Source organism: Talpa occidentalis, unplaced genomic scaffold (assembly GCF_014898055.3).
Source record: "Talpa occidentalis isolate TD23 unplaced genomic scaffold, MPIMG_talOcc4v2.1 talOcc4.6, whole genome shotgun sequence".
Lineage (NCBI taxonomy): Eukaryota > Metazoa > Chordata > Mammalia > Eulipotyphla > Talpidae > Talpa > Talpa occidentalis.
In genome coordinates, this window is record NW_023604972.1 from 31,901,537 (window position 1) to 32,189,894 (window position 288,358).

Sequence of the window (288,358 nt, forward strand, 5' to 3'; positions counted from 1 at the left end):
AGTTTGACTGACTACTTGCATACTTCCAGTCCTTCAATTTGAAGTTTGCTCTTGCATACAGCAACTCACTAAATATAGTACAGTATCAGACTCTATCCTTAGACACACATAAACACTATCTAAGTGAACCCAATTGTGGGAACTCCAACAGGTTGCTTAACCTCTCCAGCCCTTAATTTACTCATCTCTAAAATGGCCGCCATCCTTGTAATTAAGTTACTTCATAGGTTTGTTGTAATGATAGGTGAGATTGTACGTGTAAAATGCTTATACAGAGTAAGTACTCTGTATAAAACATTTTTAGGAAGAAACATTTTTATGAAGATTAAATTAACTTGGTGGACCCACTCACAGCCCAAGTGTATCAGATACCCAAGTCCATTTTCTCAAAACACCAAGATGTTTCTACAATCTCTGTGTTCACACTTCAATTCACTCCTGAATGGAAGGGAATAGACTTCCCTGTAGCTTTTGTAGGTGGAGGCAGGCAGCAGATTAAAGGCTCTGGTGTATTGAAGGCTCTGTGTTAGGGACGCTTACTCATGAACAGCTGAACTGAGATACAGATCTGACTCTGAGGCATCAGAGGTCAAGGGTGTCCTGTACAACTCTAACCAGTTTGTGGGTTGGGAAATCAATTTCAGAGTCATGATTGGCATCTTTTAAATTTTTTTTATTATAGTATAATCTAAAAGGGGAAAAGTGGACACAGAATAAGTATAAAGTTCCATACATTGTAATAGGATGAATATATCCATGTCACCAGACTGACCTAAAGAAACAAAACTTCGCTAAGCATCTCAGAAAATCTCCCAGTACTGCCTCCTGTCAGAGCCTGATTTCTAAGCACAAGTCTCATTTCTAGCGCTCAAAATCAGTTTTGCCTTTTTGGAAGGCAAAAGTAAAAAAAGGACCAAAAAAGGAGTAGGCAACATTCCTGGGAAATGGAGAGAGTATGTCTTAATCCTGTAGGGGGGCATGTGTAATATACCACGTATCCACTGCAGCACATAAAACAAAAAATATTTCAGGAAAAACAATCTGCTCTTGCTATGTATGATGTACTCTAATATTTTCTATCCTGGGGCCTCCCTGGTGGTGCGAGGGGTTAAGACAGCACTGTGAAGCTATCCCCAGCCACTGCAATACAAATTCTATCCCCCACCAGGGAGGTGACCCATATGTCGCAGCAGACCTCTCCTGTCTCACCTACTGTTCCCTTCAGCAGTGTATTTCAGTCAGTCTGCCTGTGCTGTTCCCCACTCTGTCTCTGGTGAGTATTCTCATCCCCACCCTGCACCTCTGGCCTTTTCCCCAGTTCTTGTATGCATAAATAAATAAATCTTAAAAAAAAATTTAAAAAATAATATTTTCTATACTATTTCAAAAAACATGCTGGTCCTCTGAACAGGCACATCACAAAGAAGTTACATAAGTACAAGCATGTACCATGTGTTCTTTTTCTTAAAGACTTTTTTTCTTAAAGATTCATTTATTTATGCATACAAGAACTTGGGTACAGGCCAGAGGTGTGGGGGGGGGGGTGAGAGGATTCACCAGAGACAGAGTGGGGAAAAGAACAGGCAGATTGACTGAAATACACTGCTGAGGGGAGCAGCAGGCGAGCCAGGAGAGGTCTTCTGCACCATGTGGGTAACTCCCTGGCCAGGGATTGAACTTGTACTGCAGTGGCTGCAGATAGCTTCATAGGTTGCATCTTAACCCCTTGCACCACCAGGGAGGCCCCCATGTGTTCTTTAGTTGACTTCTTTTGCTCAACCTTCTATTTGTGAATAATCATGTTTTGTGTAGCAATGGTTCTCATGTACCTAGTCTATTCCTTTATGGGAATATTGTACAACTAATCCATTCTACTATTTTTTTTAATAACTTTTTTTTAAAGATTTATTTTTATTATTTATACAAGAACTGGGGTACAGGCCAGAGGCACAGGAAGATGAGAGGATTCACCAGAGACAGACTGAGGAACAGAACAGGCAGACTGACCGAAATACACTGCTGAGGGGAGCAGCGGGTGAGACAGGAGAAATTTGCTGCACCATGTGGGTATCTCCTTGGCCGGCCAGGAATCAAATCGACACTGCAGAGGCTGCAGACAGTTTCACAGTGCTGCACTCAACCTGCTGTGCCACCGGGGAGGCCCTAATCCATTCTACTATTAATGGACATTGGGTTGTTTTCAGGTTTTGGCCATTACATCACATTTGGTATAAAAGAAAAGCCATTTTATCATGTTCACAGATTTTAGGATTTTAGTTGTAAAATTTTATTTACAAAAATAGGTGGCAGGCTGGCTTAATTGGCCACTGTACCTTTCCAGCTCCTGGTCTAGGTCATAAGACACTGCTGTTTTTGACTTATTTTCTTGGGATAACTTGCTCTGGGGGAAGTCAACTGTCATGTCAAAAGGACATTTGAGTCTTATGGAAAGGTGCTCATGGTGAGGAACCATGATCTCAGCAACAGACAATACTAAGGGGTAAGTGACACAAGTGGGCCTCTTCTAAGTGGATCTGTTAGTTCTAAGAAGCCTTCAGTTGAGAATGTAGCCCCAACTGACATTGATTACAACCTCACAAGGAGCCCTAAGCCAGAAGCACCTAGCTAAGGTACTCCCAAATTCTTTTTTTCCTTATAGAACAAATATACAGCTTTATTTACTTTTTATAGCCTCACACAGATTCTGTGTCCGATAACCTTAGCAGGAAGTTTGCTCTGGAATTTGCAAGAATAATGACACTGTTTCCATGGCATGTATTACCTTTCCCCGCATTATTCTGGTTTTGTTCAGCTTGCCACTAAGAACAGTGTTGTTCTTTGCTTTGTACACAGAAGCACATATCTTACTTAAGTAGAATTCAGTTTCATCTCAAGCATAAACACTTTCAATTTTAAGGATTGCATACTCCCTCTGGTTCTGGAGACTTTGCTTATAGGTAGCAAAAAAATAAAAAATAAAAAGAACTTGGATCAGAACCTTGCAGACATATTTGTCATTTGAGAAGTCCTATTACCTGCAGGTGTCCATAGACTCAAAAGAGTTGTTTTGACCTAGACACCTAATACCAAAGATTTGTCTTCAAGTAGAAACAGCAGGTTCTAGCCTAGGTCCTTTGGTAAATTATTTACACTAATGCAAGTATATAAATACAATCTCATTATAAAAATATTCCAAAAATCTGTACAGAGAGAAAAATAAGCAACTGTCAATTTCCTACCCTCCTCAGCTGCACATCCACTTGGAGAAGGTACTGGCATTTTTATGTATAAACTTTTAGCTCCTTTTCTGTAGCATAAATGCCTAATGGTTTTTCCTTTTATACATCCTATGTATCTCGAGCATTTCTCTAACATTTATCCCATTCTCTTTTGTCTCCCTGGTTTGGTGTTTTCTTCAGGGACTGCTTCATGGGTGTGAGAGTGTAGTCACATGGGGTCACACAATTAGAAGGGCCCGGTGTTTGATGTATGCTGTTATAGTTGTCTTAAAATTCTTAGAATATTTTAGCAAGGGGTTCTCATTTTATAGAACCTAGTTTTCTGATTTACCTTCTTCAAGATTATAAAGGCAGGGACCCAGGGCAGAATCCTATCACGGATATCTTTGAATTACCCCACAGTACTGTGAGAACGCTCACTGTAAATGGTTGTTAAAACATGAAGGGAGGGCCTCCCTGGTGGCCCAAGGGTTAAGACGCAACCTATGAAGCAATCCACAGCCACTGCAGCACGAGTTCAATTCCTGACCAGCCAGGGAGCAACCCACATGGTGCAGCAGACCTTTCCTGCCTCGCCTGCTGCTCCCCTCAGCAGTGTACTTTGGTCAATCTGCCTGTTCTGTTCCCCACTCTGTCTCTGGTGAATCCTCTCAACCCCCCACTCCCCACACACCTCTGGCCTGTACCCCAGCTCTTGTATACATAAAAAACAAATCTTTACCAAAATGAAAATGCATACATTGTGCAAAGATGAAAAAAGATGTAAGAATTATGTAAAATAAAATATTTAAACAATAAATAAATAAATCTTTAAGAAAAAAATATGAAGGGAAATGTTCTTATCTGTGAAGGACCTTTTCTTTGTTTTGTGAAGCCATACACAGATATCTTTAATGATGGTCAACAAACAGAATAATCCAGACTTTTTATTACTATGTTTGAGTCCCATTTTCCCTCGGATTTTTGCATGTTACTCTGAGCTTCATTTGTTTCAGGCAAGAAACAAAGAAAGAATACTGTTCTCTGTTTCTCATTTAGAGAGATCTATAAACACATTCTCAAGAAGCAACAACTTCAGCTCCTTGCAGCCTAGAAGTTCGATGTTTCAACAATATCTGTATTCAAAGAAGGATTGTGAGCCAGGCACAAAGAAGTTCGTGTTTTCAGTGAAGCCGTCAGTAGGAGCCAGTGGCTATATAAGGGAGCATATCACTATATTTAAAATGTTTTTGTCTGTCGGTACTTTCTTCAGTGATTCTTCTAGTCACTTCAGGTGTTCAACGTTACTTGAGTTTCTGTCATGGAAAAACTGGGCATGACTTTTTGAAAAAGATATGTTAGATTTCAGATTATTCTGGTTGGACGTGGCCTATGAGGCTGTCCACAGCCACTGTAGCACGAGTTCAATCCCTGACCAGGGAGCTACCCACGTAGCTCTCGTGGCTTGCCCGCTGCTCCCCTCAGCAATGTATTTCAGTCAGTCTGACTGTTCTGTTTCCCACTCTGTCTCTGGTGAATCCTCTCACCCCCACCCCTGCACCTCTGGCCTACACCACAGCTCTTTTTTTTTTTTTTTTTTTAAAAATATTTATTTACATACAAGAACTGGGGTATAGGCCAGAGGATTCACCAGATACAGAGTGGGTAACAGAACAGGCAGATCGACTGAAATACACTGCTGAGGGGAGCAGCGGGTGAGATAGGAGAGGTCTGCTCCACCATGTGGGTAGCTCCCTGGCTGGGGATAGAACTCGTGCTGCAGTGGCTGCAGATTGCTTCATAGGTTGCATCTTAACCCCTTGCACCACCAGGGAGGCCCTTTTCTTTTTTTTTTAAAGAGTTATTTATTTATGCATACAAGAGCTGAGGTATAGGCCCAGAGGTGTGGGAGGTGAGGGGATTCACCAGAGACAGAGTGGGGAACAGAACAGGCAGATAGACCGAAGTATACTGCTGAGGGAAGCAGCGGGCAAGTCAGGAGAGTTCTGCTGTGCCACGAGTGTTGCTCCCTGGCAGGCCAGAGATTGAACTTGTGCTGCAGAGGCTGCGGATAGCTTCATAGGTTGCATCTAACCCCTTGCCCCACCAGGGAGGCCCAACACCCCAGCTCTTGTATGCATAAATAAATAAAATAAATCTTAAATATATATATATATATTTAGAGAGATCTATAAACACATTCTCTATATATATATAATAAAAATAAATGATAAATGCATCATCTCTGGGTTTATTGAGGTGTTCCCTTGTCCATCTCGATGGTCAAATTTTCCTATTAGTGAAGTAATTTAGCTTTTCTAAATTAGTAGTAGGTGCTCTATAGGCATTTGTTGCAAGCTGGCAGGAAGGAATATGTGAACTTAGTGGGGAATGGAAAACAGATGTGCCTACATCGGAAATGTAATCAAACAGCTTTTGAGGTACTAGGAAGGAGTGTATTCCTATGAACCAGGAAATACCCAACCCCAGGAAGCAGATGCTGGTATACTTTTGGTCAAAACATCTTTTTCATAGTAAGTTTTGGGGTCTCATTTTTTTTTACTTTGGTGACTATCAAAAATTTTAATCTAAGGAATTTGTTTCCAAAATGACATTCTGAGTGACTGCCTTGTTCACAGCAAGCTGTGTTTTGCGATAATTGCCTTTGATGTCTGTTCTGTGGCTTTTCTTCCTTGCCTAACCCCTGTCACTGTCAATCACCCTGGGAGGTTGCCCACAACAAAGAAGACTATTGCCTCACTAACGGGAGTATCAGCAGCCGTGCCAGGGGCTGCAGGCACCGCTGAAAGCTAAACCAAGAGCTAAGGGAACTTCCAAGATTTACTCACGTTGAAATACATGGTTTTCTTTTTTACTGGGTATGTACACAGCCACAGGGTTTTGGGTGACTATTCCATCTCAGATCTCTGCTGGATCCCCAAGCTACCTCTGCTGTGGAAAGTGATTCTTCAAGTGCAAGGCTCAGCTGGGGAATTTAGGGGACAGGCAGGCAAGAGCAGGGAGCCAGGTGATGACACCGCATACGAGGCTGGCTCTAAAAACATTTCCAGGCAGCTCTCCTTCCAAGACAGCCCACCTGTGAACATTCAGGTGTTTCTTTTCACAAACCTGTTCCTTTGGGGGCAGCTCTTTCTGCCCACTTGTGCCCTTGCAGGCATCTTTTCCTCTTCCTCTTCCTCTTCTTCTTCTTCCTTTTTTTTTTTTTTTTTTTTTTTAAATAATAAACCTGCCCTTTGAATTAAAAAAGAAGAACATTCCTCCTTCAACACCCAGTAATTTTTCTTGGAGGATTCATATACTCTAGGCAGTACCACAGAAGAGTTAACATTTATTAAGTAATGATTATGAGCCTTTCTCTATCTTATTCTTCTTAAAACCACATTTAAGCGGTATCCTCAGTCCCACTTTTCAGAGAAGAAATATAATGTTTTGCTGGGGTCTAAACTCAAATATCTTGACTCTGCAATTGTGTTCTTTCTACTGCAGGGAACTCTGAGAGATTGGGGAAACAGAATTCAAGATTACTGGCTTGTTTGGGGCACTATGCTCAGTAAATGGCACCAGGACAGAGCTTTACAAGGACAGACGTGAACTTACCCAACATATTAGCTGAACTAATTTGGAATACCATGCTCACCTTTAAGGCATTTTGACTCAGAGCAAATAACTGACATTTTAAGACTTGAAAGTACTATTAATCTAAGAAAACAGCCAGTTATTTTACCAGCAAAGTGGGTTAATTTGGGAAGAGCAAAGAAATTAAAATTCAGGAAATGCAAGGAACATCAGAACCACAGGCAAATCCAGAAAAACAAGGAGGGAAGCTTGCTCTTTTAGGTGAAAAGGAGAGTTGGGAAGAACTATTCTAAATGAAAGTCTAATGGAGGACAGCAAGAGTGCCTGGTGATGGCAACTTCTCATTGGCTGTGTATAGGGCTTCTTATTGGTGGAGTTGTTGCTGGGTAGGATAAATCTTGGGGTAGTAACCTTCTTTTGGTTTGGAAATGAAAGGGTAAGCTCTTCCTGTTGGAGCATGCAGTGAAGTCCAGGGCATGCAAAGGATGATGAATGATAATGTGTGAGAGCTCCCTCTACAGGCCTCTGCGGTCCAATTTTAGTTAATTTTTTTTTTTTTTTTAATTTTCACGATAGCTCTTTATAAGCCTTTTAGCAGTTTCATTAGTGCCCTTAACCCAACTCATCATCCCATGACCATTAGTTGAGGATGAGCGGCTTTCAGATACTTGCATTCCAGATTTCCATCGGCCATTATTGGCCTTCTTCCTGTAAAGTAAATTAAAGATGGCAGCCACACTGGGAAGAGTTTTACTTTGGGCTCCCACTGTGGTTCATAATTGATCCTATTTCAAATATGCTGGAGTCATCTGCGTTACCCTCATGAAATTATCAATGCCTTCCTGAGCCTAGTTCTAACATTATTTACAATTAATAAATCAATTAAGAAATCACAAGTCCTTGTGTTATTTACAATTAACAAATTAACAAATTTACAATTAACGAACCCAGCAAAATGTTATTTTTCTTCTCTGAAAAGTGGGACTGAGGATATCTCTTAAATGTGGAATTAAGAAGAATAAGATAGAGGAAGGCTCATAATCGTTACTAATGGATGACACTAAAATGCTTTTGCAACCCTGATAAGTAGAGTTGCAAATAGAAGTGGTTGCAAAAAATCCCATGAAGCCAAGACGTTCACGAAAAAGGAAAATGTAGCCTCTCATAAAAAATATTATCAAATTCTTGATTGTGTGGAAATTTGTTAACAGGCAGAGTCTAAAAACTGTCACCCTTGGGCATCCCTGGTGCCACAGGTGTTAAAGTCTCAGTGCTATCAACCTATTGCCAGCCCCTGCAGTATGAGTTCAATCCCCAGCAAGGGAATTAACCCACATGGAACAGCAGACCTCTCCTGTCACGCCAGCTGCTCCCCTCAGCAGTATGTTTCAGTCAGTCTGCCTGTTCTGCTCCACACTCTGTCTCTGGTGAATCCTCTCATCCATGTACTTTTGGCCTACACCCCAGTTCTTGTATGCATAAATAAATAAAAATAAATAAAAATAAAAATAACATCCAACAGTACGTCTGCTCAGAGTGTCTGAAAATGAATAAAGTTCATCAAAAGTAAGGAAAGTCTGTGAAACTGTCAAAGATATGACAATCAAATGTATTGTGACATCCTGGATAAAATTCTGCAACAAATAAAGGGCATTAGCTAAAAACTAGAGAAACCTGAAAGGACTTATTAGCTATGGACTTTAGTTCATAATAGTATATTAAAAGTAATGAATTCATATTAGTTCACTGACTGACAAATCTGCCACCTTTTTTTTTTTTTTAAAGATTTATTTATTTATACAAGAACTGGGGTATAGGCCAGAGGCGCAGGAGAGGATTCACCAGAGATGGAGCAGGGAGCAGAACAGGCAGATGACTGAAAACACCGCTGAGGGGAGCAGCGGGTGAGATAGGAGAGGTCTGCCACACCATGTGGGTATCTCCCTGGCCGGCCAGGAATTGAACCCGTGCTACAGAGGCTGTGGACAGCTTCACAGCGCTGCTCTCAACCCGCTGCGCCACCGGGGAGGCCAGTGCCACTTTAATACAAGACAATAATTAGGAAAACTGTGTATTGGGGGGAAAGCTAATGGGGACTCTACTCTGCTTAATTTTTTTGGTAAATCTAAGGCTATTCTAAAAATAAAGTCTAAGAAAATTTAAATGTTTTCACAATAAATATAACCAGAAAGTTATTCTTTTATTTGTGCTTATTTGGAAAAAGCAGACATGAAGCATTATATTACCAAAACATTTGAAATATGTTGTCAAATTCTTAGATTCTAAGCTTCAACAAATGCTGCTTGTACTACTGTTATAGGGCAGCCCCGATACAAAACGGGGTGCCTGACTGTGGGTCCTCACCCACGTGCTTAAAAGGACTTATCAATGCTCTACTGCAGGCACACATGAAAGGTTAATAAAAGGTTTATTTACAAGGGAAGGGGAAATGAGGAAATGTACAGCTCAGGGAGAAAAGTGGGAGACAAAGTTTTAAATGGTCCTACCCGATCCGCCATCTGGAATCCCAAATGGCACTCTGAGAGCTGGCCACGAGCCAGGATCCATGAAGCCAGGAGGCGAGCAACAGCGAGCCAGCGCCCAAGGCCCACGTGTTTGGTTTTTATACCCAACCTGGCTGCTTAACTCCACCCTCAGGTCCCAGCCACCTTCCCTTTGGTGGTGACGGGATTTGTCTTTCCCAATGTCCTGATGGCTTTAGTCTGGAGTGGGGGTGGAGTCCACAAAGCCTGTATGGGATTAGCTCAGGACATCCTTTCCCCCTAACTTAACCACTGAATGAATGTCTACCCATATTAAACAAGCAAGATATCTGATTTTTTAAGAAATCAGAAACTGAGTCATTTCACTTTTTTCTGTTGTTTCCACCACTGGCTAGAATACTGACATCTCACGTCAGTATATTTAATGTATCCATGTAGGTACTCAGTATCAAATGATATGATCATATTTTGAAGATATTTGATTAGGAAGTGCATTCCCAATCTTATTTTTTTTTAAAGGTTTATTTATTTATGCATACAAGAACTGGGATACAGGCCAGAGGTGCAGGGGAGGGGAGTGTGTGTGAAAGGAATCTCCAGACAGAGTGGGGAACAGAACAGGCAGAATGACTGAAATACACTGCTGAGGGGAGCAGGGGGCGAGTCAGGAGAGGTCTGCTGTGCCATGTGTGTAGCTCCCTGGCTGGGGATCGAACTCATGCTTCAGTGGTTGCGGATACTTCATAGGTTGTACTTCAACACCTTGCACCACCAGGGAGGCCCAATGTGATCATATTTTGAACCCTATACAATGGTGGCAAAAATGTGATAAACACTAAAAGGCAAAAAACTGGGTGCTTGTTGTTGGAGTGTGTAAATGTCACAAGAAAGACTTTCCTGAAGACATCACATAAAAACTGGGACAAGTGTGAAATGAAAAGAGGGGGTCAAGGACCTTGCAGGCAGAGGTCACAAAAAATCCTAAGACTATGAGAAAGTTCAAAGCAAGGTCAGTGTTGCCACAGCAGAGCCAGAGGCAAAAATGATAAGAGGAGGCTACCCTGGCCCCAGATAGTCCTTGGATGCCAAGTTATGAATTTTAAAATTTATGGTAAAGCCAAAGGAGAACCATTCACTCAATAACAATGTTATCAGCACTATTAGAAGCTCTGCTAACCACTGGCTCTATAGCAAAGAATAAAACAATAAAACCTCTGAGCTCATGAAGTCCCCAAGGGCTGGGATGGAGGGAGCAGGAGAGATGAGGATGGGGAAAAGACACAGAGCTTCAAAGGGCCTTTGGTTTTACTTTGAGAAGGAAGATTTTGAGGCAAGGGCTGACTTGAACTTTGTGCATTATTGCTAGTATCTCGTTTAAGCTGCTGTCCTTCATTCCCCCGTATCAACTAAAGTGACTTTCTAAAATGTAATTAGACCTGATCATTTTTTTGCTTTAACTCCCAGTTGTTTCACTTGCCTAATGTTGAAAATTCAAAATCCTGTAACTCTAAAAGAAACTAGACACTAAGGAAAATAAAGAGCAAAATATGTCAACCTGTCAAGAAATGGTTTTGATTTTTTTCTGACAGATTTTTTTCTTTTAATAGCGACTTAAAGAGGAAAGAAAAAAGTTCACTGTCCTGATTAAAGCAGCCTGGGGGAATCCTAGATCAAGCTGAAGTTGTTATAGGACAGGGAGAGGGGCAGCCCAAACCCCGCAAACCTGCCTGTTCTAAATGGGTTCTGCCATCCGCCGCATCAACACAAAACATAGGAGACTTTAATGGGAAGGAACTTTAATAAAACTAGGAAACAATACAGGTAAGGCAAAGAGTCTAGTTTCTAAATGAAGCACCCAAAGTTACCCATCCCCTCATGGGTAAAAGTCCATCCAAATGGGATTGGCCCAGAGCAAGGCCCCAAAGCCTGCCACGAGTCTAAAGCACCTTCCAGTGGGGACCCACAGCAAAGGGTCACAAACAACCAGACAAGCCCGGAAGGAAAAGAGCAAAATCAACATCAAGATAAGAGCTGCCACTGTCACCTCCCCACGGGTCTCACCCACATCTGTGTCACCCAGTCCACGACCAAAAGACAAGCGCAGTTTCTTCACGTGTCTCTAGGCTCCATGCGCCTCCTCCAGGTCTCCTGGCTCCATCCTGCTTCCTTCCTCAGTCTCTTCTGCAGCTTCTCCTCTTCCTGCTCAGCTCCACCCTCCCTTGGGTGGGGCAGGGAACCTCCCCCTTTCCTGGGGACCACCCTGTTACAAAGTGACCTGCATATGCAACCAAATTTCTTTCCTTTAAATTGATAAAGGAAAAGACTTTATCAGATAAAGAATTGAGTTCCGAATTTTATCTCCCTTTAAAGATCTCCTTCCTCAAAACGGGAAAAAAGGTTTTCATTGTATTCCTAAAACTGAATATCACTAACATACCAAATAAACTGGTGACACATCCTCTATTCTATTCCTATCTTCTCTATTCTCTCAGTAACCAACTTTATGTAGATTTTCTCCAAGATGTTATAATTGATCTTTTTTATATAATCAGATTTAGCAGATTTTATGTCTGAGCAAATTTTGCAGTAATCTTTCTAAAAGATACAACCTAGGGCCTCCCCGGTGGCGCAGCGGTTGAGCGCTGGGTTGCGAAGCTGCCCGCGGCCTCTGCGGCGCCGGTTCGATCCCCGGCTGCTTCCCGGCCACCGGTGGAGGATCCCACATGGCGCGCAGACCTCTCCTGCCGCCCGCTGCTCCCCTCAGCAGTGTACTTCGGTCCTTCTGCCTGCTCTGCTCCCCGCTCTGGCTCTGGTGAATTCTCTCACCCTCCCGCGCTTCTGACTGTACCCAGTGCATGTATAAACAAAACAAACAAACAAACAAAATAAATAAATAAAAAAAACATGCCTCTATAAAAAAAAAAAAAAAAAAAACTTTAAAAGATACAACCTAGTGAAAATAATTGTACTTTATTTGTACAATAGAATGCAGACTTAAGTTTAGTATGCAAGTACTTACCTGGTTTGGGAATGCTTTAAAATTTTTAGTAAATGGACTTTTGGTAAATTGTTTAAAAGAACTAGGTAGATCTGCATATAAAAAGAGATTCTTGATATATTTTTTAAAGATTTATTTATTTATGCATACAAGAGCTGGGGTACAGGCCAGAGATGGGGTGGGGTGGCGGTGAGCAGATTCACCAGAGACAGAGTGGGGAACAGAACAGGCAGATTGAAACACACTGCTGAGGGGAGCAGCAGGCAAGACAGGAGAGGTCTGTTACAGGACAGGGAGAGGGACACCTCAGACCCTGCAAACCTACCAGCTCGAAATAGGTTCTGCTATCCGCCGCATCAACACAAAACACATGAGACTTTAATGGGAAGGAACTTTAATACAATTAGGAAACAATACAGGAAAGGCAAAGAATCTAGTTTCTAAATCAAGCATCCAAAGTTACCCGTCCCCTCGTAGGTAAAAGTCCATCCAAAGGGGATTGGCCCAGAGCAAGGCCCCAAAGCCTGCCACAAGTCTAAAGCATCTTTCAGTGGGGACCCACAGAAAAGGATCAGACACAATCAGACAAGTCTGGAAGGAAAAGAGCAAAATCAAAATCAAGACAAAAACCACCATTGTCACCTCCCCACAGGCCTCTCACCCACATCTGTGTCAACCAGTCCACAACCAAAAGGCAAGTGTAGTTTCTTCACATGTCACTCAGCTCCATGTGCCTCCTCCAGGTCTCCTTCTGGCTCTCCATCCCGCTTCCCTCTTTCTTCAGTCTCCTCTGCAGCTTCTTCTCTCTCTGCTCAGCTCCACCCTCCTTTTGGGTGGGGCAGGAAACCTGGAACCTCCTCATTTCCTGGGGACCACCCTGTTACAATCTGCTGCTGCACCAGGTGGGTTGCTCCCTGGCCGGGGATTGAACTTGTGCTGCTGAGGCTGCAGATTGCTTCATAGTGCGGTGCTTCATCTTTTGCACCACCAGAGAGGCCCAATTCTTGATATATTATTATTTTTTTAAAGATGTATTTATTTATTCATACAAGAACTGGGGTATAGGTCAGAGGTGTGGGGCATGAGAGGATTCATCAGAGACAGAGTGGGGAAGCAGAACAGGTGGATCTACTGAAATACACTGCTGAGAAAAGCAGTGGGCCAGACAGGAAAGGTCTTCTGTGCCATGTGGGTCCCCTCCCTGGCTGGGGATGGAACTGATGCTTCAGTGGCTGCAGATAGCTTCATAGATTGTGTCTTAACCCCTTGCGCCACCAGGGAGGTCCTCTTGATCTATTATTAAGGAAAAAAGTAACTATACTATAAAAGTATAGTTAAATTTTTGTATATGTATTTGTATATGGTTAGAAAAAAGCCTCTAGTATATAACTATTGATTACTTGTGTATGAATAGTATCTAAGGTCCTCCCTGGTGGCACAGTGGTTAAAGTCTCAGTGCTATCAAGCTATTGCCAGCCACTGCTGCATGAGTTTGATCCCTGGCCAGGTTGCTAACCAACATGGCACAGCAGACCTCTCCTGTCTCACTTGCTGCTCCCCTCAGCAGTGTATTTCAGTAGATCTGCCTGTTCTGGTCCCCACTCTGCCTCTAGTAAATCCTCTTATTGCCCTGCCCCACACCCCAGTTCTTGTATGCATAAATAAATAAAAATAAATTTAGGGCCTACCTGGTGGCGCAGCGGGTTGATCGCAGTGCTGTGAAGCTGTCCTCTGCAGTGCGGGTTTGATTCCCACTGGCCAGGGAAATATCTACATGGTGCAGCAGACCTCCCCTGTCTGGCCTGCTCCTCCCCTCGGCAGTGTTTTCGGTCCCTCTGCCTGTTCTGCTCCCCGCTCTGTCTCTGGTGAATCCTTTCACCCTCCCATGCTTCTGGGAGTTCTTGTATAAATAAATAAATAATTAATTAAAAAAAAAAAACAAAAAAACAGTATGGGGCCTCCCCGGTGGCGCAGCGGTTGAGCGCTGGGTTGCGAAGCTGCCCGCAGCCTCTGCAGCGCCGGTTCGATCCCCGGTTGCTCCCCGGCCACTGGAGGAGGGTCCCACATGGCGCGCAGACCTCTCCTGCCGCCCGCTGCTCCCCTCAGCAGTGTACTTCGGTCCTTCTGCCTGCTCTGCTCCCCACTCTGGCTCTGGTGAATTCTCTCACCCTCCCGCGCTTCTGACTGTACCCAGTGCATGTATAAATAAATAAATAAATCTAAAAAAAAAAAAAAAAAAAACAGTATGTAAGATTTTAGTTTTGAGATCACACATTTATGAATCATTGATATTTTTTGCATCTGGTTAGTTGTGAATCATAAACACTTAGTCTAATATCTATAAAGTATATAATAATTTAATATTTAACTTCATATTTATAGGAAGGAATAAAATATAAGTAAATCATAAGACTATCATAAAATAACAGTAGCCAGTGATTGAACTAAAATTTTTCTTTGGGTGTGAATGACCCGTATTATTTGGGCTTCAAGTTCAAGGTGACTTCATGCTTGTTAGCAAATTCTCAGTCATCATTCTAAAATAATTAAATAAAGTGATACTGTTTTGGAATATTAAGGAAAATTCCATGTTCTTGATTATAATTCCCACTTCCCTCTTTAAAAAAAAAAAGTTGGGGGCTTCCCTGGTGTCTCAGGAGTTAAAATCTCAGTGCTATCCAGTTATTCTCAGCCATAGCAGCACAAGTTTGATCCATGGCCAGGGAGCTAACCCATATGGCTCAGCAGACCTCTCCTGTCTTGCCGGCTGCTCCCATCAGCAGTGTATTTCAGTAGGTCTGCCTGTTCTGCTCACCACTTGGTCTCTGGTGAATCCTCTTACTCCCTGCTCCTCTGGCCTACACCCCAGTTCTTGTATACATTAAAAAAAATTTTAAAAATGTGGGGGGATGACTTAGTTAGGTCATTCCCATTTACTGAACTGGCCTCCCTTAGGAATGGGCTGTAGTTGCTCTGCTCACAAGCCACTCTTAAGTGGGGAAGGATGGATGCTTCTTACCACAGGCCAAGTCAGTCTGGCGGAATCACCCCGGGAAGGTCAGCACTTAAACATTCCTAAAGATCACTGAGAGAGCTCCCCTCCCCTAATACACTCCTTCAAAGATGGATGACTCTGTATCTGAACTTTGTTTTGTTTGGTTTTTTTTTTTTTTAAACAAACTGCAGCGCAGTTTAATTTTTCTTTTCTTTTTTTTTTTTTTTAAAGATTTATTTATTTATTTATACAAGCACTGGTACAGTCAGAAGCGTGGGAGGGTGAGAGAATTCACCAGAGCCAGAGCGGGGTGCAGAACAGACAGACTGACTGAAGGACACTGCTGAGGGGAGCAGCAGGCGGCAGGAGAGGTCTGCGTGCCATGTGGGACCCTTGCCAACGGCCGGGGATTGAACCGGTGCTCCAGAGGCTGCGGGCAGATTCGCAGCCCAGCACTCATCCGCCACGCTACTGGGGAGGCCATATCTGAACTTTGTTGATTGGACTTTTTCCATAGTCCGTCATAGTCTCCAACAGTAAGCCTATCCTGGCCCAGACAGGGTTAGGCTCCCCTTTAACGGAGCTCATGGCTGATTTGTTAACCCCCTTTCTAGCACTTCTAGAAATGCATCATTTTTTCCTCTTCACTTCTCTCTCTGTCTTCCCCCACTAAACTCTGTGTGTCTTTTCTTTTTACCTCTAAGGCCTAGCTGAAAAGTTGTCATTTGTTCCACAAATATTTTTTTAAAGATTTATTTATGCATACAAGAACTGGGGTACAGATCAGAGGTGTGGGGGGTGAGAGGATCCACCAGAGACAGAGTGGGGAACAGAACAGGCAGACTGAAATACACTGCTGAGGGGGCTTCCCCGGTGGCGAGGCGGTTGAGCGCTGGGTTGCGAAGCTGCCTGCGGCCCCTGCAGCGCCGGCTCGATCCCCATCCCCGGCTGCTCCCCGGCCACCGGAGGAGGGTCCCACATGGCAGACCTCTCCTGCCGCCCGCTGCTCCCCTCATCAGTGTACTTCGGTCCTTCTGCCTGCTCTGCTCCCCGCTCTGGCTCTGGTGAATTCTCTCACCCTCCCGTGCTTCTGACTGTACCCAGTGCTTGTATAAACAAACAAACAAACAAATAAATAAATAAAGCATGCCTCTATTAAAAAAAAAATTAAAAAAAAAAATACACTGCTGAGGGGAGTAACGGGTGAGACAGGAGAGGTCTGCTGTGACATGTGGGTCACCTCCCTGGCCAGGGATAGAACACATGCTGCAGTGGCTGCCGATAGCTTCACAGTGCTGCGTCTTAACCCCTTGCACCACCAGGGAGGCCCCTGTTCCACAAATATTTAGTTGCCAGCTCATTCTGTGTCAGGCACAGCTGTGTCCAACTCAGTGCTGGAATACTGTGGTCGCCAAAACAGTAGAAATGGACATTGTAGAATTTACAATCTAATGAGGGGAATTAGTTGTTAAATAAGTACACAAATAATTAATTAATTTAAATGGTGTTAAGGGCCACTACATGCAAGAATCATGTGCTAACAGAGCATATACAATCTCCCTAGGAGACCTTAGGGCAGGTGAATGTATCTGGGGGATGTGACCTTTAAGCTGATTCCTGAAGAACCAGAACAAGTTTCCCAAGCAGAGTGTGTATGTTGAGATGTTGGTAGATGGGGCGCTGAGACTCAGAAGAATGTTCCAGTAGGAACAACACATAGAGGGAGGCTGAGACTGGAAATGGTAGATGGGAAGGAGTTGGTAAAGGAGAGGGGCAGTCAGGCTTTTGCCAGGACAGACAGTTACTTATAAGGCCTTGTGAAGTGGCTTGAACATTGCTTACCCTGGGTATCTTAGCAGAGGAATGATGTGATCAGATGATCTGATTTACATTTTTCAAAGCTGCCTTTTTTCAGGCCCCTAGATGAGAATGGAATGCGGAGGAGCAGGAATGGGAGAAAGGGAGATTAGTTAAAGCAAGAGGTAATGGTGGGTTAATGAGTATAAGGTGAGTGAATGACTGAAGTTTAGAATTAAAGTATATAGAAGACCTGAAAAGTCTCCAGAAATTCCATCCAGGTTTTACATCTCAGTTAATGAGAAAACCTAGTTCCAGAGTGGTACCCTGAATTATTCAGTGCCCCCCAGTTTATTCCTAACAGAGCTAAGGCTGCAAGCCAGTTGTATATTTTGTCTCTATTTTTTTTCATGGACCTCCTCATGGAACTAAAAAAACAAAAGCAGTGCTTTACTAAGTGATGGATATAGGAAGTTTATTGTGCACTTTGATAGGTTTGAACATGTTGACAATAAGCACTATTTTTCAAGATTTATTTTTATTTATTTATGCACACAAGAGCAGGGGTATAGGCTAGAGGTGGGGGTGAATGGCGAGATTATCCCACCAGCTTTCAACCTGAAATCTACAGGTTTCAAGTGGTGGTCGACACATGAAGAAATTAGTTTTAGCTGTCAGTTTTTATCTGAAGTGGCTGGTGTGGTGGACCTTCTTTAGAGGATGTTATCTAGTAATTCTTCAAATAGCACCCTCCATTTTATCTTTTCAATCTTTCTGTACCATGTAGATTCTCTGGTATCCAGAAAGTATTCAATTAGCCATCTCTCTAATTCCTCCTATTTACAAGTTCTTTTTCATCCCAATCTCACATTTTTGAAGAAAGTCAAAAGGGCAAGTATGGAACATTGTAAGTACCAGTAGTTGTTGAATAATGAGGCAATTAAAAGCAAATTTTAGCCCTATAATTTATTATTTTTAAAGATTTATTTTTATTTATTTATTCATACAAGAACATGGGTGTAGGCCAGGGGGGTGGTAGTGAGAGGATTCACCAGAGACAGAGTGGGGAACTGAACAGGTAGACTGACTGAAATACACTGCTGAGGGGAGAAGCGGGGGAGACAGGAGAGGTCTGCTGTGCCATGTGGGTCATCTCCCTGGCCAGCCAGGGATCAAACTCGTGCTGTAGTGGCTGGCAGTAGCTCGATAGTGCTGTTTTCAATCCCTGTGCCACCAGACAGGCCTCTTATGATAAAGTTTAATTTGTAAGTTAGGCACTGTAAGAAATTCACAGTGGCAATAATCAATAAAACAGAATAATAATGTATTATAATAAAGCTATGTGAATGTGGTGTCTCTCAAAATAACTTATTGTAGGTAATATTTTCCAAACCATACCTGACCTTGTACAACTGAGAATAAGGTGGGGACACTGTAATATACTTTCCACAGCATGGCAGATAGTCCCAATTATCACTTTCCTCCTCTTCCATTCATGACCTAATAAGACTGGAGACATTTAGGAAAGAAAGGTGAAGAACTGACGTTTATTAAGCAAAACGTGTCAAGCAGACTCTGCTAGGTGTTCTCCAGTTGTGATCACCTTTAGCATTGTCACGAGGGAATTAGGATTCTGATTCTCCAGACTAAGAGATTATGGCTGAAGGAGAAGGGACTTGCCAGAAGTCTGATGCCAATTGACACAGCCCAGATTCTGTTAGGGGGAAAGGATCTTTTATTAACCTTTTGCGTGTGCCTGCAGTAGAGTATTGATAAGTCCTTTTAAGCGCGGGTGAGGACCCACAGTCAGGCAACCCATTTTTGTATCAGGGCTGCCCTGTAACAATTCCACCCAGGTCTGACTGACTCAGTGGGTACTTTCCCTCTTGTTACTACTTTACTTCCCAGGATAACATTGTTTTCCCTGCAATTACAGTAATTCCACTCCTAGATATCTACCTGAAACATTAAAAAATATATTAATTAGAAAAGAAACTTTCACTTCTATATAAATTGCAGCACTATTTGCATAGCCAAACTACAGAAACAACTAAAGTGCCCCAAAAAAGAGGAGTGAATGAAAAAGATCCATTGGTACACACACACACACACACACACTCACACACACACACACACACACACACACACCCCTGGAATACTACTCAGCTATCAAAAAAGATAAACTCATGATGCCATTTGTGGCAACATGGATGGAGCTAGAAGGGATAATGCTAAGTGAAATAAGTCAGGAGAAAAATATTTTATCTGATGGTGTCACATATATGTGGAATATAGAAAAACTGAACAAAAGGTCAGATAAAGACAAGCTTAAAAAGAACTCTTGAGGGCTTCCTTCGTGGCACAAGGGGTTGACCACAGCACTGTGAAGCTATCCGCAGCCTCTGCAGCATGAGTTTGATCCCCAGCCAGGGAGCAATCTGCATGGCACAGCAGACCTCTCCTGACTTGCCCCCTGTTCCCCTCAGCAGTATATTTCAGTCAATTTGCCTGTTCTGCTCCCAGCTCTGTCTCTGGTGAATCCTCTCACACTCTTGCCCCCCCCAACCTCTGACTTACACCCCAGTTCTTGTATGCATAAATGAATTTTAAAAAGCTTTTAAAAAACCATGTAATTGTTCTATCCTGGCACCTGCCTTGAAATTTCAAACAGAATTAAAGACACCCTAGGTTTCTAAGTTATTGAGAAGTTTAGATGTCATTCATTCAACCTCTTCCTGTAACAGGGTGGTCTCCAGAGAAAAGGGAAGTTCCAGGTTCCCTGTCCCACTCAGGGAAGGGTGGAGCTGAGCAGGGTGGAGGAGAAGCTGGAGAGGAGACTGGGGGAAGAAAGGAAGCAGGGTGGAGAGCCAGAAGGAGACCTGGAGGAGGCACATGGAGCAAAGAGACATGTGAAGAAGCTGTGCTTTCTTCTTGGCCTTGTGCTTGTACCATGGACTTGGGGGACATGGAAGAAGACATCTGAAAGAGACGCAGGTGAGAAACCCTTGGGGAGGTTAACAATGGCAGCATTGGGCCTCCCTGGTGGCGCAAGGGGTTAAGCACTGCACTATGAAGCTATCCGCAGCCTCCGCAGGACGAATTCAATCCCCGGCCTATCAGGGAGCAACCCACATGGGCAGCAGACCTCTCCTATCTTGCCCACTGCTCCCCTCAGCAGTGTATTTCAGTCAATCCACCTGTTCTGTTCCCCACTCTGTCTCTGGTGAATCCTCTCACCCCCCGCATCTCTGGCCTATACTCCAGCTATTGTATGCATAAATAAATAAATCTTTAAAAACTAACAAACAAACAATGGCAGCATTGATCTTGATTTTATTCTTTTTCTTCCAGACATGTCTGGCCTTTATGCCCCTTTCCTAAGGGTCCCCACCAGAAGGTGCTTTAGATTTGTGGCAGGATTTGCAGACTCAGCAGCCCTGCTTTGAGCCAGCCCTATTTGGCTGGGCATTTACCCATAGAGGGGAGGGTAACATTGGGTATTTGATTTGGAAACTATATTCTTTTTTTTTTTTTTTAAAGATTTATTTATTTATGCATACAAGAGCTGGTGTACAGGCCAGAGATGCGGGCGGGGTGGGGAAGTAAGAGGATTCACCAGAGACAGAGTGGGGAGCAGAACAGGCAGATTGACCAAAGTATAGTGCTGAGGGAAACAGCGGGCGAGTCAGGAGAGGTCTACAGCGCCATGTGGGTAGTTCCCTGGCCGGCTGGGGATCGAACTCATGCTGCAGAGGCTGGGATTGGCTCCATAGTGCGGTGCTTAACCCCTTGCGCCACAGGGAGGCCCTGGAAACTATATTCTTGTGTCTTTTTACCTTCTCATCTCTTTATTGCACACTAATTGTATTAAAGTTCCTTTCCATTAACAGTCTTATGCATTAGGATATGTTTTGTCTTGATGTGGCAAATGGCAGAACCTATTCAAATCAGGCAAGTTTGTAAGTCCCAGGGTTCCCCTACATAGTAACATTCCTCTGACAAGCAAAACTCAAGAGTAGTGATTTCTCAGAGCAACTCAGGGTAGGAGCAACAGGTCTCTAGACCTGACCGGGATACTTGTACTTTCTTTTTCTTTTTTTTTTTTTTAAAGATTTATTTATTTATGCATACAAGAACTGGGGTACAGGCCAGAGGTGTGGCAGGGGGCCACCAAGGAGGCCCAATACTTGTACTTTCTTTTCTATCACAACCTTTTTTACCCATGACCCAGAAGAAGCGTATAAGGGCCTCCCTGGTGGCGCAAGGGGTTAAGACGCAGCACTATGAAGCAATCCGCAGCCACTGCAGCATGAGTGAGTTGGATCCCCAGCCAGGGTGGTGACCCACATGGCACAACAGGCCTCTCCTGCCTTGCCCGCTGCTCCCCTAAGCAATGTATTTCAGTAGAACCACCTGTTCTGCTCCCCACTCTGTCTCTGGTGAATTCTCTCACTCCCCTCTTTCCCACACCTCTGGCCTGTACCCCAGTTCTTGTATGCATAAATAAATAAATCTTTTTTTAAAAAAAGATTATAAATAAAGCTCCTCCCCCTGCCCCACCATTCATTGTTAACTAAATGAGAACTAGACACTGTGCAGATTTATGGAGCAAAAATTTCAGAGCCAGGGCCTCCCTGGTGGCTTAGGGGTTAAGTCTCAATGCTATCACACTATGATTGTTGCAGCCTGAGTTCAATCCCTGGCCAGGGGATTGAACTCACATATGGTGCAGCAGACCTCCCCTACCTTGCCCGCTGCTCCCCTTAGCAGTATATTTCAATAAATCCACCTGTTCTGCTCCTCACTCTGATGAATCCTCTCACTGCTCCCCACCCCTACACCTCTGGCCTGCAAGCTGGTTCTTCTATGCATAAATAATAAATCTTAAAAAAAATTCATAGTGAGAGTTCAGTCTCTGTAAGGTCAGCTATGTGGGAAGATGTGGAGGGAGGAGTGGTGACAGGTACTACTGGAAAAGGTGAGTATGGGAGAATGGCCTCATATGTTTATTCTTGACCCATGTCTTTCTCTAGCTGGTGACAGTAAGAGTGGAACTGAAATCTTTCAATATCAGGATGAAGATGTTGTGGCTCAATTTTCAGTCAACCTTGGGTCACTGATGTTCAGTGTAACAGGAATGTGAGTTCAGTCAAAATGAAACTCTTCTCTAAAGAAAGAAATAAACATGGTTCAGAATAAGAAGCAAAAAAAAGAGAAAGAATAAAAAGCACATGGAACCTCAAAAATGGTATTTTACCAAACTTCTGAAATAAAATTCTAGAGAAAAATATTAAAAACATATGATAATTAAAATTAAAAAGTTGATGAATTAAGTATGTAGGAAAGAATCCATATTCTTAAATCAAGAAAGCCAGAACTCATTAACATTTATAAGCAAAAAGATCTTAAAGTTTGGATGCAGTGAAGTAAAATACAGTCTCTTGAAAACAATTAAGAATTCAAATTCATAGCACCAGCTTTCCCCCAGGAAATTTTCTATTGATTTGTAACTTGGCCTTGAATTTGACCTGTGGCCTTCCCGTCATGATAATTTGGGTCAGTCTCAATATGCTATCCCTTGAACAAGGGCCTCTGCTAATTTTAAATGAATGCAGCTGCCCATTTGCCATCTATTTGCATTACAATATGTGGGAATAAATTCACAATTAATGAAACATTTCCAGTAAGCAGACAGACTGAGGAAGTGAAGGGCATTTATCTAGTAAGTTTAAAAAGAGGTGTTTCATTTTTGCCTTTCTTGGATATAAAAAAGGGAAAGAAAACAATTTATGTCTTTGTCCATTATGATAGTGGCCAGAATTATTCCCTGGACTATAGCATCTAAAAAGCCATGTAACCTCAAATTAGATTTTAGTTTGAAAAAAAGAAAAGGGTAAAAAGAATAAATGTAAAAACCCTGTAACAGGTCAACAAGTTTTCTTCTTTTTTTCCTCTCTTCTTCCCTTCCTTTCCTTCTCTCTCCCTTTCTTTCCTCTTCTCTCCTCTCCCTTCCCACCTTTCCCCTTCTTCCACTCTCTCCCCAACCTTTCTTTGGTTGATTGAAAATGAATAATTTCGGGCCTCCCTGGTGGCCCAAGGGGTTGAGTGCAACCTATGAAGCCATCCACAGCCACTGCAGCACCAGTTCGATCTTCGGCGAGGGAGCAACCCACATGGCACAGCAGACCTTTCGTGACTCTCTCACTGCTCCCCTTGTTAGGGGGAAAGGATGTCATGAGCTAATTCCATGCAGGCTTTGTGGACTCCACCCCCACTCCAGACCAAAGCCATCAAGACATTGGGAAAGACAAATCCCATCACCACCAAAGGGAAAGTGGCTGGGAGCTGAGGGTGGAGTTAAGCAGCCAGGTGTGGTATAAAAACCAAATACATGTGGGGGGGTTGCAATTGTATGGGGAATATAAAAATAAAATTTATTATTTAAAAAAAAAAAACAAAACCAAACACATGGGCCTTGGGGGGCTCGCTCCCTCGCTCGCCTTCTGGTTTCATGGCTCCTAGCTTGCGGCCAGCTCTCAGAGTACCATTTGGGATTCCAGATCGGGGGATCGGGTAGGACGCGTTTAAAACTTTGTCTCCCACTTTTCTCCCTGAGTTGTACATTTCCTCATTTGCCCTTCCCTTGTAAATAAACCTTTTATTAACCTTTCACGTGGGCTTGCAGTAGAGTATTGACAAGTCCTTTTAAGTGCGTGGGTGAGGACCCACAGTCAGGCACCCCGTTTTGTATTGGGGCTGCCCTATAACAGTTTGGCGCCCAACATGGTTTCCAAGTTACACCTGCGGTTGACCAGCCCAAAGTAACATTCCTTGCATTGGTCACCATAATGGCTGCCCTATAACACCCTCAGCAGTGTATTTCAGTCAATCTGCCTGTTCTGTTCCCCACTCTGTCTCTGGTGAATCCTCTTACCTCCCTGTACCTCTGGCCTGTACCCCAGTTCCTGTATGCATAAATAAACAAATCTTTAAAAAAAAAAAAGAAAATGAATAATTTTCAGATTTGATGCATGGGGAAAGGCTGCATTTGACATTAAGTCATCAAAATGTTTTGTGGTTAAAAACATTTGCACCTTTATTCCATCTTTTGCATTTGATGCTACATTAATTAGTAATACATTGTCTACATAAAGCAAAACACTGATCCTACTGAGGGTCCGCCTGGAAAATGGGAGTTGGAAGCACAAATGAAGGAAGTAACTGGAAAGCGAAGAAACTGGAGAAACCTGAGTAGGCATGGAGGAGGTCTCAAAAGATGGACTTTTGAGGGCCTCCCCTGGTGGTGCAGGTGGTTGAGCGCAGCGCTGTGAAGTTGTCTGCAGTCTTTGCAGCCCCGGTTTGATCCCGGACCACCAGTGAGGGTCTCAAATGGCGCATCAGACCTCTCCTGTCATGCCCGCTGCTCCCCTCAGCAGTGTATTTTGTCAGTCTGCCTGTTCTGTTCCCTGCTCTGTCTCTGGTGAATCCTCTCACCCTCCCACGCATCTGGACTGTGCCTCTGGTCTTGTATAAATAAATTTTTTTTTTTTTAAAAAGATGGACTTTTGAGCAGTGTTTTCTTTTTGTTGCTGTGGCTGTTTTTGCAGCTTTATTTGGCAATCAGTGGCTAGTTCTTATACATACTGACTGCAGATTTTGGAAAGTGCTGTCATGTATGTAGGTAACCAGCCTATAGAGCTGTTTGGTGAATCTTATTCCTCATTACATTTTCTGGATAATCACACACAGACACAGTATGGGATGTTCATTATTCCTTCAGTCAAATCAGCTTGTTGACCTGGTGTCTATGCACATTTGGAGTGCCCCTTTCCTTCAAGGCCCATTTCCTTATTAAAGTGTTCAAGCCACAAGTTTCTTGAGGCCCACCCTCCATATGGATGTGTTTGTGAATGCTGATGGTGTTGTGTGTCTCTCTCTACCTCACTGGTGACAGAATGGCCCTTCTAGCAGCCCTTCTCTGAAGGAGGGCTTTTGCTCACTCCCAAATCACCTTCCTGTTTTCACTGTGTAGAATTTTCCTTCTACCTTTTTTCTGTTGAAATTCTTTCATTTCTCCAAGGCCAGATTGGGAAATTGTCTATTGTGAGAAGTTTCCAGATCCTCTTCATTAGGTGCCATCTAACTACTCTGAAACTCCATAGCACTTATGGCAGCTTCTATTATAATTCTTGGATAGTCTGACTTCTCTCCGTCTCCTTAAACAGGGCCTTGAACACCACAGTAAGGGATTTAAGGAAACCATCACATTTCTGAGGACAGGAGTGATTTAAGACCAAAGGTAGACTATACAACGATTTCAGGAGCAAACAAAAGGGAAGGGATTTATGAAATTACTTTTTCCTCTCCTTTTTAATATATTACTATGTGCCAGGTATTAGGCAGGGTTCCTTCCCTGTTATAGGGCAGCCCTGATATAAAACGGGTTTTCTGGCTGTGGGTCCTCACCCATGCGCTTAAAAGGGACTTATTACTACTTCACTACAGGCACACACAAAGGTTAATAAAAGGTTTATTTACAAGGGAAAGGGAATTAAGGAAATGTACAACTCAGGGAGAAAATAGGGAAATAAAGTCTTTAATGTGTCCTACCCCATCCGCCAACCTGGAAACCCCAAAACACTCTCAGAGCTGGCTAGACAGCTGCGAGCTGGCGGAGAGCCAAAATGGGGGAACACCTCTAAAGCCCACGTGTCTGGCTTTATATCAACCTGGCTGCTTAACCCCACCCTCAGGTCCCAGCCACCTTCCCTTTGGTGGTGATGGGATTTGGAGTTCCCAGTGTCTTTTGGCTTTGGCCTGGGGTGGGGGTGGAGTCCACAAAGCCAGTATGGAATTAGCTTTAGGGCATCCTTTTCCCCTTAACACCCCCACTCTAAACAGCAGCCAGGTTACTCTCCCTGTACACGTGGTCACCAGGAGGCCGCCATGTCCTCACCATCCTCTTCACTCTCAGTAATCCTAGAGTAATGGCTCCACTGAAATCGTGCTTTGAAGGCTCAGCGACAACTTGCTACCTGCCACGTCTCAGGACTTGCCCCCTCAGTTCTCATTTTTACTGCCTCGAGCACACGCTCTTCCAGAAACATTTTCTTGCAACTCCCAAACTACAATTTCCTTATCTTCTAAAATCTGGCTAGTATTTTTGCCTCACAACTTCAAAATGAAGCGTCATCAATTTAAAGCTGGCTACGGAGGGAGACTTGACGAGCCTCTGAATAGTATAGTCGAGCGCTTTGGACTTGAAAGGCGGGGGACAAAAGTTCCAGAGAGAACGTCAAAGCCTGCACATTTTTCTTTGAACAGCTCTATTCTCATGCGTGCACGCCAGGGCTGGCGGGGGGTGGGGCGGGGGAGGTAACTTTTCTGTTGTTGGTTTAGAAAAGAAATCCAGAGCGTGGGTCTCGCCTTTTATCCGACCTAAGGGCAAGCGTGAGGAGCCCGGCGGGCGCGGCGCGGCGCGGCCCCCCCCCCCGCCCTCCCCGGGCGCGCACCCAGCTCCCTCAGCCCGCGGCCGGCGGCCCCCTACGCCCAGGGGCGGGGCGCGCCGCGCCGGGCGGCCACGCGCGCGCGCGGCGGAGGGGGCGTGTCCCGCGGGCGCGCGCAGGCGGCGGAGGGGCGTGTCCCGCGGGCGGCGGCGGCGGCGCGGGCCGGGTGCGCGGCGCAGCCTCCTGTGCTGGAATGTGCGGCTCCCGCGAGCTCGCGGCGCAGCAGCAGAGCCAGCGCCGCCGAGGCCCCGGGCCCCAGACCCCGGCGTCGGCGGCGGCCGGGACGGCAGGGCGAGGGCCGGCGGCCTGAGCGCTCCCCGTAGCTCCGCTCTCGGACCTCCGCGGGCCTCGACGGCCCCGGCGCCCAACTTTCCCCCCTCCCCTCCCCGCCCTCGAAACTCCAGCAACAAAGAAAAGTCGCCGGAGAAGGAGCGGCGGCGCCGGGCCGCCCGCCCCTGCTCGCCGGGGGAGGCCGGTAAGCGCGGCGCGGGCCCGGGGGCTCGGCCGGGGGGGGCCCGGGCGCCGGGCGCCGGGCGGCGGCGGCGGCCGCGGGAGGGGGAGGGCGCGGAAGGACGCGGAGCGAGGCGCTGTCCAGGGCTGATTTGCCGATACTGTGGCGCAGGCGGCGGCGGCCGCGCGGGGCGGGGGCGGGCGCCGCGCGGGATCGGGTTACATCGCCGCGGCCCGGGGCTGGGCCGGGGGCGTCGGGGTGGGGGGCGGCGCGGCGCCGGGACCCCTTCCTCGGCCGGGGCCGGGCCGCCGCCTCCGCGCGGGCTCGGCGGCCCCCGGAGCCGCGTCCCGGGGCGCGGGAGCCGCGGCGCCCGGGGCCCTAGTCCTGAAACTTCCTCTTCGTCCTCCCCCCGCGCCCGGATCCCGCCGCAGCCCCTCGCCGGCCGCGGCCCGCCGGCCCCCTCCCTCCCTCCCGGGCCTCTCCCCTGCGCCGGAAGGCGCCGTTGAGCGCGGCCCGGCGGGTTGAGTCAGCCCCGGGGCCCGGCGCTTCCCCCAATGGGGCTGGACAGCGATTTCTGCGCCCGGGCCGCCCCGCCGCCGCGGCCCCGCACGCCCGGCCACCCCGCGGCGGGAGCCGGCCGGGCCGGGGCGCGCGCCCCGCGGGGCGCCGTGGGGGAGTGAGCGCGCAAACTTCCGGGGCGCGGGGGGGCGGCCGGCGCGCGTGGGGGGCCCCCGCCGGCGCTCGGGGCGCGACGCCTCGGGAGGGCGCCCGCGGAGCCGCAGAGGGCGAGCCCCGGGGCGCCCGGAGCCGCCGGAACGCGGGCGCCGCGGTAACTTTTCTCCCTCTCGCGGGCCGGGGTGGGGGGGCCCTGGAGCGGGGAAGCCTGGGTCCCGACCCGTCGGCACCCCGAGGTGCCCTTCTGTCTTTCAGAGTTGGGGAGCTCAGGGAGAAAGCTCGGGACGGGGGTGTCGGGGCAGCTCCCGCGAGGCGGCGTGTAAATGTGTGCAGCGAGCGGGCCGAGCCGAGAGGAAGCGAGAGCGCCCGAGTTTGCAAAGAGCTGCTTTGTGTTTGGTATTTTGAGAAAATGGCCGAATGCCTGTTTGAGTCAGGAATGCCGCCGCCGAGGCCGGCGCTGGTGGCAGCAGCACGTAGGAATTCGTGCAACACGTTGGACTTTCGGGCTGTGCTGGGACGCCCTTCCTGACCAACTTTAAAATTCCTTTAGAGGTGGCAGGTAGGGTTTGGGGAGGTCTTCGGAAAGGCCACGTTTGGGTCAGTTACCGAGGAGTCTGGGTGCTTCAGCCCTGGGACAGCTTTTGCCCTCTGTTTTCTGTGATGGCATTTGATTCCAACTTTCGTTGGAACTCTACTGGCTTGTGTTAGTAGGCACTTGAGTGAAACGGATTACTTTTTTGTGTTTGGGGTTTATCTTTCTGTTTTTCGCACTTGCGTCAGTTATTTTGCTTTTTCTGACTTACACGAGGACCCCTAATGGGAGAACAGCACCTTTTAGATTGGGAAGTAACGTGGTGAAGACGATTTTAAAAGCCCAGCGTGTTTTCAGGAAGGTAATCTTGTAATGGCTTCCACTAGGCAAGTAGGCCAAGTCAAGCACAATGCAAGAAAGTTGCTGATCGTCTAGTTGAGTCGTGAAATTGTTTTGTTAGGGGGCTTGAAAGAGTATTTTCATTTGTGAAATTTTGCATACAGTGAACAACCTTTTGCACAGAAAAAAGGGGCCTGTAATTTTTCTTTTTCTTTTTCTTTTTTTTTTTTTTTTGGCTCAACAGATCGAGTCATTGAAAGAAATCAAACCAAATGGTTACCTTTTTCAGTTTTTTCCTTCTGGAGTTAGATGAGTTCACATGAAATTGAATTCAGTCGAACAGTTATTAGACTTATACTTTCCAAACGTGGGTGTGTTAAATAAAGGCACAGTATGGCCTCTGGATTTCTCCTTTTTCTGATGCAGACAAGGAAACCTTGGGGGGGGGGAGGGTGGAGGGCAGCAGTTTATGATTTATGTATTGAATTAAAAAATAACTTGAATTAACATTAAAGGTTAGGCTTATTTTTTTCTGCTAGAAAAATTAAGTGTTTTGGGGAAAGCATGCCAGTTGTAGACCTAGTTAATACTAGGATAAAAAGTTGTGTCATACAGTTGATAGAATTTTTTGTAGGGGTAATGAAATTTTTTTTGTGTCTAGTAAAGAGAAGTCACAATTATAAGACTATTTTAAAGGCTTATTTTTAGTAATTAATGAAGCTCATTGATTTTAACGTTTATATTGGAAATTTTTTTTAATCAAGAATTACAGTGATATTTAGATTTTACCAGTAAAACCTGTGTTTAAACTGATGGTTTTATTGTATTTTTGTGTGTGTTTGTTTTGTTTTTAATTCAGAATACAGTTATGGCCACCCAAGTAATGGGGCAGTCTTCTGGAGGAGGAGGGCTATTCACCAGCGGTGGCAACATTGGCATGGCCTTGTCTAACGACATGTATGACTTGCATGACCTCTCCAAAGCTGAACTGGCTGCACCTCAGCTTATCATGTTGGCAAATGTGGCCTTAACTGGGGAAGTAAATGGCAGCTGTTGTGATTACCTGGTTGGTGAAGAAAGACAGATGGCCGAATTGATGCCTGTTGGAGATAACAACTTTTCAGATAGTGATGGAGAAGGTCTTGAAGAGTCTCCTGAAATAAAAGGTGAACCCAGTGGACTGGAAAATGTGCAACTGGAAAGTTTGGAACTCAGTGTTGTAGAACCACAGCCTGTGTTTGAGGTATCAGCAGCTGCTCCAGAAATTTACAGTTCAAATAAAGAACTTCCTCCTGAAACACCTGGAACAGAGGACAAATGCAAGAACTTGAAGACCAAACCCTTTCGTTGTAAGCCATGCCAGTATGAAGCAGAATCTGAAGAACAGTTTGTGCACCACATTAGAGTTCATAGTGCCAAGAAATTTTTTGTGGAAGAAAGTGCAGAAAAGCAAGCAAAAGCCAGGGAATCTGGTTCTTCCACTACAGAAGAGGGAGATTTCTCCAAGGGCCCCATTCGCTGTGACCGCTGTGGGTACAACACTAATCGATATGATCACTATACTGCTCACTTGAAACACCACACTAGAGCTGGAGATAATGAGAGAGTCTACAAGTGTATCATTTGCACTTATACCACAGTAAGTGAATATCACTGGAGGAAACATTTGAGAAACCATTTTCCAAGAAAAGTATATACATGCGGAAAATGCAACTATTTTTCAGACAGAAAGAATAATTATGTACAGCATGTTCGAACTCATACAGGTAAGAGGAAATTGTAATGTATGAATTCAATTCACTTCTCTCTCTCTCTCTCTCTCTCTCTCTTTTTAATTTAAGATTTATGTATTTATTTATGCATGCCAGAACTGGGATATAGGCCAGAGATGTGGTGGGGGGGGGTGGTCAGTGAAAGGATTCACCAGAGGCAGAGTGGGGAACAGAATAGGCGGATTGACTGAAATATCCTGCTGAGGAGAGCAGTGGGGAGACAGGAGAGGTCTGCGGTGCCATGTAGGCCACCTCCCTGGCCGGGGAGTTACAGCACTAGCTCCGTAGTGCTGTAACTTAACCCCTTGTGCCAACAGGAAGGCCCTCAACTCACTTTTGATAGTAGACTGGGTAAGGAAAGGGACTCTGGTTCAAATTTTGATTCAATTACTTGCTGTCTTTGGGGACTTGATAAAGTTCTATTTAATCTCTTTCTAAGTTTCTTCATAGGGATAATAACATATAGAATTGGAAGATTAAGTGAAGGAATAATAAAGCACTGATTGTTATTTGGAGAAACAGCCAGAGACATTTTATTGATGCTTTTACCCAAAATACATAGTGTAAGAACTTGGGATAGAGGACTATTGAGTTAAGTTAGATTATGGTACTATTATATAAAGAAAAGTATAGGTGCACTATAAAAAAAAAATGGAAGTCTTAAAGTTTCAGCTTATCTCAGCTGTAAAGAGAATCTCCAGCTGTAAACCAACATATAACCCAACACCTATACTTAAGAGTTGTCAATATTTTGTCACATTTGGTGATTCAGTTTTTAAAAATAACAGCTTTACTGAAATGTACTCCACTACTACCACACGGTCCATTTAAAGCTGTAATTCAGGGGGTTTAGTATAATCAGAGTTGTGCAGCCATCACCACAGTCAGTTTTATGACATCTTCATCCAAAGGGAAAACTCCTTATCTTAGTGATTCGTTTTTATTTTTCCCCAACATTCCTTAATTCACTTTTATTTTTTAAAAGATTTATTTTTATTTATTTATGCATACAAGATCTAGAGTGTAGGCCAGAGGTGTGGGGGGTGAGGGTTCACCAGAGACAGTGGGGAGCAGAACAGGTGGATCCACTGAAATAAACTGTTGAGGGGAACAGAGAGGTCTGCTGTGCCATGTGGGTTAGGTCACTGGCCGCGGTTTGGCTGGCAGATAGCTTGATAGTGCTGAGACTTTAACCCCTGGGCCACCAGGGAGCCCCCTTAATTCACATTTTTTTTAAATATAATTTATTTATTTATTTATTTATTTATTTATTTATTCATTCATTCATTCATTCATTCATTCATTCATACAAGCACTGGGTACAGTCAGAAGTGCGGGAGGGTGAGAGAATTCACCAGAGCCAGAGCAGGGAGCAGAGCAGGCAGAAGGACCGAAGTACACTGCTGAGGGGAGCAGCGGGTGGCAGGAGAGTTCTGCCCACCATGTGGGACCCTCCTCCAGTGGCCGGGGAGCAGCCGGGGTTCGAACTGGTGCTGCAGAGGCTGCGGGCAGCTTCGCAACCCAGCGCTCAACCGCTGCGCCACTGGGGAGGCCCTCACTTTTTTTTTTAGATTTATTTATGCATACAAGAGCTAGAGTATAGGCCAGAGGTGGGGGTGGTGGTGGGGTGAGAGGATTCACCAAAGGCAGAGTGGGGAGCAGAACAGGTGGATCTACTGAAATGTACTGCTGAGTGGAGCAGCAGACAAGACAGGAGAGGTCTGCTGCCCCATGTGGGTAGCACCCTGGCCGGCAGTTGAACTTGTGCTACAGTGGCTATGGATAGCTTCATAGTGCTGAGACTTAATTGTGCCAGCAGAGAGGCCCCCCCCTTAATTCACTTTTAAATTGATTTTCAAAACTTTGTAATTAAAGGGTCTTATTTTTGCAAGCAATGTTTGTAATTGGTAGTTAATTGTAACATTTTTCTTGGTCAGAGTTGATACCTTTGTGGAGTGATCATTGGTCTTAACAAAATGGGATAATCAAGGACTGTATTCCTAATCACAACTGAAAAGGTGCTGTGGAATGCTATTTGCATCAGCTTCCTTTTTTTTCCTCCCAGGATGAAATTCTACACGTAAAATTGGGGCAGAGTGGGGAGAGGAATTGATAGCACTATGCTTTTAAGTGCTGGACTTAAAACAGTGAAATTCTATTGCAAGAAAAGACTTGCAGCAAGATTTCTAAGCTCCGGCACATGGCACCTTATTTAAAGCTTTAAAATCTAGTTAAGTAAAATAATTTGTTTTTGTCCTTTTGGAATTATAATCTGAATTGAAGCCATTTTCTTTCCAAAGAGGTTCAAACATTAAAAAATACAGTGTAGGAGCAAAAGTTACACCCCACCCCACCCCCAAGTTAATCACTAAACTAACTTCAGTGTAATATCCCCTGTAACCTCCCCTTAGTATCTAAAACCTCCCCCAGCTAGTCATATGTACTTGGTCTGTGAGTGCTTCATGTGTGGTCATCAGTCCCCTACCTCCACCTTTATTTAACAGTTTTTAAGAACGTTGGGGCCTAATTTTAGAATTAGCAATAAACACTAAGGAGGTTTCAAGGTAGTAACTATGACATGATCAAGTACATAACTTTCGTGTGTACTACCTTGATGAATTTTTACAAGTATATATACTCCCAACCACCCTGAAAGTCAATGTTAGAGAATATCACCAGCTCCCCAGTGCCTTTGTCTTGAATTTTGATATTTTGAAATAGTTTTGAATTTTTATTTTTTTCAGTTGATTTTGATAACTTCAGAACTTGTAAATCTTTGAACAGTTAGAAAAATTTCTCAGAAAGGTAAAACTTTTTTGATGATCTAAATCTGTCTATTTAAGGATATTTTTAGAATAAAAGGAAAACAGAGAGCTGGAAAAATTTCAGTCTTGGTGTGAACTTCCAATTTTTTTATGCAAAGGTTTTTTTAGATACGAACTATTTTTGCAATTTCTTAATTTTTTTGTTATAGAGTTTTCATCTAATACAGTCTGGGTGACTAATTTTTAGTGGATATATTTCATAAACTTTAACCATCCATTACTTTTTTCCCCACATTAAGGTTGGTATTTCCACAGTGAATCTTATTTTATGGTAAAACTTTTTTTGGTTTTAATGCTTTTTGGAAACATTTTTCTCCCATAGTATTATCTTACTTGTAACTTTTTTAATTTATAATTTAAAAAATTTGGAAACAATTTGATATATAGTGGATAATATTTTGATTATGTAAATTCTGAGACTATCTGGTGTTAAATGCATGGTTTAGAAAGTTATGGAAAAATATATTCATCTAATGAAAAGTGGAGATAAGAAACTTATTTCTCATTTAGGTACCCTAGTTTTCAGATTTACTGAATAGGTTTCTTTTGTTCTTCTATTGAGTGCCATTGTTAGGTGCTTTCTTCTGTTCTGTGCTAATCTTTCAGAATAGCCCATTGAGGAAAACCATGTAAGTATGTAGCCCATTTTTACTGAGAGGAAAACAAAAGGCTTTGAAAGCCTGTGCCCCCAGAGTCATACCGAAGTAAGAGTTAAAGTTCAGAATTTCTTTTTATAGCTAATTGTCTTGGTGTAAGGGTTGAAGATTATTTTCATTTGAGTCTTCATTTATAGGTTTTTAATTTCTTGGCTTGGATAGTTAAACCAGTTCACACATACTACTTTAAAGGATGACAATTAGCCTACATGTGGACCTGAAAAATCACTGATTTCTAGTGTTTATGCCTGATTTGTAGATTTATACAACTAGAATAATTTATTCTGTTGTAAAGAATTTATAAGAAAATTATTCTTAACTCAACCTTCATGATAATCTATAATGGTATCTCATTTTCTTCTGTTAACTTTTTTTGTTTATCAGTTTTATTATATGTACACCTTATACTCCACTGTGGATTGCCTATTGTGGCTATTTCACATAAATGGAATCATATAATATGTAATTCTTTGCTACTATGTTTTTCCACGTAGCATAATGTTTTTAAGGTGCACCTGTGTTGTATGTACAGTACTTGTTTTCCTTTTATTGCCAGATAATATGCTGTTGTATGGATACACATTTTGTTTATCCATTCATAAGTTAATGGGTATTTGGATTGTTTCTATTTCTTGGTTATGATGAATAATGCTGTTGTGAATATCTTATATACAGGTTTTTGAGTGGACATTTTTTTTTTTTTTTCCTCTTGAGTATTATATACCTAGGAGTGGAATTGGTAGGCTAAATAGTAACTTTAATCATTTGAGGAACTCCTAATTTGTTGTTACTTTACAATCCCACCAGTGGAAGTGGTCCAGTTTCTCTACATCTTAACTAATAAATGACATCTGTATTTGATTAGTCATTTTAGTGGGTATGTAGTCTTCCTCACATTGTGGTTTTGATTTGTATTTGCATTGCCACAATGTATGGCTAATGATATTGTGCATCTTTTCATGTGCTTATTGGCCATTTGGTTTGTTTTTACATTTTAGACAAGGTGAAAGAAAAAGGCACCTGTGAAGTAAGAGGAGGGCAGAAGCATTTGGGTATTTTTGTAGAAATACAGTTACGGTTTTTAAAGTTACTTTAAAATTCTTCCAGTTCAAAATACTGTTTTGCTATTTATAGGTAATCTCATGGCTAACAGCTAATTACAGCTGAACAGTTGTTAGAAACATTTCCCACTCACAACCACGTTATTTTTTTCCTCCACTCCATTTATTCCTTGTCCCATTTAATGTCACACCCTATTGTGTCTTATTTTAGAGATAGGATAATAATTGATATTTATTAAGGGCTTCACTAGTGCCAGACTCTGCATTTAATCTTAATTTATAAAATCTTAACAATTTTAGGAAGTGAAGATACCATTACGAGGAAACTGAGTTTTTAGTAACTTTCCCAGGTCATAATTACTGTCCAGTATCTAAATATTAGATGAAAGCAAATTGTCAGGCTTTTTTGTTTTTTTATTTACGCATAGAAGAACTGGGGTGCAGGGGCTGAGAGGATCCAATAGAGACAGAGTTTAAGGCCGGGGCGGTGGCGGTGGTTTGCACAAATTGTCAAGCTTTTTTTTTTTTTTTTTTTTTTTAAGATTTATTTATGTATACAAGAGCTGGGGTACAGGCCAGAGATGGGGGTGGTGGTGTGAGAGGATCTACCAGAGACAGAGTGGGGAGCAGAACAGGCAGACTGACTGAAATATGTTGCTGAGGGGAGCAGTGGGAGAGTCAGGAGAGATCTGCTGTGCCATGTGGGTTGGGCCGGGGCATGGAACTTGTGTTGCAGTGGCTGGCAGTAGCTTGCTTGATAGCTCTGTCTTTAACCCCTTCACCACCAGGGATCAATCTGGTTTTTGATTGGCAACCCATGTCCAAAAAGAATACGTGTGTAATTCCTTCCTTTGAGTCATAAATAGTAAATCATTGACATCTCATCTTTAGTTGTTTTCAATTCTTACAGCTTCATAGTATAACTTGTTTTAGCCCTGACCTGACTATTTTATGAAAATGATATCTATCACTGGAAAACAGCTTAATGCAACCACACCCCCACTCAAAGTGTTCTTGCTTTAAGCAAGTAATTTCAAATGGCAGATTGATCATTTACAAGCATTAAGAAAAAAAATCCCCTAAATCGTAACTTCAGAAAATTTGGGTAAATTTTTTTAAGGATAATTCTAATTAGAATAGAATGCTTTTTGATACCTTATAAAGATAATTACTCAGTTCTTAATATTTAATATAGTATGTGGTATTACTGTGAAAATTAAAAGGGCTGTGAGTATCCAGAATGCCAGTGACATTTTTGGTCGGCAAAATGTGAATTCTGAATTAAATAATTTATATGGCTAACCTAACTCTTGTCAGGAATAAGAATTGTTCAGAAATGCTTAGTACTGAATGTTGTATAACTGTTAGTGAGAATTGTATTTACCCTATTTTATCATATCTAAAAACTAATGTTTTTTGCAGGAGAACGCCCATATAAATGTGAACTTTGTCCTTACTCAAGTTCTCAGAAGACTCATCTAACTAGACATATGCGTACTCATTCAGGTTGGTAAGAAATGGAAACTTTTCTATCATTGTTAGTAAACTTCCTTTATAAGGAAATCCTTCTATACCTAAAATTCAGTCATTATTTATGATTATACTTTAATGTAAATTAGTCTTGAAAATCACTGTTCTCTTAAGTGTGGTGTTATGTTTAAATGGAAATTCTTTATTTTTTTAGATTTATTTTTATTTATGCATATAAGAGCTAGGGTAGGTCAGAGATGCGGGTGGTGAGATGATTCACCAGAGACAAAGTAGGCAGCAGAACAGGCAGACTGACTGAAAGACACTGCTGAGGAGAGCAGCGGGCAAGACAGGAGAGGTCTGCTGCGCCATGTGGGAAGCTCCCTGGCTGGCTGGGGATCGATCTTGTGCTGCAGAGGCTGTGGATTGCTTCATAGTGTGGTGCTTAACCCCTTGCGCCACCAGGGAGGCCCCTAAATGGAAATTCTTAAGAATTTCATAGCTGGGGACTCTTAAAACAATGTAAATATGTGTGTGCTTTTTCTGGTGTGAGGTAGGAGGTATCTTTAATTTGCATTGAATCTTCAAATCTTCAGTAAGTTCATTGAAATTATACTCAGATGAAGGCTGAGTCCTTTTTGAACAGCTCTTACCTTAATAGTGTTTCTTCCTCCCCTGCTCATGCCCCCAGCACAGTGTAAAACCAAATTGCATAGTACATGATTACCAGGTTCCATGTATTCCTTTTTAGCTTCTCAGTACTGAAATGTGGGTTCTCTTGAGTATTGCTAGTGCTTCTGTGGACTAATTTCTAAAAGCTCAACTTTATAGAATGACATCTATATATATATAAATAAATAATCCAACATACCAGTTTATTAACCTACATTAGAAAACATGCAGGAGTATTATAACAAGTGGGACATTCATCCATTCCAGACTTAATCATAACAACCAACCAGAATTGGTCTCCATTATCAAGGTTATGAAGGTGGCCAAGTTAAAAAGTGTATACTAGCATAGGTGGTCTTGAGTTGACAGTTACTTCATTTTGACCATGATTGACCCTGAGTAAATTGCCATGTCTGATTTGGAATAGACTGTACCTCTATGGGCGAACAATGCTTAATATCTTGTTTTACAAAAATCTGTGTAGACCTGTTTCCCTTAACAATTACCTTAAATTTGTGTTGCTTGATTGGGTAGCACTAGTGAAATTAATCTTACCTGTTTCTTCTACTTTGTAACTAATAAAAAATTTAAAATTTTGCTTGCATTTTGTTTTTGTGGGACTTTGCTATCTTAAGTCTTAAGTCAGTGATTGAGTAAGAATTAATTACAGTATAGGTTCTGATTTGAGCTGAAAGGGTAACAAAGTATATCCTTGCTGGCCTCTCTTTGACTTTACTTGCCTATAAATGTTAATATATTTTGAGTGATTTTTTTCTAAATCTCCTGTTATTGAATTGGGTCACTATTCAGAAACCTGATTTTAACTACTTTCAGGCACTTCCCTAGTTTCATTATCTGAGGGTAACTTGGATGTTTTCCCAGGTTTTGTTAAAGATGGGGTCTTACCCTGTTGATAGCATTTAAGAGTTTTACATGAATTAATTCATTTTCGTGTTTATCCTATAATGTATATGTTCTGCAGTTGTCCCCATTTGACAAGTGGGGACTCTAACTCATTGGAGAAGTATGGTTATCTTTCCTGTAGAATGTCCCCCTTCTGGATTTATCTGACTTAAATATGCTTTTTTAAATGCTGTCCTATAATTTTTCTTCTGTTCCTATCCCACTGAATTATCTGCTTTAATACTATTTGTCATTGTATTGCATTTGAAGTCATATCTGGCTGATGTATTACTAGTGTTGCTAAGTTATTGGCTTAGAATGACTCACTTTAATCTTTTCATGAATTGATAATACTTCCATCATTGTATATATTTGTAGTATTCTATACCATTTAAATTTTTGCCTGAATGATTTTGAATTTGCTCTTTTTAATTTTTTAAATTTTATTTGCTATATGGTGATTTTCAGTAACTGCTATTCAAGTTCATGTCTGTTAATGAATAGTAGATACTATTATATGCATGGAGGCTACTAAAAAGTTGGAATTTATCTCTAAATTGAGTATTCCTAAAAGACTTAACTCCTGTTTACACATTATTAAAGCATGAATTTAGAGAGGATAAATGCTTTCTCTAACGTTGTCATTCCTCCAAAGTAGAAGAACTGTAATTTGGCCACAGATTTGCCCACACCCATTTTCCCTAAGCAACAGTGTTAAAAAGAACATGGTCAGAAAATGGCTCAAGAAGCTACAACATAAAGAAATTGGAAGCACAATGTATTGAGAGAAACAGTCACTGTCTTTATGCCAGTAGTTTGTGAGTGTCAAATAGGAAACAAACATGGTTAGTCTTTTTCTTTAAAATTTATTTTATTTCTGGATCCAAGAACTGGGATATAGGCCAGAGAGGTGTGTGTATGTGTGGGGGAGGCGAGAGGATTCACCAGAGACAGAGAGGGGAGAATCGGCAGGTCTACTGAAATACACTGCTGAAGGAAGGGAGCAGCAGTCAAGACGAGAGGTCTGCTGTGCCATGTGGGTTAGCTCCCTGACCGGGTCTCCAACTCACTCATGCTGCAGTGACTGCAGTTAGCTTCATTGTGCTGAGACCTCACCCCTTGCGCCACCAGGAAGGCCCAGTTAAGTTAGTCTTTTTTGTGTATGAATGTGTGGTATAACACTTGCAATAAAGTGAAGTTAGGTCAAATTGGATAGTTTTTCTGACTGTATTACATGGACTGAATGAATGACTTGGGTACCTTCTCTGTGGTCTGAAGTTTGATCTTTACAGGTCAGCTTGAGCATTTTGTTTCTCGTTCATGTGAATATATTTTAGGGAAGAAGTGTGTACAGTCTTAATTATAAAAGAGATTAGGTTCTGTTCAGTTGGTATACTTTAAATGACAGAAATTGGCTTATCAGAACTTTGTTTTTATTTCTGAGTAGTTATCAGTTTGTATGCCCCTGTTACTCTTGGATTAAAATTTTATTCCATCCTTTCTGGATTTTATGCAACAAAATCACACTGGTTATTTACTTGGAACACTTTTGTCCATATAGTAGGTCTTTTCAGGTAAAATTAAGGGATTGGAATGCTCTTTTTGGTGAAAAAGAAAATTGGATGTTTTATAGACGCATTTACCTACCGATATTTTTCATTTTGTTGGTGTTTTCCCCTAATGGTGTTAGACTTGGTATTGTTACTTGGGTAGTGCTGGACACTGTCCTTTTACTATTCCTAGAGGGGATGTTACTATTTAAACTTGGATGAAATATTTACTACTGGATAAAATGCATCCAGTTTGTAGTTGCCCTTATGGTATCTTTGAATATGTGATGCTGGCTAGTTATCCATCTTTCTAGTATTAGGAGTTGATTTTTAATGTTTTTGTGTTTTGAGTCTAGTGAATGTTTGTTTATTAAAAGAGTAACTTGCCAAGTTGTACCTCCATTTGTTACTCTAAGATGGAAAAGTATTTTGTTCAGCAACAAATTTATTTTCCTTTGAAGTATTTAATGATAAGTAAATGAGTGCTATTTTAATAGCTGGGCTTATGTAAAAGATACTTGGTGTTGGGTGGGGGTGAGAAAAAAAAGATATTTGAGTTTGAGTCTTTTTTTTTTTTTTTTAAGATTTATTTATTTATGCATACAAGAACTGGAGTACAGGCCAGATATGCGGAGGGTAAGAGGATTCACCAGAAACAGTGGGGAGCAGAACACGCAGATTGAAATACATTGCTGAGGGGAGCAGCGGGCAAGTCGGGAGAGCTGTGCCATGTAGGCCAGGGATGGAACTCTTGCCACAGTGGCTGGTGTTGGGGGCTGGGGGGGGTGAAAGGATTCGCCAGAGACAGAGTGGTGAACAGAACAGGCAGACTGACTGAAATACACTGCTGAGGGGAGAAGCGGTGGAGATAGGAGAGGTTTGCTGTGCCATGTGGGTAGCTCCCTGGCCAGGGATGGAACTGGTGCTGCAGTGGCTACAGATAGTTTCATACTGCTGCTACTTAACCCTTTGCACCACCAGGGAGGCTCCCCCAGTTTGAGTCTGCAAACAGAATTTCTTTGAGGCTTGATTTACATAATTGAAAATGCACATACTAAGTATAGCTTTAGGTATGTTTTTTCTACCTCTCCGACTTCCACCTAAATGAAGATGTGGAACATTTTTCACCACACTTATGAGAGTCCCCTCCTTACCCTTTCCTTAGTTTACATAGTCTCCTCATGATAATTTGACTTCTACCAAAAAGAACATTTTAAGTCTTTTTTTTTTTTTTAAAGATTTTTAAAAAATTTATTTATGTATACAAGAACTGGGGTGTAGGCCAGGGGTGTGGTGTGTGTGCATGTGTGTATGAGAGAGAGGATTCAGCAGAGACAGAATGGGGAGCAGAACAGGCGGATCTACTGAAATACACTGTGAAGGGGATCAGCAGGTGAGACAGGAGAGGTCTGCTGTGCCGTATGGGTTAGCTCCCTGTCTGGGGATCAAACTTATGATGCAGTGGCTGCTGATAGCTTCATAGTGCTGAGACTTAACCCCTTGCACCATCAGGGAGGCCCCACCCCTTAAATAAATTCTTGTATCTTCCCAGTCTGTCCATTTCATAAGTGAGACTTGTGTAAACACCATCACTCATTAGGGGTTAGAAGATGATAATATATATTTTTTTAACATCAATTTTATTTATGCATACAGGAACTGGGGTACAGGACAGAGGTATGGGGCGGGGTGAGAGGATTCACCAGAGACAGAGTGGGGAACAGAACAGGCGGATTGTCTGAAATACACTGCTGAGGGGGCAGCAGGTGAGACAGGAGAGGTCTGCTGCTCCATGTGGGTAGCTCCCTGGCTGGGGATGGAACTGGTGCTGCAGTGGATGCGGACAGCTTCAAAGTGCTGCGTCCCAACTCCTTGTGCCACCAGGGAGGCCCCGATAATATTTTGTTTATAATTCTTTTATTACAAAGAGATAAATTCCACTTGTCAACTATTTGTTTACTTAGAGGTTGGGTTAGAGGTTGGGTTTATAAGGAAAGGCAGGATAAGCACGTGACTGACTTTTGTTTACTTATACTAAAAATTACCAGATACATTCCAAAATTGAATTATTAGTAATGCGTATGGACTGCTTGGCTATCTGTTCCATGCTAACTTCTAGATTATTTATAGTCCATAACACTAAAAGAATATTATAGATAAGGAAAGTGAGCATTAGCACTTTTTTAGTACCTTGATTGAGATCTCACAGTGCTAGAGTTCATACTTGACTCACCAGATATTCTTACTCTAGAATAATTTTTTAATCATTATGCCGCTTAACTTTCCCCATTCTGTGCCTATACATACTAATTGGAGGCGACAAGATAGGGCCAAGTATATGAGTAATGTGGATCTATTAATGAATCAACATAGAAAAAAGTTGTCCTGTTAGCTGCATATTTCATCTGACTTAGCTGGATGAGTTTTGGGGTTTTTTGTGTGTGATTTCGTTATTTTATCAGACATTTTCCAGTCACATAACATGTACCATCTACATGGTTTTGCATAATGTCTGAGGAGTTTTGCTTTATGAAAAAATTAAGTAAGACTTGTAGGAATTTGAGAATGTTTGACATTAATTTTCATAAATGTCAATTTCCGTTTTTCTACTATGCATTCCATTGGACCAGTGGGGTATGGATACCATTTGGTAATATTTACTAAAATGTGCTCTAGATGGGTATGTATTCAGGTAGAATGTGTTGTTATTATGCTTTTCATTTGGGGGTGGTTGGTTTTATACGTGTTTATGACTTTGTTTGCTTATCTTAATTTTAAATACCATATCTATTTGTATGTTCTTTCTCATTTACCTACTGTCTTTTAGAAGAAGGTTGGGGTGGCGGGGCAATCAAGAAATAGTTTCTGATTTGGCAATACTTAAAATAGCAACTCTGGCATTAGAAAAGTTGGCTGAGTAAAATTTAACCCAGCTCTTGTCATGTTGGACGAAGGGTTAAATGTAAAGAATATTTTATTCACTGTGACTAGGGCATTATTTTAAAACTTTTGCTCCAAAAGCTCTGACAGCATAGATTAGTGTTTAAGATATTTCTTTGAAGTATCTTAAGACTTGTCTTAAAAATACATGAAAGATTTATATTCCATTATACATTTTTTTTTTTAAAACTAAACTAAAAATTTAATTCTGTGTGAGTGTGCTTGTCCCAAAATTAACATCTGGGACAACAAACTACCAATAATTATTGTATGCTTCTTGATGGATCTCTGTTCTTTAACAGGACTTGAGAACCCTAGCTTGATGAACTTTTTAGGACATAATAATTAACTGAGATAGTTATACTTCCATTTGATTTGAGAATTATGTCAAGGGATAGAGAAAAGACAGACAAATAAATATGGTAAAAGTAAGGTGCATGATAGTTTTTGAATAAATAGCTTTTTTTTTGACATCCAATTCCTTATGTGTATTTTAATAAAAGCTTGAAATAATTTCTTGGCCTATCTCTTCTCTAACATCTCTTGTTTACCTTCAGGTGAGAAGCCATTTAAATGTGATCAGTGCAGTTATGTGGCCTCTAATCAACATGAAGTAACCCGACATGCAAGACAGGTTCACAATGGGCCTAAACCTCTTAACTGCCCACACTGTGACTACAAAACAGCAGATCGAAGTAACTTCAAAAAACACGTCGAGTTACATGTTAATCCACGGCAGTTCAATTGCCCTGTATGCAACTATGCGGCTTCTAAGAAGTGTAATCTGCAGTATCACTTCAAATCTAAGCATCCTACCTGTCCTAATAAAACAATGGATGTCTCAAAAGTGAAACTAAAGAAAACCAAAAAGCGAGAGGCTGACTTGCCTGATAACAATGTTACCAATGTAAAAACAGAGACAGAGCAGACAAAAATAAAGGGGGATGTGGCTGGTAAGAAAAGTGAGAAGTCTGTAAAAGTGGAGAAAAAGGATGTTTCAAAAGAGAAAAAGCCTTCTAGTAATGCCTCAACTCATGTGACTACCAGAACTCGCAAATCAGCAATAGAAGCTAAAGATGTGGATGCGCATATAGGAAGTGGTTCAGAAAAAACGTGCAAAACCAAGAAAAGCAAAAGGAAGATGGAAACTGAAGCCCATTCCTCACAGTATCCTGTTAATGATGAAGAACCTGTGACAAAAAAGAAAAAGAAGGCAGAAAGCAAATCTCCAAATAGTCAGGAAGTCCCAAAAGGTGATAGTAAAGTAGAGGAGAGTAAAAAGCAAAGTACTTGTGTGAAAAAAAATACAAAGAAGAAAACTCAGAAAAATAAATCAAATAAAAAAAACAGCAAGCCTACTCAGAAGGAGACCGTCCCACAGGAGCCTGCTGAGAGGGAACCTCCTGCTGAGAGGGAGCCTCCTCCTGTGGGGCCTGTTCAGACAGAGCTGCCTCCTCCCATTGAGCCTCCTCCAGTGGAGCCTGCTCAGACAGAGCCTCCTGCTGCTGGGGGGCCTGCTCAGATGGATGTTGTTCAGGAGGGCCCTGTTCAGATGGAACCTCTTCCTCCCACGGAACCGCCTGTTCAGATAGAGGCAACTCCTAAAAAGTCTCCGCCTGTTCAGATGGAGGCAACTCCTAAAAAGTCTCCGCCTGTTCAGATGGAGGCAACTCCTAAAAAGTCTCCTCGAAAAGATAAGAAAGAAAAATGTAATGAGCAGAGTGAAATGGCACGGAAGGAGCAAGTTCTCATTGAAGTTGGCCTAGTGCCTGTTAAAGATAGCCAGCTTCTCAAGGAGAGCGCAGGTGCACAGAGCCCCTCACCACCCTCTCCACTGCTGCCAAAGGAAAACTTAAAAGAGGAGTCAAAAGACCAAAAATTAGTCACAGAAGGCAAAGGAAATAAAGAATCCCCTCTTGAAAAAGAAGCAGAAGAGGCAGATCAAAGTCTTGCTGGTCTTGCTGCTATTACAGAGGAATCTACCAATACTTCATCCTCTGAACAAAACTTGAATATGCCGGAGGAAGAAACTTTAGATGGTAAGCATCAGGCTGACACTGTGCTTTCCGAAATGGAAATGGAAGTGGACACTGATGAGAACAAAAAAGAGAAGCTACTTGATCAAGACATAGCATGTGAAGAACCAGTTTCACCACTGCTGCTTCCTCTCCCAATGGAACAGCACGAAGCAGTGTCCAAAACCGCCGTGGCATCCCCTCCTGCTACTACAGCAGTAAATGAGTCTCAGGAAATAGATGAAGATGAAGGCATCCATAGTCATGATGGAAGTGACCTCAGTGACAACATGTCAGAGGGTAGTGATGATTCTGGATTGAATGGGGCTCGGCCAGTTCCACAGGAAAATAGTAGGAAAAATGGAAAGGAAGCCTTGACAGTCAAAGAGGCTGAGGGAGATTTTGTTTGTATTTTCTGCGATCGGTCTTTTAGGAAGGAAAAAGATTACAGCAAACACCTCAATCGCCATTTGGTCAATGTATACTTCTTAGAAAAAGCAGCTAAAGGACAGGAGTAATTAAACTTTGGACAAGGCTTCAGTTCTTAGTTTGTAAGATCTACTACATTTTATATTCATTTATACTAGTCAATATCCTTTCATTTTTAAAATCGCTTTAATTAGTGTCCAGTGTTGATTTTTTTAAATGGCACTCTTTTCTTAGGACTCTGTTTACTTGTTAATGTATACATTTTAGCAAATCCAAGGGAGTTAGTCTACTAAACCAGCAGACACCTAAATCTGTTAGTTCATTTAATTAAAAGAAGGCCAAGATGGTGTTAGAGCATTCTGTTGCTCTGTCCAGCTGTAACTGTTTTTTCTCATGTCAGTCTTCCTGTTTTACTTTCACTTATTCTTAGTTTCTTGTTTAGCGCTATAAAAATTGGCATAAATAGCAAATTACTTGAAAGATTTGCCTGCTTTATATAAAGTTAGCACTTTAAAATTTTTTTAGAGATGAAAAGAGACATTTAAATTGAGGAAAACTTCTCCCAACAATGGACATTGTATTAGTCCAGGTATTTACTTTGAGTTTTGATCAATATTTCTTATTTGTGTGTGTTAAATTGTCGTAAAAACAATGATTTTGGTGTGGTTTGGGTTTTTTTTTTTTTTTTTTTGGTGCTTTAATGGCTTAAAATGTTGCACATTTTTTTTTTTAACCTATGCAGTTAAATTTTTTCTAGATATAGCATTTGTGTTGAACAGTAACACTTTATACATATATATGCATGTTTATTTTGGCCTCTTTGGAGGGGTGCTTTTTAGTATTGTTTGCAAAAGGGCAGTTTTCTTTTCCTTTGCTGCATTTGTCTTTTTTGCAGAATAGTGTGTGCAAGTTTGTGAGCAAATGAAACATAGGTTCAGTCCTTTGATTTTTTCACATCATATCTATGCCAGAATCTGTATTCATATAAATTATTTATTTTAAATGGATGTAGTAAATTCACAGCTCTTAGTTTGAACATTGCAATAAATGAACCACTAGGTTATATATAGAGCGGATTTTTATCTCAATGCCAACCATCAGTAAATTTTTTTGACCTATTTTGGTACCTAAAATATACTTCCTAAATGTTCAGTCATATCTTTGAGGAAAATGTTTTTACATAGATGGTTGGTATCTTTCTGGCTACTCAGCTGAATCGTGAACTGCAAACCTGGAATTAGGAGAGATAATTACTCCAAGTTATACATAATATTAGGAGACTCCAAAGCCATAGCTATTATACTGAAAACTTAGGATCAGAAAGGTAGTATGACTGCTGGTAGACCAGCTGCTACTTCCTATGAATACAATGAAAAGCCTGTTGAAACTTAAGTACGGTCCAGATTTTTAGAAAAATCACACTTTCTCAGGGATCTCCACAAACTAGTGGGTGTCCTGGCTGTCTCTGTGACAGCCTCTTTCTACAGGTGAGGCCTCAAATGAATTGCAGCTATCCTGGTGTTCCTGTGGGAGCACTTCATATGAAAAAGGGGGTTGTACTCCCAAGCTTTTTCTGGTAGGTTCTTTGGTTAGTTGCCAAAGAATTTGAAAGAATCCAACATAGGATTTTTCTTGCTGGTAAGTAATTCATTGTGGTAGAACAAAGTATGACCCCAGTAGGGAATCTTGACTAATTCTGATCTCCCATGTTCTATTCTGAAATAGCCAGCTGATAATTTCATTTTTTTCCCCTATTGATTTCTTTGAGGCAATTTTCATATTTTGGTAGTACACCAAGAAAGATTGGGAAAGGTATTGAAGTGTGGGTGGAAAATCTGAGGTTGAAGTTTGAGTTACAGGACATTTGAATTGACTGGGAGGCCAAAGATTTAAAGAAGCAGAATATTCTCTTAAGACATGAGGAGTTAAGTGTGTGTTAATGGTGTGTGTTTTGTGTGCATGAATGGAAATTAGTAAATGATGTAGAATTCTCAGCTCCGACAATCATTGTCAACAGAAGATCAAGCTGCAAATATTTATGTATTAAAAGTTAAATTATAAAGCTAGTTAAATCTTTCTAACAACTAGTTTTAATGTTCATGGTACATTTTACGTAAGTTACCCTTTTACGTTATATATGAAAAGATTCATGTTAAGTACAGATTAGAAATTGGCAATCAGTTTAGAGGTTTTGTGGATTCTTTCATTCTACAAAAGACAAATTAACTTCTGGGGAATTGGACTGATTTATTATCTAGTTTTAAGACTAGAATTCAAAAATAAGAAATTTTAAACCCCATATTGCTAAATTGATCTGTGAAAACATTGTTACTGGAAATTAAGTGGAATTTGAGGCCTTTCTTCCAGAAAACAAGGACTTGATTGTCAGGCCTATATTAGGTTCTGAACCTTAATGCCATGTGTTTGTACTTATTAAAAATTGTTTCAATGAAAAACATTTATAATGTGAACTTCTGTTTTAGTTGGGAGTTCTTCCATTTGAAAAATGTGATATTTGCATGGAACTGTTTGAATCCTTTTGTTTTCTCAGTTTTCCCTCCACTGGATAGAATTAAAGCTAGAATTTTTTCCCCTTTTGATAAAAGAATTAAAAGTGGACATGTTATTTGTAAAGTGATATTTAGTAACTAGAAATAAACTTGAAATGCTAGAATACATTATAAGCCTAATCTTAGGTAGTCTTATGAAAATGTATCTCTTATCTTTTGAACCTATATTCACATTGGTTTTTCAAGATATTTTAAGTTATATTTCTTCCTCTTTTCAGAGCTGCTGCTTTGGGCTACTCTTTTTGAAGTATAATTTACAATGGGCTACATTTTTTGATAAGGCTTCTTCTAATTATGGCTGGATGTTTTGCTCTAGTCTTCCAGGAAGGACCATTTTATTATTATTTTTTCTAGCGTCATTTCTAAACTCATGTGGTCTCTGACTTTGGGGGCTGTTATGCATATGAGTGCTAATACAAATTTAAACCCAAGTAGACCTCATCACATGAATGTTGACAGTGGAAGGAATAACTTGACTGTAGTATATCAGTTCTGGACTGAAAACCTGGGGAAGAAAGTTTTCTTTTTTGCATAAGGGAGGAAAAGTGTCTTTCCCTTGTTGACCTCAGCAGATAAACTGAGCTGATAGTGTTAATTCAGATTCAAGAAGTTATCTGAATCTTGGTTTGTGTAGATTTGCAATCTACATGCAATAGTAACTAAATCACATAGCTTTTACAGTTTCATAAGTGTACATAGGCGCTCTCTACCCTTTTAAACATCCATTAGTTATTGAAATTTGTAAGCTGGCGTTGAAACATTACAGCAATGTTTTGTTGCACCAATTTTATATACTTTTACAGTGCAATACGTGTTACTTTTCAGAGACAAACCAAAGGTTAATTTCTCAAGGTTATTGCTGCCTGCTTTAGCAGCATTTGATGGAGGATCTTTTATATTCACTTGTAGTAGATGAAAAATAAACCAGATTGCAAATACTTGTTTTTAAAAAAGCTTAAACCATGTACCAAGTTTTTGGTCCAAATTGTGTAGGATAAGTTAAACTTAAATTGCATTCTATTAACCAATATGAGTGTATTTCTGTAAGCATAGTTATGTTGAAATAAAGTTTTAAAAAGCATTTTATGCCTTTGTTTATTTTTGATATATCAAGTTTTAAGAAAGCCAAATTTGTTTTGCTAGGATTGTGAACATACTTTTTCAAAATTACTTCTCCCAAATATAACTCACAGTAGTCAGGACAGCTCATGGTGATTTCTGTTGTTCTGAGGTAACAATTCAGTGGATATTGGGGTGGGGTGGGGTGGAGGTGGGGGAGAGACAGTGTGGACAGCTCATAGAGCATGTCACATAGTAGTGCCTTCCTAACCACTTAGGTCCCTTTAAGTGTTTAATACACTTGTCTTAGTAGGCCTCTTAAGTTTTGTCTCATACTTGGGAAAGATGCATTGAATAGACAGTAAGTTGAGTTATTGAGTTCCTTTGAGTACCAGGACACTCTTAAGATTTTACTGTATTGGGCCTCCCTGGTGGCACAAGGGGTTAGGCACCGCACTATGAAGCAATCTACAACCTCTGCAGCACGAGTTTGATCCCCCGGCTGGCCAAGGAGCTACCCACATGGCACAGCAGACCTCTCCTGACCCTCCCACTGCTCCCCTCAGCAGTGTATTTCAGTCTGCCTATTCTGTTCCCCATCCTCGTCTCTGGTGGATTCTCTCACCCCCCCACATCTCTGGCCTGTACCCCAGCTCTTGTATGCATAAAAAAGTAAATCTTTTTAAAAAAAAGATTTTACTGTATTTTTTTTAAAGATTTAAAGATTTATTTTTTATTTATACAAGAATTGGGTTATAGGCCAGAAGCGTGGGAGGGTGAGAGGATTCACCGAGACAGAGTGGGGAGCAAAACAGGCAGATGGACCGAATACACTGCTGAGGGTAGCAGCGGGTGAGGCAGGCAAGGTCTGCCACGCCATGTGTGGATCTTCCTGGCGGTTCGGGAATCGAACCCACCCTGCAGAGGTTGCGGACAGCTTCATAGTGCCGTGCTCAACCCGCTGTGCCACTGGGAGGCCCTTTGCTGTATTTAATAGAACTGAGAAGTCAAAAAGTTAATTATCTAGACCAAGAATAGTGTGTGTTTCACTTTGATTTCAACTAGTGTAAGTTTTAAATTTTGATACTGTGCAAATCTCTTGGTTCATATACAGTTGTGGGGATGCTGTAAATAAAGGAGCATCACCTCAGTTATCCTGTGTCCATGAACTCCAGAGGATAGGACCTTGGGCTGTGCTCATGTACAGAGGAACCTAGAAAATTGCTGAGACCTGTAGATCCCCAGATCCCAAATCCTGCCAGTACACTCTCAAATGGCCTCTTCAAACTTACAAAGATGAAGTTAATACATAAAAGATTTTTTTTTTTTTTTTAATGCATGCAAGAACTGCGGTGTAGGGCAGAGGTGTAGGGGGTGAGAGGATTCACCAGAGACTGAGTGGGGAACAGAACAGGCGGATTGGCTGAAATATGCTGCTGAGGGGAGCAGCAGGTGAGACAGGAAAGGTCTATGCCATGTGGGTTATCTCCCTGGCTGGGGATCAAACTCATGCTTCAGTGGCTGTTCATGTCTTGGTAGGGCTGAGATTTAACCCCTTGCGCCACCAGGGAAGCCCTCTAACATTTTAAAGGAAAGTTGTCCCTATCTCTTTAATTTCCTTTCCTATTGAGTATTTAGTTATAAAGTCAAAGACAGGAAAAAATCTTTAGGTTAGATGTTATCAAATGCGGAGAAAAACTGGAGATAGTAGAAAACTTTTAATTGGGTAATCAGGATCCCCTTTTATTGAAAAAGGTTTAACCAGGAACAGGAAACAGGATGAGTGGTACAGAAATAAAAAGTCAAGGTCACTTCAGGTTCTAATTTGTCTTTGAAACTTTGATTTATGAGTAAATAAGAACCACCACTTCTATGTCTTCTATGTCACTAGTAAGGCCAGGATTAAAAGTCATCTTTACTATAGTTCAATGGTGTAACTCTGGATGTCTGAATTTCAAATTTCCTATGCATCTGATTTACAATTTTTTTAAAGATTGGTTTATTTATGCATCGAAGAAGTGGGGTATAGGCAAGAGGTGTGGGGGGTGAGAGGATTCACCAGAAATGGAAGCAAAACGGGAAGAGTGTAGGGGAAGAGTGGGCGAGACAGGAGAGATCTGCTGTACCATATGTGAGTCAGCTTCCTGGCCTGGGATGGAACTCAGGACACAGCAGTGATAGTGCTGAGACTTAACCTCTAGGCCACCAGGAAGGCCTCTAATTTTATTAATCTGAATTGTGGGTCAGAATCTACACTTACGCTGTTATCTATCCGTGGTATTTGGCAAAAGCTCACTAGCAACATGAAAAAGTTGCCAACCAACCAGTCAAGCAAAGTTGATTTAATGCTATCTAGATGATAAAAAAACATGAAAATCACATTGGGACACTTGTTTAGGTTTGGTTAGCGTTACTGAAGTAAGACATCACAAAGCACACACACATGCCTGAACAACCATACTCTGAGAAACATTTGGGGGGGTATACCTGTATGTGTTGGGTTGCAAAGGAAGCTATAAAGATAATTGCGTGACAGTAAATTGTGTAATTACCTTTTGAAGGTGTTTGCTGAGAAAACATGTTTCCCATCTAAGAGTGAAAGTCTCACCTTTAGATTTGTGATGGATTCTTGTGTATCAAGGAGGTTTTGTATGGTGGTTAAAAAGATGGGTGGGTGCTGGTAGGATTGCTCTGTAGTTTTTCGACAACTCTCCATGTATTAAAATCCATAGAGCTATATATACATTGAATGGGAAAAAAAAATTCAAAATTATATTTAGCTGTATGATTAACCAAGAGCTTGTTGGAATTACAGTTCCATTTATTAGCTGTATGGCCTTGGGCAAGTCACTTGTGCCTCAGTTTACTCATCTGTAAGTGCAGGTAATAATAGTACTTCCTACAGGTGATTGTGCAGCTACAGTTAATAAATGTAAAACACTTCAAACAGTGCCTGCTCCTGGTATGTACTAGATAAGATCTAGCAATTAATATTAGAATTTAAAGGAATGAAAAGCTATACAGGCAATCATAATTATACCAGCCATGAATAGTCTGAAATACAACTACCATGAGGTACTGCCTTTATGCAGAAAAAGGAAGAAACCCTTAAGTGTAAATGCTACTAAGCATGTTTAAGTCTGCTCTGGTACTATTTTCCAATGAAGGAAAAAAAAATCAACCAATCAAACAAACAAAAATCATCTCATTCTAATTCATTCATTCACACACTGAATGCCTGCTGTTTTTTCTGGGGACTTGCTGAAAAGTTAGAATCACGGCAGTCTTTCACTTCCTAAATCACCTGGTGATGTATTTTCTAACAGATGTGTTTTTTTCGTGGTCTGTTTTCTAGCTACTGGCTAGTGGTTCTGACAGTGTCTGATTTAAGATTCTGTTGCATCTACTGAGAATATTAAGATCCAATTAGTTCTTACAGAAAATCAGAATTATTTGGGATGTAAAAGGAAGCTTCTGAGAAACAGGAGCCTGTGGCTTCAAGTTGTGACTGTTTTAAGACTGATGTAGACATACTTAGGAATATTCAGTTCATGAAACTCCCATAGTAGATGAGGGAATAATGGTGTTCTTTGACATGAAGGGAAGAAGTGAGGCATCATCCCTATATAATGTTAAATTACTAATTTTGAACCATTACCTTCTCATTTCAGGGCATTCATGGGGCAGGCAAGATAGACATTAGAGTGTGCAGAGGTGCTATTTGATTCACATGAGTCTGAAGTCTTGTTTTTTATGTGGAAGCTTTACTCTTTGACAGTTGAGAGAAAACAATCCCTCTGGGAGGAGGAAAGCAGCCAAGAGAAAATGAACAGTCTGAGAAAGAATGGAAATGATTCTATTGCTCCATGAGATAGAGCCAAGTGGGAGGGAAGCCAGGGTAAATGATCAGAAACGCTCGCCTCAGCTTGAGCATTGGGTGCCTACTTAGTGAAGCAACTCTGCCTTGGCTGGCACAACTGCAGCTCCAAGTTAATCATCTGCAGGAAACTAGCCTTGATCTCCATTTTGTAAGAAGCGTATGACTTCTGAATGATCAAGAAACATAAGCACATAGGACTGCATCTGTACACCAGTTCTCCTTGGTTGCCGTGGGCAGTGAATGTCACAAGTAACAAACATTTAGAGGAACTACATAGTAAAGCTGGCCATTTAAAAGTGAAGATGCTGCTGTTTTAAAGAGGAAAAATGATTGGCTTTTCAAAGTCTTGTAAAACTTTGAATCTTATGTCACATAGAAGTCAAAAACTCCTTTGGGTGTCATGAATGCAAAAGAGGTGACTGACTTAGCACCACAAAGCTGCAGAACCAAATAAAGTACCTAGTACAGACTTGCTTAATGATCTAGCTGCTCCAAACAACTTCTTTGTTCTGTGGAAGTGAGGGGGCTGTCCTGACACTTTGCCATTAATTTCTCCTATTTACGTGGCCCAAAGGTCCCACTAAATTCTGAGTGCAGCCATAGGGAACCGATTCTGGATTCAAGGGAAGTCTTCACCTCAGCTTAATGGATTGAGAAGTAAATTGACTGAAAGTCAGAAATCAACATGGTAGCATAACTTTCTTAAAGCAAAATCCACTGGGGAGCAGTTGATTAGGCCAGCAGTGATCCTGAGCTGTTTTAGGGTGGCAGGATGTGGAGTAAATTAATAACAGAACCTAGCAAGAGTCCTTGGCTGTTTAGGCACAGAACAACTTTTTTGGTCCAAGGTTGTAGCCACTTTTTCCTGCTTTCCTATTTTAGTTTTTTATAAAAGATTTATTTCTTTATACGAGAGCTGGGATGTATAAAGGTGTGGGGGGTGAGAGAATTCACCAGAGACAAAGTGGGGAACAGAACAGGCAGAATGACTGAAATAAACTGCTGAGGGGAACAGCGGGTGAGTCAGGAGAGGTCTGCTGCGCCATGTGGGTAGCTCCCTGGCTGGCCATCGAACTGGTGCTGCAGTGGCTGTGGATAGCTTCGTAGGTTGTGTCTTAACCCCTTGCACCACTAGGGAGGCCCCTGAGGTGTACTTTTTGCCTATCACAGTGACTGATGGGGCAAGGCAAACTGTCACTGGCAATCCTGGCTGGAAAGGAAGAGCGCCTGCCAACTGAAATGGGTTTTTACACTTTAAAAAAAAAAAAAAAAAAAGAACTACCTTCAATACCAATAGCATTCACTTGGAAACACAGTGAAAGTGACAGCTACAAAGTTTTCATAAGTTGCACCTTAAATACTACCCTCTTCTTAGAGGACTTAGTGAGAAGAGGGCCAGAGGATATACATTGATAGAGAATATGGGTCTACTAAGAAATTTGCTAAACCCTAGTCTACAGTAAGTTCATGGATTTTACTGCAATCCAGGCAGGTTTCTCTCTCCTACAGCATTTGGGACTAGTACACAGCTACAGTGCAACCTACCCCCCCCCCCCAGAAGAAAGGAAAGGGAAAGACCTGATGGAGGTTGTTATCAATGTAGAAGGCAAATTGTCTGCCAGCCTTTGTTTTCCCCTTACTAAAAATTTGAGGTGGTTCCCATTTCCCTCCACATCCCCCAGCTTCCTTGTGAGTGGGCTGGCCATGGGACTGTTGGTCTAGAGTGGGAGTAGAATGTGTGCAATAGTCAGCCTCTCTGCCCTTCTAAATAGGGAAGCTGCTCCTCTTCCCTCTCTGCTCTTCCCACTTGCCAGGAAAGGATGACAACTAGAACCACAGCCCCAGAGCTAGAGAAGTAACCTGTAGAGACGTCTACCAGTTAGATCCTCGGGTAACTACACAAAGCAGAGCCAGCTACTCACTTCCATCTTATTTAAGACACTATATTTTGGAGAGATTGATTTTTGGCCATTCTAAAAATGCAACTGTAAGTTGCCCTCTCAGTTAGACTCCAAATAAATGATATCTGGTCTCAGTAGAAAAAATAGTGGGAGAAACCTGAATGCAGCACAACTCCTTTTTAGGTATATTTGAGTCCCAGATACACATATGCAGCCTACAAAGAAATAAATTGTGTTTAACAAGCACAATACATTACAAACAGGCAGTAAAGAGTGTGGAGGCAGGGAGCTTTATTGTAACTTTATCTAATACAATATGTACACGGCCATGTTCCATGTAGTCAATATTCAACATGGACAAGGTTGGCTTCATTAATTTCTCTATTTTTTCTTAGTCTGCAGATTGTACAAAAGGGAAGGCGGTTTCTTGGTTTTATAGGCCACACTACCCTTGATGCGCTTTCCTTTGATGTTAACAATATGTGGTAAGAGAGGGGGCCGGACTGTCAACACTGTTCCTTGAGGTGTGTAGCCTCGGAGGTGCAGTCTGTCCTGCAACTGAGGTGTCACTGCAACCCAACCTATGTAAGGCATGTGACAGAACACAAAATCATGTTAGCAACCATTTTAGTAAAAATACCAACTGAAGCTCAAAATGGTATAACAAAGTAGAATACTGCTCTCTTTCCCTCTTTTTTTTTTTTTTTAACAAAGCATAAAATGCATTTGTGATAAGGTACACATTTAAGGTTGTATTTTATGAATCAATTAGTACGTATTTCTTAAAATACGTTAACTCACCCAGCTTCTGTGAGTTAACATACTTGTCCATAAGATACACAATCAGTAGGCTGCTTTATTCACTTTTAAAACAGTGACTGGTATAGAATTACCTGCAGAGGAAAACTTGATGTCTGCCACAGCTTCAGAATCCCCAAGTCCTCCTTCTACTATAATGTCTTCAGCAATAAGAGGGGGAAATCCTGCCATCCGCTCTTTTCCACCCATTGGAACCTTCCATTGAGATAAAAGATGTTTGGAAATTTAAACTAAATTCCTTGTAAATATTAACAGTACCCAAAATCACTGATAAGATAGTTCTGTGTGGGATCAAAATAAGCCCCTTTTAAACATTTAATTGTTGGAAAAAAAACCCCAAATTACTTCTAGGTCAAACAAAAGGCACAGGGAGCTCTGAGCTGAGACATGTGGGGTGTGCACCTGGAGTGACAGCCTGATAGCAGAATCTTGTTTTATTAGTTTACACTGTTTTATAGCCTCCCATAAAACTTTACATGGAGTAACGTTGGGCAATTAAGACAACCTACTTCCAAATACCTTAGTTCTTATAGGCCTAGCTGGCCGCAAAGCTTAATCTCTGCCTCATTACAAGTCCAGGGGACATGCATAATGGGTAAGATTCAGTTTTATGTTTATAGATGCTTCCACAAGTTAAAAGTAACTGAATAATAACTTCTAACCTCAAGGACACCAGACGGTGGAAATAACATACAAACAAATTTCAAGGTAAGAAACATGGTGAGAGGCATCTACAAAGTAGATGGCTGGGGAGGAAGAAGCAATGAATATGTATTGATCAAGGAAAACATTAATGATAAAGAAATGTCTGACCAGCATTTTGAGAAATAGGTCAAAGTTACTAGGTAGAAAGGTTCTGGGGTAGCATGTGCAGACACACAAATTGGAAAAAAGGATGATCCAAGGAACTGTAGTTTAATTGTCCAGAGTATATCTTGTAGGTGTGTTCTGTGTGTTTTAGTGATGAAGCTATCTGTTTAGACTGACTTCTCTGTTATATGAGGTTACTAAGGAATTATAAGCAGGCGAGAGAACAGAGGTAAGAACAAAAGAGATTACTGTGACCTGCTATGTATTTTGGAAAGATTTACTTCAACCTTAGCAATAGTGACGTTTTGGGCTTAGTAATTCTTTGAGGGGAGCGAAGAGGCTATTCTGTACATAGTAGGATTTTTAGCAGCATCCCTGCCCTCTACTCAGCATCCATCAAGTTGTGAAAACTAAAAAGGTCTCCAGGCATTACCAAATATCTCCTGGGACCAGTGTTTCTCTGCTCTAGAGAATCTGAAGTGGGATGGGAGGAGGGCAATAAAAACTGGAAGATGGGAAAAAAATTCAAGGATCTTGAAAACAGCCTAATGAAAGCAGATTACAGCCTGAACTGTAAGGTTGGACTCAGATAATTAGGAGGCAGGACTATGGCTTCAGAGGTAAGAGAATATGCAAGAATGAGTCCCAGAGCAGCCTAAAAAACCATCTGTGTCACCCAGGGAGAGTCCAGGGCTTGCTGCTTTGGAAAGTATCAGTGATGTTCATTCTGAAAACTACACAGCTATATGGGGCTAGAGTGATAGAGTTCATTTTTATGAGAGCCCTGTTATATAAAAGTTTTCATTCATGCAAGTATTAAGCTGTATTTCAACTTGTATATTAATATTTTACCTAAAAAGTGAGCAAATGTGGGCCTCCCTGGTGGCGCAGCGGTTGAGCGCTGGGTTGCGAAGCTGCCCGCAGCCTCTGCAGCGCCGGTTCGATTCCCAGCTGCTCCCGGCCACCAGAGGAGGGTCCCACATGGCGTGCAGACCTCTCCTGCCGCCCACTGCTCCCCTCAGCAGTGTACTTCGGTCCTTCTGCCTGCTCTGCTCCCTGCTCTGGCTCTGGTGAATTCTCTCACCCTCCCGCGCTTCTGACTGTACCCAGTGCATGTATAAACAAAACAAACGAACAAACAAACAAACAAATAAATAAATAAAACATGCCTCTATTTAAAAAAAAAAAAAAAAGTGAGCAAACGTAACAGAAAAATTTAGTGTAGAAAAATCAACAGATCCTATATTCTATATTGCTGGCTGCTTCTCTGCACTCATCCAGCTTGTAAATCCTATAAGTCTTTGGACTATTAACTTGAAGGCTATTGTAACAGTAATACTGGTCTTTCTTAGGGAAAGCCAGAAAGAAGTATTTACCTCTCAAGTCAAGTTTACTTGTTTTTAATCCTTTTTGAAGAAGGGTTTTATATTTTATATTTTGATTTATTTTCAGCTGTATAAGCATCAATGAAAACTAAATCCCCTCTGTAGAGTGCCTGGCATTTTTGCAACAGATGTGTTTCATCACCACCATCAATTGTACTGAGGATAGTAACCAGCAACTCAATCCTCTACACAATATAGAGATAAAGGAAATTTGCCTAAAGCCATATAATTTTGTTCAGTGGAGGTAGAGTGGAGCAGGCATCTGAACCCGGGCAGTCTAGCTCCAAGGATCTTTTTTTTTTTTTTTAAAGATTTTATTTTATAAAAAAATAAAAATCTTTTTTTTAAAGATTTTTTTCCCTTAATATATGAATATAAGAACTGGGGTGTTGGTGGGTGAGCGGAATCACCAGAGACAGAGTGGGGAGCAGAACAGACAGATTGAATAAATACACTGCTGAAGGGAGCAGCAAGTGAGATAGGAGAGGAATTTGTGCCATGTGGGTCAGCTCCCTGGTGGGGGATTTAACTCATGTCACAGTGGCTGGTGAGAGCTTGATGGTGCTGAGACTTTTACCCCTGCACCACCAGGGAGGCCCTCCAATGATCTTAGCTATTACCTAACACATGCCAGCCAACCATGTGTCTTGCAAAAGAGCTGAAAACAGCTCCCACTCACTGCCTTAGAACAATTTCAGTGGCACAGTAAGGGGCAACAGGAACTACAGAGTATGGGACATAAGAAGCAGAAGTAAGCTTGATGAAAAGGAATAGGCAGGACACTGTTTTGTTTAGTTTTTCTAAAAATGAGAGAAATTTTAAGAGAGTTACAGGTTGATGGAAAGAACTAGAAAGAAGGTCAGGAGAGGAGAGGTGAACTATAGATGTCTGGGATTGAGGATCTGAGAAGAGATTCTACCCAAACAGGGCCTCTCAACTGCAGCACCACTGACATTTTTGAGCAGATTTTGGATCAATCTTAGTTGGGAGGGGCTATCTTGGACACAGCAGATGTTAAGCTTGATGCCTTGGTTTCCATTCCAGGGTTCCAGGGCCATTTCCCAGTTGTGAGAAAATCTGTAGCTACTCTTCATTCATCTTTGTCCAAATCAACTTTCTGTAATGATGTGGCTAGCTAGACATTTAAAATGTGGTCAGTAAAGAATTTTAAACTTTATTTGTGACTTTATTTATTTATTTATTTTTAAAGATGTATTTATTTATTTATATAAGCACTGGGTACAGTCAGACGCGCAGGAGGGTAAGAGAATTCACCAGAGCCAGTGCGAGGAGCAGAACAGGCAGAGTGATGAAGTACACTGCTGAGGGAAGCAGGGGGTGCGGCAGGAGAGATCTGTGCGCCATGTGGGACCCTCACCGGTGGCCGGGGATCGAACAGGCGTTGCAGAGGTTGAGGGCAGCTTCACAGCCCAGTGCTCAACCACTGCGCCACGGGGGAGGCCCTTGTGACTTTATTTAGACTTAAATAGCTACATGTAGCTATACTACTGGGCAATGTAGTCTAGAGCTAGCAGTCCTGAAGCTACTCCAGGGTGAGTACAAACCAATTTTTCTTTTCTTACCAAGCCCACTTGATAAGAACCCAAGGAATCTCAAGGGAGAAGATGGTGAGGGGACCTAGCAAAGACAATTCTGTCCAACAAAGGCTGTCCTGGTAGGGCTGTGGGAGCAGCATGGTGTATGTCACCTAACCATGCAATCATTACTCGGGTGTCTCCTCACCTTGAGCAGTGTATGACCCGCATGCTTCTGATAAACAGTCTCTGCCTTGTCCAAGGAAGTAATGTGCACTGGAAGTAAATTGGAAGCCACAACTGTAAACCAAGCTGACTGATTTCCCTAAAGAAAGGGAGAAGTTATTTTACACAATTAAAAACCTGCAAAACTAGCTACAAGATACAATCCCTGCAGCACCCCTAAATTATGCTCCCTCTATAAAGCTATGGGATGGCAGTATAATTCAAGTATATTAATGACTAAAAAGGAGATACAGTATCATAGAAGCAGCATATTTCAATTTATGTAAAACTATAATTTCTTCTATAGGCTTGTTGATACCATTTTAAAAAAAAACTTCATTATCAAAGAAAAGAAATTACTGTGTAACAAGTATGTATAAAGCTGGGTTAAAAATATTCTGTGGGCTTTAACGAGATATATATGGGTTTTAAGTGTATAAGACCCAATTTCCAACAAATTAAACACAAAATCCAACAAATGTGCTAACAGCAGTGACCTATCAGTTACATTCAATTTTACTGGACACATTTCATTTTCCTTTTTCTCCTCCCTTTAGTTACCGGAGGAATAGTTCTATAGATACTCTGAATGATAGAGAAGACGCTCTATAAATAAGTACCAATCATAAGTGTACCTATATGGCAGTGTATTATAGGATATAAGTAAGTGTGGAATTTATTCAATGTTCATTAACCTTGTCCCTAACGGTCTAACTTATGATTTCTACAAAACCACAAGATAGAGAGTATCTTTTCTAAAATGCCAAGCTGTATGGGGCATTAAACATTCTACTGAAGATGTATTTTTAAAACCTGCTACCTTTTGGGGTTCATTTCTTTTCTTCCTTAAAGTAAATTCAGTACTAAATCTCTCTCTCTTTTTTTTAATAGTACACTTTCCTTACCTGCAGAAAATCTATGCGGCCGATAGCACCCAAAAATAGAACCATTCCTGGTTTAAGAATAAAAGTTCTTGGAATAATGGAATGTGTTGGTAAAACAATATTTACTTCTTTTTCTGTTAGAAGATTTAAAATCTGTGAAGCAAAAATTTTTTCAGATTATTTTTATTGAAGATATGATAAATTGTGATTTAGCTGTAAAATAGGTGATGAAAGTAGACTTCAGGGCCTCCCTGGTGGCGCAGGGGTTAAGATGCAACCTATGAGGCATTATGCAGCACAAGTTTGATTCCCAGCTGGCCAGGGAGAAACCCACAGGACAGAACAGACCTCTCCTATCTCGCCTGCTGCTTCCCTCAGCAGTGTACTTCAGTCCGTGTGCCTGTTCTGTTCCCCACTGTGTCTCTGGTGAGTCCTCTCAACCCCCGCACCTCTGGCCTGTACCCCAGCTCTTGTATGCATAAATAAATAAATCTTTTTTTTTTAAGATTTATTTATTTATTTATGTATTTGTTTGTTTGTTTGTTTTGTTTATACATGCACTGGGTACAGTCAGAAGTGTGGGAGGGTGAGAGAATTCACCAGAGCCAGAGCAGGGAGCAGAGCAGGCAGAAGGACCGAAGTACACTGCTGAGGGGAGCAGCGGGTGGCAGGAGAGTTCTGCCCACCATGTGGGACCCTCCTCCAGTGGCCGGGGAGCAGCCGCGGATCGAACTGGTGCTGCAGAGGCTGCGGGCAGCTTCGCAACCCAGCGCTCAACTGCTGTGCCACCGGGGAGGCCCATAAATAAATAAATCTTAAAAAAAAAAAAGGTTAAAAGAGCTATGACTTGGGACACCAAGTGGAATATAATCCTGAGAATGAAACTGTAAGTGATCCTGATGAGGCACTGGAAGGAAAAGTACCTAAGAAACCAGTGTTATTTCATAGGGAGAATCACGTAAGAGAAACACATAAGAAACTAGCATTAAGCAGATTCGGGACTTTGATTTAGGCTGTGACCTGGATACATTGCTGAGTCAATCAATGATTTGAGTGATGACCAAAGTGTTTAACAGTAGAGAAAGTTGTGAGTATATGGGATATAGGTTGAATTTAACGAGATGAATGCAAAGTTTTCAATGCTATCCTGCAACTGGATTGAAAAGATGTGTAAGGGGAAGACAGGTAGAGCCAACCCTATTCTAAATTAGGGCACTTACAGAAGAAATTCAGTTCCAGTGCCTTATATTAAAAACAAAAACAAACAAACGAACAAAAATCAGAAAACCAAGAGGCCTGGATTAATGACTAGCCTATCTCTCAGGGACAAGATAATTTGAATAACATCAGCACAGTAGGTTCAGTGTTTGTTGGATGAGCTAATGGAACAGAAGGGTGGAGTTGGGAAGAGTAAGGACATTGTACTTTAAAATATTTCAAGGTCTGGCAAGGGAAAAAGGTTTTAAATTTGTTTTGTACTGCTTTGAGGAACAATGGATACAAGTTACGGAGAGACCATTCAGCTCAATACAAAGAGGCCAAAGACCAAAAAGGTGACCTTGGGAGGTGAAGTGACACTGCTTCAGCTGATGGTCACTCCTTACTCCAGTTCAAACTGGACGCCCTTTTGATGGATACATTAGAGGGAATTCAAGCATGGAACAGGTGACTGGACTGCTTGAGATTTATGATTTCTTCCAACCTGAATATCTAGGATACTGTAAATGTCTTACCTAACCAACGTGAAAGTCACAATAAACAAGTGGGTTGTGAGTAGTGAAGTCTACCAACTAGATCATAGACCTCGGCAGTTCATGTCTTGAATTGCTTTATGAATGAATCAGAACTGAGTCTAAAATGAAAATATGTCAATCTACCTGTTCTGCTCTCCACAGTGTCTCTGGTGAATCCTCTCACCCGCCTGCACCTCTGGCCTGTGCCTCAGTTCTTGTATGCATAAATAAATAAATCTTAAAAAAAAAAATGAAAATATACCTCCTTTCCTGGGTTATCCCAATTAAGACAGTACTTTTGCAAATTAAAGTCAATGTTTCTAAAAGAAATCAAGAAATAAAATACATACACAATTTTCTTTCATAATTCCAGGAGTGTCATAAAACCAGTGGGCATCTTTCACATCCTCTAGGGTCAATTCTACTTGTTTGGTGGGTTTATCTGCAATCATAACAGGTTCATTTTCCATGTCAAAGGCAAGTGAGTCAGCATCAAACTCAAATGTAGCTTCATCCTTCTGTCCTTTTGAATATAAGAATGTTCTGCCAACTCTTCCTAAAACAAGTTATATTTACAGTATTAGTTACTGCTTTTTAAAAAAATTAACATTTATAGACACACACACATATCACATCATGTTCATTTTTGTACAATATTTGATTTCTCCTCTCAGGTGTACTGCCTGTAACATTCCCACCACCAATTCACCTGTAAGCCATCACCATAGCCTCTTGTGCTCTTCCCTCCCCTATTTTGATCCCTCTCCCTCCTCCTTCCCTGTAGACGGTCTCTGATTTATAGTTGCCTGCTATTTTTTTTTTTATTATTTATTCTTGATCCCTTATTTGGTTCCCCTATATTCCTCCTATAAGTGAAACCATCCGATATTTTTCTTTTTCCTTCTGACTTATTTCACTGAGCATAATCCCTTCCAGCTTATTAGTCACTCACTGCTTTAGAGCTTTGACTCCAGATAGATTCTTTTTTTTTTTTTTTAAAGATTTATTTATGCATACAAGAACTGGAGTATAGGCCAGAGGTGCGGGAGTCAGGGGTGATAAGACAGAATGGGGGGCAGAACAGGCAGATCCACTGAAATACAACCTGAAAGGAGCAGCAGGTGGGACAAGAAAGGTCTGCTGCTCCATGTAGGCCAGCCCCCTGGCTGGGGATTGAACCTTCATAGTGCTGTGCCACCAGGGAGGCCCCAGTATGTGATGCAGCAACAAAGTGTATGTCTCACTCTGTCCCACCAGATAAGCCCCCTCATTTCCTTGCTTTACTTACCCTGTAGGCATGGCAAAGAAGATAACAGCAGAATTGTTGACCAGAAGGTGATAGCAAAAGCATGCTCTGGTAACAAAACCTCCAGATGCTTGTGTTGCAAGGAAGGACATTGCTAACCCTTGCCCACTCCCCACTTCTACTCCCTGTTACTCTGGATCAATACCCCTGCACACTGTCAAAGAGCAGGATGGTGGTCTTTCAGACACTACTCTGCTGCCCTCAATTTGTTGACAAATTAAGCTACTTTATGAAAGACAACAGTGATACCTTTGGCTCCTCCCCCCAAAAGCAATGGGAGTCAGCTGTGTATACTGGGGGAGTGGGCAGAGTGGGATAGGGGGTGCAGGATGGAGAAGGGTTGGAATCCTTTTTAGTAAAGGAAGGTTGAAAAGAGATACCAAGGAAAGGGGGACAATCTAATTTAAAGCTGTTGAGTGGAGTCAACAACCTGTGTTAGTCTGTATTGCATTAAGACTATGTTAGTGAAAAAGCTTGCTGATGAAGGCCTGGGGTAGGGGGTAGGGGGTGCGGGAGGTGGGAGAGTGATTGCATATATCCTTTCCTGGTTTTCTCCAAGCATTTACTATCTCAATTTTCTTAGCACACTGAAATCTAGGTTTCTAAACAGCTGCCTCACCTCAAGGGCCTTTATGTTCCAAAACAGGAAGGCAGCCTCTCCCTACAAAAACTGGCAAGGTCCAGACAGAGTGTTTCATGTTGCTCAAAAAAGGAATTTAGCATATACTCAACACAAGACACATTTTCCTAACATGCTTACCTACTACATAACCATGCTTTTTCAAGAGATTGAGTTGATTTTGTTCTTGCTCACAAAGATCTTCTTCAGTTTTAGCTGCATCTTTTTTAAGCCTTTTTTGCCTTTGAAACATTCTGTAAGGAGTTGGATTGCAAATGGGAAACTTCAGAAGGTTTAAAGTAGTACCTGAAATACCAAAGAATATATCTAAAAAAAATATTTTTAATAAACATTGTAGAAAAAAAAGGGGAATAAGAGGAAAACAAACATTTTGAGGAGCTACACTGTCGGTTACTGTGGTTTATTTTACTTAACATTCATGATAGCCTCTATAAAACCATTCCTACTTTACATATGAGGAAATAGGCTCAGAGATTGGCTCACAGGCTGAATCAGGATTTGAACCCCAAATCTGAAGGCCTGATTTCTTTCCATTTTCACCATACTACTATGCAGCATAAAAGTACTTCTGTGTATGAGTCAACCCAAATCCAAGACAGAGATGATCAGTATGAAAGTTAAGAAAATGGTTTCAAAGGGGAAAAAAATGTGACATCTTTACTAACTGTTAAATCATTAACAGGGTTAGAAAAGACCCATCAGTTTATTAAAGTTACAAAGTTGACATTTTTCAACGAAGCTACACATCATATCGCATTAGTGAGTTATTCAGATGTTAACTGTGAATATGGTACGCTGATCTCATGAATAAACCCAAGATATGAAGACTAAGATTCAGGTGTGGATGGAAGCTCTGAAAGTAAAAGGACTTTCCCAGAAATACACAAATAAGTAAGCTACAAGGGAAAGCCCCAGGAGAGCAGCAACTTTGCTTTGCTTCCCAGTTTCCTTCCAGTGCTAGAAAAGTGACGGGATCGTATTCCATGAATTTCTATTAGAAAATTACCACCACACATCATGAAATTCTAAGCCTCAAGCTGACACATAAGAAACATGTCACCAAAGTAGAGAGCTGTTAAAAGGAAGGCTCTAAACAGTCTCTGGTGGACATTAAAGGGACCTATCAGGTGCCTGGGTCAAAGGCAGACGTCCAGTTTCTTAGAAACACCTAGAGAGTGAGTCTTCCAGGGCTCACCTGGCCAAGGGGAGATGGTGGCTCGGTCGATAGCCTCAGCACCCTTGGCGATGCAGTAATCGGACTCCAACAGCGTGTTGAAGAGAGTGGACTTGCCCGCGTTGGCGGCGCCCACCAGGTAGACGTCGCCGCGGTAGCGCCAGGAGCGCTGAAGCGCGGAGATCAGCTCTTCGACTCCATAGCCGGTCTTGGCGCTGATCAGTCGAACGTCCCTGAGCACCGTGCCGCACCTGGCCGACGGATCTGCAGTCTGCTCCTCGTCCCCTGGGCCCTTATCGCCGTGAGGTGACCGTCTTCGGCCGGGGGGCAGCAGGAGCCCGGCGCGGGCACAGTCGTCCCACAGCCGCTCCCGGAGCCGCTGCCGGTAGCCGGCGGCGTCCTGGGGCAGCAGGTCTACCTTGTTGCCCAGCACTATCAACTGCTTGGGTCCCAGCAGGGCGGGCAGATCGGGCAGCAGGGCGTCGGGCAGGTCCAGGAGGTCCACCATGTACAGCACCAAGGAGGGCCCGGGGCGCCGAAGCGCGGCGCTCACCACCTCCAGGTACCGCTCGCGGCTCACCTGCAGGCGCAGGGCGCGCCGGTGGTGCACCAGAAGCCAGCAGCGCTGGCAGACGGTCCGCGAGAGCCCGCCGCCGGCCTGCGCCGCCGCACGGAGGAACTTCTCGCCGGGTAGGTAGCCGGGCACGCCGGGGTCCTGGCTGTGCAGCTCCGCGCCGCAGCCCGAGCAGTTCAGGCCGCTGGGCGCGACCGACGGGTCGGGGAGCACCGCCGCGGGGTGCTCCAGGTGCCTGACCCGCAGCTTCTGCTGCCGCAGCTTCTGCTGCCACCGCTCCTCGCGCCGCTGCTGCTTCAGCCGCTCCTCCTCCTCCTGCAGCCGCTGCAGCTCTCGGAACTGCTCGTGGAGGTCCGGCTCGGGGTCCGGCTCGGGGATGTACTCGGGGAACAGAAAGCGCTCCTCCGCGTCAGGCCTTCCTTCGTAATCCCTCGGCGCCGTCGGGCCACGGGGAAACCCAGGGCCCAGGCCCGACGGGAACCGGGAGGCGGCGGCCACGCATCCCTCGAGGATCGGATCTCGGAGCCCAAGGCGCGCGGCGGCGGGAGCGCATCCTCGCAGCCAGCGGCCCAGCAGCCGGCGGCTCAGGCGTGCAGGCAGCATGGGGGGTCGCGGCCCCGGGGAGGGGGCGGGGCCACCACACGCATGCGCGTTGAGGTGCGAGGCGCGCGTGGAACCCGAGCGCAAAACCCGGGATTACCTGTTCCGGTTCCTCCTCCCGCGTCCAGTCCCGTGAGTTCTCGCGAGAGAGGCGCGGCTGCCCAGTGGTTGTGGTACAGGCTCCGGGGACCAGGACTCAGTCAGACTCTGCGTGGAGAGGCAACGGGCTTGTTTGCCTTTCAAGCGCGCCACGCTGGCACGGCTCGCTCTCAACAAATGAATGTTTTTTTGGTCTTGAGATGTGCAGAGAAACAGCGTGGAATGCCGGGGATTTACGCCCCAAGTTAAAATCTTTTATTAATAAGTCCTTCTTGTGTGGAGAAAGAAAAACTTACATGACTGAACGCGACGCTTTGTAAGAGCCTCGTTCCCATCAGCCTAGCATGACCCCACAATTTGCGCGTGCGCAATTCTCTCCCCTAACTTCAGCCTATTTTTTGCGCAGGCGCAGATCCTAGGTTGTCTTTGGGGGCGGCCCTGGCGGTGAGACGCAGAGCATTCTGGGAAAGTCAGAGACGGAAGTTACTTCGATTCTTGCTCCCGCGGCGGTGGACGCGGCTCGCCTCTCTCTGATTTCAAGCTAGAAGCTCGGAAACCGTTCGCCAATATGTATGACGCGGACGAGGGTAGGTGATCGCCTAGAACACTCCGCGGCCACCCGCTTGAGGGGAGCACGTGGGGACGTGGAGGAATGGAAGAGTGGCCTCCCTCCCGGCCCGCCACACAAGCGCCCCCAGAGTTGTGCCCCACGCCCGGGATTGCGGGGAGTGGAGGGTGCGGGCGTCCCGGGTCAGCGTTCTGTTGTCTGCTCCCGGGAGGGTCTGATGCTGCCTTCCCCATTTTGAAATAGCATCACAACCATAATACAAATTCTGTTGTTTTGACTTTGAATCTCATTTTTAGATTTCCCTTCAGGTCAGAGTTAGTACATTTATTGAAGAGTTGAACAGTTTTGAGCGCCAGCCTTATGCTAGGCTCTGCAAATGATAGGGTGCAAAGAATACTGGGGGGTGGTGGGGGGTACTCATCTAGTTTGACATTTTTTCGTGCTGCTTTTGTTATAGGGCAGCCCCGATAGTGAACGGGATGCCTGGCTGTGGGTCCTCACCCGCGCCCTTATAAGGGACTTATGAATACTCTACTACAGACACACACAAAAGGTTAATAAAAGGTTTATTTACAAGGGAAAAGGAAATAAGGAAAATGTACAACTCAGGGAGAAAATAGGGAAATAAAGTCTTTAATGCGTCCTACCCGATCCGCCGACCTGGAAACACAAAGACACTCTCAGAGCTGGCTGGAGGTTGCTAGCTGGCGGAGAGCCAGAATGGGGGACCTCTCCAAAGCCCATGTGTCTGGCTTTATACCAACCTGGCTGCTTAACCCCACCCTCAGGTCCCAGCCACCTTCCCTTTGATGGTGATGGGATTTGGAGTTCCCAGTGTCTTTTGGCTTTGGCCTGGAGTGGGGGTGGAGTCCACAAAGCCTGTATGGAATTAGCTTTAGGACATCCTTTTCCCCCTAACAATTTAAGTCTAAGTAAACTTCTTAAAAGATGGCATGGATTATTTTTGGCTTCTTTCAGATACAAATCGTGTTACAATGACTAATCTTATACAAAATAGTTTGTCTGACTCGAGTATGTCTGGGATGATAAATTCCTAGATAGAGAATTGTCAGGTCAAATGATGCACAAGTTTAACATTTTTCTCGGTGCTGCCAAATGACCATCGTGGTGATCGTGCTCATTTACATTCATATATTACCAATATATAATAGTCCTATGCGGAAAAAAATGGAAAGTTACCCTTTTTTTTCAAGTTTACTCTGGCACTGAGTTTACATTCCATCCCCGTTTGTGTCATTTGATGTCTTATTAGATATAATCTCATCAGTTTTCTTACCTTCTTTTTCTATTGAGTTCTTCAATATGTGAAATATTATTGGATTTCATCTACAGAAAATAAGTTAAACTATTGTTTCCTTTTTTTCTTCCAATATTTTATCTTTCTCCTTTCATTCACAGTCAGACTTCCAAAAAGAATAGGTTGGGGCCTCTCTGTTAGCCTAGGGATTCAGTCTCAGTGCTATCTCTCTGGTGAATCCTCCACCTCCCCCATCCCTCATCTCTGGTTTTCACCCCAATTCTACGCAAAAATAAAAAAAAATAAAGTATTATCTCTGTGAATGAGCAAACATTAAAAGAAAAAGAAAAGGTTGTCCTTATTTTTGTTTACCATCATGCAAATTCTCAACCAATGCGTCTGGTTCTGCTTATGCCACTACACTAAAATGGCACTTCATAAGAATATTGGTGATTTCTCAACTGATAAATCAGATGAACATTTTTAAACATTTTCCAAACCCTGTGTAACATTGTTAGTAATACTCACTGCTATTTTTAGCCTTACTACTCTCACATAATTCATCTCTGACAATGTTTCTCATTCTCTCTTACTGTTCCCATTTTCTCTGGTGATTTCATCTGTTCATCATGGCTTCAGTTACCATCTATATGTGGATAACCTCCAAATAAATATTTGTAGTCCATGTGTCTTGCTTAACTGTCTACAGAGAACTTCACCTGCATGTCTCTAAGCTCCTCAAATTTGTCACTGCCCATACTGAACTCATTATTTTCCTTTGCCCATCTTCTTTCCGAAACTGCCTCCTCCGGCTCAGTCGGTGGTATTACCCTCTTGTTGAAGGCAGAAGTCTGGACCTTATTCTTGATCCCTGTTTTTCATCCTTATGTCTGAGGATTCAGTCATTTCCTAAGTATGTCACATCAGTCACTTCTATCTTCTCTGTCACAATTCTAGTTCAGGTCACCACCATCTCTTGACTAGATTACTAACCGAGATTCCTGATTGTTTTGTGTGCTTCCAGTTTTCTTGGCAGTTTCAGTATACTCTGTACAGTGTGGCCATAGTGATTTTTTTCAGTAATGAAACTCTGATCTAGCCATACCTCTGCTTAAATCTTAAAATGGTTCCTCAGAGCTCTTTTGGTAAAGACCAAACTCAAGCACTATGATTGCTGACTAAAGTACCTACAAGTGCCCTCTCCACATGGTTTGGGCTGCACTGTGTAACAACCTGAGTTGTAGGACTTACGGCACCTAAGGTCTCTGGAAGCAAGTGTTTTAGCAAACATGGTGGTAGTTGTGTTGCCTTTCCTGACCTACTTCAAGGTCATGTAGTATTATACAGAACCTTTTTTATTTTTTTTGACCACTAGATCTTGATGGTAGGACTATCAAGATTATATTACAGGGTCTCCCTGGTGGTGCAACGGTTGAGCACTGGGTTGCGAAGCTGCCCGCAGCCTCTGCGGCACCGGTTCGATCCCTGGCTGCTCCCCGGCCACCAGAGGAGGGTCCCACATGGCTCCCAGACCTCTCCTGCCGCCCGCTGCTCCCCTCAGCAGTGTACTTTGGTCCTTCTGCCTGCTCTGCTCCCCTCTCTGGCTCTGGTGAATTCTCTCACCCTCCCACACTTCTGACTGTACCCAGTGCTTATATAAATAAATAAATTAATTAATTAAAAAAAAAGATTATATTACAAATGAGTATGTGAAGTAGATGTGATGGTCATCTATATGTGATGGTTGTGGCCATTTTGGGAAATACAGCCTGTCATGTCTGTACGTACATGAAATGTTGTAATAGACCGTTCTACTTCAGGGTAGCCAGATTTTGGAACCCTTTTTCTGGCAGTATTCCCTTACTTTAATCTCTCACAAGTTGATTGGTCAGAGCTTAGTGATGAGCTTGCTTCTAGTTCTGGTTAATTAAATATTAATGAGAATTACATAGACTTTCTGGAGTATATGGAAACCTTACAAATTCATACAACATACCCTGAACCTTTGTAATAAGGCTTTTTTATGTCTTTAGAAAACTTATGTGACATAGACCTGTGTATACGTAGACATATTCCTATGTGTGTGATTTCATTGATCTAGTACACTGACATTTTAGAAAGGTGTAGTGAAAGGATTGCAGTTATTCAGCAGACCTTAACATCAAATCTGTACTTCAGTTCATAGGAGCAAGATGTTAACTAGTAACATGGAAAATAAGTGCAATATTTCTTTTTGCAGATATGCAATATGATGAGGATGATGATGAAATCACCCCAGATTTATGGCAAGAAGCATGCTGGATTGTAATCAGGTAACTTTTTAGACCAAACTGAGTAAGCCTTAAGAGGCACTATAACATGTAAGGAAATTTCTGATGATTCTGTTATTGAAAATAAGATGGACCATATGAATATGCAGTTTATTGCTTTATGTATTATTAACCTAGCTTTTAAGGTTTAGACTTATAGAAAAGTAGTAAGTCTAGACAAGGATTTGTGCATACTCTTCGCCAAGATTTCCTAATGTTAACTTCATACTACATTTTATCTTTTCTGTGTGTCTAGACATTTTTTTGGAGGGTAAGTTGCAGACATAAGAATATGCTTTAACATAGTCAAAATGTAAGTGATCAAAATCAGGAAATTAATGTTAATACCATAATTTTATTTAATTTGTAGACCTTACTCCAGTTGTTCCACTAATGTTTACAGCAAAATAAAAATACTTTTTCTGATTTTGGATCCATCCTGGGACCATATATGCATTTGATTTTCGTGAATTAATTCTTTTGTCTCCTGTAATCTAGAACAGTTCTCCATCTTTTTTTTTTTTTTAAGAGGCATGTTTTATTTATTTATTTGTTTGTTTGTTTGTTTTGTTTATACATGCACTGGGTACAGTCAGAAGCGCGGGAGGGTGAGAGAATTCACCAGAGCCAGAGCGGGGAGCAGAGCAGGCAGAAGGACCGAAGTACACTGCTGAGGGGAGCAGCGGGCGGCAGGAGAGGTCTGCGCGCCATGTGGGACCCTCCTCCGGTGGCCAGGGAGCAGCCGGGGATTGAACCGGCGCTGCGGAGGCCGTGGGCAGCTTTGCAACCCAGCGCTCAACCGCTGCGCCACCGGGGAGGCCCTATCTTCCTTTTTTTGATTTGGACGTTTTAGAAGAATGCAGACCAATTTTTAGAATGTTGCTCAGTTTGGTTTATCTGATTCAGATGTTCTCTTAGTTCATTATAACAGGAGGCACATGATGACTTTGTTTCATAACTAACTTGATTCTTGAGTTTTCGTTGAAGTTACATTAGATTTTATTTCAACTAAATTCCTACCCAGTTTCTAAGTATAATTAAAATGTCCTTAAGGTCAGTAAGAAGTTTTACATGTAGGTAAGAAAAGCATAAGAAATAAAGTAACATCCTGCTATGTTAGGATGTAAAATGTTGCAACTGTTTTTTTATGATGGAACTCACAGTGGCTTTATAGTAACCAATAATATGTCTTTTGAGTCTACTATATGCAGAATATATATCCTTTTAGTTGACTGCCTTGGAAAGAACGCATACATTCACATTCCACCAGTTCTATTTGTAGTATAACTGAACCATTCTTGAACATTGTTTTGTTAAAGAGTCATTGTGTTTTGGGGATATAAATATATATTTTTTCTATTAAAGGTATGCTATAAAAACTGTTGAGACATTTGTGTCAAATTTGATGTTTGAGTATTATATCCCTAGAAGCATTTTACTAGGAAATAATAACTGGGTATGTATTTTGTTGAATATGCCTATTTTCCACAATTTCTAGGGACAAAGAGTATTTTGATCTTACATGTAAAAGAGTTGCTTTCAACACATGCTTTAGAAAACTCAAAGATAAAATACTCTATTGTAAACAGTCGGGATATTTAACGTAACTATAAGTTATTTGATTTTCACACTTAATTGACTGGAGGTGCTTTAACTATTGTGAGATGAGGTTTTGCTTTCTCACTTTTTTTTTTGTTTTTTATTTTTTAAAGATTTACCTTATGCATACAAGAACTGGGGTATAGGCCAGAGGTGTGGGGATGAGAGGATTCATCAGAGACAGAGTGGGGAACAGAACAGGCAGACTGACTGAAGTACACTGCGGAGTGGAGTAGCTGGCAAGTCAGGAGAGGTCTGCTGTGCCATGTAGGTAGCTCCCTGGCTGGGGATTGAACTTGTGCTGCAGAGGCTGTGAATAGCTTCTTAGGTTGTGTCTTAACCCCTTGTGCCACCAGGGAGGCCCTGTTTTCTCACTTTTTAACATCAAGTGATTTTTTCTTAAGCATTGTGAATATAATACTACTGTCACCAGTTCACACCACCTCAGATGTGCAATCTGATACTTTTTCAAGATGTGTTTTATAGAGGTTAGATGAAAATGACCTAGGGCCTCCTCTGGTGGCGCAGTGGTTGAGTGATGGGCTGCAAAGCTGCCTGCAGCCTCTGCAGCGCTGGTTTGATCCCCGGCTGCCAGTGAGGGTCCCACATGGCGTGCAGACCTCTCCTGCTGCACCCGCTGCTCCCCTCAGCAGTATATTTCATCGGTCTGTCTGTTCTTCTCCCCACTCCGGCTCTGGTGAATTCTCTCACCCTCCCACGCTTCTGACTGTACCCAGTGCTTGTATAAATAAATAAATAAATAAATAAATAAATAAATCTTTAAAAATAAATAAAGTTGAATAAAAAAAAATGACCTGTAAAGGACATTTGTAAATCAGGACTTCCTTGTAGTTCCTGTGTTGTGCTTTAATTATTTTATCCATAAGTGTACGTCTTGTTTCTCCAAACTTCTTAAGTTCTACAAAGAAAGTGTTCTTAGTGTCATCTCTATTTTGGATACTTCATAGTATCTTTTGTGGTGATGGGTGTATAGTGGTTGGTATTTAACAAATATTTGTTGAATTTAATTATAATGAAAACAGGGAAATATGCTAGAAAACATCACCGAGTTGTAGCTGATAATGGACTCAAATATTTTCCCAGTTCGTATTTTGATGAGAAAGGCTTGGTCAGACAACAGCTGGATTCCTTTGATGAATTTATTCAGATGTCGGTTCAAAGAATTGTGGAAGATGCTCCACCTATAGACCTGCAAGCTGAAGCTCAGCATGCTAGCGGGGAAGTTGAAGAACCGGTAAGACGATTATTATAATAAAATTGAAGTTAGAGTATTGATTTGATAAATCATTTCTCAGGCCTCCCTCTTGGCCTAGGCATTAAGTCTTAGCGCTGTCACCACTAGGGCCTGAGTTCCATCCCTGGTCAGGGAGCTAACCCACATATGACACAGTAGACCTCTCCTGTCTTGCCCACTGCTTCCCTTAGCAGTGCATTTTAGTAAATCTGCCTGTTTTTCTCCCTGCTCTGTCTCTGGTGAATCCTCCCATCCCCTGTATCTCTGGCTTACATCCCCGTTATTCTATGCAAAGAAGAGAAAAAGAAAAATTATTTCCCTTACCGGACTTAAAAAAAAAAGTAGGTGTTTTTAGCAGTGTACTTATAGTAGCTTCAATCAGCTCTTGATTTAGTCTTACTAATGGAGAAATGCATTTTTGCAAGGAAACCAAAACCCTTTTGTAGGATTTGATAGTAGGTATTTAGTAGTTGGGAAGAGAGAACTCAAATATTATGAATTACTGAAAAAAAGCAAGCCAGAAATACTCATCTTGTTTCAGAAAAGCCCACGTTTTTCATTCATTTTCATGGACTTTTCCTCTCGATTATTTGTTGTATGAAATACATTATAACTGACATAATAAAGGAGAAACACCCAAACGTAATAACTATTAACATTTTTCTAATTATCTGTACTCTTTGTTACCTGTATATATGTTTTTGACATTGTTGAAGTCATAGCAAGAGTATATTTTTATATTGTGGTTTTACACAAGTGATTGTAAAGAAGTATGTAGTTGTAAATAATGACTGTCCCTTGTTTTTGAGAGGTGGCATGTTGGGCCTTGAAAGACAGGGAAAACTGGAAGACAAACTGAGGCAGGGAGGGCCCCAGGAAATACAGAGGAAGAAGTCATTTAGCCAGTTTACTTTCTCTTTTCTATGGCTAAACTCTTAGAAATGGCTTTATTGTTCTTATTCTAGTTGGAGATACTGTACAGAGTTGCTGTTAACAAAAATTATTGGCTTTTCTAGCACTGTGCTGGAAAAATGAACATAGAGTGCCTTTTTTTTTTTTATACTCTAGCATTTTCTCTTCATGGACTTTGCAAACAAGAGATACTAATATAACAGCATATTCAAAATGCCAGTACTTTTAAATACTACAGAAGGAAGACATCCTAAAATTGGGGTGTTAGACCTTAGAGGGAAAGATGGGAGTCACTTTACTGATTTAGCTATTTAGGTACTTCAGCAAGGAAGTCCTTGGTGTAGTTGGTTAGGTGGGGACCCCAACAATCAGTATATGATTTGGCTTGATTTGTTTTTGATAGATAAGGCTTTAGATGTCATGGATATTCTACAAAGAATATCCATATAGCATTATTTTAGGAAGGTTACTTTGGAAATCATGTTTTCGTGGAATAGAAAGATAAAAGCAGATAATAATCTGGTTTTAAGACAATAATGTGCTATACTAGGTGATGGTGGAAATGAGTTGAGGGGTGACTTCCTGCCTCATTATCATCACCAATTTTCTTTACTCTTCACCTACTCCAGCTTGGCAAACTTTGGTGTCAGTAATTTACCTTTAGTGTTTTGTCTTCTGAGATTTATTTGGCTAGAGGGAAATCCACCCATATTCCTTCTGTATCTGAAAACTTTTTGTTGTTGTTGTTGTGGACTGAGCTGTATTTGTCCAGAATTGGAAATTCTTGGTAATAATAATATTAATTAATTGAAAAGTTAGGTTTTATTTTCTGATATTCCATTGGTTAGATTTTGCACAGTTTTAATTGTCTGAAATTATCTTTTTGTTTGTTTGTTTCCTGGTAACTCTATACTTCTGACCCTAACCCCATGAAACTCTATATACAGTTAATACAAATCCATTTTAACTGTGATAAAAACTCTAAGCTATTTGTAAAATAGTAAATCTTTTCTACTTCCTTAAAGTGATTAAGTATAAAGCTTGACATCTGTAAAATATGGATGTGGACTTTGAAGAGGACTTACATTAATTTAGATTAATTTCATCAGTTTTGAGAGCCTTTACTCAAAATGTTGATGATTATTGAAATAGAATCAGTAAAACATATGTGGAAAAAAATTACTTGTGTTTTTTCTTTTCATTTTAGCCAAGATATTTGCTGAAATTTGAACAAATTTACCTCTCTAAGCCAACCCACTGGGAAAGAGATGGTGCTCCTTCACCAATGATGCCAAATGAGGCCAGATTAAGAAATCTCACGTAAGAGTTTTTTCCAGTAACTGCTAGTGAAATACAGTTCAGAAAATGTAATGATCACCAGTTGAGGATTTTAGCAGATACCTTACTGTTGCTTATTTGTGATCTACTTTTATTTTCAAAGGTATTCTGCTCCACTTTATGTTGATATAACAAAAACAGTCATTAAAGAAGGCGAAGAACAACTTCAGACTCAGCATCAGAAAACTTTCATAGGAAAAATTCCAATTATGTTGCGTTCAACTTATTGCCTGTTGAATGGCTTAACAGATCGTGATCTTTGTGAGTTAAATGAATGCCCTTTGGATCCTGGTGGCTATTTCATTATTAATGGATCTGAAAAGGTATAGTAGCATTATTCAAAAAATTACAAAATAATAATTAAGTTTTAGATTGTAAAAATTGAAATTAAAAATTAAACTTACACAGAATAACCTAACAGTAGCAGTTGAATTATTTAGGGTATAATAGCTGAACTTACATGAATGAAAACTTTATGTAGCTGTTTATAATAGATGCTAGAAATTTGGTCAGTTGTTTGAGCTTAAATATTTTCATGAAGTTGGGCAAAATGGAGTTTGTGAAGTTCAAGAATTCATATTTTTGCTACTCTGTATGATCAAGGACCTTGTGGGTTTTATAACTGAAACTTTTTTTATTGTCTACATAGGTTCTTATTGCTCAAGAGAAAATGGCAACAAACACAGTCTATGTGTTTGCCAAAAAGGATTCTAAATATGCCTACACCGGAGAGTGTAGATCATGTCTGGAGAATTCTTCCCGACCCACCAGTACTATTTGGGTTAGCATGTTGGCAAGAGGAGGACAGGTGTGTACTGGAATTTGATGTTGTTTGGGTTTATTCTATTTTGTCTAGCTTTGTTATTTACCAGAATGCATTTTTAATTGGTAAAGCTTTTCTGGAGCGTATTATGATAGGTATTGTATTATTTTCTTATTGATGTGTAAAAAATTACTCCAATAGTGACAGTTTATCAGCTTACAGATTCTGAGTTTACGATACAGTTGTGGTTTAGCTGGATCCTGTGGCTGATTGTCTCATCATGCTGTACTCTAGGTGTTTGGGCTGCAGTTATGTTAAGATTCCTTCATGTGGTTGTCAAAGGCATTCCGTTTCCCCAAGGGCTGTTGAACTGAGGGTCACAGTTCTTTATTAGCTGTTGACTGGAAGTTTCTCTCTCTCTTAGTTTAAAGACTTCAAATGGTTTTTATTTATAAATAGGGGTAGAATGGGGCCCAAGTATAAGTATTTGGAAAAGATTTCAAGATGACTGGGATGTACATTCTTTGTTGAGACACATTGACTTGGATTATGGAACACAAAGATATGCACAGAGAAATTATTGTGTCAGCAATGGGCAAAGCAAATTAATTAGATGCAAAGGAAAATTATCTAGATTGAGTGATGGATTTGATGGGAATATGATTACTAATTAAGGTTCTGTGGTTTCTATTTTGAGTTTTTGAATGGTACAATAAAGATCTAAGAATTGATTTTTTAGAAGAAATAGTTTATTTTCAGACAGGAAGATGGGGGGTGTGCATGTTATAAGCATTTTTAATGCTCTGCTTATTTAGGAAAAAGATCTATGATGAAACAAACATAGATTGGAATAATTTAATATCTAAGTAGAAACAATCAAGTGGCAATTGGTATGAGGAATGAGAGTATAAGAAAAAGGTCAGAATGAAGATTTGGCTATCGTTTAGAAGTGGTTAGTAAACACCGTGAAAATACGATAATTTTTCTGAGGAAAGATTCCTATAGTAGGAGTAGAAAGACAACAATTTGTTGTTAGAGGGACCATGATAATGTGTTACGAGACCAAAAGAAGATGGAGTGAGTATAATATTGAAGGAAAGAAATATGATTAAAACAGAGAACCCGAGTGTTTGCATGCCAGTGTAGGCTAGTAACTTTTGCTTTTGTGTATGTGTAAAATAAGAGAGTGATTTGGAAAACATGGAAGAGTATTGATTTTGAAACATTCTTCACACAAGGAGATATCTGACTGACCATCTCTGAGTTAGTTTTAATCTCTTGTTTCTTTCCTTCTGGAGGTTTTTTTTTTTGTTTTGTTTTTTGGGGAAGGGGAGATGGAGTGGCATCAGAGTTGATCTTCTCTGGCAACCAAAGGTCAAGTCCAAATGCAGTGTTGGGAAATTCTGAGAGGATCTTGGCAGCAGATAGCAGAGAATCATCATTCTCTCAGGTTAAAATGACCAGCCTGTCATTTAAAGATCTTTTTTCCAGTGATTTTGAAAAGCGGCCATAGTGTTCCTTAGAGTATGCAGCTATGGTTCCATTGACATATATACAATGAATACAGCATACAGTGGTTCTCAGGATGGTTTTATATGAATGTGATCTCTGGTGCTCATTCTAACAATGTTTTATTTTTCTAGGGTGCAAAAAAGAGTGCTATTGGTCAGCGCATTGTGGCCACGTTACCGTATATCAAGCAAGAAGTTCCCATCATTATTGTGTTCAGAGCATTAGGTTTTGTGTCTGACAGAGATATTTTAGAGCATATTATTTATGATTTTGAAGATCCAGAAATGATGGAAATGGTAATGTGAAAGCAAAATATATTCATAGTGTTTTACAAGAGGTTTAAAGTTACTGTTACTAATCTTAAAACTTAGTAGAAAACTGGGCTTCCCTGGTGGCGCAGCGGTTGAGCGCTGGGTTGCGAAGCTGCCCGCAGCCTCTGCCGGTTCGATCCCCGGCTGCTCCCCGGCCACCAGAGGAGGGTCCCACATGGCGCGCAGACCTCTCCTGCCGCCCGCTGCTCCCCTCAGCAGTGTACTTCGGTCCTTCTGCCTCTGCTCCCTGCTCTGGCTCTGGTGAATTCTCTCACCCTCCCGTGCTTCTGACTGTACCCAGTGCATGTATAAACAAACAAACAAACAAATAAATAAAACATGCCTCTATTTAAAAAAAAAAAAAAAAAAACTTAGTAGAAAACTGCTTATGAGCAAATGAGCTGTTAAAAATCCCATGTGCCACTTACTGGATAAAGGCTTCAGCCCTGCCTTAGCCTCTTCCTAATAATTCTGTGTAAAATAGATAAGAAACCTAAGCCTTCCAGATGCAATGACAACAGGAAGAAACAGTCATAAGGAAAATCATAAAAGCATACCAGCCTGGTACAGTTTAGTAAAAAGGGAAAATGAGAAGTTGGTATTTCCTTTCTTTTAGACTTTTTATTTGAAATAATTTCAAGCTTACAGAAAAGTTGCAAAGAATTTTTGCATATCCTTCGCCCAGATTCACTGGTTTGTTCTTTTGACACATTTGCTTTAGTATTCTATTTATCTGTATACATGCATTTTTTTTTCTGTAGCATCTGAAAGTAAATTTCAGGCATCATGCCCTTTTACTCTTGTATACTTGAATGCATATTTCCTTAGAAAGAGGTCATTCACATATATACTCGTGGTATAGTCATGAAAATCAGGATATTTAAAAAGGTACAATACTATTAACTATCGTACTCCGGTTTTTGCCAGTTGTCCTGATAATGTCTTCAGTACCATTTTCCCCCCCTCTGGTTCAGAATCCAGTCAGGATCATGCATTGCATTTTGTTTTTATGTAACTTAAGCTTTGTTGTAATAAATTTTTCCTCGGTCTTTCATGAAGTTGTGAATTTGGTTAGGATAGGCTACTTTGTAGAATTTCCAATTTGTTTTTTTCTTATATTTCCTCATGATTAGATTCAGTTTTTGCATTTATTTGGCCGGAAAAATACAGATCTGATGTGTGCTTCCTGGAACAGTGTATCGTGAGTCACATGATACACAAGCTCTTATGAAGTGCTTAGGCCAGTTTTTTTAAGTCTGCATCAAGCATTCACTATGCAAAAGTGCCTGAATTTTTTTCTTCTTGTAGTACATTATTATATCTAGCAAAAATACCATTAGCTATTCCTTTTTCCTAGCCCGAATTAAACAAGATAATTTCATAGTAACAACTTCCTGTAAAGAGAGCACTTTTATTTACTGTGTTATCTGTGTCTTTACCTTGACTACTTTACAGGGTCTTTTTCTGACCTTTGGTGCCATGATTGGAATTTGGCTTGTGGGTCAGTGATTAATAAACATCAGAAATCAAAGACAGGAAAGGCATTTCAGTCTATGTTAAAGACTAATCCCACTATGGTGGGATTAAAGTGTCTTTTGAGGGTCCAAAGCTACCTCTCGTTCTCCATATTCAGAGCTGGAAAATTAAAACTGGAGTGAAACTTAGAGATTATTTTATTAACTCCTTTTTAGATGAGGAAACTAATCACATGGCTCATTACAGGCCATAGCTTGTTATTGGCAGGTATGGAATGCAAGTCTGTATAATAGTGTGCTTTGCAAAATACTGAGTAGTTTTATTTGTAGGTTAAAAGCCTCTTAAACAGACTGAAAATAATCTGGTACGTTAATTCATTTGTAGCTCAGTAAACTTTAATTTGGTATTAAATGTCTCTAAATTGATTATAAATATTTGTAAGGAACTTTATTTCGCCATTGTTCATTAAAATTTAAAAACCAAAAAGAAATACCCTTCTTTTTATAATGCAATTATTTTTATTTTTGTAGAAAGTATAATTGCCTGTGCTGATGAATGGGTTTTGTCAGGACTCTCTAAGATGTCTTTTCTAAGATTTTGTAATAACTTGGTTTTTCTAAAAATATTTTGTATGTTTGACTAGATTCATAAGGATTTTGCAAAATAAGTGATAGTTGATTCATTTTGAGGTGAAATTGTGAATCTGAAAATAACTTATAAATTATCTAATAGGTTAAACCTTCTCTGGATGAAGCTTTTGTCATTCAAGAACAGAATGTTGCACTTAATTTTATTGGCTCAAGAGGGGCAAAGCCTGGTGTTACCAAAGAGAAGAGAATTAAATATGCAAAAGAAGTCTTACAAAAAGAAATGCTCCCTCATGTTGGTGTCAGTGATTTTTGTGAGACCAAAAAAGCTTATTTCTTGGGGTATGTAAAATTTCATGTTTTAAGTTCTTTGCCAAGACATAGTTAAGATAAAGTTTCTCTTAAAGTTAAAAATGTCAAAAAATGATGTTTAAATATATAAGTGTAAAAAAAGCCTAACATCACATGCTTGCTTTCTTTTTCTTTAAGGTACATGGTTCATAGGTTGCTTCTAGCAGCTTTGGGTAGAAGAGAATTAGATGACAGAGATCACTATGGGAACAAAAGATTGGATCTTGCTGGGCCACTACTTGCATTCTTATTTAGAGGGTAAGGAACTATAGAATGTATTTTTTTGTTAAAGTAGGGAGATTTCATTTTAGATTGGTCATTCCACATGGAGCAGTAGCTGTATTGGCTGCATATGAAGTTAGCTATGTACTCTACCACTTGCCCAGATTTAGTTCTTCGTGTCTGAGAATTTCAAGTTTGTGGGACATTCTATTACTTGATTGCCTAGTCGTTATTCCTCTGGTAACTTTATAAGGTATTTTAGAAAACTGAATTATTGCCTTGATTTTCTAAGTGCTGATGTTGAAGTTTTTATTAATCTTGCTTTCGCATTTTCAAAGGCTGCATGAAATATATCAAATATTAGCAGTAGTTATTTTACAGTATTTGGGTTGTAAATGATTTTTATTTTATTCTTGGTATGTTTTTATGATTTCCATATTTTCTATAATGAACATATAGAAAATTATAAATTAGTAAAATGTTATTTTTAAAAATAAAATGTGTAATGCAAGAAGATAATATTAACAGTGTTTTGTATATGTTTTGCTTTTAGTGTATTGTAGTTTAGTGTTTTTCATATATTAAGAGAGTAATGACAGCCCTTTCCTTCTACCCCAACCGCTTTTTGTCCCCTCTTGGCAGTATTGTCCCTTTGAGAAAGCATGTTACAGACTTTTATATGTTTAAAATAATATTGTTTATTTGGCAGTATGTTTAAGAATTTGCTTAAAGAAGTACGGATCTATGCGCAGAAGTTTATTGATCGAGGAAAGGATTTTAACTTGGAGTTGGCAATTAAAACAAGAATTATATCTGATGGTCTAAAATACTCTTTAGCTACTGGAAACTGGGGTGATCAAAAGAAAGCTCATCAAGCCAGAGCTGGAGTATCTCAGGTAAGGGTGTCGGCTGTACTACAAACCTACTACTAGGTTTGATAGGAAAATGTTACGGGACCAGCATATTGTTTCATTCTCCGAACGAAAATTTATTTTGCTTTTTACCCCCTTGGTCACATGTAAAATCCCTGGGAATTTTGAATTATGCAATGCAATTTTTCTTAAATTAGCTATTAGCATCACTAAGGGGACCTAAAAATTTGGCTTGCATTTAGAAGCCTAAGAGAGTTAATAAATTAGAGTAGCTACTTGGGGGGTGAGATTGCCCGTGTTTGTGAAATTTAAGTCATTAAAGCTCCATATTAGATGCTGACTCAAGAGACTGGTTAGGCATCCCTTTTGTTTGTTGCAAATAGTAGAGATCTTCCTTGATCTAATTCTTCTTACCTCTTGATGAGCATGATGTAAGTTGAAAATATGTTTAATAAAACTAAATTACCAAACATCATAGCTTAGCACAGCCTACCATAAATGTGCACAGAACATTTGCACTGGCAACACAGTCACTGCAGAGAGTTGGTTGTTTAGCCTTTTGATAACCTGAAGGACTCAGAGCTGTGACTCACAGCTGCTGCCCAAGGAGGAGAGTATCATACCACTTATCATTAAACTAGGAAAAGATAGAAACTTAAAATTCAAAGTATAGTTTTCTACTAAATGGGTATTGTTGTTGCACCATTGTAAAGTTGAAAAATTAAGTAGAAACATCCTAAGTTGAGGCCATCTGTTCTTTTAACACTCATTTCTCTATGTTGGCCTATTGTAAGTACAGTGACAACAATAGCTATTCTCAGCTGGAATAATTGGGGAAAACTTGTAAAAAAATATTAAACTGGCCCATACCATTATCACCTGATAGATTTGGCATTCTGAAACCAATCTCAAACTCCCGATTCCTAGAAACCCAAATACTCTAAGAAATTCTGGGAGAAACTAATTTCCAGTCTGTGGTAATAGCATGGTCAAAGGTAGATTGGTGAGAGGTTGTTTGACAATATAGCTGAACTACAGAAACATCAGGAGACTGGTAGGGGAAGGTTGCTTGGCATTTCCGTGAGAAGGGCTTTAATACCAAGCTCCTCTGCAGTCAGTTGGAACCTTTTCAGTATTTTTTTAAATGGATAAGTGATATGAACACATCTGTTTTAATAATTATGGTAACCGAGGATGGTGGGTTGGAAGGGACAGGACAGACACTTGTGAGGTAATATAGTATAGGTAAGAAATACGAGACTGGTGTGTGGCTATGATACTGAGAATGGAGAAGTTGACTTTTGAGAAAATTTGAAAATAGAATTGACAGGTTATGTTTTATTGATGTGTGAAAGTGAGAGAGAAAAATAGAGTCTTCTAGACTGGGAGATAAAGAAAAGGGTGATGGCATTAACCATGACAGGAGATTTAGGAAAAGGAAGGAGGTTTGGATTGTTGTAGGACTGGAGGAACACTGTGACTTGTTATTAGATACGAGCTTGTGTTGCTTGCTTTATATCCCTCTGAATAATACCTTTACTTACAAGTATTACCTTGCTTGCTGTCCTGTAAATATCCGATCTCCATGTTGGATTCAGAGGTTCTAGCCTGGGAAAACTACTAGGATGGATTAGTGATGTCTGCCATGCTTAAAGAAATTTGAGTTGGTAACATTTAACACTTACTGAATGCCTAATGTATGCCAAGTACTGTTCTAGGCACTAGGATCCACAGTGAACAAAAACAAAAAAATCCCTATCCCTGTGGAGTTGATGTTCTGGTGGTTGGAGACAGAATTTAAATAAAATACTTATTCAGTGTATTAGGACTTTTGTTACCTATTTGCCATCCCTGCTATCAAAGACTCTGAAGTTATGGGGGTGAACAAGATTATCCAAGGGAAGGGATAGAGAAAGGAGGGGTAGGCACAGTTTGACACAGCTTATATATTTAATGTAAAAATATGACTGCCTCATGCTAATATTTGCCAAAAATGTGAGTATGAGTAGCAGAACTGCCCAAACTTTAAAAATTTGCTGTTGTTTTCTAGGTATTAAACCGCCTGACTTTTGCATCTACTCTTTCTCACCTGCGTCGTTTAAATTCTCCTATTGGTAGAGATGGCAAACTAGCGAAGCCAAGACAGTTGCATAATACGTTGTGGGGAATGGTGTGTCCTGCTGAGACTCCAGAGGTAATTTCACAGTAGAGTTATGTTCACAACGAGTCTGCCAAAAATTATATAGGGCATAATTACTTTTGGAAGTTAAGTTTTTATTATGCAGTATTTTTTAGAATTAAGATACCGTTTATAACTTTGCTCTTAGGAAGGAAATCTTGAAATCAAGTTGAAGAAAAAATGTTTATGGAAAAGGATTTTGATAGGCATGTGTTAAATCGATGTAATACTTTTTTTTTTTTTTCCCCTATTCTAGGGCCATGCTGTAGGCCTTGTGAAGAATTTAGCTCTGATGGCTTATATTTCAGTTGGATCTCAACCTTCTCCAATTTTGGAATTTTTAGAAGAATGGAGTATGGAAAATTTAGAAGAAATTTCTCCTGCAGCTATTGCTGAGTGTGTATAGATGTAATAAAAAAATCCAAAATTATTGTTATCTCTGGTTCGGTGTTAGTATAGAAATACTAACTACAAAATGCTTTTGGTTTTGCATTTCAGTGCAACCAAGATTTTTGTTAATGGGTGCTGGGTTGGAATACATAAAGATCCTGAACAACTTATGAACACTCTAAGGAAATTGCGGCGTCAGATGGACATCATTGTGTCTGAAGTGAGTGTCTTTAAAATGATATTTGGGATTTCTTTTCTTCTTTTCTTTCTTAAAAAGGATTTGTTTATGCATACAAGATCTGGGCTACAGGCCAGAAGTGTGGGGTGGGGGGCGGGTGAGAGGATTCACTGGAGACAGAATGGGAAGCAAAACAGGCGTATTGACAGAAATACACGGCTGAGGGGAGCAGCAGGCAAGACAGGAGAGGTCTGCTGCACCATGTGGCTTAGCTCCCTGGCAGGAGATCGAAGTCATGCTGCAGTGGCTGCTGACACTTGATAATGCTGAGACTTAACCCCTTGCGCCACCAGAGAGGCGGATCTTTGGGATTTCTAAATGAGGAATAAAACTAATCAAACTTATATTTGCATTGTTATTTTCCATTAACTGGTTCCCCTGAATTGTAAAGTGCTTGTGTCAAAAGTCTAGGTGATGTTTTGATTTTGAGCTAATTATAAGGTATTGCTTGCTCTAATGCTTAGATATATGCTTCTAAAAAATTGACATGTAATTTAAATACAATTTAAGAACTCTATATTTCAAAAGGAATTATTTGAGGATCGTTTTATAAAACTGACAATGCTTTTAAAAAGGGAATAATCATCGTGATTTATCCTTTGTCTGAATCCAGAGATTCATTCCTAAAATGTGATACCTCTAATAAATTCTACTGTATTTGAGAGAATATTGAAATGCCTTGAAATCAGGGTGGATTATTTTTAATTATTAAATTATTATTTTAATTATTAAAGTTGTTAGGAACTTTGGGCTTTTTGCTTTTAGTATGTTTTTATTGAATGATATGGTGTAGGCCTTTGATTCCCCCAGATCCATACCTTGTGTTTGTGACATTCTCTTTGAAATCTGGTAGTACATCTGAGTTCAGAATGGCCACATTTCATGTGCTCCATAGTGACATGTGGCTAGTGACTGCTGAATTGAACAGCTAGACTATAAGCCATTTATTTGTCTGACAGGAGAATGTGAAATATCTAGCTTATTACTGGAAAAGTATGGTCAAAACAAAGTAGTAAAGGGCTGTTATTGAGAAGTTACAGAGTGAAATATGTGTAATTATCAAAGAAACAAAATAAGATACTGTTATATACTAGTGTTTGTTGTAAATCCCCAAATTTTTTCTTTACATAAACTTGCATGACATTATCAGATTATTTTGAGCCCCTTTAATTACCAAACTTGGGTTTTTTTCCTTTATAAAAATTAAATTATACCTTAGTTTTTAGTATATTAAACAATGATAAACTTAGATTTGTTCATTTTACTCAATAACTTTTTGCTGCAGAAACTTATTAAGAAATTTTGTATTTTGGGGCCTCCCTTGGTGGTGCAGGCAGTTGAGCGCAGCGCTATGAAGCTCTCCGCAGCCTCTGCAGCGCGGGTTTGATCCCGGCCGGCTGGGGAGAATCCCACATGGCGTGACAGACCTCTTCTTGTCTGCCTGTTCTGCTCCCCGCTCTGTCTCTGGTGAATCCTCTCACCCTCCTACGTGTCTGGCCTGTACCCCGGTTCTTGTATGCATGAATAAATTAAAAAAAAAAGAAATACTGTAATTTTAGCTAAGCCTTGGGGATATAGAGAAAGTAAAAGTTCATTAGATTGTTTTGTCTTTTTATATTTAGGTTTCCATGATCAGAGATATTCGAGAACGGGAGATTCGGATCTATACAGATGCAGGCCGTATTTGTAGACCACTTCTGATTGTGGAAAAACAAAAGCTGCTTTTGAAGAAGAGACATATTGACCAATTGAAAGAGAGAGAATATAACAACTACAGGTAAGAATATGTAGTGAGAAAAGTGTGTGCATTAAAAAAATTCGGATGTATTTGATGTGCTATAAAATTTCTTATTTTAAGTTTCACAGTTCATTGGTTTTTAGTATACTCATGAGATTGTGTATCATCACCACTATTTAATGCCAGAACATTTATCATCACCCCCAAAATAAATTTGTTTTTCTTTTCTTTTTTTTAAGGATTTATTTATTTTATGCATACAAGAACTGGGGTCCAGGCCAGAGGTGTCGGGGGTGAGGATTCACCAGAGACAGAGTAGGGAACAAAACAGGCAGGTTGACAGAAATACACTGCTGAGGGGAGCAGCGGGTAAGTCAGGAGAGGTCTGCTTCGCCATGTGGGTCACCTCCCTGGTCGGGATTGAACTCGTGCTGCAGTGGTTTTGGGTAGCTTCATAGTGCTGTGTCTTAACCCCTGTGCCACCAGGGAGGCCCTTTTCTTAACTTTCGTTATTAAGCTGGAGACTTGTAAGTTTTCATTTAAGACATGATAATAAAATCTAATAATGAGAAATAACCTATACAGTACAAATAATGCATTATATATAACATAATTTGAGCAATGTAATAATAAATTAGAAATTTAATAAAAAGAACTTGCTTTACAAATGGTTTTTAGTGACATATTTTACTGTAAAAAAATTCAAATACTATGAATTATAAAAATACATTAAAAGCCTTTAATTCATATTCTCTTAAAGCATAATACTGCTAATTGTTGGGTTTATATTTTTCTAGACTTTATTTTATGTATTTATATACTCTTTGCTCCCACAAGTACACTTTCTTTAAAGCAAGTAAAACAGGGCCTCCCCGGTAGCACAGCGGTTGAGCGCTGGGCTGCGAAGCTGCCTGCAGCCTCTGCAGCACCGGTTTGATCCCCGGCCGCCAGGCGAGGGTCCCACATGGCGCACAGACCTCTCCTGCCACCTGCTGCTCCCCTCAGCAGTGTACTTCAGTCCTTCTGCCTGTTCTGCTCCCCGCTCTGGCTCTGGTGAATTCTCTCACCCTCCCGTGCTTCTGACTGTACCCAGTGCTTGTATAAATAAATAAATAAATCTTAAAAAAAAAAAAATAAAGCAAGTAAAACAACCTAAAGATAGTTATGGAGCCCTACCTTATATGTATTGTCCTTATATGTATTGTCCAATAATTTGCTTTTTTTTTCATTGTTAACAGTAATATACCTTTTTCTATCAGTACATATCGGAATATTTTTTATTTTTGGCATTATCATTTTAATTATTTTAAATTTTTTTATATTTTGGGTTACATTCTTGTTCTTCCTTATGCGCACGTTCCATTCTGCCTCCACTAAAAACACTGTGCCAATACCCCATCTGCCTCCCTTCCCTCCCCTCCTCTTTCAGGAATATTCTTTATTAAGTAGGCGGTCTTGTTAGTTAAAATATTTCAGGAAATAAGGAATTAAGTAAATTGTTCTTTTTCAGTTGGCAGGATCTGGTGGCCAGTGGAGTAGTAGAATATATTGATACTCTGGAAGAAGAAACAGTGATGCTTGCAATGACTCCAGATGATTTACAAGAGAAAGAAGTAGCTTACTGTTCCACATACACACACTGTGAGATTCATCCATCAATGATTCTTGGTGTCTGTGCATCTATTATTCCCTTTCCTGATCATAACCAGGTTGGTAGCAGCTTTTAACTTCTGGTTTGTGAGGAAGAGTGGGAAATGGAATAAAAAAGATTAGTCTGTCATGTCTTCCTAAGGAAAAGCCTTGTAATGAAAAAGTTATATATTCCTACAGAATCAGCATTTAATAGGCTTATTCTTGTGTTTTATTGTTACAAACTATAACTGATTATTCCAGATGATTATGACTTACCTTTCAGGAAAAAACAGGAACTTTACTAATTTTACCCCATAAATATTTCTGATTTATGTAGTGCCCTAAAGAGTCTATTGCTTTAGAAGTAATTAAATTATCATCGATTCTGCTTTTTGTTTCTCCCATTAGTCCCCTAGAAACACCTACCAGTCTGCTATGGGTAAGCAGGCTATGGGAGTTTATATCACCAATTTCCATGTTCGTATGGATACATTGGCCCATGTTCTCTATTATCCTCAAAAACCACTTGTGACAACACGTTCTATGGAATATCTACGATTTAGAGAGCTGCCAGCAGGTATGTTCAGTTTTGTTTTACAGTTTTTAAGATCTTGCCATGCTTAAGCACTTTTCTGGGTACTTGGAAGGGTTTTAAAATGCTTATGACACAATCTCTATTCTCACAGAATTTATAAGATGATAGAAAATCTGAGTAGAATTAAAAGAAGAGGTAGCTATGTAGAAGGTGTTATGATGGAGGCACAGAATCCTGTGGAGGCACAGACTGAAAGAAATGATTGATTCTTGTTGGAAGTCTAGAGATACTTTCTTGAAGGAGGTAGCATTTTAGATGGAGTAAAGTTGATGAAATGGTTTTTGAGTTTGAGAAATGGTTTGTGCAGTGACCTACATGCATGCAGATATGAGATCTGGAAACAGCAGTCCTGTAAGTGTGGTATGGCTAGAGTTTAAATACATGGGAGTGAAGTGTGTGGTGTCATGGTTTGGAGAAAGCAGGTTGAATTTTATTTAAAAATGAAGACCCATCTAACCTTTTGAGCAAGGCAGTAATATAATTAGAAATGTATTTTAAGAATATCATTCTGGTGGTTGTATAAGGGTCCTAATATTAGAGTCATACCGTATTTAGCAGGGAGATAATTTAGAGATTTTTGCAGTGGTCTAAGAGAGGAATGGCAAGGTCCTGAAGAAATGACAAAGTGTGAGGCACCATTTTGAGTAATTTTGATAGAGCTTGATGATTACTTGGATTCTGGAATGATGAGGAGAGGGAAGAAATGTGATGGAAATGTTGTGTGTGGCTTGTGTAATTGAGGAGAGAGGGCTACTGTTAATAATATTGGGCATACATTGGAGAAGGGAAGAGATTTTTAGATACACGTTGATAAGATCAATTTTGGATGTGTTGATTTTCAGTTGCCGCATGTAAGAAATTATTTCCTAATGTGAGTTGCAAATGTAAGTTGAGGGGAGGTTAAGTTTAGCAGTGTGAAATATTTGCTCTGTTAATAATTATAAATTACTATGAAATTGCTGAGGGAAAATTCAGAAGGAAAATAAAGCTAGAGACAAAATTTTAGGCACTAGGAAAAGAAATAAGAGAGGAGATTTGGACAATTAGGAGTTTATAGGAAGATATTTTCAAGGAGACTATACAGTTTTTGTAGACAAGTCTGAAGGGTCTCAAGATGTTGAATCTTAAAGGAGACAGTATAGTTCTTTGGCACAATTATTTTCTTACTAAATTAGCAAAATCTTAGTTTTGACTGTGGGTAATATTTATTATTTGTAAAGTTTGCCTTCTAAGTAGGGGTTTTAAAATATTAACCATAATATGGGATCTAACATTTTGATAGCAAATTCTTACAGGCTAGAGTTATTTATTTTCAGAGTCCTCCACAAGGGGATACTCTTGTTTAGAAAACCTGAAGCTCTTAGGTTGTCTACAATGTGCTCATATCTTTGGGATATACTTACATTGCCGTGTTTTCTGTAACATTTAGATAATACAGCTTTATAGGGAGAGAAGAAAAAAAACATAAGGATTTGGATTTGAAATGAAGTGTTGCTTCCTTTCAGACTGATAAGAAGTGGTGAGGGCAAGGCTGGAAGGGGCTGCTTATTACCTTTCAGTTCTAGTACTGCTTCATCCTTAAAAAAAACAACCTTGGGCCTCCCTGGTGGCGCAGCAGTTGAGTGCTGGGCTACGAAGCTGCCCGCAGCCTCTGCAGCGCTGGTTCGATCCCCGGCTGCTGGCGAGGGTCCCACACAGCATGCAGACCTCTCCTGCCCAGCAGTGTACTTCTTCGTCAGTCTGCCTATCTGCTCCCCGCTCTGGCTCTGGTGAATTCTCTCACCCTCCCTCGCTTCTGACTGTACCCGGTACTTGTGTAAATAAATAAATAAACAAACAAACATCTTTAAAAAAAAAAACAAACCTTCATTTTGAGATAATTTCACTTAGAGAAAAGTTGTAAGACTAGTTTAAGGATTCCTACATCCCCTCATCCAGATTTCCTAATTTACATTTACCACATTTGTCTCACTATTCTCTCTTTTCTTCTCTTTTCTGGAACCATTTGAGCATAAATTGCAAACATGAAGTCACATCACTCTGTAATTCTTTAGTGTATATTTTCTAAAAATAAGTACATTCTTCATAAGACAACTATCAGAATGAGGTTAACACAATACACATCAGGTTAGTGGTGCCCATTACAAATGGTTCCAGTTGTCCTAACAATGTTCTGAAAGGGCCTAGGATCTAGTCTAGGATTGTGAATTGCTTTTAGTTGCTTATCTCTTATCTCTTAATTTGGCATCATTCCTCAGTCTTCTCATTTCTCATTATGACCATTTTTGAAGAGTCCAGGCAAATTACTTTGTAAATGGTTCCTCATTTTGGTTTGACTGTTTTTCTCAGGTTTTGAATTTTTGGCAGGATTAGTATAGAAGAGACGTGGTATTTTCAGTGTATCATCAGGAGGCCCAGACTGTCTATTTATCCCATTATTAGTGATTGTAATTTTATTTATTTATTTATTTTTTTTTATATAGAGAGGCATGTTTTCTTTCTTTCTTTCTTTCTTTCTTTCTTTGTTTGTTTTGTTTATACATGCACTGGGTACAGTCAGAAGCGCGGGAGGGTGAGAGAACTCACCAGAGCCAGAGCGGGGAGCAGAGCAGGCAGAAGGACCGAAGCACACTGCTGAGGGGAGCAGCGGGCGGCAGGAGAGGTCTGCGCGCCATGTGGGACCCTCCTCCGGTGGCCGGGGAGCAGCCGGGGATCGAACTGGCGCTGCAGAGGCTGCGGGCAGCTTCGCAACCCAGTGCTCAACCGCTGCGCCACCGGGGAGGCCCTGATTGTAATTTTAATTATGTGAAGATGGTGTCTGTCAGGTTTTGCCACATTTTGTGCTGTGAAAATTGTGAAACTTGGTTTGGGAAAACACTTTATAACCATTTATTATTAAAACAGTTACTTTGGGAATGGGTTCTAGTCTGTAGGATTTGCTTACTGTAGTTTGCCTCACAGATTACTATCCTGGGAGGAGTTGACTTTTAACAGTTTCCATGGTGATCTGTGGCATATGTGGTTAAATAAAATTGAATTAAAAGAAAGGGGCAATTTTTCTTTGTTTTTTCCAGTTGGTGCTTTAATACTTATTCTTTAATGCACTCTTTGTAGGTATCAACTCAATTGTGGCCATTGCATCATACACTGGATATAACCAAGAAGACTCTGTTATCATGAACCGTTCAGCTGTAGACAGAGGCTTTTTCAGGTCAGCTATTTACAAAATTTGTCTAAACACATATAGTGGAAATGTGAATACATTAATCAGAAATAAGTTATTTAATAGTAGTTTTGACTTGTATGTGTCCAAAACTTTTGGTGATTTTGAAAGTTAGGCTGAAAGAAATTTTGATCTGGCAGAAATTTTTCTGTAATGATATGTAATCTTTTGCCTCCAGTTGTGTAGCTTTGTGGCTGTCTGGCAGGCTCATGTGCTGTATGGATGCTTGCATAGGGTTTAGTGTGTGAAGCCAGTTCCCTACGCCAGAGAGCAGGAGGCCTGGTCGAGGTGACAAACAACTAATTGAAGACACTGCTGCTTTTGTTTCAGGATTTTCATATACTAATACTTTGAAGCCTTTTTTATTTTTTTGTAAGCACATACATGTTTACATTTAGATAATGTAGAGACAGCTAAGGAAGATATGAAAATTAGCTTATAATCTGTTAAAATGTGCTTTTATTCTTTTTTTCTGTTATGCTTCAGTTTGATTGTTTCATGCATAAACATGGATCCCAAAACCCCTGGCATATGAATATTGGTTAAAAATCTGGAAATTTAGAAGATAGGAGGGGCTTTTTTCCCCCCCTGTGTTGTTTCAGAGATAGCACTAGGACCAGAGGTGGACATTATATCTTCATACCACTAACTTCTCACTAGAGATACTCAAGCAGATACTGGGTCTCTGAGAAAATAGTTGTTTTGAGCAGGAGGTTGGAAAGTGACCTCCGGTCCTTCCTGCATCGTACATTAAGGTTTTGGGTCAAAAGCTGCGTGTGTGGCCTGTGTGGTAGTATTAGAAATTAACATTGACCCTTAATATAGTTAACTCTTGTCCCAGATATCAGTTAAGTAAAAATTATTGGTATGTTCTAACTGCTAGTACTAAAGGAATATAAAAGTTACCTTTAGAATCATGTTTTTTTAGATCTGTTTTCTATCGGTCATACAAAGAACAGGAGTCTAAGAAGGGATTTGATCAAGAAGAAGTTTTTGAGAAGCCTACACGTGCAACATGCCAGGGTAAGTGATACAGTCATTTAAATGATAGGATTTATTTCTTTGTTTACTTTTAAAGATTTATTTATTTATGCATGCAAGAATTGGGTACAGCCTAGAGGTACGGGGGGTGAGAGGATTCACCAGAGACAGACTGGGGAACAGAACAGGCAGATTGACTGAAATACACTGCTCAGGGGAGCAGCGGGCAAGTCAGGAGAGGTCTGCTGCGCCATGTGGGTAGCTCCCTGACTGGGGATCGAGCTCGTGCTGCAGCAGCTGTGGATAGCTTCATCAGTTGCATCTTAACCCCTTATTCCACCAGTGAGGCCAAATGATAGGATTTAAACCTTGGTTTTCCTAATTAATTTTCTGGGTTTTATTCCTCTCCCTCCTCCTCCCCCTGTTTTTAGCCACATGGCAGTATGTTTTTATGTCATTCTTTGAGCCCATAGTTAAGAAAATATGTATTGCTAAAAATCTTTGTACTGAAGAGTGGGCCTTCTGTAGTCCTTACATCCTGGTGTAACACCTGCACTGAGGATGGTATTTAGAAAACCAGAGAGGGACACACCTCAGCCTTGTCTAACTTGCACTATCTCGGGTCCTAGTTTTTATGCCTTTTAATAGGAACTTTCTTCTGTCTTCACATTGTAGTGTTATCATAATATTCATCCAGCCACAGTATTTGTATGCATTTAACAAATAAACAAGAGGATTCTGAGCATATTTTTGTTTCTTCTAGAAAATGGACATTCATTTTTTAGTTGCTTTTCTTTTCACAGATACTTAAAACCTGTATTTACAGTGGAATGCATGGGATGTTCCAAGGGAATAGGTTATCTCTACTATGGTCTTGATTTCTGATAATAAATGTATTTTGCTTGTTTAGGTATTTTTCTATCATTTCATTTCCCATGGATGGCTGTATGTAGTAGTGAATTGATGTCAGTGGAGTTAAGATTATATAAGAAGAAATTAAAAAGCTCTATGGGGGGATGTGTACAGAGGTACAGAGGCCGTGTATATTCTCTCTCATGTAACACAGTGATCAGAAGATGGCAACACACTAATCCAAAGTCCCCTAGCAAATGGAGACTTGATTTTCCAGTGATAAGTCCATTATACTTTTTTACAGACTTTAGAATTATTTGTAAAGTTTGGAATAAAGACATTACTACTACACATGGTTCATGGGATTAGAGATACCTGTGAACTCCTCTCTGATTTGGAACTGATTCATGTATTTGGTTTTTAATCTTTGTTGTGGATTATGTGACATTTGAAATACTTTTGTGTGTGCTAGGATTTTTTCTGAAAATCACATGTCTGTCCTTGCAGGTATGAGGCATGCCATTTATGACAAGTTGGATGATGATGGTTTGATAGCTCCTGGAGTTCGTGTATCAGGAGATGATGTTATTATAGGCAAAACGGTCACTTTGCCTGAAAATGAAGATGAATTGGAAAGCACTAATAGACGCTATACCAAGAGAGATTGTAGTACTTTTCTCAGAACTAGTGAGACGGGCATTGTGGATCAGGTCATGGTAACTCTTAACCAGGAAGGATATAAATTTTGTAAAATAAGGGTGAGTATTGCTTTGTCTTGTCAATATTTATAGAAAGTAAACCAGTTTGACTTAACTAACTGATTTTTCTATGAATTCAGGTACGCTCCGTTAGAATTCCACAGATTGGAGACAAATTTGCCAGTCGGCATGGTCAGAAGGGTACTTGTGGTATTCAGTATAGACAAGAGGTAGGTGTCTGTTACCTGCTTTACCTCTAATCCAAGTTTTGTTGAACATTTTATTAAATCAAAATTTGCTTAAGAGCCCAAAGGTGGCAGTGTTTGGTTTTGTAATGTTAAGTACGTTTAATAGAACTTAGGGCTTCAAAAAATTCACGTGGGTGGTGGTGGGGTAAGTTCTAATTCCATATCTAAAAGATTTAAACTTCTCTTTAAAAAATGTTTTTTAGGATATGCCTTTCACCTGTGAAGGTATCACCCCTGACATCATCATAAATCCCCATGCCATCCCCTCTCGTATGACTATTGGTCACTTGATTGAATGTCTTCAAGGGAAGGTAAGAGATGCTTCTTCCAAACTGGTGTGTTTTTCAAATGATGGTAGGTGATTTCTCTCAGCTTTGAGCCAGGGCACTTTAGAAAAGCTAGTACAATACTTACTTTCTTGCTCTTAAATTGGTTGTGATTATGCCCACCTCCCCCTTTTTTTGCGAAAGTATGCAAAATTATGGCTAAATTAGAATTTTTGTAAAATTTACTACATCCAACCTCTACATACATATGGGGTAATCCTTTTGACTGATTCTTTTTTTTTTTTTTTTAAGATTTATTTATTTATTTATATAAGCACTGGGTACAGTCAGAAGCGCGGGAGGGTGAGAGAATTCACCAGAGCCAGAGCGGGGAGCAGAGCAGGCAGAAGGACCGAAGTACACTGCTGAGGGGAGCAGCGGGCGGCAGGAGAGGTCTGCGCACCATGTGGGACCCTCCTCCGGTGGCCGGGGAGCAGCCGGGGATGGAGCCGGCGCTGCAGAGGCTGCGGGCAGCTTCGCAACCCAGCGCTCAACCACTGCGCCACTGGGGAAGCCCTGACTGATTCTTTTCTATAGATGAATATTTAATTCGTTGGTAGCTAGGTCCCTGTGTACAACTTTATAGTTATATTATTTATTAGCATGCACACATCTTTTAGTGGAGATTTTCTATATATTTTTTTTAAATGGAGGATTTTTTTTTTTTTAAAGATTTATTTATTTTTATACTAGAGCTGGGTACAGTCCAGAGGTGTGGGAGGGTGAGAGGATTCACCAGAGACAGCAGGGAGCTGAACAGGCAGATGGACCGAAATACACTGCTGAGGGGAGCAGCAGGCGCGAAAGGAGAGGTCTGCCACGACATGTGGGAATCTCCCTGGCCAGCCGGGAATTGAACCTGTGCTGCAGAGGCTGCGGACAGCTTCCCAGTGCTGCGCTCAACCCACTGCACCACCAGGAAGGCCCTGGAGATTTTCTGTTTTTACGAATTATGTCACGGTAGAAAGTGCAGATTTAGATTTTAGGACATAAAAGTGTTTTTTTCCTTGCGCCCTTGGGAGTATTTGGAAGTCTCATTCTTTTTGTATTTGGTCCCATGGATAGCTTCCTATTTGAAGACTTAAATTGAGGGGGTTTTAGGGGGATAAGTTATATTTTGTGTAATGTGTTTATAAAACAAATCTTGTAATATTACAGTTTTCCATAACAGATTTTTAAGTTCAAAATCTTTGTAGAAAGGATTTTTATTTTATTGAATATATTTTTATGGTTATAGAGTTTTGAGAGGTGAAAAGTAGCTTTTTAAAGCCTATTTTCTTTTTAAGGTATCAGCTAATAAGGGTGAAATTGGTGATGCCACTCCATTTAATGATGCTGTTAATGTGCAGAAGATTTCTAATCTTTTGTCTGATTATGGCTACCATCTCAGAGGAAATGAGGTATACTTGCTCTTTCATCAGTAATATATATATTATGTGTGTTCTTATTATGTGTTTCTTTCAAATGATGATTTCTCTGAGCTTTGAAGCTAGGACATTTTAAAAAGCTAGTACAATACTTACTTTTCTACTTTTAAATAGATTATGATTATGGTGTGTAATTTTATTCTTAAAAAATCAAACCTTGCAATAAGTATAAGACATACATCAAATGTGTGCACAGATCAGAAATATATAGCTTGATCAGTTTTCACAAACTGAACATACTCGCTTGACTGGCACTGAGATCCCCCAAAGAAAATGACCTTTCCTTTTATGCCCAGATGCCCCCTCTCAGTGTCCCCTTTCAGTCACTACCTTCCCATCCCCACCCAAGGTAACTGCTTCTTGCCTTCTAACAGTATAGATTAGTTTTGTGTATTTAGATTGTTATATAAATAGAACCATACTGTATATGCACGTATTTTTTTTAAACTTGTGGAATATTTTAAAACTGTGCTTCAAAATCTGTCTGTTTCAGGTCCTGTACAATGGTTTCACTGGTCGCAAAATCACATCACAAATTTTTATTGGTCCTACTTATTACCAGCGTTTGAAGCATATGGTGGATGATAAGATTCATTCTCGTGCTAGGGGACCTATTCAGATCCTTAATAGACAGCCCATGGAGGGCAGATCTCGGTAAGAGAGCTTCATCATTTCATTGTTATGATTAATGAGCCTTTTTAAATAAACAATGTCAAACATAAAAAGAAATAATGATATAATGAACCTCCATGTGCCTGTCACCCCACTTTAGTAATTATCATTAACAGATAGCTAATCCTGTCACTTCCATCCCCAGCAACCTCTGATCATTTAGTGATAACACAAATTCCTCTGTAAATATTTCAGCATGTATTTATAAAAAAGTGATTCTCAAATTTTCTGATTTCAGGACTCCAAAGAGCTTTTGTTTATGATGGTTGTTATCCATGTTAGAAATTAGAACTGAGTAATAATTAAAATATTTGTTAATTTATTGAAAGGTAACATGAATAACTCCATTACTCATTAATGTAACATTTTTAATGATAACTAAGCATATTTTCCAAATAAGTTTAGTCATATTGATTTACCTTTGCTAATCTCTTAAATGAGCTGTCATATTAGACTGAATTCTTCTTTTAGTAATTCCTAACCCGGCCTCTTTAATTGGGTCCTAGAAACTGTGATTTTAAGCAAAACAACATTACTTGAGGACCTACTGCTTCATCTGCTTCTGTGCTGATTCCATCACAGTCTTTTTTTTTTTTTTTTTTTATTTAAGTATGTGAGGAAAATACAATCTCACAAAGATTTATTTTTAGAATAGGAAGAATATTTTAATAGCTTTTTCAGGTGTTTATGGATTCTTTTTAGTTAATACAGCAAAATGATATTATAAATTCTTAGAAGATTAGTTTTAATGTAGAACTTGAAGCCATATCAGTGAATCTTTAATACTTATGTTAAAAATCTGTTGGCTATCTTATACTTTATATCTTTTACACATGAATAATTTTGTAGCATCACATTTGGTCCTTTGGGAAATACTGATTCACTGAGTTATGTAGATTTTCAAGTGCTAACACATTTCATTATACCAAAAAAATAAAAAATCACATTTGTGAATATTATCATCCATGTTGTGAGAAAAATCTTTTTGGGATGCTGTCAAGCTCATAGTAGTTGATAAAGGTTTTCTAAAATTCTCAATTTTGCTTGAAAGCTCAGATTTTCAATTTTTCAACAGATAAAATTACTTTCTTTGAAGTGAAAGGCTCACTTTGTTCATTTTCAGAAAAAATACCTGCTAAAATCTAAGTCTGAATGAATGTAGTTGGTGTTAATTTTTGTGAATTTACATAATTGGCATCTGCTGTAGTTTCAAGTAAACATACTCCATGATAATAGCTCAGGAATGGTGCAAGTGCTATTCTTCAAGACAGTCATCCTCAGTGTGTAAACATCAGAAATGCTGTATGAGAACTTGTCATAGGATAGTAAAGAGACATGTACTGGGGTTGTTAATAAAACTAACCATTAAGGATATTGTGAAGTAAAACTGACTGCACTACCCCGCTACTCAGAGAATGGAACTACTATTAAGTTTGCTTTCACTGCCTTGGTTTTGTGCTCAAGGTACTGAAGTTTTACTGTTACTTTGTACGATCAGTACAAATGTCAACACAGTGACAGACACAAATGTGTTTAGTATTATCATAAAAGTAGTTGTCATTCCCATGAGGCCCACAGACCACACTCTGAGAACCTGTGCTTTCAAAGATTAGAATGTTAAAAAGCACACATTCCCCCTACACACACACAGTATCTCTTTAATTAAATAATCCAGTGCTCAGACTTCCTTGATGATTGCCTAATTTTTAAAAAAGGATTTGTTGGTTTTAGTCTGGGTATATTTAAGGTCCATGTTTTGCACTTGATTAATATGTTTCTTAAGTTTTTTTCTCTTTTATCTCCAACTTTTATCCCTCGCAGTTTATTTTTGAAGAAACTGGTTTGTTTGCCCTGGAGGGTTTCTCAGTCTGGTTTGTTGCTTGCATTCCTGTGCTGTGCATTCCTATTTTTCTTGTAAATTGCGGATTAGATCTAGAGGCTTAATGAGATTTGGGATGTGAGTTCTTGTGCAGTGGTATTTAATAAGCAGTTTTATTTATTTCCAGTATCTTGTCTCTTTTTATGATTTCAGCAGCTGCTAATGATCATTAGCTAAAGTCCTATCAGTTTTTTATTTATTAGCTGAAATACTGTAGAAAGAAACTTTCTTCATTTGGTTACCTAGTCACATAGTTCTTATATCAAAGGGCAGATAGATACTTCTTTCCCTTCATTTACTAATTTTCAAGATGAAGAGTTGGTGGTTTAGCAGCCTCCAAAGTTGGCAAATGATTTGTTTTGTAATATTATAAATGTAATTTATTTAATTTGATATGCTTTGTATATTAAGTAGTTGTTGATGAAGTCAACACCACCCACTTGTCTGACCATCTGAACAATGTATTCATTCCACTTATGTGATGGGAAAGGCTGTATTCACACACCTGTTCTTTCCAGGACTTTTGCCAACATGCTTTTGTCATTTCAGGTTCGTTCATTTAGGAACTGCTTTGTGGAGATTGACTTATTTGTTTTTGAGTGTGGAGTTGAATTCTCATAAGCTAAATGATAGTATGATGAGACTCTACTTGTTAATGAGGGAAACTGTATCCCGTGCTTGAGAATCTAATGTATTTACTCCATTTGGGGACCTTCAGACATATACCAAATAGTGGGTAAACGTGTCTGTTACCTACCATGTTGAGAGAATGCTGGGGCATAAAAATAAGAGTCTAGGTCTCCTTACTATTACCATTCTATACCTTTGCCATTAATCATGCTGGTTTTAATAGAAAATAAATACAAAATAGTCTGTTGTTTTTTCCTTAACAGTGATGGTGGCCTGCGTTTTGGAGAAATGGAACGAGATTGTCAGATAGCCCATGGAGCAGCTCAGTTTTTAAGGGAAAGGTTGTTTGAGGCATCAGATCCATATCAGGTTCACGTTTGCAATCTTTGTGGAATAATGGCCATTGCTAACACCAGGACCCATACATATGAATGCAGGGGCTGTCGTAATAAAACACAGGTATGTACAGACCTTATTGGCAATGGAGGCTTGTCTAGGACATAACCATGTTGGTCTGATCATCCCCACAGACTTAGTATAGTGGGACACATTGCTATTTTCCAATTTTTGATAGGATGCCTCTGAAAAGAATCCTAGTTTCATTTTTAAAATTTTTTTAAAAGATTTATTTTTTAATAGTTTTTTTTTTAAACAGATTTATTTATGTATTTATACAAGCACTGGGTACAGTCAGAAGCGTGGGAGGGTGCAAGAATTCGCCAGAGCAGAACAGACTGACTGACAAAATACACTGCTGAGGGGAGCAGCGGGCGGCAGGAGAGGTCTGCGCGCCATGTGGGACCCTCACCCGGTGGCCGGAGATCAAACTGGCGCTGCAGAGGCTGCAGGCAGCTTCACAATCCAGCGCTCAACCGCTGCGCCACCGGGGAGGCCCTAAAGATTTATTTATTTATGCATATAAGAACTGGGGTAGAGGCCAGAGGTGTGGGGGGTGAGAGGATTCACCACAGACAGAATGGGGAACAGAACAGGCAGATCTACTGAAATACACTGCTGAGGGGAGCAGCAGGTGAGTCAGGAGAGGTCTGCTGCGCCTTGTAAGGTAGCTCCCTGGCCAGGGATCGAACTTATGCTGCAGTGGCTGCTTCATAGGTTGCATCTTAACCCCTTGGAGGCCCCAAGTATCCTAGTTGTAAATGAGAAAAAAGATAACTTGATTTTTGTAAAAACTGGGTTAAGTTTTACTGTGGTCATTGCCCCAATATGTTTGTAATACCTTGTACAAAGGAACTTTAAAGGAGTTTTTCTTAAACCTTTTAATTGAGGAGGGTAAAGATAAACTATGGCAAAAAAGGTTAAACTCTGAAGCCTGTTAGGAGAAAGAAATACTGTAACCGTGAGTGTGGTTAACTTACTCATTTATTCAGCATCTACACTACAATTCTTTATTTTTTTCTGGGATAGAGAAGTGGGGGTCACTTCAGTAAAGCTTTGCTAATTGTTTTTTTTTTTTTTTTCCTTTCTAGATTTCTCTGGTTCGAATGCCTTATGCGTGCAAACTGTTGTTTCAGGAACTGATGTCTATGAGCATTGCCCCTCGAATGATGAGCGTTTAGTTCTTTTAAAAGATACTTGTAAATGTCTTGTGTTTTGTTTCTGTGATACAGCCTTTAAGAAATAAATGACAAATATGTACTGCATTGCAAGAAAAAGCATTTTATTTGTTTTGTTTAATGATATGCATGCCTCCTTCTGTAAATAGATAATAAATTTTTGTAGATAGATTTGATGTGTTATCTTTATTTTGTATTTCTGTGTAAAACCAGTTACTATAACTAAAGCGTTAGAGGACTGGGTGAGAAGAAAAGAGTTATTAGGTAAGAAAAGGGGTCGTAGTTATCCATGGCTACGCTGTGCAGACTGATACCCTCTGTAGGTTTATAGCTTGGCAACTTCACCTGTTGAAAAAAAAGAAAAAGGTAAAAACTAGTTACATATATGAATGTATGCTGACCTTCTAACATTTGTGTTTCCGAGTAAATGAAGATACTATAATATAGGAACAGAGAACTGTTTAAATGAGAGTGTGGACTGCTCTTTGGAATGAGAGTTACACCTGATTTTAGATGTGGAAAGAGCTGTTTGCAATTTTTGTTTCAATATAAGAGATGGACCTGATAAAACTGGAAAAGCACATTTCACAGAGAGGCTAAGGAAACTTGTCTGTCCTCCAGGCTCTCCTTCAATAATTAGTGGCAGACCTGAGATTCAAACACAGGACTTAACTCTCTGCTTCTGCTCTGTTTGTTTCACTGCCTGGCTTACACATCTTGGCTCAAGAGAATCTGACCAAATGCATCTTTACTTGATATTTCTTCCTTTCATACCATAGCTGAGTGATCCACACAGTGAAATGGTTTCACAAATGCTGACAATGAATTTTGTTCTTATTTTAATCTTAAGTGAAAGCCAATTCAGACATCACTCTACTAGAACTATATAAATGTAAAGTAGCTTTGCTCTGACACCCCCGGGATAGGTGGTTAGGAGGAAGATTTTTGACAGTGAAGTGCATGGAGGTGGAACAGGTTGGGTACGTGCCAATATACTCTCTAGCTTTTTCTTATAAAAACTCAAAGTGAAGGACCAACCAGATTAGCCTACAGTATTTCCTTTAAATGGAGATTTAATACAAAAGTCACAATACCAAGGAAAAATGCCATATAGATAGAAAGTTATGGGGACTAGAAACCATTTCAGTCAATTTGAGTTTTGACTACGTAAGAGAAAGTGAAAGTCATAATAGCATTCCATCAACTATCTGGATGTTCTTTTAGAGCTATGTGCTCTACATTTTGATGGGCATGCTCAATGCCTGCGTGGATTCCTAACATTACAGAATTTCATTAAGAGCTTTGTCTGATAATTTCATACTTGGTTCTGTTCTTTATTAAACAAAAGCACTAGTTTAAATGGATGTAAGATTTTTTTTTTTTTTTCTTTTTTTGCCGGGGATCGAACCAGCGCTGCAGAGGCTGTGGGCAGCCTCGCTGCCCAGTGCTCAACCGCTGCGCCACCAGGGGAAGCCCTGGATGTAAGATTTTTTTTACCTACCTTTTTTCACTGGTATTTCATGCAAGGCATCAACCACTGTAATTTTTGCTGATGCTGAAGCCTGGCCTTGGGAATTGGATGCGTGACACTCGTATTCTCCAGCATCTTCCTTACTGAGAGGAGACACCTGCGCGAGAAAAAAGATCTTGAGATCCTCAACAACCAACTGGCTTTATTTAATTAGATCATTATTTCAGAAGTTTCCTAAGATGGCCAGGGGGTTCACAGTAAAGATATTGCTAGAAGTAGCCCAAGTCCTATTTATCTGCTGGGAGACATTCAGTTACCATGTTTATCTGCTGGGAGAATTATCTTCAGAACTGCCATGGAATTTTTTTGTTTTTTAGATTTAATACAAATTTAATTTTTTTTAAAGTATACTGTAGGGTAAATGAAGATTGCCCAGGCTTTTGAGCAGTTGGCCTCTGTGGTTATCACCTGCGGCCTTGAACGTAGAAGGGGTTTGGGAGCATGGGATTGGGGTACGCATGCCTGATGGTGGACACCTGGATCATGGTATGGGCATGGGAAAGTGGGCACACCTGGGCCGAGAGACTGAGCATATAAGGGTGGTGTGGCAGAGGATGGAGTGCCGTGGAAAGAGCGGAGCCCCAGCTACAAGAGGAAGAGACTGAGAGAACGCCAGAGAATGCCCAGAGTAAAGATTCGACCGGGGCTGGGAGGCCTGCCAGCCTCCTGGCCCCTTGGCCCCATAGCCTGTCCTGCGTGGGCTTGCTACTACAGTTAGCATTGGTTGACAGGCTGATTCGATACAGACAGGTATGGAGCCCTCAGAAGACCATGGGAGGGACTGAGGGGTGGCCAGCCACTAGTGTATAGTGCTTGGTGGCCCGCCTCCCTTTTGTGGGCACCTCCCGAGCCCCTGGTGCAGGTGGAGAGGCCTCTGCACACAGCGGGTAGGCATTGGATGGACATGGTGCCTGCTTGGAGGCAGGGCAGGGGTTGAGTGTTCCCTCTGCAAATGAAGTCCAGGATAACACTGGAGGCGCCACGGTGGCACAGGTGGTGACCAGAGTCCAGGAGCTGCGGGAAGAGCCGAAGACACTGCAGGAGCACAGGAGGTGGACAAGGTCCGGGACATGCAGGACAAGACCTCATTTGGAGGAGGCGATAGTCTGCAAGGACAAGGACCCTAAAGCGGAGTGTGTTGGAGAATGGCTACAAGAGAGGAGGAGACCATGAGGGAACACAGGAGAGAGCCCAAAGAAAGAGTAAAGATTGCTCCAGGGCTGGGAGGTGAGCCCAGAGCGGCCCCTTCCTGTCCCCCTGCCTGCCTTGCACCTGGCTGCCTCCCTGCAATTGGTATGGAAAGATCATTAAAAGCCTGAAAAAGACATCAGTGTAAAAAAATAATAATACAAAACACAACAAAACAGACAATTATAAACCAGAGACATCCTGCAGGGGAGGAGGAGGGAGAGGGATGAGAGGGAGGGAGGGAGTTGCACAGGGGACTGAGGTGATGGTGCACAGGTGCATTTTGGGGAAGGAAACTCTATGGGGACTACACCTGAGGGGGTGGGGGAAGCAAATATTTTTAAAAAATGAACAATTATGTAAAAAAATAAATTAAAAAAAAAGCCTGAAAAAGCCACTGAGGGCTCCAGGACTCTCCTAGCCTACTTTGCCTTATCGCCTGCCTGCACTAGCTATACTAACAGCCTATTTGCAGTATGGAAATATAAGAACACAACGGGAAAGAATGTTCAACATTAGCGGTAATCAAAGACAGTAAGACAACAAGAAACTAAAAGAAAATTATGCCAGTCAAAGCATTGTCATGGGCAACTTCTAAGCACATTTGTGTAGGTTAAAAGCTGGACAGGACGCACAGGAATTTGAGGGACACCTTGGGAGGGCATATGATCTAGGTACTGGTCATGAATATTAACAGTCAAGCAAAATATCAATTAAAATAATTCATGAAATGACTGAGAAATTTTCTTTGAACTCAGGGGAAAAGAAATGTTCTTAATTATTAAAATAAAAAAGAAATGTTCTTATTTATTCTTTGTGTATTTCCAAAACATCCAAATGAACTTTACCTTCTCTCGCTCTCTCTTTTTTTTTTCAGTTCCCTCTGAGGGAGCAGCGGGCCCCAGGGCGGGGTGTTATCAAAGAGATGTGGGAGATCAAGTACTCTCAGCCAGGTAGGGCGCTGGGCCCCTCCACCAGTCAGTGTGTCTAATCTTAATGAAACCCTTGTCAGTTCTTGCTACTTACCAGGACCCAGCCAGTTACTTCGTGCTTTTCTGGGCCCCCCCGAGTCTGAATGGCCAGGTTGTCCCGGTCACCAGGCAAGAGTTCTGTCCTCTGAACTCCATAGTGACCTCTTTTTACCTGCAAAAACACAAGGAGCAAGTCTTGAGTTCTCTGCACCAAATCATCATGGTGGAAGTGGCTACATCGATAGAGTTACATAGGACTGACATCAGACTTCATCACTGGATGAAACCTAGCAATTTCCATGTTGTTCTTTTCAGAATACTTCATACCAAAGTACAGATTCTTATTTTTTCCTGTCAGTTTCCCTCTAAGCATACATATTTTCAGTTATTGTATTTTCCTGTATGCTTAGGGAATACACATCATACTTTCTGCACTGGCTATAATCATTCCCTCACACCCTTGTAAATGCTGCTCCAGGCACTAGGTTTTTTTCTTGCTGGTCATGCCAGGTTTGACTCTGACGAATGGCGTCATCCAGTGCTAGGTTTGATGTTTGTGACTTTACCTAGGAGCCCAATCAAGCGTTCTTCCTGAAACAGCCTCATTAATGGAAAATAGGTTGAGACCAAATCCAATACCATCACTTTGTTGTGGAGGCTAGGGTTTCATCAGATGATTTGCTAAAGAACTGTGTTCCAAAATGATGGCAAAGACAAACTTGGGGCCTCCTTGGTGGGGCAAGAGGTTAAGTCTTAGCACTATGAAGCTATCAGCAGCCACTGCAGCACGAGTTTGATACCCTGGCCAGGGAGGTGACCCACATGGTGCAGCAGACCTCTTCTGTCTTGCCCACTGCTCCCCTCACCAGTGTATTTCAGTCGATCTGCCTGTTCTGCTCCCCACTTTGTCTCTAGCGAGACAGAGTGTATGCCACACCTCTGGCATGCACCCCAGTTCTTATATGCATGAGTAAATAAATCTTTAAAAAAAAAAAGGCAAACTTGGCACCTATATGTGTGCATGCCAGTATGAAAGTCAAAGGACTGGTTAAGAAGAGATTTAGTTTCCTTGTTTGGAGGTCAGTTGTGAATTACTGTTCTTAATTTTTCTCCGATTTCAAAAGAAACTATTGACATTATTATTGATTTTAGAAAACAGACAAATTAATAGAGTAAAATTTACTTGCACCCACTCTATACATATACATTCAAAATAAATTTCTATAAATGGAATGGCTGCATAGAGTGCAGGTATTTTAAACCTTGTGATAATTAGGAGTTAAAAAAAAAAGTTCTCACAAAGTAATGTTACTTCTTGCTTCCAGGCCTCCTTTAAGAGCTAAGTTGATGTTTATTGATACCCTTTCTTTGTAATTATAAAAAAAAAGGATTTACAATCTCAAATTCCTTCTCATTTTCTATTATAATGAAGCAAATGTCAAGTTAAAAAGATCAGATCATAGTACATACATGTTTTTTGACCCTCTACATCTGTGTTGCTTCTCCCACATGAGATCCCTCTTCTACTACTTCTTTAGAATTAAGCTCTTGTCTTAACTTCAAGCCCCCCTTTATTTTCTCTGCTTCATGCTCCCAGGGCTGGGACTTTCCAAACCACATGGGATCTAGGCCACTCCTGGTCTATGATAAATAGCTAGCATTACTGACTTGGAATGCTGGTTTTTGCTAGTTTGCTCCCCCCCCCCCCCACCGCCTCTAGGATTTCTCACATTGCCACTATTACTGAGAGAAAACCAAGTATCTGAGCATTTTCTTCATATGACTGCTACAAAGACAAAACATACACTCAATAAGCATCTTCTTCCTTCAGTTTCCCAAGCAACTGGGGAAACTTTATGCTAGTGCAAAATTTGAAATTCTCTTAAAGGTGAGTTTTAATAATGGTCTAAATAGTAATTTGATTCAACGTTAAAGTAATGTATCTCTGGCTTTTCTTATTGGCTTTTAGAATGCTTTAAGGGTATTTTCTGAAACTTAGCAACTGAGCAGCTGATACTCAGGTCCTGGGGCTCTCAGTAAAGGGCTTTCTGTGCCAATTAATCTGACCCCCCCCCCCCAATACAGAGGAACTTTTCTTGTCAAGTATTTGATTGGAAAGTGAATATTTACAGTTAACCAAACTCATGCTTTAACATATTATAAAATGTTAAATATGATATACTATGTAGAGAACCAATAGAAGTGCCAAGAATTTTCACATGGCAAATTTTTGTATGGCAAGCACCTTCTTATGTAGGGGAGTTAGTAAACATGTGTATTTAGTTTAAAAAAAATGCAAGATGAAAAAAGTGGCTGCTAAAACAATTCTACAGGCGCAAAATGAATTGAAAGTGCCTCAAAGTCAACCTTAGAAATCTGCAGGGCAGGAAAAACTGGCAGGTAGTCACTGCTCATCCTAAAGCGTCAACGACAGGGAGAAGCAGAGGGAGATGCAGGAAGCCATTTCTGTTTTCTCTGGTTGCATTTTAGTTGCAACAAAACCTTCCTGAATTCTTCTACTGCAAGTGAGCAATTACAAAGAAAAGTGCCGATGACTAGAGCAACAGGATAGAGTAATCTGATTTCTACAGGATAATACATTGCAGGGTTCATGGAACTTCAGGGAAGAGCTTCAAAGGACATTTGTGCAGCAAAACTATTATTTGTTGTGCCTTTTTGGTGAAAGTTATACTTAAAAAAAAAGAAAGAAAAAGGGCTTGTTGACCAGACTTGGGGCTTAAATAAAAATGAAAATTTTGTTTCTGATTACACTGGAAGAAGGGGTTGGGGTGAAGGAAAATATATTCTGTGTGGTCTCTTAAAACACTCAGTTATACTTTAGGCTTCAACATAGTTCCTGTCTATAACATCCCCAATTATTTTTTGTCCAGGCAGTTTTATTTATTGCCACTTCAGTTCCCAGTTTCTCAGACTGTCAGACAAAGCTCAGATCTTATTGTTTCTCCCAATGATAATTTCCTCCAGATTTTGTGTTCTAAACCAGGGAACCCCCCCCAAGCCCTCCCCACCCCCACACAAGAAAGTAATCTGACAGTGTCAATTAAGACTAAAATCTTTGACTTAGTCATGTAATGTTTTGGGGAATTTATACAATGGGGGCAGGTAGGGAGAGCAAACACTTATATAGGATATGTATGCTCAAGATATTTTTTTATAAGTAAATTTTGTACTAAGTATATATATATATTTTTAAAGATTTTATTTATTTATTTATACAAGCACTGGGTACAGTCAGAAGCATGGGAGGGTGAGAGAATTCACCAGAGCCAGAGTGGGGAACAGAACAGGCAGACCGAGGAAATACACTGCTGAGGGGAGCAGCGGGCGCAGCAGGAAAGGTCTGCGGGCCATGTGGGACCCTCGCTGGTGGCCGGGGATGGAACAGGCGCTGCAGAGGCTGCAGGCAGCTTTGCAGCCCAGCGCTCAATTGCTGCGCCACCAGGGGAGGCCCTGCTCAAGATATTTAAAGTGACAAAAAATTGGAAAGAACTGAAACAATACTGGAATGGTTTAAAAATGATGGTCCATTCACACTTGGGAAGTTACATAGTTATAGAGAAGCAGACCTAGAGGGATGTCCATTAAACACTTACTGAGAATATGAGTTTCAGAGTAATATGTACACTCTATTCCTATTCCACCCTGCATGCTGGGGAGAGTGTGAGTAAACATTTGGGCATGAATCAGGGACGAAAGACACAATCCAGAGCAGTTCACCAGGTTATCTCAGAGATCAGGAGGAAAGGGAAGATTATGCATCTTTTTTTATAGACCTTCTGTTAGTTTTTCCTTGTTACCATTATAAAAATTTAAAAATTTTCAAAATTAAAATTAGAGGTCCTCCCCAGTGGCGCAGCAGTTGACCACTGGGTTGCGAAGCTGCCCGCAGCCTCTGCAGCACCGGTTCGATCCCCGGCTACTCCCCGGCCACCGGAGGAGGGTCCCACATGGCGCGCAGACCTCTCCTGCCGCCTGCTGCTCCCCCCAGCAGTGTACTTCGGTCCTTCTGCCTGCTCTGTTCCCCACTCTGGCTCTGGTGAATTCTCTCACCCTCCCGCGCTTCTGACTGTACCCAGTGCTTGTATAAATAAATAAAAATAAATCTTAAAAAAAAATTAGAAAAAGGATATTCTTAGAGGGCATAGAGTTTAAATCTGAAAAAATGTTCAGGCAGGAACAGAATTAAAGGGCATTCTCCTCAGTCTTGGAAACATCCAAGGGCTTGGGAGGAATCCCAGGTGGTTTACCTGTCGTCTTTGACTTGCCAGGTAAAGGTAAACATGACTATTCCAGTTCATTTCCCCACTCCAACATATTGCTTTTGGGGTCTTTGCTGAAAAGGTCTGGGACATGTTTACATCAGCTCGATAGCTACCAGTAAGGAAAGCAGTGACCACTTTTCAGGCTGCCATTCAAAAGAAGAACTATTGTTACCTGACTTGGCTCGGAGAGACTTGTCCTGTTCTGCAGCTGCTAAGACTCTACCCAAGAAGGACATGTTACCTTCTGTGCAACTCATTTTACCGAGAGGATTCTAGTACCCATTTACATGCCCAAAAAGCAATTCTGTGTTTAAACTGAATTTAAAGTCATGTGATCTTGTTCCAGGAACGGTATATACTGAACGAACTCCAGCCACTGATGTTTTATAGACTCCACTCCCACCTCCATGCCAGAGCTCCCAGGTGTCCAGGACTACAAATGCCATCATGCCATGGCTCTGACTTGACTTCCTGAAAAGGGGATTGCTGGGAATAAGGGTGGGGTTAAGCAGCCATGCTTGGTATAAAAGTGAACATGTGGGCCTGGAGGGCCTTTAGCATGCAGCTGGGCTCCCAGTTCAGGCAGCATTACAGGTAGGACATATGCATCAATTAATTTCTCTATATTTCCTTTTCACTCTCCTAAATCCCCCTCTTTTCATTTCCCTTATAGATAAAACTTTTATTAACCTTTCTACAGGTGCCTGCCCTTGGGTCTTGTTCTGAGTGCGCGGTGAGGACTCCACCAGGCCAGCCCATTTCAGTCTGAAACAATCTGAAATGTAAGTCTGTATGCAGTCTTACCAGTCTGGTTCTAAGGAGAGTGGGGAGAAAACAAATGTCCCCGTTTAATTATTTAGGTCAAAGACTTTCTTTTTTTTTTTTTTTTAGGTCAAAGACTTTCAAAGTCCCACAGTAAAAAATCTTAAAAAAAAAAAAAAAAAAAAAAAGAAATACATTCTGAATTGCAACCTGGAATATATGAAAGTTTTACAAAGGGATACCCCTACTAAGTGTGGTGCCTTGAGATATTTTTTGTTCTATTTTTTTTTTTTTAAAGAAAATGCCCGTTGTGATCTCCTGTATTATATTCAGGACTCACAGATGGTCACGGGTCCCCAGTTTGAAACACACTGCCTTAGGTCATGCATATGGCAAATTACTTCCTGAAAGCAGAGGAAAATCAGCAGAACCTGGCAGCTTGGGTTTTGCTTGTTTCTGGAAGGTCTGTAGAAAATTATTTTTCTGTTTCTCCCACTCTCCTCTCTCCTTTCCCATGTCTTCAACCTCTAGCTGACAAACCCTTAGGGAAACTCATGGATCTGGCTCATATGATCCTAAAAGTTTAGCAGAAAATGTCCCGAGGCAGAGTTATTCCCCTGCGGCATGCACTTTAGCAGGAATGGGGTAGAACAATGACTGAAGAAATTATTCTCTTTCAAGATTTGTCAATAAGGTCACATGTCCCAGGACTCTCTGCTTCTTTCTAGTCTCTGGAGAAATGCAACAGAGGCTTTATAGTCTTTGGAAAAGTTCTTTCTCTGTCTCTCCATCTTCCTCAACAAACCAGTAGCATCCAAAAAAGCAATGAAGAGCCCCAGCAGCTTTGGGGTAAAGGCCAAGAGGAACACCCACCGCTTCACTGCTCCCTGATTCTCTTTACAGTATTCACATGTGAAGGTGAAATCTCTTTGCTCCCTTTATTTATTTATTTTAAAAGATTTATTTATTTATGCATACAAGAACTGGGGTACAGGCCAGAGGTGTCGTGTGAGAGGATTCACCAGAGACAGAGTGGGGACAGGGATTGGACTCGTGCTGCAGTGGCTGCGGATAGCTTCATAGTGCTATGATTTAACTGCTTGCGCCACCAGGGAGGCCCTCTTTGCTCCCTTTAGCAGAAGTGAAGGACGGCTGTAGTACTGGGGTTGGGGGGAGGGACGGACTGTGTCTACCTCCAATACCTAAGGCATTTTCTAGAATCACCCAGACTTCACTCCCACCAAATGGCCTGTGGGAGCAGGAAGTTGCCCCAAGCTGAGTCAGCCTCCAGCAGTGGCAGCTTTACAGTGAGGGTGGGCGTGGAAGCCTCTTTCCTCTGGGGCTCTTAAGCAGTGATAGTGATTGAAGCTGGGAGCTGCTAGTGACAATACTGCCATCATATGGAGGAAACTTTCTGAGGTACTAGGAAAAAGGGGGACCATGGCCTTGAGAGCCAGGAGTCAAGAGTGAGAATCCTGACCACCTGTGTAGCCACAGCCAGCTGCCCCTGAGGCTGGAACCACCCTTTTCATTTGGCCTAATCTAGTTTGAAGTGGGTTTCTACATCTTGCATCAAGAGAGTGTTAACTACAGGGGCCAGAATCCCACCTAGAGTTCCAGAAGATGCTCCTCTGGTCAGGCACCAGGCATACAAAAGAATCGAGACACACCATGCATCTCTGAGCTTGCTGGAGTAAACCTGTTAAAAAGGGGGTCTGGCTATGCCTTTTTACTTCAGCTAAATTTCCTTATTGTTAGCAAGAATTTGAGGATATTTACTCCACGGCATTGTTGTGAGGTTTAAATAAGCCAAAATATATGAAAAAGGCAATAATGTAAAATACTGTATAGTATGATTGGAGTATTACTTGATCAGGCAAAGGATCTATAGATTTGCTGAGAATGTGCTACTCTTTAATGTGCAGACAATTATCTGGGCTATGCTCCTGGAAGGGGAACATTTCTAAGAAAAGACATCCACTGAGTGCAAACTATAAATCTGGCAAGTCCAGGATTTTGCCAGTGTAACTTTAGGTAATCTTTCTAAGAATCCCAGGTTACTGCATCTTATAGAGGGAAAACCTGAAGTCCAGAGCACCAGCTCTTTATCTAGTGTGATAATTTTCCCCAGGGGACATTTAGCGATGCCTGGACATATATCTGACTGTCTGTCACCACAATAGGGGAGAAGGCAGGGTTCTACTAGCATCTAGTGGGTAGGCAGAGGCTGGGGATGCTGCAAAACATCTTACAATGCACAGGGCGGCTCCCACAACGAAGACCTATCTAGAACCCTGGCTTAGCGAGAACTCAGCCCACGTGATTAAGGAACTCACATTCTTAATGGCCATGCAGTACTGTCTCCGTGGGGACATACACACTTTTATTTATTGCACAGACATCTACATGCACACAGGTGCACACATTCAGAGGATGGGCTTGGGTGTTCAGCGTTAAAGTTTTCCAGATCTTAAGGCTCCCTGCTCAGGCACTGCTAACAAAAACAGGCAGGGACTATTTTGAAGGTCAGTAAAATCGTTCCATAGATCAGGGCAGTGTATGGAAGATTGCTATAAGACACTGCCTTTGAAGACCAGCAGGCAGGCAGTGGAGCAGACCGAGGAGTTGAGGTTATTTCCATTTCTGTGCAGTGCAAGAGGAACTTGTCAGTAAGGACACCCTCCTGAAATCTGAAATCTGTGTCACTGACCTTGTTCCAGATGAGGACAGGGGTGGGGATTCCGATGACCTCACAGCTCAAGTACACCTGGGCACCCGTGACATTCCAGATGTCCTTGGGGGGTGTCACGATGGAAGGACCTACAAAGAGAGGCACAAACCAAATCCATCTTTTAAAAACAGTCTTTAATCTTAGCATGGTGGGAGTAAATACTTGATTATGTTTATGAAGCTGTCTCTTCTGGAGTATTTGGATTGTATTTTTAAAACCAGACTGGCCTCCCCTGCTGCCAGCATAAATTTGAGTGAGGCTTTGGGAATGCATATGTCCAGAGAAACAAACAAAAACAAGTAGGAACAAGTATTTACAAAATTTTCTTTGCCTTCAAATCATGTTTAAATGAGAATAAATTTACCAGTTGCTCTGCATTATCTGGTGCTTTCCAATTAATAAATTAATATGATGAGGTTTTAAAAAATTGATTTTATTTTTCAATTAACCCTGAATTTATTTATTGTTATTATTTATTTTTAAAATGGAGTTAACAGTAGGATCCCCTTGCTCAGGTATCGCCACCATAGTGCACCCTCCACCAAATCACCCACCACCACAGTCCACTGTGCTTCCTTACTTCTTTTTTTTTAAAGATTTATTTATTTATGCATACAAGAACTGGGGTACAGGCCAGAAGTGTGGGGGGTGAGAGGATTCACCAGAGACAGAGTGGGGAGCAGAACAGGCAGATCTACTGAAATACACTGCTGAGGGGACCAGTGGTGAGACAGGAGAGGTCTGCTGTGCCATGTGGGTCACCTCCCTGACTGGGGATCGAACTCATGCTGCAGAGGCTGCCGATAGCTTCATAATGCTGTGCTTATTAACCCTTTGCACCACCAGGGGGGCCTGCTTCCTTCCTTTGTTCCTCCCAATATAGTGAATCGTTATCCCAAATGTCTAATGCTTTTTTGGATACCGGTATTTTTACTGGGGGTTGAGGGTGTGGGCAACAACTAACCACTGCTTGGGTAATGAAAGAAAAAGAACTAAGATATTTGAATGTGTGCTGAGCCCCTGGAAAAGCAGCCCTACCTCAAAAGGCTTAGGATGGAAGACTGACAAGTCAGTGATGACATGGCAGGAATGATAACTTCCATCAAAGGGAAGAACATGGACTGCTGTCTGCCTGATGAGAGTGGAGGAGACACATCTGAACAGAAGTGACCTGGGTGTCCAAAAAGAAGATGGAGTGTCTCTTGCCTGTGCAATTTCGGAGTCAGTGGGTAAAAGAGAAGCAGGTCTCTTGCATGTGCCCAGGGCCCCTGAGGAGATGGCTCTTCCCCAGGGTTGTCTGTGTGCAGGTTCCTGGCAGGTGGCATTAGCAAGTGGGACCTGGCATTGCTTGACTAGTTCCCAGGTATGGGAACACTCAGCTAGAGCCCCAATTAGCACCCCCCCTCCCCTCCAATTCTGGAACATCCCAGGTCCCCTCTATCATTTTCCCTTTAATCAGAAGGTCCTTACTCAGAGCCAACATCAGTGGCATAAATCCTTTTTGTTACTGCAGAGGTTCTGTGGTCCATGAATCAAATCCGGCCTGTCATTTATTTTTGCTTTTCTTGCAAACTCTTTGTGTTCCTAAATGGTTGACTAATAAATTAAAAGAAGGATGTTTCATGACATGAAAATGATAAGAAATTAACATTCTTGGTGACCATAAAATAGAATTTTGTTGGAACACAGTCATAGCCAGTGTGGAGCAGTTTCCGTCAAGACTCTATGGCCTACAATACTTATTCTTGGCCCTTACAGAGGAAGTGCTGATTCCTGCTCTGGTCACTGGAGGGGCACCAGCGCCTAAATAAATGTGGCAGAAAAATGTCAGGACATTAACCCTTTGTACTTTATGCAGAGCTGATGCAAGTAAACCCACTGGATCAATTCTGGTTCAGTTCTGAATTGCAACATTATCGAAGCCAACAGATCCTGAAAGAGCTGTGCCTGCTCCCTGCTCCTTTCTTTTTTTTTTTTTTTTTAAAGATTTATTTATTTATTTATACAAGAACCAGGGTATAGGCCAGATCCACAGGAGGGTGAGAGGACTCACCAGAGACAGAGCAGGGAACAGAACAGGCAGACTGACGAAATACACTGCTGAGGGAGCAGCGGGCAAGACAGGAAAGGTCTGCATGGCCATGTGGGACCCTTGCCAGCCGGCTGGGAATCGAACCTGTACTGCAGAGGCTGTGGACAGCTTCACAGTGTGGCACTCAACCGCCTGCGCCACCAGGGGAGGCCCTCCCTGCTCCTTTCTGCTGAGGGATCTGCGCCCCATGTGTGCAGCAGAGGAGGTGTGCACGCGTACTGTTCACTGGGTGGTAATTAGTAATTCGCTTCTACTGATTCTGAATGCCTTGTTTCAGGTCCTTCAGAGAGATGAGGAACAATCAATCCACAGATGGGCCCAGAGCCTGGACCCTGATGACAGTCCCCTGTGCCCACACACAACCTGGCCCTTTCTTGAAGCGCTGTGGCATTTGTTGAATGAATGAGTTAACTTTTTTCTCTGAATTTCAGCTCTATACAGCCTTGGGGCTTTCAGTCAAATAAAGTGTCTAAAGGCAGGGTCATCTTGCATCAGAGTCCTGGGAACGGGACAACCTCCCCTCTAGGCTTGGAAAGTTTTCTGGCATAATCAGCATTCAAGGGACATGAAGTCTCCCCTCTTGCAACAGGCTATTTCCAGCACACTATTAATTTCTTGAAATGGAAAGGAAATGACCCCAGCATGTAAGATTTTTCCCACTCATCTAAAGTACTAGAAGTTGATTTTGTTTAATCCCTTGGGGTATTTTTATTTTGTCCCTTGTAAGAATGTGCAAAACAATCAAAGTTTTGAAAGCTCTAAATATATTCCATGCTTCCTTTCCTCTAAACCATAGGTCTGAAGAGGAAGCCTCTATCTTAGTGTGGGATCCTGGCTTTTCTGTCACAAATGTGGACGTGGTCAGGAGAGCTGTGCTGTGTTTATATGTGTTTCTCCTCTGTCTCGGATGCTTCCTAGTGCAGTTGGACCAGCACAGGATCCCACCAGGGCTGGCCGGGCCCTTACTGTATCCCAGGCTTTCCCTACAGCTCCAGGGCTCCAAGGGCTTGGACACCACAGAACCAGCTCTGACTGGACTTTTTTTTTTTTTTTTTAAAGATTTATTTATTTATGCATACAAGAACTGGGGTACAGGCCAGAGGTGTGGGGGTGAGAGGATTCATCAGAGACAGAGTGGGGAACAGAACAGGCAGACTGACTGATATACACTGCTGAGGTGAGCAGTGTGCAAGTCAGGAGAGGCCTGCTGCTCCATATGGGTAGTTCCCTGGCTGGGGATTTAACTCGTGCTGCAGCAGCTGCAGACAGCTTCATAGGTTGGATCTTAACCCCTTGAACCCCCAGGGAGGCTCTGGACTTTGAATTACTTTCTCTCTCCTCTATGGAGCCCCTGTGTGGCTCTGTCCTCCCTCCCACATGAGGACTTGGTGAGTTGACCTCAAAGCTCAGGGGACCTCAAGGGATTGTTCTGAGAAGAATACACCAGTGTTCAGAGATGTGGAGGGGCCGGGAACAAAGTTGCCTTCACGGATCAAACCACACAAGGCGTGGAAGGCATTTCTATGGGTAGGTGCGAGGGCCTGCGTCTTGTGAAAACAACAACAAACCACCTCCAATCCATTTATTTTACTTGTATCCATCTCCCTCTAGTGAGAAGAGGTGGTAGGTCATCCATCTTCATCAGGGGAAGAGTCCAAATGCATTGTCAGACCTTGAAGACATGCTATGGATTCTTTCTGTGGAATACATAGTCCAACTTATCAATATTTTCTTTTAGGATTAGTGCTTTTTGTGTCCTGCTAAAGAAATGTTTGCTTCACCCAAGGTCATACACATCTCCTGTTTATTTCTACAAGTTTTATGGTTTTACCTTTCACATCTAGGTTTTCAGTCCATCTTGAATCAATTTTTGTGTGTGTTGTGGAGTAGAGATCAAAGTTCCTCCCTTCTACTCCCAAAGCACATACAATTGCGTTGGCACTATTTATTGAAAAGATGATTCCCTTACTGACTTGAGATGGGGCCTTTCTGGTAAGTTCACTGACCATGTATTTGTGAACCTATTTTTGGATTCTCTATTCTGTTCCATTGGTCTATGTGTCTAACCTTGCACCAATAACCATGCATTGATTGAGAAATTAATTGTATTAAAAAGCAGCGTTGAATAGAGGGAAGTCTCATGTCCATGTCCTTCCAACTCTCTCCATAGTCAAAGAAGCAGAATGTTATTTTTTGCCGAGTTTGATCCCCGGCCAGCCAGGGAGCAACCCAGATGGTGCAGCAGACTTCTCCTGTCTTGCCTGCTGCTCCACTCAGCAGTGTATTTTGGTCGATCTGCCTGTTCTGTTCCCCGCTCTGTCTCCGGTGAATCCTCTCACTGTCCCCTGCCCCCACACCTCTGGCCTGTACCCCAGCTCTTGTATGCATAATAAATGAATCTTTAAAAAAAAATTTTGGATCATTCAAGACATAAGTAATTTAATTTCTGCTACCAGGCTATCCCGAGAATTCTATAAGATTTCCATACCACAAAAAACTGTGTTACTCCTGACATCTGTTGAGTTGATGGGGTGGAAAGACAGAGGAAGGCTCACTAAGACAGCTTGTAACACATTTATGAGAACCCTTGATTATTTAAAATGTCCTTGAGTAAATGTTGAATTCAGTAACATAATTAAAAGTTTAATAAACAGTATCTAAACAAGTGTTAATCTTTAGAATGGCCTGTAGGTTTTGACAGTCAGATCAATAAAGGATTAGACTAATATTCAAGTAGTCACCTGACCTCCTGGAGAAGGTGCAGGCAGGCTAACTTTAACCTAACTTGCTGTGTTGAAAGAACCTTTTCGTTTTGTAGTCTTCCTACCTTTTTTCAGTGCCCGTATCCACTAGGTCACCTCCTTCCTAAGTATTGGCTGGTCATGACGGGTCTGGACATTCAGAAGAGGGAATGGAGAAATTCTTTTTTTTTTTTTTTTTTGTATTTAAAGGGCAGGTTTATTAGGGAAGGGGTAAAACAGTTAAAGACACTTGCATAGACACAAGCGGGCAAGAAGAGCTTCCCTAGAAGGGACAGGTTTGCTGAAAGAGGCCTGCATGGTTGCAGGCGGGCGGCCTTGACAGGTCACAGGCAGGCAGGAAAGCTGCTGCACTGCAGAGGGACAGAATTGGTGAAAAGAGGCACCTGCATAGTAACAGGTGGGCAGTGGGATTGCTACTGAATGGAGAAATTCTTGATAAAGGCAGAGCATGACAGCATTATGGAAAAATGAGCAGTGAGGGCCTCCCTGGTGGCACAAGGGGTTGGGATGCAACCTTTGAGGCTGTCCGCAGCCACTGCAGCACGAGCTCGATTCCCGGCCAGGGAGCTAACCCACATGGTGCGGCAGACCTCTCCTGTCTCACCCACTGCTCCCCTCAGCAGTGTATTTCAGTCGGTCTGCCTGTTCTGTTCCCCACTGTCTCTGGTGAATCCTCTCCTCCCCCCATGTCTCTGGCCTATACCCCCGTTCTTGTATGCATAAATAAATAAATCTTTTTTAAAAAAAGATCAGTGATATATAGTAAGAAAGAGCAAGGGAGGGACTGAATGATGATCCTAGAGAGACCAAGTGGACAATCTTGTGTGGAAGCAAGAAGATGGTAAGATTATTTTGGGCTAATAAAATGGCAGACCCAACAATGCTGCACTCCCCCATCCCACACTAAAGAACCATCTTCCCACAGAGTCCATTGATAAGCAATCATGTCAACTTTCATGTATATGCCTAAACTTTTAGAGACTCTGTTCTGTCTCATGAGAGCACTCAGAAAAATGACTCTACTTAATAAATTCTAACTCTTTCCACTCTGCTGCTTTTCCAAGAAGGCCAAAGCAGATCCAGAATTTATTTCTATTTTTAAGGGTAAAGCAATTTTAGATCCCTCTGAGATCATTTTCAGAAAGAAAGCTCAAAATCAGTTCTCAAGGCCTGGCCAAGGGTAACAATATTGCCATCTAAATCAAGCACAGTGTTTGGATTTCATTTAAAACAAGTCACAGAATATTTAAATGTTTGGGGATAAACACCAGGATAGGTTATTTATTTATTCTTGCCTTTGTTCTATTAAGGACTTCAGATTGCTCAAACATCTGTCTAGCAAACATCCTGTACATAGCATATCTGCCTGCCCATGACTCCCTCCTCTCCTACACCACCTGCAGCAACCAAGTTGTCCAGAGTGCCCCCCTTGCGGCTGGTGTGAGGAAAGTCTACCCCAGGGCTTTCCCCATCTCAATCCCCCCAGTATCTTTCTCACATAACTATCCCCAAACCAGACCACTTAATTTTCTTCTTTTTCTTCCTAACTTCTTTTTCTTCTCTTCTCTTCTCTTTCTAACTCAATACATTTTCATTCAGTGTTTTTTGATCTGTCTCAGCTCTCTAAGTCCATTTTCTCACTCCCTTATATTTTTAAAGATTTATTTATGCATGTAAGAACTGGTGTATAGGGCCTCCCCGGTGGCGCAGCGGTTGAGCGCTGGGTTGCAAAGCTGCCCGGGGCCTCTGCAGTGCCGGTTCGATCCCCGGCTGCTCCCCGGCCACTGGAGGAGGGTCCCCACATGGCGCGCAGACCTCTCCTGGCGCCCGCTGCTCCCCTCAGCAGTGTACTTCGGTCCTTCTGCCTGCTCTGCTCCCCGCTCTGGCTCTGGTGAATTCTCTCACCCTCCCGCGCTTCTGACTGTACCCAGTGCATGTATAAAACAAAACAAGCAAACAAATAAATAAATAAATAAAACATGCCTCTATTTAAAAAAAAAAAAAGAACTGGTGTATAGGCCAGAGGTGTGTGGGAGTATGTGAGAGGATTCACCAGAGACAGAGTGGGAACAGGCAGATTGACTGAAATACACTGCTGAGGGGAGCAGCAGGTGAGCGAGGAGAGGTCTGCTGCTCCATGTGGGTAGCTCCCTGGCCGGGGATCGAACTCGTGCTGCAGTGGCTGCAGACAGCTTTGTAGGTTGCATCTTAACACCTTGTGCCACCAAGAAGGCCCTCCCTTATTATTATTATTTTTTTTAATAACTTGTATAGTAATCGTAGATGGTCTCTTTTTAACCACTTCTTGAAGGGAAAGAAAAAGAATAAAGGGAGGGAGGTGGGGAAAAGAAAAAATATTAACAAAGATAGCCAGATCCTAAATGAAATTGGAACAAAGAAAAAGAAAGTTTGAAGTTTTGATAAAAACTAAAATTCAATGGAAAAAAATCAGTGCCACCATACTAGTACCCAGAAGTAGTTATTAAAAATCTCCTGCAGAGGGGGCCTCCCTGGTGGCGCAGCGGTTGAGCGCTGGCTTGCGAAGCTGCCCGCGGCCTCTGCGGTGCTGGTTCAATCCCCGGCTGCTCCCCGGCCACCGGAGGAGGGTCCCACATGGCGCGCAGACCTCTCCTGCCGCCCGCTGCTCCCCTCAGCAGTGTACTTTGGTCCTTCTGCCTGCTCTGCTCCCCGCTCTGGCTCTGGTGAATTCTCTCGCCCTCCCGCGCTTCTGACTGTATCCAGTGCTTGTATAAATAAATAAATAAATAAATAAATAAATCTTTAAAAAAAAAAAAAAAAAAAAAAAAAATCTCCTGCAGAGGGCCTCCCCTGGTGGTGCAGAGGTTGAGTGCTGGGTTGCAAGGCTGCCCGCAGCCCTGCAGTATCAGTTCGATCCCCAGCCACCGGCAAGGGTCCCACAAAATAAAAATAAAATAAAATAAAATCTCCTGCAGAATCTCAGTCTACATTGGCCTCCTTAGTCCCCTTTAATTAAGGGACTACACAATGGCCCAGAGACTACCAGACTAGATTAGTAATATTTGATTTTTTTTTTTTACAGAGGCATGTTTTTACTTATTTATTTGTTTGTTTGTTTGTTTGTTTTGTTTATACAAGCACTGGGTACAGTCAGAAGCGCGGGAGGGTGAGAGAATTCACCAGAGCCAGAGCGGGGAGCAGAGCAGGCAGAAGGACCGAAGTACACTGCTGAGGGGAGCAGCGGGCGGCAGGAGAGGTCTGCGCGCCATGTGGGACCCTCCTCCAGTGGCCGGGGAGCAGCTGGGGATCGAACCGGCGCTGCAGAGGCTGCGGGCAGCTTCGCAACCCAGCGCTCAGCCTCTGCGCCAATGGGGAGGCCCAATATTTGATTTTTTTTAAAGATTTATTTTTATACAAGAACTGGGATACAGGTCAGAGGCGCGGGAGGGTGAGAGGATTCACCAGAGATAGGGTGGGGAGCAGAACAGGCAGACAGACCGAAACACACTGCGGAGGGGAGCAGTGGGCGAGGCAGGAGAGGTCTGTTGTCCCATGTAGGAATCAACCTGGCTGGCTGGGAACTGAACCTGCGCTGTAGAGGCTGAGGACAGCTTCACAGCACTGTGCTCAAGCTGCTGCGCTACCAGGGAGGCCCTAGTTTAGTAATATTTGGTTAGAACCTAGAAATAGCTGACATATCACTCAAAATATGGAAAAAGATACATTATGGATGGATAAATTTAAATTTGGGATGTTTCAAGTTGGTTCTCCAGAGGCATAAGGGCAGTTCTTATAAAGTACACAAAAGTCACGAGAAGACCTTAAAATGGAATTAATTTTATTTTGACTAGCAGTTCATTCAGGCTGACTTTACATAAAGTTCTAATAGAGTTCAATTTATTCTATAAAAAGCACGTGAATAATGTAAATGAAGTATGCAAGCTACTTCCTAGTCTCTTAACATAAAATGCTCCTCAGACATGACTTGAGATGTTCTTACCATGTTACTCTTAAAAAACCATTGGCCTCCCTGGTGGTGCAGGGGTTAAAGTCTCAGCACTATCAAGCTATCACCAGCCACTTCTGCATGAGTTTGATTCTCAGCCAGGGAGCTGACCCACATGGCGTAGCAGACCTCTCTTGTCTCGCCTGTTGCTCCCCTCAGCAGTGTATTTCAGTAGATCTGCCTGTTCTGCTTCCCACTCTGTCTCTGGTGAATCCTTTTACCCCCACACTTCTGGCCTGTACCCCAGTTCTTGGATGCATGAATAAATTGAAAAAAAAAAAAAAAAAGCCCAAAACCAAAAGCAAGTCACTCTTGGGAGCAGACACTTGGCTCTGCTTGGGATGTCTCTGTCACAGCTAAGAGACCTTGGACAAGATATACCTATTTTTATAAAGGAAAACACCAGGGCAGGTCCAAGGGTTTTTTCCTGGGCTTAAAAGTGATGTGTCTGTCCTAAAGCACAGTCATATAGCATCTTTGACATCCATGAAGTTCTGAGGTTCCATTGCCTATCTCAGGAATTCTCATCTCTGTCAAATCAGTTCAGTGCTGCACCTCACCTACCCCTGTGCAAGGTCTGCAGCTCATAACAAACCTCACTTTCCCACTGATGAATAAAATATAATTTAAAAAGATATCAGTTGTTACCAAGATTTTCTAAGTCTAAAATATCTGTATAATAGATGTTAGAAGTTGTGTTTTAAAGTTGAAAATACTCCTTGAGCCTGGCAAATGGTTCAAAGTAAAATTCTTTCTAACAGTCAATTTTTGTTCAATTTTGTTATCATATTCAATCATTTTTCGTGCTTCATTGCCTCCATTTTTCTTATTTCTATTTACCTTGCAAATCCACTCTTCTTTTTTACATCTATCCAAATCATGCTTACCCACCATTTCATGCTTATTACCACTTCCAGAAGTTTTGCTTCTGCTGATGTACTTGCCTACTTAGCATGCTTTCCCTCACTCATCTGTTAGCTGTGCCCTTATTTGATGTTCTAAAGCTAAAGTATCATCTCCCTTTTGATATTTTTCAGCTCTCCTACTTCTTTTCTAAAATCCTATTGGGCTTAGAGTTGGTGCCACACAGATTAGTGCATCATTGTTCTCTAATGTTTTCCCCAGCTGGGCTAATTGAAGATGCCAGTGTCCTAAGCCAGGAACTCTGAAATCACATTTTTCATGTTCATTGTAAAAAGAGTCCAAATTATACACAGTGGGTAACAGGCAGCAGCATAATCAGCAAAAAAAAACATGATTTAGCCAAACAGAACAAAGATGGCCACTGCCTTGAGAATATACCAAGTACACATTTCCAAGGTACCTTCTAAGGTGATTTTATAGCCACCTCTAATCTATCAGTTGGCAGATTATTCATCATGATTTTCTTTCATCTTTCACTTTCTCTAGCCCTGAACAATGTTTCTTGGCTACTGCCCACTCATCAACCAATTAGTATATGATCAAGGGATGCAAATTAATTAGGATACATCAAGCAAGTCTGCTTGAGAGGGGTAGTTCTGCTGAGGGGAAAGGCTCATCAATTATCTTCATATCAAAAACAGGATTTCTGTATCATATTGGGTTGTATTATTCACATTTTACTCTATTCCTGAGTCCTTTTTAATATGGGTGCAACAGCTGAGTATAAAGACTTCTCCAAGTAATGGCAGATTTGCTAACCATATTCATCTCATCTCTTAATGATGTTGGGCCCTGGAATCGTTCCTACAAAGTATGAGAATTCATACCAAAAAGGGGAGGTTTGAGAAAGAGGTGAGATACCACATATGGAGATAAAGCATTCAGACAACTTGGCAAAAATTACCAGATTGGATTCTGATAACACATTGAAGGGAAAAGCACCAAACAAAAGTACAAAATGGGAAAAGAATAGTAGGAAGATGCTATGGCCAAGAGGGGGAAGGGGAAAAAACATGTGGAAACTTCCTAATATTAACTAAGGGGAAGCAGTAACTGTACAGCTAATTAAAGAGCAGAGCCATCTGCCAAGGCAACTCATTAAGGGAACTTCCGGAGGTGGGGCAATGTAATAGCTGACCCTTGAAGGCATTTTAGCACAGTCTTAAGGGTATCAGCTGAGGACAGCAAGGGCAGGAGAAGAAAGTACTAAATCTTAGCAGCATAGGCCAGATTTTAGCATTTTAGTTTAGGGTCAAGTCATCTGGCTACAGTAGCTACTTTTTAGTAAGTTATACATTGTTGTTAATGAAGATCCAAAAGTTTATAATGATGGGGCTTTACCAAACATTAATGAGGGCAAAGGTAAGAAGGAATTGCTTCCCCTTCTTCATATATAACCTATCAGGGTGGGATGGGGAAGGCGGAACACATTTTAGACTGAGAAGAAGGCGCTGGGGAAACAACAGACTATACTCACGCATTGCTTAACAATGTTTCAGTCAATGAGGGTATGAACCGTGCATGTATGACAGTGGTGCCAATGGGCTGTACCTGTACATGTACCTACACCTAAACCTGTCCCTATGTCTGTACCTGTACCTACCTAGCCTAGGAGTGTCGTAGGTTCTGTCATCTAGGTTTATGTAGTTACATTCTATGATATTCACATAACTATGAAATCACCCAGTGACACATTTCTCAGAACATATCTCCAACAAGTGATTCAGACTCTAGAGTGAGTTTGGAGGACAGACTTTGGAACAAAAAATTGTTTTACCACTTTGCAGTTATGTGACACAACAAGTTATTTAACTATCATATATTGCTAAGTCTCAGAATTATCACCATAAATTGCATAGACCATGGATCTTAGATATAAAGTTGCTTCTTGCAATTGGTTGCTTGAAAACAAATCTCTTTTCACTCCTCTCCCTTGTAGGGGTCTAGCACAAGAATGATTAGGGCATCCATAGGTGATTCTAGTACTTGTTGTCTGGGGTCATCCTTGGAGGAACCCTGTCCTTTCAGATTTTTTTTTAAGATTTTATTTATTTATCCATACAAGAACTGGGGTGTAGGCCAGAGGTGCGAGGGGAGGAGGGTGAGAGGATTCACCAGAGCAGAACAGGCAGACCTACTGAAATACATTGCAGAGGGGAGCAGTGGGCAAGACAGGAGAGGTCTGCTGTGCCATGTGGGTCAGCATCCTGGCTGGGGATCAAACTCATGTTGCCGTGGCTGCGGTCAGCTGCATAGTGCTGAGACCTAACCCCTTGCACCAGCAGGGTGGCCCCAAGAACCCTGTCTTAAGTAAAGCAAATCCAGGATGAATTTCAAGTCAAGTTCAGATGTGTAATATGGTAGTACATGGTGGATGAGCTAACCTGGGCTGTACTGACCACAAGACCAAGGGTTGAATTCACTTATTCAGTGGAACCCCTTAACTACCATCATAACACGAGACTGACTGATGCCCACACAAGTTAAATTAGTGGTGTCAGACTTTTACTTGGTTTGAGCATATGCAAAGACTGACTTTATGTTGAGTACTTTAAGAAGGGAAACGCCCTAGTTATGTGACTATTTATATTAAGGTAGCTTTGGAAATACTTTTTAATCCACATCTCATGGGCCTGTCCCATCGGGACTATGACTCACTTTAAATCCAACGTGTTAAAATTTTCCTATTCCCTCAGCATGGAATGGGGTGGGGGTGGGGACTTTCCACAGGAGGTTACTTAGTGCAGCCTATTCTCAGATTCCTAGAAACCTGGATTCCCCCCAGGATGCTGCATCTCAGCCTCTCTGCCCACCTCCATCCTCTACTCACATACCACAGTCTGGCTTGGACAGGCGTGAGGAAGTGTTTCCTGAACCAAGCTGTAAGGGGATGCCTTTGGGAGGCTCACCCATGCTCAAAGCTTAGTTTCCTTCATAGCCCTGGGCCTGCTAACAAAGCCTGAAGCCTGGCAATAATAGATGGCCTTGTATCCTGCCCTCTGGGGGAAGGATGTGAGAGACTCCCCCATGACCTTCAAATTTTGGAAGGCTGGGCTCGCTAAACCTCTCATCTAGAACATTCTGGAAAGCTGAAGAAGGCTAAGGTGTGAAGTCCCAGGAGGCCCTGGGAGTATATACCATGTGGCAGCTTCTGCTGCTCATGGTCTACTGGACCGGTCAGTACCCACCTGGGGAGCTTCCTACCTGGAGTCTTCAGAATTTCTAAAGTTTTTCAGCAGCCTGTGAACTGGACACGCCCTCATCTCCACTCACTGCTTAAGGAAGAGATTTGCTTGGTAGGAATCCCAACATATTCCCCTGGCCAGGCTGACAGGCCTGGAGTTAACAGTGCAAGTACTGGGTCAGCCTTTGAGACAAGGAGTTATCAAAAAGAATAGATCTGCTTAGTCTCTGAAAAGTTATCCAGTTAGATCTTGAAGAAGCTTGTCTGGAAAAAGAAAAGGCACCCGAAGCACAGAGCCAACAGGCACAGCTCCAGCTACCTAGGAACCAGCCTCTGAGAAGAAATCTGTCTGGCAGTGGGGCCCAGTCCTACGCAAACGCGCTGCCCTGGGAACATTTAACTAGTTTGCAGGTCTGGGCTGCACTCCCAGTTTCTAACTGGGCTGGGCCTGGGGGTCTGGCACTGGTACTTGTAATTTTTAAACAAGGCTTCAGAGAGCAGATACCCAGATGCTGAGGAAGGCAAGAAGGTGAAAGTCAGAGAGGAGGAGAGGGCGGATTTAAAGACACAGTACCAAGTCTTTTCAGGGAGAGGCCAGGTGACATTCTGGAGGTGCAAGTATTTCAGGAGAAGAGAGAAGAGCTGGGGAGCTGACTCTGGGTAAAGGCTGTAGAACCCTGATAATGATAGTCTCCCAGCCAGGAACGGATCCCAGGCTGCAGGGCAGCGCTGAGCCCCAGCCGCTAGACCCCCCACGGGTTGGTGTCTCACGAAGCCGCAGCAGGAACTTCGCAGACGCTCAGGCAAGCAAGTGAAAAGAGGCAGTTTGTTTAGAAAAAGAAAAAGTTTATTGAGGAGAAAAAGAACAGAAATAAAGTGGGACTCCCAGGCCAGGGAACCAGGCCTGGGAGGGGCAAGGAAGCCAAAGTGGAGTCGTGTCTCAGGGAATATATACTTTCTTTCCCTGATTATTCTAAAGCTCCACCAGTCTCTTTGTGATTGGTCAGTTCTCGGCTGTCTCACTTAATTTGCTACTGAGTGGGGGATCTTCACATCCCTTATCTAACAGGTCTGTCTTTCCCCATTTGTTGCATCTTTATCTTTATGGCCTAGTCTTCCGGGAGAGCATCTCCACACCTTATCTTTATCACCTGAAGAAAACCGGGACCATCCTTAACAAGATTGTCTGTGGTCCTAGGATGTTTGTTTTTCCCAGTGGAATTGGTTACCTTTCCTTGGTTGTCCTTATCTCTGAAGCCTCCCTAAATTCTTCAGAGGTCCCCTCCTGCACTGTCCCTAAAACTGCCTAATAACCCTAGCTTGCCCTGTCTCAATAACAACTACCACCACCACCACCACCACAGCCCTATTCTTACTGTAATTGTGTTCACCCTGTGGGAGGCCACAGAGCAGTGTCTGACTTCTTTCCTGTGCTGGAAGCTTTGAGTTGCCTGATCTCTGGATCTCAGCAGTTCTGTGCCTCCCCTCCTTACTCCCCCCCCCCATTTTCCTAAAATAAAGCAGCTGATAGATGTGCTGCCCCCCCCACCCCCCGTGTCCCTCCCTCTCCTCCCTAATTCTTACCCTTAATGGTAGTGCCCCAAATGGGCTCTGCTGCTTCAGTCTGTGGGTCCTACTTATAATCCCACCAAATGGGGACCCTTTCCTTTTGCTCATTTCATGTCAGATCATCCCTAAGTTAAGACACATTGAAGTTGCTTTTCAGGGTACAGGAGCAGATAAAACACAGGGGGTCTGTGTGAGGAAACGCCCCCTTCAGAGCTTCGGGCGCACTGTGTGCATCTGGCATTTTTACTTGGTGATGTTTTGCTCTTGAGCCTGTTTTCACGAGGAATTCTCATGGTTACAGTTGCCTCCTTGGCCGACAACCCCAGACATTAATCAGCCTCACATAACAGCTTCCCCTGTTCTTTCTCAGTGTTTTTGCTTCTTCCCCTTGTGCCCTTGGGTTATTTTCTGTACTTCTTTGTGATGTCCTTGACTTGAAAGCTCCCTATTATTTATCACCATCTCATCCTTTGTTTCTCTCTGCTTTGCTGAGTGTTCTCAGATTTCCTCTCATCTTCCTAGAAGGATCTCATGTTTCTTCTCCCATTTTCCCTGAGCCTGGGGCCATCCCCAGGCTCAAGCAGGAATGAAAACCCCTTGTACCTGACTGGCTAACTCTTCTTGTGTTTGTGTTTTGGCTACTGTTTACTTGCTTGTGAATCACTGTGCACATACTCTGTGCTCCACTACAACTACAAGCAAGACATTCTTTCTGAGCTCAAAGAGGACATTCACATCATAGAAAGTTCTAGATGTGGGTGCAGAGGAACATCTGTGCTTGGGAGAACTACACTATTCAACTGAGGCTCAGAAGAACCCATCGCCATCACTCTGAACATCAGAGAGGTGGATCTGCCCCTGATTATGGGGTAGGAGGGTATTTCCAGTGGGAAGTAGAGGACATTGAATAAGGACTTTGTATTTATCATTTAGTGAGGCAAATCATGCTTGCTTTCATTGGGTGGGGGAAAACCTGGAGTCCATCTTGGGGGGTGTGACCTCTGAGAGATGGGAAGCAGGTCAAGGTTAGCTATGCAAAATCACTGGGGAGTAGTTATCCTAGAGAAGGGACCCTGGGGGCCTGGGGCTGCTCTTACTTGTATTTATATGACCAGATGTCTTTACTTAGGCATTTTATTTTTAGGCAGTGGCTATTTTTCCTGTAATTAGTGATGCTTTTTTTGAATTTTGCTTTTCTTTTGTTTTCCTTGATCTGCTAATTCCGTTTAAAATACAGGAAGAAATAAGGAAAGGGGTTTCCCTGGTTTCACTAGAAGGTTGGGTTTTAAAGGTGAGGCTGTATCTTTGCAAGGACCAGGAGCACTTATCAAAGCATCCTACGAGGGAAAGGCAGGGAGAAAGCCTGGGGTCCTGAAAGAGCCATCCCGTCTCTCCTCAGAGCTCCTTCTAGGGCAGTCATCATGAACTCCAGCCTGGGAGACTTTATTCCTTTGTCTAAGTAAAGGAAAACAATGTCCTCACAGCAGCTGGGATTTTGGATTTGGCACCTCTTCAGAGCAGCCATACATAAAAGTAGGAAACTCATTCTTTAGAGACTTGGAGAAGAAAATGTCCTCAATCTTCCTGAAATTGATGTGGAAGGTGCTGTCTCTGCCTGTTGGATACAGTCTCTGGGAATCTCTTTAGGGAAATGTGTGCCCTTTTTAGGAAGCCGGGGGCTTCAAAGATGATGTTTGTTCACAAGAGGGATGATGCTTGTTTTGCTGTGAGCAAGGGGAAGAGTTTATGGGAGAGGATTAAGGTCTCCCAGTCTGTAAACCAGTTAAACTGATACTTGAAGACAAGAACTCAAAGTAGATTCAAATATAGAAAATATGAACAAGACCCGGGGGAAAAATATAACCAACTAATCATGCAACCTGTTTCCAAACTTCTACCCAGCTTTCCACGGAACTTAGCTCCTGTGAAAACTGAGGGTCATGATCTCTGGAAATGAGGGAAGAGAGTAATCTCAATTACAGTTTCTGAGTAATTATTTTTAAATGAACTAGCAGCATTTTAACTTATGTAATAATGTGGAGTAACAATTCCATAATATCAGTACTGGATAGCTTTCCACAGTGCCGTGCAACATACTTGGAAGATGATTAAAAAACAGATCTCTCTGGAACATACCGATCATCAGATATAAAACTGGGCTGGTCAAAGGTCCAATTCCTAATTACTAGGGCATATAAAAAAATGTCATCCAGTCATCATTAACTTTAATATCCATTCCTGCATTTAGAATGCTAACTTCTATTGCCTAGTTGAATTTATTCTTTAAGGGAAATCCCCATGGTAAATAGTATAAAAGTTAAGGGCCACAATAATACTAACTAAAATTTCAGCTTTGTATGGTGTTATGCAGGTGAAAACACAGAATGGATTAATTTATTCAGTTCCTTTATAAACTTAATTGCTGTGCTAGATGACATGAGGATGGAAAGATGATAGGGTTGAACCTATGTGATGTGTATTTACAGTCCAGACAGTGTAAGGAGACAAGTATACATGCAATTATAACACAGACTATGACTGGTCCTATAATAGAACTATAAATATAAAAAATATTCTGACTGAGCTGATCAGAACCAAAATAATGGGAGAGGAAAAGGGCTTTTAAAAGCTCAAGAGGGTGGACAGGGGTAGGCAAGGAAATTCCAAGTGGGGAGAGCAGCTCATGCAAGGAGGTACAATGTCACTTGTTTTGTCAAATTCAGTAAAACTAATTCTTGATATTGGTATTGGGTTTAACATCCCACAAAGAGTTTTTATATTCATTACATTATTTTTACTTTTCCAATAATCTTGTAAGCTAGGTTAGCCATTTTACAGATAAATTGGTGTTTAGCAAGGTGAAATATTTGTGCAAAGCCGCGTAGATTGGAGATAGTTGGCCAGAATACATATTTACCTGGTTCCTCTTGACACAAACCTATAAGGCTGAGGTGTTCTGTTTTGTTTTGTTGGGAGATGAGATATTTTGAGAGAAGAAAAAGAAATCTTGAGAACTGGAGATTTGCATAAGTTTTCAATGTCAAGCCAAGGAATTTAGCTCTGCCTACAAGTTATCATGATAAAAAGAAAACCAAAAGAATAAAAATATTTGTATCCTGGAGAAAGAGTCACACAGTTGCTAGAATCATGAATAGAGGTCATAGCTCCCCATTCATTTTCTGACCTGCGATGTTTCAGAGGCAGTTCTTTGCTGTGTCCCAATGCCCAGTATAGAGTGGATGATCCACAAACTGCTGAATAGTTGAGTAAATCAATGCCACTGTCAATATATAAATATGCCTAGTTTAGAATTTCCTTTTCTTTTCTTTTTTTTTTTTTTTGTGGGACCCTTGCCGGCGGCCGGGGAGCAAACTGGCGCTGCAGAGGCTGCGGGCAGCACCGCAGCCCAGCTCTCAACCACTGCGCCACCAGGAGAAGCCCTAGAATTTGCATTCTATTTCAAGGTTTAAAGAGTAAAAGTCTAGTAATCGGTTGAGAGAATGTCTTTCTTTGTAGCGCTTGAAAAGACCTAGCTAGTTAGAAATACGTTCACTCCAGAATTTGTACAAGTGCATGTTTTAGCATTTGACAAGGGTTAAAAGTGCAGAGATTTTGATTAACTGTGGCTACTTAAAAATTGGTGCTCAATTGTTCGTAGGCACAAATAGGTCAATGTGTGCCCCTGTGCTCCTGACTTTGCTACTCAACTAAACCAGTACAATGATCAGAGTTGCTGATTCGGTACTTTTACATTTACATTAACACATATCATAGATTAAAAATATCTGTAAGCAAGTAGAAATCGCATTAAAAAATTTAGGTAAGACCCCAAAGACAAAAGCTAAAGACCGACTCTACAACAAAATGCTGCCTTATCAGTCAGTTTGTAACATTTGAAATTTGGGGATTATTGGTCAGAATTTAGGTGGCAGAAACTGAAGTTTGGGACTATTAAAAACTGTAAAAGTTTTACATCTGTGTTGACAAACAATAACAGTATATTGTATATTGTGTAGTATGTTGTACTGCACCCCTTCCAAATAGGATATTTGGATTTCAAAGAAGCAAAAAGCAGATCATAAGTAACAGTGGATACAAAGATGTTCAAAGCCTTCATATTAAAGGTCAAAAGAAAAGTTTCCAAGCATGAATGAAGGCCTGCTGATTTCTCAAGTAGAGGAAAAGCTAAGAAGAGTGCATGAAGAGAGATGTTAAGGTTCTCCTCTTGTGAGAAATAAGCCCTTCCCTAGTAATACTTTCACATTCATGAACGACCGATTAGTCAACCAACTTTATAGGAGGACCCTTAGATTAATTTGGTCCAAATCCTCATTTTACAGTATGTAAACACTTCCCTTAGTGTAGTCCTTGTTGCTGGCAGAAAAGGAGCTAGAACCACATGAATTCTTCTCCTTGCACTTTATTAAGAACATTATCTGTTCTTAATCCGTTGGCCACCACTTAAACAGTACGAAGCTGAGAGATTAGAAGGCACTAGCGAAGCCATGGCTCAGCAACCATGACCACATTGCCACGCAGATGGTCAGCTTGCAGTTTAGCTGTGGGAATATTTCCAAATTGCATGAGAGGAACATGGACAAGTAAGATAAGGCTGGCTCCAGGAAAGTAATTTCCCCAATTCCTTTGAGCCCTGCATTTGGGAAACTGTGGCCTCTTTGGAATCTGGGAATATCGCATGTACTACCTCAGCCCACGCTTGAAGGCTTGTAAGATCGCAGGTGCTGGCTGGCCCACTGGCTATGTTTGAGATAGAAAGACAAAGAAAAAATATCTTCCCTAAACACACGCATCAGCAAAAACTATCTTCCCGTGTTCTTTGAAACAAGAACTGGAGCCAAAGAGATGAGTCCGAGACTATGATTCATCCATCAAGATAAATAAACTCAGAGTATGGAGGTTAGGAGGACAATTTAGGAAGTAAACAGAAGGGAAATGGACTTTGGAGAAAACACAGGAGTCATTCCTGGAATCTAAGAAGAGACAGGCTCACTCTTAAGACATGGAGTTCTGAAAATACCGATGGATGCCCAAAGGGGACAATCCACAGGCAAACAGCCCCACGATGACAGCTCTCCTCCCACGCCGTGGAAATGTGGAGTCTGAGTTCTCAGTCACTTTCTCGTGAGCTGGAGGAGTATCTCTAGTGGAGAAGAGGTGTTGATGGCTCTCTTCAATTTCAGCAATAGCAACTGAAAGCCAGATTAGTAAATGAACTTCCTCCCCGCAGGAGTGCCAAACTCCAGGGCTGCCTAGAGTGTGAGTCACTGAACTCAGAGTCACTGCACTTTCTGGTATCACTTCTCTGGTTTGTCTGGCCAGTTGGTCCCTTGGCTTCCTCTATCCCATGCAAGTTCCCTAGCCAACCAGAGATGGAGTTTGCACCCACATTCTCTTTCTCTCAGTCCCTAGGCATCAGTGGAGTATCTCTCCAGGTCCTATTTACCCCATCTGCTGCATGGGTGTCCCCTTTTTTAGGGGGATCCTAAATCTGCTCTCCTTGAGTGCAGACTGGTCTAGTGACTCCCTTCTAATGGCCAGACTGTGGTAGAGGTGTAACTTCTGAGACTCTGTCATTAAATTGCAGCTTCCTTCTTACTTCCCTCACTTCCTCTGGGGGAAGAGAGTTGCCATGTTAGGGTACACAGGCAGCATGAGAGAGAGGTCCAGGGGTAAGGTACTAAGTCCTCATGTCAGTGGCCAGAGTGGGAGCCAGTTAGGAAGCAGATCATGTAATCCAGTCAAGCCCACAGATGTCTGCTGTCCCCACAAACATCTTAAGTATAATCTCATGAGACACCCGAAGCCAGAATTATCTAGATAAACCAGTCCCAGATTTCTGACCCTCAGAAACTATATGATGGAATAAATATTCACTGCTATTTTATGCTTCTAAGTTACAGATTAATTTATTATGTAGCAATAAAAAATTAATATAACAGGTTTGAACTTTCTCTACTATTAACTGGAATTGTCCCTTAATTAATTATCATCTCCAACAATATGCATGTACTTAATACTGTTCTGTGCACTTAAATATTTGTTAAGAGGGTAGGTTTCATGTTGTGTTTTGTAACACACACACAACACACACACACAACACACACACAGAATGAAATTATAATGACCTTATCCCTTATTGACAGCAGTGATTCCGTCTTTGCAACACTCTAGAACTTCTCTAATACACCACTGAATATCATACTGAATATCATACTGTCTCAAAATCCCTTTAAAACTAAAAATATTTTCACTAATTTTTACATTAAATAACAAAAATGTTGCTCTCATCATCTTGGAGCATGGGTAGGAAGGCAGAGGAGGTAGGCTGTCATGCAAACCAAACAGAAGAACAAGAACAAGGTTTGTAATTCCTGTAAGTTTGGGATTCATGGTCTGGAGATAATGTTGAGGCTTCAGAAGAAATGGACTTAAAACAAAATAGTAGGCATTTGGAAAGATAAACTCCAGTCAAAGGACTGACCTCATCAGTTTACTATCTACTTTTCCCTGCAGCATAGAAGTGTAGACACAGTACTCAAGGAGACAGGGAAAAACAGGAGCCAAGGCTTGGATAAGCAATGAGCAATGTGCAGATAAGAAGCGCGAACATACATCAGAGTGAAAAACAGAGGTGACTGAAATACTCTCTATTCATTTATATATGACTGGGGTAGAAAATGAAAACCACATAGATGGCACATTTCTGTTTTTTCAATTGCCACAAGAAGAAGGAAAGAAAATATTCAAAGAGGGGTAATGCCACATGCAGGGTTGAATTTTCACAGAGTACATACGTAATTATCCCTGCCATGGAGTACACCAGACCGGGGTCAGCGGGAGGCATGCAGAGAAATGAATGGAAATTTTGGATATAAGGACAAGGACAAAGGAACAAACTATGTCTAGAACATACGTGTATGCTCTCACACTGCACTGACAGCTGGAACATGTTTTCTCATTAGTCATTCATCAACTTGCTATTTTTTACATTAGAATTTAATTAAAAAAATTTTTTTTGCATAAAAGAACTGGGGTGTAGGCCAGAAGTACGGGGGCAGGGGGGAGCAGAAAAAGAATTCACCAGAGACAGAGTGGGGAGCAAAACAGGTGGATCTACTGAAACACACTGCTGAGGGGAGCTGCAGGGGGAGGCTGGGGATCGAACTCAGGCCTCAAGGTGATAGCGCTGAGACAACCCCTAGGCCATCAGGGAGGCCTCCATTAACAGCTAATTCTTTTTGGGTGCAGGTGCCTTCTGAAGGACATGAGAGAAAACACAATGCTCTCAGGAAGGCTTTTTGACCAACCCTAGAGACTGGTTCTGAGCTCCTCTTTCCCTCCTCACTTTATAGTCCATACACTAAGGAGGGTCTGAGGTGGGCAGCCCCAGCACCAGGCCCACTGCTCTTGGACCTTCTCCGTGTGCCCCCTGGCGTCGGCATGAAGGAGACCTCACTCCCAACATGATATTGTTTCAACACAGAATGTTACCACCGGGACACACTGACTTGCCCAGGAAGGAAACTCAAATTGGTGTGGCAGCCTGGATGCCCATCTGTGCAGCTGGATGGCCCAAAAGGGAAGACTATAGGCAGCAAATAGATTGGAACCACAGGCCTTCCAGCTACTGTGATCTCTCTCTCTCCAGGTTGTTTATGGCTCCCCAACAATACACAAATGGCAGGCCCTTCTGTAGGAGCCTTTCAGACCTGGGGTTCTTTTCAGGTTTCCTTCAGGACTCTTAGATGAGTCTTTCTTTCTTCTATAAATAGAAGTTCTCCTAGAGGGAGACATTTTCCCTGAAAATGTTGATCATATGGTCTCACTGTATAAAGTTATTAAAAAACTAAAGTTATAAAGCGGAGTCTTTTAAATAAAAATGAAAAACAAACCCAAAAAACCTTATTTCATGTTTGCTAGAGCTTGTTCTATTTTTGTTTCTTCTCTCCTGCCCTCTTCCCTAACCCTGAAAAAAAGTCTGATTGTCTTATTATATTAACACAGATTCTGTTTATCTGTGCATTTCCATTATGGCTCACAAATTGAAAAAAGCATGTCTTGCGCTGAACATCACATTTAACAAATCCCTTTGGAGACAGAAAAAAGTGCAAACCATTTAAAAAGATTAGTTTGTGAAAGGATGAAGTCTGTCTCAAATCCCTCCTTTGCATAGCGCTTGAGTTAAATGAAGTGGGTGCCCCAGGTCACATTTATAGTGATGACAGGTTCTCAATCTCTTACTGCAGGCTTGCGCCTCACCTAGACCATAATCTTTTTCAAATCAAAACATGCAAAATGCAAAGCCAGACCCTTAACTTCGAGCACCTTGTTTTCTCTTCTGGCTGTCTCAGGCAACTCAAGCAGCTCACAAATTGGAGGGAAGGATAATGAGTACCGACCTTGACCGGGTGTGGGGAGTGGAATTCAGTACATTTTCCTATGTGATTAAGATCGATGAATCCCAGAAAGCAAATGTGATCACTCTTATAGATTAATGTTGAATGTACAACACACACCTTTCAATTATTAGATGATTCACTGCAATAAAATTACTGATTAAAAAGGTCAATTTATCTGCAGATGGGCTGTCTCCACAAATGTTCATCTTACTACATCCTATATCTGCTCTGAACACACCTGGCCACGTGCACATAGTGGAGAAACTTGGCTGCAGGAAGTGTGAATCGGTGCAAGGTAAGGCATGAGGGCATGAGTCTATTTTTGCCAAAAGTGATGCTCATCGATGGGAAACTCTCAGTCCTACAGAAAGCAACTTTTTTCATGTGTTTGGGGTAGGAAACACTAGCTTGGAATTTACAAAGAATGTCCCTCTTGCTAGAGTTTTTAGCAAGTCTCTTCTAGTTGAGTACTGTTCTGTCATTTGAGTACACATCACATCCACTCAGGACAGCTCTGTGTGGATAAGGAGAAAAGGGTCAGTCAGTATAAGTCCTGTTTGAGACTTTCACATCCAGCAAGTCTACTTCCTTCCTTTGTCTGTCTGACAAAGAATACTTGCTTTTATTTGACAATGTACCTGGTTCTGGATCATCTAGGCTTAGTCAAGCAACCCTAAATGGTTGATACAGGTGAGTTCCAACAACACAAAGTGGGATGGGCTCTGTTTTTCCCTGGATGGTCACTGAGTGAGTGGAGTCCTCTATCAGCCCAGCGCTCAGCTCAGGAGAGGGGGCTGGACTCGGTCAGCACCCTAACAGGACTGTCTACACAGCCTCCTTCCTGTTGTGGCAAATTTGACAGGAGGATAACATGGTATTTGGGAAGGTGGTTCCACACTAGCTTTGAAAACTTTGGTTTTCTTTAAAAGGACTTGACTTGAATAGCTTTTCTCTGAAGATTGGGAATCCTGGCTGGGAGAAGGGAGGTGGTTACAAGGAATGTCCCAGAATGGCCTGATTTTAGTAGAATCTCTGGATCAGAAGACTGGGATGGCCTTTCAGGTAGCTTCCAAAATAGTTACACAGTAACTGGCCAGGCTATGAATAAGCCCACATTAGACATTACCACCTCCAACTTCACTCACTGTCACTGATCATTGTGGAGAACTTCCTAAAGTACTTACCCATCTGTACCATCCTATAGGTTGACAAGAAGCCACGGTGACCCCTTTTGCATGGAAGTGAGGAATCTGGTGGGTGTGGGGGGAAGGACTTAGTAACTAGCCCAAGGCCCACAGCTCACAGTGGCCATGGGCTGTGGTGCTCTGAGCGCGTGAGTCTCTAAGCCACCTGCCCCACTATCCCCTTTGGAAAAAACATCTCTCACGCAGAACAAAACCATTTTATAGTTTCTACCCTTCCTGTCTTCTATCTGCTTCCGAAGGTGTTAAGTGAGTCATAATTGGCGCCTGAGTTCTATGTCTCATCCTGCAAGTTTGCAAGCAGCACAGGCACCACTCATCTTTCTTTCCTCATTGCATGAGACACTCTCTGGACTTTCTTCAAGGCTTATCGTCTCTCTAGCCAGAGCTCCACACTTCTTTTCCTTTACCTCTTGAAGTTGGAGGAAAGCTCTTCCTTTTTAGTGCCCGGGCTTTCGGTTCTAAACAACAGACTTCTTTTTAAACACCTTCTCAGCTTGCTTCTTTTAAGTCTTTCAATTAAAAGAATGAAGCTCCTAAGAGAAAAGTCACCAGCACCCAAGTACTGTCATGCTTCAGGAACTTAAATTGTTTTTCATTTGCTATAGTCTATGTTGAAACAATACAGCATTATCTACTTTGAAGTCACTCGGAGCCCTGGGGTAGAGGCATGTTTCATAGGAGAGAGAGAAACACTGGTTGGAGCTCAACAAGAAACTGTCAGATGGGGAAATCCATGCCCATTGGACCCTTGACTGATCACATTGCAAAGCCCAGTGCTTTGCTGAAGGGCATCTGACTTTAAAAATAAGGAATCCTATTATTCAGAGCCTTCTCTGCGCACCATAGCTTTGAAGGAATTGGATAGTTTGCAAATTCAAAATTGAGAATTAAAAGCCCACGAATAAGACTTGAATCCATTTATTCATGGTAAAATGAATATGGCTCTGAAAAGTCTCTCCTCATTAGGATCATTTCAGTATGATCTGTGATCTGGTTGGTGGCTGCCTAACCAACCTCTTGCTCACAAAGTACACCCACTTTCCTAAAATAAGCTCTGTCTTCAAAGGACTCAGGAGACACCAGAGAATAATACTAACTGAAGTTCTCTTTAAAGAATGTTTGGTTGTTTTCATCAGTGTTATTTTTATTTTGCCACATTTAGAGTACCTCATGCTATCCCCAAAATGCATTAAAGTTAATCCTGGTCCTGCAGAAGTGATCAAAGCTTGAGAATTAACAGAGGAATGTCCATTTCTCTGAGTGTGGGAGGTTTCCTAACTAATGAACTAGAACACTGTCAGATGTCTGGTTGCCAAGTAATATATTAAAGTGCTTTCCTAATGGGATTTCTGCAAGAGGGCCATAAAAAGCACACTAAGATTCAGTGAGGCAAAAACATTAAACAAACAAACAAAAAAAAACCCAAAACAAATGCCTTTAAGACAAAGAAGAGTTAGACACTTTTCAGGGCAGGAAGGACTGAGAGCAGGGTTTCTATGATTGGAGCAGACCAGATGGGTAAAGGAGAGTCCTGGAGCCCTCAGTGGCTTTCTCAGGCTTTTTATTTTATTTTATTTTATTTTATTTTATTTTATTTATTTTTTTTTAAAAAGATTTATTTATTTACTTATTTATTTATACAAGCACTGGGTACAGTCAGAAGCACGGGAGGGTGAGAGAATTCACCAGAGCCAGAGCGGGGAGCAGAGCAGGCAGAAGGACCGAGGTACACTGCTGAGGGGAGCAGCGGGCGGCAGGAGAGGTCTGCGCGCCATGTGGGACCCTCCTCCGGTGGCCGGGGAGCAGCCGGGGATTGAACCGGCACCACACAGGCTGCCGGCAGCTTCGCAATCCAGCGCTCAACCGCTGCGCCACCAGGGAGGCCCTTTTTTTTTTTTTTTTTTAAAGATTTATTTATTTATGCAAGAACTGGGGTACAGGCAGAGGCGCGGAGGTCTGAGAAAATTCATCAGAGACAGAGCAGGGTGCAGAACAGGCTGATGGACCAAAAGCACTGCTGAGGGGAACAGCGGGGAGACAGGAGAGGTCTGCTGTGCCATGTGGGTTTCTCCCTGGCTGGCCGGGAATCGAACCTGCTCTGCAGAGGCTGCGGACAGCTCCACAGCGCTGTGCTCAACCCGCTGCTCCACCAGGGAGGCCCTCTCCAGCTTTTATTGAGCTTTTGCATGTAGTGTAGCATATATGGCAGGCAGGAGTGCCAGGGGGCCAGAAGGCCTCCAAGACCCCAGCAAGTCTTCCATATGGGCTCTCTGGTGTTCTCCTTTCCTCGCCTGTTCTCTCTCCTACCTCTGCTTCTCTAAGAATGTATCAATACTGCAGCCATGGCCCACAGAAGTAAACAATACAACTTACAACAATGTAACAAAATGCATGTACCCACCATCAGGCATGCCATCCTAATGGCAGGAGGACAGAAAAGCCTGAAAATAGCTTACCCTACAACACTGTTCAAAGTGTGAGCTACAAAGTTAAGAAGAATTTGGGGGCCTCCCTGATGATGCAGGGGGTTAAGACCCAGCACTATGAAGCTATCAGCAGCCACTGCAGCACTAGTTCAAATCCCCACCAGGGAGGTATCCACGTGTTGCAGCAGACCTCTCCTGTCTCACCCACTGCTCCCCTCAGCAGTGTATTTCAGTGGATCTGCCTGTTCTGCTCCCCACTGTCTGGTGAATCCTCTCACCCCCTGCATCTATGGCCTGTACCCAGTTCTTGTATTCATAATCTTTTTTAAAAAAAGTTGAAAAGGATTTCACAAGTAGACAAAGCCCAATAATTTTACATCTGCCATAAAGGGTGGACATAAGGTAGAGCATTATAGGAATTAGGTCCTAAAAGAACCAGCTGGATACCTCAATAGTTGACTTAAATACCTCCCCATCTATGCATCTTTCTTCGTAGCAAGGCTCTATGATAAACATAGTTTAGTGGCAGGATGGCCACTGAGCAGGTTTTCTGATCCGGCAGATGGGTAAAGGAGTCCTGGAGCCCTCGGTGGCTTTCTCAGGCTTTTATTGAGCTTTACATGCATTGCAGCAACCAGGTAGAGGGCAGGCAGGGGTGCCGGGGGACCAGGAGGCCGGAAGGCCTCCAAGCCCCTGGCAAGTCTTCACTGTGAGCTTCTCTGGCTTCTTTCTCTGCTTCTCTCTCCTGCCTCTCTCTCCTGCTTCTCTCCTGCTTCTGCTTCTCTTGGTGACTATCTCTCTGTTCTCCTCCAATGGCCCACAGAAGTTATCACAAGGCAGTTTGCAACAATATAACAATTGCAGATGCCCCATCAGGCAGGGGAATCCTAATGGTGGGAGGGCAGAAAAGCCTGAAAAACCATTTACCCTACACAGAGCTACTAGTGTCCCTAAATTTAGGACTAATACTAAAAAAGTAACATCTCTTCATTTTTTAGAACTTCCTGTCTGAGAATTTAGGCACAGTCTATAAAAATCTTGAATCTCAAGCATCTCTTTGTTAGGACTAATGTAATCAGGAATTCCCGACTTGAAACCCAAACAATAGCCAATGACACAAAGCCTCTCCCTTCCATTACTCTGAAACCATTTTAGGAAGCTCTTTCTCGCCTCCCACTTGTCACTATGCCTTCATCATTTAACCACGGAGCCCACCATGTCATTAGGGACGCTAAGAGGCTAGAGGTCTTTGTCTCATTCATGTGAGTGTGGGGTTCTAGTGTGTTCTTCTCAGATTGTATCAGCCCTGCAGCCAGCCTTCTGTGTCTCTTACCTATGTGTCTCCTTCCACATCCCTCAAACCTCTGGTGAAGTCCAAAGCTGAGAAGCCAGCCAGCCTTTCTCCACATGTCTCTCTCCTGTCTCTTTGAGCTACTTCAACAGGTGGTTCAGCTCTGCCCCCAAGTTCCCAGTAGCTAGTCCAAGGTGGCTGGCTGCACATAAATGGGGCTAGGGGATGTGGTACTTCCCCCTTTTATGGAGATGCCTCTGTAATAGGCATGGTCCACTCTGTCTAAGAGGTTAAAATAGGACCACGGGCCTCCCTGGTGGCACAAGGGGTTAAGCACAGCACTGTGAAGCTATCCGTAGCCTCTGCAGCACAAGTTTGATCCCTGGCCTGGGAGCTACCCACATGGCACGACAAACCTCTCCTGTCTTACCTGCTGCTCCCCTTAGCAGTCAGTCTGCTTGTTCTGTTCTCCGCTCTGTCTCTGGTGAATCCTCTCAGATCCCACAACTCTGGCCTGTACCCAGTGCTAGGATGCATAAATAAATAAATCTTAAAAAAACAATAAAATGGGACCAACTCACTCAAGGATATGTGGGGTCTGGAAACCAACATAGAAGGTCATAAGGGTTTTTAACTTAAAAAAGAGAGGCCTGGGATGGGAATGAAACTGTTAAAAATTGTCTAACATCTGAATGGATGCCATGCTAGGGAATGAGAAGCCTTGATTTTAGTTACTCCCCAGAAAGCATTAAGATCAAAGATACAATACATATTTAAGGTCAAGATAACAGTGTTCCAAAGTGCTTGTCAACCATTAAAGATGTCTAAGATTAAACAGATTTCCTTAAAATGCAGCAGTATTTATATGAGGGGTGGCTTAGAGTATCAGGGATGAATTCTTCATTTTATTCATAATTTCAATCAAAATCATTTCAATGATAGATTGATTCCAAAGGAAATTCCTTTATTACTGAATTTTATCATTTCTTACATAGCTAACCTCACTAGCATTGAACAATGATTAATTCAAGATCAATAAAATTATTTTGCAAAATACAGTGTTCTGGATTTCTATGGAAAAGCAGAGTAGGCATGTATCCATGGATATTAAATATTTGCTTCCAGGAAATCACGGAACACAATAAATTAGTTCTCAGTTTGCAGACATTCTTGAAGGTAAGCACTTAAATTTAAAAAAAAAAAGTCTAGTAATTGACAGCACTCCAGGCACTACAAGACCTGTAAAAATGCTGGTATGGAGCCTTCAGTTGAATCCTGTACCAAAATTTCAGTCTTCAGAGATGTAATAAAAAAATGGAATGCAAAGAGGTAAGATAGTCTTGTGCTATTAGACATTTCTGTGTAATTGGACATAGTTGAGACAGACCTAGGTTCTAATCTAAGTGATCTTGGGTAAATTAACATTTTGAGCCTCAGTTTTCTCATCTGTAAAATGGGGTAGTAATAGTACTTGGGCCTCATGGGATGCTTGGCTGCATGCACATCCTGAGATGTGCGGCACACAGTGAGCACTCAATAAACAGACAGCTGTTGTTATTTACGATATCAAGGTAATTATTTTAAAATGTAATAGGATTTGTTTCCCTAGTTAAGAAGGAGGCTGGACTAAGTAGCTTTCATAGTTCCTCAACTACAATAGTCTATGGTCCTATTCCAAGTTACTCCTTCCCCTCATTTTACTTCAGCCCCTCTCCTGCCCACCACTTACCCATCAGTGGTCATTAACAAACAGCAACACCTATTCATTGACTGTTCATAGTGGGTATCCAGATGTGTAATTAATCCTCTCAACAACCCTGTTGTTGTGGGGCTGTTCCTATCTTACAGAGGAGGGAACTGAAGCACACAAAACTGAGTCCAAAGCAACAGTGCTCAAAAATGGTAGGGCTGGGATTCAAAACTAGGCAATTTGGTTCTAGAATCCAGCTCCTAACTACAGTTACTGTTTCATATTAATTATACATAACCTAAATTTTTGCCTCAAATATCAGTGGACCAGCATACAAAATACACTACTTGTTGCAGATGATGGAAAAGTAGTGAAAGGTCAAGCGTTTGCATTCAGTTTCCTCTTCTGAGTGTTTACTAGTTTTAAATTTGAGGATTTTCATTCTTAATTGTGGATTTCTCCCTCTCTCTCACCACAAAAACCCCTTACCCTTGATGGGCCAATGATAGAAATACGCATTTCACATTCACTTGTGGGTTTAGGGTTTTTAAAAAAGGGCTCTGTTCCATTCCTTTGATCTTTGCTTGTAGTGCAGACCAGGAGGGCTGGCTCACTACCATCGCCACTGTCCAGAGTACTGTCAGGCATTTCAGAAATGCACTTGGATGATTACTAGGAGATTTCTCCAATAATGGAGAGTTTCCAACAAAGCTGTTAGGACTTGAGAGGACTAGCTCCACCCTGACACTTGATGACCCAGGAACGGCCACATGGGCAGAGCTGGCCACTGCCCCTGGGGTCCCCAATTCCTCCTGGCTCCATTCTCTGTCACCTGCATGGTTGTTTATTTGTTGTTGCCCCAGATGTCCAGCACCCATGATTAATGTCTTCTATTTCGGGGGAGAAAAATGACCTTAAGGCCTATCAAGTGGTTGTCATTCATTCCATCTACAAGAGAAGCAAGAATCTACATGGCTCAATTCAGAGTATACTCTTTGCTGTCTTTGTGCTAAATACCATCACTTTTTCAAGCAAAGCATTACATTATCTTGTAATTTCCTTTTAATCTTGTGAGAAAAATGAAATTAAATTGCATTTTGTGTTGTTAAAATTCACATCCTGCTGTACTTCATGAGTAAAAGTCCCCCCCCCCCATCTTTCAACACTGCTGATGAGATGCAAATAGAACCATTTTAGTTTTCCAGTTGAACAGCCATGGGGGAGAAAAAAAGCAGTGCCTTGCTTATCTCAGTGTTACACATTAACATGGTCCTCCTTTGGCAGAGGTTCTTCAAGGTAAGCACACTTTAAAAAGTCAAATAATTGACAGAATAATTACCCTGGCACTCCAAGGTCAGTGCAAATGCTGGGATGCAGCCTTCAGTTGAATTCTGTACCAAAGCTTCAGTCTTCAGGAATGTAATAGAAAATGAAATGCAAAGGGAAAGAATTTCCCAATTTCTCCACTAAGATGTGATTTAAAAAAAAAAAAAAAATAGAGCTCAAGGGAAAGAAATCTAGCAAGTCAAATTCCATGTGAAATCTCCCCAGATAGACAATTCCTGTTCAGCAGTCGCTCCCCGGCTGTTATCTAACAGTGCTTTGCCCCATTTTTCTTATGCTACTGGTCTCATTCATGCTAATTGTTAATAGTAAAAATTACCATAGCCCTTACCACCATCATTAATTCAGCCTCCACCATCTACTGAGCTTATTATCTGCTGGGCACAGGGCAGGCTCTGGGGTGTATCAGCTCACTTAATCCTCGTAAGAATCCATTCCACAGAAGAGAATTCAGGAACTCTGAGAGGCTAAAAAATTTGCAGAGCAACCGAGTTTATCAGTAGCAGAGCCGGGATGCTTCACAATTTTCATCCTGACCATGATTCCCAGTTTTTGCATGAGGGGGTACTTTGATGGCCCTTTCCACCCCTACAGAGGCAAGCGGAGGACATGGCAGGAATGAATGAAGGAATGAATGACTGCATTAATGAAAGAACCAACAAGTGCGTCAAAGTGCTTTCTGAAGACTAGTTTTTGAAAATAAAATACTTTTAGTCAGATGGGGAAAGACAAACACCATATGATTTCAATTATGTGGGGACAATAAAGAAACAAAACTAACAAGCAAACACCACAAAGCGAAAACTCTTAGATTATAAGAACAAATGGTGGTTACCAGAAAGGAAGGGGGTGGACAAATTGGGTAAAAGGGTCAACTGTATGGTGAAGGATGGAGACTAGACTTTTGGTGAAAAACATAATGTAGTATATCCAGATGCTGGATAAGGCTGAAGCCTGTATAGTGTTGTAAACCAATGGTACTTCAATAAAAAAATAGAAATATAGTACTTTATCTCAGATAGAAAAGCAAAGAAGTATCTAAAACCAAGTACGGGAATATTTAGGATTTCAAAGTGAGTTGAATGTCCCCACCTACTTAAATTCCAAGGGAGAGGAATTGTTATCACTGCATTCTATTAATATTTGCATTGGTCCTGAGTGTTCCTGGCTAAAGGGGTAAGGGCTGAAATTAGTGAGAATGACATATTAAAAATGTATTGTTATTTCAGATACATAAAGGGTTTTTACTGAAGTTACTATCAAAATCTTTTCTTCTAAACTGACCTCCTCCACCCTGCCTTCTCCAACCACCTAATGTAGAGGGAGCTTGTTGAGTGACAATTATTGCTACTTTTTAATCACTTGTAATCAGGGAAATGCAAATCAAAACTACCATGAGATACCATCTTACACCAGTGAGAATGGCACATATTAAAAAAAAACTAGCAACAACAAATGTTGGCGAGGGTGTGGAGAAAAAGGAACTCTCCTACACTGCTGGTGGGAGTGCAAACTGGTCCAACCACTAAGGAGAGCTGTGTGGAGATTTCTTGACCTACTAAACATTGAGCTTCCATATGATCCAGCAATTCCACTCCTAGGTATTTACCCAAATGACACAGAAACATTAATTCCAAAGGGCACCTGCATCCCTATGTTTATAGCAGCACAATTTAAAATAGCTAAGCTATGGAAACAACCCAAATGCCCCAAAACAGATGACTGGATCAAGAAGATGTGGTACATATACACAATGGAGTATTACTCAGCAATCAAAATAGATAAATTCATGCAGTTTGCAGCAACATGGATGGAGCTAGAAGGGATCATGCTCAGCGAAATAAGCCAGAAAGAAAAAGAAAAATACCGGATGGTCTCACTCATAGCAGGAATTTAGAAAACTTAAATAAGGGACCAGGACAAAGACTAATTAATACAAAGTGAAAATCAAAATCAACAAGCAACTATAAACCAGAGACACACTACGGAGAGGGAGGCGGGGAGGGAAGGGAAGAGGAAGCACTAGAGTCAAAATAAGGGGGGGTGCAATTGTATAGGGAATATAACCAAAATGATAATGCATACATTGTGCAAAAATGAAAAGTCATGTAAGAATTATATGAAATAAAATATTAATTAAAAAAAATAAAAATCCACCGGGGGGGGGGGTGCTCCTTGATGGTCTAGGGGTTAAGTTTCAGTGCTGAAACCAACATGGCCTAATTTCGATCCCAGGCCAGGAAGCTGACCCACTTGGCGCAGCAGACCTCTCCTGTCTTGCCCACAGCTCCCCTCAGCAGTGTATTTCAGTAGAACCGCCTGTTCTGCTCCCTACTCTGTCTATGGTGAATCCTCTCACCCCCATGCACCTCTCGCCTATACCCCAGTTTTTCTACTAAAAAAAAAAAAAAGTTTTTTTAAAAAAAAATGAAATTCACCAGGGAGAACACCAATCTTATCCACATCCTATCCACTCACAAGGGTTCCGAAGCTATGAGGGGATCAAGCAAATAGGCAATGGGAAGGAAAGTGCTCTAAGACCCTACTAATAAGTACTATTAAAAAAATTGCTTTGGATCATAAAACTTTGCTGCTTTCCTTTCCTTGCTAAGGGAATACCTTTGTTGGCTGTTTGTTTTGAATCTTTCCTGCTGCCCTGGATTAAGGTTCCTGGAAGTCCTTGGGTGGCTGAGAATGCTGAGATGCCATCTGGTCCACCTCACCTTTCCTCCCCTCCAGAAGTCACACCCATTTCCTTAACAGAGCTTCCTTCTTTTGTCAGTATGGGAAGTGAGGATCCCAACTGGGGTACTTAAAGTGAGTCTTGAGTAGATACTTTTTGGAGCATTCCTGGCCTCAGGGTGAGAACCTGGGAGACTGACCTCAAACTCCAGTTTAATTTTGAATTTGCTTGGTAGGGTCTCCCCTGGTGGCTCAGGCGGTTGAGCACAGCGCTGTGAAGCTGTCCGCAGCCTCCGCAGTGCGGGTTCGATCCCAGCTGGCTGGGCAAGAAGCCCACATGGCATGGCAGACCTCTCCTGCCTCACCCACTGCTCCCCTCAGCAGTGTATTTCAGTCAGTCTACCTGTTCTGTTCCCGGCTCTGTCTCTGGTGAATTCTCTTACCCTCCCGCGCATCTGGCCTGTACCCCAGTTCTTGTATGTATGAATACATAAATCTTTAAAAAAATTTGCTCGGTAATCACTTTGGAATTACCCATTCTTCATAGACACATCTTGCTCCTATGACTGCACCTAGCTAAGGGGTCTGAGTATGAAAGTCTGACAGGTTATTAAAATGACTGCTGCTGACCAATGGAATCGAATAGAAAATCCAGAAATAAACCCACATATTTATGTACAACTAATCTTTGACAAAGATGCAAAGAATATGCAATGGAACAGGGACAGTTTGTTCAATAAATGGTGCTGGGAAGACTGGACTGCTACATGCAAAAAATGAAGCTAGACTACAACCTCACACCATGCACAAATATCAACTCAAAATGGATAAAAGACTTGGACATAAGACCTTAAACAGTACAATATATGGAAGAAAGTATAGGCAAAACACTATATGACATACATCTCAGTAACATCGTTAAAGACACATCCCCCAAAGCAAAGAAAGTCAAGGAAAAAGTGAATAGCTGGGACTACATCAAATTAAAAAACTTCTGTACAGCAAAGAGACATTAACCAAAACAAAGAGACACCCTACTGACTGGGAGAAATTTTTGCACACAATACTACTAATAAGGGCCTGATCACAAAGATCTACAAAGAGCTGATGCAACTCAACAAAAAAATAATCCAGTCATAGAATGGGCAGAAGAGCAAAAAAAGACACTTCTCCAAAGAGGAAATTGCAAATGGCCAACAGGTATATGAAAAAATACTCAGCATAACTTGTAATCAAAGAAATGCAAATCAAAACCACAAGGAGATACCACCTTACACCAGTGAGAATGGCACACATTAAAAAAAACAGGAAAAAACAAATGTTGGCGAGGATGTGGAGAAAAAGGAACTCTCCTGCACTGCTGGTGGGAGTGCAAACTGGTCCACCTACTATGGAAAGCTTTGTGGAGGTTCCTCACACTACTACAAATGGAGCTTCCATATGACCCAGCAATTTCACTCCTAGGTATCTACCCAAAGGACACAAAAACATTAATTCAAAAGGATACCTGTACCCCTATGTTTACTGCAGCACTGTTTATAATAGGTAAGCTATGGAAACAACTCAAATGCCCCAAAATAGATGACTGGATCAAGAAGATGTGGTTTATATACACAATGGAATACTATTCAGCAATCAAAAAAGATAAACTCATGCTGTTATAGGACAGGGAGAGGGGCAGCCCAAGCCCCGCAGACCTGCCTATTCTAAATGGGTTCTGCCATCCGCCGCATCAACACGAAACATATGAGACTTTAATGGGAAGGAACTTTAATTAGGAAACAATACAGGAAAGGCAAAGAATCTAGTTTCTAAATGAAGCACCCAAAGTTACCCGTCCCCTCGTGGGTAAAACTCCATCCATGTGGGATTGGTCCAGAACAAGGCCCCAAAGCCTGCCACAAGTCTAAAGCATCTTCCAGTGGGGACCCACGGAAAAGGGTCAGAAACAACCAGACAAGCCCGGAAGGAAAAGAGCAAAATCAACATCAAGATAAAAGCTGCCACTGTCACCTCCCCACGGGTCTCACCCACATCTGTGTCACCCAGTCCACGACCAAAAGACAAGCGCAGTTTCTTCACGTGTCTCTAGGCTCCATGCGCCTCCTCCAGGTCTCCTGGCTCCATCCTGCTTCCTTCCTTCCTCAGCTTCTCTTCCTTCTCTTCTGCAGCTTCTCCTCTTCCTGCTCAGCTCCACCCTCCCTTGGGTGGGGCAGGGAACCTCCCCCTTTCCTGGGGACCACCCTGTTACAATGCCATTTGCAGCAACATGGATGGAGTTGGAAGGGATCGTGCTCAGTGAAATAAGCCAGAAGGAAAAATAAAAATATCGCATGGTTTCACTTATAGGAGGAATGTAGGGGAACCAAAGAAGGGACCAGGAAAAAAATAATCATAATAAATTAAAGAACGAAAATAACAGGCAACTATTAATCAGAGACACTGCAGGGGAGGGAGAGGGAGAGCGATCAAAACAGGGGAGGGGAGGTGTTCTTACACGAGGAACTATGGTAATGGTGCACCGGTTAATTGGTGGTGGGAATTTTACGGGGACTACACCTGAGAGGAGAAAGCATGCATTGTACAAAAAGAATGATGTAAAATACATATAAAATAAAATTTTAAAAAACAAAAACAAAAAAAAGACAAAAAGAAAAAGAAAAATGATACAGCCATATTATAAAAAATAAATGTTGCTAAAATGTTTAAGAATTATGAAAGGAGGGCCTCCCCTGGTGGCGCAGGTGGTTGAGCGCTGCACTGTGGAGCTGTCCGCAGCCTCTGCAGCGTGGATTCGATCCCAGCCGGCCGGCGAGAATCCCACATGGTGCAGCAGACCTCTCTGTCTGGCCCACTGCTCCCCTCAGCAGTGTGTTTTGTCAGTCTGCCTGTTCTGTTCCCCACTCTGTCTCTGGTGGGTCCTCTCACCCTCCCACACATCTGGCCTGTACCCTGGTTCTTGTATAATAAATAAATAAATAAATAAATCTTAAAAAAAAGAAAAAAAAACCACACTGAATCTTTAAAAAAAAAATTATGAAAGGAGGAAGCTGATGTTTAGATTTATTCCCTTCTCCCCCCTCCCACTCACACCATAGACGGCATCGTTTCCCCTCAGAAAGGAAAACATTCCTGATTTCTGTTTAAATGTTTATCAGAAGTTGTCTGGACTTGCAGAGTCTCTGAAGTCACATTATTAGTCATATCCTTCTTGGCGTGTGGTGTGACCCTCCTGGCAGGCTAGGACAAATGTGTGGACCTTGTGGAGCAGCTATTTGGGTCTGGAAGCATCCACTATTACCCAGGGATTTCACTTAGCCCAGACATTAGGAGAAATTGAGCAAAGAACCTGAGCTTCCTCATGATGCCTGGGTTTCAGTGTTGGTCAGGTATGAAAAAAATTCTCTTGGTTCCTGGACCTGTGGGGCCTTGATTTCAAAACCAGGTCTCAGTCTGGAGTCTAGAACCGGAGAGGGAAAAGCAGAAATTCTACGTGCTCAAAACAAAATTAGGGGACATTCAGAGTTTTATTCTGACCCTGAAATATTCCCCCTTTGGAGTAAGAAGGTAGATAATTTTGGCTTTCTGGGCCTTTTATGGTTGCTTTGCAAGTAGCATGCATGCAATGGACCTTGAATTAATGGGTGAAAGAAAGGCATTGTATGTTGAATCAACTAAGTGATGTTGTTGTGTGACTGAGAGAGAAAGAGTTATGATTTAGGCAGTAGTGTGCTGGTTTCGATAAATGGGTTTTGGTACCAATTCTCAGCAAAGGCAAGTTACAGTCTACTTGGTCCTCAGTTTTTTTAATCTCTAAAATAGAATGGTTGAAACGATCATCTAAGGTGTTCTTTTGAGTTCAAGAATCATTTGAGTCTTTGTCTCTAATATCTGGAGTAGAGGAAATAGGCATAAGTTTCAGTACAAAGGATATTAGTCACAACAGGAAAGACTGCTGAGAATATACCCGAGTTTGCAAAGAATAGCCTGGAATTTTCCTTTCTAGACCAGTGTGGATCCCAAATTATGGTCTGGGAAATCTCCTTTGATGGTGTCTTTGGAGCTGTCTTGTTTGAAATATCTTACACTGGGAAGATATAAGGATGTGGACAGAGGATGGTTAATGGTAAATTGAAATATCATTTGATAATTATTCTAGATCCATGAGTTTATGCTTTAAATCTAATTAAAATTTTGGTAATTGAAAGAAGGAAAAGGAAATGCCACCACAATTTTAGCAGGTTTTAGCATGTTACAGTGGTGGGGGTGGTGATAACAATGCTATAAAGATAGAGTATTAAAACAACTGTATGTGTTAAAAAAATATAAAACTGAGAAACACATCGCTAGGTGATTTTGTTCTTGTGTGAACATAATGAGGTGTAATTACACAAACCTATAGCCTACCTCATACTTAGGCTGTAGAGTATAGCCTATTGGGATCACTATTTTTTTTTAAGATTTATTTATTTATGCATATAAGAACTGGGGTACAGGCCAGAGGTATGGGGGATGAGAGGATTCACCGGAGACAGAGTGGGCGGCAGAACAGGCAGATCCACTGAAACACACTGCTGAGGGGAGCAGATGGATAAGATAGGAGAGGTCTGCTGGGCCATGTGGGTCACCTCGATGGCCAGGAATCAAACTCACGCTGCAGTGGCTGGTGATAGCCTGATAGCCCTATCTGTAACCCCTGTGCCACCAGGGAGGCCCCAGGATCACTATTTTATATGCAGCCTGTCAATGATTGAAACATTATTGAGTGATGCAGATTGCCAAAGATGAGGGGGGGGATGGAGGATTGGAGGATAGAAGAAATGGGTGAAAGGGATCAAGAGGTAAAAACCTGCTGTTACAATAAGTCATTGGGATAGAACATACAGTATGAGGAATATAATTGGTAATACTATAGTAGATATTTGAAAGTTCTCATTACAAGAAAAAATTATCAACGTGTGATCGATGGATGTTTTCCAGACTTAGGGTGATCACTTCACAATACATACAAATATAAACTCATACTATACACCCGAAACTAATATAATGTTGGATTTCAACTATGTTTCAATTAGAATGTCTAATAAGATTATTACAAGTCTCATCATGTAATATTATTAAGCTATTATAAAAACTGTTGGAGTTGGAAGAAATCTTAGTCATCTTGTCCAACCTTCATACTAGATACAGTTCTTCTTTCCAGCAATATATGGTTCTCTGAATACTTTCAGAGACCCTCAAAGTTCCTAAATCAATTGTTGAATCACTGTTATAGTTATAAAGTTCTTTCTTAGATAAACCAAATCAGCTTTCCTGCAATTTTCACTACTGATGACAATTCCACCCTCCAAAACATCATGGAATAAGTTAAATTATTTTTCTATATGATGTAAAAAACTACATACTCATTATAATGGTTCAAATACACAGTATATGAAGAAGCAATAAATTATTTACTTTAAAGTCATGATAATCCTTCTCCACCCCATAAACTTAATGAGTTGATACATTTTTCATTTTATTTTTCATACCTATGACACTAGATATTGCCTTTTGTCAGGAAATAATAAATACAGCATATCTGGATCTTATTAGGTCAATGTGCTTAAGTCAAATTCATTGTTTTCAGATGCAGCAAAATCCATATCATGGATGTAACTTTTTAAGATCACTCAGGCTGTTTTAATTTTTTTTCTAAATATAAACTATGATATACTATTCTTATAATATGTTCTTATGTATTAGTGCTTTTGTACCTGTACTACAGAGTCCCAGAATTATGATTTCTTGGTCAAAGGGTACGAGGTGGTTTAATTTTAATAGATACTCCTAGAGTACTTTTAAAGGAGTTGTTAGGAAGTCTTGGACTGGATAATAGTGTATGTGGGTGCTCATTTCCTCACACACTTCCCAGCAGTGGGAGTTAGGAAATTTTAAAAATTAGGCCAACTGAAAGGGAAAGTATTGTATGTGACTTTTGTTCTAAGTACATTTTGGGACTACTTGTGAGGTTGAGCAACTCTCCACATGTTTGTTGGCCAGTTACAACTGCTCTTCATTTAATTCCTTGTAACTTCTGCTAATTTTCTATTGGGTTACTTATCCGTCTATGAGTTGTTTTTTTTTTTTTTTAATATATTTACTCTTTACCATATATTTACAATTTTTTTTCTCCTTTACAAAATTTATTTTATGCCCATCACACCAAACAGCATTTTAAGACTGACCTCTAGAACCTTAGTAAGAGAGTAAAGACAGAGCACTTACTTGTGAGAAACAAGATACATCATCATTTAGAGTCTTCACATATTGCACTTTTAATTTTCATAATTTGACAATGCAATCATGAAACAATGTGCAGACAACTAATCTCAAGAATTAAAGAACATGTTTAAGAAGACATTACTGTCCTAAATTGTTTACTAGGTAAAATTTTATAATCCTGCACTTTTACATTTTACACTTTGCTTTGCTTCCTTCTGCCAAGTTGCCAGCATCATTCAGGCCTTGCGGGGTAGCTAGTTTGTTTCAACCCACTTGTATTTTGGAATTTGAGGGGATAGTGTGTCAGCTTTTCAGTGGTAAAAGTTGTCCATGGAGTTTTGGTTTTAAAGCATCTTATGACTCTTATTTTTTAATATTTAAAAATTGTGGTAAAATACAAATTACATAAAATTTACCATTTTAACCATTTGAAGAGCAGAGTTTGATGCATTAAGTATATTCATGTTGTGCATCTGATCTCCAGAACTCTTTTCACAGAAGTGAAACTCTTCACCCACTAAAATCCTCCCTTTCCCTCTTCTTCCCTTACCCTCCCTGCTCCCTGGCGACCACCTTCTAGTGGCTCTGTGTCTTGAGGGAATTGGCTTCAGGAAACCAATGCTTTCTGCCTCTGCCACTGCCGAGGCCCAGTTATTAAACTGTACCTCCTGGAGCAGGGGAGCCTGCATCTCGCCCACCGGTGACGCACCTGCCACGAGAAAACACTCATATATTTAACCCATGGACTAGTCATTCTTAATTCTGTATTTTTTTGGCAGGGTGAAAGGATGCTTTCTTGTACTCATTAAAGTGATTGATGGTTAACATGAAAGTTGCCATCGTTACCAGGACTAATACCTTTCCAGGTCAATATTCAACAGGAGTTTCTAGATGGCAGAATACTGCCAACTCTTGATTACCCAACTAATGAAGGTCAGGAGAGGGACACACTACCTCAAGTGGATGCTGGTTTAAAGCATTTTACATTTTGCCATGTATGAATTTGTTGTGGCATATTTCCTTACTAATTATGCTTGGTTCAGGCTGGCATTAGAACATAAATAGTCCCTGGGTCCTACTTGCTGGTAGTGATTTGATGGGCAGGGCTGACCACATGTACATGGGTGGCCTATTAAAAAAGCAAACATTTGACACAGATGTACACAAGGTAGTTAACTAATTGGGCATCTTTGAGAGTTGTTGCTATAATAATCAGGGCTATCAAAGGGAATAAAATCTTGTATCATAAAGGGTTTTATAGTTACAAAAGGGCTTTCAAACCCATTACCTCATTTCTTTCCCATAATCTTAGCCCTAATCCTTTAATACAGGCCCTGCCAGCTCCATTTTACAACTAAAGAATTGAAAGGCCTGGGAGATTAAGCAATGAGCTACCAGTCACACCTTTTGTCAATATATAGTTAGGCTTCTGATTCTCCTTAGTATTTTTCTTTTACAACACCTGGAACAAAGAGGTGCAGCTCTGGGTCACTTCACTATCCCTGGCAGAAAGTAAGAGTGAGAAAAAGCAGGCTGAGTCCACCCATCTCCAGTACAGCAGACCCGCGAATCATTCAACGTAATTTCATCATGACACTAATGAGAAAAAAGAAACCCTTGCTGACAAAGAATCTCAGAAAATTAATCTCCTGCCACTCAGTGTCTGCCTCTGTTCTTGATCACAACTCCAGGCATCCTTGCAGAAAGAAGGAGAGTAAAGGGAAAAGTATATGATGTAGCATCTGGGGTCTGTGTCAGAAGCATGAACACTTCCACTACACTGTGAGCCCTGTGGCATGCCGGACCCCGGCTGGAGCCTCCCATGGAGTTAGCACTATCACCAACCCGGCAGAACAGGCAACATTGGCCCCACTTCATAGATGACAACAAACGAGGTTCAGAGAAGTTATGTAACTGTAGAGGCAGGAATGACCCGGAGCAGGTTTCCTGATCCAGCAGACCGGGTAAAGGAGGAGCCCTCGGGGGTTTTGCAGGTTTTTTATTTAGATTTACCAGGCATATGGCAGGCAGGGGTGCTGGGGGGCCGGGAGGCTGGCAGCCCTCCCAGTTCCCAGCAAATCCTCACCCTATCTGGGCTCTCTGGTGTTTTCTACGCTTCTGTTCTTCTCTCGGCTTCCGTTCGTTCTGGCTTCCTCTGGCGTCCCCGCACCACCGGCCTTATAAACTCAGTCTCTCAGCCCAGGTGTCCCCACTCCAGGTGCCCACCATCAGGCATGCATTCAGGACCACAGGGTTCCCTCATCTATCCTAATGGCAGGCGGGCAGTAAAGCCTGATACTTTTTACCTTACCCTACAGTAATTTACCCAAGATCTTGTAAGTGGGGGGAGTGGAGGATTTGAACACCATGCTCTCCTAAACTGTAATCTCTGTAATATGTATGGTTTAAATAAGCACAAAAAAATCACAATAATTAGAGTTCACTGAATTCAGATGTGAGGAAACATTGAAATTTATATAATTTATGAAAAGCAAAGTATGTTTGTTTTCTAAGCATTTTTACACCACTTATCTGCATACAAACATAAAAAAATCCTTTTCTTGTTTGAGTTAATTTCAAATCATCCCTCTCCACACATTAAAGCAAATCAGGCAGGAACTCTCAAATCTGTCAGCACTCATTTCTGCTAAGGAAAGTGTTATGTAGTAAGAGGTCATTTCTTTCAAAACTGAATGTGTGAAGAACTCTGGTGCTTTCCCCCTGAGTTTAGGGAATGACAGTCTGCAACAAAATTTTCATTTTTTGTCCAGTTACGGTCTGTTTTATTGTCTGATTTTCAAAAGTGATTGATTACCATTCAGTGAGTCTGATGGGGTCTTGTGATTCTAAAATGCCAAACTTCCAGTCATCTTTCAACTTTGTCTTCAGTAATTTTTTCAGGAATGTAAAACTAAAGAGAAACTGCTGCCCAGCTACGGCAGAGACAGGGCCTCGCTTTAATGTCATGGACAGGTTCTTGGAAACCATTACTGTAGGGTCAGGAATGGACACAGTGCAGGTTTTCTGATCCAGCAGACCGGGTAAAGAAGGAGTCCTAGAGAGTCCTCGGTGGCTTTTGCAGGTCTTTCATTTAGATTTACCAGGCACATGGCAGGCAGGGGTGCTGGGGGGCCGGGAGGCTGGCAGGTCTCCCAGCCCCCAGCAAATCCTCACTCTATCTGGGCTCTCTGGCCTTCTCTCTGCTTCTCTTCTTCTCTCGGCTTCCATTCGTTCTTGGCTTCTGCTGGCGTCCCCATGACGCCGCCCTTAAAGGCCCAGTGGTAGCCCAGGTGAATCCCACCTACCTATGCCCACACCCTACTCCAGGTGCCGCCATCAGGCATGCATTCAGGACCGCAAGGATCCATCATCTATCCTGACGGCGGGAGGGCAGAAAAGCCTGACATTTTTCCTTACCCTACAATGACTTTAAGTGAAATGATGTATAATGAACTCAGGTCCTCCAGTTACTGATTTCAGTGTCAGCAGAGGTTTCTTTTTTCTCATCAATGTCATGATGAAATTACGTTGAACAAAACAAAGTTATTTGAGGAGATACTGGAGATAGGAGGACTCAAGCTCCTTTTTCTCACTCTTTCTTTCTGCCAGGGATATGAAGTGACCCAGAGCTGCTCAATGGCATCAGGTGGGCATCTGCTTACAGGAGAGCTCTGTGAAGCTTTTGCTCACCTGACACCATGGAGCATATGACTGGCACTGTCCCAGCTTTCTTGTCCCTTTGAACTGCCTTGAACTAGGTCTCAGTGATAAGAGGTGCAGCAGCCTCCTTGCAACCATTCAACAGAAAGACAAAATCCAACAGGCAAAGCATGACAAAGTAGAAGTAGAAAGAACCCGGGTCTTGATGCACTGTGGAGCAGTTAAACCCACACCAGCAACTGTCTGTATCTGGACTCCTTGTTCTGCAAGCAAATACACCCCCCTTTGGGTTTATTAAACCAAAGCCAGGTTCTCTATTACTTGCAGCTGAACACAGGAATTACTGATTGATCAACTGCTGTCATTTTTGGCAACTGAATCTCTTTTTCCCCAAATCTAACAAGTCCCCTATTTATTGGAGGACCTAGTACGGAAAGGCACTTCACATCAGGGACAGCCTTCCACACCGAAAAGTACTTACAAACTAAAATGTAATACAATCTACACAAAAATTAAATTACATGACTGGTTCAGCAAAGTGCTGAGAAATGTTTTTTCACTTCTTTGCCTAAGATTTTCTTGAGTCTGAGATAAATGTCACGCTTCTGTGAGAAAAATACTATTTCCTGCCTTCTTTGGCAGCATCTGAAACTAGGTCTTCTAGTTCAATGCCCTCTTGGCTTTAAGGACTTCTCAGTGGGTCACAGTCTCATTCCACAGAGATGAAGCACATGCCCATGAGTGTGTGTGCACACACACAAAAGCAACAGTGAAATCTCCCCAGGACTCAATTTTATTCAAATTGATTGAAAAGTTAATTTTTTCTCCACAAAGTTCTTATGCTCTTCAGTGACTTATGCTCTTCACATGTTTCAGAAAACATGTGAAAGCAGTGACTTATCTGACTACTTTTTCTAACTTATTTCACACTTTATCAGAAAATTGGAAGACACATTGGTTATTTCATTCAGCAAACCTAACAGATCCAGGCAGTGGACACTTTGGGAACTGGACTACCTGTATCAGCTAAGTCGATCATGCATAATTAGGAATCATTTTATTATGCTACATTAGGCAATTGCCATGCCAAACTTGGAATTTAAGTGACTTTAATTTACTAAAACAACAGCCTTAGATTCTCTGGCGCGTTTTCTTCAAAAACACATACATGGTTTAGAGCCTCCCTCATGGTACAAGGGGTTAAGTCTCAGCACTATGAAGCTATCTGCAGCCGCTGCAGCACAGTTTGATCCCCAGCCAGGGAGTTACCCACACGGCGCAGCAGACCTCTCCTGTCTCACCCACTGCTCCCCTCAGCAGTGTATTTCAGTACATCTGCCTGTTTTTCTCCCCATTTTATTTTGGTGAATCCTTTCACCCCCTCATCCCCCACTTCTGGCCTGCACCCCAGCTCTTATAAGAATAAATAGAAAAATTTTTAAAAAGAAACAAACAAACAAACAAAAAACACCACATACATGGTTTAACAAGCACAGGCATTTCCACACATTGGAAATACTCAGAGTAACTGCAGACTCTGGTAATGTAGCATATTAATAATGCAGGAAATTGAATGAAGAAGACTGTTTGGGGAGAGCATCAAGGGAATGTGACCACACGTTGACCTTGAGCTAGATCCAGGTAACTGCAGGAACCTCACCCCATCCCCTTGGAATGTGTGTTTCCAGAAACTGCCCAAGGATAGCCTTGAGATGGTAAGGCAGTGTTGAGACTGTATGGACAGTACATGTGACTGCACCCAGTTAAGGCTTCTGTAAACTTTTAAGATTTGGTGGGGTGGTGGGCATGGGGAGGTGGGTGTAGAAATCTCAAGACAAGCTTTGTAAGTAAGTTCCCTTGTTTATTAACATTGCCACCTACCAATCTGCAGTGGTCTGCCTTTTCCTTCAATCTCTCCCAGCCCTTAGGGGAGGTCAGTTTCAGATTACACACAGGAAACTTCCAAGGAGTTTGTGACACAACAAAGATACACTTTTAGGAATGGAAACTAAACCTTGAAATTAAGAACTAGAATGAAGCATTTCTTATGTTGACCAGGCTCTGAGACTCAAAGTTAGCTTCCTGTGACTTTAAAAGTGGGCACACATAGGGCCTCCCTGGTGGCGCAGTGGTTGAGCGCTGGGTTGCCAAGCTGCTGGCAGCCTCTGCAGTGCCGGTTTGATCCCCATCCGGCGAGGGTCCCACATGGTGCGCAGACTTCTCCTGCCGCCCGCTGCTCCCCTCAGCAGTGTACTTCCGTCCTTCTGCCTGTTCTACTCTCCGCTCTGGCTCTGGTGGATTCTCCCACCCTCCCGCGCTTCTGACTGTACCCAGTGCTTGTATAAATAAATAAATAAATCTTTAAAAAAAAAGTGGGTACACATGTACACACCAGCTCACCCAAAATCCTTGCTCCAGCTATATTCCCATCAATTAAGGCTCTGGTTGGGCACTGGTACACACTGAATCTTGGTTGCCAAATTTATGTGGGGATAATACATACACCACAGGATTCTTGTGAAGATTAAAGAGGTGATATACATATGCACATACTGATGGGGGCAATGGAGGAAGGGAAGGCAGCACACTTAGTATAAGAATCTGCACTCATGTGTGCACATACACACACAGAGTACAGGCTGCATGCACACACTTATGGATAATGATCTGTCTTCTTTAAAATTTTCTTTAAACTGAGAATCCTGCCCCAATGAGGCCCGAAGGAGTGCCTGATAGTGACACCACTGGATGGTACTAGGGTCAAGGTGACCCAGAAGCTGATAGTAAGTTCTGGGGGCTAAACATATCGAATACCAGAATCATCAACTGTGATGAGCTGTTTGCTTATGACTGTCTTTGTTGAGCTCATTATAAAAATACCAGCTTGAGATGAGAGGGCAGTATGACTTCTTCAGCGTGTTATACCACTATTCCCAGATCTCTGGCCAGTTATTGAAATAAAAGCGCTTATGTATTTAATTCCTCTCTCTGCTTGTTGGCTTTTTGGTAGAGACAGGCAGCCGAATCTGGCATTTTCTAAAACAGTATGGGAGAATCTTCTAAGATGTTCTTGTTATGTTGATTTAAGGTGTTGTTAGTATTCCTATCTCCCAGTCAAGTATGGGAAGAATTCTGCCAAAACAATCACATGCAGCTTCTCCATTTTATAAATATAGCCAGCCTTGTTTAATTACTGGGTTAGTGGAAACAACTTCCTTACAAAGGACTGTTGTTGCTGAATGTGCTGCAGATTAAAGGATTTGAGGAAAAGAGAAACAGGCTTTGCCAATCTCTTCAAGGACCCAAGGAGAGCTTCAAGGACACTGGCAGTAAAATGCTTTAAGTAGATTCTTTTCCTATTTCAGTACGTGGGGGGGGCCAGAGGCTGTCACTGAGCAGTGGCGAGTAACAGCGCATCTCCGAGCCTGAGATGAAGCATGTGGTGGTGCTATGGTCTCTGTATATGCATGGGGCTTTCAAGAAGATGGGGAGAATCAATTATATGTGTATTTGACTAAAGTCAAATAACATTATACAGGCCATTTTTTCCTTTTATGAAAAATTACTGAAGCTAAAACTTCCAATTCCACAAAGTTTTTACTGGAGACATCTCATGCAGGTAACTATCACAAATATAGACATTTTCCAGCTACTCTAGTAAGAGGTACAGGCTTTTCTAAGAGCCCCAATTTGATGATGAACAAAGGCATATTCCTTCCATCTCCCTATTATTTTCAAATATTTGTCAATAAAATTTAAGAAACAAAGAAATGTTTGATTAGCCAAATTAGACATTAGCAAAGGAAAAGCATTGTAGCAAACAGACTTTCTGCTCTTGTTGGAAGAGTTCCAGAAGGTTTGAATTAGAAATCCTGGTGCCCAACCAGCTTGTATGCAAAGTAGATGACTGGCAGAGCTCTTGGTCTTTTGACCAGTCATTATACATTTCATAGACAAGTGGCACTGAATAGGGACAGTCAAAAGTATAGTCCAAATTTGAAAGTAAAAAGTAATTTCTGCTGCATGTTGGAATTCTTTGCTTTGGGCCTTTTGTTTTTAGGAAAAATATGTCTAAATTATTTAGAAGAGGCTACTTTTCAAACTGGAATCACCAATGTCAATAGCTTTTTCAAAGTTCATACCTTTGAATTAATAATGCCAATTTGGCCTCTAATCTAAAACAATAGTGCATCATGAAGATCTCTAGGTACAAAGACATGAATTGAAAGATTATGACAAAGGAAAAGTAGACTAAAGGAAAGCTCCTTCAAGTGACTACGCAGCATTATAAGCGACATTTATAAAATATTTTAAATACATGGAAAATAATTATAAATGAAAAACAAAATGTAAAACATATATTGGTAGTACTATCCTATCAAACTAGTCATGGATTATATCCCTAGGAAAAAAGCTAGAATGAGATAATGAAATATGGAAAGGATAAAATCATTTGATTTTAATGAATTCAACAAATTTTCCATAACATTTATGCTTTTCTCTTTACTAACCAAAAGATTTTTATTAAAAATGAAATTAAATTCCCAGAACACACAGAAATGGCACAGTAACTAAAGTTAAATTAATTAACAAGGATATGTAACTCTAGAATCTAAAACCCAGCTTCTTGGTTTGTCCAAGAAGCTAAACAACTGACAACAGATCATAACTGCAAAGTATAGCCTCCGGGGGTCATTGCATCTATTGAAAATATTGGTTTTATACATTTGCCAGGGAATTGGCTAGAACAAAGAGCACTTACTGCATGTTTTTTTTTTAGTGTTTACCAGGTTATCTAAACAAAATCTTTAAAGATTCTTTGGGATCAATATTCTCTCCTTAACTCAATTCTGAGCAAACAAAAATGAAATTCACTTGTTTCTATTCCAGAATGTCATTTTGGCAAAGTAATAACTAGTTCATTTATATATTACATATCTAGTCATAGCACATAAGCTCATGTAATCTGAATTAAATCATATGTATAGGTCATTTCTTTTCCTTTCATTTCTTTTTCTTTCAGTAGAAATTACACAAATAAGATATACTTGCAACTATCAGAAATAAAAGAGTTGAGGTGTGTAGGTGTGGTTTTGCTCCTGTGCATTTTTATTTACTCTACTTATTGGGATGCCTTCATTTTGGTCTGTCTCTTCTGCCTTCCCACACTTTAAAAACCACAGATGGAGCACAGGTTTCTAGGATCCTTAGAGAAAGGGCATTCTCTTTCTCATCACTGCAAATTTCCTTATTATGGCACCCGGCACAGCACGCTTTGCAAAAAGCATTCACTTGACATGAATGACAGGGAATCGTTAAATTTTCCATTTGTAATGACAGTGAGGATCCAAGGTAACCTCTGTTTCCTGAGCTAAATGATGGGTGATCTTGGAGGAGCCAGGATTAGGAGGAGCCCAACCAGGGGAAATAACTGAGGGAGTGATAAGAGGCTCAGCTGCACACAAAGTGAAGAGTGGCCCCTGTGAGCCTGGCTCTGTGTGAAAATAGGGCCTATGCAGGAAAGGCTGGAGAGAGAAACAGGAGGGGCTTTCTTGCCAGCCCCTTGAAAACAGTAAATCTATGCCCTGTGTAATAGGAGTGCTGCTTGCAGGTGGGTGCAGGGCAAAAACAGGTTTGTCAAGGGACAGTCAACACAAGGAGAGTTCATAATTGTATTAATTTCAACAAATCTACAATTCACTAAGCACTTGCTCTGTGCTCAGAACTATGGTATATGCTTTGGGGCAATAAAAGTTGTATAATCTACACATGGGCCCTCTCTCAAACCTTGGTAGTTCCTTTATGTTTATCAGTGAACTCCTGCCCATTTCCAATACCATTGATTCTCATTATTCACTTACTCTGCATTTGTGCTAAAATTGCTTGGTAACCCCCAAATCGAAGTGTTTGCAGACATGCACAGAGCGGTGAATAATTTGGTCACGCATTTGGTCTCCCAGGTGAGGTCGAGCAAGGTCTCTCTTCTTGTTTCTGCTCTCATATTATAAACAAGAATATCTTTTGCAGTCTATTTAGTGCCACTTTTTTTTTTTTCATTTTTGTGCTTTTGGTGATTTTCCTGCTTAAAATGATCCCCAAATGTAATGCAGAATGCTATCTAGTGTTCATAAGCACAAGAAAGCTATGATGTATCTTTTTAATGTTAAGGAATTATTTTTATTTATGCATACAAGAACTGGGGTGCAGGCAGGAGGTGTGGGGGGTGAGAGGATTCACCAGAGACAGAGTGGGGAGCAGAACAGGCAGACTGACCGAAATACACTGCTGAGGTGGGCAGCAGGTGAGACAGGAGAGGTAAAAAACACTAGACTTGTGGAATTATGTTGTAGTGAAATAATTATTTTTCTCCCCATTTTTAAAATTGAAGTAGCATTGGTTTATATTGTCATTAGTATTTTGGAAGTATAGGATCCTCCCTTCAGATGCAGTTATTGTAGCACATCTACCACCAAAGCACCTGTAGTTACCACCATGATCTATTGTGTTCTCTTCCCACTTGCTTCAGTTCTATCGTCAGCTTTCAAGGGTTAGTTTTTTAGTTTGACTTATCTGATTCTTTGTTTGGTTTCTCTATGTTACACATACAAGTGACATAATCTGGAATTTGTCTTTCTCGTCCTGGCTTATTTTTATCAGTATAATCTCCTCCAACTCTAACCACTTTGCTGCAATTGGCAAGAATTTATCTTTTTTGATTGCTGAGTAATATTCCATTGCATATACATCCCATATCTACTCAATCTATTCATCTATTTTTGGGCACTTAGTTTGTTTCTATGGCTTGGTATTGTAAATAGTGCTGCAATAAACATGGGAGTGCAAGTTTCATTATGAATTAGTGTTTTTGATTCTTTGGGTAGATACTTAAGAGTGGAATTGCTGAGTTGCATGGTAGGTCTATTTTTAGTCTTTTGAGAAAATTCCATACTCTTTTCCATAGGTGCTGAACCAGTTTACATTCTTACCAAGAGTGTAAGAGGGTTCCTTTTCTGGTGAAATCATTGAAAGACGGGTTGTGTGGTTTTAGGTGAACACTTTCTTTAATGTACTGTGATATCAAATATTTAATACCAATAATGTGAAATATTTCCATTCTGTTTGATCTGGATAACAGTACTGAAATTGCCAAGTAGATAAGAAATAACCAAATACCATCCTACTTGGACTGTATGAGGTCATTATGTTTTCCAGGGTTTCAATTTCCTTTGGTATACTAGAAATTCCAAAAAGTCCTTCTGCAGAACACTACATGCTGAATAAGCTGAGTGAAAATTGGCCCAGTGTCCCAAGGAAATGAGGTCCCGCCCTCCCATCACTGAAAGTCTTTTTAAAACAATGGATCTGAATCTGGGCTGGACATAAAAATCATCTGGGCAGGCTTTAAAAGTCCAGCTGCCGGGGTCAAAAGCAAACCAATTAAATCAGAATCTTGGAGCGGAATTCAAGCATTAGAATTTTGTAGAGCTCCCCAGGTGATTCTGATGTCCAGCTAAGGTCAAGAACCACTGCTTTAGAAGGTGATAGCATAGTGCATGGAGAGTTGGCAGTTCTTATTAAATGAACCAAACAACAAAAAACAAATGTATTTCCTATACATGCAAGGAAGAAACAGGTCAGTAATTAATAAATTTGTGGAAATATTCCATGCAACAAAGCAAAGTATATTTGCTGCCAAAATGCTGGGTGGTTCCCATCTGACTGTCTGTATTTGGACTCTAAGATCTTGGAGATGCAGCAGGACACCCTATTCTGGCTTCCCTGAAGAGCAAGAACAACAGCTAGATGAATGCTTCCAGAGATTTGTTTATAAGAATATTATCTTGCTATTTTGTTTGCCTGGATCCAAACACAGCCTTCAGATCTACCCTGGAGATATAGGATGCAGTATTACGATTGGATTGGCTGAAGTGAGATATCAACATGTCACAGTCAAGGCACTTATAAACTAACTGATTCCAGGGTTTATAGCGCAAAGACAATGAAAACTGAAACAGCAATAGAAGAAAACTTTCTATGTGCCAGGTACCACTGCTTTTCTTGTATTATCTCACTTAACTTTCCACCAATTTTTTTTTTAAAGATTTACTTATTTATGTATACAAGAGCTGAGGTACAGGCCAGAAATGCAGGGGGTGAGAGGATCCATCAGAAACATAGTGGGGAACAGAACGGGCAGTTTGACCGAAGTACACTGCTGAGGGGAGCAGCTGCTGAGGGGAGTCAGGAGAGGTCTGCGTCGCCACGTGGGATGCTGCCTGGCCGGCCGGGGATTGAACCCATGCTGTAGTGGCTGCGGATTGCTTCACAGTGAGGTGCTTAACCCCTTGCGCCACCACGGAGGCCCCAACTTTCCACCAATCTTAAATGGTAGACATTATTACTATAATTGTTTTTCAGGTAAGAAAGCAAATCAGTCAGAGAAGTAAAGTGGCAGAGGTGGGTTTGACCTACGTGGGCTCACTCTGAAGTTCATATCCTGCTCTCTTTCTTCACATACACCTGCCAAATGCTGACTGCAGTGACCCAGTATAGTGACAAGAGTTAACAATTGGTAGGCTCAAGCCTGGGGTTGGCCTTGGAGACCCAGTCTGGCAAGCCCATGGTCACTTTGGGGATGTGGCTGTCTCCCTTACACCTGCACTCGACCTGGGTAGGCCCAAAGGTTTGGAGCTGATTCAAGGAGTGAGTTAGGATCATCTCTGAAAAATCTTCATCTGAAGGAGAAAAAAAAATAAAAGAAGAGTCAACCATCTCTGGATGACGCGGGCTGAGCTGGCTGCCTTTCACAGGTGGCGAGCTAAGTTTTTGCTTACTCCATCTCTTCTGGGGGAATGCCAGAGGAGGCACATGAGTCGGGGGATGCAGTCATGGGAGAGGATTGGGCAGAGCCCATCGCTTAGTTATTTTCTGTAACTCAGAAAGGCTGAGGGGTTGGAGGGAGAAAACTGCATTTCTTTGTACTTGGTCAGGAAAAAGGGGAGGCATGCGATATAGAGCCAGCAGAGTGGGTGAAGACTCAGTTGAGAGTGCATCCGGAGGCAGGAATGCGAGAGGGAGTCACTAACTTTTCCACATCATGACTGGGTCCCTAGCAGGCCTTCCCCAGCCCAGCTTCTCCCTCTATCTTCTAGAGAATCAAAGGCTTGTGTGGTACAGAAGGAGCCAAGCTGGCCCAGCTTCTCCTTCCTGCCCTGCAGCTCTGATCTGAGATACACCTGAGCAGAGAGGGGTGTCCTGCCCTGTAGCCCTTGCCTGTCAAAAATCAGGCACCATCTTGATCTCTGCCCCAGTCCACCCTGCCCAGCTGGGCTGAGATCTCTAATCATGGCCTCGATGCACAGAACTCCTCCTGTGACTCAGACCTGGCACTGCTGCTAAGTATTTCGTTCTCTATCACATACTCTTTAGCTTCCTGAGGGGGTCCTTTGGAAGCCAAGGTTGCAGTGTAATTGCTGCAGCTGCTATTGGAGTTCCCTTTTAGATTTCTGTTCTCTGAGCAGAAAGTACTGAAAGCTCCCATGGAGAAGGAAGCAAGCTTTTTCCTCCTGCAGACTCAGGCAGCCCTGAGACATTCCAAAAGCCTCATTTCTGTGTGGTCTCTTTCAAAACCTTCTGAATGTTCCAGGAGATCTATTTCTTGATAATTTTTTTCCCCTTGCTTGGGGTCAGGCCAGAAGAGAGCAGAACAGATGTTGGATCTGAAGCTTTCCCAATTCAACCACTTGACCGCTGGCCTGCTAATCTGCCGTGATGTAAATGAAATGCCTTTGAGCCTTTCTCGCTCAGAGAAAAAGACGAGCCTCCAAAAACACTGGAGACGTCCTTTCTTCAAGAAAAACAACATGAAAGAACGGGGGTGACTGGAATCAGCTGCATTTCTGCCTGTTAAAATATTAAAGTGCTCTTTTTATTTTTCCTTTCAAAGTTGAAATGGATTATGCCTAATTGAGTTCTCAAACTCCTACATGAATATTCCTTCTGCAATTTGTCACCTGGCTGACAAAAAAAATATGCTTCAATCCCCTGAAACGCAAATTCCCTCGAGAGTAGCCCTACCATGACCCACAGCTTAGTTGTGGGGTAAATATTATTGTCTCAGCTGGAAAAATTGATGGCTGAGATGTGGTGGTGTTGGGGGGTGAGGCTCAGAGTCAGCAACTGGCAAAAACTTCAGGAGAAAGTGAGCACTGGAGCACGCTGACAGTTGGCTTAGCGATTCTTCTCTGTCCTACTCGGGGCAACCAGGACAGACTGGCAAATGTCCAAAACACACACAAACATTAAACTCCAGGAAGCCCTGCTTGGGAAAATTTTCATGTTAGCTGTCTGATCCTTCAAGAGATTCTTGGTTGCAGTTGAATAGACTGGATCTCAGATTTGTCATCTGACCGTGAAGGGGGTGACTGTAGACTGGTCTTGGGGACCTGTAAAAAGCCCCTGCTTATATACACAATGGAATAGTACTCAGCTATCAAAAAAGATAAGCTCTTGCCATTTGTGCAATGTGGATAGAACTGGAGATTATGTTAGGCAAAATAAGTCAGAAGGAGAAAGACAAATACCAGATGTGTATGTGTATGTGTACCTATGTGTAGAATATAGAGAAACCAAACAAAGGGTCAGATAAAGTCAGACTAAAAAACTGACCCTTGAAAGGGGACGATAGCATTGAGATAACCAGAGTGGCAGGGGGAGACAGGTGGGCAGGGGTGCGGACTCAGTGTGGAGAGAGCCCAATGGACTAGGTGGTAGATTGTGGGTACTTTGGTGCTGGGAGTATTATTTTATTTTTTTTAAAGATTTATTTGTTTATACATACAAGAACTGGGGTACAGGCCAGAGACACGGGGGGTGAGAGGATTCACCAGAGACAGAGCGGGGAGCAGAACAGGTGGATTGTCTGAAATACACTGCTGAGGGGAGCAGCGGGTGAGCCAGGAGAGGTCTGCTGCACCATGTGGGTAGCTCCCTGGTTGGGGCTAGAACTCATAGTGGCTGTGGTGAGCTTCATAGGTTGTGTCTTAACCCCTTGTGCCACCAGGGAGGCCCGGGAGCATTATTTTAATAATACCTGAAAGTTGGCGGTGGGGGGGGGGGACTATACTTCTAAAACATAAACAACAAAATAGACCAATGTTCCCTCAATAAAAAATATTAAATAAAAAACCCCCTCAAGGACAAATTCATTCATTCATTTAAGATACACCATTTTTTTACTGAATATAAGATGATCTTTATTATAAGGTGCATCCGTAACACAAAAAGCTAGTTAAATTCTTTTTTTTTTTTCCATGTTTTATTTATTTGTTTGTTTGTTTGTTTTGTTAATATATGCATTGGGTACAGTCAGAAGCGCGGGAGGGTGAGAGAATTCACCAGAGCCAGAGCGGGGAGCAGAGCAGGCAGAAGGACCGAAGTACACTGCTGAGGGGAGCAGCGGGCGGCAGGAGAGGTCTGCGCGCCATGCGGGACCCTCCTCCGGAGGCCGGGGAGCAGCCGGGGATCGAACTGGGCGCTGCAGAGGCCGCGCGCAGCTTCACTACCCAGCGCTCAATCGCTGCGCCACCGGGGAGGCCCAAGCTAGTTAAACTCTGACCTAAACTTTGTTATATAGAATTTTTATTGTATGCTATTTGAAAGAGCTCTTTCAGAACTTAAAAAAAAAATTGATGTACCATTAGTTTGTAATACTACATAAATGCCAGTATGCCTTGATAAATGTATACACCACCGCCACAATTCTAATACCTTTGCCATGATCAAATTGACCCCCTCTACATGTTTAGCACTATTTAACATCAATGTATCATCTATCCCCCTTGTTAATCCATCAAAAAGAAAACAGAAGTAAAATAGTTCATTAAGATATTCTGAAAACTTTTTCACACTTGTGAGTTTTGCAGATCCCCTTTTGTTTTAAACTTGCTTAGTTTGGAGTAATTTTAGATTGCAGAAGAGCGACTGTAGCGAGCCGCTGCTGCTGGTATATATACCGCCTTTTGAAGAGCAAGGCTGTGCAGAATACCCGGATTACATGCTAGAACTGTCAGTTTCTGGCTGTGTGAGAGCTGCCCTTCAGTTTCCTTATTTGGAAATTTGGATAATAATCTCCATTATCTTCCAAGATTTCCTGAGTAGCAAATGAGGAAATATCCACAGAAGTTCTCAGTAAACTGTCAAGTACTGTAGGACACTGCCCAAACATAGTGAGAGCTGCAAGGCCCCATGTAGGATTCTTGTCTGGAAAAGTTTACAGTCTTGTCAGTAATAATTCTTTATAGTTACTTGGTACAGCACAGTTTATACAGTGCTTTCGTGTTGCTTTTATAACTTGTTCTTTGCAATAGTTTGTGAAGTGGGTGGAGTGAATGGTGCCTTCATCTGTTATAGGTTATTCTGAAATTTTGCGGGTGCTCCCTTTTCATAGTGGTAACCTCCACTTGGCACTCGTAGGCCTGCATTTTGGCCCTGTTACCACTCTTATGTAAGTTTGTAACTTCACACCAATGAATGGGGCTTTGTCAACACTGGGTCACTAGGTCTGTTTCACCTGGTCTGAACCATTCTTTCTTTTCAGGCACAAAACTTCTTCAGCAACCCTGGCTTTCTTCTGAGACCTTCCTTTTTTGTCAGCGGGATGGCTTCTTTCTCTGGTGACCCACTGCTTGGTAGAGACACTGAGGGGGGTGTGGGGGAAGGGGGGGGTGTTCATTGGTTCATTGTTAGCTCCAGCTGTTTCTCATTAACCTCATTCTGTTTTTCTCTGTAGTGGTAAAATCAATTCAATAAAATTAGCTTTTTCAAAGGAGCCAGATTATTTTGTGATTAATCTAATTCAGGATAAAGTAGAATTCAACAATGTAATACATCAATTATAAGTAAAAAATGAATGTTTTTTTTCTTTACATTATCAACACTGGTTTTCTTCTGATCCCCACTTTCTCTTGGAGGCGTGTGGGTGCCGGGGGTGCTGACTCCCCTCGGAATTCCATATAGAATAGATTGGGAAAAGTTTTTTGGGGCATTTTAGTCCCACCTACCCTTATCATAAAGAGTAAAGGAATCACTCTAAATCTTTAAAAGTGCCTAAAATAAGCAGATCCATTAATTTATACATTCCTAAGTCTCCTTCTAACTCAAAGCTCTTTAATCACAATGAAGTTTATACTTACATTATTTTCTGGCTTGAAAGTTCTTTTGACAATAATTCAGGGTTCCCTTTTTTAACAGTTGCTAAAAACAAGATGTTATTTGTCTTAACAGTTAAAAACACAGATGATGTGAGATCATTTGCTGGGGAGCTTAAGGTAAAGGAAGCACTATAATCTTATTCACTGTGGGAGGAATTTAGAATTCGGGAAGGCCAGTTGACCTTGGACTCAAGTCAAGGGTATTTGTCACTGAACTACCCCAAAGAGAGCCTTATAAGGCAGTTTCTTCTAGAAGGCAAGTGTACAGTAAATCCCGAGGGCACTCTCTTAGGGACAGAATGGGAATCACTTAAGGATGACCACAAAGTCTCCTCAGCTAAATCATTTCATCTCATAGGTGGAAAATGCAAAACTCTTAAAAGTTATAACATCCTTTCCCCTCCTCACAGGTCATCTTTCTGCTATCCAAAAGAGAATCTTCAAGACGCCCACATGGGCATGTTACTGTATTGAATTGTTTTTATTGGCAAGTTCTTACCTTGTGTGTCATCTAAATATTCCTTGTGGTTATTTAATTGCCGGCATCTTTAAATTCTGTCTTCTGAAAAGCTGTAGAACAGGAGGCCAGGCACCTTCCATTGAATGACTAATTCCTAAACTATGAAGAAACATTAACTTGTTCTTTGGCTTATTCTCCTGTAAAGGAATTTTAAGTCCTCTAAGTCCCTTCTTCAAGGTTGCCTATTTTCTTTTCTAAAGCTTCCTTAGGTCTTCAAATATTGCCTAAAAGAAGTGTTGGAAACTGGCTAAAGTGATAAGAAAGAACCAGCAATTCACTCAACTTTCTAGAAGTTTCTGTACTCTAGAAGGGCAACTGAGATCAGAAAAAAATTTAAAGCATTCCTATTTGGCTGGGGTAGACTCTTTGGGTTGTGACTTTTTCTGTTTCTGATCTGAAAGTGGAGGGAGGGATGGGAACTGTAACGGGAAACAGCTTCCAGAAACGAGCAAGTGGTTGTAATGTGGGAGCAGGGCTGGCCAATGAGCACATGATGAAGGTCCCTTTGTGTCTCAGACGTCATTTAGTAAGAGAAAGCATAGTAGGGGCTTTTCACTCCTAAGTAACAGTTTGTCAGGACAGCTTAGGGGCCCAGCTTTGACAATGCTTCTAAGATCTGAGAGAAAAAGTAAAGGCTTGCCAAGGAGGAGTCGCGGCGTGTCTTACATGGATTGTTGTAATAGCTTCCTAATGGGAGACTCTGTCAGAAGTCTTGCTCTGTTTCAATTCATTCCCCTAAGGGGAGTCAACAGAGATGTAGCAAAAGCACAAATTCATTAGATTACTCAGTGGCACCCACTGTTCTTGTGCTAGTGTCTAAGCTCTGTAATGGGCCATGGGGCCCTTCATTACTGGGCTTTGCTAAGTGTCCAGCTGTTTCTCTGTTCTCCCTCTCTGCCTGGAACCCCAAGGAACATTGTGTAATTCCTTCTCATTTCCTTTTTAACGCCATTCCAACCTCCATTCTTGCTCCTTCCCTCCAATTCCTTCTCATCCTTGTCTCAGTCTGTCACCTGAGTATTTAAAAAATACTTTTTTAAAATGGATTCAGGCAGCCATGACAGAGAAATTGTCTCATCTCTGGTGTTTGAACTGGGCCAGAGACCTATGGACTGGGCTACAAAGCAATTGTTTCAAGAACTCATCAAGCAAACAATTGTTTGAGAAGTCATGTGGATTATGAGGACAATGATTATGGACTTTGGGCCAAAGAACAGAATCAGTAACCAAATATATACAGCCAAGAATAGTTTAAGCTTGTTGGTACTAATCAACTTCTTTAGCCACTTACCTCATTTTTCTGTTTTGCCCCCCATGAAACCCCTTGACTTTTTATCACATTTTAGGGCACATTTTAGATTCTACCTAAATCTGTGCATCTGGAATTGCAATTCTATGATCCTAAATAAACACCTGATTGTCTCTCATTTTGGCTCTTGATTGTTAGGTTTACGCACATTTCTAAAAAGTCACTCCTGGCCTTTTCTCCACAAATTTGGGCTAAAGATACCCATCCTTTGGGCTCCTTCACCATTTTTGTGGTATGACTCTGCTAGATTGATCAAGTATTGTACTGATTTGCATTCCAACAAGATAAACCAGACCATTAGCAATTTCATCAACTTTTAATGAAGTTCTATGATTCTGACACCAATCACAGTGGTTTTTTATTCCCCCCCCCCCCACCATCAATCAGTTCTCTGATACCAAGTGGGTGTGAACTTAATCATGACACTATTTCCTTGGAGACTGCACTGGAACTTACAGGTTAAAGGTTCAGGTTCCCCCACCCCCTTCCGCCAGGTTGTCACCTCTGCTTCTGACCGACTGGTGGTAGGTTGGAAGTTCCAATGACACCCTCCTTGGGTTTAAATAATTTGCTAGAGCAGATTACAGAACTCAGAGAAACATGTGACTTACTAGATTGCCAATTTACTCTAACAGAATATAACTCAGGAAACCTCAGATGGAAGAAATACTCCGATCAAGGTGGGAAACTGGCAGGAAGCTTCCATGGGTTTCTGAGTGTGCCAATCTCCATTCTTCACCAACTTAGAAGTCCCTCAAACCCTTCTTTTTATAGAGGCTTTGTTACACAGGCAGAACTGATAAAATCATCAGTGACTGAACTCAATCCCCAGCCCGAACCCCTCCCCTAAAGTCAGGGATTCAGTCTGAAAGTTCCAACCCATTAATTCTGTGGTTGACTCTGCTGGCAAAGCAACCGCCATATTTAGTGGGCTAAGATGTAAGAACTTTCCAATTGTGACCCCATTAACAGAACCAAAAACATCTTGATAATTCTCAACACTTAGGAAATTCCAAGCAATTAAAATAAGTTATGTGAAAAAAAAATAAGTTATGTGTCAGAAACAGGAAGATAGAATATATATTTTCTTTTTATAAATCATAATAACATAAGTTCATAAATTCACTGAAGGACAGTAATAGAACATGGGTGTTTTAAAGATATGTTATCAACATGAAAAGGAGCCTAAAATGATCTCAAATTTTTTAAATCCATCAGAGAAAATGAACTTCTGAAAATTAAAATCATTACTGGAGATTTTTCCATTTAGGTCATTTCTGTTGCTCTGAATCAGTTTCTAACCAGCAAGGGGATGTGGAAATGCTGGGAGATAGAGGGAAAAGTGACCACTTAATGTTAGAGCTCAGAGTATCAGAGATCTGATGGGATGAGGAGTCAGGTGGATTCCTTGGCTTGGACTTCAGAAAGGCAGAAGATGCAAGAAGAAAGGGGAAAAGAGAGGCAGAGAGTCCACTGCCTGCATTTCCAAATGGGAAGGCAGGCAGTAGAATTTGTTAAGAGAATTCCTTTGTTTAATCAACAGATAATTATGAAGAGCCCAACTATTAGCTAGCCACAGTGTTTACAAAGAATTACATGATGGAGTCCATCTTGCAGGATGGTCCCAGCCAGTGGGGAAGGTGGACATCCCAAGAGTCCTTCGGAGACAGTGGGGTGACGCTATACCAACTAGCAAAAGCTTGTTCTCACTCAGAGTTCCACTGTCTTTGCTGAAATCCTCACAGGGGTCTTTTGCATGGCTAGGCCCACTCCTCTTACTACTACTCATCTATCCCTTCTTGTTTACATTCTTTACAGCATATACTACTAAAGTCAAATCTAAAGCTTACGGTAAATTCCTTGAGAGAGGGACCTTGTCTATCTTATTCAAGGCTATTTGTCCTGGGACTAGAAGAGTACTTGGCAAATTCATTCATTCGTTCAGGCAACACATATTTAAAGCATCTACTAGTGCCAAGTACTGATCTAGGCTCTCAGGGAGAGATTAGGGAGCAACATTTCCCTTCCATCATGGACTTTACTTCCAAGTTGAATGAGGACAATGAATAATTACTGAGTGCTTTCTATGATAATCTTCGCAAAACTGAATCTTCATGATAACGCTATGAAACAGGTATGGTTACAATCCTTACATTACAGGTGAGTCTGGTTCGAGAGCTCAGCTTCTTAACCATTCTGCTAGAATGTGTCTTACCTACATAGACACAATTAAAGTGCAACACGTATTTGATAATAAAGTGGCTGAAAGCAGACACAGAGACAAAGAAGGACATCATTTTGGGGGATGGAGTGGGGAGGGTCAGAGAGCCTAGGAATTCCACAGAGAAAGTGACACAGCTGATCCTTGAGTGCTGAGTTCAAAGGTGAGAAGCTGAGTGAGGGTGAGGTTGTGACTGCAAACACTAGCAAACAGCAAACAATTATCGTGGCTGGACTGCAAAGTGGGATGGAAAGAAGAGACAAAACTAACAGGATGGCCTCTGTGATGAGTTAGTTATCTTGTGTAAGTCTTTCTAGGTAGTTTGAATTTGTCCCTAAGGGTACTAAGAAGGGAAACTTTTTCTTTTTTTTTTTCTTTTTTATTAAATAATTAAATTTTTTTTTCTTACATTGTTGTCACCCCATAGTTCTCCTGCCACCATATCACCCATGAACCATCACCACATTTCCCTGTGTTCTTCCCTCCTTGTTTTGCTCTCCTCCCTCCCCCTTCTTTTGCTATATGCCTCAGCTCGATGGTCAGCTTGCTAGTTTTGACTTTTTCTTGACCTTTTGTTTGGTTTCTCTATATTCCACATGTAAATTAGATCATCCGGTATTTACCTTTTTCCCGAGAAGGGAAACTCTTAAAAGTGAAGAAGGAATTCTGGGTCTCACTAGTAAAAAATAATTCTGAGGGAGAAAGGATGGTGTTGTGCCCAAGGTCAGCAGACTCGGCGAGCATAGCCTCCAAGAACCCAAAGACAGCTGATGCAAACACAAAAGGGAATTTATTTCAGACTCGAGTCCGGGTTCATGGCACCTACCAACACAGTGGCAGATACCGAGAGCCCCGAACAAAGGAAGCAGGGGTCTTTTAATAAGGTTAAATTATGCTGGCAGTTACTCATTGGCTACAAGGATGCGTTCTCCAACTTTGCCCGGCTATCATTCTAAGCTGACTGGCCAGGCCGAGATGCAGCTCCAACCTGCAGCTCCAATTACAGCAAGTTCACCCTCACTGGTGACTGGAGAGTAAGGGTGGAGTGAGGGTTCAAACTATCTCTGGAATGCAGTCTTTTCCCAGCAAAACCTAAAATTCTAAAATGGCAGTTACACAAAGCAATGGCTAAGAATACTTATGCTTGGTTCCACAGATGGTACTGGAAAGGACAAGGTGGTGGACATGGGATTGCCAAGGAGCTCAGGTTTGGAGGCTCATAACACAAGGTATAGCCAAGAACTGGAATAAAGGAATACTATGTTCTTTTCCAAATGTGAGACTTTATTATACATCTTAGCTTCTCTATATTAACTTTTTATTAAATGGAATTATCAAATCCCTCCTTCCAGTTACTCTTGTCTTCAGAGGCTTCAGTAAGATCTAATGATACTAAATTCATCATCACAGATATAAGCTCATTACCTTTCAGACAAAATTGCAAGATGAATTTGTCTCCTATCAGAGGTACAAAAAACACGAAAATCAAGCTCTCTCCCCAGAAGATGGGAAAGTAATGGCCTCACTAAAAGGGAAGATTGGGAGTATCTCTAGGGCTCCAGGGAAGGTGTTCTAGGAGATGAGTTTGCAACTTATAAGAAGGACATTTCTAATCAGCAAGAATAGATCTATTTGGGTATCCCTGGCTGGGAAGCACTTGGTACAATGTTCATAAATGCTAGATGCTCAATAAATGTTTGTTAAGTAAGACCAAGGATGATTCCAACAGCAGCCACCCCCACCCAAAATGCCCCAGCAAGCATAAAAGCATAACTCAAGCTTTTTTTTCTGAGAGGAGAGAGATGGCTGGAGGAAGTTAGAAAATGAATTTTTTATTCCTTGAAGTCTTATTACTAAACAGCACACAAGTCAATGGCAGCCTGTGGGGTTTCTTCTGTGATTATCAAGACATCCAGGAGTCAGGAGAACCTACTAGGAGATCTGATTTCAGCCTTATTTGACTCTGCTGTGGAAAAGTATTCTGGTGGACCTCACCTTCTTTTCTGCTCTCTCTCAGTATCTCTAAATTTAGGTTGGGAGAAAAGGCTAATTAATGTCAAGCTTTCTAGTTTCAGATGCTATTCCTCCTAACATTCCCCAAAGATTAGAAAGGTAGGTCCATAACCGCAGGAGTTTGGAGTCTAGAGAAAAGTTGAGTTCCTGGGTGTACAGAAAAATGAAGTTATATGACTAATTCTGTGGGTCTGCTACTCCTAGGCAGCCTATTCGGCCGCCATTTTGTCACCTAAACAAGGTCAAAGAGGCCCGGCCAGTTAGGAACAGGAGCCCAAACCCTTAAGCCCTTCAGATCAAACAAGAGCACAAAACTGGATCACACTGGGAAGGTTATGCATCACAAGGTATGTCCAGAATGCCCGGAGGGCTGAGGACCAATGCATAACATGTGCATCAGGAGGTATGTCCGGAATGCCCAGGGGGCTGAGGACCGATGCATAACATATACTCCCAACTTATACATCACGAGGTGTGACCGGGAATGCCCGGGCGGCCGAGGACCGATGTATGACAAGGGACCCCAGAAGCTGATCAGTGGAGAGCCTTGTTGATAAGATTAGAACCATGGCTGGGGATTAGGGTGTAGCATCAAGTAGATCAGAAGTGCCTGGAGGGCAGACTCACAATTCCTAATCTTCTACACCCTTCCCCTTTCCTTAATCTCCCTATTCTCCTTAAAACCAATTACATGTGTCAATAAAAGGGCCAGGATCTTGCTCTTCAGCAGCATCCTGCATATGTAGCCTGCTCCACCACTCCTGTTTGTCAGTGTGGTGTTGCCCAACGCAACATAATTCTTTATGACACTCAATCTCAACATTTTATAACTGCATGGGATGTGTGTTTAGAGATGTAAGCAGCAAGAGAGAAAAGGAGGAAAACTAGCTACAGGCTAGAAAATGACAACAACCCCTCAATAATCACCAAGCCAAGCTTCTGCTCTGATAAGGCAAAGAAATACCAGTGATTTGGAAAGACTGTGGTGAAAAATTCCCCTTGGAATGTTTAATCTCAATATTTGGAATGAATTCTTAAACTATGCACATTTTTCTTTTCTTGACAAAATGAGAAATTTGATCCAAAGAAACAAATGACTGTTTGTGTTGGAAAAGTATGTGGATTTTTCTGAGTTGTGATGTTCTGAGTTTAAGGTGATGATAATATAAACAGTTAACAGTAAGGTCTTTTGATAGTGAACTCTGAAAATTATTGACATATTAGTATATGTAGTTCTGGGAAAAACTCTAAGGAAAGAATTATTTGGAAAGTTCAGAGAACATTAAAGTGGCAACTGCTTCTATCATTTCAGGAGAACTGACTCTCTCTCCTTCCTTCATTGGCTGGGACCAGGACAGGAACTGCCAAGGTTGGAATCTAACTTTCCTTTGAAACTACTACCTATGGAAAATGTTACTTCAGTCATTAGAGTTAAAAAAAGTCTGTTTTCATTTTTTTTTTTTTGCAAGTCCAGACTCTATTTTCCCTTTCATTTATGGCAAGCTTGGACAAGTTTGGAATAAAATAAAGGAGCAAACATAATCTCAAAGGCATCCTGCTGAACAGTACATCCTGGGGACAAATTACGCAAAAAACAAAAAAACAAAAAAGAAAAACAAATTGGTTCACAATATAAACTACATCATAAAAACACTCTTCAAAGTGTTTGCATTTTATTATTGTCCACAAAAAAATTAGCTAGTTGGATTGTCTGAGAATCTACAATTTCCAGTGAGTCATTTTCCTTACTATTAAGAAACCATGAAATCCATTTAAAAATTATTTCAATCTAGCCAATTAGACGTGCAACAAATAACTTCTTTCCCAAAGTCCTTACTTTGTACTTTACAGCTCAGCTCTTTTACCCAACTCTCTAGCCTCCACCCCTAATCCTATCCCCAGACAAGAAAGAATGACGAGAAAATGACATCTTTGGGCTTCCAAAAGTGAGGGCAGCTTGCCAGCTGTTAGCACCAAGTGGGGTTGTTTTGGGGAGTAAGGAGATTGAGCGGGAAAACATACTCCACATACACACTCCCCTGTCACTCTTTGGCCATTGCGCCAAATTAAAAATAAAACCACCCTCCCCAAAAAAGACAGAAGGGACGCATCACCCATCCCTCTCCGTGTCCCGGCGGCCGCCAAATTCTCCCCTCCCGCGGGTTTCTTGGCCAGTCCACGAGGGAGGCCGGGGGACCAGCCCCGGGCGCGCGAGCCGCGGGCGCCCCGTCGGGTCCGACCGCGCCGGGTCCTCGCTCCGCGCGCCTCGACGGTCGGGGTCGGCAGGGACGCGCTCATGCCCACCTTGCTCGCAGGTGCCCTTGCTGACCTGGGTGATGGGCTTCTCGCCGCGGCTCTCGGCCCGCAGGCTGGCGGCGCGCAGCTGGCACCCGCTGGGGTAGGTGGTCCCGTCGCTGCCGCACACCGGGTAGCGGCTCTTGCACACGCACACGCCGCTCACGCCCGGGCCGCCGGCTGCTGCCCCGGCTTTACCCTTCCGCCTCTTGCGGCTCTTCACGCACTCCATGCCCGGCGCGCAGTGCCCTCTGCCGGCGCCGCCGCCCCCGCACGGCTCGCCCTCGCCGCGGGCGCACACCGGGCAGCAGCCGCACGCGTCGCGGGTCTCGCCCAGCGGGCAGCCCAGCGGGGGCAGGGGCGGGCAGGCGGCCGGCTCGCAGCGGCCGCAGGCGTCGGAAGAGAAGGAAGAGGAGAGGGGCAGCAGCAGGAGCAGCAGGCCGGCGGCGCCGAGGAGCAGGGCGCGCAGCGGGGAGCGCTCCATGGCGGGGAGCGGTGGCTGCGGCGCGCGAGTGCGCCGGGCCCCGCCGGCGTGCGCCTTAAACCCGGCTCCCCGCCCCACCCGGCCCCGGCAACCACACCCCGGGGCGGCGAGAGCGCGGCCGCCTCGCCGGCGCCGCCCCTCCCGGGACGGCTTCGCGGGGGCCCGAGGGCGCTCCTGCTGGCTGCGCGGGGTGGGGCGGCCTCGCGGGCCCGCGGCCGCTCGGTCTCCGGACGGCTGGGCTCGGCCCTGGCGCAGAGCGCACCCCGGGGCTCACACTCAGCGCTTCCCCGCGCCGGCTGCACCCCAAGTCCGCGGAGATCGCCCGCAGTGGGGTCGGCTCGCTCGCTCACCCCCTGGTTCCTTGCCTTTCGCGTGCAGACGGCGATACTCAACGACGTTGAGTCCCAGTGTTTGTTATATTCTCCGGGAGCCCCGAGTGCTGATTACTTTGAAGTCTGGAAAGTTCTTTTCAAGAACAGTACATTTTTTTTTTTTAAGGATTTATTTATTTGTGCATACAAGAGCTGGGCACAGGCCAGAGATGCAGGGGGTGAGAGGATTCACCAGAGGCAGAGTGGGGAGCAGAACAGGCAGACTGACTGAAATGCTCTGCTGAGGGGAGCAGCAGGCGAGACAGGAGAGGTCTGCTGAGCCCTGTGGGTTGCTTCCTGGCCGGCCAGGCATCAAACTTGTGCTGCAGAGGCTGAGGATTGCTTTATAGTGAGGTGCTTAACCCCTTGAGCCACCAGGGAGGCCCCGAGAACAGTATGTTTTTAAAACCTCACAAGGGGATTTTGTGCCCCGTTGTCCATAGGCCTGGGGAGGTCTTGAGTGCCAGGCCGAAAGGACAAATCGTTACCAACCAACCAGCCCTCTTTTTGGAACCTTATCACTACCTGCCCCCCTGTGCTTGCTTATGTCAAGGCAAGTTTAAAGTTAGCGTGCAATCCAGGTGAGGGCTGTGTCATCGTTTCACGTTCATTCTACATTGTGGCGCACCTCCATCAACCCTCTTCCCCCAACAGCGCACAGGTGGGGGTGCCACTGAGGCACCTTAAGCACCCCCAACTGTCACCAGCTATTTCCATGAGGTTTCTCCATGAGGTTTCTGATATAAATGATTGACATTTCCTCCTCAATCTGTCAAGTGTCCTGCAAGCAATCTCAAAGCCTCGTTTTCCGAGAATATTGACTGTTGAAACCTTTCCTATCCAGACATTTAAGTTCTTTCCATGTTCTGTTGAACATACACCACTGCCTTGTGCCTCTTTCTGTGTGCCCCATTTTAGTTTTTTGCTTGTCATACATTCAGGATTTATCATCGCAAACTCAAAGTGCAATTCCTAATGCCACCAGCAACCTATAGATGTCATTCTCATCAGAAGTGAGATTGTAAACGTTTTAAAAAATTAACCACAGGCCTCCCTGGTGGCACAAGGGGTTAAGACGCAACCTATGAAGCTATCGGCAGCCACTGCAGCAAGAGTTTGATCCCTGGGGAGGAAGCAACCCACTTGGTGCCTCAGACCTCTCCTGACTCGCCTGCTGCTCCCCTCAGCAGTGTACTTCAGTCAATCTGCTTGTTCTGTCACCCACTCTGTCTCTGGTGAATCCTCTCACCCCCCCACACCTCTGGCCTTACCTCAGTTCTTGTATGAATAAATAAATCTTAAAAAGAATTTAAAAATCACAAAATTGAGGGAATAAAAATCTAAGCACCCCCCGCCCCCACTCCCCTCACACCCAACCACCCAGAAAACATGGTCCTGTCCTGTTTTTTGGCCTCTCCTTAGGATATTCTAGAAAAGTAGCTCTTTTTTTTTTTTTAAGTCATATGTTGACATGGCAATTATTTTAAAAATGAATAAGTTTTATTTCAATTTTATTGATTTATAGCTCAAGATTCACTAAATTGATTTTACAATCTATTAGGACTATCTGTCATAATATTAGTTTCCCTCAAATATTAGATTTTTGAAAGAAGGTCCCTAGAACTGACCCTCAGACATGGATTCTAGTGCAAGTAGTTTACCTGTGAAGGCTGGAGGGTGGAGGGTGATAGGAAGTGACTCAGAAGAGAGACAATAAGGGCACTTATTAGGTCAACTGGCAGGGTGGGCTCTGCAGCAGGAGGCAGTCCTCAGGTTTTGAAAAGTGTGTGTGTGCGTGTGTGTGTGTATGTTGAGGGTGAAGATAGGTGGGTGGGACTAACACCCACTACCCCACTAAGAACTGCACCCGCACCCCACAGTGTCTTAAAACCCTGCATTAGAGTCAGCAGTAAGAACACAAGCACGTGGGACTGAGTGTCTCTTTAGGAGGCCATCACTACCCAGCAGGTAGAAGTGCTAGCAGAGTTCTTAGGCAATCAGGAGGACTTGAAAATAAGAAAAGATGTGGTTATTCAGAGGAAGGAGAAAAGGCAAGAAAAAGGAGTCTTAGGATAAACAGACTGTTGCATCAGGCAACACCACACTGATAAAGAAACAGGAGTCGTGGAGCAGGCTACATAATGCAGGATGCTGCTGAAGAGCAAGATCCTGGCCCTTTTATTGACATACAGCATTGGTTGTAAGGGGAAGGAGATTAAAGAAAAGGGAAGGGTGTAGAAGATTAGGGATTGTGAGTCTGCCCTCCAGCCACTTCTTATCAACTTGATGACACACCCTAATCCCCAGCCATGGTTCTAATCTTATCAACAAGGTGGTCCCCTGATCAGCTTCTGGGGTCCCTTGTCATACATCGGTCCTCGGCCCCCTGGGCGTTCCCAGTCATACCTCGTGATGTATAAGTCGGGAGTAGTGTTATGCATCGGTCCTCAGCCCCCCGGGTGTTCCAGACATATCTCGTGAGGTACATGTTATGCATCAGTCCTCAGCCCCCCAGGCATTCCGGCCATACCTCATGATGCATAACCTTCCCAGTGTGATCCAGCTTTGTGCTCTTGGTTGATTTGAAGGGCTGAAGGGTTGGGCTCCTGGTCCTAACTGGCCGGGCCATTTTGACCTTGTTTAGGTGACAAAATGGCGGCCAAATAGGCTGTCTAGGAGTAGCAGACCCACAAGACAACTCCATCCTAAGAAAGAAGATAGTTCGGGCCTCCCTGGTGGCACAGGGGGTTGGGCACCACACTATGAGGCAGTCTGCAGCCTCTGCAGCATGAGTTTGAACCCCGGCTGACCAGAGAGAAACCCACATGGTGAAGCAGACCTCTCCTGGCTCACCTGCTGCTCCCCTTAGCAGTGTATATTGTCAGTCTGCCTGTTCTGTTCCCCGCTCTGTTTCTGGTGGATCCTCTCACCCTGTGCATCTCTGGCCTGCACCCTAGCTCTTGTATGCATAAACAAATAAATCTTAAAAAAAAAAAAAAGAAAGAAGATAGTGTCACCTATTCAGCTTCAGTTCTAGTGAGATGGAGTCTAAATGTGGAGGCAGGATTATGTCATCTGCAAATAGAGAGAATTTGACTTCTGGTGTAACTAGGATGTCCTTTCTTTTTCTTGCATATCTCCCAAGTCAGGACCTCCAGTGTAACAAGACTAGAAGTGACAGTGAACATCTTTATCTTGTTCCTGATCTTAACGGAAAAGCTTCCAGTTTTTTTCTGGTAAGTTTGCCATTAGCTGGATTTTTTATACATGGTCTTAGGAGGCTCAGGAAAGTCCTTTCTATTCCCAGTTAGTTGAGTGATTTTTAATCATGAAGAGGTTTCGTATGTTGTCAAATGCCTTCTTTGCATTTATTGAGATAATCAATAAAGATGCACTTTAAGGTTGACCAATAACCCCAAATTACTTGTTAAATATAAACTTGCCTTCAATTAATAGTACACTTAGAGGCATATTAGCACCATGAAAACAAGAACACTATTTTGTAAAAAAAAAAAAAAAAGTACTTTATTCTGTTGATATGGTTATTAGATTAATTGATTTTAGAATGTTAAACCAAACTTGTATTTGTGGGATAAATATCACTATGTCATGATTTATAAGCCTTGGGCATGATGGATGTTTCTGGATTTGATTTGCTAATGTTTTGCAGAGGATTTTTGCATCTATATTTATAGGAAATATTTGTAGTTTTCCTTTCTTATGATGTCTTAATTTGGTTTTGGCATCAGGGTAACAGCAGCCTCATGGAGTTTCTGAAGAATTGGCTGTAATTCTTTTAAAAGTGTCTGATAGACTTCACCAGTGAATCTATCTGGGTCTGATTTTTTCTTCATGGTAAGTGTTTTGTTATTAATTCAGTCTCTTGTCTGTATTAGTTTGCTAGGGTAGTCATAGCAAAATACCACTGACTGGGTGGCTTAACCAACAGAAATAAATTTTGTTACAGATCCAGACAGAGGTGAGAAGTTCGGGTACAGGCAGTATTGTTTTCCCTGGAAGGTGTAAACTGAATGATTATTTCTCCACTTGAAACAAGGTTTCACCCACAAAATACCAAGTACCACCTTCCTTCCTAGATAAGACTGCTACTTTGTCAATTATAGCTTTATCCTGCCTGGTCTGCCTTCCGTATAGATAAGATTTTTTGAGATAATCAGTCATTTAATTGTTGCAATCCATAGCGAGCCTCTGCTTCCTTAGACTTTGTCTCCAAATTACTCAATAGAAGCTCAACTCTCATAATAATTTTCTTCTGATACTCTCTTACTGAGATGCCCCACCCCGCAGTTCCATATGGAGTCCATTCTCTCTGGCTCTGATGAGTAATAAACCACACTTATTTGACTACATGTGTGTTCCTGGTGGTTTTAGGCTGAAGGCAACGACACAGTGGGAATTTGACCTCCAGCTTCTTCTCTTCTTTCCTCCTTCAGCTTAACATTCATCCCAGCCAACCATGGCTCATCTCAAACCCTTTGCTGATGGGTCCCTGTACCTGGCCAGTACCCTTTTAGTGAGACGTTTCTTCTCAGGTCATCAAATTTCAGTGGCATCTGTGGTGCCATGCAGGAGGCATGGTCCCCTGCCCTGCCTTCCCCCAGGTGTCTAATCTGGGAATGGAATGTTCATCTCCCTTTATAGCAGACATCATGAATCTGTTGCCTTCTCCTCCTTCTCTTGCTTTTTTGGGTGTGAGGGAGAGAGACAAGCAAGGAAGAAAGGAGAAAACCCCTACTTCCTCCACTAAGCCCCAGCCTGTTTATATAGATGGGGATTAGTGGGCCCACAGGGTGGTTTGTGGTGGGAGCCATTCTGCACTAGTTCCTGGTGACTTTTTTTTTTTCCTCACATTTTAAAAGGACAGGTTTATTAGGAAAAGAAAGCGAGCCACCTATGCGGTCAGAGGTGGGCAGGAGAACTGCCTTTTGGTGAATTTTTGCTGGAATAGGGATACATAGTGCTTGTGCATCCTAGTACCGTTTCCAGGCAAGGGAAAAGTTCTGTTTGATAGTCTGTTGCAGTAATTATCATCTTTTTCATCTTGTCATGTTTCTCTCCTTTCCCTTCTCCTTCATCATCATCAGTCAGTGCATTATCAGGTAATGGGTGGGGTGTGGCTAACTGCTGTAGTCTAGATAAATAGCACATGAAAAGAAATGAAAGCCAGCAAAAGTCATTTTGATATGGCCCAGCAACCTAAATCCCCCTGCCCCCCCCCAAAAAAAAAAACCCAGCATTGTGGGAGCAAGGTGTGTAAGGGGAGAAATGGATCTGAAGAGAGGACAGATGCCAATGACCAAGGGCTTTGCACACCATGCCCAGGATTTGGATGGGATCTTTTGGGTGGCAGGGAGCTGTTGACAGATGCAGGGAGAGGGCCAAAATCAGGTTTGCAAAGTTGGAAGGGAATACAGAAGCAGCGAATGACTTTGAATAGGGATGGACTTGAAGCAAGAATGCTGGGCTTACCCTTAGCCTAGGCAGTGCCTTTATGGGGATTAGTTTAAAGTATCCCCGATGGGCAGATACAGCACAGAGGGTTTAGGTCTTGGCAGACAGGCCCTTTGTGTCAAGAAAAGGCACCCCTTCTTCCTGGGAGGAGGAAGCCCAAGGTGAAGAGAGGGCTGAATTTTATTTAGCCTCACTTGCTTCCTGGGCTGGATGCCTTTGTGCAGTGTTCAAACCACACAGTTTTACAGAGAAGCCTAATCTGGTGCCAACATTGAATTTGGTGTGGAATAGTCACTCCATTAATTTTTTTAAATTTTTATATAATTTATTTATTGTTATATATTTTATATCATTGTTCATTTTTGTACAATATATGCTTTCTCCTCTCAGGTGTAGTCCCCACAGAATTCCCACCACCAATTCACCCGTGCACCATTGCCATAGTCCCTTGTGCTCTTCCCTCCCCTGTTTTGATCCCTCTCCCTCCCCACTCCACAAAAATTTTTTAAAAAGTAAATGGACAGAAGGGAAGATTAGTTGCATAGCTGCTAGCCTCTGCTGCCAACTACTACTACCATCCAGGCAGGTCAATGAGGACTTGATATAAGCTGTGGCAAAGGAAATGAAGGGAATGGATCTATCATTTGATGTCTTTCCATTCGTCCATCCGTCCATCTGTCCATCCATCTATCCATCCATCCATCCATCCAAGGCACTTTTGTGAGCAAAAGGAAGCACTTTTCATAATTACACTGGGACAACAAGAGTAAATCAAGGTTGCCCCAGACAACAGGGACATGTGATCACTCTAAATAGAAAAGAAGGGATGGGTGAGAGATTTTTAAGAGGTAGGCTATAAAAACCTTGAAAAGTAACTGACAATGAGAGGAATTCAAGAGAAACCTTGAAATTTCTTACGTGGGCGGCTGAGTAAAAACTTACTAAAGTAGGTTTATGTTGGGAAAAGAGGGTGAACTCGATTTTGGAAGTGCTGATTCTTTACAAAATCAGGTCTGTCTTTTCTGAGTGGTTCTAGAAAGGGAAAAGCAGGTTCCCTAGTGATCACATCACATTGTTGTGGAGACTTTGCAGGGCCTGTGACTTACAGTAAGCCCTTGATGTTTGTTCTCTCTCTATGTGAAATCCCTCAATTGTTTCATAAAAGGACAGAAACTGATTTCTTATCAGCATTCACTGTATCTGATCTCTTAAAAGAGCTCTGGTATGCAGGGAAATAGCTAATGTTATAATTGAAAGAGCATAATAGCCTATAAAATTCAATATTAGAGATATAGAACTTGAAGGACTTTTTAGAGGTCATTTAAAACTGGCCATGTTGGACCAGGCTACCAGCCCTGATTGTCAGGGACACAGAGTTAGATCATCAAGGAGGAAGGTCTCTCTTGTACTCTGCTTTGTTATTTGACAATCTTTTAAGATTTTAGAAGGTCACTGAATAATAACCAATTTCCAAATATATATGCAAAAGAGATTTAGACTTAAACGTTAGTTCTCACTGTGCCATACATATCACACGAGGCTGTTAAACCTCTAGGATTTTCATTTCCTAACTTAAAATTCATTATTATACACTTTAACTTTGAATTAACATGTACTTTTACATTTACATTCCCCTATAAAATAAATCAGAGAGCATTTGCTTTTTGAGACAACAATAGCCAGAAATCTCTTAGGGTTATTCCATAATTAGGCTCCTTTTTTGTTATGGGGGAAATGATGTGATCATTTGGTGGTAAATGATGCGGTGCCCCATATTAATCTTCCAGTTGCCCGATTCCATAATTCACCTTGACAAAATGGCAAAATAAAAAACAAAAAATATCTCCTCATCGTTGTAAGTGACCTGGGAAAACATCAAACCAGGGTGATTAAACCATTTTTGGGGAAATAGTGGTTCAGTGACAAACTGTGAATAAAACTTTGTGCCTAGGAAGGGTTCCGTGCCTGAAAGCTTGTAGCATGTTTATCCTGAGGGCATTGATTCCTTCTGAACAGATGATCACCAAGGACGTTAAGATGTTGAGTAATTCGTTTTCCTTTAGTGATGCTGTGTTTTTTTTTTTTTAAAGCTTGTTAAGGGATTAGAATAACAACATTCTTTACTGATGCACAAGATTCACTTTTTATAAAGCTGATAACACAATGACATGACTGTTGCTTCATCCACTCTTTCAGTGGAGCTACCTGGCTGGTGTGTCAGCCTCTAAGTTGAAAAACAAGCTAATTCCAGCATTGTCACACTCTATGGCTGTCAAGCCTCAACTCCAAACCCCTTAATGCCAAGACACCCCCCTCATTAAGGTCTTCTCATAGTTATTACCGCTTAATAAAAATGCTTGCTTTTAAAGAGAAATGATGTGCCAGAGCAGAGGGAATAATGGAAAAATTTTAGATCCTTTTCTTTTCGATTCTTGTTGAATGGAATTCTCTCAGGTCATTTGAGTATATTCCTATGCCTTATAGAGAAGTGACATATTTAGGTTTTCCCCAAAGTGAAATGTTTGTTCTCCTACTTAACCTTGGGTTTTAGAAGCCCATGAATGCCAAGGTGATTGGTTTGAAAGTCAAGGCCTTCAGAAATTTGGGAGGTTATGCAGCAATTTTTCTTATTGCAGGAAAGTTGATTTGGGGACTGGGATGTGGGTCTGCTACTCCTAGGCAGCCTACTCGGTCGCCATTTTGTCACCTAAACTAGGTCAAAATGGCCCTGCCAGTTAGGAACAGGAGCCCAACACTTTAGCCCTTCAAATCAAACAAGAGCACAAAGCTGGATCACACTGGGAAGGTTATGCATCACAAGGTATGTCCAGAATGCCCGGAGGGCTAAGGACCGATGCATAACATGTGCATCAGGAGGTATGTCCGGAATGCCCAGGGGGCTGAGGACCGATGCATAACATATACTCCTGATTTATACATCACGAGGTATGACCGGGAATGCCCGGGGGGCTGAGGACCGATGTATGACAAGGGACCCCAGAAGCTGATCAGTGGACCGCCTGTTGATAAGATTAGAACCATGGCTGGGGATTAGCGAGTGTCATCAAGTAGATAAGAAGTGGCTGGAGGGCAGACTCACAATCCCTAATCTTCTACACCCTTCCCCTTTCTTTAATCTCCTTCCCCTTAATCTCCTTTTGCTCCTCCTCCTTACAACCAATGCCATATGTCAATAAAAGGGCCAGAATCTTGCTTTTCAGCAGTATCCTGCATTGTGTAGCCTACTCCACGACTCCCGTTTGTCAGTGGTGTTGTCCGACGCAACAATGGGACATTCGAGAGAGGGGAGAGAGGATACACGTTCAGTAATTCCTTGGCTCTCAGTGAAATCTCTTGTGTTTTGTGTCTCAGGAATTTATGGGGTGGACTAGCACATAGCTGGGGAGTCTAGGGAAAGCTCGAATGGTCTTCAGGATGGGAAATAGACTCAGATGAGGTGTCCTGTTAGGTATGCAGAGTGATTAGAAAGGATTTTGTGGTGCAATGAGTCCTTGGGAAAGCCTTCCATTTCTTCACCCATGGAAATGAGGTAATGGACACACAGAAGTTCAGGAAATTGAAAATATAGGAAAGTGATGCTTTCCAGCTCTACATGCCTCTCAGATACCATCTTACTAATTCTTTTTTGATCACATTCTTGATGTTATTCTATACCAAGAGCATTTACTATAAGAAGCACTTTGGGGATCAGATAAAAACTGTTTCTTACCAGGTGTAACTGTATCAAACCAATTAGAACATATTAAATTTTTAATCGGGACCCCTTGAGACAGCTTTGGTCAATCAAGGGATTATCCCTAAATAAATACTGTTGATTTACCACCCCCAGTTCATAAGCATGTCAGACTTAACAATTTTCAGGACTTTAAAGTCTGTCCTCCAGTTATATGAATGGATGCTTCCCCTCGGACCCCCTGATCTGCAAGAGCAAAAGACTTCATGTTCCCTGGCAGTGTCCTCCTCTTTAGACATCTCACAGGCTATTTCTTCTTCTGGGAATTCTGTGGAAAGAGTAAGCATCTACCTCATCCCAAAACTCTGTTTGCTCCCAGTGGGTTGAATGCTGCCTCCTTTCTCTGTACCCCTTTTGGGAGCAGTCTTGCTTCTGACTCAACCACATCTGACTTTAAAGTCTATTGCCAGGTGTGTCCAAAGCCCAGCAGCCCTCTGAAGTTCCGTTCCTGCCTACTCCCAGGTTGGCTGCTTGCTGGGACTCCCTTTGCTTTCTGCGTTACATTCTCCACATGCATGTCCATACCCCAGGCTGGATTTGCCCATAAAGATTTCTTCCTCCCAGTGAACATGCTGCCGTCCTGCTCCCAGTCTTTCCTAGTCCCTCCATCCTGCCTTTGTCAAGCCCCCTTTCTCTTACTTTGGAAGTTTTTAGGGGAAGCGGAAAGATAAAACCTGACTAGGCTGTGTTCTGTGTTGAACTTGGAATTTGCCTGTAAGAGTCTTCTTCTCTTCTTTTTTGAGGCCTATTTTTAAAACATTCAGGGCTCAGAGGACATGTATCCCTTCCCTAAGGGATTAGGTGGTCTGGCTGGACCCCAGAGCATCCGTGATCATCCTTCAGGTCGTGATTTCACTGTCTGCAGGAAGACCCTTCTCTAAACCCTCAGGTCTGCTGGAGGAGCCCCTCCTGGGCGCATTCTACATCTAAACTTTCCCGCACTGTATCTAGTGCCAGACTGTGCAATCTCAAGGATAAAGACTAGCTTTATAAAACAATTTACTGTTGCTGTATGTCCAGTTCTCAGTCTAATAAGTGCATGAATAAATGAATGAAGTTTTCTCTCTATATCTCCCTCTGTTTAGTTCTGTTACCTAAGATGTCTGTTACCTTATATTCTGAAGGTTGATTTTTTTTGGGGGGATACTTTTCTTATTCCATTCTAGTGCTTTCTAGCTGTATGACCTTGCAAAGTAACTTAACCTGTTTGTGCCTCAGTTTCCTTATCGATAAGATGAGTATAATAGTGGTACCTACCTCACAAAGTTATAGGGGCATTAACTGAGCTAATACACATAGAGTACATGGAATAGTGTTTAGGACATAATTAACCTTCAATAAATGTTATTATTCAGTTATTTCCTCTCCTATCATTGGTGTTTTCACAGGACTACTAAACCAATGATATTGTCAAAATTGATTAATCTAATAAGAAAGATCATACATTAGACTTTCCTCTTCATTTAATTGTGGAGAATTATGTAAACACAGCTTTATTTTCCTTTTTTTTTTTTTTTTTTGTTCCTCCCTCCATCTGATTCTTCCCATGTATTTTGAAATGACTCAGGGTTTTGTTGGGGGGAGATTGTAAGAATTGAGAGGGTAAAAAACTAAAAAAAAAAAAAAAAAAAATGAACAATGATGTAAATAAAATTTTTTTTAAAAATAGAATAAATTTTCAAAAAAAAAAAGAATTGAGAGGGTAGGTGGGTAGCTTGTTGGTGACCCTACGACTAGATGGCTTTACAGGCACACCTGGAATATTTGGGGGCACCTAATAGTTCTATAAGGCCAAATGTCTATTTTTTTAAAAATCAAAACACCCAGTCATTTGTGAATACTGATGAAGTTAAAATGGTGCTGGGACAAAATGGAAACTCGCTTGTGTAGTACCATTTCTAGTCCAACTTCAGCTTCAAGATTGCTGCTTTAGATTGCTGCCAAAATTTGGGGATTTCCTTTATCATTTTAAAAAAAAGGCAATAAATCAGAAGCTCCAAGGAATGAAAAGGACTTCTATTGTTCTTTAGATCTCCATCTCAAAGAATAGTAGATGACATTTGAATATTTCCCTCAGTGGTTTCAGTCCCCTGTTGGTGAGATACATTTTTTCAAAAGACTATGTAGTCCTTTACTTTCAAGGGTAAAGTGGACACAGGATTCTGCTCACAAACTGGGGAGGGATTGGGCTATTTTATTCCTCTTTATTCCAATTTCCCATGTAGCAGAAGTGATGGTCGGTCTTAATATGCAATGTGAATTTATTCAGGTCCATTTGAAGCAGGGTCACAATTAAGTCCTCTCCTCTATACCACCACCAAGAACTGCAAACTGGCACAGCTTTTGTGAAGAAGCCTGTTTCCAAAATCTTACAAGCATTATTCTACCTGTTGCGTTATTTGTCTTTGTGGAAAAGGTTCTTGCAAATCTCTGTGTAACTTCATAGACTTTCAATTCCATGTTTTCATGCAGAGAGAGAAAGTGTGAATGACTTGATGGTGATTGTTGGGGCTGAGGTGTGTGTGTGTGCGCACCGCGCGTGTGTGTGTGTTGGTCTGTCTGTCTGTCTGTCTTAGGAATCTGACCAAGCAGAGCCACAATAAGAAAAGCCCGTAGATGACTTGGAAGTACCCTGTACCTATGACCTTAAAAACAGAGGGGATGGTGGTGGTTTTAATTAACTATGGTTGCTTAAGAAATTAAGACAAGTTTAGCAGCTTGTGGGATTGATTGGGGTCTCTCAGTAGGCTGAAATGAAAGTGTGAGCTGGATTGGTTTCTTATCTGGAGGCTGCTGGGGAAGAACCCACTTACACCATCATTTAGGTGGTAGGTGTAGGACTCAGGCCCTCCCTTTCTTGCTGGCCATTGGCTGGACAGCTCTCTGGTCCTTGCCTTTGGCCCCTTCCATCATTAAGCCAGTGACAGCATTGTTGATCCTTCTAGCTTTTCAGATCTCTCTCTGACTTCCTCATCTGCTGTTGGCCAGGTCTGCCTTTAGAGGGTTTATGGGGTTAGACTAGGCTCCTCTGGAATATCTCCTTTTTGATGAATTCAAAGCCAGTTGATCAACAAAAATTAAATCTGTAAAATCCCTTTAGCTGGGAAATGTAATATAATTAGGGGGATGATATCTCATGTATTTATAATTCTTGAAATTAATGTGATATCTGGGGTGGTCAGTTAGAATTCTGCCAATTACAATTGTGAAATACTGTTTTCTGAAAGTAATTCTTGGCTGAAGTCAAGCTCTGTGACATCCTTTTCTTGCCCTTGTATTCCTGGGAATCTTGTGGTTTGTTGCCCATGTTTTGTATCTTATCAATAGAAGTTTTCCTGGGGTTCAGAGAGGGTGCCAGCAACATTGGGCACTAATCCTAGGACACATCTATTGGTTTTGGACTTTCAGGTCTGCTATTTGAAGCACCCATCTTTCCTTGAACCACACAAAGAGAGAACCACACAAAGAAGAAAATAGAAGCCGATAGAACCCCGGCCAGGCTCCAAAACCTGTATATCTTAGTGTTACAAATAAATAAGACATTACTGCTGTATTCACAGACCAACAATTATCTCATTAAATAACTTCCCAGACCTTGATTTAGCCATTATGAAAGATGTTTTGATAAAGAACATCTGGTGTTTTTTCAATTAAATATTATACCACTAAACTTTGATTAAAAACTGATTTAAAATTTTAATAGCCCCTTCTTTAGAAAATGGCTAAATGCAAAAAAGAAAAATGTCACTTATTTAAATTGTTTTTTCTTTCTTCGTTGTTCTATTTTAACCAGATTTCCATTAATGACTGTTTAAAACCCACACAATTTTGGATGCAGTAAATCTTGATGTATAAATAAGATTACCATACCAATACTGCTGTTCTCACTCTTTTACTATTGATACCTCATTTTATTTTTATGCTTTAATTAAATTGAGTATATTTTATGTTTCAGTTTGCTCTAAAACAACTGCAATGCATATAATTGACAGTATTTCATCCTTGTTAGAAAGTGCTGAGTTAAATTAAAAATACCAGTTCTGTTTCCTCTTACATTTAATCGTGGGAAAAGTAAGACAGAAATAATATGAACTGTATTTCTTTTCCAAGTTGCCCTGATAGGTGAAAATAACTAACCTCCTAGTAATTACTAATAAAGAGTGAAATGAAATCTTTACTGTTAGCATAACTCTTATTTATATTAAAATAGATATTTTGTGGTATAAGGTAATTTTACTTGGTAATTTTTCCCAAGTGGTATGTAACAAATAATAAACACATTATTGCTCTTCCATGTACTCCATATAAAGCATAAATCTTCAAGCACATTTTAAAATACATTTTTATTTAAGCTGTCATGTTTGGTCTTAGTATTTTTGGTGGAGAAGTGATATTTGTCTTATTTCTATAGAGCAGGGCTTGGCAAACTTTTTTTGGTCAAGGATTAAAGAGGAAATATTTTCAACTTTGTGGGCTACATGATTGTGAAACTATAGAGCTCTGCTATTGTACCATGAAACCAGCTACAGGTACTAGATAGAGAAATCAACATGGCTGTGTACCAATTGAACTTTATTTATAAAAATAAGGGTAGGCTGGGTTTAGTCCTTGGGCCATAGTTTGTTGTAACTTAAAGTTTGTTACTCTTAAAGGTAATGACCAGCATTGGCTAATGTTTAGTTGAGAAAAATCAAAAGGTGAATTCATGAATTAGGGTCCTCAATATATTTTTGTTGTCATAGATGTTTTTTGACAAACTATCTTGCAAGAGTTTGTCTTAATCAGTTGGTTCCCATGACAGAATTTCCTCCCACATCTTGTATTTTGATAGGAACCCAGGTTCATCAACATTTCCACAATCTACTAAGTTAATAAATAATTATCCTGATGAAAGTATGCTCTTTTCTCTAGTGGTTCTGATTAGACAACTACATGTTTATCCTACACACAAATTTGGCTGAAGTCAGGGTAAAATTTGCAAGCTCCCGGCTTCATACTATTACATTTTAGATTTAGTTCCAGTTTTGGGTGGGGAGAGGTCAAGTGCAGTGAAAAAGCCAGGAAGCATTTCTTTCATGGATGTTGGGATTCAGTTGCTGTTATCTTGCCAATAGAAAACAGGAAATATATTTCTCCCTGTTTTTTTTTTTTTCTTTTGTACAGTGATGGCTCCTTCCTACCCCCTCCACATATACAAATGTGCCTGAAAACCGGGCTACAAGCCGGGCCCATATGCACGATGTCTTCTCTGAGTGCCTTTCGACCAATTTCTTTCTCTAGCCACAGTGCTCATATTCAAGTGCGGTTGCTATGTCAGTTGCTTTCTGACCCAATAGCTGCTTCTTGGTCAGGACTAATTTGCTGACACAAATGTTCCTTATTAAGAGGCTATTGCCTCATGGAAAGTCAGGGTCTGGACAATGTGAATTTTCAGAGATGTGCACATCTGGCTGCCAGCAACTTTCTGGTGTGACTGGGAGGAGGTGGTCTGTGCAAAAGCAAAGCAACCTTCTTCCTTAAAGCCCTAGTATTTTAATGTGTAGGCAACACTGCCTTCCAGAGCAATTAAGTGCAGCGACATACGTGGCTACAGAACTTTTAAAAGAAAATGAAGTGTTTTTTTTTTTTTTTTTAATTAGGGGGTGATGAAGTTATGAACTGTACTTCACAATGATTTTCAGAAGTTTATAGATGACTTTCTTTCTCTAGGCAGTGGTTCAATCATAATATCTCATATATGTATTTTAAGTACTTTCATATATATTTATAAGTACATCATTAACAATGGGAATATAACATGCATATGGGCTACTTGTATCACACTTTTTAGGCATATTTGTATATGAAGGGGAAAAAATTATTGTGCCCAAAAACAGAGGGAGAAATATCTTTCTTGTTTTCTATTAGTAAATCGGGCATATTGTTAATTATTTCTGTGAAAATGCTTCAGAACAAAATATTCCAAAAGTCAGTGGCTTAAAACAAGTGTTTATTATTGCTCAAGTGTGTGTTGGCTGGAGACCAGCACATGGAGCTGGGCTTGGTGGGGAGGCTCTACTGAGCTCCCCTGGCTCACTCCTGTCTGCAAGTTGCTGGATTAGCTATTAGAAGCGAGACTTCTTGGGGAGTTTTGCAGCTCTTGGCTACTCCATGTATTGCTCTTCTTTCTTGGAGCTCCCAGCTGGCCAGGGTATCAATACATTGTATTCCTTGAACTTGGTGGTATTTATTCAGAAATATCATCAAAACTTTATTTACTCCCAGTGAAGAATCTGCAGTGACATTTTATTTATTTATTTTTTGAAGATTTATTTATGCACACAAGAACTGGGGTGTACGCCAGAGGTGCGAGGAGTGAAAGGATTCACCAGAGAGAGAGGGGAGCAGAACAGGCAGATCTACTGAAATACACTGCTGAGGGGAGCAGTGGCTGAGACAGGAGCCGTCTGCTGCATGCTGGCTGGGGATGGAACTCATGCTGCTGCAGTGGCTGGTGATGGCTTGATAGCACTGTCTTTAACCCCTGTGCCACAAGGGAGGCTTCTGCAGTGACATTTTAATACAACCATACTATTCTCTTAACCAAATACTTAATCATGGTAACAATAATAATAATAGTAACAATATTAGTTATCACTTATTGATACCGTATGCCTGCACTGTGCTGGTTTGTGTGTGTGTTTTGTGTTATAAAGTTATTTATTGAGGCAATGTTGATTTACATCACAGTATTTGTATTAGGGGTATAAGTTTACACCTCTAGAAATGTATGTTATTTTAACACACCCATCACCAAAGCCCTATAATTCTCTGTTGGACCCCCCTTTCCTCTTCGTTCCCAGCACACCACAGCTCCCTCTGGTAGTCTTAGTCACAGTCCAATGTGCTTTTCCTCATCCTATTTTCTCCCTTTCCCTCTCTTTCTCTCCCGCTCCCTTCCTGGATGCCTCAGATCTATGGTGGTCAGCTTTCAAGGTTTGTCCTTTTCTGACCATTTGTTTAGTTTCTCCGTATTCCACATATAAATGAAACCATCCAGTATTTATCTTTCTTCTTCTGACTGATTTTGCTTAGCATAATCCCTTCCAGCTCTATCCTTGTTGCTGCAAATGGCATGAGTTTATCGTTTTTGGCTGCTTAGTAGTATTTCATTGTGTACATATACCACATCATCTACATGCACTGGGTACAGTCAGAAGTTGTCTTGCTTTATACCACATCTTGATCCACTCATTTGTTTTGTGTCTTTTAGGTTTTTCCCATATCTGGCTGTGGTAAGTAGGTAACTTTTCTTATTAGGGCACTAATCCCATTCACAAGGGCTCACCCTCATCATCTAATTGCCTCTCCAAAGCCCTGCCTCCAAATAATATCATATTATATATCAGGGTTCAGTGTATGAATTTGGGGGGTGTGCACCAACATTCTTCAGTCAATCATAGTGATAACAGCAACAGAATGCTAGAGTAGGGTCATTTGAGAGTACATAATTGGGAGAGACAGGTGTCATCCTCTAGGGGACAAGGGAAGGCTTTTCCAAGATGATAGAGCCTAGTGGGTCTGGGAGCCATGGCAAAAACATAGGAAAATAATTGATGGTGGAGGAGTCCATGAGGGAGCTAAAATTGGGAGGGGCTATGTGATCCCTGAGAAATATTTGGGGAGTCACTGGTGATTCCTGGTGGATTTCTGGTTCTTTTGAGCAAAGTGCTATTTCCTCCCTTGCATTCCTTTCATGAAATTTCTCTGTCTGTCTGTCTGTCTGTCTCTCTCTCTCTCTCTCTCTCTCTCACACACACACACACACACACACACACACACACACACACACTCTTCTTTTGAACTAGCTTGAGGTCTCCCATTTTGCAAATCAAAAGCTTCAACTAAACACAGGAATAAATTGAGGAAGATTCTGAATGGCATTCTGCAGGTTTGGATTTGTTCTGTTGCAGAAGGGCTTTTGAGCAGTGTCGAGTGTGCCTTTATGCTCTGGTGTCAGGAAAAACATTCCCTTTTCGAGGATGGAAAGCTACTGATTGTACTGAAGCATGCATTCCTCTGCCAACTGCTGGAACAAGAAAAACAACCACCACCCTGACAGCCAGCAGTCTGGCCAGCCACCACCTGTTCTCAATGCCTGCGTGTTGTGTTTAGCTTAGCTAGGCAGCTCCAACAGCACCTGGGATGCAAAAACATCCTGAATTTCTCCAAACACCGCAGCATGGCTGTTTAAACAGCATGATATTCAGGAAATAGTCATTATCTCCACACCTCCTGCATCCAGTGGGGTAGATTATTGGATGAGCTTCAGAGGGCAACTCTAGTGAATGCCAAGTCCTATCAGCCCAGATCTCCCCTCCTCGTGGATATGCTGCCACTGTGGCGGTGGAGCCGGGCTGCTCCTGAGGGTGCTGGAAAGGAATTGGGACTTTTCTCCCCCTGAGTGGGGTCCTCTGTGCACATCAGATGAACTGTCTGCAACAGCACAGAGCTTAGGTGCAGATGTATGAGAGGATGTTGTGTATTTTTCCCACTGGGAGCACATTGGCCAATGCTAGGGGGAAAGCGGAGGTAAGCGGAAGACACTCACCTCTCTTCATTGCCTGGCAGCAAGAGAGGGATAGGTTTTCAGCCATCACCCATCCCTTCTTCCCTTCAATTCTCCTCTTTCCTTCCCACATCTGGCAGCAATTAAGCTGACCTTCAAAGGTGAAGCAATTGTTAGCAGTTTGGGCTGGATGAGGTTCTCCTCTGGGAAACAGGGCTTGGTAGTCAATAACAACATGAGACTTTCATAAAACTCCTCATTCACAGCGACATATTGAGACCCCTGGTGCACTGTGACCAGCTCGCCTATTCTCTTGTGGCTTTGAAACTTTACCTGAAAGTCAAACCCTTTCTTCACGTGAATTTTGTTGCGCTGCATTAATAAACAGGTCAGCTCAGCTACTTCCCAGGGAGGTAACTATAAGAGATGTTGGACTAAATGAAAAGTAGGCGACTTTTAAATGCAGGCTTTTGCTGCCTTTTCTTTTCAGAAGCGTCCAAATGTATATTGTCCCTAATCCTGATGAAGTTTCCATCATGTGGAAACAAAAGCAAACACAAAAGCAAACACAAAACATTCTGAGGGCAGTGACCAATTTTGTCTGAATGTTTTTATGGCTCCGGCATGCGTGAAGTTCAGTCACGCCGACCAGCCCCAGCCAGCCAGTGACAATGGTTTCAGTTGGCAGCTGCAATCAGGCGAAATTCTGAGACCCAGCAATGCATCACTTTGTCCTGCTTACTGAGAACAAACGATTTATGTTATTGGACACATTTTAAGTCTGTGAATGTCCCCTAAAATGTATCTGGTTTGGAAAAAAATCTCTATATCCTATATAAGAACACATAATTCAGAAAAGAAAGACTGTTTTGTTAACAAGAAAAGCAAAACAAAACAGGATAAAAGCACATTGAAAAGCCCACAGAAGCTGTTTCTATTCCTAGTGAGTCTGGGGGGCTGGTTATGAGTGTTTTAGGGTAGGAATAATAGAAAATCATTGAAAGGAAAGGCAATCGCAAATAAGTTCAAACATATTAACTATAAGTATATGTAATTGTCTCTTGTTCTGAACATAAAGGGGTATAGGATTTTTAGCAGAAGTCAGTTAATTTCTGTCTACTCTCATTTTATTCTTTCCTCAGTATTTAAAGGGTTCTCTGGATTGTTAATGCACAAACCACTAACCAATCTGGAAGGCCTGTGCGCCCCAGACTGGCCTGAGAGGTGCCACTCCATCGATGTTGAAGGACAGACAGTTCAAGTGGGGTCTGGAGACTCACAAAGTGAATCTCCCCCTTCCCTGCTTCCCCTTCTCTGCTCTTCTGCATCCTTGTCACTGAAGGTAGCACTTCACATTTATAAACGTGTATTCCTCTGAGGGGAGTGAGCACATAAGAAAATATACCATGTCCTTTTCAAGCAGGTAGAGAATTACCAGCCACTGGCATCTCTTGATGGTGAGACTCTAGTGGCATCTTTAGCTTGGTCTCTGCTATGATTTTTTTTTTTAAATTTTGATAAAGTTCTTTTGGCTGTTAGAAATTGTGACCAGTGTGTTTAGATGCAATCTGAGAGGACTTGAAATTCTAAAACCTTCTTTTCCTCCCGTGATAGAGAATTTCTTCCTCATGGAGAACTGTTCACCAGCCATCTTGAGGTAGTTCCAATTATCATGGATTCCTTTCTTCAACATTCTATGTACACTTTCACCAAAACAAATAAATGGAGAAAATTTTGTGCTATAAAATACTACGTGATTTCAAAACATCCAAAGCTAAGATAGGAACAGAGTCCTCCTCTTCCTCCATCCAACCTAAAATATGCTTAACTATACTTTCCAGACTGGTTTTTGACAAGAGGGAGGGTTTACATAAAAAAGATTATGACTTAATATGCCCATATAAATCTTACAGAGCCATTCAAAAATATTTTAGAGAAATTACCTTTTTTTTTTTTTTTAAAAAAAAAAAGGTTTATTTTTATTTATTTATACAAGCACTGGGTACAATCAGAAGCGCGGGAGGGTGAGAGAATTCACCAGAGCCAGAGCGGGGAGCAGAGCAGGCAGAAGGACTGAAGTACACTGCTGAGGGGAGCAGCGGGTGGCAGGAGAGGTCTGCGTGCCATGTGGGACCCTCCTCTGGTGGCCGGGGAGCAGCGGGGGATCGAACCGGCGCTGCAGAGGCTGCGGGCAGCTTCACAACTCAGCGCTCAACCGCTGCGCTACCGGGGAGGCCCGAGAAATTACCTTTTTAAAAAAAGGACTAGAGAACCAAGTGTTAACAGTATATGGTGAACATCTTCTATGTGAAATGTTAAGAACTTGCTCCATACATAGATATGATGGTAGACTGATGGTAGATATGATGGTAGTAAGAGTGAGAAATTATAATGAGGTTGGGGGTAGAAAGTTAATATATCAAGATATAGTAAAGTACAAAATGGACAAGACTAAGAGAAAGTTGAGATCTTTTTCTTGGAAGGGAGCTGGTATAGACTTTATCCTAAGATTAATTTGAAGACTGGATGATGGAAAATGAGATAAGTACACTCAAAGATTGAGAGAGAGTTGGGGGATTTACCGCTAGGCAGATTTCCCCAGTGGACAATGGGTCCTCTGATGAAGGTTACACTGGATAACCTCAGATGAGTTTGACTGTCTGAAAATACAAAAGGTTAACTGTTTCACTTAGTAGTAGAAATTGGAGTAAAATAGCCACCTTTGAAGTAGGTGGGATGGGAGTCTTTGTGTGTTTGGTACCACCTCTATCTATAATAGTCACATAAAACAAGCAAAAAAGATAGTGAATATGAGAGTTCCTGGCAATTATAGGATCCATTTAGAGTAGAAGAATTTTAGTCAATAGAGACTTTCTTGAAAAGAGATGATAAAGAGACCATGATTTCGCCTATGGTCTAAATATCAATTGAGTAGAGGGGAACTAACTCCTCTTCAGTTTGGGGCAAGGAGAAAGATGATTAAGTTATTAGTTAGATAAAGCAGAAACTGACAGCAAAGATAAAGCATTGGTATATCTAAGGAGATTTTTTTGGTGCTGCTGTAACTGCAATATTTTATACTTTAAAAGTGAAGTCAACTAATTTGTCTTCCCGACTATATAAAGTATTAAAAGACTTTTTAAATGATACTTGATCATAGTGAATGGTATGTTTCTCCTCTTGACATTCTCTGTGCCTCAAGTGTATTACCCACAGATCCTCTTTCCTCATTAGGCACCTAGGAGCAGCCAGTGAAGCGAATTAAAGGCTCAGAAAAACCCTCTTCTAGTATTTCTTAGGAGTATAGGAATGTCATGAGGAATTTTACCACTTCTACCCTCAGGACATTTCACTGGAACTGGTTTCTCTCACGAGCTGAACTGTTGTTTTACCTGAGGTGATCCTGGGCTAAATTGGAAAGTAGGTATTTGTTCTATCTTTCTGCATTTCTTGTTGAATCTTTCTGGGACTCTCCCTGTTCCCATGTCTCTCCACTGGGAGAGTTTCATATTCTCATAAAGCCTTATGCTCAGTGGCTGTCAACTTGGAAGCCATTGATGCTAAGGTGGAGATGCCATTTCACCCTCTCAGTGATACCTAAATTTTGGTAAAGATCAATTTGATTGAACACCTATGAAACAAATTTGTAAATGGTGAAGTTTTTGCTATCATAGTGGGCTGCTGGGAAAGTTTTTAGGTTAGGGGAAAATTTGGGGAGCCCTTTAATTCTCCCCAGTAATAAACTTCATGCATAGCATCTCTGAGCTCACCAGACCTTGATATCCTGGGACTGTGGGTGGGATGTCCTGAGGCTGCTGGGGTTATGAGTGGCACATAGCTGATTATCAGCAGACTGTTGTACTCTTTCTCTGTCAAGCAGCGATGATCTAAGAAAACGAAACATGTACACACACACACACACACACACACACACGCCCCACTATTAATGTATTAAGCAGCGAGGACAAATTTGGCCTGACTTGGGGAAGACAATAACATTTGGTATATGTGCTGGTTTCCATTTGAATCCATTTACAGGCAAATGAAAAATGTATGCAGTCTAGGGTAGGTCAGACCTTCAGAGATTTAAGTTGTTAAATGGTGACTGGGCCTGGGAATATGGGGTGATTTTTGAGGAATTCACTTCTGCAAAAGATTAAAGAATATGAAGGCCCCTTCATCTTACTCAAATACAGGCAGTCAATCTGCCCTTTGCATGCAATAAACTGGGACTTTAGAAGTGAAGATCAAATAATCCAGGATGGAAAATTGGTTGGAGAATGTCCAGGCTGACCTGGATGTAGACATAACTCCTGCCTTGTCTCATCTCTTCTTACAAATCATCCAGCAAGGAATAGGCAACAGCAACTTCAATTCACACACATTTGAAGGATGGTGACTTCCGTATTATCCATGGTGAAATTCACAGCCAACAATCAATATGTATTTTCAGGCAAAGAACCATCATTCATTTCTGTTATAAGACAATCTCAGGCAGAAATCTTATCTTTTGTGACTTGAATGCACAGCATTTCAACTGCTTTATTACTGTGACTGAAAACAGGATTTTACTCTGACTGGCATTTAGCTGCTGATGTTTTCTGAAAGGCCATTTGTGTTGGGGTATCCAGAATAAGTGTGAGTGTTGGGGGGAAAGGATGGTGAAGAGAAGGAACGAAAAAGTTGTCTGCCGGCGTGGGGTGGGGGAGGGAAGCTATTTTTGTTAGCTCAAAGCAGCTTAATTTGTTATCATTGACACCAAGTGTAATGTTGATTTAACTTTTGCATCAGGGTTATTGATTTTACAGTGAAAAGCTAGACACCAGCCATTGTCTCACAATGACCAGCACAATCAGAATTTCAAACCTAGCATGATGTAGAGGAGGCAAGGCTGCCAGAAGATAAAGGATCTTGTTCTGACTTTTTGAGAATGAGCTGGTGACATGTGCCAAGTTGCTTTACTTCTATGAATTTCAGATGTTACATCTGTCAAGAGAAAGATGTAGATGCTTCTGACCTAAGATGTCTTCTACCTCTGAGTCTTTAATTCTATGACTGGGGTTGTGTTTTACTTTTCATTAATGTCAGAAGTGCATAAAATGAGGCAAGTTTCTAAAAAACATAAACACGAACCTAATTTAATATACTTCTTTAAGTGTGAATTGCTGCCCGATTTTAATTTTTAAAAAGAGCTATGAAGCTGGGAAGATGACAGAGACATTACTTAGAAATTAACCAGTTTCCCGAGTACTATTTAGATGGTGGTAATGATCATCCCCAGGATTTGTAAAGTGCTGTAACGTTGCACAAGGTTCACAGGCACCATCTCAGTTGCTTCTTCCTTGAAGACAGGAGGTGCATTAAAATGAAAGAAAACAAAACAACAAAAGAGTTTGTTGAAATAACTTGGTTATAAATTCATCTGTGTCCACTGAGCCTTTGTTATGTGACAGGTCCTAGGCTGGGAATGGCACAGGTAGACATGGTCTGGCCCTTGTGGAGTTCACTGCAGTGGCAAGTTAACAAGTAACTGAACTATTAACTAACAGTGGTGAAAGCTCACTAGTTCATGGAAACTGGATTGTCCAGAAGGGGTGACAGAACAGGGGTACTGTAACTTCTCCGTGGCTGTGTTGAATCCGGTGCTCCCCTGAAGCCACTGCACACTCTCCCTCTTCAGGGAGTGTTTGGAGGCCTCTGGGTCATGAGCTGGTGGTCTCAGGGCAGTTTGCAGGAAGTGCAGGAAGCCAGCATACATAAAGCCATATTGATTTTGATTTTTCAGTCATAAGTTCTTTTGGTCAAAAACTCGAGTTTCAGAGTGGAAGTGAGTATCGCTTAATGGTGCAAGTTCATGCCAGCTTTTGGCTTTCCCAGTGGTCCTATGGCCATCAGCTCTGGTGTCTTAGGAGCCCCTGCAAGCTAGTCATTGTGACAGGTGGGGATACTAACCACTATACTAACGAGGACCTGCTTAGTCAGTTGTGTAAATACAACCAAGGACTTTCCCAGCACCATCGAATGGTAATCAGGCACCGACTTTACCCCACATTGTGATACAACCCAAGGCTTCACTTTTAAGAGATGGATTTAACTCATGATTCATTATGGTCAAATCTTCAAGACAGGAGGTGGGGGCACAGCTACTTTATGGCACAGAGATACTGGCCAGTGCTCCTTCACACTGAGGCTCATCTTTGGATTTCCAGGACCCTGAGTAGAGCCCAGCGCACAGTAGGTGTTGGTTGAGTGCCTGCTGACCCCAAGGAGAACTCAATGTGTGGGTTTATGGTGCTTTTTCTTTTGTCCTTTTTAAAAAAATTAATCATGAAACTGATTTGCATTTGAGGTAATAACAATATAAAATGCTTTAAAAGTGAATGTTCCTTCATCCTATTTCAAAGAGACAACCGGTTGATCCTTCTAGATCTTTTCAGTGTGTAATATACCCCTCCCACTTCCAATACAGTATTGAAAAGTATCTTTTGAACCTGGTTTTTACATATCAATGGAAATCTGACTTTTAAAAATGCCATTTATTGATTTTATTCATTTTAATGGCCCCGTAATATTTCATGGTACAGAGGCAGAAGATGTATTGATTCATTCCTCTATTGAATGACATGGGATTGTTTGCTGTGACAGCTAATGCTTCAGTGAACTTCATGATTTTGTACATGTGTATTTTACACAATCATGAGAGCATTTCTGAAGAGTATATTTCTGAAAGTAGAATTGCTAACACGGGGGTTATGGACATGAAAAGTTTTTATAGACATGCACATGTTGCCTACCAAGAACTGCACCGATGTATACACTACACCCATTTAAACATCAGGAGATAGAGAAGTGTAGAGGCAGGAATGGACACAGTGCAGGTTTCCTCATCCAGCAGACCGGGTAAAGGAGGAGTCAGAGCCCTCAGTGGCTTTTTTGCAGGCTTTTATTGGTGTTTACCAGGTCCACAGCAGGCACACAGCAGGCCTCCCAGCAAGTCTTCACTCTATCTGGGCTCTCCGGGTGTTCTCTCTCTCTCTCTCTTGGCTTCTGCTGCTGCTTTCTCGGCTTCTCTTTTGGCTTCTTCTGCTGCTGGCGTCCCCGTAACACCATCCTTAAAAGTCCAGTCTCTCAGCCCAGGTGTACCCACTTCAGGTGCCCGCCATCAGGCATGCATTCAGGATCACAGGGTTCCCTCATCTATCCTGATGGCAGGAGGGCAGAAAAGCCTGATACCTTTTACCTTACACTACAAGAAGGAAACCCAAAGCGAAGAAAGGAATTACAATGAACCTCGTATGAAAAGTTCTGGGGAAGCTGGTTTCACACACAATTGGATATAGGCCCAGAAATGATGTCATCTAGCCCCAGTTTCTCTTTCTGGCCCCTCAGCCCCACTTCCTCTTTGGTGACTCCATCTCAGACAAGACTTATTTCGTGGGATTAAGATAATTAAAGAGTTCTAGGCTTCATCATTTTAGGATCTAGTCTAGTGGAAAATATGATGTTCATATCCTAGAAGTTTCCATCAATGTTTGATAGGCTTTGATGGATCACGTGCTCATCTTTAAGCCAATTTGAGTGTACAGAGCCACGAAAGTTTTTATTGGCCAAATCTGGGTGTGGAGTCAGTTGCACCAGAGCTTCCCCGTGTGACAGTGTGGCAGAATGCCTGCCATCTAGTCAGCAGCTATTTTTGTAATTAGGGTCAATGGGTAGAGAAAGAAATCAACCAGGTGTGCAGAGAACTACTATGGAGGCTGGCTCTTTCATGTGGATTTAGGAACTTGGATTCCGTTCCATTTTGGGAGTTGACCTTTGGAAAAGTTGGCATAGAAGATCAATTGTATGATTTAAATGACATTCTTCACCCCGCTGATTGGGACTATAATTACGTACTGCTGTATGTTTTTAAGAAATGTCCTTAGATGAGATTGAATTTATAGCTGAAAAAGGAGCACAGTCCCTTTAAAAGAAGAAGCAGATGTATTAAAGAACAAAAGCATCATAACGGTTTTGTAAAGGTTGCTATGGAAATGACTGAATGCAAATTTTATTTTAAGTCCCTTGAAGTTAGCAATCTGTGGAGAGTGAAGTTGGAGCAGGCTTTTTTTTTTTTTTTTTTTGGTTAAAAGAGAGGGAGGGAGGGAAGGAGAGAAGGTATAGAGCAGGAGAGAGGAAGAGAGAAGGGGGTGGAGATGAGGGGCAGAGAAGAAAGGGGTGAAGAATGGAGGGAGGGGGAGAGAAAGAGAGAAAGCAGAAGGGTCTTCTTAAGTTTGGGGTAACAAGAGTTTGAGGTTTCTAATCTGGAAGAGACCTGTGAGGTCATTTAGGGAGTAGTTCTCAAATTAGAGTGAGAATCACCTGGAAAGTTTGTTAAAACACAGATTTCTGTACTGCATCGCAGAGATTCTGATGGAAGGTAGAGTGAGAGCCATACATTTACGTTTCTTTTTTTTAAAGATTGATTTATTTATGCATACAACAGCTGGGCCAGAGGTGCGGGGTGTGTGTGAGAGAGGACTCACCAGAGACAGAGTGGGGAGCAGGACAGGTGAATTGAGTGTGCTTCTCCATGTGGGTCACCTCCCTGGTTGGGGATTGAACTGGTAGCTGTGGGTAGCTTCATAGTAATGATGCTTAACCCCTTGCACCACCAGGGAGGCTCCCATTTACATATCTAATCAATTCAGTGCTGCTGCTACTGCTGGGTGAGGGACACACCTTGGAAGCACTGGTCTAGGCAACTACCCTGCTGCCTCTCCGTTATATGGGGAAATTGAAACCTGGATAGAGGTGAGGGGCAGCTCAAGGTGACTGAAAGTGAGCAGAGGAACTAGGGTTAGAATCAACAATCTGCCCCCCTTCCCTCGCCCCTCCCTTTCTTTCTGTCTTAAGGTAACTGACTCCCAAGTTGGTCATTCACAAGGTTGTAGGGCAGAGTTAGGAAAGGACTGAAACCTTCCAGGCTGGTGCTTTCTCCAGATGTCTCCAGGGTTTCCATTCCTAGAGGAACAATGCACCAGGGGGTTATGGGGTTTCCTTTTTAGTAGCCAGATTATTCAGAAAGTGTGCTCCTTCAAAGTAGAGCACAAGGAGAGCCAGCTTTGCTAGGTAGGATGAATCTGAGCCCCACGATAGAAGCAAACTGTCAACAGCAATGAAAAGGCTCACTAGCTTGGCAAAAGGGGTGCCCGCAGCCAGTACAGGGGAAGAGAGAACTGTCCCCTACCTTCTCAGGATCAGTTCCTGGGAGTCTGTGAATTAAAGTAACAACAGACAGGTTGACAAGAGCGAACAAATCGCACCATTTTATTGATATTTTATTTGCACAGGAGCTCATACCCAAAGAAGAGGTTGGGCTAGGGGCTTCTATACTATTTGAACAAAGAAAGGGGGATTTGGGCCTCAGGGGTGATGCATCTTGGGGAAGTGAGCAGGAAGTATATGGGGGATCTAATGGAAGATAAAAGTTATTTGAATAAGATGTGTTTATTCAAACTCACCTCCCTGTGCCCTTCCTGTTTGGGGGGTGGGGGACAGGGAAACTTCTGCCTTGCTTTTATGGGGGTGGTAGAGAGCAACGCCTGCATCTGCTGCGTGCGTCTCCGTTTAGAGCAAAGTAACCCTCACGCTGGAGTGGAATATTCTGGGGTGGCATATTCTGGATGCCTTCACTGGACAGAGAACTCAGAGACTCGCCGATGTTAGGGCTGGTGCAACTGAGCAGTGTGTTGTAGGGTGAAGGAGATTGGACAGTCATCTGGCCTGAGCTTAGCTTAGTCTTAGCTTAGCACTTACTGCAAGGACTAGCACAATTAGATTTGAAATTGTTTTATTTATTTATATTAAAAAAGCCTTACCTTAATTATGTGTTATGTTTAGAGACTAGTATTTAATGATGTTGCTTAATGAAGAATCCTATTTTGCCTTTTAGAAAATTTCTATGTGAACCATATCACTATAAAGAATAGCTTTTTTTTTTTTTAATTACTAGATTATTACTGAAGGACCATCATCTACTTTATCTCAATTATGGGCAACCAATTAGGAAGAAAGCAAAAGTTTTGGAATGTGGGGCTGGAAAACGCAAATCTATAAAGTGAGAGTGACTGTCATGGTCCTCCTGCCTTAAAATTCCATCCAAGTACTAACCAGGCCCAACCTTGTTTAGCTTCTGAGATCAGATTGGGCTCATCGGGCTCCTTCAGGGTGGTAGGGATCAGAGGGAGGGAGGGAGGAGCACAGGGGACTGAGGTGATGGTGCACGGGGTGCACTGGTGAAGGAAACTCTATGGGGACTACACCTGAGGGGGTGGGGGGAAGCAAATATTGTTTAAAAATGAACAATGATGTAAAAAATAAAAAAAATAATAATTAAAAAAATAAATGTTGGGCCTCCCCGGTGGCGCAGTGGTTGAGTGCTGGGTCTGCGAAGCTGCCCGCAGCCTCTGCAGCGCTGGTTCGATCCCGGGCCACCAGCGAGGGTCCCACATGGTGCGCAGACCTCTCCTGCGCGCCCGCTGCTCCCCTCAGCAGTGTACTTCGTCAGTCTGCCTGTTCAGCTCTCCCCTCTGGCTCTGGTGAATTCTTTCTCACCCTCCTGTGCTTCTGACTGTACCCAGTGCTTGTATAAATAAATAAATAAATATTTTAAAAAAAAAGTGTTAATCTCAACACCACCCCCCTCCCCAAATAAAATTCCTTCCCCACCTGGGGCCCTAGTGCTGGAGTTAAGCATTAGCTAGTTCCTGTGTTACGGTGCAAAGGCACACTTACTTCGTTTGTATGTTACTCTCCTCCATGACAGGAGGGGTCCAGGGAGCACAGGCAGAAGGAGGCAGAGCAGAGGATGACACTGAGCCACTGAGCCCCGTGCTTTCTGCCTTCACCGTGTGAATACTTCCAGGAGTGCAATGTTCTGGTTGGGATTTATGCATTAATTTTTCTCTCCAATTTTGGAAAGGAAAGGATTGCAGTCAGCAGTTGGCCAGGTGGGAGGTATATTTTGGGCACCGGGGACCTTCCAAGAAGCCCTGAAATCTCATTAAAAGGTGACTTTGTAGTTTTTCTCCCATCTCTGCTCTTCCCTTAAAGAGACTTACTCCTTCCCTGACTTTCTGGTATGCTCTAGGTCAACCGCAGTTAATTTGCAGGGTCTTCTAGTCAGCAAGCCCAGGGTCGTGGCATTCACTGGTGCAGGGTCAACTGGGTTCATCTCCAGTTTTGCCACCCTGTGACCCAGGGGAAACTAGCAAACCCCTTAGAGTCTTGCTTTCCTCAATTGTAAAACTAATTCTATCTATCTATCTATCTATCTATCTATCTATCTATCTATCTATCTATCTATCTATCTATTATCTATCTATATCTGTCCGTCCATCCAACCTAACCCAACCCAACCCAATATAGTCGAATCTATATATCACAGTAGTGAAAATTAGAGCAGGAAGCATATGGAAAACAGCCAGTATCATCAAATCCAGGTCATTGCAGGTTGGGTTTTCAGAAGCAGATGCTGAGATGGTCAGTCCTTGAGCCCCTGCCTGACTCACACACTGGACGTGGCTTCCTGCTCCGGACTTGCTCTTAAAACAGGCAGCTCCCGCAGCAGGGCTGACCCTGCAACAGCTGGAGGCCGTCTGCTGGCCACACTCCTGCACAGAAGCAGCGAGGCCTCCCTTGAAGGCTGGATGGTTTATCTTCAAATCTGCCACGTCGGCATTTAACCAACAGGTCTCCTCTCTGCTTTATCTCTTCTCCATTTTCTTGCCATTCTCCATCTGTCTGCCTCACCTGCACCTGCCTCCTCGGGTCCTGTCCTCCCCAGAGGGCTACCCCACTGGGGCCTGGAAGTGGTTTCTGTTTTGGCGGATGCCCAGTACATTCAAACAGGAAGTTCTTTAAACATTATTATTATTATTATTATTATTATTTTCAGGGGGGGGGGTCTCATTTAGATTATTTACCAGTTACTCATGACTTTGCTTTCACTTTGGTAAAGAAAAGAAAACAGCCAGGCTTTATTTTGCAGAATAGAACAACACAGATGCTGGCGAAGGCACTGTGGGCCCCTGGCCTGCCAGCTGGTTCTAACAATAAGGGAGAAGGCGTTGGATGTTTCGCCAACAGATTTCCAAGAACACCATGGGAAGATGAAAAGTCATTTGGACATGTTTCCTGCTCTCTGGAACCTTTCTGAACGATTAAGAGACTGAAGGATCATGAATAGGGACATGGATTTGATCCCATTTGGGAGGAGGTTAATGTCAAGGGTTCCGGGAAACCAATGTTTGAATTAGAGAATAGGAGACGATAATAGATTTCTAAATGCCTTTGACATTGAGAAGCTGCTCTTACAGAAAATTGGGTGTGTGGGCATAGGAAGGCAGACCCCTGGCAGGGCACTGGAAGCAGCTGGGAGGTCCCCGAATGAGTGAGATATTGTCTTCCTAATATAACCCATCCTGGCCTTCCAGGGAGATGCCAGTATCTATGGGTGTCCTAGCCCACATGTCTCAGTTCCTGGGATAATTCCAGCAGTCGTAGGGAGAGTGAGAACATGTGCAGCATTTGATCATATTATAGACAGCGCCACTGATTCTGTGTTCTGGCAGTGCATTTGCTCTACATGAAATCTCCTGTGTCTGGGCTAGAAGCCCAAGTCAGGAGCTAGAAAAGATGCCAATGCAAACGTGAAATCTACCGTATGGTGGCCCCTTGCGGACTGGCTTCCTTCTGGGGGCCCAACGAGTTCTAGGACAGTGGAAATACCTTTTTGGACCCACTTCAGGACTCAACCACTCTTTAAAAATTTTTATTTCATAAAAACAACATGATGGGGCCTCCCTGTGGTGCAAGGGGTTAACGCAACCTATGAAGCTGTCCGCAGACACTGCAGCACGGGTTCGATCCCCAGCCAGGGAGCAGCCCACATGGTGCAGCAGACCTCTCCTGACTCACCTACTGCTCCCCTCAGCAGTGTATTTCAGTCAGTCTGCCTTTTCTGCTCCCCACTCTGCCTCTGGTGAATCCTCTCACCCCCACACCTCTGTCCTGTACCCGGGTTCTTGTATGCATAAATAAATAAATCTTTAAAAAAATCAACATTACACTTAGGCTCTTAAATATTAAGTGTATGATATATTATTGCCGTAGGTACAGTGGTGTACAGCAGAACTCTAAAACTTATTCCTCTTACTTAATGGAGACTTTATGCCTGTTCACTCCCTCTTATACTGCAGACCCTTGATCTCAGCCCCTGACAGCCACCATTCCATCTTGGATTTTATGAATCTGGTTATTGTAGACACGCTAGATAAGTAGAGACATGCAATTCTTGGCTTATGTCATTTGGCACAATGTCCTCAAGGTCCATCCATGTTGTCACTCATTGTGGAATAATCCTTTTTTTTTTTTTTTTTTAAGTCAAGCTTCTGCCATTCTGTAGAAGAAGCTAATAGCAGGTTCCGTTATTTCCATGTTTGGAGAGTTCAGCCTTGAATTTTGATGTGACTCTACAGGACAAGGTAGAATAGGCTTGTACGGTGTTCAAACTCGATTCTTCCAGCAACAGTCTTGTTTCATTGGCAAGGACACTGGCACTTGGAGAGACTGAGTGATTTGCCTCAGATCTCACAATGGTGACATGGCAGCAGGGCCTGATTTCTCTCCTCATTTGGCTTTACAGACTCAGGTATTTGGTGACCCTGGTTCTGATTTTTCCTTAGGAAAGACATGAGCGCATGGACATTTAATTCCAGCCTCACTACATAACCTGGGCTTTAGAGGTGCCACTTGCAATCTGTCAGGTATCCTCTTCCTTCCTCTGGACCATGCTGATGAGCCACGCGTGGCTACTGTGCCTTTGAAGTGTGCCCGGTCTGGTCTGAACTGAGTTGTGCTGTGTGCATTGCCAAGGCTTAGTATGACAGAAGGAGGTAGACAGTGTCACTGGTATTTTTACATAGATTATATGTTGAAATAATATTTTTGATATATGGGGTGAAACAATTATATTTCAAAAATTGTAATTTGTAATAACTATATAATTAAAATTAATTTTACCTGCTACTCCTTACATTTTCAAATCCTGCCTACTAGAAAGTTGATATTCTCCTGGCTCATATGACCTTCCAACATTGGGTTACTCTAAAAGCCTTTACCCTACCTTTAGCTAGTGTGTCTTTATTTGACATCACTGTGGCTGGTGGGGAGTGGATAGAATATTTTCTTGGACTTTGAAATTTAAGAGGTAGTTCACAGCAGGAGTGTCATTTCACACTTGGGTAAGCATGGTCTAATCTGTGTGCATGGGATTTGTAGTTCAAGGTCAGTGAAGATACAAATCAGGGGTTGTGTCTCATTCATTCAACAAATATTTATGTAACATCTTTTTAATGATGGACTATAATGCCAGGATAATGGGGCTTTGTTTGGGAACAAGACAAGAAAGAAACAGTCCATGGCCTCAGAGAGGTTATAGTCTGGACATTGACAGGTACAATTCCAGAAAAGAAACACCCTCATCAGTCTGTGGTAATTGTTCTCCAAGGAGGTGAAATTTTTATTAAGGTGATTAAATTCTTCCTTACAATATCCCAAGATGTTGTGGGAAAACCATTCAGAAAAGCTAGGTTTTATTAAAAATAATATCAGAAAATGGAATGGTGTTACTCAAATTCTCTCTTTGACACCAACAACTCCAGGACAGGTGACACCTTGCTCACTCAACAAGAGTCCTCACCTGATCACATCTAGAGTTGACAAATAACTATATACTTTCCCAAGCTCTTTCCTGGCTTATCTGATCCTCAAAACATTCCTGTGAGGCCAACTTGATAGCCAAGTTACAGATGAAGAAACTAAGCCCAGAGAAGCTAAGGGATCCAGATCCTCTTGCCCAGGGCTGTGAGGCTGAGAATGACTTCAGACCGTAAGACATGCAATTTGCAGCAACATGGATGGCGCTGGAAGGGATCATGCTCAGCGAAATAAGCCAGAAAGAAAAAGAAAAGTACCGGATGGTCTCACACATAGCAGGAATCTAGAAAACTTAAATAAGGGACCAGGAAAATGAATAACTATAAGAAAGTGAAAATCAAAATCAACAAAAAACTATGAACCAGAGACACTCTTTGGGGGGTGGGGGGCAGGAGGGGAGGGATTGGGGTCAGAATGGGGGGGTTGCAATTGTATGGGGAATATAAAAATAAAATTTATTATTAAAAAAAAAAAAAAAGACTGTTAGGCGCAGGCCCGAGAGCCGGGTCTGCTCTTTATATGCTTATGGGAGATTTTATATCTTTTAACCACGGGCATGGTTTTTTTTTTTAAAGTGGAAAATTCAAAGCAAGTGACCACTCCTGCTCCCCTGCCCAACACAAAATACCTGCTTATTTTCTCGAGCTTCTATGTGAGCCACGAGTCTCAGGTTGCTATGCCTGAAAGCGGGGCTAATAACCTGTCTCGGAGCTGCCGCAGAGAAGGACCTGACGTCCAGTCCCTTGCACTGAAGCGCAGGGGCCGCCTGGCGAGCATCTTGCAGACGGCGCATTCCCGGGCCTGGCCGCTAGATGGCAGCATTGTGAAGCGGATGCCGCCTCTCCGGGCGCGACCCCCAATCTCTCCTTCCTCCCCCTTGCTTGACCGCCAGGCGCAGGGAGCAGCGCTTGGCCCCCGGGTGCCCGCTGTGCCCCACCATCTACAGATGGTCAGCACCTGGCGGGTTACGACAGGTCTAAGTCCACAGCATGCGACTGACACAGACTTGTGTGTTTTTGTGGCTGCGGGCATAAGTGCTTTGGCTAATTGGCCCAGTTCATTTGCGCCCCCCTCCAGCTCCCTCACCAAGGAGGAGTGCCCAGAGAATTGATTAGGGTCCCCCCACCCAAATGGTTTCTTTCCCATCCCCTTTGTGCCCCGAGCTTTATCCTCAGAGCCGCAGGGGTCCCACGGCCGCCCCTCGGTTCCCCTGAGGTGCGGGGCTCCGCGTGCCCGCGCCATGCTGACTCTCGCCACTAGAGGGCACCGTGGCCCCGCGCTGCGCAGGGCCAGGCCCGGGAAGGCGGCGCGCTGGTCCAGCGAGGTCCACGTCCTAGGCGTGACCTTGGGACCCGCAGATGCCTGGGGGGTGGGGTGTGGGGGTGGGGTGTGTGCGTGTGCGTTTGCGCTTCCTGACTGTAGGGGAGCCTTCCTCAGGTGCCTCAGGTGCTGTAAGGGCAGGAACAGACACAGTGCAGGTTTTCTGATCCCATGCAGACCGGGTAAAGGAGGAGTCCTCAGAGTCCTCAGTGGTTTTTTGCAGGTCTTTTATTGGGGTTCAGTGGGTACGTGGCAGGCAGGGGTGCTGGGGGGGCTGGGAGGCTGGCAGTCCTCCCAGCCCCCAGCAAATCTTCACTCTATCTGGGCTCGCTGGCGTTCTCTGCTTCTGCTTCGGGCTTCTTCTCTTTAGGCTTCTTTCTCAGCTTCTGCTGGCGTCCTGGTGACACCGCCCTTAAAAGCACAGTCTCAGCTCAGCTGAATCCCATCTACCTATGCCCACACCCCATTCCAGGTGCCCGCCATCAGGCATGCATTCAGGACAAGGATCCATCATCTATCCTGATGGCGGAAGGGCAGAAAAGCCTGACATTTTCTTTACCCTACAGGTGCCCTAACCTCAGAAATCTGATTCCATCCATCCTCCCCCTGCTCATCTCTTTCTCAGTCTCTGAGTAGATTTGGGTCTTCACTATCTGCTTTTAAACATCGTCAAGTAAAGTTCATCTTGGAAAAAAATATTCTCTGTGACCCTAAGTTCCCCTTTGCTGTTCACTCCTACCTCCCAGGACACCCCTCCTCCTTCTCAGAGATTTTGTAGCCACGTCCTCCACCTTCTCAGAAGCTCATCCTTATCTCATTTGATCTCTCTATCCCAGGTTGTTTTGATTTGGGTGTTGAGACGTCCACCCCTTTGACTGTTACTTTCTGTTCTTCAGGAATTTCTTTCCTTTGCTGACCTTTAAATGTGCGTGGCCCCAGCGTCCTCAGTCCCCTTCTCACTGTCCTCGCCCTCCCTGGAGGATGAATTTCTGTGCCTAGAGCTCAAACCCGCCATCACCTGCTCCACTGCCACCAGCCTCTGTCCACCGCTAATCCTGATGGCCGAATTCCTCTTTTGAACTACAGACCCATTTCTTCTTTGTTTTAATATTTATTTTTTAATATTTATTTATTTATTTATTTATTTATTTATTTATTTATTTATTTATTTATACAAGAACCGTGGTACAGGCGAGATGCGGGGGAGGGTGAGACAGAGTGGGGAGCAGAACAGGCAGACTGATAGAACACACTGAGGGGAGCAGCGGGCAAGACAGGATAGGTCTGCGGTGCCATGTGGGACCCTCACTGGCCTGCCGGGATCGAACTGGCGCTGCAGAGGCTGTGGACAGCTTCACAGCGCTCTGCTCAATCACCTGCGCCACCAGGGGAGGCCCATTCTTTTTTTATTTTTTTAATAAAGATCTAGTTATTTATGCATACAAGAGCTGGGGTACAGGCCAGAGTTGCGGGGGGTGAGAGGATTCACCAGAGACAGAGTGGGGAGCAGAACAGTCAGACTGACTGAAATACACTGCTGAGGGGAGCAGGAAAGGTCTGCTGCACCATGTGGGTAGCTCCCTGACCGGCTGGGGATCGAACCCATGCTGCAGAGCCTGCGGACAGCTTCACAGCGCTGCGCTGAACCCCCTGCACCATCAGGGAGGCCCCATTTCTTCTTTTTGCCAGGCTGACAGGGGCTGCCTGGGAATATTGCTTCTAAAGTAACCCGAGGGCTGTTATGTTGAGGATGGCGAACAGTGCTTTGGGTGTGGGAATGCAGCAATGCTTCACCTCTAGCCAGCTGGCGCTTCTCTTTCAAAGCTTCCCCAAGACTGAAAAATATCCTTCTAGTGCTTAACAAGAGGCATCCACCTAACCACCTCTCCCGCATCTATCCACTGCTGAGAAAAACACAGCTGGCCGAGCTATCTGAACCTCCTTCCCAGCCCTGACTGATGAGATGATGAGAATCTTTTGAGGTTTTGGGGCTGGAACACTGAAAGGAATGGTGTAGTTAAAATAGAGAGAGCTGAGCCGAAAAGTCCTGGCGACTGGGAGGCTTGTGAAAGATGAGTCAATGATGCAGCTGACTGAGTAGGGAAAGGAAGGTTGAGGTAAGTCAGGGTAAGATAGTCCCAGAGTGATTCCACGTCCAGTTTCTCAAGAAATCCAGCAGTACTATTTGCTCTGAGGGTCTGAAGGATTTTCTATATTCTTCCATTTTATGGTTACACCTTGAACCAGTCCAGAACTGTAGCTAATTCATGAGCAAGCAGAGGGCACAAAAAGCAAAGAAAGAAAAGATTGGTGGGGCCTCCCTGGTGGTGCAGGTGGGTGAGTGCAGCTCTGTGAAGCTGTCCGCAGCCTCTGCAGTGCCAGTTCGATCCCCGGCAGCCGCGCAGATACCCACACGGCACAGCAGACCTCTCCTGTCTCGCCCACTGCTCCCCTCAGCAGTGTCTTTCAGTCAGTCTGCCTGTTCTGTTCCCTGCTCTGTCTCTGATGAATCCTCTCACCCTCCCACACATCTGACCAGTAACCCCGTTCTTGCATAAATAAATAAATCTTTTTTTTTAAAAAAAAAGCTATCCTAAAAGAAAGACAAGATTGGCATCAGCAAGTCTTAGCAAGATCTAGCAGGATGCCCCTGGATTGAATGAATGGGACAGGAGAGGGCTGTGGAGGGAGACCTGAGAGGCCCTGTGTGGAGCTGACGGCTTCTGTACTGAGTCTCCACATCCCATCTGCCACTGGAAGTCAGCTGAAGAGTCTAATATTTTTTGAAAGGGTCATGAGATTTGCCAAAAGACATGGCAGCATGAAACTTTTATGGACTGTCTCTCTTATTTTAGGGACTGAGATGAATTCTGGGGAAAAAGAGGTAGATGAGTCTAGTTGGTGTGCTCAAAGAGCCCAAAATCCTTTGGGGAGCACAGACACCTTAGTACGGTGGCAAAATGAAGTAGAATGTGTGCAAAGTGCTACAAGAATGTAAAAGAAGGAGTTATGAATGCTGCCTTTGATGCAGGCAGGAAAGAGATAGAGGGACTTTCAAAGGAAAGGTGATTTTTGAACTGGACTTTGAAGGATGAGTAGGAGTTTTCCAGGCACAGTGGAAGAAGGATTTGCATTTTAGGGAGAGAGAGCTAAGGCTGAAATATATATATGGGCACATGGTGTATGGGAAGAATTGTATTGCAGTGTGTGTGTGTGTGTGTGTGTGTGTGTGTGTCTGTGTCTGTCAGGAGACAGCAGAGAAAAGGCAAGGGCCAGAGCATGAAGCATCTGAATGCTGTGATTAGGAACTTGAACTTATCCTGATGGCACTGTGGAGTCACAGAGTTTTTGAATCAGGGAGTCCTGATTCAGAGCTGCCTGTGGAAGGATAACTGGAGGCTGAATAGAGGATGCCAGGGAGAACGTGAGGGTGAGGCGGTCAGGTGCAGCCCGCTTGGTGGCAGTTGTTCCTAAGAAATTGCAGGTTCAGATGAGTGCTTGGGTGCTCATCTGATAAGGTGAGATTGGAGCTCCGTAAGCAGGGAAGGCTGATGACTCCATGGATACTACCATCAACACAGGGGGCCAGTGCTCTCTTCCGGAGCCACAGGGAACTATTCAGCCATTCAGCCATCCATCCATCCATCCATCCATCCATCCATCCATCCATCCATCCATCCATCCATCCATTCTGCAAGTTTTCATTGAATATGACTTTGGTCCAAGTACAGTACCTGGTGTTGAGGATACCCCAAGGAGAAAGTGGGCATGGCCCTGCTGTCAGGGAATCGGTTGTTGAGTAGGGAGACAGCTGTTATTCATCAGATAACTTTATTTCTGGGTACATGGATTTCCCACTTGGACGGAAAAGAATGTTGTTCTGTGTGTGCATGACAAAGAACTCACCCTGCCCTCAGCTTGAGCTAGAACATGAAAGACTCTTGGGAGTCTGCCAGGTGGGGTTCAGGTGTGGGAGAATGTGGCCCTGTGGTCTGAGAGCATGAGGCTCAGGAAGGAGAAGTCGAGTGTGAGAGATGCTGGTGAGAGATCAAGCCATGGGACCTTGTCTGGTTCAGCTCATGTTCTAGGTAAACTATTTGTTAGAGAAGAGATCAGCTACATCCAAATGATGCAAAACTGGCTGGGATGTAGTGGAAAATTTGAATATTTGACTCTCAGAGTCACTATCCAAGAAAATCTCCTAGGTTCAAATTAAAAGTGACGGGGTTCAACAAATGTGAGGTTCTACATTCAGGTTTCATTTTGTAATGGACTTTCAAAGAATTATGGACCAGGATGTTTATCACCGCATGTTATTAGTGATAGATGGGAAAAATGAAATATCCTACTGGAAGCAAATGATGAAATATACCTTGTATGCAGGGTTGGGTTCCAGTGCTGCTCCTTTGTTTACTAGTCATGTGGTTGGACAAGTGCCTCTTGTGCCTCAGGTTTCTTTTCTTTTTTTTTTTTTTTTTAAATTGTTGGAGCGATTGCTTAGCTCTTCCAAACATTTTTTTTTAAAGATTTATTTATTTATTTATACAAGCACTGGGTACAGTCAGAAGCGCAGAAGGGTGAGAGAATTCACCAGAGCCAGAGCAGGGAACAAAACAGGCAGATTGACGAAGTACACTGCTGAGGGGAGCAGCGGGCGGCAGGAGAGGTCTGCGTGCCATGTGGGACCCTCACCCGCTGGCCAGGGATCGAACCGGCGGTGCAGAGGCTGCGGGCAGCTTTGCAACCCAGCGCTCAACGCTGCACCACCAGAGAGGCCCAGGTTTCTTCTCTAGAATATAGGGTCAGTAACACTAATGACCTGTAAGTGCTACCTGAGTGGTAGCTATTTTGATACATTATTTTAATTCTGTTCTACCTGATGTGTGTTTGTGTGTAGTTTATATTTTCTGTTTCATCCACTTGGGGCATTAGGTGTGGCCAGGTGTCCAGGGAAGCGAAAGGAGGCCCTCTCTCAGCATGAAAATGCCTTTCTCTTTCCTGACAGCCCTCTTCCTGTGATAGATTTAAGGTGGCTCTGTCCTCATTTATTCAGATGAAGGGATCAGTGATAATCCCAGGTGATTTGTGGCGAGATCCAAGGAGCATCTCTCATTCCACTGGGGCCTGCATTTGCTGCTGCCAACACTGGAGTCTAATGAAAGCAGTTGGCCCCTGCACCAAGGGCCATGCCTGCCCGTGCTGCCGCAACCACTAGTGTAAGATTCTTATCGTGTCAGGAAGAGGAGATTTCTTCTTGTTGTTTGATACCAACAATGACCTCGGCACCCAAAGTTCAGCATCTTGGTTTGCCCTCATGTACAACCAAGATGCTGCCTTAATGCCTCAGTGCTTTAGCAGTGGAAGGTTATGGTCTTGGCCATGTGTCATGTCTAAACCACCTTGCCCTTGACATCAGCTATTCAGTAATCCAGACTCCTATGTAAGGCCAACTGTACTTAAAGAGATGTTTGAAAACTTGTGACAGTAGGGAGTAGTAGTTGAGGTCTGGCTTTCTTTCCTCTTAGGAAACTTCCAGGCTCCCTTCTCACATGGAGTCACCTACTTCCTAGTGACACTTGGGTTTAGTACCAGGAAAACAAGATGGGCAGTCTTTTTTCAAGAAAATCACCGCCTAAAGACTGGCATTCTTGCCTCTGCATGATGGAAGTGTCTGCCTTACATGGGCAAAACTGAAAGAAACTGCCCACATGATTGTTTCCAGAGCAAAAATATGTCCCAAGATGACTTGTTAGACATGCAAGTGGCTGGCAACTTTTAACTTGCAGATTTTCTTGCTAACAAAAATTTTAAAATTCAGTCTCATCAGGGGCTCCGCTGCATATTCATGAAAAAGAAATCGACTATAAAGAACTATACCAGAGCATTAATAGTGCTTACCTCCGGGTGGTGGGATTCCAATGGATGGTTTTCTCTTTTATGTATTTTGTTATGTTTTCCAGATTTTTGTCAATGACTACATATTCCTTTTCACAACTAGAACCACAGATCCTGCCACTATACTTACTTAAAAACAGTCACTTGAATGAATACCAGATGTGGATATCTCTGTGAATTTTTGCCCCTGTCCTGGATCCATCCCAGTTATTCCAAATGACAACCCCATTATCTGCAGACAGATCTGACTCTTAATTAACTAGCAAGAGGCCAGCGGGTTTGTTTTATGAGTCCCACTTGGTCACAAAGAGGGAGGTTTGGAATTAGTTTTTGTGTTGGGCTCTACCTTCAATAAGGTTATCGGTCACAGCCACTCCCTGACAAATTCTGCCTTTTCTATGTGTTTGGGGTCCTTGAGACTACTGTTGAGTTCAGTGATATGCTAGAGGGACTCAGAAGTTAGGAAAACGGAATACTCACCATTTGATTATTCTAGTAAAAGTATACTGGTTAAAATCAACAAAGGAGAAAGGTATATGGGGTAGAGCCCAGCTGAAGCCATCCATGAGTTTCCACTCATCCTACCCCACTGGGGTCACAAGGACTGCACTTCATTCCCCTGCAGTGAGGCCTGGCACACGCACAAAGTATTGCCAACTTGAGTCTTGGAGGCCAGAGTTTGTATGATGAGTCAGCCCTGTTGGTGTGGACTGCTTGTGTGACTGAACTTAGCTACTCAGTCACCAGCCTCCACAGAGGTCAAACAGAGCGTATGGCCCAGAGTCCCCTGTGAACAAAAGTAGACAGCCTTCGCCAATTGCATTGTTAACAGTCATGGCCCTGGGCCCCAGGTAAACAGAGACACTCTTATCAGGCAAGATTCTCCAAGGGCTCACTGGTTATCACCTGCTAACTAGTCAACTTTCTTTAGACTGCACAGAATTTGAGCTCCCCAAGTCTAGCACAGGAAGTCTAGACTCGGCCTTGCTCCCCACTGCGTGGACCTCTTGAGTACTTAGCATGTTTCTCTTTTTCACTCCTTTCTAGATCATGGGATCTGAACCAGGCAAGCAGGCTTTATTCTTTTCATAGTTTTTTTTTTTTAAAGATTTATTAATTTATGCATACAGGAACTGGGATACAGGCCAGAGGTGTGGGGGGTGAGAGGACTCAGCAGAGACAAAGTGGGGAACAGAACAGGAAGACCTACTGAAATACACTGCTGAGGGGAGCAGGGGGCGAGGTAGTTGAGGTCTGCTGTGCCATGTGCGTTGCTCCCTGACTGGCCGGGATGGAACTTGTGCTGCAGTAGCTGTGGACAGCTCACAGTGATATGCTTAACCCCTTGCACGCAGGGAGGCCCCTCTTCATAGTTTTAATTGTTGTTCTCTTGAGGCCCATATTTCTGTGTAGGGTGGTGGGTTAGTCTGACTGTCTCAGAGTCAATATTTTGTGCCTCTGAAGTTGTGTCCCTGCTTTGGTCTTCTCTCTAGGTCTTTCTGAGGCCCCTGGATGTGGCTGCATTGGCTGTGTGTCTGCTTGGATCAGGGTTTGGATCACTGATGGCTTGTGCTGGGGCCATAGCTCTGCTCATATGGCGCTGAGCCCCTCCCAGCTAGATCCAGCCTCTTCCCCAGTATGCCTTGCAACAAATGCCACTACCTTACAAAGCAGCTGATTCCATGCTGGGTACAAATCCTTAACATATGTGAAGGGGAAAGAGGTCTTGTAATTGACCATGGTTCTGATGAAAGAACAGGGAGGTAGCCATTAAGAAAGTACTAGGCAGTAAGACGTATTGGGAAGAGTGACATGACAGCCTTGGAGTCAAGCAGAACTGAATTTGAATCCTTGCTTAGCTATTTTCTAGTTCTGTGAACTTGAGCAAACTATATGCTCTCTACTGTGGTCATTATTGAAAATAATGTATGCAAAGTGACTAGCCCAGTGTCTGGCATGTGGGTTGACTGTGATGAATAGTAGCTACTACTAATATTCTTTGGCTGTATTAAAAGAGTAGGTGTTTATAGATCAAAGACAGTAATTGACAAACTGCTAAGCTTCAGCTGGGGACACATATTCATTGGGTCATTCTATTCTGGAGAGTGTGCGTACATGATTGAACATTTGGCCTCTTTATATGATGATCTGAAAGGCAAAGAGTCTGGAAAACATATCATGGGAAGGAGATGGGTATATTTAGCTTGGAAAAAAGAAAGCTTGTGCTGCCCTTATGTATTTGCTGGGTTGTCATGTAGAAGTGGAAGTAGACACAGCAGTGTCGCTTCAAAGGACATAACTACATTATAATGGAGAAGCTCCAGACCCTGCAAGAAACAATTCTAAATGTCTAATAATTGGAGCTGCCACATAGTAGATTAGGCTGCCCTTGAAATGTCCTATGCTGGAATGATGCATGGGAAGACGTGTGACTAGTGGGAGTACTGAGATTTAGGTTTTGGATAGAGTCTGGCTGAGAATGAACTCCAAGGCATCTTCAGGGACTGTTTTGCTCATTTTTCTTATTAAGATCCTGTAGGGGGCACTACTCACAAGATCCCCTTGATACTACCATTATTACTTTGCAGGAACTGCAAAACCCACAGAATGTGAGAAGGGAAGTCCTCTCATCCTCTGCCTTGTTATCTTCTAGAATGAAATTTCTACTTGGTTTAAGAGAATGTCCGTACAAGCATTTTTCTTCAGGATGATTAAAGTCTCCATGTCCATCTGTACTCATTCATTTTAACTATTCCATTTCCCAAGAATATCATCTCATTACTTTTTCAATGACCCAATATTTTCAGCACAAGTGAATGAGTCCAGAAAGTCATTTCAGCCATTGATTATTTTTGGTAACCTTCTGATCTGTTCTGAATCCCTTTTCTTTTAATTTCCATTTATGTCCTCCTGTCTCGTCATCTGTTCTGAGCTGAAAATAGTAACTTGGCTTGACCTTATTATCTATCATTTAAGATTTTATAGTCTTTGGTTAAATCTCATCTTAATAAATGTTGCTAGGCTGTAGACTGTGACTTTTTTTTAAAGGCTGTTCTTTGTGGCTCATATCTGTTATCATAGGACCAACTTTACTGTCCTTCTCTAGGTATGCGCAAATCTGACTTCATCCTTTGGATAAGAACTGGTTTCAAAGTTAACTTTAATAAAACATGTCTGTTTGCCTAGAAACAAAGAACAGCTCCTCTGTAGCTTTAAACTATCTCCCAAGTCTGTTTGTGAATATACCAGCAATCCTGCTTACATAGGATTTAATATATCATTAGAATCAGGTAAAAGGTGTCAATTTTATGATGGAAATTAGACCTTTGAAAATTAAAAATAGAAATTCTAGATGATCTAGTTATCCCACTTTTGGATATTTACCCCCAAAATACATAAAGATTAACTTGGGGAGGTAAATGTAGCCTCATTTTCATCACAGCATTACTTACAATAGCCAAGAACTGGAAACATCCTAAGTGTCCATTTACTGATGAATGGATAAAATGTGGTATAGAGACACAGTGGAATACTATTCAGCTAAAATTAAAAAAAAAAAAAAGATGAAATCCTGCCACTTGCTACAACAGGGATGGACTTAAAGGGTACTATGCTTAGTGAAATAAGCCAGACTGAGAAAGACAAACATCTTATGACTTAACTCATGTGGTATAGAGCGTAAACAAAGAAACAGATGAATCAAGTTAAACAAAACCAAACTTTTCCTGTAAGACCAATTAGTGGTTATCAGAGGGAAAAGAGGAAGAGGGTGAGTAAATCAGAACAGAGGGGACAATTGTATGGTGAAGGTTAGAACTGGACTTTCAGAGATGAACTTAAGTAGTATTTACACACCTTAACTTTTAGTGGTGTACATCTGAGACTTATAATAGGTAATCATTCAATGTTACTTCAATTAAAATAAATGCATCAAAAAAAAAAAAACTAGGCTTTTGGTGATGAGCATAATGTAATCTATCCAGTGGTTGATATGTAAATCTGTACACATGACACATATGTCTGCATTATCAGTCAATGTTACTTCAATGAAAAAAGTAAAATAAGAAAAATAAACTGTCACTGGACAGGGCAACATACTGAGTGGTGTTAGTTAGGTCTAAATGTGACTGAACTGATCAACTCTTTTTTTTTTTTAATATTTATTATTTATGCAAGAACCAGGGTACAGGTCAGATTTGTGAGAGGGTGAGAGGATTCACCAGAGACAGAGCGGGGGACAAAACAGGCAGACTAACAAAATACACTGCCAAGGGGAGCAGCAGGCGAGACAGGAGAGGTCTGTTGCGCCATGTGTGTTGCTCCCCAGCTGACTGGAATCGAACTGGCATTGCAGAGGCTGCGAAAAACAGCTTCACAGTGTGGTGCTCAACCGCCTGCGCCACCAGGGAGACCCTGGTGTGGGGCTGTGGGTTAAAACACACAAGGAAACTTTGATGGAGAGTGTCAGAACCTAGAGGACAAACTTTAAATTTGGAGAGCAGGATCTGGGTGGCCTGAAGTAGTTCTTATACTCAGAAGTATGGAGGAAGGAGCCAGAAAGTGGTAGAAAGGAGTAATTTTCTTTCAACTCTCTGGGATGCTTTTTTTTCATTTTCTTCAGATTTTGAATTATCTTTCTAGTATATCTGCCTGGCTGGGCATCACTCAGAACTCATTCAGTTCTTTGAGGTTTGGGAACACTTTTGATGCATATCCTGAGGGCCTATCTCTGTTGACAAATCTAATTCAAGAGAAGGCATCAAATCAGCAGCAAAGGAAAAGACTTTCTTCATAACTAAATCTTTCCTCCACCGTCTGTGTCACCAAATCCTCTTCATGTTCTCAGGCCCAGGTCACATTGCTTCCCTAGACACCAGCTGCACTTGAGCTTTGCTTAGCTTTAGTGCATCCAGCCATCATCTTCCAGAACTTTCTTATGGTGCTTGTCATTCACTGGCTGGCATTGCAAATTGTCCATTCCCATTGAGGGTAGGAGGCTGGCCATGATCACACTGTCCTTATTACTTTTAAAGGGTGGGAGAATGGTTAACAGGTCCAGGTACTGAGTTATTATAGAGAACAGCTCTCTGACTCTGCCTTCCATCAAGGATTCCCAAGTTAATCATCTTTCTTCAATGACATTTTACTGGTCTTACCTCAGGTCTACGAATTCTGTGAGAACTTGAAAAAAATTGTTTTTCCAATAATAAAAATATTTTCTCATCGGCTGCAAAAGGTTGAAATTATTTTGAAAGGCTACTGAGACACATTTGCAAGGAATGAGAATGAACTGTGTTAAGACAGGATTACTTAAATTAGCATTTTGTAGATAATCTCTGGGATCAAGCTACTACTTCTTTTTCTTTTTTATATTTATTTTCTTACATTTTTGTTAATTTTTGGACAGTATTTGATCTTTCTCCTCAGGTGTAGTCACCATAGTTCTCCCACCACCAAGGCAACCGTGCTCCATCACCATAGTCCCTTGTGGTCTTCGCGTCCCTATTTTGGTCCTTCTTCCTCCTCCTTTGCTTTATATTTTAGATCTGTGGTCAGCTTCAAGTTTTGAAGAGACTATTATTCCTCCAAAAGAGGTCCTTTTATTACACAAGTTTGAGAGACATTGGCTTAGTTGAATTCATTCATTCACTGAATAAACATTTATTGTATGCCTATTAGTTATGTGCCAGGCAGTGTCAGGCACATGCACAAGCCATCAGGACACACCAGGCTCCAGAACCCTATTGCTGTTACTGCCATGCCTGGTAGCACTTTCTGTATGAGGCAGGCTGTTGGTTTCTCTGTGATTTGCCTTCTCCATCCATTAAACAAAGGTGAGAGTATCTTACCTATTTGTGTCTTTTCAGAGGTATAGAAAAACACACTCTGGGGAAAAAAAAAAATTCTTGCAATGAATTACTTGTATCCAAACATAGAGTTTCTAAGTCAGCTTTGAGTGCTAAATCCATGTCTTTCATCTCCTGCTTGTCTCTGTGGGAGGGACCCAGGATCTGAGAGGGTCCTGGCAGAAAGGGGTTCTATACAGCAGAGCAGATGTTTCACATGAGCTATTTTGGGATTGTTTATGCTGTCACCGACCTCCAATTTCCTATTTCACAAATTCCTGTGGGGCCTAGGAGTTCCTCCTTAGGCACCTTTTCTGCTTAGCAGGGACACAAGGGTAGCATGTTGATGCAGCTCGTGTTTAAAGAACAATCTGTCAGGAAGCTAAGACTGATTGCTCATTCTAACTCTGAGCACCCAATAAACACCAGAGTAGATGGAGAGCTAATATGAATAGCCATTAGCGTGTCTTATTTGCAAACTTACCACCTCCTGGAACAGTTCTTGATCGAAATGTCTAACCCTCTGGGATCCAGTTGCAGTGCAGTCAGCAAGAACTGCAGCTCTATTCAGATGTGTTGGATAAGTCCCCAACAGGGCCACTACCTGCTCCTGCACCTCAACTGGAGCAGAGACTGCTTGAAAGGGATGCCTTCCTTTTTAATATGCTAACAGTAAGATGGGGATCCAGCAGCACTCAGTGCCCTTGGGCAAGTGTTTCTAATCCTGAGCATCACATCCAGCAGGGCAAGGTTTTGTCCTTAAAGTCTCCTGCCTGGAGCCAGACCTCCAAGGATGCCTAAAAGGCATGGTGTGTGGGCACTGAAGGAAACAGAGCGTGTTCCTGTCAGTGGCTACCTTTCCACCAGAGCTTGCTCTCTCTGTGGCGCAAGAACTGCCAGTCTTTTGTCTGTGGGGCATGGAGCCTTCATTCATTCAGCCCATATTTATTTTCTACTTTGTGTCAGACACCACACTCGATGCCAGAGGTATAGTAATGAATAAGACATAATCCTTACCCATCATTTCATTATAATGTTGAGAAAAAACCCAAACCCAAACGCATCCTGGCCAAGGTTGAATGAAATGTTAACTGAGGATCTGCTTTTGTTATTCATTGTTTTGCTAAAAGTCACAGTTTCCAAGAACCTCTCCAGAAGTTAAGTGAAGACTTACTATAGAAGCTTCCAGTCCCCGTGGGGATGCAAATGAGAGGCAGTTCTAATACAGGGCAAAGTGAGGTGGGCTGCCTGACCCAGTCGTGGATAGTTAGAAAAGATTTGTTGGTGGGGCCTCCCTGGTGGCGCAAGGGATTAAGACGCAACCTGTGAAGCAATCCGCAGCCACTGCAGCACAAATTCAATCCTCAGCCAGGGAGCAACCCATATGGTGCAGCAGACTTCTCCTGACTCGCCTGCTGCTCCCCTCAGCAGTGTATTTCAGTCAATCTGCCTGTTCTGTTCCCCACTCTGTCTCTGGTGGATCCTCCCAGCCCCCGTGCCTCTGGCCTGTACCCTAGTTCTTGGATGAATGAATCTTTTCATGGATGAATCTTTTAAAAAAAAGGAAAAAAAAAAAAAGAGAAAAGATTTGTTGGAAGGTGGGTGTTCAAACTGAAACCCAGAGGAGGTAGAGGAGCTAACAGTCAACCAGTGGGCATGGTAGTGTGCCAATGTCTTGGTGGGGGACACGTGGATGTGGACACTTCCCTCGTTTCCGCATGGCTGGTCAGAGAACAAGATGGTGTCATGAGAATGAGACTGGAAGGTGAACTTCCTTGATTGCATTGCCTCCTAGTATTTTCCCTGCCCTCCCTCCCTGACCAGGTAACAGCAGGTAAGTCTCTGTGTGCCTGTGAGCACCACCCCTCACCTGCCAAGGTTAAAGGCTATTTAGAAGCAAATCAATGGTTTCTTCGCTTGCTCCCAGTCAGGTTGGGGAAAACATCACATGTGAAGATAGTTATCACAGGGGACGAGACCTGGCATTTACCAAACTCCCAAATGCTCAACCGAGAGTTCAGTTTTTAAGAAAGAAACTTACTGAAGACTTTCAGTAGAGAAACAGAAGGAACTGTGCCAGAGGGATGCCAGGAGCGACTCTCACTTGCCAATGCAAGACGTCTGAATGTGTCACTGTGCAGAAGCAGAAGCTGTGGTCCTGTGAGCAAGAAGGTGACTGCTGGGTGACAACATGGGTTGTCAAATCAAGATAGCAGATGGAATTTGCAAGAAGAACAATATCAAGGCTTGCCAGACCGTTTACACATTCAAAGCATATTGCAATAGTGAAGATACTGGTTCTGTTGCTATAACAGAGAATAGAATAACCGTGGGTCAGTAAAATTAGAGGGTTATTTTTTCCTCCCATAGAAATCTGAGCTGATAGGTAACCCAGGGTAGTGGGCTACTCAGCTTTGTGATGTTATATAGGATCCAGATCATTTACTGTTTGATTTTCACCATCCTTTAAGGTCAGAGATATCCACCGCCACCATGTCCAACTTCCAATTTGCAGGAAGGAGAGGGCAAATAGCTCCTTTGAAAGTCTGTGGCCTGAGAACTGCAGATAACATTTCTCTTTGTGTTGCATTGGCAAGCAGTTGGTTGCTTGGTTACATCTAGTTTCAGTGAAGACTGGGAACTGTAGCCTTTGGGCACTAAGTGTTGAGCTGGAATTTGGGGTGTTATTGCCAAGGGAAAGAGGGGAGAATGGATAATGGTTGGCATTGGCAGTCTCTGCTGTAGATGTTAATCTTGTTACCATATGATTCTCTAAATAACCTTGTAAGAAAGGAACAAAGATTATTCTCTTTTAGGTGGATGACGAAATTGAGACAGAAAGATTAAATAATCAGGTAAATATCACACAATGAAGCCATATGGTATAGCAGTACAACCATAAAAAACTTGGCCACAAGGTGCCCTGGTAGGATACGCTATTAATCACTAGTCTTCTAAATCTTATTCCTTCGTCTGAGAAGAGCAGTTCTGGTTTCTGTTACCAGAAAAATCTTCAAGGTAACCACAAATTAGAGACCTGAGGAGCACAAGTCCAAGGATATTTTATTTCTTATTTATGTTACTTTTTAAAAATAATTTTTTTAAACATTGATTTATTTATGCATACAAGAGCTGGGGTGCAGGCCAGAGGTGCGGGGGGTGGGTGAGAAGACTCACCAGAAACAGAGTGGGGAACAGAACAGGCAGACTGACTGAAACACACTGCTGAGGGGAACAGCGGGCAAGACAGGAGAGGTCTGCTGTGCCATGTGGGTTGCTTCCTGGCCAGCCGGGGATTGAACTCATGCTGCAGAGGCTGCAATTGCTTCATAGTGTGGTCCTTAGCCCCTTGCTCCACCAGGGAGGCCCACCCAAGGACATTTTAAACACGGCCTCATGTGGATATGTTCTGGGCTGACCTTATCTTACTTGCCTCTTCCAATCTCAACACACACCTGGGCAAATGGGAAATGGAGCTGTCTAGAGAGAACACTGGATTAGGAGTCAGGAGGCTGGATTCTGGTTCTTGTTCTGTGACCATTGTAGCATCTTTCACTAGCATCAGTTACATCACCTATGAAGTGATGGGCGTTGAGCTTGACATAGGCTTGTCTTCTCATTTAACTACTCATTGTGAAACAATTATATTAGCTATATTTTACAGAAGAGCAAACTGAGGGCCAAAGAACTGAGTATACATGGCTATATAGCTTTGAGAGGTAGGGATGGCATTTTTTTTTTTAAAGATTTATTTTTATATAAGAATTGGGGTACAGGCCAGAGATGTGAGAGGGTTGAGAGGATTTACCAGAGACAGAGTGGGAAATAGAACAGGCAGACAGACTGAAGAACACTGCTGAGGGGAGCAGCGGGAGAGACAGGAGAGGTCTGTCCCGCCATGTGGGTTTCTCACTGGCTGTCTGGGAATCCAACTCATGCTGCGGTGGCTGCGGATTGCTTCATTGGTTGCGTCTTAACCCCTGTGCCACCAGGGAGGCCCAGGGCTGGCATTTAAACCCAAGCCCAAGCTCATCCTACTAAAGCATACAGTCCTACATGCCAAGCAACTGTTGGGTGAGTGGGATAGGAAGTTGGATACATGACCAGTTGCATACATGTCTGGTTGCATGCATGACAATTGCATACATGACCAGTTGTATGCACCATCAATTGCATACATAACCAGTAGCACTTCTGCTTGGGACCCATGTAATTACATAGATCGTGACTTTTGTGACTCTGCCTTTCTGTGACATAAACCCCTCTACTGGAGGGTGGACCCCAGAAACTGATCGTCCTCACTTGGGCAGTCAGCTTCTAGACCGTTTGGCCATACTATCACATAAGGCAGTCTGCGGCTTGGAGGGCCTTCCCTGGTGACTTGTTTTTATTATTCATTTTCTTCTCTTTTCAAAATTACCAAAGGAATACATGCTCATATGATTCAAATAGTCTAGAAGGGTCTAGGACAGATTGTGACAGTCTCCCCAGCCTCCAGTCCCCTTTTTGACAGGTAACCACTCCAGCAATCTGGTGAGTTTCTTCAGATGTTTTTGTCTTTGCCCTTTTTTTTTTGCCTAAATGTTTTAAGCATAAAAATGCAGCCATGTAGGTTGTGCAATTTGCTCTTTTCTCCTAACAGTACATTTTATTTGGATGCAAAGCCCAACCTCATTTTCCCTGGTGGACACATGTTGGGCCAGTCACAAGGTACATTTCCATCCTGTTCACATTTTGGTTTCATGTGATACATTGTTGTTGTTAATGTGGACTTTGGAGCCACGGCACCTCTACCGTTGAGTCCTGGATCCGTACCTTATTAGTGCAGAGATCCTGGGAAAGAGACTTAACTGCTCTGTGCCTCACTTTCCTTACCAGCAAAATGGGGTTAGTAACAGTAACCTCCCTTACAGGGTACTTGGAGGACTCAATGAGATAACACAGGTAACATACTTAGAACAGACCCTGACATGTATGTGAACTGAGTGCTACATGAGGACTGGCTGATCCTTTCGTACTTGGATAATATTTCATCTTATGTCTAGTCTCCTACTACTTGATTTTTAAGTTGTGATTTTTATTTTTAGCTAAAGCAAACACTGATCAATATATTTTTACATATATTTTGGGGCCCAAATGGAATGTTTTGGTAGAATAAATTTCTTGGAGTAGAATTAGTAAGTGAAAGGCATTTCCAGTTGTAATAAAAAGCTGGTGGGTTTCTCCTCACCCTGCTGACCTTGATGCTCTCACATCCGCTCAGCCAGGAGCAGCTATTGAACATCCTGCCATTGCCTTGGCCTCCACATGGCCAGTGGCTGGCAGAGCTGCGTGGCAGCAAGCTCTCCCCTTTGTCTTCACAGGGTCTAGCCCTTTGTGACCAATTATTGGACGGATGTCTTTCTGGTGATCCTGGAGGAGGCAGAATTTTCAGTTTATGTAAAATAAGTAGAATGGGGGGTCAGATGACACTGGCCAAGATCAGACCCCATATGCCCACTCTCAGAGAATGCAATGGCACAGTGGTCAAGAGAATGGGCTTATGGCTCCATCCCTGAATCTGTCCAGGTTTGCTAAGGGCTCCACAATATGGGGCTTTTTTCCTTGGCTATCATATTTTCACTGCGTGGCTCAGGGAATGAACGGGTAGGTGCAGATGTGATGATTTCCAGGTTGTAGGGATCAGAAGTGCATGCCTAAAAAAAAACAGGAATTGAAACAAGACAGCGAAATGCATTGCTGCTATGTGCTTCTCTTGATCTCATGCACACAGAGGATTAAGAACAGCATGACTGCTATAACTCGGTATCATAGACTGGGTGACATAAACGATACACACTTGTTTCTCATAGTTCTGCAGGCTGGGAAGTCCAAGATCAGGGTGCCAAAAGATTGGGTTCTGAGGGAGAACCCTCTTCCTGGTTTGCAGATGGCTACCTTCTTGCTGTGTGCCCTTAATGACTGGGAGTGATTGTCTCCCTCCTATCTCCTCTTATACAGCCACTGATCCCATGGTGAGGGCTCAATTCTCATGACTTAATTCCCCCAGAGGTCCCATCTCCAAATGCCATCACATTTAGGTCTAGGGCTTGAGCATATGAATTTTGTGGGAACCCAAACATTCAATCCATAGCAGTAGGCTTGGTAGTTTATTTCACATCCCAGATTCTTGTAAATTGAGAGAATAATGCATGTTCAGAGGATTTTTGTGAAATTTAAATTATATAATGTATGTTCAAGTAATACGTAGTTGATCAAAGATAGTTATTAGGTTTGGAAGTGGTAGTTCAGGGCCTCCCTGGTGGCTCAAGGGGTTAAGTCACAGCTGTCCATAGTCATTGCAGCATGGCACAAGTTCGATCCCTGGCTGACCAGGGAGCTAACTCACATGACCCAGCAGACCTCTCCTGTGTCATCCACTGCTCCCCTCAGCAGTGTATTTCAGTGATCTGCCTGTTCTGCTCCCCACCTGTCTCTGGTGAATCTTCTCACCCTCCTCATCTCTGGCCTGCACCTCAGTTCTTGTATGCATAAATAAATAAATCTTTAAAAAGAAAAAAGAAGTGGTAGTTCATGTTTTTGGATATTACTTAAAGGGAGGATCATATATTTGAAACCAAAGTGGAGTCTACCCTGGCATGAGCAAATAAAACCTTTAAAGACTTTTTGAGAAATGTGCATGCATGCACATGCGTGTGCATATGCACACACACTCACACACACACACACACTCTCACTTAGCTGATATAAGAAGGAGGGACAGGGGCCTCCCCTGGTGGCGCAGTGGTTGAGCGCTGGGCTGTGAGGCTGCCCGCAGCCTCTGCAGTGCCGGTTCGTTCCCCGGCCGCAGGCGAGGGTCCCACAAAAAAAATGAGGGACAGGGATTTCAATCTTTGTCGACAGATGTCCCTGGGCAAGTGGCAAGGGTCTCTTATTGATTACCATTGGCATTTATCCAACAACTTCTGTTTGCTTCATTTTTAAAGGCATGAGTGCACATGCGCATCCTGTTTCCCTGGCACTCATGCAGGCTCCTACTATAACAACTGACTCCAATTCTCTGTAAAATAATAAAAGATCTGCTAAACACTGGTTTCATAGGATAGGTCACCCCTATCCTTTGTGACCACTTCCGATAGGCATACAAAGCGGGCATGATCTTAGTGCCTACAGTCATTTTGGTATTAATTTTAAATAGCCACCATTAAAAAATTCTCTCCTAGAACTCATTTGAGGCTTACCTCTGACTTGATTCACAGATCATCATCCAGCACCCCCACCCTACACCCCACATCCTACCTGTCCTATTTTCCCTCTCACCCCTCAGCTTCTCCTTCCTTCTCAGTCACCTGGGCAGCAACTGGCTCCAGAAACAGTTTTCCTGCTCAGGTCTGCTCCACAGGCCGCCCTCTTCCCCTCATCATTTCTCATTTCTCACCGTGAAAACGTCTCCTTTTCTCTCTTTATGGCTTCCTGAGAGACGAAAATAGAGGTAATTTAAATTTGGTAATTACGATGACAATGAAACAACTTTTGTGAAAAGCAGTTTAAAATCCAGGAGTTTCCTGGCATTGACACCTAAGTCTCTTTTCACTTCATTCTGTGGCTACCCCTGCAGGGTGCCTCTGAGCTCCCCCAGGTTGTCACGAACTACAGGATGTGAAGCAGCTTGCACGTCAGGCCTGTGACTTCTCCCACTGGGAGGGGTGCAGAGGGGGGCACATCAACCACAGTGACTAGATTCAGGCTCCACCTGGCCTGTCCTGCCAGTAATGACCTTCTTAACCCCCTGTGGAATCTTTGCCCTCCCACACTAGGCACCCACCCAGCGCTGGGACTGTCTGCAGAGGCATTAGGTGGCTGGGATCATGGAGTGGGGGCCTGGAGGTGAGTGTGAGATTTTAGCTCTGCCAAAGGCTAGGAGAGAAACCGCCTGTGGGCTGTTTAAGGAAACATTTCCCTCCACCTTTGAAGCGGGGCCTTCTTGAAGACTCCGCCCTTCCTTTATATAGTGCTTTCAGGCTTCCAAAAGTCAGCTGGGATGAATGAGTGCACATGCGCATCCTGTTTCCCAGGCACTCGGCACTCATGCAGGCTCCCACTTAAACAACTGACTCCAATTCTCTGTTAAATAATAAAAGATCTGCCAAAAACTTGTTTCAGAAGGAGGATACGGGAGGCAGAGAATATCGAGCCCACCTCCTGATGGGTGCCATCTGTTCTCATTAGACGATGCTGTGGAGGGAGGGCCTCCAGGTGCTCAGAAGAGGGCCTGCTCCAGCCAGCGTTAGGCTTTTGGGGACTTGACATTATTATTTTTTTTTTTGTTTTCTTTGGTTTTGTTTTTGTCTGGCAGGCACAAAGAGAGACTGTCCCTATGATGCTTCACCATTTTCAGAAATGAAGTCCCTAAGAAAGTCTCATTGGAGAGGGCTTATGGTGGCTCCTTGACACACGCCGCACCACCTAATTGATAACAGAAATGTTACAGAAGTTGGGTGGCAAAGTTGGTGTGTGCACAGCCATAGTTTAAAAAGGGATGCATGGATCCTGGGGACGGCGCCACCCCCACTGTGTCCCCTTCCCCCCCTTGCAGCTATCCAGTCTGGAAGAATTTTATTTAGGAACCTACATTCCAGGAAAAGCCAGATCTATTCATTGTCATCTGCATTTAGAAAGTGGTCATAATTCCTCTGAGAATCATGGTGGGGGTTGCTCCAGAAAATGTGCTGGAAATCCTGCTGATCAGAACTCCTCTGCGGGGCTTGTAGACCTCCATGTTGCAGGTGTTTTCTCCTGGAGCATGCCCATGGGGTCAAAAATCTATTCCCATGATGATATTCCATCACAGGACCTCTTCTGCTCTTCTGTCACATAGTAGGGAAAGGCAGATGAAATAACAAGAGCACTTGGCTCCCTCATTTACATGATAGTTCTTAGATTTTATATTACAGACTTTGCCTACAAGGGTGGCCAGAGGCTAAAGTGACTTCAGTCTCCTGTGGTGTCCTCCTACTCTCTTGGGCTCTCTTCCTGCCTGTCTTCCATGCCCTCACCAACTCCAGTTCTACTTCCCCTCAAGTGCTTGGCGTGAGTATCCCAAATGTCAGCTTATTCCTGCTAAAATGTTAGCCTGATGTTCAGATATTCTCATGGGGGGATATTTACATTTTAATAGGTGGCTTGAATATGGAAAAGCTTCAGGCTGAAGCAGGAAGTCTCCCTGGGTGAAGACAGTAGATTTTGGATGTGCCTGAGGGTGCCTGAGGTGTGAGACGTTTTCAGTTCCAACCACATATATTCCATGGAACTGGCCCTTCTTGCTCTTTTTGGTTCCCAAACTTCAGAGTGTATGGCACCTCACATACTCTTGTGGGGCAGAAAGGAAGCCTTTTATAGGCTGGTGGGGAAGAAAGCAACACTTCTTCCAAGTACTGGAACTCAGCCATTCCCAGGGAGCAGCGGCAGCGCTGGGGAAGCCAGCTGCACCTGCTCCTACACAGCTGGTCCCGCCTCTTGGTGGCTCCACTTTCCATACTTTGATATTAAGATGGGGAGAAAGCACTAAGCATTCCATAGAAACCTTGGCTCCGTACTCACTTGTGATGTGGGGCAGTGAGCCAGGGAGTCCCGGGAGGCAGGGGTCCTAGTCAGCGTTTTCAACTTACAATTTTTTCACCATATGATAGGTTTATCTGGACATAAGCCTGATGTCGTTTTTGGAGATGTCGTTTTGGGTTCGGAGAGTGGGGTCCTTGTGTTCACTCTGGGAAAAGTTTCACCAGAGCTCCCCTTTTCACCAGCACCGGTGAGTTCCCAGGTGAGTTTCTCCATGACATAGAGACATTAGTTATATCCCCACCTCCAGCTCCTGGCATTGTGTGAGCCATGTTTCTGATCTTGTGGTGCCTCCTTTCCAGCTTTTCTAATCCTTATCCTCCGTCATGCCCATCATAAATAGAGGAAGATCTGTGTGAGGGAGGGGGTGGCTTAAGAGATCTTGTTCTTAAAGCACAGGGTGAAATCTTGCTTTGGAATTTGGGGTGAAGAGGCATTGATGTGGCCCCTTAGAAGAACTCAAAGACTGAGAGTGGTGTTTCTGTTCTGAGCCTGGGAGCAGCTGGGGGGGGGGTCAGGGAAGAGAGGGTTGGGGTTGCTAGGGGTGCCATCAGCAGTGACTGTGCTGTTGTCTTGTCAGACTTAGCAAATCTGCATAAAGTGTCCAATAAGTTTGAATTTCCAATAAACGATGAATACTTTTTTTTAGTATGAATGTGTCCCACAGGTGTTTGTGACATAGTTATACATGAAATTATTATTTTGCATATATTGAATTCAAATTTAACCTTTTATACCATATTTTATCTGGCAGCCTACTATCCACTAGCCTTTGCAATTCCTTGTATATAGTTGTAAGGGGCAGGAAGACACTAAGCGGGTTTTCTGATCCAGCAGACAGGGTAAAGAAGGAGTCCTGGAGAGTCCTTGGTGGCTTTTGCAGGCTTTTATTGGGATTTACTGGGTACATGGCAGGTAGGGGTGCCGGGGGGCCGGCAGGCCTCCTAGCCCCCAGCAAGTCTTCACTCTTTCTGGGCTCTCCAGCCTTCTCTGGCGTTCTCTGGTGTTCTCTCTGCTTCTCTGCTCTCCTGCTTCTGCTGGCATCCCTGTGACGCCGTCCTTAAAAAGCCCAGTCTTAGCCCAGGTGAATCCATCTACCTATGCCCACACCCTACTCCAGGTGCCCGCCATCAGGCATGCATTCAGGACCGCAAGGATCCATCATCTATCCTGATGGCGGGAGGGCGGAAAAGCCTGATGCTTTTTACCTTACCCTATAATATTGTTAATAATTTCTAAAATAGATAAAATTATAACTTCTACAAATGTAAGAGGAACACATGTCAAAGATGTTTAAAAACTCATTGATTAATAAGAGAGCCAGTAAAATGTTATAACTGGTTCAAAGGAGAATTCAGAACACACGCCACACCCACACATACACATGTACCTGCAGACTGTCAGGAAATGCTGAAGTGAATTAGTTAATAGATGCTAAACTAGCCATATTCATTGGGCTATTATCAATTACACTTGTAGGGGCAGGAACACACAGAGCAGGTTTTCTAATCCATCAAACAGGGTAAAGGAGGAGAGAGTGCTGGAGCCCTCGGTGGCTTTTCAGGCTTTTATTGGGATATACCAGGTACACGGCTGGTAGGGGTGCTGGGGGGCCGGGAGGCTTGCAGGCCTCCCAGTCCCCAGCAAGTCTTCACTCTTCTCCGGTACTCGCTGGTGGTCTCTGCTTCTCTGCTCTCTCGGTTCTGCTTCTGCTCCTCCATTCGTTCTTCTGTTCATTCTTCTGGCATCCCCATGATGCCGCCCTTATAAGCCCAGTCTCTCAGCCCAGGTGAATCCCATCTACCTATGCCCACACCCTACTCCAGGTGCCCGCCATCAGGCATGCATTCAGGACCGCAAGGATCCATCATCAATCCTAATGGCGGGACGGCAGAAAAGCCCGATACTTTTTACCTTACCCTACAACAGTCTATTGGGAAAAATTAATTTGCATTTCCATGGACAAAAATCATCTGCAGTACTCAGTTTTCTACACTTGCAATAGTTGTAAAGTAGGTCAAAGATAATGAAAGGCACAGATAATTAGGAAGGGTGTGTTAGAACATCCACTAATCATTTTTGCCTAGTTCAAAATTATTCATAATTTCTCCTGACAGCATCACGCGCTCTCCTGTTTCAGGGCCTTTGCACTAAGGGGCACTGGCCCTTGAGTTGTCTTGTCCTTACTTACCCTTGATAACTCTCAAGCATCATTACCTCTGGGAATCCCTCTCTGACCCTTATTCTAGAGGATCCATGGCAGGCCTCTGCGTGGGACAGAGCACTAGGTGACTTGGCTTTTGCGTCTGGCCCTAAGAAAGACCCTGGCAATGAGGATAAGACAATAATAGCAATGTTGTATTCAGGAGCTATGCTTTAAATAATCCTTTTCCTTAATAGCTTTGCCCCTGGCGTGTGACAGGTGTTTACATTATTAAGTAAAGGCGTTTAAACAGCGACCTCCTTGGTATAAGGGTGAAGGAGATTAAAATCCAAGCAGTGCTCCAGCCATTTAAATCAATGAGACTTGTCAGATCTGTAACACATGAGCTACTTAGAGGGCGCAGGCACCTATTGTTTTTGAGCTTCGACTAATATCTCAAATGCTCGTTCCTTCAAAGTCTGGTCAGACGCTGGGATGCTCATTAAAGGCTGGTTTGGCCATGGCCTCTCTCCCTTTGGAACCAACATTATTTAATAGTTTGCTAAATGTGTACCAAGTAGTTATGCAATTAAGGGAAGAGCAGATCTGTGGTTGATTCCTGCTTATAGAAATGACCTTTCCAGAATCCTAACAGTCAAGTCCCTTAGCTAATCAGCAGGGACTTTGAATGCCAACCCTTTTCCACTAGGGGCTGCTAGCCCAGGCTGCTGGGCTTCACCCCGAGTCTTCCTTTCTTGAGTTGTGTCCTCCTGGTCATTAGCCACAATACCAGCAGCCTCACATCCACCACACTGTTGAGGAATCAAGTTTGTGAGACTTAAATTTCTTTATTTTTAAGCTATCACCATGCATTGGAAACTTCTAGATTCTCAATATTTGGCAATGGGGAAAAATCTCCATGCCAGAGAGCAGTTAGGATTTAAAGATCCAACTCTTATGCCTCAAGATTTATCTTCCCCATGGGGGTCTCTGGCTAATTTTTTCAGGCCAGCTAGATACAGGGGACACTGATTCACTTGTAATGCTTCGATTCTAAAGGGGGCATTAGATACTTCTTCAGAGCCTTGGGGTTCACAGCTGAGTCAGGCTGCCATAAAAGGAGTCATGTCAGCTAGACGTTACAAACTTCCTTCTAGTTTTGAAGCCCCAGCTGTGGAACTGCTGGTCTAGCAGAGAGTGAGGACCACCCTCCCTGGGTGGTCTGAGGACATTGTCCCAGGCAATTTACTTTGAGGATGTTCTTTACCTCAGAGGAATGGCCTCCTTCTATTCATAGGGGTGAGGTGAGGCTGTGGTCCCTGGTTTCTACAGAGCTTGGTCAAAATTTGACATCAAGAGCTTCATGCTGGAAAAGGATATGTGTACTAATACCTGGCCACTCACAATATCGGGACTGGCAGCAAGGGCATGGCGTAGGTCCTGAAAGCCTGTTAGAAATGTAGCATCCTGGGCCTCCATGGTGGTGCGGGGCAGCGGGTTAAGACGTGGCCTATGAGGCTATCCACAGCCACTGCAGCACAAATTCGATCCCCGGGCAGGGAGCTACTCAGGTGGTGTAGCAGACCTCTCCTGGCTCTCCCGCTGCTCCCCTCAGCAGTGTATTTCAGTCAGTCTGCCTGTTCTGTTCCCCACTCTATCTCTGGTGAATCCTCTCACCCCCACACTTCTGTCTTGTACCCCAGTTCTTGTGTGCATAAATAAATAAATCTTTTTTTTTTTATAGAGGCATGTTTATTATTTGTTTGTTTGTTTTGTTTACATATGCACTGGGTACAGCCAGAAGCACGAGAGGGTGAGAAAATTCACCAGAGCCAGAGCGGGGAGCAGAGCAGGCAGAAGGACCAGAGTACACTGCTGAGGCAGCGGGCGGCAGGAGAGGTCTGCGCGCCATGGGACCCTCCTCTGGTGGCCGGGGAGCAGCCGGGGATCGAACCAATGCCGTAGAGGCCGCGGGCAGGTTCGCAACCCAGCGCTCAACCGCTGCGCCACCGGGGAGGCCCATAAATAAATAAATCTTAAAAAAAAAAAGAAATGTGGCATCTCAGGCCCCCAGACCTGCTGAAACAGAACCTGCATTGTAACACGCCCCCTGGGTTTCAGTGGGGTGCACACTGAAGCTCGAGGAACACAGATACAGCACTCACTGGCCATTTCTCCCACCTCTCTCTGCCACACTCTGCTCAAGATTGGCTCAGGGGAGACAGTCCTGTGACATTCCTGTCCCTTGCAACTGAGGAGTCACCTTGACCCTGTGCGGATTTTCTAGATCATGGCCGAGTGACTGGTGGTGGTGGGACTCTTGAATTTCTGAGACTGTTTGAGGGAAGAAGGAATGTTAAGGAGCTCCTCCTTGGAGAAAGGGGATTATAGAACCATGTCTTGGGCTGTGCAATGGCACAAGTGAGCTTGCTTCCTTCCACGGTTGCTGTCAGTACTCCTGATGTCATCCTACTGCTGTGTGCAGGTCTTCAGGGGGCCTGAGGCAAAATCAGCCCCTGGCAGCAGCTTTTCTAGACTAATCCTGCTCAAAGTACATGGGAGTCTCCCAGACAATGCGACACTCATTCAGGTCAATCAATTCTGCAAACAGTCCATTCAATAAAAGCAATGTCTTGTGGGTGTTCAGCTGCTTAGTTTAGTTTCCACAGCAAGTTGGAAGTCACCTGTAAATGCAGGTATTGAAGGAAATCAAGTATTCACAGAGGCAGTAGAAGCCCAGTGTCCCCCAGTTGCTACCTCTGTGACTGGTGGCAAGTGTTTACCCTCCTGTAGGGGCAGGAACTGGACACTGAGCAGGTTTTCTGATCCCATGCAGACCGGGTAAAGGAGGAGTCAGAGTCCTCAGTGGTTTTTTGCAGGTCTTTTATTGGGATTTACCCAGTACACAGCAGGCAAGGGTGCTGGGGGGCTAGGGGCTGGGGGGCTGGCGGGCTGGCAGGCCTCCCAGCCCCAGCAGGTCTTCACTCTATGGGCTCTCCGGCCTTCTCTCAGCTTCTGCTTCTCTTGGGCTTCTTTCTCAGCTTCTGCTGGCGTCCCCATGATGCCGCCCTTAAAAAGCACAGTCTTAGCCCAGGTGAATCGGATCTACATCTGCCCACACCCTACTCCAGGCCCCCATCAGGCATGCATTCAGGACCGCAAGGATCCATCATCTATCCTGATGGCGGGAGGGCAGAAAAGCCTGACCTTTTCTTTACCCTACACCTCCCCAGTCTCTAGTTTCTCCATTTTAAAATTGGTTCTCAGAATGGTACTCTACTTATGGGTGTGTTATAAGTACCAAACCTAGTATTCACCCATACTCAGATTTGAAGTCATCTTGATAGGAGGTAAGACTTCTGTTTCAGGAGTGGAAGGAATCTTGAAGTCATTGGAAAGGGAATGGAAAGGTAAAACCACAAAGATGAAAATAGTTGCTGTTTTCATTTTGCCAGAGTTGCATGGATTCCAATTCTCAGACTGTCCTTTGTTGTTATAGTTCAGAGCAAGTGTAACTTCTCAGGGATGAAATATTAACAGGGAGAAGGACTGTGCCTGCCACAGGTCAGTGGGAGGTTACAAAACTAGTTAACGTGGAAGATAGAAGCCTACAAAGTGGCAACTGGTATTTCTGAAACAGGCCTCAGGTTGCTGCCTATGGGCCCTCCCCTTGTTGGGCCCTGAGGCTGCTTGGGCAGCTTCTCAGCTGGTGGTGGCGTCCCCATGATGCCGCCCTTAAAAAGCACAGTCTTAGCCCAGGTGAATCCGATCTACATCTGCCCACACCCTACTCCAGGTGCCCGCCATCAGGCATGCATTCAGGACCGCAAGGATCCATCATCTATCCTGATGGCGGGAGGGCAGAAAAGCCTGACCTTTTCTTTACCCTACACCTCCCCAGTCTCTAGTTTCTCCATTTTAAAATTGGTTCTCAGAATGGTACTCTACTTATGGGTGTGTTATAAGTACCAAACCTAGTATTCACCCTGTAATACTCAGATTTGAAGTCATCTTGATAGGAGGTAAGACTTCTGTTTCAGGAGTGGAAGGAATCTTGAAGTCACCTTATGGAAAGGGAATGAGAAAGGTAAAACCACAAAGATGAAATAGTTGCTGTTTTCATTTTGCCAGAGTTGCATGGATTCCAATTCTCAGACTGTCCTTTGTTGTTATAGTTCAGAGCAAGTGTAACTTCTCAGGGATGAAATATTAACAGGGAGAAGGGACTGTGCCTGCCACAGGTCAGTGGGAGGTTACAAAACTAGTTAACGTGGAAGATAGAAGCATGTAGCTATTGTGGCAAAATACCAAAAGATCTGAAGCATCACTGGTATTGGAAAAGAATATGATGGTTGATTTGAAACCAGGACCCTGGGGTCACCTGCGCCAGAGTTGCTGCCTATGGGCAGCCCTCCCGGGTGTTGGGCCCCTGAGGCTGCTTGTGAGCAGTGCAAGCAGCAGTGGGTGGGGTGCATTTTACCACCTGCCACCAGTGGGCCCATGGGGCTCAGGCTGCAGGCAGAGGCTGCAGTGCTGGGGGTGGGGGGGCACAGTGTTTCCCCTAGCGCATTGCCCAAGGGCATGCAGCCCCTGATTAGTGATGTAGGGAGAGAATGGGGCCCCACAGCTCCCTCCAGCTGCAGGCAGTAGAGAGGCCCTTGGATTTGGTGCCTGGATCATGGAATGGAGCTATCAAGTGTGGGCTATTAACTGGTGGGTGCTAAGTGGTCCAATCAGCCTTAGTATTAAAAACTGTCCAATCAGACTTGTAGGTGGGGGCCCTGAAAGAGGATAAGGCAGGTCAGGAGCCAGCTTGAGAAGGATGCTCACTGGGAGAATCTGTTCCTGGCTTCCAAAGAAGAAGCAACTAGTAGCTGACCTCTGAAGAAAGAAGCCGAAAAGCTTCTCAGAGGCAGGCTGGCTGTATCTGCCCTCCGGCCTGCCTCTGACACCACCTGTACCGAGCATCAGGCCTCAGGCCTGGTGTCTCAAAGAGCTGTTTGTTGTTGGTGTGGGCTAACAACTTTCCAAGAGCTGTACTGGCCAGTGCTGTCTGGCATTGTTGACAGGTGATCAGCACTCCGTGTCTAGGTCACCTCTGAGAGCTGTTAACACAGTGTTTCCGATCATCTGGCTTCACATCCTGGTGCTGCCTCTGTTGCTGTCCGGCCCAGCGTCCGGTGCTGTCCATCCCGACCTTCAGACTGTGGCTGTGGGCTGTTGCAGTGTCATCAGGGACCCTGCCTGTGAGTGCCTCCAGCTACAGTGAGTTGGACTGTCCTTTGCACTGCTCTAGCCCTGTTGTAACCCTCTGAGCATTCTATTTCAGGTTCTTGATGGGCAGGAGGAGGTTGCTGGGAAAGAGAAACACACAGCTAAGTGCCGCCTGTATTATAAACACCAGGTGCTGTTGTTGATAAGTGGTGCATTTAAAAGTGCTCATGTGCCCCCATGGGCTGCACTTTACCCCCTCCCCCCGCCCCTTTTCTGTTTGACCTTCCCATCCCATCTGCCTGGTAGGAGGATGCTAGAGGGCCGGAGGGGGCAGAAAGGATTTTTAAAAATTTTTTATTTGTGTGTCGAACTGGGTTGTAGGTCAGAGATGCAGGGGGTGAGAGGATTCACCAGAGGCAGAGTGGGGAGTGGATCTACTGAAATACACTGCTGAGGGGAGCAGCGGCCGAGTCAGGAGAGGTCTGCTGTGCCATATGTGGGTCAGCTCTCTGGCTGGGGATGGAACTCCGGCCTTAGTGGTGAGCATGCTGAGACTTAACCTGCAGGCCACCAGGGAGGCCTGGCAGAAAGGAATTTTGAGAGGCACCACCAAGCTTGCAAAGGACATGTACTTTCTAAGGAATGTTCATTCTTGCAGCTCAATTCCTGGGGCTTCAGTAGCTCACAGCTTTCCATTGACAAATGGCTTTAGGTGAGGAGATCTTGTGGCCTTGCAGATACTGCACACACACTTGAATTTTTTACTCTGGAAGCGAACCGCTGCAAGACGAAGTTAAAAAAATCTCGCTCTGTTTTCTCTCTGGGAGAAGATAAAGACACAGAGAACGGGTGCTAATTGGCAGTCATCTGGGCGCCTTCAGATGATCTGTTTTCCTTCTGCGTGGAGCTCCCGCTTTGGGTTTGCTGTTCCTTTGATCTTTTCTCTGTGTTCAGGTACCCCTTTGTGCCTATCTGAATCATGTGTAACAAATCATCTTAATTACTTCAGGTCTGGCTTCCTCCTTCAGTTCTCGTTTTCTGAAATCCCTGCAATGGTTACCAAATAAATTTGTGTGGCTCTAGCCCTTGAAACAGCACGCGGGTGTCAGCTGTAGCGAAAGGAATTTCAAAGTTAGTTAAAAGGCACAGGAGGAGTGAGGGAATTGAAGGAGACCCCCCATGGTTTTCAGCCTGGAGATGTAAAGCTGACTGTACTCCAAGTCCACGTTCATTGCAGGGCAGAGCCCGTATACCTTTGCCTGTAGAAGAGAGAATAATTAATGCTGTGTCTCCTTGGCTTGGTATCCAGAGCCTGGCTTGCACCAGTGGTGCCCCAAATTTTGTAGAAACACAGCCTCTTAGAAAGCCCAGGCGGGCCCAGAAAAGGGATGGAGGTGATGGTCTGCTTTCATCCACTGGGGCTCCTGGCGTAGCCAGAAGGCGGTCCCAAAGCAAGGCAGAGGGTTCAGGAAGTGGGCCAACTCCGGGGACCTGTTGCTGAGTTAGGGCCAGGTTTTGTGGGGCTGCATTTTAAGCGGGCCATTCTGAGTGAGGGAGCTCTGGCAGCAAGGTGCTGAGGCAGGCCAGGCTGTGCTCCTGTACGCTGTGTGGTCCAAGGGGAGGTAATTAGGAGCAAGGAGCTGAAACTGTGGAAAAGAAAATGTAAGTGGGGCAGCACAAAAACCTTTCTGACAGTGACGTCTATTAGCCGATGGCATCCTCTCCAAGGGGAGTTGCGAGAGACCCATTGCTGGAGGTATTTAAGGGGCCCTTCTCAGGATCGGGGCCTTGCCAGAACCGTCTTGAGGCTAATTGCTTGGGCCCCGCCCCCTCTATGTTGGAAGGACCACACTTAACATAGATTCCTTCAGTGGAACTGTTCCACAGTGGGGTGATTTCTGCCAGCCAAGGGAAGGTGCTGTGTGTGCAATGTCTATAAATACATGCACACCCCACTCAGGTGTACCAGGCACCGTTCACTCCTCCAAGAGAAACTTTGAAAGCAAAACTATCATGGTTTACAAAATATTTTTGAGCAGGTCTTTGAGGCTGAGGTTGAGGTAGAATTACTGAACCGTCACGCTGAATTTTTAAACATGATGATGAGAAAGGTTTGGGCCTATCAAGTCGAAAGTATCACTCTCCCACCCCCTCTCCCGGAAGGTCTTAGTGTCTTGGGGGATTTGGGGGTCACCCAACTAATCAGGAAGTAGTTTCTCTTGAGTACTCATCATAATTCTTTTTATTGGTTCTCTTCACAAAACAGGGCAGTGTAATAGGCACCCTAGGGAGGAAAAATGAATTAGTCTGTGCCCTGATTGCCAGAACTTTGTAACCTCTTAAGTCCTTTCTCTCCTAGGCAGGCAGTTGTTTAGAATGCAAAGCTGCACTAAGTAAACAGCTTGAACTTGTAGTTGCTTTGGGCTCTAGGTCTCCCTTGATCTCCTAGCCTTTCAGTTCTTAGATCTGTTGACAGCTTTTCACAATATGGCTCATGTTCACTGGCTACATCTGATATTAGATGATCAGGAACTCATAGTTGGATAATTGCCATTGTGTGACCTCCCTGTCTTTATGCTTGTTTCGTCTCATGCATCCTTCCAGGTCCTTAGCCAGGTCCATTCTGGAAATCACCTCATCATGACATGCACTTTTGCAAAACCTGTCAATGGCTCTCTATCGCTTCCAGGGCGGTTGCCGGTTGGAATGAACAACCTTTTCTACCTTTATAAATGGTTGGTTCTAGAAATACTGTGAGAGGGTCGGATCTATTTATTTCAGAAATTACCAGCTTTGGCATTAAAGACTGGATTTCCTTCTCATGATTTATGATTTTAAATAGCTAAAAATGGACATTGATAATCAAGTTATGACCTGAATCTGTTATCTTTTTAAGCTCATTTTCTTCTATAAGATAAGGGGCTTGTAGTAGAACAGTGCTTTTCAGCCCAGGAGCATGTCAGCATCATTTGGGAATTGTTATGAATTATGGAAACTTGGGTTAGAAGTTTTGAAAGTGGGGTCTGGTTGTCAGAATTTTTAGAAAGCTGCTCTGATTGCTCAAATGTGCGGCTATTGGTGGGAATTAAGGCCCCTGTCAGTTCAGACTTTGTTTTGGTTCCAAAGTGCTGGAACTCTCTGGATCAGCTGGATGCTTCTTATCTAGATGAAGTAGGATACTTTTAGTTAGGCTCATGTTACAAGCTCAGGTTCAGATCAACACTATTCTTTGTGGCCACTGTAACCCTCCCCCCAAAACCTTGTTCTCTGATTCCAAAAAAACCCTACTCTAATTCAGCCAACCTGCAAATTTTTATCATGCTACCACTACATGCCAGACATCGCATTCTAGACATCAGGGTAGTAACAATGGTGAGTGGGGCAGGTGAGGAGCCTGTTCTTATGGAAGGTATATTCTAGAACCAGGACTGAATCGACATGCATCTCCTCTTTCTTGTTTGAATATCTTAAATTTTCAACCATATTCTGGTTGTACATTCTGAATTTATTTTCAGGGTATCTACATAGAGTTTGCTTTTATACTTGTTTTTCTTTCAGCTGTAGAAAACTACTAAATCAGATAAGGGATAATGATTGTGAGTACAACATCTAAACAGTATTATGGTGCCTCCATATCAGGTGGATTACTATCCTTTTATAACTAAAGAGATGGAGGGAGCTAACCATTTGGATGCATATATTTTGCTCTGTGTATCTGTTAATTTTCTTAAAGCCTTGGTAATTTTTAGATAATATTTGATTTCTCCCTTCTGCTATAGTCCCCATAGTTCTCTCACTACATCAACTGTGAACCATCACCATAATCCCTTTTGCTCTTCCCTCCCCTGTTTTGACTCCTCTCTCTCCTACCCTGCTGTCTGCTTCTGATCTATGGTCAGCTGGTGAATTTTGTCTTTTTTTCCCCCCTGATACTTTGTTTGGTTTCCCTATATTCTGCTTATAAGTGAAGCTATCTGGTATTTATCTTTTTTTCTCCTGACTTATTTTGCTTAGCATAATCCCTTCCAGCTCCTTCCACCTTGCCACAAATGGCATGCGTTTATCTTTCTTGATTGCTGAGTAGTATTCCATTGTGTATATATACCACAAATTCTTGATCCATATATCTGTTTGGGGGCATTTAGTTTGTTTCCATATCTTAGTTATTGTGAATAGTGCTGCAGCAAACATAGCAGTGCAGGTTTCCTTTGAAATTAGTGTTTTTGTGTCCTTTGGATAGATCCCTAGGAGAGGAATAGCTGGGTCATATTGTTCTGTGTATTTAACTGTAAGTCATTGTCTTTGTAGTGGACACCTGTTGTGGCTAATATCACTCCTTTACTCTCTTGTTAAATATTGGGAGGAAGGCCTCCCAGGTGGCGCAATGGTTGAGCGCTGGGCTGTGAAGCTGCCTGCAGCCTCTGCAGTGCCAGTTCGATCCCCGGCCGCCAGCGAGGGTCCCACATGGCACGCAGACCTCTCCTGCCATGCCCACTGCTCCCCTCAGCAGTGTAATTTGTCAGTCTGCCTGTTCTGTTCCCCGCTCTGGCTCTGGTGAATTCTTTCACCCTCCTGTGCTTCTGACTGTACCCAGTGCTTGTATAAATAAATAAATAAATCTTACAAAAAAAAATTGAGAGGAGACAATATTTTCCATCCTTCTGGTGTGTGTAGGGACATCTTTAGAATAAAACTCATGGCTCCTCTACTCCCTGTATTCCCCATCTTCCTTGCCCAAAGGGAGAAGAATGATTGGTGCAGTGGCTGAGCACATTAAGCTTAGTCCCTTTCTATTTTTTTCTTTGTCATCTGCCAGTTTGTAGGTGGTAGGCTTCTCTAGAAACCTGCCATCAATCAGACAGATAGACCCTTGTAGGAAGTGTTATTCCTGTGATGGTGTTGTTCCCTCTAATGCACAAATTAGCAAGCCCACTTGGTTATCCTAAAGCTATGTGATGAAGGTGTTATTTTTGTGTCTCTCTTTCTGGTCTTCCTATCATCTGGCTCCAAGGCTGTGGCATTTTGCCCCCTTAGGGCCTAAGGGTAAACACGGTGAATAACCTCTCTGGAGAACCACCATTTCCAACTGGCAGAATGGATTAAGTGACAGTGACACCACACCTGAGACCCACAGCTTATCCCTCCTGGCTACGATGATTAGTTAAGGGAAGAACATATGACCCAATCAGATCCAATGAGCCATGATGATGTTTTCCTCATGGAGGGTCTCTTTATCTTATCTGCAGGACCTAAAAAGGGTGACGGGGTTACAACCACTGCTGCCAGCCATCACAACATGAAGTTGAGAGGGCGAAAAACAGTCCTGATGACTTTGGTTCAGCTCAGCATTCAGCCTATTATGCCTCTGGACTTTTCATCCTAAGTGAAACGAAAAGTTCTTTGTGCTTAAGCTGGTTTAGGTTCAGTTTTATGCTTCTTGCAATGGTAAATGAGCCACTCTTTATTTTCACATTGTTAGTTTTAATTGATTTTAGATGCCCACAGATCATGCTGTAAGTCACTTTAGATCCCAGGAATTAGAGTTAACTTAAAACGATGCCTTTTCTCCCTGTCATCTGTATATGGTCTGAGTGGTTAGTAGAGACCTCAGTTCAAGGAGTGTGGGCCCCTGAAGCGCTGAATGAATAAAAATATGCTTTGGGTTGTTTTGTGAAAGAGAAACTTCTACTGTGTTTGTCCAGTATGCATTTGTAAGTATATTTGATGCTGTGAGAACTTGATGATTGTCAACTTAGTCTCCAGACCAGAATCATCAGCATCACTGGGGGCTTTTCCTTTTGAAGATTTTTTTTAAAAGATTTATTTTATATACTTATGCATACAAGAACTGGGTTGTAGAGCAAAGGTGCAGGAGGGTGAGAGGATTCACCAGAGACAGAGTGGGGAATAGAACAGGCAGATCTACTGAAATACACTGCTGAGGGGAGCAGTGGGTGAGATAGGAGAGATCTGCTGCGCCATGTGGGTCAGCTCCCTGGCCGGGGATGGAACTCAAGCTACAGTGACTGGCAATATCTTGATAGTGCTGAGACTAAACCCCTGCCCCACCAGGGACGTCCCTAAATTTTTTTTATTGAAGTACTATTGGAGGTCTTGATAAAAATACAGAATTTCACACCCTGCCCTAGACCTGCTGAACCAGAAACCCAGAACTGGAAATCTGTTTTATGGGGCTCTCCTGGTGATTCTAAGTCATGCTCTAGTTTAAGGACTATGACTTCTTAACCAGTGTCACCACCACCCTAACTGATCGGTAGACATGATTTATATCTCTCCTTATTTTTCCTTTTCTTATTTAAACCCTCAAGGTAGCTTAAATTGTAGACTTTAATTAGGAATGATGTCTGAATGTTAAGAATGTTGGGAAAACTGGTGCAGGTGCGAAGACATTTTGGTGGGTTTGAAGTTCTGTTGAATTTTGAAAGAGAGGCATCTTTGCTTAGACACAGCTTTGTTCTCATCTAAATATTTCTTTTGTGAAAAATATTGGATGGTTTCACTCATAGGAGGACTGTAGGGGAGCCATATGAGGGATCAGGAAAAAAATAATTGTAATAAATTAAAAAACAAAATTAGCACACAACAATAAATCAGGGGAAAGGTAGGGAAAGGGATCAAAACAGGGGAGGGAAGAACAGAAGGGACTATGGTGATAGTGCACAGGTGAATTGGTGGTAGAAATTCTACGGAGACTATACCTGAGAGGAGAAAGCATAAATTTTACAAAAAGGAAGAATGTTGTAAAATACATATAAAATAAAAAAAATTCTTTTGTTAAAGGGCATATCCATATTGTAATTGTGAAATGACCCAAATATCTACCAAGTAACCTAGTTAAGGGAAGTAGACTAAGTGGGGAGAGGTAGAGGATTAGGCTACAGATAATTGTTGAGTATTTGGGTCCTTTGTTTTTAAGCCTTAACAGCTGGATTTTGGGATTTTCCCATCCAATATTCTGGTTTGCACATGTTAGCTTACATTAAAAAAGACCAAAAAACTTAATGTGTTCAAACATGCCTGAGTGTTGAATTTGGCCCCCGGGCTGCCAGTTTTACAACCTTGGTGTGGAGGAACTAGGGAACCAGTCGGCTTGGCTAATGTCTCATCTTAGTCATTAGGAGACAAAATACCTTTTAACAAATGATGAGCTTCAAAGGACGAAGGAATAAGAGCTGTACAAAGTAGTTACCAAGGTAACATCTTGCTGATCAGAAAGGGACGGCAATTGGGTTTTATGCAGACGCAGTGGGAGGAAGAAACATAATCTTTCTCTGTATTCTTTCTGTCTAAGATCAGTGAGGAAATGGATGTGGACACAGTGTGACTGCCTGAGATGAGCAGGAAGCAATTCTTTTCCCATTTGGAGAGACCCCAGTGAGACCTGATCCCCAACTAGCAACATATGGAAGTCACACCATTAAATCTTCCAATTTGCTAGCAGCAAATCAATGAACTCTGATAGCTGCATCCGGGGAACTGTGGGCAAGCTATTTGATACCTCAATTTTAGTGAAGGAAAGTTAAAGCTTTTCTTAAAGCAGGGCAGGGGGAAAAAAAAAAGATTGTGGTAAGCAAGAAAAGAAAGTTGATGTTTTGTGAAAGAGAGTTGGTTGTTTTAAGTTGTATTGTGACTTAAATATATTAGAAAGTGATTGGTAATTCATGATTTGTTTATGTTAACAAGTTAAGAAAGACTATTACATTTCATTTATTGAAGCTAGCTTTATTTTTCATTTTGAAGTTAAATCACTGTTCTACAACTTGCCAAACTTAAGCAGTTTCTTCTCTCTGGACAAAATCATACTTTCGTTAAGTTTTTAACACAATGAGATGGAAATTTCAGAACACCCAGAGACGGATACTTGCTGGAGGACTTTTACTCTCCCTTTAATCCTTATCAAATATTCAGATTACCTGTGCTGCCTAGGCCTGCTGCCTGAAGGTGGGTTTCTTTGATTGTATGAAGAGTTCTGGGCCCTGAAGGTGGCTTTGCAATGGGGCTGTTGCCTTGACACAGTCAAGCCTCCTTTTCATTTTTCAACTCATTATGGAAATCTTTTTCAAGAGATTTACTTCCTCCCTTTCAGTAACTGCATAGAATCTTGGGCATTTGAAAGTTTGCAAATATTGGTTGTCATCTTTGGTGTATTCTGTTATTATGATAATACTGTCATAAATATTCTATAACCCATTTTTTTTTTTTTGCTTACATGTAAAAGAGCTTATTTGAAGAAGTTCCTTCATGTGAAAATGAAGTACACATACATTTAAAATCTTAATATTTATTACCTAATTGCCCCACAATGGAATTATAATAATTTAATTTTCCATCAATTGTTTAGAAAACTGCTGGTTTCCTCTCTGCCTTACTTTATAACACTTTTAATCTTTTTCTAATCGGTTAAGGAAATAGTGTTTCATTGTTTGAATCTGTTTCTCTTTCATTATGTGAACATTTGAATACCCTTTCATGGTTTGAAAGGGTCTCTTCAGATAGTTTCTTTCTAAAAATTGTTGGCCATTTTTTTGCTGACTGTAAAAGCTCTATATATTAAGCAGTTTAGCCTCTTGTCATATGAGGGTTTAAAAAATGATCTAAGTTTTCATAGTCTTAGTCTAAAGTTGCTATTAGCTGATAGTGACTAGGGGTCCCAAACTTTTAAGGGGTGCACATTCTAAAAGGAATTACCCATCCACATGTACAAAGGCAAAGGAAGCAGGTTCTTAATGTGTTAGATTTTTAATAGAATTAGTGTACATACACACACCCACACCCACATATATATAGAGAGACAGAAAAAAGGATTTAAAATGATACATTCTGGAAAAACCAAGAAAACAATCCCTTTTATAATTGAAACAAAAAAAAATCAAATATTTGGGAATAAACCTAACAAAAGAGGTAAAGACCTATACAAAGAAAATTCTAAAATGTTAAAAGAAATAGAAGACACAAAAAAATGGAAAGACATCCCCTCTTCATGGATTGGAAGAATTAATGTTATCAAAATGGCCATCCTACCAAAAGCAATTTACAGATTCAATGCTATTCCAATAAAAATTTCAATGACATTCTTCAAAGAAATAGAACAAATATTGATGAAATTCACATGGAACCAATAATAACCTTGAATAGCCAACACTCTCCTTACTAAAAAGAGGGAGAATGGAGATATCACACTCCCAGATTTCAGATTATACTGCAAAGCTATAATAATTAAAACTGTATAGTACTAGAACAAAAGCAAACACACAGACCAATGGAATCAAATAGAAAATCCTGAAATAAACCTACATATTTATGGACAACTAATCTTTGACAAAGGAGCAAAGAATATGCAATGGAACAAGGTCAGTTTGTTCAATAAATGTTTTCACAGTTTTTGCTGTGAAAACTGGACATGCAAAAGAATGCAAAAGAAAGAAGCTAGACTACTACCTCACACCATGCACAAAAACCAACTCAAAATGGATAAAAGACTTGGACATAAGACCTGAAGTCATAAAATATATAGAAGAAAATACAGGCAAAACACTGCATGACATACATCTCAGTAACATCTTTAAAGACATATCCCCCAAAGCAAAGAAAGTGAAGGAAAAGATGAACAGCCAGAATTACATTAAACTAAAAAGCTTCTGTACAGCAAAAGGGACATTAACCAAAACAAAGAGACACCCTACTGACTGGGAGAAATTTTTTTGCACATAATGGTACTGATAAGGGACTTATCATAAAGATCTACAAAGAGCTGATGTGACTGGACAAGAACAAAGTAAACAATCCAGTCAAAAAATGGGCAGAGGAGCTAGAAAGACACTTCTCCAAAGAGGCAACAGGCATATGAAAAAATGTTCAACATCACTTGTAATCAGGGAAATGCAAATCAAAACTACAACGAGATACCACTTTACACCAGTGAGAATGGCACATGTTAAAAAAAAAAAAAAAACAGGAAACATCAAATGTTGGCGAAGATGTGGAAAAAAAGGAATTCTTAAACACTGTTGGTGGAAATGCATACTGGTCCACCCACTGTGGAAAGCTGTGTGGAGGTTCCTCAAACTACTAAAAATGGAGATTCCATATGACCTGCAATTCCTCTCCTAGGATTCTCCTCAAAGGACACAAAAACATTAATTTGAAAGGATGACTGCACCCTTATGTTTATTGCAGCACTGTTTACAATAGGTAAGATGTGGAAACAACCCAAATGCCCAAAAACAATGAGTGGATTAAGAAGATGTGGTGTATGTACACAATAGAGTATTACTTAGCAGTCAAAAACGATAAACTCATGCCATTTGCAGCAATGTGGATGGAGCTGGAAGGGATTATGCTCATTGAAATAAGCCAGAAGGAAAAAGAAAACTATCAGATAGTTTCACTTATAGGCGGACTGTAGGGAAACCAAATAAGGGATCAGGAAAAAAATAATTATAATAAATTAAAAAACAAAATTAACAGCCAACTATAAATCAGAGATATTTGGCAGGGGAGGGGGAGGGAGAGGGATCAAAATTGGAGGGAAGAACACAAGGGACTATGTTCATAGTGCAAGGGTGAATTGGTGGTGGAAGTTCTACGGGACTACACCTGAGAGAGAAAGCATATATTATAAAAAAAAAAAATGATGTAAAATACGTATATATAAAGATAATTTCCCAGTAAAACTCCCCAAATTACCCATTCTCTTGTGGGCTGATGCCCAGTCAAACAGACTTGACCTGTAATGGGGCCACTGTGGCCTGAAAACTTCTCACAAGTCTAAGATACCTTCTGTCAGGAAACCACAAGAAAGGGGATAGGTAGGTTCCAGAGAGCCAAGATTTAAAATATACCACATAATCCATATTGAGGTCAAGATAACAGCTACTGCTATCCTTGCCAAGAATCAGAGCAGCCTTTCCTTGTGTCTCTTACCATGTTTCTCTTCCAAGTTTCTCTGCATGTCTCTCCCTTCCTAGCAGTATCAGGATGCAAGTCAAAGCAAAAGCAAGAGATCAGGCCTATCTGCCTTCCATATTATATATGTCCACCTGGCCATTCCGCTCAGCCCCTAGTTACCAGTAGCTCAATTGCTCAGGAAATCTGGTTCATGACATACTGGGATTTGTAATCCAAGGCAACTACATGTAAGTGGAGGTAGGGGAAATGTCACCCATTCACTGTGTTGTGATACTTCCCCTTTTATGGAGATGCATTCTATAGCCGTTATTGAGGAAAGTCTAGACAATTGCTACATACAGCTAGTTGTCCGTTGCATGACTTTCAGACATGGGATAACCTAGCAAGTTTTGAGCATGCAAATCTATAAAAATAAGACAAAGTCTTAAGACCATTGAGGCAATTTACAGAGCACCTAGTGTCACGGGCACAGGTGGGTGGTGGTTGAAGGTGGCTGGGTGAATGTGTGGTGGGTGGGAAAGTCAGGGGCAGTCTGCAATAGGATAAGTAAGGGTGATGTATATGTGGACATCCTCACATTAGAACTCTTGTGGCAGGGTTTCTATTCATTCTTAGGTAAGGACAAACATTTTGCCTCACTGGCTCTCACTTGTGCATGAGAACATTCAGTTTCCAGTGGATTACTCAGTTTCCTCTTTTCCCAGTGCCTCTCCAGGCTAGTTCTTTGCTTGTGCTCAGTCATGCTCATTCAGGCCAGCACCAAACTCTCTTGGGGATAAGAGGTAGATTTTCTCTTGAATACTCTTTGTGGTCCCCACATGGCACTTTCCCTCATTTTGGGCCCCAGGCTGGCCTAAAGCGCGCCATTAAAACTAATGCAAAACCACAATCAGAGTTAACCCAATTTTCCTCCTTTGGTATTTATAAAGAGCAACATTTAAGAACCTTGAAATTTACTTAACTAACAACAAAAGCCATTGCCCTGTTAATTCCTTCCTGGAGATGGTTCTTTCTTCTCAAATAGGCTGCTTTTCAAGCTGGAAATCACCCTAAATCCTCAAATAGCCCAATGTTTTTCACATATGACTCTGGCAAATTGCTGTTTGCATGATGCCTTGTGGGGACTCGCCTCAGCGCTGGATTTGTTACTGTATTTACTGACATTTCAACATGATGTTTTCAGCTGCCTAAATAATTGTGATATTTACTAGAAAAAAAGAAATCAAATTAATGAAATGTATTTCAGATTATATCACAACATTATAAGCCTTAACTTTCTGCCCAAAGCATTAGTCATCTATAGGTGCTGGAAATTTATGGGGATGGATATTGGTGGTTCATGGATTATGAAAATCACAAACTGTCAGGATAGGAGCTGTGATTATGGAATAAAGAGATCAGCTAAAGAACATTGGCTGTCAGATATCCAATTTGTAAGAAGGATATGGGGACTAGACAGGGGTAAGTAACTTGTTCAAAGTCTTGTGGGTACCAGAAAATAGAGAAGTATCCTTGAAGTCTAAGACCTGCTTTTACCCACATACATCGCCTTCTCTCCTCACTGCAGACTTGGTAGGCCAGGAGGTAGCTTTGTAGGTGCCGAGGATGTGAACTGGGCTTGGGACTGTGGAATACACCTGCTCTGGAAGAGGCCTGCGAATAAGGATTGTTGTTCTAGTGGCTGAGTGCCCCAGTTAGTCAATCTATAGACAGAGCTTGATGCCCTTGTAGTTTGAATAGATGCAAAAATGCTTTCTTGACCAAAAAATACTTTCTCCTGGTGGAAAGTGCTATCATTATCATCACTTCTTAAAGAGTCCATCAGCATAAAGATGCATTTTAACAGGCTAAGTACTTTTCCCACTGAGAGCCATATTGCATAAACAGGAAAATAAACATATCATTGTAATCTATTTCCCCTTCCTCTATAATCTGGTCACATAAACCCATGTGCATTTTTATGCCTCTAATGCTTTGTTATTCTCTTGACCTGGAAAGACCTTCTCTGTCTGTATCAATGTCACACTTTTCCAAGACTCTGAACCTATATCACTTTTTTCCTATGATTTACTATCCTTCTTCCTAATTAGAAATGGCACCATTATACATCTGTTTAATTCATTTGTAATGAACATAAATCTCATTCTACAGAGAACTTGAGCTATCTTGCCAATATATTTACAAAAGGATAAAAGAGGATTTGGGACCAAGGGAAAATAAGGGCAGTAAATAGATGCCTTCTACCCACTTAAGCAGTTGCTAGAAGAGGAATAAAAGTTGGGTCCTAAGTTTCAGGCAACAATGCAAACATGAAAATACAAGGAATCACAAAATTTTGCTGTATCCATGACACAAGAACAAATGAGCTGTTGTGAAGAAGTGCTTTCTGGATTTGGTAGCTGAGAGGGACTTCTCCCTGGGGTGGTCAGGAAATGAGCACAGAGTGCTGGAGGGGAGGACATTACTACACAGGGTATGTGTTAATGTCATTTGGTAGTTTTAAAATGTGGCTCAATCTAGGCAGATGATGTCTAATACACCAAAGTACAGCTGAGCCAAAGCATTTCCACAGAAGTGTAAAAATAAGACCACCGGTCACGATGTTTCAGTTGTGTGTGGACTAAAAACAAAGCTACTATAGTTGCCTTGGTGGTGGGTGTGGTGTGGTAACACATCTGGAGAGGTGTGATCCTGTGCCTCAGAATCATAGACACTGCTATAAACCAATGTTACTTAAAAAAAAAAAAAAAGAATTACACTTTTGTTTACACTAATAGTAAATTTTAGCATATCTAAAGTAAATAGATGGGCTCTTTGTTTCTTAGGTAAACCTTCATAAATTACTTATTGTAAATATTTTTGATAAGGATTATATGACTGAGAATTCAAGGTTGCATTTTTTCCCAGGAAGAACCAAGAGTGCAGATAACCTGCAGTCAATCCAGGACAGATCTATACGACTTGTCAGTCAAGCTGTCTGAATGTCGCCGTACTGTCGCACTGATCACTTTGTTTTATGGGCCTCTGTGTCCCTGGCAAAACTGCATACTCTTCAAGGGCAGGAACTATTTCTTTTTTCGTCTTTGCATTGCTAGCCCCTAGCATAATACCTGAGAAAGAATATCTCCATAATAGACTTTGTTGAACTGAATCTGGTGCTACTTATTCAGTGCAAAAATGAGAGCCCCGAGGATACAGGGCAGCTTTGAAACAAGTGAAAAGGCAAAGAGGGAAACACGGAGAACAGTCTGAAAAAGCAAGTCCAGTGAAGGGTGGTAAGTGGGGAATATGCAATAGTGGGGCATTGGCTGATTAAAATGGGACTAAAGAGTATTTGGAGAGATTTGCAAATGAGTGGAAACACCTTTTCCTGTTGGGCCAGCTATTCTCTGTTGTTGGTCCTAGTCCCACCCTTATTTCTCCTATGAGTTGCAAGCTGTGGAAACCTGAGCGTATAATTCTAGAATTCTTTGGCAACTAAACTCCAGTTTGAAGGTTTGCTATTGGGAGCATCGTCGGGATATTGGAAAGTGGTGAGAAGGGAATGCCATTCCTCCGACTGTGACAGTGATAGAAGTGGGTGGTACTGGGGTGACTGGGAGCCATTGGTGGTGATTCTAGCATCATCCATGGGAGCTTGAGGTCCTGGGTTCCTGTTAAGTAGCTGTGTCAACTGCCTCCAAGATGGCCTTCAATGATCCACATCTTTTGGTCTTTATAACCTTGCATCATCACATTGAGTGACTTGCTGCTAAGCAACAGGGATGGCAATGTTGAGGGATGCCACTTCTGTGACTAGGTGACAAAAGACTGTGACTACTGCCTTGTTAGGAAATATTCTTTGTTTCCTGCTCAGCTTGCATGCTTTAATGAAACAAGCTGCCTGTGCATGAGACCCAGCTGGCAAGGAACTGAGAATGGACTGTGGCCACCAGGCATCAAGGAACTTGGGTGCAAAGCCTGTCAACAACTGCATGAGCCTGAAAGAGGCTCCTTTCGCACTTGAGCCTTCAAGTGAGGAGAGTCTAAATGCCGCCTTGATTGCAGCCTGTGAACACCATGGACCAGAGAAAGGACCCAGTTAAACAATGCCCGGACTCCTGATCCACAGAAACTGAGATATTAAATGTGTGTTGTTTCAAGCCATTATGTTTTGAGATGATTTATTACACAATAGCAATAGATAATACAGGGATGGAGCCATTAGTGCCTCTATTTGCAACTGGGACAGGAAATGTGTGCCGTGGACTCTGCCTGGCGACAAGGCACCCTGTGCCCCTCCAGCTACTGGGCAGTGGCAGCTCCTGTGGTTGTCCATCTGTAGGTAATATTGCCTTCCCTCAGGCAGTGTAGTTAGTCTTTTCCAAAATTAAATCCCCCTGGTCTGAAATATCTGAATGGTGATGGCTATGTCCACCTAACTCTTTTTCTTGGGAAGGCACAAAAGGGGAGCATCACATTATTCTAAATGCAGCCATATCTTTTCAGATGTTAAATGTGATGCAACTTTTGAAAAATAAAAAGTGAATAGAGGTTTGCTTCTCTGCAGGTCTTGGTTTCCGGGGAAGGTCAGCTTCAAAAGGTAGAGTCATCTGTACCTTCTTTCCCAGGTGTAGTTTGTATCTATCCCTGCCCACCTGCAGGTAGCAAAGGCAATGCATACGGGATTCTGAAGGACACACAGTGGCTTCTTCTGCATTTTCATGTGGGAGTCCATGGAAGTTCAGTCGCTGCATGGTCCCTGTAACTAGAATAAAATAATATGGTGTGTGCGTATGAGGGCAGACTCCTGACTCAGCAGGTGAACAACCGTCGCAACTCCATTTCCCCTGGAGACCAGGAAACTAGAAAGAAACCTACGCATCAGGCCAGAGCAGCCCTTGATAAGGCTCAAAAGAGAGGTGGCAAACTCACAACTACACAGCAAAACCCAGTCACAGGCAGTGAAAGCTACAGCTTGAGAACAAAGGGAAAGAAAAAGACTAGTCAAAGAGGCCAGAGCTACCCACCCACAGAAAATCCAGTGAAGAAAATGAGCTGTACTTCTCCTACTGGAAGACTTGGGGGAGGAGACATTCAGGGAAACCACAGGGGCAGAAAATTAGATAGTTTATCTGAAAAAGGAAAAATGAACTAAAGAGTGCTTTTGATATATGACTGAACATGAGTACAAAGGCAAAACACCAATGTATACTCAACTTCTAAAGAATGCCTTTAATCTAAAGATCTCGTAACAGCTTGACTATTAATTAATTCGTGAGACAGTTAAATTATTACTCGTTCACTTTTATACGGCATTTTATTCTAACATTTGCTTAAGCTTCTTACAACCTAGTACATTGGTTATTTCCCAAACAACCTGATAACACACAGCACGGCCGTTCCTTAGAGAATCTGGGTCACACTGCACATTGGGGTAGGATGGAAGATCAGAAACAGATGAATGAACTGTGGAGACAACATTGTCTCCTCTATGGCTACTTCTTCATGGTGTCTGTGTCAGCAGAATGATGGCCCCCCAAGTTATTCATGCTCTCATCTCTGGAACCTGAATGTTACCTCACGTGACAGAAGGACCTTGGAGGTGTGGTTAAGAATCTTGTGATGGGGGGGGGCCTCCCTGGTGGTGCAAGGGGTTAAGACACAACCTGTGAAGCTATTTGCAGCCACTGCAGCATGAGTTCAATCCCCGGCCAGGTCGCTACCCACATGGCTCAGCAGAACGCTTCTGTCTTGCCCGCTGCTCCCCTCAGCAGTGTATTTCAGTCAATCTGCCTGTTCTATTCCCCACTTTGCCTCTGGTGAATCCTCTCACCCCCTCATACCTCTGGCCTGCACCCCAGTTCTTGTATGCATAAATAAGTAAAAATCTTAAAAAAGAATCTTGTGATGGGAATATTATCCTGGACTATTTGGCGGGGGGGTGCAATGCACTCATAAAGGTCTTTGAGAGGGAAATAGGAAAGCAGGAGAGTCAAGGAGATATGAGGGGAGGGGAAATTGCAGGGCTGTGAGACTGTGAGCCAAGGAATGGGGGCAGCCTCTAGATGCTGGAGAGGGTGAGAAACTGATTCTCCTGCAGCGCCTCCTAAAAAATCATTTTAATCCTCTGACCTCCAGAACGGCAAGAGAATAACTATGTTGGTTTAAGTTTTTAAGTTTGTGTCATTTGTTACAGTAATAATGGGAGGCTAGTGCAGCATCTTTAAGGAGGGAGAGCTAGATGATTGCCTGATACCATAAACCTAAATTTCATTTTCTGAGGTATCTGGGTAACACAAGTAAAGAATATTTGGGGGTGAGAGAATTACATGGTTCTTTATTCATGACATAAATGGATTTAATGGCAGGAACAGCGCTGGTAGTAATGGGGAGTAGTTACTAAGGCTTAATATGTGCCAAACACTGGGTCAGGCCTTTGGTGTACCTTCTTTCTTGTTTCTCATGGCAACCTGTAGGAGGCAATAATTATCCTCGTTTTACAGAGGAGGAAACTATGTCTGAGAGAGTCACACAGTGAAGTAGCTGGCATTTGCCCATTTGTACAGCTTAACTACGCTTGAAATGGTTATTCTGGAACTTTTTATCCATTGAAGGACAGAATGGGTCATGTGTGGGTAGGCTGTGACAGAAGCTGCAGGACAGGCCTCTCTCTGGCCCTGAGGACAAGAGTTGAGGAGGGACAGTGTCCTTCCTTCCTCGCCCACACTGGCACCAGCTGCTTATAAAGTACCCGGCATGAGCTGGCACCACATTTTCCTCATTTTTTTTTTTTTTTTTTTTGCCAAGACCAACACCTCCATTGAAAGTGAGCAATCAATTTCACATTGCATAATGAAGGTTTTTCTCCCCAGAAGCAACTCCAGGGATGCAGGGGCCCTGGAACATCAGCTCAGATGAGTGAGGAAAGGGTTTCAGGGGTGGGATCAGGAGGGTTTGAGATGAAAGGACCACAGTCTCAATGAGATGCTGCTGGAACTGATGCAATCGTGTTTGGTATCAGAACTGAAATATTATTGTCACTATTGTCAAATGGACTTTTATAATAATCCTTACTTCATAGGGTAGTTGCATGAATTGAGTTAATAAATGTAAAGTGCTTTGAGTAAGGTGAGTCCACTGACTCTCCACTGCAACGGCTCCTCTTGCTACCAGTGCAGCTGAGGTTGTTACCACTGCTGCTGTTACTCCACCACTGCTGCTCTGTTACTTCTATTGCTACCTCTGCTACAGTGACTTTACTCCATTGCTCCCACCAGTGCTATGATCACTGCTACCTGTTGCTATATCACTTGCGGCTATCACAGTTATTCTTATCACCATTGACTACATTTGCCATCATTATCAATATCTCAAGTACAGTTCCTGCTACTGTTCCCATTACTGTTGCTGTCATTTCCACCACTACCACCACTGTTTGTGTCCAGGCATGGTAAGTGCTCCCCTCATGATAAATATACAACATAGACTCGGTTCCTTCCTGAGTGGGTGGCTAGAGCAAATCCCCAGGTCATGTGGGTTTGTCTAGCAATAGTTCCTTGTCTGGTTCTTTTCTTTGAGCTGTTGCTATCCTTTTGCCACTGCTCGGGCTTGGACAAAGTGGCTGTCATTGCCCTGAGCTCTCTGAGGTAGCTACTCTGCTTGCTTCACTAATCCTTGTCAGTGACAAATGCTCTTCAAATCCATTCCCAATGGCCCTTTGAAGTGGACAAACAACTCCACAGCCATGAAATATCGTGTTTTAAATAGAAGGTACTGTGTCAAATGTCATCAGCAGCTCAGCCATGGCACTGCTAATCTCAGGCTGATTCAGATAGTTTGGGGATAATAATATGAACTAACTTTATCAAGTGCTTTTGAGGCCTTAAACACAGATTGACTTAACCCTTGACAAAATTTTATGAGGTGGTACCTAGTATTCAACACATTTTATAAAGGAGAACACTGAGGTACAGAGAAGTTAAGACACTGGTTCAAGATAACACAGTAAGTAGGGGAGCTGGGATTTGAACTTAGGCAGTTTAACTCCAGTAAAGGTGCAACTGGATACCAAGAACCACCACACTGGCTTTAGGGTACACAGTATACTACTCAATGAAAACAAGGTCTGGTGCAGTAGCAGTCCACAGTAGATGCTCAATGAATATTATTAGACCAGCAAAACAGTGAGGACTAGTAAGGGGAAGAAGGAGAGTAACTTAGTTTGTCATTTGTGGAAGGGAACAAAGGAGGACACTGGGCTATTTTGAACCAAGGGGGTAGTTATCATTGGGAATGGATTGGAAAAGGAGTTAAGGAGGTCGAGAAGACGTTGAAGAGGAGGCACATGTAGACTCATATTTTGCTGGAGATCAAGGGAATTTGTCACTAGGTATTTAGTTTCGCAGGACTTGCCTGGATGTCCTGGGCCTGCTGGTGTCTGGGGAAGCAGGAGGTAGCTCAGGGGAGGGGAGGCAGGAGGGCTTTTGGAAACCTGACCTTTCCTTGGGCCTGCCTTGTGTGGACAACGATATGCCACCATCCTTTGCAACAAAGGCGGCCCCTTTCTCTCATAAGGGGAGTGATTTCGTGTGTCATGGAATTTTAATGTTGAAAAACTCCTTAAAGGTCAACTACTTTCATTTACTGATTAGGAAACTGAGTCTCGAAGGGGTCAAATGACTTGACAAGGTCACAAAATTAGCCAAGTTCCCTGGATTCTCCAGGCATTTAGCCACACCTTTAATCATGGTTTATTCATTTGTTTGCCCTGATCTGATGACAGTCCCTGTGCTGACTTAAATGCCTGGGTGTTTCAGATACAAAGGTTGGCTGGAGCCAGGGCCACAGGCACACTTTGCCTTTCATAATGCTGGATACAACAAAGATCTAATTAGCTAATTAATCTACACTGCATTCCCTTGATACAAGGTCATACGACTTTCATTTTTAAGATGGACAAACTAAGGTAGTTTGCATTTTCCTTCATTTAATATTTAAAACCTCTTTACAAGAGGAAGCCACCCAAAGAATTCTATTTGCACTTATATTAATATCACTTAATTAAAAACATTTTTCAGCATTATAATAAATAGAACAACTACCTTAGATGTAATATATGTTCTTCCAGTAGCAAAATTTTGCCTCTTTACTTAGTTAACAAATGTAAGCATGGTAAGATCATGATAAATTATTTAGAAGGTATTTACTTTTAATTATTATTTTCTCAATAAATTCTAAAATTCAATTCCAAAGAAACTAAGATGGCTTCGTTACATACAAATGTTTCACACTGGACTCATTTTGGTGCTCTGGAAACAACCACATTACTTTATTAAAAATTTCTTTTGCCTTTAATAAGAGAGCAAGGGAGAGACCACTGTGTCATTTAATCTCCCACTCTGTCCTCCTACCATGTTAACTCTCCATAATTGTACTTTCGTACAGTTCCTCCTCCTGAATAGAAAAATATCACATCTCTCCAAATCTTCACTCTGATGCTTACTCCATCTGATATAAAACAATGATTAAAGTAACTCAAGTCTGGAACAAATATGATACATGAGAATAAAAATCCCTTGTTAAATTCCAATGTGATCTGAATGATTTAGCTGTAAATATAGCCCATTATTGATTTTCCCTGCTTCGGTAATACAGAACTTGTCTTTGGGTTTCCTCTAACACAAAAGGAAAAAAATGCTCTTTTTATTTTTACTCTCACCAGTCATTTTTGATTATAAGCGACCATTTAGTTGAAGTCACATAAATTCTACTGTATTTTAATCCAGGTGGTGATGTAGCCCTAATACCTTTCAATTACAGATGGGTACACATGTTTTTGTTGGTTCATGGCTTACACTTCAACTGGATCTCCAGATTTTCTCTATCCCTTCCCTTTTATGTTTTTCTCTTTTATTCATTATTCGATTCTTGTGGGATTGATAGGAATTTACACAGAAATTGGAACCCAAGTGTCTAAGTCCCTTTTTTCCTTTGGCGTGCTCACAGTAGCTGCAAGAATTTCTTTTTATTTGTGACCCCCACTAAGGAGCTGCTATTATTTTTCCATTTTATAGATGGAGATATTAAGACAGAATCAGCTTGGAGACTTGCTTCAGCTTATATAGTGAGAATTAAGATTGTAATGGAGAGGAATAAAACATGAATAGAAGCCAGTTAAATAAACTCATTGCCTCCAATACAGTATTTGCTGAAAATACTAGGAAAAAATCTAAAGGAGGATTTAAGTTAAGTTGTGGATGACAGACTCTTAAAGGAACCTTCTCAGCTTGGGGGACCAGGATTATAGAGGAAGTTGCAATTCTTTCTTCCAAAATGTCTCTTGGTACTGTTGTCAGACAGTTGGTCTAAGCCAGTGTGGTGATTCTTATTTTGTTATGTTTCCCAAAACCCTTTTGGTGTTTTATCTACTGGAGCATTCATTTGAGACAAACAGCTTACGTACCCTTTCTATCCAAGCAGAAACCAGAATGAATGAGAAAATCGCCTAAGAAAATCTGTCCTCCTGATTTCCCACATGAAACTGGCTGGAGAGTCACTGTTCCCTTGATGGGAGCCTTCAGCAGGCTCCACCGACACTTGTCAACTGCCTGGCTTGTTGTGGGGACAGTGGCAGCTGCTGCTTCCGCTTCTTCAAAATAAAAACTGCAAATAAGTATATTTGAAAAGTGTGTCCATCCCAGTTCATCTTCCCAGCTGTTTTCCTGGTGGAATAGATTAGCAGTGTAAGTGAAATCTTTTCTGAACCTCATTCAAATCCAGACTTGCCTAGTCAGTAGCTTCATTTATTCATTTTTGCTTACCTATATTCTTATATATATCTAATTCTTATTTTTATGAACATTTACTATATAACAGGCAACATGCAAAAAGCTTTATATGCTGTCTTAGTCACACTTCTATAACAAGATACTACAGATTGGGTAGCTTAAACAACAGAAGTTTGTTTCTCATAACTCTGGAAGCCCAGAAGTCCTGGATCAGGTTGTGGGCAGAGTTATCTGGTGAGAACCCTTTGCCTGGCTCCCAGACAGCCATATTCTAATTATAGCCTCATGTGGTGGCGAGAGCAAACTCTAGTTTTTCTCTTATAAAGACTAATCTTATCATGGGGGCTCTACTCTGGTGACCTCATCTAAACTTAATTACCACCCAGTGTCCCACTTCCTAATATCATCCCATTGAAGGGATGGGTTTCAACATAAGAATTTCTGGGAACAAACACACAGTTCATAACATATATCTCATTTAATTTCAAAATAGCCCTCCAAAGTGGGTGTTGTTACCCATGCAGGATAATACCAGTTTTTTTTTTAAATATTTATTTATGCATACAAGAACTGGGGTGTAAGCCAGAGTGGGGGGTGGGGTGAGAGGATTCACCAGAGACAGAGTGGGGAACAGAACAGGAAGATCCACTGAAATACACTGCTCAGGGGAGCAGTGGGCGAGACAGGAGAGGTCTGCTGCACCATATGTGTTGCTCCCTTGCAGGCCGGGGATGGAACTCGTGCTGCAGTGGCTGGCAGTAGCTCCATAGCACTGTCTTCAACTTCTGCACTCCCGGGGAGACCCCGATAACACCAGTTTTAAGTGACTTGCCTGATCACCCAGCTGGGTGTTCCTAATCAGGATGCTCCGTGTCCCCAACTGTGGGCTTTATTCAATGGTCTGCAGTTTTGTAGAGTTGAACCTTTAGATGCACCTCTTTGAGGCTGTATTCTTGAAGGGCCAGGGACACTTACAGTTTTGGTACGTTTCCTAGGGACTGGCTTTTTGTAAGTTCACTTTTCATATGCTTAATCTCTCTTCTGTGAGTACTGACTTGGCCCCAGATCTCCTGGTTTTCCTATGCATGTGTGCACATGTGAGTGTGGGTGTGTGCATGTGTGTGTGTGTTCTCTGGCTTGGAGAGTCAGCAATTGTTGATGTTAATCTGCTTCTTAGATTTACTAGTGCTCCTTTATTCAAAGGTCGAGTTGAGTGTAGTAGTTCTTCCAGACAGCCTTTCCTGGAACATTTTAGAAGCTAAAGGGATGATCAGTTAACACCAATCCCCAAATACATATCTGTATGCACCCAACACATGTATGCAACATAGCTGGAGATATGTTTTCAGAACACTGATTGATTATCTGAAGCAAGGTAGACTGATAGTTTCTTGTTGACATTGTTGGAACTTTTGAACCTTTAATTCTACATATAAGCCCTGTATTCATCCTCTTTGGTCCTGATTAGGTTCTCCTATTTACATAGTCATTCTGCCTCCTAGGCAAGAATTCCTTGAATGTGGAAAGCAATTCCTTGAATGTGGAAAGCTTTGCCTTCTGTAGCCCCAAATCTCTCTCTGAGATACAGACTGGTACTCTGATCTCTCCTTTTGTTGTCATACTTTTGCAGTTTTCAGAAACAAGTGCCTTTAGCTTTTTTATTCGCTGGGCTATGGCAGTGGCTTGCTTGCTTTCACTTAAGGATTTGGAGCCTCTACAGTTGAAGGATCCACCCTGGAAGCCCCTTAACCTCTGTTTAGCTTCCTGCCATGGTAGGAAAAGTCTGTTTTTTTTCTTGTTTCAAAATTTTGCATCCCCCATTGGCTTCCTTACTATGTCCCAGCTTCAGTCCTATGCTTATTTGTAGGACTGGGATTATTAAAAGAACCTACCAAGTCACCAGTCATTTCTGTTTGCTAGTTGCTCTTATGGATTCACCCAGCCAGGGGGACAATAGGACATCCTCCACATGTAGAGTGAAAATAAACATATAAGGGAAAAAATATCCATTTTCTGTGTGCTTTTCTAATATTATTATGTCATAAAATAGGAACCCTATATAATAATGAGCTTTTTGGAAGTATATTTTTCCCCTTCGGGTGTTCCCCAATATGGGCTGCAGGCCCATATTCATGGAAATGTCATAGTGGTGGATTTCAATCATGATGTTCTGGGTTATAAGTGACAGATCAACTCTGACTCTAAATCCAAGAGGGGGCCTATGGAAAGTATAGTGAAGACTGGGACATCAGGTTTGGAAATGACCGTGAATGAGAGAGTCAAGAAGTAGGAGAATTTGGCCGTGCTACTGTGTGACCATGCTGCTGCCATGATTACATTCAATCAACCCCTTGTCCTGGCCTCACTTGCTCAAAATTCAGGTGAGTGAGCCTCTGACAGTCTGAACCTTGATTATGTGCCAGCATAACTTACCAGGGGTGGGGCATAAATGATCTCGACCTTAATACACCTTGGCTTTCTCTATGGGGGCTGGTTTGGAACCCTGTAAGAGTATACTCAAGGAGATAGGTATTTCTCACAACAGGAAGGGGGCAGGTTGAATGCTAGACTGCTTTAAAAAAAAAAAAGACAAAAAAACACAGAGCACAGAGGTCTAGAGTAAGAGAGACAAAAAAAATTCTAGCGCCAGTCCAATGTATTTCTTTAGTATTTTTTTAAAATCATGATTAGTATTCTTAACACTTCTCAATCTCTGCAGCCCTCCCTTTTATTCTCTTTGTTAAACACACACTTTTTAGATTAGCAGTTGCCTTAATATTGTCAACATTTTATAGCGAGACTATACAGTTGCTGCTAAAGTGTATATTCAGAATTGGATTCAGAAGATTGATGTTCTCTTCAGGCTGCAGACCATCTGATTACTGGATCTCCTCTGGGCAATGAAGCTGCCTCCTTTTTCTCCTCTCTCGACCGTCAAGCTTGCACCACAGTAATAATATTTAATAAGAGCAGCAGTAAAACGATGTCATTGCTTCTCTGATGGTCAGAGTGGAACGCAACTCCAAATAAAACAGGAGTGATTGTCATACAGATAATACAGTTGTTTTAGTTCTTTCACCTTGAGAAAGGATGAGGTAACTTGAATGTTGATTGATGCTTGTCTCTCAGAGACTGCTAGAATAATGCATTAGGTGTTTGGGTGAAATTGGAAGGTGCACTTGATCATGTATTAAACATTTGTGAGCTGTTTGCTGTTGTACATTCTGACTCGATCTTGAAAAACAGCCTTGCTAGTTCAGGATAAAGGAAATAAAGACTGTGTTTTTGCCTGCTCTACCCAAATCAGTGATTCTTTCTCTGAGACTACCTAAGCACTTTACCTGCCTTTTTTTCCATGTCATCCCAGAATAAGATCTGTAATACAGAGAATCCTATTTAAAAGAAACTTTTACATACAGACATCGGAATTTACAAAACAGCAGAATCATGGGGAGGTTATTTACATTAGAAAATAGTTTTTTTTTTTTTTTTGGCTTTGCAAAAGGATTCACATTAGGATTTCTTTAAATAGCAAAGTCCCTTGCTGAATTCAGAATGTGACTGAATCTCTCAGAAACCTCTACTATTAATCTGATTTTATAATCAAAGAACTGGGAACAATTCAGAGAAAAGCTATAGAAACGTTAGGTGGTTCAGGAAAGAAAATCCAAGGTACTTGATTTTCATTTTCTTATTCTCCTAGAAAGAGGATAGCTTACACACACACACACACACACACACACACACACACACACACCCCAAAAAAAGACCCTTCTTTCCTAGAACCTGGGAGATTCTTTTGCATTCAGTCGTGACATCATCATAAGGTCAATTTGCTATTAAAAGTGACATTTTCAAATTATGTCGTGAATAAGATCTCATTGATGGTTTTATTTTTCTTTGGGAAAAAGATTTTTAGTGAGTTTAACTTCTATAAGTAAAGTACATTCCAGCATACTTAGTAAGTATTTAGTATTTGGTAAAAAAAATAGTAAGTAATTTAGTAATAGTTAGTAATTTAGAAAAGACACTTTACTGTAATCTTTCCAGACTTTAATTTCCTCACTTGCAAAATGAAGGTTTTGAACTAGCTAATCTCTGTGGTCTGTGATAGCTCTCAAATTTAGTACTTAGTTTTTATAAGAATAATGATGTTAAGATTCTGAGATTCTATTCCCTTTGCTTAATTCAAATCCTACATTAAATACATTAAATCATTGATTGATCTATGCTTTATCTTCTCATCTTATAAATATACTTATTTAGTGTTTTTAAAGCCTGTATCCAGACTAGTAGCTGGTTAGAAGTCAAAAGAACAGTGCAAAAGAATGTTAGATATATTTAGATATTGTTTGCCTTTTAAAATTTTAATGAGGAATGAAATCTTAGATTGCTACACAGCAGAGGTGCAAAAAAAAAAAGAGAGGAAGGAATAAGCACAGATTCCCATCTGGGGAAGATCTTATAGCAGCTGTGGTGGTTCCTCATTATCCTGAATGAGTCATGGGTCTGATGAGTTAAGGTAAGATCATCTAGTTAAGTAGGACAATGAGACAGGACTGGGAAAACATGGCTGTTAGAAAATGTTCCTTGTGAAAGTCATGTGATGGTCACTTCTGTATCCTGAAAATATCTTTAGTCCGAATTTCCACATAGCTGTGAGCACTGACTTCTTTTTTTTTTTTTATTTATGCATACAAGATCTAGGGTGTAGGCCAGAGGTGCGGGGTGGTGGTGGTGGTGAGTCTTCACTAGAGACAGAAGAGGGAGCAGAACAGGCAGATTTACTGCAACACACTGCTGAGTGGAGCAGCGGGCGCCATGTGGGTCACCTCCCTGGCCGGGAATCGAACTCAGGCTGTGGTGGTGATAGCTCTGAGCCTAACCCCTGAGCTACGAGAGAGATCCCGTGAACAATGACTTCTGATGCTAAGTACCAAGGCTCAGGCTAGACTTCACAAGGTAAGGGTGCTGTCCTCCATGAGACTGCCTTTCTTCAGATACCAGCTATAAGTCCCCCAGTGCTGCTCGTTTATGACCAATTGGCTATAATTGGCTAGATGACTTGTAGGAGTCAGCAAATTATGATTGCCACTTTATGATAACAAAAAGGATAGAAATCAGAACCAACTCAAAGAAGAAATGCATAGTGTGAGGTTGGAGTGTCTTCAACACAAAGCTCTAGGCATCCTCTCTCCGTGGAGGTGCGATAGATACATCAATATATAATACTATATAAGCTGTCTCCCAAGCAGGGAAGGTCACCTGAGTTTCTGTGTCTGAGATTTTATTTAGGCTTCATTACTTAGGCATGACTGATTGAATTATTGTCCAAAAGGTTAAACTCAATTCTAGTCCCCTTCTGGGGACTGATATCATGTGGCTCAAAACCCCAACTCTCTAATCATTCTGTTGATCTTTGTGGTGTGGCTAGTCCCCATCCTTAATTGTGGCATTGGCTTAAACTATTTATGGCCCTTGTTGGGTCATCTCAGAGCTTATATTCTCAGGAACCAGTCAGAAGACCAAAGACACTCCTATCACTCTGCAAATTCCAAGTATTTAGAGGTTCTCTTCCAGAAACTGGGACAAAAGCCATTCAAATTCTTTATAACATCTTGCTTTTGTTGTTGTTCTGTAGTCTTTACAAGGAGTACAACTTATCAGTTGTTAGTTTTATCTTTCTTGGACAGGGCTTTCAGGATTGCATTGAGGTCACTTGTTGGTTTATGGTCCTCGTAGCAGAATGGTTAACTATTTTGGGTTGCTGTGTCCTTGGGCCTTGGCAATCCCAGGAGTCCACACCCATAGACCCCCCACCTCTGGGTGTCTTGCTAACTTGGAGACTTGTGGCTGCACATGCTCAGTTCACTGTCCCAACTGAATCTCAGTTGGTCCAGTGACCTGCACTTCCTTTGGGTCAAAAATCAGTCCCTCACCTAGCCTGGCGGTGCCTGGGATGAGCAGCCATTCATTGTTACTCTGTCTGGGGTCTGGTGCCTCTGGATACTATAAGTTTCTATTTCTCTGTCCTATTCCACTTCTGGAAAAACTCCCAAGATTTGCAAGACTAGGCTTTCACTGGGAAGAGCAGGCAGGTCTTGAGTCTGCTTCTATGTTCAGCGCATTTGAACCTTCCTGTCTCAGTATCTGTATCCCTCCTCCCTTGCCACTCACACCCACCCCCCAACCACAAAGCTCACCCTGGATACTCCAGATGAATTCTACTTTCTCACCAGGGAAACCCCACTTATCACCTACCTACACTAAGTCTCGGGGTACCCCCAAAGTGTTCACAAGAAGAAACTCTTTCCTGAAGAATTTCTGGGTAGACACCAGCTGCCCCATCATGGGGCACTGATATTTGGGCTGGGGCAGCGAGAGCAGTGCTGAGAGTGAGAGCTAAGCAGAGGCTTAGACGGTGTCCAGGAACCAGCAGCAGCAGTTTCCTGAGATGACTTCTGAGCCTCTCGCTGCTGTTGCTGCTGGATCCTTTTGGGAGAGACAACCATGGGTCTCTAAGACAATGGAGCAGCTTGTTTTGGCTGTTTTGGCCTTGGACCTTGGCAAAGGTTGCAATGGTGCTCTGGGGCCTTATGTGCAAAGAACACTTAAAAGAAAATAAAACAAAAGGAGTCTGCACTGCTTGCTTCCACCACTCACCAGCTTGATAATCTTGAACAAATTACTTCATTTTTCTAACTTCAGTTTCCACATTGGTGAAATGGTAGCTTGCCACGCTGAAACAAGTTAAGGCGTGTAACATAGTGTGCTTAGCAGAGTGAAGTGAAACACTGCGGAGAAGCCCAGTGTTTGGCATTCATGATTGGTTTGGACTTCTGAATAGCCATTGACTATTATGAGATGTTCATTACCCAAATATGTCCAATTTTTTTTTTCAGAATTTTAGAAGTTGATTCCTTTGTTTAAAGATCTTGCACAGAATCCTTATCTATAGAGCAGATAAAATCTATGCAATATCAGGTTCCTGTACTTGAAGAGTGTCTACTTGGTCTAACTAGCTTTCTATTTCCAGGCCATTGGGACATATTTGAAGACATCTTGACTATGGGCAATCTGGCTTCCTCCCACCTTCCTTAGCCAGCTGTTGCAATAGAGTTACCAGAAACACCTCTGGTCAGTGTCAAAGTCAATCTATACTTTTCCTATTTTAGTTTCTTCTATAAGCAAAATGGAGACAATAAGACAGCTTCCTGTGACAATGAATTAGATAATGCCTGTAAACTGTCTTGACCCTTTAGAGATCAGTGTTAGGGACAAAGGCCCTTACTCTCTTTAATTTCTAGCTTGTTTTTAAAATATATTATCCCAAATACACTACTTCAAATGGGTCAAAGCCTTATTCTGTGTGTAATCTTAGAATAGGATGGAAGCGATGACTTGGCCATCAGGGATAGAAGATCTCTGTTTAGTTGAGAAGGGAGATTTTTGAATTAGTTATTTTTTTGTTTTAAAGATTTATTTATTTATTTATACAAGCACTGGGTACAGTCAGAAGCGTGGGAGGGTGAGAGAATTCACCAGAGCCAGAGCGGGGAGCAGAGCAGGCAGACTGACGAAATACACTGCTGAGGGAAGCAGTGGGCGCAGGAGGAGAGGTCTGTCGCACCATGTGGGACCCTTGCTGGCAGTCGGGGATTGAACCGGTGCTGCAGAGGCTGCGGGCAGCTTCGCAGCCCAGCGCTCAACTGCTGCGCCACTAGGGGAGGTCCTTGAATTAGTTATTTAGGAAACTTGTCAGGAGACCAGGAGAGAGAAAGATATTTGGCAGTATTTACAGAAAGCTGTCTTTGATGCTAGCTTATAACCTGGCTCTTTCGGTCCTTCCTTTAATTGAATGTCTTCTGCTGAAACCTGACATATACCCTTATTATGGATTCTGTGTTCCAGTATGACTAACTTCATGGCTAGGACTAATAATGGTCATTCTGTATTTTAGTAATATGAGGGAGATGTTTTGGTTAATAGCATGGGCTCTCTGTTGTTAGACTTGAGATCATTCCCGTTTCCATCACATTACTGAGGAAATTCTGTAATCTATTTGAGCATGTGAAGAAAGGAAATAACACCTATCTCAAAGGTTTGCTGTGGAGATTACATGCAATAATACAGGGAAAGCATGATGCCTGATGCATAAGAAATGTTTTAGCAGCAGCAGTTTTAAATATCACCAGTGTTTATTGTTGTTATTAATTGAAAATGTATTACCATGGATGCTATACTAATACCAGGGCCATCATTTATGACCCTGGCCTAAAATTCTAAGTTCTAAAATCATCAAGAAGTTATAACTTGAAAGATATTGCTCTTCTACAAGTGGCAAACCTATAGCTAGGAAAGATTTTGATTTGCTCAAATGTGTTCTGAAGTCCTTATTATTTAAGTCTTTGCTATCTAGGCCTTTGCAGTTATGTGCTTTCATGTGGGGAGCAGAGCCCCTTCTACCTCTCCCCCCCCTAAAAATGAGGTGGCTATTTACAATATTAGTCCCCATTTCAGTATCTTTGGATGCTATTAGCTTCTATCTCTGCTCTTCTTATCAGCATCTTTTTTCAACTAGTCTCCTGTTGATTGCCTCAAGTTGTTCACTTCAGGTGATATAATGAAAAGACATGAAAAATTGGCTGCAAAATAAAACTGCAAATCTTGTGAAAGATGTGGGATTTCATGAAGATGACTAAAGTGATACTGGAGAATGGTGAATCAGTTGTTAATTTTTTTTTAAACAATTTTTTTTAAAGATTTATTTTATTTATACAAGAACCAGGGTACAGGCCAGATGTGCGGGAGGGTGAGAGGATTCACCAGAAACAGAGGGGGGAACAGAACAGGCAGACTGACGAAATACATTGCTGAGGGGAGCAGCGGGCGAGACAGGAGAGGTCTGCTCGCCATGTGGGGCCCTCGCTGGCTGGCCGGGATTGAACTGGTGCTGCAGAGGCTGTGGATAGCTTCACAGCACAGCACTCAACCGCCTGTGCCACCAGGGAGGCCCGAATCAGTTGTTAATTCACCAAATATTTATGAAGTACCTACCATGTGAAGACAGGAGACTAGACCTGAATAAGATAATAACCCAGCCATCCCAGGCCTGATGTGCTAAGTTTACATGGGACCAGAGACGAGTGGATCAAGAAGATGTGAACCTGTCAACAATGAGAAGAAAAAATCAACAAGGAAGGCTACATGATAGCTGCCTTGGTGGTTTTAAGATGTGTTTGCAATTTTTTTGAGACTCCTCCCACAAATGGTAGACCTAATTCTCCCCTTGCATGCAGGTTGCTCAAAGGAATAGAATATGGCGGAAGTGATGCTGTGTGATGTTCCAGGCTGGGTCATGAATGGTGAGATGACCTCTGGTTGAATCTTCCCAGCTTAGGCACCAGACATATGAATGAAACTGGCAGATGATTCCAGCCCTGGGCTTTGACTGCTGATGACCATTGGGGCAGTGTTTACAAAGGCCTGTCCCCACTGGGCCCTGCTTAGATTGCCCATTTTTGAGCAAGATAGCTGTTATTTGAAGTCACTGTTTTGGGGGTAATTTGTTACACAGCTATAATAACTGGAACAATGCCTCAAAAGTGAATGATATGAATATCAAAGGAATGATGGAAACCCATGAGAAAATTGAAGAAGTCTTTGAATATTTTTGCAAAAAACAACTCTCTATGTGATCATTTTGTGAAAGTCATTTGGGAAGCGATAGATCTTAAATTGGGTTGTCATTCAATTCTCTTTTGGGGAAAATAAATGAAAAAAGAAACCCACATTATTTGATATTTAAAAATCCACACTTGATATTTAAAGAGCCTACAGTCTGTTAAATATAAGATATACACAGTCTCTCAATATATTCATTTTTTTAAAAAAATGAAGTCCTAATCAAACCCTTCCTGTCCATCATAATTTACTGTCTATATTTGTTCTTCATGTTTAGTGGAGTCACATTAAGTGGCTTTTTCTTATTTACCTATTTTCTCTTGACATCCTATGGCAGTGACAGGAAAGGGAGAGGTCTGATGAATTTGGTTTATTATGATTTTATACAGTGCCTTTCCTCTCTAGTTCATGCTGGGGGAATTATGGAATGCCTTCTTACAAGCAGTCCCAAGTATAAACAATGAATTGGTTTAGAGGAGGAAGAAGATTGCACTTGTATTTCAATATTGTAGGGAGGTGATGGTCATCAGAGCAGCTCTAAACCTAACCAGTCCTTCCTGAAGGCTCCAGAAACAAAAGTCCTCAACTGGAAGTGTTTACAAAGGCCTTGCCCTACATCAGCCTAGCAGCACGATCTATGGTTCATTAGAACAACCTTTCACTTTGAAAACCAAGATGCATGAGTATCTCGGAGAGGGCACCACACAGAGAGTAAGGGGTCAGCCATTTAAGTTTCGGAACTGAGCTGCTTAGAGTTCTGTTTTGCAATCAGGATCCCTTAGGATAAAGCTAGAGTTTGTTTGTTTGTTTTTTTTTTTTATATTGATTTCCTTCTGCACTAATGTACTTAGGGAGAAGAGAGAATTTTTGCAGAATGTGGAATTTAGCAGAGGGAGAATGTATTAGACTGGCTGTGTTTCCTCGCCTCTAGGCATGGTTTGCTCCTTGAAGGTTAGAGCCAAGGGGATTCTTTATCTTCCAACATTTTCATTTAGGGCAATCAAACACCACATTTTGCAGTCTTCAGCTTTAGGGAATCTCAGACTTCAATAAAGAGGATGGTATTTTATTATTTCCTTGGGTTGTTTTTGGAACTGTGAAAAAAATCGCAAACACTTTCAACTGGACTACTGACTGTGTTGGGGCAGAACAAACCACTCGAGTCTAGTTTCACTTAAGGAAAGCAATTTTCATTGTTTAGGACACTTGTAGTGAGGATAGTACTACAAGTAGGTTTTAGATTTCTTAGAAACCTCTTCTTTAAGTAGCTAGCACTTCTGTTTTATTGAGTGCCCAGAGAAGGGAAGTGGCAAACCATAGGAACTGTACATGGTAGGCAAATGGAGGGTTCCAGACCTTTGTGTTTTGAGATCTTATTGGCCAGCACAACCCTCATCTACCCACTATGAGGTGTTTTTTTCCTCTTCAAAAACCAATCTGCATCTGAAATCATGTAGGGGTGAAGGAGGGATAGCTGCCTGAATGTTGAGTCAGATTTCAGTCCTAGCCATGGTGCTCTGCTGCAGACCACACCTGAGCACAAAACCTGCTGAGACTCAGTTTCCACATCTCAACTCGCAGTAAGTGATAACTCGCAGCTAGGACCAGAGGCTTACATTGAGTGGGCTGTGTGGTGACACAAGACAGTGCCTGGCACAGGGTAGGAGCATCATGAGTGTTCATGAGCAGCCTGTGCCCTGCTGCGGCCTTGGCTTTCTTGCCTGCATCACAGGAGTGCTGGGAGACACAGATGTGTGTGACAGGGAAATACACATGCGCGGCACGTGTTGTTCATTTCCATCTAGGAAGGAAAAGTCGGCCAGCAAAGAATAGGAAGAGAGTGCCCTGATGAGTAGCCTTTGAGATGATCTGTATAAACAGCCAGAAGTTAGGTTGCTGGAAGAGCCATCAGGTTATTAGGACCTGGTTTTAAGGAATGGTATTACCACCATAAATGTGCCCCACCCCTTTATCCTTAAAGCAGAAGCGAATATCACTGGCATTCTGTATAAGTGGGTTTGTCACCTTTCTGAACACTGGCCAGGCCAGAGTATTTGTGTTCTGATTGATCAGCCTTGAGCCCATGCAGTCAGATCAAAGATGACCAGTGCCCAGGGCTGGTGGCAGGAGTGAGGGTGAGATGCTGAGCAGTGAATATTCAGAGACCCAGGTGGGAAAATGCTGAATTGCAAACCAGGTGCTAGGGGCAGGTGGTGTGTGCCACCAAATTGACATCTTCTTTTGGCAACATGGTATTCTAAACAGAACCCCCTTCAACCAGTACACAGTGATGAGTTGATGTGGGTTGAGACCTATGGTGTATGTAGTAAAGAGACAGCCAAGGAGGAGGAAGTTAAAATTCAGCCAGTTGAGGGAAGAAAAATAATTTAATTTTTTAAAATTAGAGTGGTGCCCAGTCTTGGAGGCAAATTACTTGTTGCATCTAATGGAATAGATGTGAAATTTTGTCTTGACCTTGGGTTCTCTCTCTGACTCCTCTCTCTCCTCTCTCTCCTACGTTGTCTCTCTTTAGCCCTTTTTGTCCCTCCCTGATTTTCCCTCAGTCTGTGTTTCTCCCACTCCTCTTATTAGATGCAAAGAACAAATGAATAAAAGCGCCTACTTCCTCCTAGTGTTGGTGCTTGTGAAATGCTCTCATCTACACTGACCCAGGAAACTAACCCAGGAAACGTGCAGGGTAGAATTATTATCCTCATGTTTTATTTATTTATTTAATTCCCCCCCACCCCCCCACTCTTAATTGATATACCATTGGTTTACAATGTTGTATGTGATTTAGAAGTATAGGATCACAGACCCTGCCCAAACACCCATAGTCCTCCATTGTGGTTCTCCCCTGACACATTGTTCTCTCCCCTCACTCTCCTGCTCTGGTAGCCTACAGACATATTTCTGGGATTTGTTATTGGTTTGACTTTACCTGACCTTTTGATTTGTTCTCTGTATTCCACATATAAGTGACATAATCTCTAGGTCCATCCATTTATGACAAATGGCAAGAGCTTCTCTTTTTTGATCACTGAGTAGTATTCCATTGTGCATAAATACCACATTTTCCTGATCCACTCATCTGATTTTGGACATTTGGGTTGTTTGTATAGCTTAGCTTTTGTAAATAGTGCTGCAAATGAATGTCAGAGTGCATATATTCCTTTGAATTAGTGTTTTTGTATTCTTCAGGTAGATACCTAGAGTGGTTGCTGGGTCATATGGTAGACCCATTTTTAATATTTTGGGAACCCTCCATTCTGTTTTTCATAAGGACTGGGCCCACTCTACATTTCCACTGATGGTGTAAGAGGGTTCCCTTTTCCTTGCAACACTTGTTATTTCTGGTATTTTTGATATGTGCCATTCTCATTGCTGTGATGTGGTATCTCATTGTGGTTTGCTTTGCATTTCCTGATGATGAACATTTATTCATGTGCTTCTTGACCACTTGTATGTCTTTGGAGAAGTGCCTTTGGGTACATCTCAGAGAGGTAGGAAACTTGCCCAAGGCTGGCAAGAAGTGGATTGGTGGCAGAATTGAGACTTGGCCTGTACTTCATCAAGAGTAATGCCACTACAGAGTCAGGTTCTGATCAAGAATAGGTGTATCAACCTAGGCCCTTCTGGTCTGATTGGGAATATAAAATCTAGGTCCAGCTTGGGGGTCAGTTCTAAGGGTGCTATGTACTACTTCAGGCATTTTCCTCTAGATACAGTTAACAATAAACAACTCTGAGGTTGAAAAGAGGGCTGGAGTGGGGGAAAGAGGAAGAAATCACAAAATGGGACTTGCATCTGAGGGGACTATGGAAGGGTGTGTTTAATTTCATGCAAACTAGAATTGAATTTCCTGGTTTCAAATCCCAGCTCAGACCCACCAACTGTATGACCTTGGGCAAGTGACTTACACCTCTGAGCCTCCATTTCCTCATCTGTTCCTTACACAGTAAAGTTGCTTGTCAGTATAAAAATGAGACAAACCATGTCAAAACATCTAGTACCGGGAAGCAAGTACTCAGTGAAAGGATGATGAAAACAATCCCCAGTTTTGTGGTTTTGTTTGTTTTTAGCATTAGCTGGGACTGGTGCTACTACCCCCGCAGGCTGCCTTCTGAGTCACTGTATTTATTGAGTGCTTGTATCAGCGAGGTAGTATGCCAAGTTCTGCAGAAACAAAAGTAAATGAAACCTATTTTCTGATCACAGAGATATTACTGCCTATTGGGTGAGACATACCATCGTGTTCCTGGGCAATTTCAATCTAGTGTGATTGATGTGTATTGAGATGAGGTAAACACAGGGTGGCATGCGAATCCAGAACTAAGCAGCTAATCAAGTCTCCCCCTGTCGGGACTCTGGTGCTCCTTTTTCTGACTTGCTGACCCCAGGCACACTTCACACAAGACCTCTTTCTGAGCACATTTAGCAGATAGGAATCGCCAATGAGACTGGGAAGATTTCAAAAGTGTGGGTCACTCTTGTGGGGCAGATACTGCCACTGGCACACACAGCCTTCCTGGAGTTTAGAACATTAATAAAAACTAGGACTAAACCTTTCCAGCCATGTTGTTTGATCTTTTGTGACTGCCTCTCCACAATGCGCATTGCAGATGGAGATGTTTTAGCAACCGGGAGAGCAAGCTGCACTAATAGCGCAGAAGGGCCTCCCATTAACACAGGCAACAGCAGCAATCACATTCACATTTTGTGTATCACCACAAAATCTCCCAGCTTTATCTTCTTATGATTCTCTTCTGACAATATCTCTTACAGAAAAGAAACGGCAGGGTAGAGAAAAAATACAAGAAAGGCCTGGTCTGCTCTCCAAAGGGAGGGAAGGCACTTCCAGTTCCTCCTGGGTGGCATCCACAGCCCTGAGGACCCTCCCCACCGGGCGGCTAGCAGAGGGCTTTGCAGACCCGGATGGAAGTGACAGGTGTTTGGAAGGCAGCGTGTCCCCTTCTCGGTGTCCTGTCAAAAGTCTGCATTGTGCTTCCATTGTCTGTTTTTTTTTTTCTTTCTCAGGAATAAGAACATTTTCCCCCAGATCAGACCCACAGGTCTAAAAGGAGTCGTTGTCATTGAACATAATGATGATGTGAGTGCCCCTCTGAGAAAATGAGGCTTTGAAAGGAATTTCACTGCTGCTACTAATTTGTTTCACCATTATTGATCACTGTGTTGTTCAGTGTGGCCCAAAATATTTTTAGGCACGAGAGCAGAGCAATTAAAACCAGACTCAAAGTGCCCTGACTCTACTCCTTGCTGTATAAGTAAGACAGGCTTTTGATCTCTCTGCTTAGTGTTTTCATCTGTAAAATGGGTATTATGTACTCCCTGCCCCAGAGGGCTGTTGTGAGGATAAGTTAATTATTGAAAATGATTCCTGGTCACAGTGAATTCTGTGTAAGGGTTTACTGTTATTATTACTATGAATATACCCTCAAACTCTTCATGCTAGATATTCCCTGTGGTGAAGTCAAGTATATTTCATGTGGCAACTCTTTAGTGCTAGCTCTGGGGTCTGTTGGGTGCATCTGAACCCTAGTTCAGTACTTAGTAGATGTGTGGCGTTGGCCAAATTATTAACCTCTTTGTGCTTGAATTCTCTTATTTACAAAATGGGGGCAAATAATAGTAACTTCCTACATTGTGGTGAGGATTAAATGAAATAATCCATGAAAGACAAGTCACTAACCCTCTCTGTGTCTCATTTTTTCTAAAATACAAACTGGGAATAATCATGGAACCCACCTTGTAGGTCATTTGTGAGGATTAGATGCAGGAAAAGGGACATAAGACAGTCCCTGAATACAGTGAACACATAATATACTGCAGTCATTATTATTTTTTTTTATTATTATTTTTTATTGCGGTAATCTTGGTTTACAAGCCTCTATTTGATTCCAAGGTATAGGTTTATACCTCTTCACATATGTATGTTCCCATACCACACCTACTTCCAAAGCACCCATAATCCTAGCCATTATTTTTATTAAGTGACCACTATCCCCATCACTTCATTATATTACTATTCCATACATTCAGTGTGTATTGTATTTGTGGCCTACATTTTTCAACTTGCTTCATTCTGTATTTCCTTGGGAAGTGGCAATTTTACCCCCCATCCCACCCCACCCCACCTCATTCCCGATTTTGGCCTATTTATCCACTCTGATTTTTTATTGACTCAATTACTGCTTTGCTGAGTACCATCCACACACACCAAGTTAATGGCATGCTATTTGCTGAGTGAGGTTTTTTCCCCATCTTGCTTCCGTCTGTAAATGGTCTCTTGAGCCCCCTCCTGACATAAAGAGCTCAGGTATAATCTTATTAAAGCTCCCAGTGGACTCCTGGTGTACCTCGGTTTTGTGACTATAACTGCTTTTAAGCAATTTCAGAATGTGATTAGCCTGAGGCCTTTGCTCAGGCAGGAAAAGTTAGCATTAATTAATTAATGCTCACAATCTTGGGCTATTTGGAATCTTTGTATGTTTTACCTTCCGTGGTAGTTGTCAGAACATATAAACTCTGACTCATATAATTAATTCTTCAACCTCCTCAAATCCATTCTGGAAGCAGCAGCATATAAAAAATGAATAATAATAGTTTAAATCTTCCCTGCATTATTCATTTATTCATTCACTATTTGAAGCATTTATTGCATGCCAACTATATGCCAAGCATGTGGGAGGGAAATAGAGGTGACAATGAGAAGGCCTTGGGGAGGAGAAAGATGTCATAAGAATGCCCAGCCCCATCTCGATAGTATAAAAATGAATGAATAGATGAATGAGAATAATAATTCATCTTTATTGGGCTCTTAGTATTGGCTAATACTAAAAGCTCAATAAATATGCTTTACCATGCAATCCTTGAGCACAACTGTCTTTACGACCATGTTCCAGAGGTAGAAGCTAAGCCTTAGAGCGATCCAGCAACTTGTCCAAGTCTGGCTGCTAGAAAGTATCAGAGCCCTGCTTGGAACCCAGGCTTTATTTCAAGCCCATGATCTTATTATTTTTTTTTTTTTTTGAAGATTTATTTATTTATTTATACAAGCACTGGGTGCAGACAAAAGTGCGGGAGAGTAAGAGAATTCACCAGAGAGGGGAACAGAACAGGCAGACTGACGAAATACACTGCTGAGGGGAGCAGTGGGCACGGCAGGAGAGGTCTGCGCGCCATGTGGGACCCTCGCCGGCAGCCAGGGATTGAACCAGTGCTGCAGAGGCTGCGGGCAGCTTCGCAGCCCAGTGCTCAACCGCTGCACCACCGGGGAGACCCAAGCCCATGATCTTAAACATTACACTTCGCTGCCTCTCCAGTGATCAGTGATATGTAGCCAAGGTCTCAAAGTCAGTGATCTCTGTTGTCATCCCTAAGGGAAAGCGAGCTGCTGAGAAGTTGTTCTGGCCTCCTGTCTTGGTAGTGAGAGGACAGCATTTCAGATGAGAAGAACAAGCTCCTTCCGCCTCCTCATTCACCTACTTGCCAGATGAGGCTTGTGAGAGAAACAGCCCCATTAGATGCCTTTGCACCTTGGGACCAGAGCTTCGTGGTGCAACAAAAGCCATATCACTTTGTTGATAAGAATAGCAACAGTCAATAATTAGGCAGCACTAAGTAGGCTCTAATCTAAATATCAAAGTATTTAATCATCACAAGAACAAATGTCAATCTTAGTTTACTCCTCAAAAGCCTATACTGAGACTGGGATTTTAGTATAAGTAATTTATTTAGGAGGTGAGAAGATCACATTAGAAGAATAGGGAATTGAGTGATGGGACTGATCAGGCAGCCAATAAGAGACTGGCAACTGGAGCTCAATGTAACTGGGACTCTGGGAATCCATGAGGAATTATCTCATCAGAGGCAAGGTGGATGGAGTACTTGTGCAACCACTCATGGACTGGTTGAGGGTTCTCATGGGGATGTTACTTCTCTGGGATTTTCAGCCTGGTATGGTAGGGGCAGAATGACCGGTGGCCAGAGAAAGCATGCAGATGGTCAAAGGTCAAGCTGCCAGATTGCCAAATGGCAACACCCAAGGACACATGGGGAGTGTGCCAGTCCATGCACAAGTCCTGAGGAATCCGAGGCACAGAGGCTAAGTGTTGTGCTGAGTTGACTTATATCTCTTCCCTCTTTGTTCCTATGTCAGAAAACTCGCTCACAGAGCCTCAGCATGTGAGCGTATCTGAAATAGACTCACTGCAGACAAAATTAGTTACGGGGAGGTCATTAGAGTGTCTCCTAATCCAATATGACTTTTCTCCTTGTAAAAGGAGGAAATTTGGGCACATATATGCAGATAGGGAGAATGCCAACTACTAATGAAGGCAGAGATCAGGGTGATACTTCTATAAGCCAAGGACTGCCAAAGATTGCCAACAAGGTATTGGAGACTAGGTGAGAGACCTGGAACAGATTCTCTCCGCCAGCCTCAGCAGGAGCCAACCCTGCCGGCATCTTGCTGTTGGGCCTGTGGCCCCCAGAACTGACACCAGAAATCTCTGTTGTTTTAGTCACCGAGTTTGTGGTGCTTTGCTAGCCCTACCCTAACAATTAACATGAATTATAATTACTCAATTTTGATTTTCTACCCCAATCTAGAATGAATATGGTGTAGAGAGGTCGGAGGAGGGTGCGAGCTCGCAGACACTGTCAGAACATCCGGGTCATTTTTGTTGCCTTCTTGCTTGCCTCTTTCCACTTCTCAAGACCAAATGTTTATTGAGTGTGCTCTATGAACCAGGCTATGTGCTGAGCTTTATGTACATATATTACCCCATTTAATCCCAGACAACCTGAACTGGAAGGTGATATTCATATTTCTGCTCTACAGATGATGTGTCTTTGGATTCAGAGAGGTTAAGAAATTTGCCCAAGAACACAGCATAGGCAAGTGGAGAGCTGGGATACCTACCTGGGCTGTTTGAACTCTGCTCTGACGCCTCCTTTTTTTTTTTTACCCTCTGCAGTGGTCAGACTGACTCCTGTCCTTTGCACAGACATTTATTTTAGAGTCGTTAAAAAAAACCCCAAATATATTAGTGAGGTAACATTGGTTTACAACAAGGTATGTGATTCAGAGGCATGGACTCCCCCACCTCAGATGCAGATCCTCTCCCCACACCCACCTCCGGAATCTCCCATTGTCCTCCAGAGGACCAATTGGAGATGCTGCAGGCAGGATCTGACCCCCAGGGAGGCAGAGAGTTTCTCAAGGAGAAACACTGAGCAAGACAATATTATGTGTCATCGGAGCACAAAGCCCTAAACAGATGACTAGAATATTCGATTTTGAGTACTTAAAGGTGTTCTCCTTTTCTATCTTTGTAAGGTTACATGAGAGGAGATAGTTTGCTCCTGTCCTGAAGGTGTCTTGCAAACACTTACGGGCTAGAGTTAGCGGTAGCATGAGACACAGAACTGCTCCTTTCCCTGCCCCTGCCTCCCCCCACCTCTAACCCCACTGTCAATACTGCAAGGAATTTGGCTCTACTGCTTTGTCAATTTTTTCTGCCAGAAAAATGTTCTGCCATGTCTTTTGTTCTTTTTCTAAGGCGGCCGCAAAGTTATAATTTACTGGCATGTACAGAAAAGTGGATTTTTTTTCATTGCAATCCCACACCCCCCACCCCCCTCCTTTGGGATTCTTGGGAAAACCTGATTAAAATGTCAACCAGAAGAATGGCTGGTGATTCTTTAAAAGGACTGATTAAACCAGGATGACCTGCAGCACTAACAGGAGAGGAAAGCCTGTGGGGATCTGGGCATGTAACTTTCATGTTATTTGAGTATTTCAAAAAAAAAAAAAAAAAGGCAGAAAGAAATAAGTAGCTTGGAGAGTGAGGAAGGGTGATATTAAAATTATTATTATTAACAATGGTAATAATAAATGTCATTGGAGTAATTTCTGTCTCAGGACCTATACTGCACCCTCCTCTATATTTTCTTTAATATCCAAGCCATTTGGGGTAGTAGGCTTGTCCCCATTCCCTCCGTGAATAGAAGAGATGTGCCTCCCTCCTGTCTGACCGTCAGCAGACAGGGTGGCTGCAAGTCACTTAGAGCAGGTGTGCAGGCCTTTAATGGGAGGAGACTGACCTCCTAGGGTGGGGTTGCACTGTCTTAGAGACTGAAATCCTTCTGCCTGGGACAGGAGCACCAATTCTTTCCCTGCTTTTCTTGGGCCGGGCCTTTTTACTCTGATCTTGTACCTGCTGTACAACTTTTTCTTTTGCTAATTGTTTCCTGTTTAAAATTCTCTTTTTGGAGAAAGCTGATCACAAATATATTCATAGAATCATCTGGCTTTGAATTTGTAGACTTAGTTGCAGCATTTTAATTTTGTGTTTTCTGAGAGGTGAGTTCTAAGTGTTGAACAGTTCAAAGGAGAGCATCAAAGTGGGACAAAACCTGTCTGATTTCCCCTGAGGATGTGGCCCCCACTGCACCACCTGGCTTCATTGGGGGAGGGCAGGTCAACAGGACAGACAGGATGGGCACACAGGTCTGCAGATGACTGCACGAGTTCCCCTCTTTCTTCTGTTATTCAAGGTTCAGTCCTGGTTATACCCCATGGAATCTTGTCTTATCTGGTGCTCAATATGTTCCTTGTTTCTATGGCATGAACACTATGTTAATATCGAATTATTTTCTTTCATAATAACAGTCTTACCTGCTAGATAGATTGTGAGCTCCCTGGGGAGCTTGACTGCACCTGCCTTGACTGCACTTGCCTTTGCCCCTCACCCCTCTCCCCCCAGTCTTCACCTCTACACTGACCACAATGCTAGGCACTCCAAAGATGCTCAGAATTTACTACTGAAAGCCATTCTTTTAGGTTGTGTGTTTCTATAATAAAACATCTGTATTTTCTCTGGAAGGAAGAACTGCTCATTATCAAGGAGGGAGTGAGGGTACAGGGAGGATGAAAGAGAAAATGTTAGGAAGAGGAGCTCTGACCCTCTTGGCCACTGTTCGGCTCAATGCCAGAAGATTCCCTTTAAGGAGTCCCTGGAATTAGCCCTGCAGTGGCAGGGAAGGTGAGGGACAAATGGCAATTAATGGTACCTGTCCCTATTCCTGGTGCATCCATAGGCTCTTCTCTAGAAATAGGGCTAGATATTGGCAACCGAGATGAATGTATATAACCTGAAAAACACCAAACTCCAAACTGCTTTGTTTGGAAATGAAGAATTCCTATAAAAGTAGTGGGATATGTCTGCCCTCCAGCCTTGGGTGAAATAAAATGTAATTGACTATCCGCCTGGGCCCTGAATCTCTGTGCTGAGGAAAAGTCATAAACAGAGCTGGAACAATTCCTCTGATCTGAAGGGTTTCCCAGTTGGTTAGTATTTTTGCTTCAGGGAGCAGAGGACTACTTTCCCTTCATCATCCAGTTACCTGTGGGACCCTCTGCCTGTTCATACACCTGAAGGTTCCCATCTTCTCAAAGAAGATGAAGGCAGTGAGGGAAATACCTGGATCTTACTTTAATCCACATTTATTAGAGACCAAAGCTTGGGTCTCTGTCTCTTAGGTCCTGTGTTTTCTCATCACCGTGTGAAAAAATAATTATTTTCTTCCCTGGAGGGTGGTGAGGTCGCTAATTTGTGTGGCTCTAAGAACATGCATTCTCTTCCTTTTGGTCTCTCCACATGTGCTTTCAACCTTCTTATCACACTTAAATCAAGAGACTCTAGATGAAATCTCAACTATCAGTCATTATTTCCTCTTTTTAATTTCCCTTGTTTTTGTTTTGAAATCTACCCCAAAGGGGAGAATTGAACTAATTTTAAGCAGACTTTTTAAATGCAAAAATATACATAAGGGAGCAAAGGGCAAGGATTTAAATTACGTGAGATGATGAATTTTTTTTCAGATAATACAGTTATTTGATAACACTAGCTTATCCTGAAATTTCTCATTTGCAATTAGATGTATGCTGCTTTTTTTGTATTCAGGAGAAAATGTTGCCAAATAGACTCACGGGGCTTAGCAGATTTACATTAAAAATGAAGCAAAACAAAAGACCTGTGCTCAAACAATAAAACTACCGAAGTGTGCTTAGTTCTCCAGGCACAGGGAACTGGAAATATGACCCTAGTTTCTTAAGCATTAACTGACCTCCCTAGGTCCAGTTTTAGGAGTTTGAACATCTTATGTTAGCATCATTGGTGGTTCATAGAATGGTTGTATTTAAGAATTGGCAAGAGCTTGAATTAATATCTAGTTCAATCAAATACCCAGTGCTCAAATCCTTTCCTCAGTCTCTCTTCCAAAAGGTCATTCAGCCTCTGCATGAATATTTCCAGGGATAGTGAGCTCATGAATTCCCTAGGTATTTGATTAAGGGCAGTTATGTGGGAAATTTTTTATGGTGACCAAAAATCAATTCAAATTTATTTTTTGAGTGCATACCATGTTCCAGATACTGTTTAAGTTGTGAGGGTACAGCAGTAAACAAAACAGAGATCCCTGTGCTCTTGATAGTTGCTTTCTACAAGAAGGACAGTAAATAAAGGCAGGTAAAATGAAGAGATTAACAGGAGATAAGTAAGAAAGAAAGGTAGCGAGGTCCTCGTGGCCACATGCAATTTGAACTAGGATGATCAAGAAAGGCCTCACTGTCACTGACATGACTTTCAAGTGGAGTCCTGAATGAGCCATCTGAATTATCTGGGGAAGAACATAACAGGCCATGGAAGTAGTAAGTGCAAAGGTCCTGAGGCAGGTGAGTGCTTAGTGTGTTCTTGGAGCAGCAAGGAGGTCAGTGTTGAAAGATTGAGGGTTGCCAAGGGAAAAGTAAACAAAATGAGATTAGAAAAAGAATGGGAACACACTCTTGCAAGGCCTGGCGGGAGTTTGCAAGGTCAGTGAATTTTACTCTGAATAAGATGGGGAGTCACTGGAGGCTGAAAAAGCTAAGGATTAATATGGTCTGACTTATTCCTTAAAAGATTTGCTCTGCAAATAAGACTGCATGAGAGAAGTGTGGATTTTGGCAGAGAGTGAGGAGGCTATTGCTAGAGTATGGGCAGAGATATGGTGTCTTGGATGAGGGAAGGTGTGAAAATTGCTTGGTTTCTGGATATGTTTTGAATGGTGCTCTTCTTGTTTCACTTGCTGATCCTAGTGTTATCTCCTGGGGCTTATTTAATAACACATGCAGTTCTCTTTCAGATATTCAGTCTAAAGTAAAGTAGGATAGATGTTCCCTTTGACACCCCTGCCCCGCTCCTCACAGATAGCTTTTAACAGGTGTGATGTGTTTCCTATTTGTATGGGTTCCTATAAACCGGCATTAGATTTTTAATTTAAATAGTTGGAATTAGAGTATAGCTCCTGTTTGTTTCTTCCTATATTTTAAAGATTCATCTGTGTTGCTGAATGTGGCATGAACCTGCTGGTTCTGACTGAGGCCACTTCTTTTAGTGAGACCATTACACTGTGAAAAAGCTACATGAAAACATGTTTCTCTGGGATTTTTTTCCTTTCTAGTCTAAACCTGCCCACTTTTTCCAATTGTCCCCAGATAACATGGCTTTGAGACTTCTGGCTCTGAGACTCCTATATTCCATCTCTGCTCATAGACCTGGACTTCTGAGAACAGCGTCTACGGAACTCCTGGTTATTTTCAGATCCAGAAGCAACGTCTAATAACTAAGAAATTGGTGTAGGGACTCTGGGGCTAAGAATATAGAAGCCGCCAGCCAGTAGGAGTCCCCAGATGCCAAAAGTGCCCAGGGCAGAGCTTCATCTCACTTTTCATAGGCACTGTTGAGTTGCTGCTTAAGAACTTGGGCTCTTGGGTCAGGTAAATGAAGGTTTGCCTTCTGGTTCTCATTCCTACCAGTTGCATGACTTTGGGTTATTAATTAATTAGCTGCATTTCCTGTGTCTATAAAATGGTGATAATCACACTAGGAATTTCATAAGGTTGTTGTTAGTGTTAGATGCAATACTATGTGTAAACCTTTCAGCCTAGAACAGGTCCTTGGTGAATATTGACCATAAGATTTAAATACAAATTCATCCAGCCTAGAATATCACCAAAAAATGAAATACAGGGTATTCATTGGCATCACAAAAGATGTTAAAGTATTTTCTTTAATAGCAGTTTCTCTAGTGCAGTTATATTGTGCTTTAAATGAGCAGAATTGGGCTCACATACTGCTTTGTAGCAGTATATCGACCGTATAAAGACTGGTTTACTTGTGTGAGGTCAGTGAGGGAGATGCCCCCCGCGGACAGTAAGAACCGTATTGAGCACCTCCTGGCTCTATGCAGTCTTGAGGATATTATTGTGTGCTCTTCCCCCTCCTTTTTTTCTCTCTTTCTCAGACTTGACAATGGTAGACCCAGAAATGGGATATATTTTAAAAACTCTTGAGAATAGCACTTTCAGAAGCAATGTAATATATTTTTCTGGTGAAAACCTATCATAATGAAAATATGGAAGTAGAGTGTTTGAAGAATTTAGTGTCACTAAAGTCACAGGATTGGAAGAGAACCCGGAGGGCATCAAATACTCCCTCCCTCCTCTCCAGATGCTGCAAAGGTGGGGTGACTTGGCCAAGCTCACACAGCTTATAAACAGCACAGCAGGGGCGCCGATTTCCTGTCTAGTGTTCTACTATGGCTGCCTCATTAGGGTTGGGTTAATTGCCCAGTTTGGGGATTATTTATTTTGTCTTAAAAACTTAGCAAATGGAATTTTTACCTTCCCATGGTAATCTTTCCTAGTAAGAAAATTTTTTCTTAAACCCAGGCCAACTGTCTCTTGGGGCAATTTAAGTATCCAAATTCAAGCCTGCCACAGGGTTATTATAGTTCCATAACATTCTGAATATGGCTGAGAGAAAGAAACAGTGCTGACTGCACACATTTAGTCTGCTTGTTCCTTCTCCCCCGCCCCCCACCCTGACCACACTCAAATTTCTTACAGACTCTTCTTCCTTCCTTCCCTCTTCTATTTAATGCATTTCCCTCTAGAAACTGAGCATCTTGAGGACCAGGATCTTTCTTTGTTTTTTTCTCCCTCTTGTATGAACAGTGTCCAACATGCTAGGTTGATGATTGTTGAGGGACTGATAAATCTATTGAATGCCTACTACGTGCCTGCCATTCTTCTTGGCACCTCTGACCTCTAGCTTCCTTTAGTAATAGGAGTAGAGAAGAAGAGAGGGGAAATACATGTGTCTCTGATAGAGAAGCAAGGTTAAAATCCATCCTTCCTATTACTGGCAAACTTAGGAGCAATCTTTTGAGTAAAGAGCAAGCCACATCTTTCCGTAATCTGCTTCCACATCACACCTTGCCTCACCAAGCGCCACAGCTCACACCCATGTGGGCATGCTCCCATACTCGTGGTCAGTTTGATGGATTTTATCAGCACCTGTATTCTTATCTGTTGCCCTAATATATATTTCTCACAGCTTTGTGTGGTACCTAAGTTCTCACTACAGAATGATTTTCTCGCTGGGTTAGGGAACATTTATAATAGACCTACATAAATGATAACTATTTTACCCAGAGACACCAAACATTAGCTATTAGTGATAAAATACCTTTACATGATTCGTTTTTTTCAGGTTAGTCATAGAGAAAGGGCAGAGCATAGGGGAAATAAGCACAAAGCAGCTATGTTTTATTGGGGAAGGAGAGAGATGAAGGGGCTTAGAACCTCTAGTCACTGTGGTTTGGGGACTGTTGCTGTTCTGCCTGCCATGAGGTAGGCAACTTGCACACTCATTAAGCACTCTTTTCATTGATAATTTATTTTGTGCATCAAGACTTTCTCATTGAAGTAAGCTGCACAGAGATTTACATTCTAATATAAACTCCTTATTTTATCATTTTCTGCTAACAATCAGCTCATGGACCATTCACTTAACTAGCACTGATATATAAAATGGGCCCCTGTCTGGGTAGGTAGTCCTAGTGAGGCATTGTGAGAAGATCCCAGGTCTCATGGGGACAGCATGAGGTTGTCCTGGAATCAGGGAACAAAGATAAAGGAGATCAGTTTACCTTAATTCACAGCTTTGCCTAAGGATTAGTCTTGACTTTAAAAATTTTTTTTTTTTGGCTTCAACATCTATAGGGGACCCTGAACACATTTTGTTGCCCATCAGTGTGTGGTACAATGAAAAGAACTAAGGGTCAAGTAGAAGAGTGGTCAGAGCCATCGATCTCTACTTATTAGCTAGATGACCTTGGGCAAATTTCTTACCTTTGCTTTCTCTCTTTTGTAAAATACTGCAGGGGAGGAGGAG

The 288,358-nt window shown here is 42.3% G+C and overlaps 4 protein-coding genes and 1 long non-coding RNA gene across 7 annotated transcripts; 3 read left to right on the plus strand and 2 right to left on the minus strand.

Moving 5' to 3' along the window:
* The first annotated feature begins 26,839 nt into the window (after positions 1–26,839).
* On the plus strand, positions 26,840–48,583 carry REST (RE1 silencing transcription factor). 3 transcript variants are annotated; one of them, XM_037529648.2, is made up of 4 exons: positions 26,840–27,090; positions 29,472–30,378; positions 36,349–36,432; positions 43,019–48,583. In XM_037529648.2, the coding sequence occupies exons 2-4, from the start codon at positions 29,481–29,483 to the stop codon at positions 44,992–44,994; spliced, it is 2,958 nt and encodes a 985-aa protein (XP_037385545.1). In that variant the 5' UTR covers positions 26,840–27,090; positions 29,472–29,480; the 3' UTR covers positions 44,995–48,583. The 3 variants fall into 3 exon arrangements, with proteins under 3 accessions (XP_037385545.1, XP_037385546.1, XP_054543959.1); XM_037529649.2 differs by lacking the exon at positions 26,840–27,090 and adding an exon at positions 27,851–27,895; XM_054687984.1 differs by lacking the exon at positions 26,840–27,090 and adding an exon at positions 28,050–28,300.
* Positions 48,584–54,577: 5,994 nt separating this feature from the next.
* On the minus strand, positions 54,578–66,006 carry NOA1 (nitric oxide associated 1). Its single transcript, XM_037529872.1, has 7 exons — positions 64,848–66,006; positions 63,773–63,937; positions 62,057–62,262; positions 59,995–60,126; positions 59,073–59,189; positions 55,209–55,329; positions 54,578–54,896 (listed from the first exon to the last, which is right to left on the minus strand). The coding sequence occupies exons 1-7, from the start codon at positions 66,001–66,003 to the stop codon at positions 54,697–54,699; spliced, it is 2,097 nt and encodes a 698-aa protein (XP_037385769.1). The 5' UTR covers positions 66,004–66,006; the 3' UTR covers positions 54,578–54,696.
* Positions 66,007–66,160: 154 nt separating this feature from the next.
* On the plus strand, positions 66,161–100,884 carry POLR2B (RNA polymerase II subunit B). The gene is made up of 26 exons (XM_037529870.2): positions 66,161–66,415; positions 66,506–66,686; positions 70,165–70,237; positions 72,938–73,088; positions 75,208–75,320; positions 75,442–75,661; positions 75,988–76,146; positions 77,745–77,909; positions 80,133–80,329; positions 80,477–80,596; positions 81,270–81,456; positions 83,483–83,626; positions 83,868–84,007; positions 84,110–84,221; positions 85,862–86,016; positions 87,488–87,686; positions 88,018–88,186; positions 91,319–91,415; positions 92,356–92,450; positions 93,768–94,018; positions 94,099–94,188; positions 94,410–94,517; positions 95,819–95,932; positions 96,453–96,613; positions 99,404–99,599; positions 100,628–100,884. Exons 2-26 carry the CDS (start codon positions 66,668–66,670, stop codon positions 100,715–100,717), a joined length of 3,525 nt encoding a protein of 1,174 aa, XP_037385767.1. The 5' UTR covers positions 66,161–66,415; positions 66,506–66,667; the 3' UTR covers positions 100,718–100,884.
* Positions 100,802–177,761, minus strand: IGFBP7 (insulin like growth factor binding protein 7). The gene is made up of 5 exons (XM_037529873.2): positions 177,257–177,761; positions 112,160–112,269; positions 104,460–104,576; positions 102,216–102,342; positions 100,802–101,059 (listed from the first exon to the last, which is right to left on the minus strand). Exons 1-5 carry the CDS (start codon positions 177,729–177,731, stop codon positions 101,040–101,042), a joined length of 849 nt encoding a protein of 282 aa, XP_037385770.1. The 5' UTR covers positions 177,732–177,761; the 3' UTR covers positions 100,802–101,039.
* On the plus strand, positions 109,212–135,321 carry LOC129144748 (uncharacterized). Its single transcript, XR_008549276.1, has 3 exons — positions 109,212–109,281; positions 109,388–109,469; positions 135,298–135,321. It is a non-coding gene; the product is annotated as an uncharacterized LOC129144748 (long non-coding RNA).
* Positions 177,762–288,358: the final 110,597 nt, after the last annotated feature.

Coding starts and splice junctions, on each gene's coding strand:
- REST (XM_037529648.2), top strand. CDS start 29,481: ATGGCCACCCAAGTAATGGGGCAGTCTTCTGGAGGAGGAGGGCTATTC. Junction 30,379..36,348: donor GCATGTTCGAACTCATACAG/GTAAGAGGAAAT, acceptor TGTTTTTTGCAG/GAGAACGCCCATATAAATGT. Junction 36,433..43,018: donor ACATATGCGTACTCATTCAG/GTTGGTAAGAAA, acceptor GTTTACCTTCAG/GTGAGAAGCCATTTAAATGT.
- NOA1 (XM_037529872.1), bottom strand. CDS start 66,003: ATGCTGCCTGCACGCCTGAGCCGCCGGCTGCTGGGCCGCTGGCTGCGA. Junction 59,190..59,994: donor GCCGCATAGATTTTCTGCAG/GTAAGGAAAGTG, acceptor CCCTTTCTTTAG/GGAAATCAGTCAGCTTGGTT. Junction 55,330..59,072: donor CGGGTCATACACTGCTCAAG/GTGAGGAGACAC, acceptor TCTCAATGGAAG/GTTCCAATGGGTGGAAAAGA.
- IGFBP7 (XM_037529873.2), bottom strand. CDS start 177,731: ATGGAGCGCTCCCCGCTGCGCGCCCTGCTCCTCGGCGCCGCCGGCCTG. Junction 112,270..177,256: donor CAAGGGCACCTGCGAGCAAG/GTGGGCATGAGC, acceptor CTCTCTTTGTAG/GTCCTTCCATCGTGACACCC. Junction 102,343..104,459: donor AAGTAACTGGCTGGGTCCTG/GTAAGTAGCAAG, acceptor TTTCTCGCGCAG/GTGTCTCCTCTCAGTAAGGA.
- POLR2B (XM_037529870.2), top strand. Junction 77,910..80,132: donor ATCCAGAAATGATGGAAATG/GTAATGTGAAAG, acceptor ATTATCTAATAG/GTTAAACCTTCTCTGGATGA. Junction 80,597..81,269: donor CTTGCATTCTTATTTAGAGG/GTAAGGAACTAT, acceptor TTTATTTGGCAG/TATGTTTAAGAATTTGCTTA.